Source organism: Podarcis bocagei (genome assembly GCF_964188305.1).
Source record: "Podarcis bocagei genome assembly, chromosome: 10".
Classification (NCBI taxonomy): Eukaryota; Metazoa; Chordata; class Lepidosauria; order Squamata; family Lacertidae; genus Podarcis; species Podarcis bocagei.
Genome location: NC_138135.1, coordinates 47386402 through 47674759, shown reverse-complemented (window position 1 = coordinate 47674759; position 288358 = coordinate 47386402). Strand labels below are relative to the sequence as shown.

General features: G+C 41.5%; 6 protein-coding genes and 1 long non-coding RNA gene across 15 annotated transcripts; 6 read left to right on the top strand and 1 right to left on the bottom strand.

Moving 5' to 3' along the window:
* Positions 1-12622: 12622 nt before the first annotated feature.
* LGR5 (leucine rich repeat containing G protein-coupled receptor 5) lies at positions 12623-80843 on the top strand. The gene is made up of 18 exons (XM_081211939.1): positions 12623-13174; positions 37571-37642; positions 44384-44455; positions 46459-46530; positions 56970-57185; positions 59411-59482; positions 60176-60244; positions 66260-66331; positions 67203-67274; positions 67377-67445; positions 67803-67874; positions 71212-71277; positions 72114-72185; positions 73759-73830; positions 75371-75496; positions 76872-77017; positions 77999-78082; positions 78778-80843. The coding sequence occupies exons 1-18, from the start codon at positions 12942-12944 to the stop codon at positions 79866-79868; spliced, it is 2748 nt and encodes a 915-aa protein (XP_081068065.1). The 5' UTR covers positions 12623-12941; the 3' UTR covers positions 79869-80843.
* A 9951-nt stretch (positions 80844-90794) lies between these two features.
* On the bottom strand, positions 90795-130523 carry ZFC3H1 (zinc finger C3H1-type containing). 5 transcript variants are annotated; one of them, XM_081211934.1, is made up of 35 exons: positions 129786-130523; positions 125354-125773; positions 124278-124339; positions 123779-123977; positions 123413-123639; positions 120764-120887; positions 120107-120204; positions 118779-118982; positions 115786-115950; positions 115394-115531; positions 113727-113845; positions 113311-113457; positions 111965-112139; positions 111667-111798; positions 109866-110414; positions 109657-109766; positions 108924-109055; positions 107083-107204; positions 106576-106677; positions 106304-106423; positions 105438-105621; positions 104579-104765; positions 103439-103630; positions 102526-102763; positions 99631-99736; positions 99046-99244; positions 98317-98411; positions 96849-96959; positions 95972-96076; positions 95722-95887; positions 95014-95114; positions 93899-94000; positions 93251-93290; positions 91849-91911; positions 90795-91723 (listed from the first exon to the last, which is right to left on the bottom strand). In XM_081211934.1, exons 1-35 carry the CDS (start codon positions 130378-130380, stop codon positions 91586-91588), a joined length of 5967 nt encoding a protein of 1988 aa, XP_081068060.1. In that variant the 5' UTR covers positions 130381-130523; the 3' UTR covers positions 90795-91585. The 5 variants fall into 5 exon arrangements, 2 of the variants coding, with proteins under 2 accessions (XP_081068060.1, XP_081068061.1); XM_081211935.1 differs by having other exon boundaries at positions 124278-124336; XR_014012691.1 differs by having other exon boundaries at positions 91703-91723; positions 93251-93542.
* Positions 130524-130695: 172 nt separating this feature from the next.
* TMEM19 (transmembrane protein 19) lies at positions 130696-160273 on the top strand. 5 transcript variants are annotated; one of them, XM_081211970.1, is made up of 8 exons: positions 130696-131205; positions 134457-134529; positions 152433-152586; positions 153090-153203; positions 154900-155037; positions 155353-155604; positions 157095-157304; positions 157952-160273. In XM_081211970.1, the coding sequence occupies exons 3-8, from the start codon at positions 152454-152456 to the stop codon at positions 158113-158115; spliced, it is 1011 nt and encodes a 336-aa protein (XP_081068096.1). In that variant the 5' UTR covers positions 130696-131205; positions 134457-134529; positions 152433-152453; the 3' UTR covers positions 158116-160273. The 5 variants fall into 5 exon arrangements, with proteins under 5 accessions (XP_081068096.1, XP_081068097.1, XP_081068095.1 ...); XM_081211971.1 differs by lacking the exon at positions 130696-131205 and having other exon boundaries at positions 134268-134529; XM_081211969.1 differs by lacking the exons at positions 130696-131205; positions 134457-134529 and adding an exon at positions 148553-148639.
* A 2534-nt stretch (positions 160274-162807) lies between these two features.
* LOC308596766 lies at positions 162808-165037 on the top strand. Its single transcript, XR_014012697.1, has 2 exons — positions 162808-163083; positions 163457-165037. It is a non-coding gene; the product is annotated as an uncharacterized lncRNA (long non-coding RNA).
* A 5839-nt stretch (positions 165038-170876) lies between these two features.
* RAB21 (RAB21, member RAS oncogene family) lies at positions 170877-184292 on the top strand. The gene is made up of 7 exons (XM_081211982.1): positions 170877-171267; positions 175786-175845; positions 175992-176099; positions 176489-176552; positions 177395-177449; positions 180593-180681; positions 182451-184292. Exons 1-7 carry the CDS (start codon positions 171097-171099, stop codon positions 182588-182590), a joined length of 687 nt encoding a protein of 228 aa, XP_081068108.1. The 5' UTR covers positions 170877-171096; the 3' UTR covers positions 182591-184292.
* A 3005-nt stretch (positions 184293-187297) lies between these two features.
* Positions 187298-210946, top strand: TBC1D15 (TBC1 domain family member 15). Its single transcript, XM_081211944.1, has 17 exons — positions 187298-187450; positions 192685-192783; positions 192975-193049; positions 194678-194816; positions 195850-196060; positions 198035-198128; positions 198521-198718; positions 198806-198934; positions 200573-200676; positions 200781-200875; positions 203159-203275; positions 203781-203881; positions 204509-204608; positions 206248-206345; positions 208107-208223; positions 209041-209127; positions 209546-210946. Exons 1-17 carry the CDS (start codon positions 187427-187429, stop codon positions 209747-209749), a joined length of 1992 nt encoding a protein of 663 aa, XP_081068070.1. The 5' UTR covers positions 187298-187426; the 3' UTR covers positions 209750-210946.
* A 2567-nt stretch (positions 210947-213513) lies between these two features.
* Positions 213514-280142, top strand: TPH2 (tryptophan hydroxylase 2). Its single transcript, XM_081211965.1, has 11 exons — positions 213514-213690; positions 221383-221535; positions 224110-224293; positions 224398-224498; positions 231503-231570; positions 237794-237990; positions 242389-242524; positions 248828-248954; positions 276022-276117; positions 278278-278411; positions 278524-280142. Exons 1-11 carry the CDS (start codon positions 213586-213588, stop codon positions 278696-278698), a joined length of 1476 nt encoding a protein of 491 aa, XP_081068091.1. The 5' UTR covers positions 213514-213585; the 3' UTR covers positions 278699-280142.
* Positions 280143-288358: the final 8216 nt, after the last annotated feature.

Here is a 288358-nt window from a genome sequence, read left to right as displayed (position 1 = left end):
ATTGTTTTTGGTTCATTTGGCAATTTTGCATGTCCTTCAGTCTACTGCAGATGAGAAGTAGCAGAAGAATTAGAGCTGGGGTAATAAAACATTTTATATAGTCAAGCTGGCATAACTAAAGTGTTTGTGTCAAAGTGAATCATTCAACTGGCCAGGCTGAAACAGGGCTGCCCCTTGACCATTTTCATTTTACTTCTAAGGGCATTTTCTTGTTGTATAATGTTACACTATATCACATTATTGTTTTGCATTGCATTTTATTGTTACATTGTTGGTTTCTCCTTGGGTGGATTTGGTCCGGGAAAGTGAGTTATAAACATTAAAAGTATCAGATTGCTAGCGCAATCCTATCTATATCTACAGAGACGGAAGCCCCAGTGAGTTCCTACCAGGTAAGTAGGTATTCAATTCACCTTCATGTGAAAAATTATCAAATACTGGTGCCCTTTTACTAAATCAGGGCTGGGACATCTGTGGCCCTTCCGTTGCTGTTGGACTACAGTTCCCATCAGCCCTAGCTAGCATGGCCAGTGATGAGGGGAAATGGGTGCCTGACAACTTCTGGAGAGCTGAACATACCAAAATATCTTCTAAACACAATGTGATGCCCTGCTAAATACAATAATCTTTCCTTTGTTTTGGAAACGAGTGGGAAAAGATCAGATCCTGTTACATTTGTGACCTCTAGAGGCCAAGAAGAATTAAATTGATTTTATTTATGCAAAAAAGAATATAAAACTCTCTCTGGAACACCACCATTTTAGATTAGACAAGGCACGCTGAGATACTGCATGCTGCCAAGGTCTTCAGCTATACTAAATTCTGGGGTTGATTAAATTTCCATCTGCTAGCAAGTGGCAAACAGGGATTGACTAGAGAGCAAGTGATTAAATTATGTCTTTTTCTAGTTAACAACAATGGAGTTTAAACTACTGCCAGCATCCTGACACAATCCCCCCCCCCCTATAAGGGTATTCTTAGGCATATTTTTCCCAGCTTGCATTATTCTTTTATAAAAGACACAAGAGTTGTGGGCATAATACTTTGTAGTCCCTATTGTTATAAAAAGTGAAACTGAGTAGCATACAAAATTTGGCTCTATGTAGGATTACAAAGGATTAAAATTTCCTGCTTTCAAAAACTTGGATCTTTATATCCATTCCCATTTCTTATGTGTGGCTGCAAATCCCATTATCTGACATGAAACTTGAAATGCTTTTTTAAAAGAAGAAGTTGGAAAAATTATACCTATGGAGGAAGCTAGGAGAAATTTCTGGTGGTTAAATCTCTTTGAACTTGTAAATAATGAAGTAATTGTATTTCAAACAGTATCTGCTACATCCTTTGACATTTGGACAATCCATTTGAGAGGTGGAAACAAAACTACTAACAAATCAGGTTGATGTATTTGGTCTTTGAAAATGGAGAAGTAAAGAAAATTTGTCACAATTTAAAGACCAACCAATTTTATGATGGGATAGGCTCTCATGGACTAGAGCCCACTTCAGATGTATGGAGTGTGGTCCTCAGTTGTCAGGCATATATGGATATAGAGAGAAAACATATATGTAAAAGGGGAAAACAGGAACAGTAGAATTAAATGGTAATGGAATGTAAAAGAAATGGAAGAAAACAGGGGAGGGAAACCTGTGACTCTCCAGGTCTAGCTGGACTAAAATTCAATTTTTTAAAAACTCAATTGGTCATGCTGCCTGCTTACTCCATTTGCCCCGGAATAAATCCCATTGAATTCAAAAGGACTTACTTCTGAGTAGACATGGCTAGGATTGCACTGCTAAACCATACAATAAACATATTGCCACAACCCAGTTAAGCATCTTAGCTGACATTATTTCTAGTGAGAGAATTACCATAAGCACAAGCTCTCTCCTGCTGAAGTAACTAAGGATGTTTTTTTAAACAATGGCGGCGGCAACAGCAGCAGCAGCAACTTAAATTTGGCTGAATTGTGCCCGAGGACATTTGCAAAATGAAAATAAATAATTGAGTTGCGTTTCTCTCCTGCCCCATGTCACATGATAAATCCACTTGTTTCCTCTGTTTTCAAAGTTCAGAGGTGAGCATGGATTCTTACGGATCCACATGGCACTGCACGGTAGGGACATGTCAGCAGACTGGAGGAAATCCTAATTTTTGCAGTGGTTAAAAGGGGGGGGGGTGAAAATGGGAAAGTACCGGTACATCTTTAAAAACCAGTCCAGAGAGGGCTGATTGTGCACAGAGGTCGCAGAATACTGATTGTAGGGGAGGGTGGGGAAATCAGTGGGAGGAGGGATGGAATGGAGTATCACAGAGGAGGCATGGTTGACTCACAGGAACCGTGAACAAGAGCACTCCACACTGCAACTTTTTGTTGTTTTTCCTGTTTATATATTGATGTGCAAGTGGAAAGCAGGAAGGACAATGGAATGCACCGTACACAGGGCTGCATCTGAATACAGCAGGAAGAGTGGCTTTTCAGAATGCTCAAGCAAGGTCAAAGCAGTGGTGGACCTTGAGGTCTCAGGTTTCAGTGGTGCCCTGTGTGACACCAAAAGTCTTCACACCCATCTGTCGCTTTCCATTCTATATCATAGTTGTGGCACCTCCTCCAGCGACCCCCAAGCTCTGCACCTAGTGCAACGAACCAGTTGCTTTCCCCTAAATTGTTGTTGTTGTTGTTTAGTCATTTAGTCGTGTCTGACTCTTCATGACCCCATGGACCAGAGGACGCCAGGCACTCCCGTCTTCCACTGCCTCCCGCAGTTTGGTCAAACTCATGCTGGTAGCTTCGAGAACACTATCCAACCATCTCGTCCTCTCTCGTGCCCTTCTCCTTGTGCCCTCCATCTTTCCCAACATCAGGGTCTTTTCCAGGGAGTCTTCTCTTCTCATGAGGTGGCCAAAATAGTGGAGCCTCAGCTTCAGGATCTATCCTTCCAGTGAGCACTCAGGGCTGATTTCCTTAAGAATGGATAGGTTTGATCTTCTTGCAGTCCATGGGACTCTCAAGAGTCTCCTCCAGAACCATCCCCTAAATTAGCCTCTGGTAAAATTCAAACAACTACCCCCAGAATTTCCAGTCTGTCTGACTTCAGAGGAAATACCTTCCAAACCAACCGTGTACTAATTACCAGACCCCAGAGCATGCATGTAGGAATTAAGAGCCAATCTTCAAGATATATTTTATAGGATGAAGTTGGACATTAGCTTCTATAATCACATTATGGAAAAGAATGGAGGACTGAGGGAAGGCAAGGGGGTGGGAGCAATGAAATTTATTTTTCCAGTGGTAATTCCCATTTGAGAAGATAAAAACCAACTGGTAATGGAACACACTTAATATCTCTAACCCACTTACCAACTACAAGGCACACACACAAGTCTAAGTACATCTGGTGGAAGAATGCTAGACCAACTGCACCTTGGAAAGTGATCAGTAATGCTTTTAGACTTCTATATCCGTTTGATACTTTTATCAGATTTGGCAATGCACCTTCACTTTGTTTGAATTGTCAGTAAGTTTAGGAAATGTTTTCCAAGGACCTTAGTGCAACACATGTGTTGGGCTGTGAATGTTATCAAATGCATTTCTTAATACTAATATACCCTTTGTCCAAAAATGAAAGCCTCACGTCTGAACAGTAATTGTAACGTCCTTTGCTGAACAGGAGCACATTTCGGATAGCACAGATTTTTGTATTTTTACCCTGTGCTCATACTTATGTTCTGCTTCTTCTTTTCCTTATTTCAACACATTTTTTTTAAAATAAACTGTTGCATCTATAAGCAATGTGCAGTATGACTGTAGGAAGAGCACCTCTACTCTTCTGTTTCCCTTTTGTTGTATAAGTACAATATTAATTCACTATCTGGAGGTCTGTTGTGAGAAAGCCATTTCCCACTGAGAAAACCTATTTAACACCTGGCTTTAAGTACTTTCTATCACAGTGCTTTCTAAGTACTTTCTAAGTGAGATGGGCGCACAACCCTAGAGTCAGACACGACTGGCCCATACGGGCAGGGGTACCTTTACCTTTACCTTATCACAGTGCTATGAGCCTTCATCCAGACAGATATAGCAGCTCACAGAATCAAGCTTATGCATCCTAGCATTGGCGGGAGGACATAATATCTTGGGCTAGCCATGAGAACATGTATTTCTGAGGGGGGAAACATGCTTAGAGATGCAATGCTCAGAAATATAATGGCCTAGAATTGAATGAAAGCTCTGAGAGAAGAGAGATTCCAGATTCAATAACTCAATTTGTTCTCTAGGTAATTCTCTCTGAACATTCAAAAGGCAGAGTAAATTAGATCTTACTCTGCCTTTTAAACATTCAGAGTCAGTTGCCTTGGAAAACAAATTGAGTTATTGAATCTGGAATTTCTGTTCCCATTCAGTTTTCATTCAATTCATCATACTCTAGCTCTCTAGCTCAACATTTACCAGTAACTCTCATTTTCCAAGTGTGCATGGATGTGAATAAGACATTAAAACTTATTCCTGAATAGTGCATAAGAGAAATGTGGCAATCTGTAGTTTTAGCAGTAAAGTCCATCATAGTTTTTCTAATATTTTGAGGCCATAACAATCATTTTTTAAAAAATATCAATGCAAAAGGTGATGGCAACATGTTCCACAAGCAGTAGATGATATTTTTAAACTTTGTTTGTAAAAAAATATAACACACTCTAAGCATTTTCTGCAGGCCTTAATATTGCATTACTTAGTAGATGGAGGGTGGGGTGGGGAATTCCTCTAGAAAAAAGAAGAAGTTAAAGCATAAATTTTATGGGCAACATTGTCTAAGTGTGACTAAGCGATGAACCAACCCCATGTATTTTTTTCTTAGTCTTTTCCATAATGAGCATTTGTTTGAAGATACCATCCCCTGAGGAGGTGTTAGCCCCAGGACAAATCGCACTGTGTGGGTGGCCCCAGTGTCCTCATCTGCCCCCTGCCTCTGCTGCCCCTTCTCCTCTTTGTGGTGCTTCATCGTGGATTACTTCCACAGCAGCAGCACTTTGGGGGCAATGGTGGCCTCTGTCCTCTCTTCCGCTGCCTCCCCAGCTTACTCCCTGCCACTAATTTATCAGTGGCACTGGTTTAGCAGTGGCAGCAAGGACCTCTGCCTCCTCCCTCCCTGCCTTGCTTTACAATGCAATAAATGAAATCATCATCTTCCATTGGTTCGACCATGCTCACAGTAAAGGTAAAGGTAAAGGGACTGACCATTAGGTCCAGTCGTAGCAGACTCTGGGGTTGCAGTGCTCATCTCGCTTTATTGGCCGAGGGAGCCGGCGTACAGCTTCCCGGTCATGTGGCCAGCATGACTAAGCCGCTTCTGGCGAACCAGAGCAGCACACGGAAACGCTGTTTACCTTCCCACTGGAGAGGTACCTATTTATCTACTTGCACTTTGACGTGCTTTCGAACTGCTAGGTTGGCAGGAGCAGAGACTGAGCAACGGGAGCTCACCCCGTCGCAGGGATTCGAACCGCCGACCTTCTGATCATCAAGTCCTAGGCTCTGTGGTTTAACCCACAGTGCCACCCGCGTCCAATTTATCCTAAATCGTTAACCAAACCAATCTTTCCTGCCCTGATTAGTCCCAGCCTCCCAGTACCCTGACATAAAGAAGTAGGAAGAAGTTGCAAAGGGAGCTAAAAAGCAGCTTGGATGCTTGTCTGCCATCAAGTTGCCCCCATCTCTCACCCAGCTACCTTCTTATGTGAACAGTTTCTGTAGCAAATTGCTGCCCCACTGGTGTGTCACCATGCTTGAAAGACACTGGCTCTATGCCACACTGCATGGAGAAGTTCAAACCACAATGTTGGTGGAACCCACTGTGGTCAACATCCGCACCATACATTTAAAGAACATTTAGCACGTGATTTCTCCCCAAGTTTCCTGGGGGAACTTTAGTTTGCCCTCACAGAGCTGCAACTCCCAGTATGCTTAACATGCAGCTGTCTGCCACTGCTGTCCATGACTTTAAGGCAAAGATGATCAAAGCAAGAGCATACACAGAGAGAGCGAGAGAGTGCTTGTAAATAGGAACTGCGAAGCAACTTTCTGCCTCTTTGCCTATATGTTTTGCTTGCATCTGCTGAAATGCAGAGGGTTGAGGCAAGAAACATTTCCCATGGCACTTACAAAGTTGCAGCAACATTTTTGGCCTCAGGTACAAACAAGGCACAAAAAGTAATATTATTTCATGTTCAACTCTCTGGGATTATGTCCATATAGAGGTAATAGCTATGACAACATAACACAAAATCATAAAAATATTTTTAGTAGATTTTAGGAGAAAAGGAAAGAAGGCTCAGTTTTCCTCCTCAAAGATTGTGTATGAATCATCTTAAAAGATCCATCTTTTTCATTTTGCTTGAATCATCTCACACTTGGAACAAACTATGAGGTGAGAATATTTTGTCTTCTATTTTTTTATTAAGTGGAGACTTCTGCAAAGTCTTCTTTCCATGTTAGGGATGTAGAAAATGTAGTTTTTGTGTGAAGATATAGGTCTTATTGGGGTTTTGTTTATTTATTTCAGCACTCTTACACAAAAAATAGCATTTCAGATTTTAAATATCCCCACTAGTAATATGAATGTTATATGAATGTTATAGGCCACATTTACAATGACATCAGGAAAAACTGACCAGACTAAACCCATCACCCTCTTTCTCTAAATCATGTTCTTAATTTTGAGGGCCTACTCCAGAGTAGGCTTTGGAGTAGGCTGATTTCATACTACAGTATGTAGCTCAGAATTTCTATTTGACCAGCAGAGGGAGCTCATGCTTTCATTTTTTTTTTCCTTTTCCTCACATGCAAATTCAAGAATCCCTTTTTTAAAAAAGCCTTTTAAATTATTGTTGTTGTTGTTTTAAAAAAATCTGGACACACATACTTCTTGCATATGTGTAGAAGTTAAATATATATAGCTTGTAAGACTGGTAATATATTGGACTTCTCTAGCTCTGAATTAAAAACTAAACAGCTTAAATATTCAAGTTTTCAGGGTGGTATTTACAGCCTCAGTTTTGTTAGTGGACAGAGAGTACAGAAACACCTATACTAACTGCATAGAAATATAGGCTGAGAAGGAAGCAGAAGAGTGTAAAATCAAGTACAGAGTGTGTCCCAAGGAAGCATAATGGAGGTTCCAAATCAAGGTTAGGGTACTTTTCTCTTGCTTCTTTAAAAAATCATCATTATGCAATCTGAACGAAATTTGACAAGCCAGTATTATCATTATTGAACCTTGGTGTGTTTCCTAAGAAAATAACATGCATTCTAGGTAACTAGGAAGAAGACTTGATATGAAAGGCTCCTTGTTCTGTGAAAAATGACTCCCCAATCTGATTGAACTTTCTTCACTTGAGCTAAGGGGTTCCACTTGAGTACAGCGAGAACTCTCACCTAGCTGTTGCAATTTGGAGCACTGTAGCTTACTTGGAGAAATCATCCGAGAACTGGCTTAGGAGAGGGAGGGGAAACCCCAAGCCCTCGCCACAGTTTTGAAAGTTTATTTGCAAATCAGCACTCTTTCAGTGGTTTCATGTGGATGAGGGAAATGCAACTTTATTGCATACTTCTGAATTTGTTAGAATAATAATGTTCTGGTAGAGTGGGTGATGAGACGTATCCAACTATAATGATAGCAAATAACTTGTTGGTTTGTTTGTTTTTAATTAATTACATGAAGTTGGAATGAACCCATCCCATTTCCTTTTCCTTCCACTTCTTGTACTGCAAAGGGCAAGTTGTAATTATTTAAATGTAAAACATTTTAAAATTTACATGCCCCTGCTCAAGCTTCTTGCTTGAGGAGGAGCTAGTGATATGACCCAGAATGACTCACTGAGTAACCTGATTAAACACACAGTGTTTCAAAGAGCCAGATTCGGAGATCAGACGTGGTAGTCTTATAAAAGTAATGCAAGTATAGGCTCAAATGTATCGGGCTTTTGGATACCAGTGTATCAAATTCTCAAGGCGTGGCATTTATCGCCCACTGGAATTTGCTGATAGGTTTATATTATTCAGCGTTTGAAAAGTGAATTGAGCTTAACTATACATGTGTGTGGTCTGGAGGACTGCAGGTGCATTTTATATGGGGCATCTGGTCTTTCAGAGTGGCAAAACTGTAGGGGGCACCAATACAATGGCATTTTATTCACAAGGTGCTTACACCACAGCATCCCCCATCCCATTGCGCATCTGGCCCTAGTCAGTTAAAGCAATAGTTTTGGGGTGCCTGTTATGAGTGTGTAGTCATTGTAAGGTCACAGGAGAGACAGGCATGGGCAGAAAGGTTTTCCCATTTTGTTGGAAGCTTCCCATTTTGTTGAAACCAAAGTGCGCTTTCACTGGCATACACATCATTAAAGCTCTCCCTTGCATGCTGTAAGTCATGGGTAGGCAACCTAAGGCCCGGGGGCCAGATTTGGCCCAATAGCTTTCTAAATCTGGTCCGCGGATGGTCCGGGAATCAGTGCGTTTTTACATGAGTAGAATGTGTCCTTTTATTTAAAATGCATCTCTGCATTATTTGTGGGGCCTGCCTGGTATTTTTACATGAGAAGAATGTGTGCTTTTATTTAAAATGCATCTCTGGGTTATTTGTAGGACATAGGAATTCATTTATTTTATTTTTTAAATATAGTCTGGCCCCCCACAAGGTCTGAGGAACAGTGGACCGGCCCCCTGCTGAAAAAGTTTCCTGACCCCTGCTCTAAGTTCTATAGACATGAGAACAGGCGAAGAAAGATCATGCAACAATCCTGGATATATGAGATCAGGATTCCTCGAGTGGGTCATGTATACTCCTGAGACTGGCTGTAACAGAATCCTATTCCCTGTTGTGACTGGAGAAGGGAGGAGAATGCGGAGGAAGGCAATCCATTGACTTCTATAGTAATGTTTTGATACCTGTTTTTGGGCATATGTTACACCACTGGAGTGAGTGGGAACTCTTGCACTCTCCTGAACTTACATTTCTCCCTTACTATGCTCCTGCTGCTGCACCATCATGGTAGTACTCTGCCCATGCCATGATGTAGCTGGTGAAAGAATCCTACCAGTGCAAAGGTATCACTAAGCTGGTAGTTATTTGTTCTGTGGTACTGCACTTCACCATTGTGGGGTAACTCTACTCAGCTGCCCATCAGGTTTAACTCAGGTTTAACCCCTAACACAAGGTGATGGGAATCATCAGACCAAATGCACTCATGTGAAAGGAAAACCCTCCGTTTGATAAACAACAACCTCCCTGCTCTGTTCTCATTATATTGTATTTTAGGGAAGGGGTTGTTGTATTATACATTGCATGATTGGTTTTAATTGTTGTTAGTCACCCTGAGTGGTGCACAGGCACCAGAAGGGCAGGGGGTGCATTTTTTATATTAATAAATAAAGTTTAACTTGATATTTTTATTGACCATTTCCCCTGACCACTGCATTACAAAGAATCACACCACACAGGATGGAAAGCATATCCTCTGGGCATCAATATGTCGCTTTTCACAGGAAACGTTATAGGAAATGTTAAATAAAAACAGGAATCAAAATGAACTGCTAACAAAGCAATCATACAGTATTTTCCTGGGCAAGCCAAATTCCTTAGGTTTGTAGAAAGTTCATTGGCTAGAGATACACTTGCATATTACATCCCAGTCATATGATCCATTTGTATATCTAGCCCAACCATATAATAATACTCTTCTGCACTTATTCTTGATTAACTGGTTACCCCTCTTCCCAAAACCAACCAAAAGTGGCTTAAAATTCAAAATAATTTCAACAATAACGATAAATCAGTAAGTAAAAACCCCAACAGTCACAGCAAAAGCAGAGTTAGAATCAACAGATCTAATTGTTCTGGGAAAATGTAAAAGGACTTACCCGGCACCAAAAAGACAACAGACTCAATACCAAGCAAACTTTCTTGGGTGGCAGTCACAAAGCTTCAGCATTACCAAAGGGGAACCTTTATCCCCAGTGTCCTCTCCCCTCACCTCCGATAGTGGTTTCCATGGCTGGCTTGGTTGGAGGGAAGCAAGCTATGTAATGAGCCTTCCATACACATAAAAAGTCTACTCCAGAAAGATTAGTAAATCACACTGCTAGCAACTCCAAGAGAGCGTCCCCAACATATAATGTCTTATATGAGAGTGAAAATAGTGTAATTTCATACATGTGGAATTGTGGAGGGGGGTCTTACATAAACAGAACTTCAAATGATGCATATGGTCTGATTATAGTACAAATATTTGGCACGCAGCACAAAATAAAGAATTCCAATCCAATCACATCCTGCTTCCAATAAGGACCCAAAAACAAAACAAAACATCCCAACACTAGACTTATTCAAAGGTTAATATTTGTATTAGCAGCAACTAAATAAAGATATGTTAATATTGCACACTGGCCTATTAGATAATCAAACATATGCATAAAAAATAAATAATGTCCAAGCAAAATATCGTTTTCCCCCTCCCTCTCAATTATTAATCAAACTGCATTTATCAAAAGGAAGTAGAGATATCATGCCGAAAGCATTATTTCCTCAGCATGAAAAGAGCAAGGTAAACAATAGACGTTATACTCTTTTGGAACAAATTAAATATGGCTATAACAACCCAGCAAAGAATGCAAATAGTGTTTAATCATATGTTTGAAAAATATTTGCTTATCAGTTGACTAAAACTATGCAGGCGTGGTATTCTTTGGTAAAGTACATAGATGACTGTTGGAACACACAATGAATGGGGCCGCCATCTTGCCTAAGATGAACTGCAGTTATTCGGGCAACTGCCATTTTAGAAATTAATGATTAATGAAACTGCAAGGGTCCCGTTTACTCCAAGTTACTGAGGATTTTTCAGAAGTTCCCCCAGTTTGATGAGAAATGTTTGCATTCTGTACAAGCAGAAGCGAATACCTGAAAACTACTTTGCAGTGGTGCATATTCCTTCTGAAGGACGTCTGAGTCAGGTTTCCAACCTCAGATGTCACTTGCCATTTCTCTGTGGTTGATAAGTGTGTCTATCTAGGATTGGGGAGACGAGTCTTCAAATCCCCACCAAGTCATGAAACTCCCTTGGTGACCTTTGGCCCGTCGCTTTTTCTCAGCCTAACCTACCTCACAGGGTTGTTGTGAGGATAAAACTGGTGTAGGAGACAGGGGCTGTGTATGCCATCCTGAGGAAAGGGAAGATTCAATATAAATATATAATCTGGTACAAAACAAGAGATCCCTTCTTCTTCTTTTCCTCTTTTCCCCTTTTTCTTTTTTCTTCTTTTCTGCTTGATTACTTCCCCTCGGATTCTTGCATTCCTATCCAAGATCCTATACCGGACCCACAAAAATACACAGATTTATTATAGTTGGGGAGGAGGTCAAATCCTCCTATTTAGCCAAGAAATAGGCTAAAACTTCATCCAGTGCCGAACAATTGAAAGGAATCAGGATTTGCAGGCTCAAATCGTCCTCCCTAACAGATTGAAATCGATGCACAACTTGCCCATCAGGGATAGAACTGAACTGTTGTTTGAACGTTATATATATATTTTAAAAACTTGATAATTAGCAAGTAGACTTTGTTCTACTGTGGTTGGTTTCTTCCATCAACTCTTAAGTTTTTAGACTGGGGGGGGGGGACACCTGCCTTACACTTGGGGAAGAGTAGACGTGGGAGACAAAACTATAGTCCTGCTTCTACAGTAAGGACATATGTTGTCGATCTGGTCGCCATCACAATGGGCATAGATGTCAACGTTTCCCTTTTTTTTAAGGGAAATTCCCTCATTCCGAATAGGATTCCTCGCAAGAAAAGGGAAAAGTTGACAGCTATGCAATGGGATAAATATCTGAAACCGCTCCGTGATACCTCGGTGAGATTAGTAACCCTACCCACTGCCCCCCTCTGGCTATGACTGCCACCAGACAGATCTTCCTGCGAATGCCTTGAACTTATATTTATATGTCGTTAGCAGGCTGCTTAAAGAAAACGCTCTCTTGGGAACGGGGACTGAAGTGACGCTTCACACGTGTCTGACCTCCTGTTTCTTTAACAGCTGCAGGGTGCTCAGAAAAGCTGCACCTGCTGAATCCCCGCCACCATGGAGCGGTTGAAGGTGAGATGTTTGTGGGGCGGCGGGAATGGTGACTTCCGTAAGAACAAAGTTCCGGCTGACATTTGACGTGAGGGGCTTCGGCTGCGCGGGGTTTGTGTACGTCGAGGGGAAAACTACGGCCGTCCCGGGCTTTAGTTGCGTCAAGGACTATCGCCTCGCAGCTCTGAGGCGCTGCCAAGCTGGCCTTTTCCCGCTTGGCACACCAAACAGCAGCAAGAAGAAGGGGCGGGAAGGGAGCGAAGCGCGCCTAAACTCCCACTCGGCGTTCGCATCTGCCTCGGCCAACTTCTGTTCCCGCCGGGCTCTGGCAAGAGAGCGCACAAGCCCCACCCCCCTCGCGAGCTTTCTGTCGCTCACGCAACCACGCCCCCCCTCTCCGGCGCTTGGCAGGAGTAGGGAGCGTGGCTGCGAGGCGACGTCGGGGCGACGTCAGCGGGCGCGCGCGGTTCAGACTCCAGCTCTTTAAAAACAGCGTGTAAACTGAGATGCTCCTACAAAGAGCGGCTGGGGCTTACGGGTGCAGCAGCAGTCGCCGCCGCAGTCCCTCCAACTGCAGTTTCATGAGCTGCCAGCTATTCTAAGCGTCCCCTCTCTCGCTGAGTTTGAGGCTATCTATTCACAGAAGGGCGAGAGTCGCCTTCCCACCTCAAAAAGCCGAGCGCGCGCCTCCGAGCGTCGCCAAGCCCCCGCGCCGTACAGCTGAGGGGGGAATGTCAGCGGCTCCCTCGGCTTCTCAGGAAAGGAGCTCCGCCGTTTTCGCCGCTCGCCCCCTCAGCGCTGCCTTGGCACCATGGACACCTCCTCTGCCGCCGCCGCCGCCCGCGCGCTGCTCCTTGCCAGCTTGCTGGGGCTCCTCGGCGCGTTGGTGCCGCTTGCCGGCGGAGGGAGCCCGTTCGGAAGGCGCCCGAGGAGCTGCCCGGCCGCTTGCCACTGCGAGGAAGACGGGATGCTGGTGAGAGTGGACTGCTCGGACCTGGGCCTGGCCGGCGTGCCCGCCAACCTCAGCGTCTTCACCTCTTACCTGTAAGTGGCTTTGGCGCGCGGGGCAAGCGCCCTTCTTTTGCAGCTGTGGGAACGAAGAGGAGCGGGGGCAGGGCAATGAGAAAGCCGCTACCTTAGTCGTTGGTGAGGCTAGGTATAGGGGGTGATGCTATGATTACGCCATCGGCGTGCTTTACGAAGAACAGGTAAGACAGGTCCTACCTCGAGGGTTTACAATCTGAGACCCACTGAAACAACGGAGGGAGAGGGGCGGATGAAGACATGCGAGGAGGGCTCTGTGATTCTATTTCAATTGCGCAGACTTTGGCTTAGTTAGAATAAAGTATAAAAACTAGCGGAGGATAAAGAATCTCGTCGATCTCAGTCCTTTGCGCGATGGTCACCCATGCCAGAGCAAGACCATGTTCTGCTGAGGACGTGATGTCCTGGATTAAGCAGGGGACAGCGGTATCCGAAATAAGCCATGCTGCTTAAAGCGATGGGTATCTAGTAACCTAAGCAAAACCCCGTGGTGTGTCTACTGGTTTAGGTTTGCCCCTCTCAAAGGGAACTTTGTGAAAATGGTGTTTTTTTCCCCTGTGATCCTGTTCCACAGTTACGGTTACTTAAAAAAAAAAAAATGCAGATGAGCTGTTCTGAGAGACAGTTGCGTGAGCGCTAAAAACAATTAAGGACATTGTGGAGTTTGAGTTTGTTCTTTAGGAGCAGTGGAGTTTCACAAGAAAGAAGGTGTCCGTCTCAATAGGTTTGTTACCCTATGGGTGTTGTGGGATCAGCACTCCTCATGTATGCAATTCCTTCAAAGCACCCTCAGGATGTCAATGGCATAAAAATGCCAGCCTATGCATTTAACTGGGATTTAACCTTTCCATGGAAAACCCAATAGATTTTACTGTTGCAAACAACACATTTGCATTTTGTGGAACCCACCCCAACATGACATGGAATCAGAAGGCAGTTCTTTAAAAGTGGGGCTATCAGACAGTCTCGTATCTGTCCATCACTCTGACTACATCAGATATAACTGAGATGGGCAGCACTGTGTAATTCCCAAGCTTGAGGCACTCCGGTTTTAGACAGATGTGCCTGTTTTCCACCACCAACGAGCAACAAAAATCCAAATGCACCATGGAGCCTGACAGAGTCTTGGGAACCATCCTCAAGAGCTAAAAAAATCTGATTTAGCATTGCAACCAGCATCATGAGCTATGATATAAATATTATTGTAAAAATACTCACATTAGGATTGAGCATGATCCATGTCACTTTCAAATCTGTAGGCTGCAATCATGCATTCTATTACATTCAGCGGGGCTACTGCAAACTAAGTGAGCCATGGTACTTCTTACAGCTCTCCAACACTTGGTACTCTTTGTTTGTATATTCTGAGCTGGAAGGTACCAGGGGATGGAGATGGTAGAGTTCTAAAATATGTTTAAGACTGTAGTCCTATAGAAACATGCCTGGTAGTATGTATAGTTGAACTCAGTGGGTTACTTCTTAGCAGAGACAGTCAGGATTTACAGTGCCACGTAAGGTAAAGGTAAAGGACCCCTGGATGGTTAAGTCCAGTCAAAGGCAACTATGGGGTGCGGTGCTCATGTTGCTTTTTGGGCTGAGGGAGCCAGCGCTTGTCCACAGACAACTTTCTAGGTCATGTGGCCAACAGGACTAAACTGCTTCTGGTGCAACAGAACACTGTGATGAGTGCCAGGTGCACAGAAATGCTGTTTACCTTCCCGCTGCAGCATTACCTATATATCTACTTTCACTGGTGTGCTTTCAAACTGCTAGGTTGGCAGAAGCTAGGACAGAGCAATGGGAGCTCACCTCATTGCATAGATTCATATTGCCGACCTTCTGATCAGCAAGCCCGAGAGGCTCAGTGCCGTGTGTGTGTGTGTGTGTGTGTGTGTGTGTGTGTGTGCGCGCGCTGTATGTTTATATTAGTATTTTTCTGTGCTGTCAAAGTACATGGCAGATTTTTATTTCTTTTTGTTTGGTACAAAGAGGTAAAATATGTATGTGTTAATTGTGGATTTATGGAGCCTGAGTAGAAAAAAAGTATGGTTGAGAATACGCTTTCAGATTATCAAAATTTATACATGAAAAGTGCTTTTATATAGGAATTAAGCTACATCCACAGCTTGCATGCTTTGTTTTATTGTTGTACATTCACTGAGAAGCTGCTGTCTAGGCTAGGGCACTGCAATACATGTGTACTGGATGATCTCACTTCACTCTACTATACCTTGAGGTGGCACAGAGACGCCACTTCAAAGGCAAATCCATGCACACTTAGGGGATGTATGTGTTTAGAACCATACTACAAGGGGCAACCTAGAAAAACAATCAATTTCTTGCCAAAACACCTGTGTAGATGTTGCTTTATAGTGCAATCCTAATGAGTTCAATGGGGCTTACTCCCAGATAAGAGGTTATATAGGATTACGGCCTTAAACATCTGTTTATTAGAAAATAGGATGTAAGCCATTTAGATACATTTTTTTGTCCATTCAAAATAGGTGCAAGGTACATATACAAGTATCTTGTATTATTTGATGGGCTACTGGCCTGATCCACCAGGCTCAACAACTTTTGGGGTGTCTTGGATGGCAGCCCTGTCTTATGTTCTTTCGGGTACTTATACCAACCCACCATATAATTATGATGCATTGTTTACAGAGTAGTTAAAAATGAAGCAAGAGCATAAACTTGGTTAGCACTGCTGGATGCTATCTTTATCTTCGCTTCCCAAGGCATGGCTTTGAAGTGCAGTATTTTATTTAATCTTTAACTGATCTCTGCCTAAGACCAGAGCAGGTGCCCAGGAAGGTAGATCAATCTTCGCTTTGGATTTACTACTCAGTCTGGCCAAGGAAATTGTAGTCTCCATATCAGAGATAAGGAAGCTTTGACTTGAGGGGAGGATGTAGCCATTCAGGCATCTCTGTCTGGTTCTTGGGATGCTTTCCAAGCTGTGCCCTGCCCTGCCCAGGCCACACTGCTCTCTGGCTCTGCTCAGATCCTTCTTGAGTGCCTCTGCCTGACTGTAATATATCCTTCAACTGTGGAAGTTGCTCTTGCTTGCTGGGATGGAGAGATGTGTTTGTGTGAAGAAATCTCTGACTTCTGCATGTGGGCAGCAATGTAGCCTTCTGCGTTCAGTGTTCCACCCACTATAGGCATGTGATCTCCATAAGGTTTCCTATGAAAGAATGTGGACCTCAGGCTGGAAAAGGTCCCCCACCCCTGTCTATATGCCACTTATCAAACCTGGTGATAAACTAGAGTGCTTTTAGTTGATCTGACATTGGATACCCACCCCTAATCTTCTCTGGTGTGGCTACTGGGTAGAAGGTCAAAGGCATTTGAACATAATAATAATAATAATAAATAATAAATTTTATTTATATCCCGCCCTCCCCAGCCGAAGCCGGGCTCAGGGCGGCTAACAACAATAAAACAGTACAAAAGTACAACATAAACAACATTCTAAAATCATTCATTATAAAAATTAATTAATTCAAGCCACTAGCAACCATTGGCCCAGAGCTCTGCGAAGATTGCCGAGGGAGGGAGTCAGGCTATGCCCTGGCCAAAGGCTTGGTGGAACAGCTCTGTCTTGCAGGCCCTGCGGAAAGATGTCAAGTCCCGCAGGGCCCTAGTCTCTTGTGACAGAGTGTTCCACCAGATCGGAGCCACAGCCGAAAAAGCTCTGGCTCTAGTTGAGGCCAGCCTAACTTCTCTGTGGCCTGGGACCTTCAAGATGTTTTTATTTGAAGACCGTAGGTTTCTCTGTGGGGCATACCAGGAGAGGCGGTCCCGTAGGTACGAGGGTCCTAGGCCATATAGGGCTTTAAAGGTTAAGACCAGCACCTTAAACCTGATCCTGTACTCCACCGGGAGCCAGTGCAGCTGGTATAGCACCGGGTGAATGTGATCTCGCAGCGAAGACCTCGTAAGGAGTCTCGCTGCAGCATTCTGCACCCGCTGGAGTTTCTGGGTCAGTCTCAAGGGCAGCCCCACATAGAGCGAGTTACAATAATCCAGTCTGGAGGTGACCATCGCATGGATCACAGTGGCTAAGTCAGGGCGAGAGAGGTAAGGAGCCAACTGCTTAGCTTGGCGGAGATGGAAAAATGCTGCCTTTGTTATAGCTGCAATCTGCGCCTCCATGGAAAGGGAGGTGTCGAAGATTACACCCAAACTCTTAACGGACGGTGCTGGCACTAATTGCGCCCCCGCAAGAGATGGGAGTTGCCCCCCCAATCCCATATCGCCCCGTCCCAGCCACAGGACCTCTGTCTTCGAAGGATTTAGCTTCAACCGGCTCCCACGTAACCATCCAGCCACAGCTTCCAAACATCTGGTCAGTGTGTCTGGGGCCGAGTCAGGATGGCCATCCATCAACAGATAGAGTTGGGTGTCATCGGCATACTGATGACAACCCAGCCCAAAACTCCGAACAAGCTGGGCGAGGGGGCGCATAAAGATGTTGAAAAGCATCGGGGAGAGTATCGCACCCTGAGGTACTCCACACACCAAGGAGTGGCGCGATGACAATTCCCCCCCAAGCGCCACCCTCTGTCCCCGACCAGAGAGAAACGAGCGCAGCCATTGAAGGACTGTGCCCTGGATCCCCACGTCGGCAAGGCGGTGGTCCAGAAGTTCGTGATCGACCATGTCGAAAGCTGCTGATAGATCTAGAAGATATCTTCCCCCCCCCCTCAAGACAAACAGATTTGGACACAGTAGAGTATTAGACTTTTATACTGGAGGCCTCCTTGATATGTGAAAACTGTTCTTCCAAACCAGGAGGTGATGCTGCACCACTGTCTTGCGGATTTTAGGTCACATTTATATCCACCCAGTTTAATGCTTGAAAAATGTGCAAGCTCCATTTGTATAGTTTTTGAAATGATAAAATGGGCTAAAGGTTTGTTGCTGCACTTTTAAAATAATTGTATGACTTTGAGAAAAGTGCTACTTTTCATGAAAGTGAATAGACGGAACATCAATTTGTTGCTATTATCATGACATCAAGATTGTTTAATTGGGTGAAACTTTGTGATTACCACCTTTTTTTTCTCTTTCTCAACTTCAACCATTGTTTGGAACATTGCTTTGCGTTATCGGTCATCATAGTAATTCTTGGTAGTGAATTTTCTCCATTTAAAGCCAGTATCTTTTTACTTTACTATTGAGGTCAACTTCATTATTCATAGAGCAACTAATGCTATTTCAAACCATTATGACAAATCTCCTTGCAGCCTTGCCTGAAGCAGGCAAATCTCCTTTGCAGCCCTTTAGGGAAGGGGAGGCTTCAAGAGTCCTAACACATGCTAATGCTAAAGGAGATGGCGGGGCTAAGTTTTGACTATTTAAGCCTCTCCTTCAGCCTCTTCCATTCCTTGGCACCCACCCCTTACGCCTTGTTCAGTATAGGCATTGCTAGTTGTCTTCTGGGACCAAGTAGGAATTTTTTGGCTTTGCTGATTGATTTTTTTTGCCTACACTGTACTGATTTGGTGGCTGGTGCTCTTAGCAAGTGGCAGCCATTGAATAGGTTAATTGGCCACATAGGCCAAAATAATTACGGTAAGGTTTGCTGAGCATCCTTAGGCACCTTTAAGAGTAACAGATGTAGTCCTGAGATTTGTCTTTGAGGCTGTGGGTAGGGAACACCTTTGGGGCCAACCTATAAAGCAGCAAGGCCTCTTGACTCAACTGAAAGATGGGGCATAAGGAAAGGGGTAGATGAAATGCTGCTCCTCATTCTTAGTAGGGCTGGCTTGACCACAGTTTGCCATATGCAGTTAATATCCCCCACCATTTCCCCCCACCGCTGGTCCATTTTAAAGGAATAAACATGGCCTATTTCACACAACCTTATGTCTCGCCTCCTTATTTTCCACTCTTGGTGCAAATTACTGTTCCTAGCTGAATGTTTTGTTTGTTGTTAACCAAGTAAAGCTATTGACTAATAACTTCATTCTATGTAACAATTCCTCACTGGAAACAAGAGTGGCAAAATATATATGCCAGAATAAATTTGTTAGTTATTAAGTTGCCACAAGACTGATTGTTTTGCTGAAACCAACAAACACAACTACTCCTCTGGAAATGTTTGATGCTGTGCACCACAGGGACAGGCAGAAGGACACACTCAAAATGTGACATAGCAGCCAAGTGGCAAAGGTATCTGCCTTCCTGAAAGTTGAGGATTCAGGTACAGTGGTACCTTGGTTCCTGAACGGCTTAGTCGTTGAACAAACTGGCTCCCAAATGCCACAAACCCAGAAGTAAGTGTTCCAGTTTGTAAACGTTTTCCAGAAGCCAAACATCCGACGTGGCTTCCATGGCTTCTGCAGCTTCCGATTGAGTGCAGGAAGCTCCTGCAGCCAATTGGAAGCCATGCCTTGGTTTTCGACAGTTTCTGGAGTCAAATGGACTCCCAGAATGGATTAAGTTCGAGAACCAAGGTACCACTGTATTGCCTCAGACATCTGTCGTCAGCCTATCCAGCCTACAGATGAGACTTGATGGATAATGTATATAAATGTAATGTATATAAAACACTGCTTTCTTTCATGTGCTGTAGAACATGGCAAAACACAATTATTGCAAAGTATTTCATCTGTGCTGTTTGGAATCAAGGATAGTGAATGTATAAGTTGGAACTATACATATTTAGTCAGAAGTAAAATAGGATCAACCTATAGCTAGTTTACAATTAATAAATCATGATAGATCAGATTTGTTTATTTGTATCTAGTCATCAGACCACCACACAACAAAAGTTTAATAGTATAAGGTAAGTAAATAAATTCACCATATGTCATAAAGGTTTATGATATTCTTATTAATTAGAATGGCCCTGTATGGTAAGACTATCTCGATCACGGTGGCTAAGCTCAAGAATGATAGCATTATAGAAATACATTTTAGTCAATTCTGCTTTCCTTGACACATATAAATTGTCGAACTATGCTGCTTTTAAATACTGGGCCATCTTGTACTTAAATAAAGCACAACTAATGTGTTGCATTCCCTGTTTGCTAAATCTATATGCATTGTCAGGGTTGTGTGACTTTAAGGGGAAAGACTGAAAAAGTCGTTGCATAGCATACACCCGGTATTCCTTTTTTTGTGGTGACTGCTCTGTGGAAATGATATGTAAACTGACAGGGTGATGTGGTGGGGGAAGGAGACTCCCTTTAAACTAGTAAAATGCAAGGGTCTGGCAGAGTGAAGGCACCTTCAGTTTGGCTTAGTATCTGGAGTGCAGAGGACAATTGGCCTGACAGAGGGAGCCCGACTCCAGCTGTGAACGCGTGCGTGAAGCTGACCTTCCCAGTCAACATGCCAGCTGAGATTAGACTTCCTTCAAGTGTTCCCTTGTTAACTTGGCCTTTTTCCCCCAGTGGAGTTTGTCTTTCAAATGCTTACCATTAAAAATGCTTACCCAGATCTGGAGCAACTTGGAAAGCTTTCTTTTTATATTCTCGGCAGCCTCTGCCCGTTATTGTTTAAAGACTGCAATTGTAATCATTTCCACCGAAATCAGTGGGATTTGTATCCAAGTGAATAGGATGGGGGGGGGGGAATGTTAATTGTTTGCAGGCATTTAAAAATGCCATTTATGTTTCCTTGTTGTTATTAATTTAAGGAATAGTATTATTGTGATTGCTGAGGTCTTGAGGCGAGTCCCATTGTTGCCAAACAGAGCAGAATTCTTTGGGTTTGGGATTATGGTAACTGAGAAAGCTTGAGTTTGCACTACTGATCATGAAACAGATAAGGTCTGGGTGATTAACCCCCTTCAGTAACAATGCAGTGAATTTAAGTGGTAGAGGGTCTGGACTACAACTCAGCTGGTCAGTTCAGATCTATGGGGTGCTACGCAAATGTCCCCAATATGCATGTGTGCATACAGAAACTTCTCTTCATCTAGGTAAGCACGAGGCTTTATAATATTTAAAGGATACTTTCAAAGTGGGCGAAAGTACTTTTAGACAGTGCAGAGCAGCATCCTGGAAGTATGGATTGTGGAGGGGTACATGGCCTGGGTACGGATCAGAGGGCTGGACAGACAAGCCTGCAGGGTCTCATCCATCCCTGGGCCTGAGATTCCCTCACCCTAATTTATAGCAACCCTGGCTTTTCATGGCATGGTAGTTGAAGTCTGCAGGTATGCCTGCAGTTCACTGGGGATAAGCATTCTGTGTTGACTTAGGGCAGGCCATTTTGTTGATTATACCCAGTGGTGAATAATTGCCGTGTTCCTCTGCTGAAAAGGAGAAGACAAAGCTTTATAAGCTCTGTGTAAAACAAAGGAAAAATCAAATATTGTACTTAATTATTCATTCATTTATTGTTTTCAAAGCCCAGCTATTAGCCATCACCATATAAACAGTAATTTGTGTTGCCACAGCAACTGAAACATAAATGCTGTGGCTTTTAAGTGTTTGGATCTGTGCAGTTCAGTATATGTGGAACTGCAACTGAAAACGGTCCAGAGTTAGTTCAGGACACAGGGCATCAAGATTGTTAACCAGGACCAGACAAGTTGAGAGCTTTACCCCTGGTGGTCTTTTTCAAGCTCAGTTCAGAGTTATTTCACAACTTTTTAAAATAGGGTTATAAGACCTATATTTTAAAGACAGACTTTCAAAGCTGATGGAAATTAAAGTGGGAAGATACTGCAGTGAAATTATCTGGTCGTAATGTTTTATAATTGTCTTTATTGTGTTTTATTATCATAAGGTGCCTCAAATGCAGGAGAGACAAGATAGAATTATTTTAAATAAATAAATATGAATAGTTTGGGGCTCCATTACTTAGAACATACTTTGATTTCTTTTTAGTTATTTAACAACATTTATATGCAGCTTGATTGTAAACATAACCTCTAAGTAGCCTACAAAAATAAAGCAAACATTAAAATCAATAGAAGGCAAAGTTTAAAAATTCATAATATAATTAAAATCAACAGTAAAGCTAAAAACAGGCTATTTGTTATTTATTTATTAAATGTCTATACCCCTCTTAATCTGATGATCACAGGGTGGTTTACACTATAAAAACACAAAAATAGATAGCATAGTAACAAACAATAGTATCCCACCACACACACATGGTCCATAGATGGTTTAATTAGCCAAAGGCTTGGGAGAAGAATAATGTTTTTGCTTGGTGCCTAAAGATATGTAACAAAGTTGCCACGTGTCAGCTTCTACATGTCTGCATAGGCTTATCTGAATGAAAAGGGAGTTACAAAGTGTAGGTACAGTCATACCTCCGCTTATATATCCCTCCGGTTACATAAATGTCAGGATATGTAAGCGGCAAACCCAGAAGTATATTTCCGGGTTTTTGCCACAAGCACATGCGCAGAAGCGGTCTCTCTAGTTGCGAAAACCTCAGGATCTGGCCAGACCTCCAGAACAGATCCTGTCCGCAACTCGAGGTACCACTGTACTTATATGCTAAAATGTTCATATCTTTGGGAACTCAGCTACATTTACTAAAGAAAAAGTGTTTTATATCATTATAACACTGTGACACCAGGTGTCGCTTTGGAGTTCTGTCTTTCGCCAACGTGGTTTCCCACTTTGAGGTTTACAACGCGTTTTCCTGAAATGCTTTTTTTATGTGTCTAGATCCAGCCTAGGGACACGGGTGGTGCTGTGGGTTAAACCACAGAGCCTAAGACTTGCCGATCAGAAGGTCGGTGGTTCGAATCCCCGCGACGGGGTGAGTTCCCATTACTCAGTCCCTGCTCCTGCCCACCTAGCAGTTCAGAAGCACATCAAAGTGCAAGTAGATAATAGGTACCGCTCCGGCGGGAAGGTAAACGGCGTTTCCATGCGCTGCTCTGGTTCGACAGAAGCGGCTTAGTCATGCTGGCCACATGACCCGGAAGCTGTACGCCGGCTCCCTCGGCCAGTATAGCGAGATGAGCACCGCAACCCCAGAGTAGGTTACGACTGGACCTAATGGTCAGGGGTCCCTTTACCTTTATAGATCCAGCCTGGGTCCCTTCCAACTCTACAATTCTATTATTCTAAGTGCAGAGCAAATATTACGTGACACCTGGACAGTGCCAGTTCCACAGACTGAAGCAGTCAAATGGGCATATATGGGGTAAGGGGATCTTGTAAGTTCCTGGTCCCAAGCAGTTGAGGACTTTATATACCTTGAACTTGACCTAGTAACAAGTCAGCAACCAGTGCAGGTCTCTGATCAGAGGTGTTAGATGCTGTACAGAGTCTCACTCCTCTCAGCAACCACGCTGCAGCGTTCTGTACAAACTGTAATTTCCAAACCAAGCACAGGGGAAATCCCACACAGAACATATTTCAGTAATCCAACCTTAAAGTCACCAGTGCCTGAACTACTGTGGTCAAGCTCTCCTGGTCTAGGAACAGCCAGAGTTGTTATATCAGCCACAGCTGGTAAAAGGTGGTTCTAGGCCCTGAGGTTACCCGGGTCTCCAGTGACAAGGATTCAGCAGCACTCCCAGACTGTGTACCTGCTCCTTCGTGGAGAGTGCAACCCCATCCAGGGCAGGCAGTTGACAAATTTTTCAGACACATGAACCCTTCGTCCACAGTGCCTCTGTCTTACTAGGATTTAAGCTGAGCTTATTTTCTCTCATCCATCCCACCAACTGCATCCAGGCTGCAGTTCAGAGCCCATACAGCACCCCCTGATTCAGATGTTATGGAGAAACATAGCTGAGTTTCATCGGTACATTTGTAGCACCTTGCTCCCAAATGCCTAAAGACTTCCAGAGGCTTCATATACATAGATATTTTAAAAAGCATTGGGGATAAAATACTATCCTGCAGCACCCCATATCAGAATTGCCAGGAGGAGGGCAGAGGAGGGCAAAAAGCACTCACCAATGTTATTGTCTGGATCCAGCCCTGTAGGTAGGACTGGAACCATAGGAGACCATTCCCAAGGAAATATTTGAGGGGGCCCCCTCACTTAATAGGCATTGCCATTCAGATGGTGTGTGTGTGGCACATCATGTGATCAATCATGCAGCCAGGGCTTACCTGCCCCCCCCCCATATTGTATTCATGTTGGCACCCCTAGCTGTAACAGAGTGCCTCCAGTTCCCATCCACAGAGTCTGTCCAGGAAGATACTATGGTCTGTGGCATCAAAAGCCACAGGGAGATCCAGAAGAAAGAGCAAGGACACACTCCCCTTGTCCTAATCTCTTTAAAGATCATCCATCAGGTGACCAAGGATGGCACAGCCCCATAGACCAGTCTGAGTCCAGTTTGGAATGAGTCTATATAATCCATGCCATCAAGAATATAATAATAATAATAAATTTTATTTATATCCCGCCCTCCCCAGCTAAGCCGGGCTCAGGGCGGCTAACAACAATCAAATAAACAATCAAATAATAACGCATTCTAAAAATATTTCATTGTAAAAATTAGTTAAAATCTAATTGATGGCAACCGATTAAACAAAATTCTGTGCAGGTTGCCAGAGGAGGGAGTCAAGCTGCGCCCTGACCAAAGGCCTGGCGGAACAACTCTGTCTTGCAGGCCCTGCGGAAAGATGTCAGGTCCCGCAGGGCCCTAGTCTCTTGTGACAGAGCATTCCACCAGGTTGGAGCCGCAGCCGAGAAGGCCCTGGCTCTAGTTGAGGCCAGCCTAACCTCTCTGAGGCCTGGGACCTTGAGGGTGTTATTAAGAAATGCTTATAGCTGCCTCTCCATAACCCTCTTAACCAACTTTCCCCCCAAAAGGGAGTATTTGCAACTGATTGATAGTTTTTTGCTATCCACAACTGAATCATAGATACATGAAGATTGAGATGCTCAAGACCCAAGTAACACATAGCAGGCTGCCTGCATATGTTTGTTTCCTAAAGGGATTCATCACTTGCTGACTAACTATAAGAGTCCACCATCACAAATTGTGACACAGAATAATGACCTCCAGCCTATTTTAGGGTTATGGTGGCACACTGAGGCTAAGATTCTATATCTGCTTACCTGGTCTCATTGAACTCGGTCATGTAACTGTTTAAGCATAGTCTCTCTCTTAGGCAAAAAAGTGGCAGACCTAGATTTGGTTTATGACATAGAACTTGTGATACTCTTGTCACAAACATTTCCTTTCTTATTTCCAAAGTGATCCCCCTGCAAAAGTGTGCAGCTGAATGGGAACTCCTATCTGGCTCATAACAATTAGGCAAGTGAAATACAGGAAATGTTAGTTGAAGCAGTTCTCAAGTTTTGTTTGCTTTAGAGAGGAAGTGTTTATGATTTTTTCTTCTTTTCTTTTTAAAGAAATTCAGTTGGTTGAACTACTTGGTTTGAAGCATTTGCACGTGGTCCCTTTGCTAGCAGCAATTCCCAAGATCATGGTACATGAGTAGCTTGGTTTTCTACTCTTAACACATTCAACCAAATATGTCCTTGCTACTTCTTAAACTGATGAAGATTAAAGACTTAGAGCTCCAAAGTTTTCATTGGGTTAGCTCTGAAGTAATTGAATATATTCATTAAAAAATAAGAATGGGGGGGCGGACAGACGGATGACTATATGTATATAGATTAGGGGTGATGAACCACCACAGATCTCACTTTGGGTCATGAAGCCATTTCCCCCCAAACCATGCCACCTACCCCACATCTGACATCTGATGTCAGGAGTGGGTTAAGTATAGAGAAAGCTTCCAATGAAAATCCAGACCCTTAAAGTGCAAAGGATTTATATCACCAGCTATCAGAGGATAGGTGGTGACTTCAAGCCTGCTAGATCAGCTTCACTACCTAAGGTCCTGCAGCCGCCCCTGCAGGAAACAGAGCCTTGAGTCTCACCGTCTACCAGTTTATGGGTGGCAACTTCACGCCCCAGTTTTCCCTATGTAAAGTATTATATTATTTATCCCATCCATCAATAGCTTTGAAAGGTAGGCAAACTTGTGCTGTGGAGAAACTGAGGCTGAGAGATAGCAACTTGCCCAGGATCCCCCATGAGCTTGTGGTATAGTATACAGTTTGAACCCAGTTCTGCCATATGCAAATCCAGTAACTTACCTGGGGGACAACACTGAATTAGGATCTTATCACTCTGCCTTTTGAATCCATGGCAGCTGTGGTTTCTGTCCATGTTTCCTTCTGCTATGTTGACATAGGCTGCACCACCATGGAGTGAGTGTGTTGTTGTTGTTGTTGTTGTTGTTGTTGTTGTTGTTGTTGTTGTTGTTGTTTTGCACACCAATCCAAAAACTGAATCCAGCTCTTTCATGATCAGATCAACTTCTGGTTGCACAACTGGAAGATGACATGTCCTTGCTGAACTACATATCTGTCACAGATCAAAAGGGTTTTAAAAGTTGGCCCTTGTTTCTGGACCAGCCTAATGGCTTGCTTCATTTTTCATTTTGTCACATTTTGTCTTCATTTTGTTTACTTTCCCCCGTGTCTCTTAGAAGTATCCTTGCTTCTTTGTCATCTCACCTTACTAGATATAGCCACAGGATTTGCAATCAACCTGTTCAAATGATGTACCAGTCAACATGTTTCATAAAAGATTGTCAATTTTTAATTCCCAAAGCTACACTATGAATTTGTTTTTAACATTTCAAATATAAATTAAGTTAAATTGCTTTGTTTGCTTTATAGTTTAGACAACTCAGTAGGCTGCCTTGGAAGTCCATTCAATCCATTAACATTAAATCAACAACTTGAGCTTCCTTCTGTCTTCCTCCAGCAGGATTAATGGATTTTGGCATGATTGGGACATCTAACAGTAAAAGCTCTTGCTGGGAGAGCTAGGAAGCTTGACTAATTCCCAGCGGTGCTGACTTCATAAAGTTTTATTTCAAGGTTTTAAGTTTGATGGAAGATTGAAGGTAATGACTTCATGCTGATATCTTTGAGTGTGGAATACATGAACACCATTATCAAATCTGTAGTGCAAAAGCTGCCTTTCTAACTGGAATATGAACAAGGAAGTTTTACATATTACTCTATCGCATAAGACTTTTTGTTTGAAGCGAAACTCTTGTCATCTGTTAAGCAGTATCTTTTCCAAATTTTTGAGTCATACCTGATAGGTAATGCCAGACAGCCTGAGACTTAGTTTCAATACCCAGCAGATAGAGTACTATGTTTTGTTAAAAACACTTCATGTTTTAATAGAAGAACAGAAGAGCTGTTGATAATGTTCTTGTAACAAGACCATCAATTTTCACCAGCAAATCAAACTCTTATTAAAGCTTCTTCTCTCCCACCCAGACATTTCAGACTCGAGAATGAGTATTCAGGAAAGACAACAAAAAATTGGAGGGAGGTGGAAAAATATTTTCAGCCTGTCTGACAAGACTGCATAAAAAGCTTGTGATCAAAGCATATTAAGTACATGTTACTGGTGTGACAAACAACATTTTTGTCCCTTTATTAGATTTATTTTTCTCTTCTGAAAACTGCAGGGACCAGTATATAGATTGTGAAAGAAGGCTGGCAGGGTAGTATTCTTTGATTCCTAATTAACACCTTCGGTCTCAAAAGAGAACTAACAGAAATACCATAAAATGTTACAGCTGCATTGTTATTCCGCTTGGTTGGTTTGTTAAAAGTCGGCTGGGCACTGGCAGCTGCAATAAAGGGAAAGCTCAATGGATGTTTTGTATTGTGCCCACTGAAGTGAAAGAAGGCAACCATTTTATTTTCAAATGGGCAGCTGCATAGTGAAGTTTAAATGGATCTAAATACAAGATCTACTGTTAACATATAGTAATTGACAATAAATAAAGGAACAGCACAGCCAACTTCCATCTGTTTTGTCTGTGGCACACAAATTTTAGGAAAACTTTTCACAAAGAAACAAACACATTTCCAGAATTTTGTGAACAGAAAAAAAGAGAGAGTGCAACACATTAACAGTGTGGAAATTTTGAGTTACTTTTAGAGTTACATTTAGCAGAACTTTTGAAGCATTTTAGAAAGCTGCTATTTCAAATAACACATTTATGGGATACACAATATCAGGACTCCCGTCACCCACTTTTATTTATTTTTAAATCGTTTCCCCTCCTCAAGTGTATAAATTGAGACATCATTATCATTCCAGTCCTTCTCATTCTTATTTTGCCATAGCAGTGAAATAAAGAAAACATTTAAACTCTGGTCAGATAAGATGCACACACATTTAGAAAATGCAATTAGGGAAATATGGAAATCTAAATGTTTCATCAAATACTTGCTAAGGAGTTCTGTTCTTTTGGTGCACAATGACTGAACTAAAGAACTTCAGCCACTGTGTAAGAACCATTGTTCCAGCCACAGCACTTATTAGAAACAGAGTCCAGACTGGCGTGGGAAATACCTATGTATTTGACATCGCTGCTATTTTGGAGAGAAATGGAGTGGAATAGAAAGTATAAGGAGATTTTACTGTTGCATTCTAATCAGCCATGATCTGTCTAATTTGTTTTGCTTCAGAAGATAAAACTAATATTCTTCTGGATAAAAGTAATTAACAACCCAAGGGTATCATGTTGAATATGGAATGGAACAGCAGACACTGTAAGTTTTGGGAGCATAGTACTGTACTATATAACTTTTCAGATCATCAGAGAATACTTTATTTCAAACTACGATGCTGACATAGGATAGGTTTTAACTAAAGGTTCTGTTTCAAATTGGGAAGAATAAGATTATGAAACTATAAAGCAAGACTTCAGTCGAGCTATTATCATCTGTATCACTGAATACAGGTTCTGCTATCTGTATTTAAATATTAAAAGTGTCTTGGTTGGAATATACCGTATTTTTCGCTCTATAACACGCATCCAACCATAACACGCATGTAGTTTTTAGAGGAGGAAAATCCGTAGGCATGCCACCCGTAGGCATTTCCTCCATAACACGCACAGACATTTCCCCTTACTTTCTAGGAGGAAAAAAGTGAGTGTTATGGTGCAAAAAATACGGTAACATTGTATTTTCCCAAGTTCCGTAAATTTATTACCAGTGATTGGAATATGGATAATGTGCTACTAGTCAGCCATAGTTAGTATTTTATTTAACAAATGCATTTGTTAATTTATACCAATTACTTATAGTAATCATATTTAATTTTTTTATTTATATTATACACACACACACGGAAATATGCTTAGTTTTTATTGCCTTATACAAATTGACTCAGTCTTTCTTGATGGTTCTTTCCTTCTTAGGTCGTGTATCAAACTGAATAGTTCTAGGCTGCCAAGTACTTTGGGGACTTAATGACTGGACCCACCTGGATTAGTTGCATGCAGAGGTTTACGTACTGTAGTTTGTTTTATAGTTAGACACCTGACATGGGGGGGAAATGTGAAACTTATAAATATGGAAATGGAATAAGATACTTGCTCTTCTTCAGCCCATTAGCGTCCTCTTCTTTATTTCCCTGCTTCCCCTTTCTCTGTGATTCTGTTAACCTCCATTTACCAAGTCTCGGCTTTCCTCTGCTTCATTTCAACTTTCCCGTTTTGTGTTTCCCCCTATCCTTACCCCCATTTGCTTTGGGGGCCCTGCTCCATTTTCTTCCTGTTGTCTCCTGTGGAATAATAATGAGGCAGGTGCCAAACTTGGGTTTTCTACAACTTTATTAATCCCAATCCTAGATTCACGAAATGTTTTGATAGCTGGTGGGGCGGGGATCTCTCTCTTTCTCTGCTCAACTTTATCTGAGGAACTGGGCTGGCTCTCCAGCAGCAGATGTCCCTCAGGTGTCACGGCTTAAACTGTACAATTGTTAAGGCAGATTAAAAAGACATTATTAAATTTTGAACAGTGCAAAATGTTACTAAAACCAGCATGAACTAGCATGGCCAAGCCAGAAATCTAAACACAAACTCAGTCTAACCTTTAAAAGCAGCAATAAAAAGGTCTTTAAAGTCCACTTAAAGATCTTGAGCAGTGGAACCTTCACATGGAACTGTGGGGCTAACTCTAAGGACATCTCAAATAGTGCCGCAAATCTTTCAATCTTGAAATATTTTCAGTTTATGTGATTTGGAGAGCAGGAAGAAGGTGCTTCCAGCTATTTAAAAATGTCTTAATCTTTTGCCTCTTGCATCCTTTTTATGAAAGGAACAAAATGAATAAACAATGGAAGTCTATAAAACAAGGAGAAGACAAAACATACTAAAACAATTTTTGCAGAGGTCTTTTTAATTGCATCAAATGCAACATCTAAGATGTTGGAACAATAAAAAAATGTAAGTCAAACCACCCTATTTGTCCTTTATCAGCATCATTGCTGAATTGTACCTTTCATTTTTAAAATAGCAACATAATTGAACAATTGTCAGTTTAAAGTTCCTGGATTCAAACTGATTATACATAATAAAAATAACAAGCCATGACAAATAGGCAAATAGATTTCGATAATTCACTGAAGAATGTCTCTACCAAGCCTTTGTGGCGTATGTCTTGTTTGCAAGACAAATGCAGAGTTGAAATAACAACCCATGAATACCACTGGTGAAATGGCTATGTACACAAGGTGAATGCTAAAGCTTTTCCTTCTGAATGGACCTTTTAATCTTGGCATTATCTAAACTCTGAAAAAGCCTTCAGTGGCCTTACATACAGATTAATGGGAAAAGCTGAGACCTGGAGTTGGGCTATTTGCAGAAAAAGTTTTAAAGATTTACTGATGGTTGACAAATGCCATTTAAGTTTCAAAGCCATCAATAACCTATTGAAAAAGATTTAAAGGGAAACCCTCCCACTATAGAAAGAGACCTGACTCTGAAATATCTCACCAGAAGCTCCTTCTCTTCCCCCCACCCGAAGCTTTCCCTACATACCCTCCACTGACTTTCTTTGCTATTTGGAACCCTTGAAACAAGTGACCTTGGAAAAGAGGAGGTAAGGCCCCTTTTAGAGACATTTGTGTATAACTGATTGTGCCAAACTGCTATTGTGCAGGCATGAGAATTAAACAGAACTGTTTCCAGAAAAGTCTCTGGGATCATGGACAGCCTTTCAATAGGCTTTCTGCTAATAGTTTTTTAATGTGGGAGATGGGAGTGGCGGAATAAATTTTGTCAAGAATTTTGTCAAATCTGAAACCTTGTCCAAAACCTTTATTTTAACCAGTGTGAAGTTTGAGAAGCTTGTTTTTCTTTCAACTTTCTTAACAGCTAGTCAAACTCCAATTTATATGTATGTGGTATATGCCCTTTGCAGATGCGTTTCTGCAAATATAACCCATACAAACAAGTTGTTAACATTTTGGTGCAGAAAAGAGGAAGAAAAGCACTTACAAGTCATTCATAAATTCATTTTTTAAAAACTAAAAAACTTTTGCTCTTGTGAGTTGTGTGGAGAATAAAAAATGTAATTAATTTAATAATACCAGGGGATATTGAGACAAGTATTAATTCATGTTTCTGATTATCTTTATTACAGTATGGCTAGGTTTCAGCATTGAAATAGCCTTGGTTGCTTTTATGGAAGTGTTATGCACAACCCCAGTCTCTAAGCAGTGAAAGGCTTCAGAGGTTCCTATATTGACCCAGGGTACTGTGGTCAAAAGGGACGTGGGTGGCACTGTGGGTTAAACCACAGAGCCTAGGACTTGCCAATCAGAAGGTCGGCGGTTCAAATCCCCGCGATGGGGTGAGCTCCCGTTGCTCGGTCCCTGCTCCTGCCAACCTAGCAGTTCGAAAGCATGACAAAGTGCAAGTAGCTAAATAGGTACCGCTCCGGTGGGAAGGTAAATGGTGTTTCCGTGCGCAGCTCTGGTTCACCAGAAGCGACTTAGTCATGCTGGCCACATGACCCGGAAGCTGTATGCCGGCTCCCTTGGCCTGTAAAGCAAGATGAGCGCCGCAACCCCAGAGTCGGTCACAACTGGACCTAATGGTCAGGGGTCCCTTTACCTTTACCTTTACTGTGGTCAAAGATACTGTGGTATCTTTAGGATATATAGCTTTACTTTCACACACACACACACACACACACACACACACACACACACACATATAACCTGAGCAAAAGATGAAGGAGCTCACAGTTTTACCACTCCAACAGATCTTATTTCCCCATTCGGTTTCCAGGGGAGCACCAAATCTAGCACATAGCAAAACAAGTCACTGTCTCTCCATCTTCCAGCCAAACTCTCCCAACTTTCAAATATGCCACCCCTCTAGGCCTGTTGTTCTCCATCCTGGATGACATGGCACCAGCCAGGTGAGGTAGGAAAAGGCCCATCATTTGTTTCTCCTATTCTCATTTTTCCCTTTTCCCTAACTGTCTGCCTCTCCCCCATTCTCGCCTCTTAAGTTCATAGTAGCACCAATGTCCTGGTCTCATATTGTTTATTGCTCAGCAGCAGTGGTCAAGCAGTACAGACTACCCTCTCTGTACATGTGTGCAACTGGCTCTTGATACTACCAGACTTTTGCTGAACAGCCTACCCCTGGCAATAGTATCCTGCGCGAGAAGACAGGTAGGGTACCTGGAGGTATTCTAAGGAGCAGTGTAATCAGAAGTTGCTAGTATCTGTGCCTATCCAAACCCTATTGTACTGTCCATTTTGTGGGGACAGGATCACCCCCGGTCTGTAATGTAAATAATATTAGAAACATTAGATTTAATGATAACCAGTCGCTTCATCATCCTTTCCCATTACTATAAGGTAATTGTTTGATATTTATATCCTGCAAACGATTAGCCAAAAATCTGAATTGGGGGGGGGGGGGTTGAAGCTGCCCTGTTAATTTATTGCTCACCACATTGAATTTTCTAGAGTGATGACATTGTGTCAGCATACTTAATATGCTTAGAATACTCCTACCACTGAAAATAAAAAGACAGCTAGTTGCTTGATTGATTCACCATTGTGTATATATATATAATCTGACCCTTCAGTTTCACTTTCTTCAGATCTCTGGTTATTTGGTCACTCCTACGCCCTCTCAGTAGAAAATGGAAAAGATATATCCTGAAAAAGATTAGCCATCCATATCTGAGGATGCACTATAGCCACATCAATATTGCTTTAAAATATGCTGCACTAAACTCCTGGGAGGATGCATGCAATAAACGTAATACATAAATAAAATGTATTATGCAGGAAGGTTCACCTATAAAGCTAAACCATGGTTTAGTGTTATGGACACAAGCATGGGTGCTGCCAGGATTTTTTGGGCTCAGTATGCAGTATGTGGATTAGGCACTCACAAAAGAAGACATGCATTTGCATAAAATTGCATATACTTTGTCATATGCAAATGTGCCCTCTTTTGCAGAGGGCCAAAGGCACATTGGGAGCCACATACAAGTAATAATATGTCTAACAGAATGTAAACATATGAAGCATTCCCCATAATCGTTTTTCAGTACTAGAAAGGGTTTACTCTGTTAAATTTCTGCCTGCCCCACAGCTGCTAAAGGCACAAGACCACATTGCATTTGTACTAGTGCAAACCAGTTGATAAGAGCATGAGATTCTTAATCTCAGGGTCATGGATTTGAGGCAAAAGATTCCTGCATTGAAGGGGGGTTGGACTAGATGACCCCTAGATCCCTTCCAGCTCTGCAACCCTATAGTTAACATAAATCATGATTTGCAAACCAATTTCAGCTACAAGGTTTTGACCTATCATTACAACCACAATTAGGGCAGCCTTTGCAGATATAGCACTGTACCATATTCACTGCTGAAAGAAGGAGGGAAGATTTTATGCAGGATAGAAACAAAGAATTCAGAACCCTGAGTCCCTTTCCTTGATTTCTTAACTATGGCTAAGAGAAGTGTTAAATCTGCACCAGGTTAATGTGGGTAAAATGCTATGAGAATAGCAGAAATGAACATACAATACTAGTCAGGCACCTGCTATGGTGCCCACGGCATCAGGACCCTGGAGAGTACACAATAAACCAGACAAAGTTAAAGCTAGCAAGTGAGGCTAAGAGCGAAACTACATGTTATAACAACAATCCTTTTAAAAAAGAAAGTATACATAAACTATGTTTTATTTTGAAGAAAAAACATGCTTGGAGCCCTGATCTGGAGTATGTTTCCCTGCTGAAAGCTATTTGTCCCCCAAAGGTGTTAACAGCACATTTAGGGCAAATTGGAGTGCAGGGCGGGGAACCAGACTGGGGACATGTTCTGGACTGACACCCAAAATCTGCTCGTTATTCACAGTAAAAGTAGCCAGTTTAAGTACACTTAGCAAATAAATAAATAAATAATGCTTTGTCATCATGTAGCTCAGCCCTTGAGTAGCTCAGAGTGTTGCTGCACTGGTCAGAAGCCTACTGAAATCAGGTGTGAATACTTGGGACCCAGCTTCCTAATGGAGGTCACCTGCCAGTTGCGGAGGATAGCACTGAGTTTCTGAGGGCTGCGCTACAGCAGTGCTGGAAAGTCTCCTGATCTCGACCACTTCTAGGACTGGTATGTTGGTGAAGGCCGGATGCCAGAAGTTGAGGGAGCTTCCAAAGAAGAAGAATCTTCTCTGAGAATGACAACTGGTGATGGGAGAAAGTCTGGTCCTGAGGGGGAAGATGGGGTGGGCTTAAGTAGTTCAGCGTCCAACCATAGCAGGATGCAAATGCATGCATGAGGCCAGATGCCAGGACTTTGCCTTCCCAAATTGGTTCCAAAGGCCACCCACAGCAAACTTGGGGCACAACAGCAGTGAGATTGTGACAGTTGTTCCCAGGTGTGATTTTTGCAACTGGTTTTTTTTTTTTTTTGTTTACCTTAGCCCTATCTGATTTTTATATAAAAATCTGCAAACTGGACACTAATTCCTTAGGTACGTATCAATATTTGTCATAGTACAAATTTGTAGGGTCTTTGTTTTTGCAGAAATCAACCCTATTCAGAATATTTCCCTTCAGATGTGTAGTACAGTGGTACCTCAGGTTACATATGCTTCAGGTTAAAGACTCCGCTAACCCAGAAATAGTGCTTCAGGTTAAGAACTTTGCTTCAGGACGAGAACAGAAATCGGGCTCCGGCGGTGCAGCGGCAGCAGGAGGCCCCATTAGCTAAAGTGGTGCTTCAGGTTAAGAACAGTTTCAGGTTAAGTACAGACCTCCGGAACGAATTAAGTACTTAACCCGAAGTACCACTGTATTCATTTTAAAAAGCACTGTTGCTGGTATATGTACAAAATACGTCATCACCCGAAGGCTTTATCTTATTGTCCATTAAAATATAATTAATTTGACTGGGATTTCATTTGCTGTACTTTTGTTCCTTTGCCAAAGAAAATCTTTTGTTCCTTTGCCAAAACAAAGGGGGTAGTAGCCAACTACTGAAGAGAAAGAAAGGCATGATTAAATATTACAACAAAAGAGGGAATTTAATAACTACTCTAGTGTTGTTTAATAAATTAGCTTTTGAAGTGACTGCTAAACAACACATTGAGTTGAAAATGGGTAATTGTTAATATTTCTTAACAATAAAACTGTCATTTATTTCCAGGTTTGCCCTGTGTAACTGTATGCTGTCAAATGGATAGCTGTAAACTAGTAAAAATGTATTTCTGTATTAAAATGTTGGCTATAAACAGTATTAGCCTCTGGTGTGAATAATCAGCATGATAAGAACTTAAAATGCACACCCAGAACACCTGCTTAAAATAACATTTCCCACAAAATGAAAGATGTTCTGTACTAAGTATCATTTGCTGCCAGGTCTACAACCTGAGTCAGCTGAAACAAAATGTTCTAAGTCTGAGGTTGACTTCCTCCAAGACAATCAGTGGCTCAAACTTGTGTTCCCCTGTAGCTGGATTACGGCGCACACTGTTAGTGTATCAGGACAATTGTCACTTTCTTAAAAATAAAAATGGCGATTAGAGCAATTGTTTGTATTTTATATGTGCTGATTTTGGTTGTAGCAATACTTATACTACTAGTTGATGATTTTACACTTCTTAATTTGGTCTTTTTTTAAAAAAAATAGTGTTGGTGTTTGCAATGTTTTTATTCTTTATTGTTCATTTAACCTTTTTTTATTGGTTTTGATCTGTTGCACTCAGTCTTGGTGGTTTGCAGAAAGGTGATATAGAAATATAATAAAATAAGTGAGTTATACAAGTGGGATCTTCAAAACGTAATGCTGAGTAGCGTGCTGCTATTCAGGGTTCAAGCCAGTCAGCCACGCATTGTTCTACAATACTCCGTTTCATTCTCCCCTTCAATGCAGTATTTTCTGTTCTCTCCCCCTGCCCCCACAACCCCACTTCAAGAAATCAGTCAGCATTCCGCGGCCACTGAGGACGATCAGTCTTCACTGGACTGCTTGGGGGGGGTTCTCCCTTCACTTTCCCCCCCACCCATGAAATCTCTCTCTCTCTCTCTCTCTCTCTCTCTCTCTCTCTCTGTGTGTGTGTGTGTGTGTGTGTGTTGCTGTTGATGTTTCAAATTGCTTCAGGATGCTTTATAGGAAGTGATTCATTAAAAAAATAAATAACATGTGCACAGGTCCATTTGCTTGGATAGCTCCCATTCCTATGGGGCTTGTGCAGGAAAGCCCCACAGTGGGCACAAACCTTTTTAATGTCTTGCATAGCTCCCATGTATTTTAGTGGAGCCTTCCCAGTGAAGCCACGGTAATTACACTGTACTAGCATGAGGAGGAAACAGGCTTTTTAAAAGTATAATTAAGTGGAATACTGCATAAAAGTGAGGTTGATGTGACTTAGGAAAACCTGTTGGTTTCCTGTGCCAGGAACTACTGTGGAACCCCACCAGGAAGTGTGCTACAAGCAGGATCAGATTGCACCCTTGTTTTGTGGTTCATTTCACTTATTTAATGCAACTTGAGAATCTGCAAAGGGAGCCCATTAAAAAGAAAAATATAGGGGGTGCTTGGTTTTCTGTGAGTCAAAATATTTGCTATTATAGTATTAGGGCAGTAATACAGGGCAAAATTCCTTTGTTTTGCAATCTACAACTAACTAGTGAAATACAGGTTACTACATTGTTTTAAAGTACATTTAAATATTGTTTTATCATGTTGCAGTTTATCTACCATAGGAATAAATTTTCTTGTAAGAAAGCAAGAAGCAACCTGATTGTGCCAAGTATTTTAATTTTTTACTGTTGTGTATTGAAATCGGTAGCTTAATAATAAGAAAAGGCAACCAAAAATATGTGGTAGTAGTTTTAAATATTGTATTTAATAAACCACATCTGCTGTTCTAAAACCATTTGCTTCAAAGCAATTCCATAGAAATTTGTGGGATCATCTGGAATAAATGGCTTAAATACTTCTGGTTAGTTCATCTGACTTTGAAAGGGACCTATTTTTGTTTGTTGTTTTGTTAATGTGCTACTTTAAAATGTACAAACAGCTGTATACTGCAGTTATGTATCCTGTATTAAGACTCTGTCTCTTTCCTTCCTCAGCGATCTCAGTATGAACAACATCACTAGACTGTCCTCAAACTCACTGCACAATCTCCGCTTCCTGGAAGAGCTGTACGTATCTTTGTATCCTTGACTGACATAGTTGTGAGAACATTCTTAGGCACTTCTCTGGGAACCAGATAACACAGCACAGAAAAAGCTGTGAGCTCTGACACATTTGGCACATGCGGAAACACTTAGCTGGGAAAAAAACACACCAATTGCTTGTGATTCTAGAAATAAACTTCCCAAAAAAACCAAAAACCCTAAACGAGTTACCACGAGGCTACAACTTTTCTAAGCAGAGACAGGTCTGTAGAAATTAATTTTTTTAAGGGTTGTTTAAAAGAGCCGGATTGCTATTTGGAAATAGTTAAGCAGCAGGATATTAAAAGTTTGAATACCAGCTCATGTTTATTAAAATAGTAAGTGAAGTTATAATCAAAACCAAAACCTGCTGTCTGGTTCTGCCTGTGTCAAGGACACTTGCATTCACATTTCATGGTACTAAGTCGTCTTGTTGTAATCACTTTTAATTACTGTTTCCTTACTCTTTAGCTTTTAGCATCCCTCAAGGCTGGCTATGAAACACAGAACCCTGCATAGCTTAATTTGTTCTATTTGGTGTTTTCTGTTTTATTTAAAAAAAGAAAAAACAATATGCTATAAAAACTAGCTAATCAAACACAGAATCACAAGTGGAATGTTGATTAGCAGTGATGATGGCCTGCCAGAAGAGGAAACCACTCTATGCACATAAGACTATATGTAACAAAGTGACCACAAAACTAAGAATTTGAAAATGCTTTGGATTTTCATTCTTCACATCAACGGTAACTCAAGGCACAGGTATCCTGGCAAGGTTCACTAAAAGCAAAGTGTTTGTACCTCTGCTTCTTCCCTCTGATACTCACTTGTGGCATCTAATTAGTGGCAAGCCACAAAAACCCACATATCGTGGACAGCTGCAGTTTTGTTTATGCAAATCAATGTATCACTTCCTCTTCCTGAATACCCAGAGTTTACCCGACTTAGTAGTGTCATGCAATATGAGCTTCTGTCTAGAAACATGGTGGCAAGGGGGACTGTATCTAGGGATCTTGCTCCAAATGTGAGACCTGATCAGTTGATACTGGGATGGCCTCTATTCTCATTATAACACACTTTCTGTCTAGACAAGGGTCCAAACTTGCACTGGGATGCATAGCTTCGTGTGAGGACGTCCTGATGGGAATCCTAAGCTTATTGACTGCAGCATCAGTGCTCTGAATGCCCAGTGCATTGTTCTGTTTTACAGTCTCGCCATCCAGTCTCCTGCAACTGCCTATGACTGAGTGAATTACACAAACTATGTAGAACCTGCAGCCACTTGATTGCTTTTACATCTCTAAAGGAGAAAGCCAGAAGGCTGCTGGGGCTAGTTACAGCATCATTGAATAAGACATATCTAGTTTCCTTTCTAAGACTGAAAAATTGGGCTTTGCAAACAAAAGCATTGTGGGCAGAGCTCCAAGCAGTTTTTAGTACACTGCTCAACAACTTTACAGCAGGTGCCCTTAGTAGAATAATGCACAGATAAGTTCACTTGGGTTGTCTGTTTTGTTTCCCCTCTCCCTTTCAACAGAATGATTTGAGAATTAGTTTCGGGTGACAACCATTTTGCCAACCAAGTGACAAAGCTGCCTTAAAAGTTAGCTCTGTCTCAGTCACAGGTACAAACCAACAAACTAAGCCTCGTGCCTTTTTTTAATGACAAATATGTGTGACTCCTGTGTGATTTCAGTTTTGTTAATCTATTGGTGGGGGGCATTAGTGAGAACAATCTTTCCAGGGCTATTCGGTAATTCCATAATGAAGTACAAAGTCACAGCAAAAGTGTAAAAGAATGCAATTACAATTTTCAGAACAAAAATGCTAGCTTTTTAACAGTAGAGATCGAACAATTACACTGTGCCTGAAGCAGTAGCGTCAGATGGCATTTGCATCCACTTAGGGAGGGCATTCAGCCTCTTCTGTGCCCAAGCACACTGCACTGCAAAACTCCTGCAGTTTTGCAGTTCCCTTCCACCTTTTATCCAGTATGGACATTAGCTGGTTGTTTTTCAGGGGGGCGAGTAGAAATCTTTTGCATGTCAGCTGGTTGGCTTTGCTGGCTGGTTTATTTCACCTGTTCTGTACTGGGTTTCCGGCAGATGTCCTTATCGGATGGTTGCTTTTAAATAGGTTAATTGGCAACATTGGCAGGTAGGTTCAGGAAGTTAATAGGCAGTTAAGGTTCAGTGACCACTCTTGGGTACCTTTAAAGGTGAAGGGAGTAGACGCAATACCTTTCAGAACCGTTGAACCTGCTGGCAGGATAAAGATGTCCTTTGAAGCCAACCCGTAAAACTCGCTTGCAGCTGTGGTGCTCTGAGAGGGGGTGAAGCAGTACTTCCTCTATATTCACTTGGAAGGCGGGACTTAAGGAACAAGGTAGATTAAATGCTACCTATTACCCCTAGCAGAATTGGCTCACTCAGTTTGTTACGTGCAGTTGGCACTATTTTTATGGGGGTTTTTTATACAAGTGTGGTGGGTAAGCAATATAAATTGCTATGAGCAGCAAAAAATAAAAAATGTGCCAGTACTCTGTATCAGTGTATACCTATACACTGGAGGAGCCAGTGTAGTGTAGTGTAGTGGTTAAGAGCGGTGGACTCGTAATCTGGTGAACTGGGTTCGCTTCCCCGCTCCTCCACATGCAGCTGCTGGGTGACCTTCGGCCAGTCACACTTCTTTGAAGTCTCTCAGCCCCACTCACCTCACAGAGTGTTTGTTGTGGGGGAGGAAGGGAAAGGAGAAAGTTAGCTGCTTTGAGACTCCTTTGGGTAGTGATAAAGCGGGATATAAAATCCAAACTCTTCTTCTATATGGTCACAAAACCTAGCAATACTAGAGGAGCATAATCTCTCACAAGTCATATCTGAATGAGGTGAGGCATGTGAAAATGGCTGTGGTGGAGCAGATAAAAAATGTAGCCTTGCCATTGTTCCATGGAGAAGGATCGCCATGCCTGAGTAACTGTGTAGTGCAGTGATGTAAATAAACTTTGGGAAACGGGCAACGTCACAAAGATTGACTTCTCTGACCACACCCTCCAGAACAGAATTGGGGCATGTGTAGAGGGTTTCAGGGAGGAGGGGAAAGAAGGGGAAGTCCTGTCTCTCCAGCTGAAGTCATTCTGCTGGTGTGCAGATACCACAGGAAGTTGCCCAGTTCATATTATAATCCTGTATAGAAAGGGACATGCAAAGTAAAGATTATAATAGTTGTATTCAAAGTACAGTATAGTAGCTTGTACAATCAGACATGCATGCCTCCAGGTTGGCAAACAGCCAGTGACACATAATAAATTCCACCGTCACAAGACAGGATTGTTATGAAGTAAGAACTCCACAATATTAGTTAAAATAGAAAAGCCCTGCTCAGCAGAACACAGCATTTTAAAATCAATGTACCGTACTTTCTCATATAACTATTTGGGTTAATAGCCAAAAAGTATAATTTTTTTTAGTTTCGTGCATGTGCTTTTTCTGACAGAGGATTATTCTAGCAACAATAGCTATTATAAAAGCTAACTATTTTCAAAGCAATAATAAACTGGGTATCCAAATGCATTTGGATTCTCATGCATACGGCTGTTCAGACAGCTGTAAAGTCTGACTCAGCCTCTTCAGTGGCCTGTCCTTTAGTTAATTTAACCAAGGTTCCTGTTTACAGTCCATTTGCTCCTCCGTTGTCTCAGACGAGATGCAGCCAAGCAAATAAAATGCAGGTTATGGTTTAGATTTCTGTCGTGTTGCTTATTTAAAAATGGAAGCATTGCTTCAGTTTGGACATATGCTGAAGCCTTCATAGCAATAGTTTTCCGCTGCTGTTAGTATAGCACTTTGGGGAACAATGTTGCCACTACCCAACCGTTAAAAATCAGTAGAATTTATTATATTTTCAACTTGTAGAAGTTGTGTTAGTCAGAGTGGCTATCTTGATTATACAAAAATTGAGGCAACTTAGGAATTTGCATGGTATTGAAATTGCGTTTATTGTTTGCTTCATAAAATTTATACACCGATTGATTAAAATAATTAATGTGGTTTACAAAAAGATAAAACAATTAAAAAACAAAAAACACAACCCTACTTTTAAACACACAGAAGTTAAAATACTAAAACGTATTAAAATTCCCTCAACCTCCTAAGCATATGGGTAGGCTTGTTGAAAACAAGAATCTTTTTAGCATGTGCAGAAAAGAATACAGTGACCTGCTTGATCTCAATGGACAGCGAGTTCCAAAGTTCAGGTGCTGTCACACTAAACGATTGAGTACTTACAAATGTGGAACTGGTATTATGTGGCACCTATAGTGGTGCCAATTACACTGATCAATGCAGTCAAGTGAGCGCATGTGGGGTAAAGCGATCTCGTAGGTAAACTGGTCCCAAGTTGTTAAGGGCTTTATATGCCAATAGTAACATCTTGAGCTTGGCATGGTAGCAAATCTGTGCAGATCTCTGAGCACAGGTGTTATATGCTTGCAAGGGCTCACTTCCTCCAGCAATTGTTCTGCAGCATACATTTATGATGGTTGTATGTGTTTGGGTTGGTTGGTTTTAATTAAATTTGCAAATGGCCCTGTACCCTGAAAGATACATTAAAAATGCGTTTGTCTACTTATAGAGTAATTCACACTGATATCAGTGTGTTATAAGAAAAAAAACTGCTCCTTTTCCCTTATGGGGTACCCAAGAGCCCATATAAAATCCTTATGTAGGTTCTCTATCGGTAGGAGAAAATAACAGAGGCCAACCAGAGAATATTGAGAAGCAAAGCAACTAAGTAACTCTGATCTTTATTAAACTGTTGCAACAGGGTGCTCACCCCACCACCACCACCACGCAGGAGGGAGGAGGAACCCAGAACAAAGGTGTGCAAGCCCTTATATAGATTTTCGAAATTGCCACCCTATAGCTCAAGGCCACCTCCAATACATCATACATACATCACAGAAGGGGCGGTCTACAGCAGAATCCTGTCTGGCAGGAAACCTGTTAATGGGTTTACCTGGACAGCCTTGCCATTCTTTTGTGATGATAATTACTTAATTCCTGAGTCCAGGTCACAGGTTCACCCTATTCATACCTAATTGTGTCCATAACGCAGGATTTGTGAGCACAGAGACAATGGCGAGGCTTTTCCCATTTCCATCCAGACTGCAGAGGAATATTTGAGGCCACTGAAGAGTCAAAATGGCTTTAGGACTGTTTTCCTGTACTGTTTCAGACACGTGGTTTATGTATTTATATATGTGTTTGCCTGGTACATTTATGACATTTATTTTATATCTTAGACCTTGTAATTCTCATAGAAGTGGGAACTTGCTTCTGAGTAAATATGCTTTGATTTGATTGAAAATTGATTAAATCATGAGATTCAAAACCTAAGGCAGTGAGAAGTACAGGCAATCCTAGCTGTTCCAAGGAGAACCTCAACTGCAGCCCGAACCATGAATGAGTTCAATGGCAGGCTTTCATTCATTTCTTCACTATACCAGATGGGTAGCAGCGATTTAAAATAAAATAATGACCACATAAAACCAGGCCAACCCATGGTTGAAACTTTTTTTTTGTCCCACTGACTCAAATTATACTAAAGTGAATAAAGCATTGAATAACATTGGTGTTAACTTTTCTGGACTACCGTAGACCAAAATTCTGTGGACATTCACAAAAATCAATAAAACACACAGATGTAGTTTGAGACTTATAAATACAGATGTCATAAAAACACAGAATCTGGAATACAAAGTATCCTACATCCCTCCCCCGAACCAGATCAGCCTTTGCTATTTATTTGTTTGTTTGTTTTTAAGGGAAAGCAATTTGGATGCACATTTAAATGCACCAAAGCAAATAATTCAAATTAAAAGGGATGGCTGAATTAAAAGGTCTTTACCTGGTGGAAAAAAATGGCATAATGTGGGTGCACCACATTGCATCAGCTACTGGGGGTGGGGGGTGGTCCTGCTTAGTGCTGAAAGCTGTCTTCAGGTGCTTAAGGTGCTTTTCAAAACTACTGTTTGAAACAGCCCGTGCTTCTCCTTTAAGAGAGCAGGTGAGAAGTGCCTCTTCCTTGCTAACCCGCTACTGTCAGTGATGTATTTGAAATGAAAGTTGACAGTGCATTTATCAAATTCCTCTGATACTCTGCTCAGGCTGACATCAGCAGTTAACATTATTTTAAGAAGGACATGTGTAACACAGAAAGGCAAGTAATCATCAGCTCATTTCCACATGTAATTTCTATCCATTCACAACCAGTCGGCTTTTTAAAGCACAACACTGTGAAGGAACGTGCACCATTTTTGTAACCATGTGCTCTCTTGTAGCTAATGAAGCTTGGCAATTTATCTGCGTGCTTTCTATGTCTGCTGGGGAAAATTCATGTCTACTGGGGCAAATGTAAAGTTATGAAAATAGTAGCCAATCTGCATTCTGTAATTTTGCATTGTTTGCTACTGAAGCAGAACAGGTTGGACAATTAGGCGTGCACAGTAAGCCAGGTTTATTGAAGCAAATGCATTTGCACAGCTGACAGTAAATGGACTGTATAGTTACAAAATGTTTCACACGGAATGTTAATGATGACAAAACTGGGATCTTAAACAACTCCTTCTAGCCCTGGTGCTTCCAATATAACTGTCCTGTGTATTTTAACATCCAAATTAATTCCACATAAAATAAAATCTATTTATCTTTTTTCGTTCTAACCCTGCAGACGTCTGGCAGGAAATGGCTTGACACACATCCCCAAAGGAGCATTTTCTGGGCTTTTCAGCCTTAAAGTACTGTAAGTAAAAAACATTTCTGTGTGGTTTGTGGGCCTAATATAAAAGCAACACTTTAAGTAAATTGTTCATTTTGATCAGAGTATGACCAGGAAAAGATGATTAATGCTTTTTGTAATTGTTTCTTTAACTTCCTACAGAAGGGCAGGTTTTAGCTCTCAAAGTTCAGAGATTTTATAATGAGGATGGAAAAAAGGAGGTCACTTTTATTTCTATTTATATGGGTGGGAAGATGGACAAAATGAGTAGATTACTTCAAACATCATAGTATTTAAGAAACATTACGCCCATATCTTATGTTATTTCTTGGTAGATGTAGTCAGTTAAGGATAAACCTAACTGTTAACAAACTTTGTTAAACTGTGAAGTACATTCCAAGCAGGTCTTTATGAAACCAAGCAGGTTTCAGCTTTGTGCTGAAAAACATTCCTTTTGAGAAGTGGAGTACCTTATCCATGATTGCACCCATTGTGTGGAATCATCTTCCTTCTGAAGTTAAGCAGCACTGCCTTTGACTATATTCTTACACCTCCTTGAAACATACTTATTTAGCAAGGCCTCTGCAGATGTGTAGTCCTAGTTTGTGCTCTTATTTTTCTAGGTTGTTTTTTCTAAGATGCATTTTATTCTCTGTGTTGTTATGTTTTTGTTAAATATTTAATATTTATTAGATTTCTATACCGCCCTTCATCCAAGGATCACAGGGCAGTTTACAATATAAAAACACAAAAATACATGCTATAGTAACAAATGAAAACAATAACACTACACACATAACACAGTTCAAAAGGCCATATATTGTTTAGTTAGCCAGAGGCCTGGGAGAAGAGGAGTGTTTTCACCTGGTGCCTAAATATATGTAATGTAGATGGCACAGGGCTTCAGATGATGATCACAGGATTCAGGTAAGTTAATATGGGGAGAGGTGGTCCTTAAGGTATTGTGGTTCTAAGCCATTTAAGGCTTTATAGGTCAAGACCAGCTCTTTGAATTGGGTCCAGAAACTAATTGGCAGCCAGTGCGTTCAAGCCAGGATTGGCATTAAATGCTCAAACCATCTTGCTCTGGTGATGAAAGTGGCCACTGAATTGTGCACTGTCTTCAAGGGCAGCACCATGTATAATGTGTTGCAATGATTTAACCTAGAGATTATCGGAGCATAGACAACAAAAGTTAGGCTATTCCTGTCCAGGTAGGGGTGCTGCTGGGCCACTAGCCAAAGCTGATGGAAGGTACTCTGCACCAGCAAGGCCTCAAGTGACAGCAAAGGATCTAAAAGTAACCCCCAAGCTGCATACCTGCTCCCTTAGAGGGAAGATAACCCCATCAAGAGCCTCAGTCTTATCCGGATTAAGCTTCAGTTTGTTGGCTCTCATCCAGTCCATTGCAGAGACAAGACAAGTGTCATCAGCATATTGTTGACAATCTACTCCAAAATTCCAGGTGACCCCGCTCAGTGTTTCATGTAGCATAGGGAATAAAGCTGAACTATGAGGAACCCCACATTGAAGACTCCACAGGGCAGAAGAACACTCCTCAAGCATCAGCTTCTGAAAACAACCATCCAAGTGGGACTGGAACCACTCATCCACAATATGGACAGCTCTTTAAATGATGAGAAGAGGCACACACTTACATTTTATTAATTTATCTCATTAATATCCTACCTTCCTCCATGTATTTCTCTCTCCTACCCATTTTATCCTAACAACAACCCTGTGAGATAGTTTAGGCTAAGAGAGAGTCTCCCACCTATCCCCACGATTCTACGCTGGCTCTCAAATTCTACAAAGTTTCGGTTTTCTCTCTAAACCTTGGTTTCAAAATATTGGTAACTAGCAGGTGGTACACTCTGTGTTGGAGACCAGATCTCACACCCATGTTACTAACCATTTTCCTTCTGGGGGGGTTATACCAGTGTAAGGTACTAAACACTGGCCTCTGGTTTGTAGGCTAAAATTGTTTAACTCACTCTCTCTGTCTCTCTCTCTCTCTCCAAATGCAGAATGCTTCAGAATAATTTGCTAAAGCAAGTTCCTGCTGAAGCACTCCAGAACCTGCACTCTCTCCAGTCTCTGTAAGTATATGCATATATCCTATAATACACTACATGGTTGTTAATGGTGATTATGCCAAAGTATGTCATTGTATAACCTCTGCTCCCATTAATTATAAAAAATAGCATAATCTGAAGTACAAAGTGACACTACATGGCAGAAATAATAGTGTACAAATGAAGCACAAGATCACAACTTTTTTCAAAGTATTATTCTTACTGCTTAAACAAAAAAATAGTTGAATAAGGAATTGCTTCCTTGAGCGTTCTGGTCTCTCTTTCAGATAGAACAGATTCAGATGTACTAATGCCCTCCAATGAGAGTTTCCCCTTTAATATATATTAAAATAATAAATATACAATTAGTATTTTATGCCACAAAGGCATAATCTCTCTTCCTCTTGTGTTTCAAAGGCTGCAGAACAAGGGTTGAGCAATGTATTGCACATGTGTGTCAACTTAGAATTCTGTCTGATCCAATATTTTACTTTAAATGAAAGTAAGCCTACAGTCCACATGATTGCTGAAATAAATCTGACAAACGAGACCCAGTGAATACTACAGCAGAAATGCATTTCAAAAAGAAACTTTCATTTCAATTTTAGTGATTTTTAATTCTGTGCATCAGTGTTGCTTCCTCCAACAACCTAAATAGTAAGTGTTTATATATATGATAAGCCATATAAACAAAGGGTTCTTTGTGGTGTTGAAAGAGAGTTGAATTTTCAACAGAGTTTCTAAATAAACTATCTCGCTATCTCTCGTTCTTTGTTGCAAATGCCTTTCTAGAAGATAGAAAAGAGGAGGCGAAGGAGAAAGAAGGAGAGAAAACTGAGAGGTTGTGTTGACTGTGTAAGGGTGTTTGGTGACAAAATTAAAATAAAAAGAGAATGAGAGTGGTCAGTAGGAACTTTAAACAGCTGTTGAGCAGACAGCAGATAGGAATGATAAGTACCGTACATGTACTATCAGTTGAAAGAGGATCGTTGGCAAATGTGACCTCTTTGAGGAAAAGAAAACCAGGATTATTTTGTTTCTTCCAAATGAGTCTGTGCCCGTCTGATAAAGGTGTGCATAGATTTAGTTTCTCGTTTCATACAACCTAGTAATTTTCTATCCATAAGGTGATTTACGTCTTGGTTTCCAATTTACAATGAGGATTCTTTTGAAACTATTCAAAACCGGGAAACCTTTTTTTAAAAAAAGGAGTTGAAAGCTTTAAAAGCCAACTAGGAGCTTCTACAAAATGGGAGCTTTCTTTTAAGGTATGACACGGTTTAGAAGTTAGTTCATTTGAAGGTGTTTTATTTGAATTCTGATGGCTTTGTCCCATTTTGCTCATGTGCCCATCTTATTGCTTGTCTACAGGTTACCCGCAATTGTACAGCTATGCCTATTCTTCCATGTAGCACAAATAGAGCCATTCTACTCCCAAATGCAGAATTAATTTACTAGATCACCATGGGGCAAACAGGTTTTCTTCCCATCCCCACAAATCCTTTTACCATTGTCTGAGAGGATGATGGGCATTTTGGACTAGGATGAGTAGGATAAGTAGCCTATTCCTTTAAACCACCAGGCATTTATGTCCTAGATAATAATGGGCTGTGCTTATTTAGATCAGGGGTAGGGAATGTTTCCCGGCTGGCGGGTCTCATCCTGCGTTCCCTGCCCCCAGTGGGCCACTTTGACAGGTGGATAAAGCCTATAAAACAGAATTTGCATGAAGGTACTGATTTTTTAAATATCTCTCAGGAACATGGGAAACTACCTTATACCACGTCTGACCATTGGTCCATCTAACTTAGTAGTGTCTGCACAGTCTGGCAGCATCTCCCCAGGGCTTCATGCTGGTTTCCCTTGCAGCCCTCCCTGGGCAGGCGTGGACCTGAACCTGAGGACTTCTGAATACAAAGGAGATGGTCTACCCTATGGACCTTCCCCATAAGGAACATAGATCTTAAACAAACCATTTTAATGTTTAATATTACATTTCATTTTGCATACAAATTCAGTCTGTAGCCTCTGCTCCAGCCATGTGCTGCAATGAGATTCTGGATTCTGCATGAGGCAAGGTGGTTCAAGTTGTCAAGCTCTGTTCCTCCTTCACTTGAAAGCCCTCTACTAACTGCATCCTTATTCTGATTTGTATATATCTTCCTCTGCAAGTGCTGAAATGCTGGGACTGCCTGCCCCACAACATTTAGGAACACTGGGTTCCCAAATGTGACACTGGCTTCCCATGGTTGCAAGCCCATCTCTTCATTGCCCATCCTGACTTTGCTTGGACCAGCCATGAGAATCTGTTGACCGGTATAGATGGTATATTACACCGGTGAAGCTAGCCAAGCTCTATAAGGTAGATAATAAATGCTGGAAATGTAAGGAAAAAGAAGGTACCTTTTATCATATGTGGTGGGATTGTAAGAAAGTGAAATGCTTCTGGGATTTGATATATAATGAAATTAAGAAAATGTTGAAATATACATATACTAAAAAACTGGAAGCTTTTCTGCTGGGAATTGTAGGTACAGACATTAACAGACAAGATACTAAGCTTTTCCTATATGCAACAACTGCAGCAAGAATTTTATTAGCACAGAAGGGCTAATAAATAGGGCTGGCCTCTTAGTTCATGAGCTGCTTGAAGTTGCATCCTGCTAAAAAGGAGCACTGTGCATTAGGGATGTTTGATGCCCCATGTGCCAGAGAGGAAACAGCTGGGATCCTGAAATTGTGTCTGGAAGCAGCTGCAGAAGTGGGTTTCTGACCCACAACCAGGGGATAGACCCAGAAGAAATATGAGAGCCCCAGAAAGACTAAACCTGTGAATTAATCGAAATGGACTGGAAACTGTGTAAAAAAAAATCCCAAGGCTCAGAAACTGGGCTGTTTGATTTACTCAAGAGGAAGAATTCTGGGGAAACTTCTAAGCAGTCTGTGGACTTAGCTACACAGCTGCAAATAAAATGTTTTAAGTGCGTTGTAAAGTGCATTATACAAATGTGACACTAGATCGTGATGGTGAGCTATGGCAAATTCAATATATTTTTCAAGAAGCATTTTCAGAACATTTTTTATATATGTCTAGATTCCACCTGTGTGTTTGGAGGCAGACTGGTGTTCATGCTCTTTGGACTGTGGGGTAATTTACAAAAAGACTCTTCCTGCAAGCTCAACAATGATTTTGAAATGAGTTCAATATTTGTGAATTCTGATGCAACATATGCCTATGTATTTAGCTGTCCACATGGAACTCTTCCTCACAGGTAACAACAGTGTTATTCAATCAGGAATGTGAGAGACATCCAGAATTATGTGTACAGTGGTACCTTGGTTCCCGAACTTAATCTGTTATGGGAGTCCATTCAACTTCTGAAACGGTTCAAAAACCAAGGCGTGGCTTCTGATTGGCTGCAGAAGCTTCCTGCAGTCAAGCAGAAGCTGCGTCGGACATTCAGCTTCCGAAAAACGTCCGCAAACCGGAACACACACTTCCGGGTTTGCAGCATTCAAGAGCTGATTTGTTTGGGAGCCAAGCTGTTCGAGAACCAAGGTACCACTGTATCATGGAAAACATTGCTTTTAGTCCTGCCACTTTATCTACTCTTCTGGTTCTTAGTGCGTGCCTAAACAAAACTATATTCGACTTCATTGAGCAGACTATTGCACATGAAAGTTCAACACCATAAAGCATTTGATTTATCCTCAAACTGCAACAGACTAATAAGGCTATTTCCTGGAGTATTTTCCATGTGATTCATGGTGGAATTTTTTTCTAGTGTCAGATGCACATGTGCAGATTTTGTATAGCATCTCTTTAAAAATTCACAAATAATATGAAAGGTTTTTTAAAAACCACCTATGAAGGTGATCGTGAGGAAATCCTGCCTATACATCTCTTTGGAATGCCCCAAACTGACATCTAGGCCTTAGATGAAAGCTAAGAATAGCCTCTGAGCATCTTTAGTTCTCATTCATTACTTCCTCCTTCAATGCCCTTTATGGCTTCTCAGATCCTGTATTTGTATTTCCTCTGAGGTGAATGTACTTCATGGCTGTGTCCCAGAAAGTGCACTATAGTAGCATAAGGAATCAGTATTTTATTCCTAGATATAACGAGAATAAATGAGAAAGACTGATTGTCATAACTCTTAAAGTATAATATTTTCTACATAAGCTGCAGAGCATATGGCCAGAGCATGCACAATTTGTTATTAAAAGCGACACTAGGTTGCATTCCTTATGCTTCGTGAATTCTCCTTGAAAGATTTGGACATTTTAAGTGAGTTCATGATCAATTTCATGTTATATTCTTCCTTATATGCTATCTGTAGTAGGAAATAATAAAAAAGTATCCCTAAATTGGCCCACATTTGAGCACAATAGCTGCTTTTAAACTTTCCACATGTTAGCCATATATTTTAAATTATAAATAAGGTACAGTTTATGAGCTAATGGATTTAGCTTTGAAAGTGCCAAAACTTTGATCAGCACAACTAAAACAACTGAATGAAAACGTTAAGGTTTTCATTGCATGTTTTATAGATCAGCATGCATTATTTACATTATGACAGGAAGCACAATCACTAATGAAAAGTTTTATTATCTGTAACTAGAAAAATGGTACTTATGAATAAAAGAAAAGATTAGATAACAAAGGAACATTTGTGGTGGTAGGTTTTAAGACTGCTTTGTGAACTCTTTAACTGGGTTGCATTTTCTGTAGTGGTACATGCTACAGTAGCTTCTTAGCGTGGCATGTTAAAAATTAACTTTGCTGGATTTGAATGGAAAATTAGTATAGTTACTTCTGTATAGATGTGTAGTGCATGCTTGCCATAAGCTTAGGTATATACCCTGTAACATTTAAAGGTTAAAAGCTAATGCACAGAACTAAACTTTTTTAAAAAAGATGTATGACTCCAAGGGGCAAGCAGAGTGCCCACCCTCCAAAAAAACAGTGGGATGCTCTCTCTAGGGAGACCTGCCTGTTGTCAACATTGATATATTTTCAGTACCAGGTCAAAATGTACTTCCACACCCAGGCATTTAGCTGTTAATTTTTATTTTGTGAGGTTTGATGGCTTTGTTAGTGCCTGTTTAATAGTGCTTATACTAATGTTTGCAGTGGCCGTTGGATGTTTTGTTTGTCTTGAATTTATATAGGATCATTTTTAGTCGGAGATTCTTTTTGATCCTACCTACTTTTATTTTTATTATGTTTTCTGTTCCAATATATAAATCACCTTGAAACTTTATGGTAGAAGTGATTCCTGCAGTGCTATGTTGACGCACAGTCTGGATAACACAGTTGGTTAGTGTGGGGAGCCAATAATGCCAAGGTTGCAGGTTCGATCCCCATATGGGACAGCTGCATATTCCTGCACTGCAGGGGGTTGGACTAGCTGTTCCTCAGGAGGTCCCTTCAACTCTACTGATTCTGTTATTCACTGTGGGAAATGTAAATGTAAAATGGCTTGTAGCTGCTTACAACCAGTTACTGTGCTGACCACTGGTGCTCTTACCAACGACACCTCCACCACCAATAGAACAATTTAGGGCACAATACAAAGTTGCTGCTGCCAAGACCCTTCGGGCAGCAGAGAGGCTGCCACATCTGTAGCCCTACTGTTCATGACAGGAGAAAGTGGGGAGAGGGCAATTGGGCCCAGCCCCTGCAACAGCTCTAGGCAGGCACAGCTGTTGGATCAAGATTGGCCCGATGGCATCTCCAATGGCAGAGAGTCCGGCTCAGGCATTTACCCTCACTAGATTCAACATGCTGCCATCTGCCTTATTGCAGGGCAGATTCGAGGGTAAACCATACGCGGAATAAGTCTACCCCTGCAGCTTGATGGAGGTAGAAACTGTCTCTCATGTCTTGTTATGCTGCCGTTTCTATGGGGATATATGCTCGGTATTTATTACGCATGCTATGCAAAAATCTCCAAATGAATCCGAACTTCAATGTCTAAAATCCCTTGTAGAGGACAAGGATCCTGAGATCACGCTAAGGGTAACTAAATTCTGTGTGATTGCCATAAAACTTAGGGAACAAGCTGTGCTATCATAATGATTAAGGCCTTAAATGATAATTTAAGGTTATATGTTAGTAAGTTTTAATTTATATATATTTTAACTGTTGCTATATCTGTATTGTCCCTGTTATACCTAATTGCAAATTCAATTGTACCCCTATTGTGCTTTATGACCTCCTTGACCAGCTCAGGGTCCAGTGAATCTCTGAATAGCTCAGCCGTGCCTCTGCCCCTCCCTCAGAATGTTCCATTTGCGATGGACTCTGCTGGTGCTGATACTCCAGCATGTGGATGGAGGAGGTCAGCACCCATGGAGCATCGCTTGGGTCACTTCCTGTCAAAGGCTAACAGGAACCTGGCTCGGCTGGTAGAGCTTAGCCAAAAGGTGCCACCACTCAATCCAACACCCACCCACCCCCAACAAGTCTGGTGTAAGAAGGGCTTGGATTGCTCTGTAAGTCATTACTTTGAATATTTCAGTGGAAATGGTTCACAGGTCTGTGCACATTTAGGAGCAGTCAGTGAAGAGGGACTGCATCACACGCCTGGCCTCCCAGCAGCAGGCTCTGATGCTTACCAGGAGAGAAAGGGGTGCTGTGATGGATGTTGTGTAGGCACATGGATGCACTCACACAGCACTGACCACCACACCTTCTCCTAGCAAGTGGCAGAGATGTCGCTGCCAGGAGGTCAGGTGTTTGGTAGTGCCTCCTTTCACCCATCACTCCTGTGCACATCAAGTACCATTCCATTCAGCAAGATGACACTTGATGACACTGCAGATGACGCTGGAGCTGGCCCTGAAGTAAATTGCTGTAAAATGCAGACAGCCCATCATTTATTGTTTAAGAGGGTGAAATCTTGATTTTATTGGTGCCTTGGTACAGAGTATGCCCGCTGCTCAGGCATATCATGCAGGCTTATGCCTAAAGTCCTACAATCCCAACTAATGTAAGCAGCAGTGCTCGAAGAAAGAGCTATAAGATCTAGGCAGGATGTTAGCCCTGCTGGAGAAAAACACACACGTGCGAATTAATTAAAGAAAAGGTTTTTAAAAAGAAGCTTTAATCAGTGTAACTGTCAAGCTGGTGAACTCTAAAGTCCTTGGCTTAGACTGAAACGTCACACAGACGAGAAATGCCTTTCTGACTAAATGCAAAGAAACTTTGTATTTCTATTCAAAGTATATCTCACTTGGAAACGTAGCACAAAATATTCTTGTTGCCCTTGCAGAGTGGGTATTTCTAAACATTTCCAGCTTTACCCATTTGTTGACAGACCTTGTGAGCTGTTTTGGAAGCTGTGTCCCTACAGCCTGCCATGTCAGTTTTCATATTGAAAATTTAATTGTAAAAGGGCTTTGACACTGAACTTTTATAAATTTGTTCCAACTGACCTTGTCTCAGTTATTTGCCAGCCTGGCATAAAGCCACAGAAATTGTTATTTGTTCTCGTGCAGTAGGTAGAAATACTGTGAACAAGTAGATAGAAAGGACCTGACATTTTACATGAGCAAAAACGAAGAAGCAGCTTTAAATAAAAAGATTAACAGGCCTGCCATAAAGCCCAGTTTCTTTCAAATGAGCTAGCTTTGCCTCGTACAAGATTACTTGGTATGCTTGCATTTTCATTTTGTTCAGTGAAAAAAAGAAAACATTTAAGCATATTTTTACTTCATCTTTCTTTTCTTTTCTTTTTGTATAATTTATCTGGACACAACCTATTTAGCCTGCAAAGTACAGTGGTACCTCAGGTTACATACACTTCAGGTTACATACGCTTCAGGTTACATACGCTTCAGGTTACAGACTCTGCTAACCCAGAAATATTACCTCGGGTTAAGAACTTTGCTTCAGGATGAGAACAGAAATCGTGCTCCGGCGGCGCGGCAGCAGCAGGAAGCCTCATTAGCTAAAGTGGTGCTTCAGGTTAAGAACAGTTTCAGGTTAAGAACAGACCTCCGGAACGAATTAAGTACTTAACCCGAGGTACCACTGTATTTCCTAAACAAGGGAGCTGGTTTGGACATCACTGTAAACCATGGTTGAGATGGGAATGACTCAGAATGAGCCTTGGGCTTGTGCATCAACAACCTACCTCCGACCAGTATGGCTGCAAGAAGAAGACCAAAAGCTTTTGCTTTCATTATTTTATTAACTGCAGCTTGCCATTTTTTTCTGAAGCAGATGATGTGTGGTTAATCTCGACTAAGCCTTGTTTGACAAAAGGCAACTTCAGGCCATGGGCTTGAACCACAGTGTAAAGTTGGAATGTAACACTAAACTGCTGTTGATCAAAAATGGAAGCAAAACTTGCAGCTGCTACCAGAAATACCCCACTTCCCAGTGCTGCTTTTCCCTCTTTCTCTGTCTAGTTTGTTTATTATTCCTTTACTTCCTGAGGAACTCAAAGTTGCCAACATGTAAAAGTACTGAAACAATATTTCAATTATAATCCCCAAATTAAATCCAATCTCAAAACCACACAAAAATTCAGTAATAATTCCTACGCAATCAAGTACCAGATAAAAAAATAATCAGCTCTGGGTTCCTTCATCCTTGCCCAGGAAGGCTTCAATTCTATGAAGCTCAGAAGGTAACTAACTCACTGTTCTGTGACTCTTTTAGTTGATTCATTGAAGGTATTTCATTCCTATTGGGCTTATCTATTTCTTGTGGGTCATTTCCGAGAATGTTAATCTAAAGAACAAAGCCTCCAATGGTGCAATAGGTCAGTGTGTCCAGCTGTTAATCGGAAGGTTGGTGGTTCGAGCCCACCCAGGGATCGCTGTGGGGTCCCTTCTAACGCTACAATTCCATGACTCTATGAAATAAAACTACTACATACTTTTAAAAGGAGCAGTTACTTCCAGCTGTAATGTTGCATCAAATATTCTTCCTGGTTCATTTTGGTTTGGGGTCCTTGGGCTGTGCTATAACACCTTTTTCTCTCTCCAAGCAATCTAATCCAATACATCTATGAAATCCAGTAAAATTAATATTGATGCGGATACAGGATAGACTATGGATTATTTTTTTTAAGTTCTGTATTCCTTTAAAGAGGGATATGACCTCTGACCCTCCAGATGCTGTTGGACTCCCAACTCCCATCAGGCCCAGATAGCATGGCTGATGGGGCTATAGACCAACAACAACTAGAGTGCCACAGGTTCCCTATGCCAGGTTTAAAGAGATTAGCCCTGGATTTGTGTCCCTTTTCTTCTTTTTCCATTCCTGCAAGTGCAGGAAAGCGAAAAACTGTTAAAGGTTTGGATACAAAAGCAATGGAACTAGGAGCAAGTGAGGTAACAGGATCTGCTGATCCCACTGTGCTGGAACCTTTGTTTCAAAACCACCAAAGAATCTATCTTAGTTGCTAAATAGTGCTGGGAAATTACATCTGCTGTGCTGACTGCCTTATGCAGTAACAAATAGAGGATTTTTGTGGTTTTGCTATAACACTGCATTGTTTGTTGAAGGAAACTGGTGGCACCTGCACTGTGGCATTGTGGAATAAACCCTGTTGCTTTGCTTCAGGATTCTACAATTATATTAGTTAAGTGGTCTCAGCCCTGGATTTAGCGGGGGGTGCAGGTGGTTCCCCCACACAGGGCGGCAAGCTGAGGGGGCACAAAACTATGATGTAGGGCACAAAACTATGATGTAGAGAATGTGCAAAACAGAAGGCGAGAGGAGGGAAGGTGCCAAAAATGTTTCCTTGCTCAGGGTACCCTGGTGGTCTCCTATTGCTGGCTCTGCAGCAACCAGAGCCAGCAATTAGGAGTTCTTTCGTGCCTTTAGATTCACCTCAGGAAGAACATTGAGTTAAGGTAAAATAAAGAATTTGCTAACTGAAAAGGGACCTTTAATTGCAACTTGGATTTGGAAAACATATGAGGAAGGATGATTCAGTACCCCTCCAGAAACATCCTGTCACACATTTAAGTTTCTATTACAACTGGTAGAGCTGCCCAGTACCACACATGAAGAATGGGCCATCACCTTTATATTTAAAACATCAGTTCAGTGAGGCAATTTATAGTAGTGCTAAGAATGGCAAGTCATATTTTTTTCTTTTTTCTTTTTCTTTTTCTTTTTCTCTAGCCCTTTATCGCTTACAAAATGTTTTATGATTCTTAACCCATGTGCTTTCAAGCTAGAAATGGCCCACAAAGCTGAATCTGGTCCATGAAGTAATTCTCTTCCATATCTGGCCCACAGCAGACCTTAATCAAAGTGTGATAAAATGCTTGCGGTTGTTTGCAGCATACAAAAGGGAAAATAAAAGAAAGTAATGAAAAACTGGGATACTGTATTATTATTCTCAAAAGCAGAAACCTGCTACTTGCTACCTGTTAGATTCATTTATTAGCAGATTTTGTCCTGCAAAATAATAATAATGTTTCTGCATTTTTTTTAGACGCCTTGATGCTAACCATATCAGCCTTGTGCCCCCCAACTGCTTCAGTGGCTTGGTTTCACTGAGACACCTGTGGTTAGATGACAACTCTCTGACAGAAATTCCGGTGCAAGCTTTCAGAAGTTTGCCAGCACTTCAGGCAATGACACTGGCTCTGAACAAAATATACCACATTCCAGATTACGCTTTTGGAAACCTCTCCAGTTTAGTGGTTCTGTAAGTTTTCATTGCATTTCAAAGTGTAACATTTGAACCTTGTTATTTGCATCTTGAAGTAGTTGGTTTAATATAATATGAATAAGAGAGAAAGAATGTGCTTTCAGTAGATGCGAGCAGCAAAAATGTGACATGACTGATAGAGCCAAAAATTGGTTGACAATTGGTTAATGTGGCTAGTTGAGTGAAATAGAGGTTGAGATTGTAAATACTTCATTCTTCCCTTTATTCATGAATACTAACACACACATACACCCATCTGAATAATATGGCTTCTTTTGCCCATGTAAAAAGATACAAAATTTGAATTCATTGCCATTTGCAGTACTGAAACAAATTGCTGGCGAATAAGCTTTGATTGCACTTGCTGTTTCAGTAGAGTAGATAGACACTTGGGATCCAGTCTGTGTCACCTGACTGGATCACTTTAAAAACAATTTAATATGGGTTACAAAAAGATCTCTCCCATCACCTATAGAAGCACAAAATGGAATGATACAAATTATTATCCATATGTAGATATTTGAGTCTGCATCTGGTGAAAACATCCGGACTGAGCTTTCCGAGTCTGGTCTTCCCTGGTGTACCTGTCCCATCGCCCAATAACTGCATGCAGGCCTCTAAGGAATTGTGACAGTCCATCATGTGTAGGCCCAGATGTGCAATCTTGATACTACAGCGTTATAGTACAGCAAAACATCTAGCCTCAGCCTACATGTGTTGGACTCCATGTACATAGGCTGCTATATAAATGTGGTAATTCAAGATGCAGTCTTGGGGAGAAAAGCAAGCACACCAGGGGGTGATGGGAAAGCATGAGTCTGATGCTCTCCTTGTTCAAAGATTCAAGCCCAAGGCATTTGGGCATCTGAGGCAAAACACCCTCTGCCCCTCCTGCAATGGAGGGGAGGGGCGTGAGGCTCTGCAAAGTACAAGTTGCCCCCCTTTCTCTCTCCAAAATACAGAATGGGCATGGCCATCATGCAAAATTCATGGGCTGTGATTATGCTAATAGTTAATTTTTTAAAAAATGAATATATTGTTCTTTTTGTGTCATATACCCAAATACTATGCATGTTTTTGATGTATAATTCACATATAGCCCTCCCCCCCAAAAAGAGCTGTTGCTGAATTCTCCCTTGCCCTGTTACTTTGCAGTTTAAGCCTGCATAATTCAGCAAGTTATGTAAAACTTCAGGTCAATGTGAAATCTGATACCATCTTCAATGGGAGAAAAACTGGGCCTACTGTCAATAAAAATGTAAATGTAATAGTAGCTTTTGGCAATGCTGTTTTGGGGAGAGAATATGTTTAATATGGGAGGCAGGCCTATTTTCCATCAAGGTTGTGGTGGGTGTGGTTTGTTAGGTTTCAGTAGTTTTACTCGGGTTTACATTTTTCTGCAAATTTTGTAGTAACAAAAAGCACAATCACCTATCATAGTTATATAAAAGCAAAATGTGCTCACTTCAGCAGCACATATGCTAAAATGGGAATGATAACAGAGAAGATCTTGAAAAGCGAAACTTCTGCTGCCACCCCACTTTCAGCTGGAGGGAGGCTAGGAGAAGGGGAAGGAACATAAACAAAACTTGGGTATGGCTGGCTTGGCTCAAGATAGCTTGAGTATGTAGTTGCAGTTCCAGTTCAACAGCAGGCAGAGGAACCTCCCAGATACAAAGACATTGTAAACCGTGGAACCTAACTTGGCATAAATTAAACTGTTCTAAACTGCACTGTGTACAAACCAATAGCTGATTAATTTATCCAAGCATTCTTGCAGGTCTACATGCACATTCCTTGTGTCATATATGCTTAATTTTTAAAATTTTCTTTATTCCTTCTCTCCCAACCTAAACATTAGTTTAGATACGTGTGCTAAAAGTTTGTTTTAAATTACAAACATAACCTGCCTAGTTGCAGTATACATAAACAGACACTTAAATATTGGTTTTGCAACTATTGCAACTATACCAATTGAGTCTGTAATTTTTAAATCAGCTTTTAAAGCCAAAGGCCAAGTGAAAGCTAGTGGAAAGGTAAGAGGTAGAAAGCATTCCTTCTCATTTCCTATCTTTGTGAGAACAGGACTTGCATATAAATCATGCCAGCCTTTTTTTAAAAAAACACACTTATTTTAGATTTTTAAGCATCAAAATGTTTTCTTTTATGTCTACTGCATATAGCTTGTTTTTCTGACTTGTGTTCTTAATGTTCTAATGCAGGCATCTCCATAACAATAGAATCTACTCCCTGGGAAAGAAATGCTTTGATGGTCTCCACAACCTAGAGACTTTGTGAGTTGACCTTTTATTTGTTGTGCTTTGTTTTCAGTGTTTTCACTGACATTATGCAAAAATAAAAAACAAAAGGCAAACATTATTTTGGGATTACTACAGGTTCAGGATGAACATTTGTGATGACACTATAAAAGTAAATTTTGATGTCTAAATTTTTAAATGGTTTTTTTCCCGATTAGTAGGCAATGGAACATAACAGTGACATTGAAACTTACTTATTGATCTTTGCATATTCTTAAATTGTCCATTTTGGCAGATTTTTGCCCAGATTAAACTTTTCACTTGGTTTATATTTGCTACAACTGGCAATGCCTACAACAGTGTTCTTGGTTTGGTTTTGCATTTTTTTAAAAGTGTGTGTGTGTGTGTGTGTGTGTGTTTTCCAGTAAGAGTAAGTTAGGAAGCTGACATGTTTTATAAAGCTCAGCTGCACTCTGGCATGCTCAGTTGGGGAAGTGGACCTAAGATTATTTCTTGGGAATAGATTAACTAAGCACGACGTAATAAATACTGTGGATGGAGTGTTTACAAATGCTCATAAACATTTCCTACTCATCTCCTACTCTTGAAGTTCTATGAAGTTATAGACCTATAAATACAATGCAGATAAAATATTTCCTTGCAAAAAACTGTATAATTCATTCATATATCTAATATAGTTATTATGATTTGATTTTTTTTAACATCCAGGGATTTAAATTACAATAATCTGGATGAATTCCCCGTCTCTGTCAGGGCACTCAGAAACCTGAAAGAACTGTAAGTACTGAATGCAAAGTTTCTTAGAATCCCCTTTTCCTCCTGTAGATTGCTTTGTTTCAAATGCTAATTGCTTTGTTAGCATAACTGTATATCCATGTTTGCTAGAAGTGCCAGGACCAGCAACACATCCTTCATACCTAGGAGGGGAAAAATAATTCTGGCTTTCCAGCTTCAAGTGCACCTTTTGTTGCCTGAGCTGGTAGTATTACAGAAGCTCTACAGAAGCTTCTTCTCCTCATGGCCAGGACTCGGAGCTTCACTTGGCTTGACTTGACCACCAGTGAAAGGAAGGTGAAAGATGGAATCCTAAATACTTATGCATTATTACTGGACCCTCCTCTGCATACTTCTGAAGATGAAACTAGGGCAGCTATGTAGCCCAAGGGTCAATATGAACTAACTAGTCTACTCTGGGAGATTGCAAAATGGCCATTCCAAGAGTCATAGCAGCCAAACAGACCTGAACTTTGGTATATTGATTGAGTTGTGTCCAACATTAACTCCACTCAAAGTAGACTCACTGAAATGAATGAATGACCATTAATTGGTCTACTGTTGAGTAGAGCTTGGGGCAAGACTGAATTGATTGTATGTAGAATATAGGCAATATGTAAATAATGAATACGACATTATTCATACCCACTGGAGAAATTCTCATTTCTAGTATACTTCTAAGGCAATTTCTGACATTATTATTTTTTTGATCCTCATAGTTATGAGAATTTTCTGGAACTAACATGCAGATTTTGTTTCTGTTGTATTTGGGTAGATGAGTGGGGAATATGATTCTTTACATTGTGATGGCATGGCACTACTATTGGTCCCATCAAAACGCAGATACAATAGGCAAGATATGCTTTCAAGGCACTCTGTATTGTGTTGTGGTTTCTGGAGGTGCCAATACACTTCCCAAAAGTTTGTGTAAAATGTACTCAAGCAAATCCAAGAAGAATCTTTTCTTGATATGTTGGCTTTATTGACCATGTCTGGTTTATTCACCTTCTTAATATCAACTTGGAGTATAGGAAATATAAATGTGGCTTGCTGGTAGTGCAACCAATCATAAATGGAGCCAACCTATTAAGAGAGGACAAGTATTTTGGTGGGGGGGGAACCCCACTTACCTCTGTAGTGTTACACACACAGCTTTTTCACTTAAAAGTGAGGGTCATCTTGCCTGCACTTCCAACCTAGGAAGACCTATGTTTCTCAGTTGGGTCCGTGGTCCAGATGCTTTAGGAATTCAGGTAGGGAAACCCTGGGAGTGGTGGTGGTCTTTCTTGCACCTGCTGCAAAAATAGCTACAACCTGAGTAGATTTCTGTGGTGATCAAGTTTATTTTGGTATGGGGGGGGGGGACTGATTTTCAGCTCTTGCACAGCAGTTTATTTTATTTAAAAGGTTGTCAAGTGTTTCAGCCTTATTCAGCCAAGCCGCTATATTAAATAAATTGCATTATTCCGGTGAGGTGTCTGCAGTTTTAGCCTTGAAACATCATCCATCAGACTTATAAATTACCCACAGAATTTCTTCCAGATCTGGAGGTCAATTGGAACCATATCACAAGGCCTATATTGATACTGAAAATATTTTGCTATTTTCACTGGCTATTTAAAAAAAAAAGAATTGACCATTTTTGTGGTTTAACGAGGATTCTTGATTCCCTTGTTTATAATGCCATTGAAAGAACTTCAGTGAAAACAGCACTGTAACGTCCTAAATTCTGGGAATTCATAATGTAAGGTGAAAAGGGGCCTGGAATGAGACTGATTCACCTCGTTTCCTTGTGGCAAAATACACAGAACAATTAAATGGCTATAGGGGTATTTTCCAAGTCATCATGTCTAACCTTTTGAACTTGTAGGATGGGTTTTAACGGGTAGGAGAGGATTTATTTATTGCAATTTACCCCTCCAGGCACCCCCGTGTTTGAATTGAACAGGGTTTCAAAATACCATCATGGGCAGCAAAATTAAAAGCATAGGAATTAGGCTATAAAACCTTGTTTTGAGCAAGTCCAGGTATGAAGTAAGCTGGCTTCTCCCCGCTTAAGAATTTAGCACTATTGAAAGAAACAGAATTGAATGGTCACAACTATTTTTAGTTCTGTTAATTTCAGTGGGAAGTAGTCAAGGCTAACTTTTGCCCAGTTGTATACATGGTGTTTTGCCATACCATCGCAGCACAATCTTATGCATTTGTTGTTGTTTAGTCGTTTAGTCGTGCCCAACTCTTTGTGACCCCATGGACCAGAGCACGCCAGGCACTCCTGTCTTCCACTGCCTCCCGCAGTTTGCTCAAACTCATGCTGGTAGCTTTGAGAAGCAATTTCCCCTTATTTAATAGAGTTTACTCCTTACTCCTTACATGTATGTTTCACATTGTTGCCTGAGGCAACGATTCTAACCCCACTTACCTCATAAACTCTACTGAATTCAATAGGACTTATTTCTAAGTAGACATAATTAGGATTGCACTGTATGTTCCTGCATTTGGTTGAAAGCCATATCAAAGCATTCCAGAGTCAGAAGGCAGCCATTGGCATCAAAGCTTTCCTGCAGTTCTTTCCCTGGTTGTTTGACTGACTGCTGCCTTGACTCCACAAAGGCACATCCCACATGCAGATATCCAGTACTGATTCCCCCACCCCCATTATATGTACCTCCATGAACATTATGAGTGTCATTTAGCATATGGGAACGTTTTCCATATTAAAAATTATTTGGACCAAAATTCATCTGAATTTTGCCCATTACTGCCACAAGATGTATTTCCAGATGCTACCAGAATGGCCAAAAGTGCATCTTGTAGACATCAAAAAGAAATCATTATAATCAAGATGAATGATATTTTCACTTGTAACAGACCTTATCAATCCCGAGGCCTTTGAACATAAATCGTGATATCATCTGGAAGGGCTGCCAATGAGGTTAGGACCGCTTCACACACACAGCATTTCCCCCTGTTCAACAAGCGGCTCTCAGATCCCAAAATCCAGGCAACACACACACAGCTATAATCCAAAAATCCTCAGCAATGACTTCATTTATTTACATGGTGATTCATAAGTAATAGCAAAAGAAAAGAGAGAGCAGGTTCTTTCAAGAGTGGCATGTCTCTAGTATGACAATTTCTAGCAATTGAAAATGTTGCCAAAGCTTTGCAGACAGCATTTGAACTATCACAGTATTTTATATACAGCCCAGAAGGTTACTAATCCACAAAAATAAATAAAAAATACTCACCTGGTTGGGAGAGTTCTGGCCTTCCCACAGCACCCAACTATATTTCTGCTCTCTGCCCATCTTCTGTCAGTCCACTCACTTGCCTACATGCAATCCCTTGTAGCCTCTGGCTACCAGGCTAATGCTTAAACCAGGGCTGGGTCACTTGTAATCCTCCAGATGTTGCTGAAGTCCAAATTCTGCAAGACCTGGGCACTGACCATGTTGACTGGAGCTGATGGGAGTTGGAAGCTAACAACGTCTGGAGAACCACACATTAGCCACCCCTAGCTTAAACAAAAGGCTAAAGTTTCCTCTACAGATTAAATATAAATCTATAACACAAATTGTACAAGAGGATGCCAGCAAAGCCTTTTCTTCTCATCCTTCCCTCCATGACATCCCCCAGCCAAGCCTGCTAAACTCATTTTTGCTCTTAGGATACCTTTTGTTTCATTTCTCCTCTTAAGTCCTCTGTGATGCTCTGCCTGAGATTTAAAAACTTCCATCTTTGACTTTTAAAGTTCTCCTTTCATCTTCCCCCTTTGACTAAGAACTCCCAACTGTTCAAGCTGTGTGCAAGGGAACCATAATATCTGTTTTTAGTAGCATGCTTTTGTGTGCCATACACATTAGGGAGCTGGCTTGAAATCATCATAACCTTTTGCCACTCCTATATCTGGTGTGTTTGTGTGCATGCACTCTCAGGGGAGCAGAACCTCTGTAAATATTAGTTGCTGCCACCACCTCCCATTTTGTACCCCTGCTCATAAGCCAGGAGGTTGTTGAGATCTACAGAGGTTTTTTTAAGAATAGCGTATCAATGCTTCTCAGACCTGTTGGTCACTGCCAGCCAGACTCACTTTGGATATTCCCACGTTCCCCTCTTTAGTTAATCTATAGCATAAATTAAATTTGTGGGTAAGGCAGATCCTAGGTCAGTCAATGCCAGGCTTATGGTTGAAAGCATTTTTATTAAAGTCTTTGGATCAGGGAATACATGAAATGGAGGTTGCACTGAAAATAAAAGATAACAGTAATAATGATTCTAAATGGCTGGCGCCTCTAGGATAGAGTCAGTAATTTTCATGTGATCAAGGCAAAACACCATGTTCAAAATGATACATTTTTATGTTCTGTCCCTAAGAGATGGGGAGGCTGACATAGAGGAAGCCAGCATCTAACCAAATAAGAATCTGACTTTCTCAGATTTAGTGTGCTCACAAGATGAGATACTCAGCCACTGCACTGGGAAAAGCACTGTGCTATGAGTTGACTTCCTTTGGCGATCATGGACAACAATAACTTTCCTCACCAAGAGATTTATAAGGGAGTAAGGGGTATGTGCTTTTACTCTATTACAGCATGGAATAGCTGCATCCCTTTTCTTAAGCTATTCCCCCCACCTGCTTAAGGTTGAAATTCGCAATCAGGAGGCTAACTCGATGCTTCTAAGTCTGGTCTTTACCATTCCATCCTGCACATAGGGAAATCAGAAAAAAGCTCCATCTGCTAAAAAGGGCCTCTTCTACACAACTTAAATATGCAAGAGGACGCCTGTTCTTTTTTTACCTGGCCATGCAACTGCACATTCAAAATTGTCATGGGAAGCAGAAAGTTAGTGTAAGGTTGTTACTGTATGTTGAAACAACATTAATGAGCAAATAGCTAACTTCTATAGTAGGCATGCTCACTGCCTTAATCTTGAAAAACTCTCCTTTACATTCCCCCCTCCCCTCAATGACATGATTTTGCAGATGATAAAGCACTGTAGAAATGTCTGGGTTTTTATATGTAGCTTAGAAATCTTTTTTAAAAAATAATAATAATTAGTGTTGTGCTCTGCCTCAACTTTAATTGTTCAGGGTTCTGCTCTAGAGATAATTTTCTTGTGCAGCCAGTCTTCTGAGCCAACCTACTAATAGCAGCAGCTGATGGTCTTGCCCAAGCCATGCTTCAGTTTAAATCTGGGAAGCTTTGTTCATACCTGACTGAACAAATGAACATTTCCCACACAAATCATTACTGTTCCTGCTGAACACTTCATTGCTGCCTTTGTTTCTGACAATAGATTATTACTCATGTGAATAAAATGCTGTAATTAATTTGGAGACAATTTGCTTCCTTCTTAAATGGCAGCAATTACATTGTTTAGCTTGTCCTTTTTTGCTTGTTCATCTAAAATACTTTTCATAAAGAAATTGTGAAAGCCTAAAATGTACAGGATGCCCTGGGATTTTATGTATGTTCGCATTCATTAGCACCCTGATCTGAAACACATTTACTTGGGAGCTGGTCCTGTTTATTTTAGTTAACTTTGTCCAGTAAGATATTTAGAAGAGTGGCATGCTTGCATGAGGACAGGTTCAGTGGGACCTACCTCCAAAATAAACATGTACGCGAGCTCTGGCTGCAAATCTCATTAACAATAAACGTCGCTCAGCATAAACTGTTCATAAACACTACTTTACCAGTGTATCACTGAAACATTTCTTCATGTTGCTACTAGAGGGAATGGGCAAGTTCACTTCCTGAAGCTTTTAGGAATAAACAGAAAGACTTGAGAAAATTGCTGGTGTTGTTGCAAAATCCCCCCCCTCCCCGCCTGGATTGTCCATCCATCCATCACCATTTGCTGCCGTAATGTCTAGAAAACAGAAGACCTCCATTATTACACCTGCTAGCATTCTACAGATCTGAATTTTTTTTATCCCAAGAGACTGTGCCTTTCACATATTTCTTTCACATATTGTGAGTATGTGTATCATGCTTTCTGTTTCCTTTCCAGGGGGTTTCATAGTAATAATATCAAGTCAATACCTGGACAGGCATTTGTGGGCAATCCATCCCTTATAGCAATGTAAGTAGTATCAGTTCACTTTTAATAGAAAATGTGAAATTAATTACTAAAATTCGTTGTGTATCTTGCTTCTCTGCTTTCTGTGAGCAGGCCATTGCTTCTCAAACTTTATGAAATCTCACCCCCCCCCCTTTTGTACACATTAAAATCAAGGTTGGGAAATCCAAATTTTGAGCTCCAGCTCCCAACAGACACATACATGATACAATGGCATTTGGAAGGTGAAAAAGTGAATAAAATGCCATTTTATAAAGAGTTACTTGTCTAAAAGGCCTTACATAGTTTCTCTTTATATCCAAACCAGGAAACTGTTTACCAGGTTGACGTTGGTTTCAGATCCTGTTTTTTTCTGTAACCTGATAACCCTAGTTTCCACATTTGGAAAACAGAGCATGCTGGCACAAGTCTTGTGCATATCTCTGCTTAATAAACTGAGATATGTTAGTGCGGAAACAAGATGGGAGAGTTTCGCTAGGCTAGTATGAACACTATCTTCCTATTCATTTCTTACTCTGAATGTGTAAGGTGTGTTCAATTCCATCCCTGCCTTTATTTATTTGTTTGTTTGTTTGTTTGTTTGTTTGTTTGTTTCCTGCCCTTCACTCTAATGTCCCTAGGCCACACATTTTGTCAGTAATGCACACTAAGGTATAATCATACAGTTGGTCTAAATCAAAATAAGCATATAATTGTAATCTGGGGAGCAAATTCAAAAAGCAAGGGAGAAAGGTGTGCCACATTAAAAGAAGTAACTCCAGAGGAGAAGGGGTAATGAATAGATTGCAAGCTAGCCCCCCACTGATTTATTGCAAAAAGTATTTAAAGATATAAATCTTGAGTGTTAAATGTGTCCTCCTCTTCTTCCTCACAGCCATTTTTATGACAACCCTATTCAGATTGTGGAAAAGTCTGCTTTTCAGCACTTACCTGAACTCAGAACCTTGTATGTATCCATAAGTTTAAAATATCTTCACCACTAAAACAACTCCTTTGCCCTTTCTAAAAAAATAAAATCCCACTAAGTACATTGTGTTTGTAACTTTAGGACACTAAATGGTGCTTCACAGATAACAGAATTTCCCGATCTGACTGGGACAACAAGTCTGGAAAGCCTGTAAGTATCAGACAGATAGTTCATGTTACTGCTGAAAGCAGATGGCATTAATTATTGCCGATGCTGACTTGCTTTAAAGAAGCTGTCCTTCAACCAATCATGTTCAACCCAGTCTGCAACCGTGATCAATTCAAATTTGGATTTGAGCTAGTTTGATCCCATTGACACTACAATATGATTCATGCTCTTACTCCTTGCATGGTGGAAAAACAACTGAACACCCCTCCCCATGCTCCATACTCCTTTCAGAAGCCCATTCTCAAATAAGCCCAATTCACAAGATCTTCTCTCAGTCCCTCCTCCCTGATGGGCATTGGCATGAATCACTCTAAGGAGATGTGCGTAATTTCTTAACAGGACCCTTACAGGAGCTCGGATCACATACCTTCCTGAAACAATCTGTGATCAGCTACCCAACCTCCAAGTACTGTAAGTATAAAATACATATTTACATTAAATCCTAGGAACTTTCAAGATACAGCGTTCTCAGAAATGTGTTATATCATCACCATGGAAATTCACATATTTAGCCCTTCATAATTCAAGAGCAAAAACAGATGCATAACAAAGAGCCTAGCAAGAATATTGCAGCCGTCATGTAAAGACTTAGTACTAGCACTAGATTGAGCATGGTGAGTGCTTAGTGTGTTGGTCTAGGGCTGGTGAGACTGAGCTTAAGTCCCCACTGAGCCACAAAGCTCATTAGATGGCCCAGAACCTGTTGCTGTCTCTTAGTCAAACCCATCTCTCAAGGCTCTTGAGCAGGTGGGATAAGAACTACATGCCATGTTAAGTTCCTTGCAGAAAGGGCAAGATAAAATAAAATGAATCCAGCACTGATCCAGAGCTAATGGTGTATTAAGCAGAGTAAAGGTAAAGGGTAAAGGGACCCCTGACCATTAGGTCCAGTCGTGGCCGACTCTGGGGTTGCGGCGCTCATCTCGCTTTATTTGCCAAGGGAGCCGGCATACAGCTTCCAGGTCATGTGGCCAGCATGACTAAGCCGCTTCTGGCGAACCAGAGCAGCGCACGGAAACACCGTTTACCTTCCCACCTGAGCGGTACCTATTTATCTACTTGCACTTTGATGTAATTTTGAACTGCTAGGTTGGCAGGAGCAGGGACTGAGCAACAGGAGCTCACCTCGTCACGGGGATTCGAACCGCCGACCTTCTGATCGGCAAGTCCTAGGCTCTGTGGTTTAACCCACAGTGCCACCCGCGTTCCATTAAGCAGAGTACAGAACGTAAATGCTGCATGGCCCCTATTTGCAGTGCCTACAGTCTGTACTTGATACACAGGATTGTGGTGGAGAGACAACGTCTTTATAATGCTAGAAAAGTAAAACACATGGTGGGACGGCCTGGCAAAATGAGATGAGCAAGCAATATCACCAGTCAGAATATGCTCAGTTAACTGATTGCAGTGACCATAAGAGGGAGAAAATTGAGAAGGTATAGGATTTATAGAATGTATGGATTTAAGCAAGCTTCCTCCTACTTTTCAAATAATTTTTAAAAGTCACCCGTGTCCAGAAAGCATACATAAGGGGCCAGGGAAGCCCAGTTTCCATTCTGTTAAAGGTTTTTCTTTTTCTGATAATCACCAAAATGGGGACAAACTCCATCCTCACTTATACCTTAATGTTCCATACCTTTATTTTCTCTCCAAGGCATATTTATTCAATTGGATTTTTGAACACTATACCCAAGATGTATGGGAGACCTGTTTCCTTATAATGATTAACCAATACATTATTGTAGCTTACAAGAATGCTGCAGTGTTAGTTTAATCACTATCAAAAGTAATCATTCTGTCTACTTCTTTGTGAATGGGCCAACTGCACTTTCCTTTAATGATTACATCATGATGAATGTATCTGGCATCAGTTTGCTTAGCCAACGTTCTAATAACACTAGCTAAAAACATACAGTCATAGTGCCAAAGTGGCTCTTGTGGGCACTTCTTAGAAAGTTGGGTACTAATTCTACCACAGCAACATTAAATATTGCTGCTTATGAGCTACCTTTGCTCCTTTGACTTTGGGAGCAAAATGAAGTATCTTTTCCTGCAAAGCATAGGACCAAACTCAGTAAAGGTGTTTAAACTGACAGGATTGTTACCGTCACAGATCAGTTGTATATGTATAGAATTATCTGATTTAAATTCACATTTGGGGGGGGGTTTAAAAAGGGGGGAGCATTGACAATTTTATTTTAAATGCAGAAAAGGCCTACGTATAAACAAAATCATTCAGAAATGTTGGCTCAATTTACGGAATATTTTTTTTTGTCCAGATTGCAAGTTTCTCATTTGTTTCTGTTTCGGCATTCCTCTCATGCAATTAACCATCACGCAAGCGGAGAGAATAGCTGCCTGCCTGCTGGTTCCAGCCCTGGCATTGTGTCCCCTCCACTCCTGCTTCCACTGCCCACCTGTTGTTGTTGTTGTTGTTGTTGTTGTTGTTGTTGTTGTTTTTTGGGGGGGAGAGAAAGCCTCTAAGCGGGAGTTTCCTTGCAGGCTCTCCTTGTAGTGTAGAACCATATCTGAGTAAGGAGGATAATTGTCTACAGGCTTAAAATGTGCAGTGCGGGCCCTGGGCCATATGCTTCCATGAGAATCTTTTCTCAATATCTGAAGCAACCAGTCCTTAAAACCAGGGAACCTGACATGCAAAGATTACCATTCCTAATCCACAGGGTGGCCTGACAGTTCTTTCCTCCAATGTTTCTGCTTTTTGTTTTGGTGTACAGTATTGACCATTTTTACAGTTACTTTACTTTACCCTTAGGATAGAATTTGCACTCTTAACACACACACACACACACACACACACACACACACACACACACACCTCTGATAGCCAAAATGACCTACTATAACTTTACCGTTTTTGTGCCTCTGCAACTTACACCTGATGAGGTTGCAAGTGCACCTCTTGTGTTTTACTTCCTGCTAAATGAGCATGCCCTTTAACTTTGGCATTGATACCCTTCTCCCACTGAGTGGAGATGGATCCTACAAGACGTAAATGCTCTTTAGGCGGTTAGCTTTCCCATCGCACCCATACAAGGAGAACTTTAAAATTAACTTCATAAGTTAATTTTAAAGAATATTAGCCCAGGGACAAAACCTTACCGTGTAAGGTTAAAAAACAGAACCAAGGGACATGTCCCTATGTCCACTCTCATTTCTTTCTTCACAGAGGCAAAAGTCATATTAAGCCTGATGGGAGTTTCCCCTGCACAAAGGAGTACAGGATGCAAATCTATTTCCCTTTTTTCTTTCTTCTTTTTACAATTTCTGCAAATTACCATGGCTTGTTTTTGATTAGCTATATTATACTATAAATGAGTCCAGATGTTTCAGTTATTCTGCAATTTGTTGAGTTTTGGCTCACATCATTTGAAGGGCTTTCTCTCCCCCCACCCCCACCCCGTAGTGATTGATTTCAAAGTTAGTTCTAGTTCCTCAAACCACTTTCCTCAGTTAAAGATATGGCAGTTCTAAAGGTCAGAGGCAAGATTATTTAATTTAAAGTGTAGTCTGGGAAGCTAATTAAATTTCACTGTGATTGTAGTTTGAAAGATCAGATCCACCTAGAAAAATGGTTTAAAACCAAGTATCTAGTAGATTATTTTAAGCAATTAAAAGAAGAGTTGTGTTTTGAAGGAAAACTGAATCCAGAAAGAAGCAATAACCCTAAATATATTTTTACTATTTAACAGAAATAGCCGCCTTATATTTTTCTGTATTTGTATTTCAGAGACCTCTCATATAACCAGCTGGGTGACTTGCCTCATTTTACTGCTTGTGAAAATCTTCAGAAAGTGTAAGGTTACAAAAAATACAAAAAAATAATAATAATGTATGTACACATGAGGAAGGTTTTACCATCCCCTCCAATGCAGGGAGTAGACCTGTATATATGAGTCAGAACTTTTGTTGGCATTTTAAATTAATAGTTTTGGGTTAGGGGGAGAAGCATTTGGTGAGGTCTGGTGCATCATGTATCCCATCATATCACACATTTCTTTTGCATGTTTAATGTGGAAGAATAACAAAAAATATAACTATAAGGGGCTTTTGATGGTGGGGAGGAATGATGATTCAATTTTTTAGATGACTCTGTCCGTGGAGTTTTCAGTGGAGTGGATAAGCTCTAAACTTTGATCCAGGATATGATGCTCTTCCCATCTAGCTTGCTTCTTACAATGCATTCGCAGCTCCTTAAGCCTTGCTTTCTTTCTTTTGGGTAAAGAGACAGGATGAATAGGATACATATTTCTGGAGTGCAAGTTGTTTCTTATGCATGAGAAGACTGGAAATTCTGTTTTTCGTGTAACATATAGCTCTAAAAGAAATCTAAACAACGGCCAGGATTCAAATAAACATACAACTAGTTCTGCACACTCAACCAAAGGGGGCTTTGTACCTATGCTTCCTGATAACCAGCCCCAAGTACCATAAACCAAGCAGCTTTTGCATCTGAGAGATCAGTTTGTGATGTGGTACAGGGACTGGAAGTTCAGGGGCAGGAGAGGTGGTCGAAGTCCCACTAGATGTCCTCAGACTCTTGAGACATCTGAAGTAATTCTGAGAATCCTGGGCAGCATTTGAAGTTCTCTGGAAGTTGTTTTCTCTAAAGCCATTTTTTTGCCATTACAGTGATTTACACCACAATGAAATATATGAAATCAAAGTGGGCACGTTTCAGCAGCTGGTTGCCCTACGTTCGCTGTGAGTATAGCCATAAAGGAGCTATTTACCTTGGTACTGAGAAACATGGAAGCTCACATTCCTTTCCTCTGCCTGCTCCTACATATTCTGCTTTCCATTTTCCCCCCTTTGATCATTCAGCTTGCCAGGTTAGATTTGCCAAAGCAAAACAAACATTCTGACGTTGAAAATTTCCAGCAATGAATTCACACAGCCGTGAACAACAACAAAAAACCCCAACCCTGAAATAGCTTCCGCTTGCAGACTTCTCTGAAGAAATAGGAAGTTTGATTTAACTCATATAGAAGCCTCTTATGGGTACACTTCAAAATCCACTGCTGAATGGAAAAGCTGAGTGAATTGTATACAGATGGCAATACGAAAGAGCAAGGAGCAGTGTGTGTAAATGTACAAAAATTGACGGCCACACTTCATGTAACGGGAGTAATAATTGATCCATTTCTATAATATTCTATTCAGTGTTGTATTATCCTATGTTGGGTTTTCCACAGGCAGCAGACTCTTATATAAGTTCTTATTATGATGAAGCATTGGCACACAAAAAAACATGCATCCTGAAGGAGATATGAAAGGGAAAATGTGGGAGAAAGATTGGAAAGACAGAGAAACTGGCATATGAGAGAAGTAGCAGATGTGAAAGACGAAGAAGATCTATTGAGAAGCTAGTAGATAATAGAGAAAGGTTCAGTTCAGGTTTAACACAAACCATGGTTTGTTAGAGCAGTCTCCCTCCCTTTCTGCCATCTTTTCACATGCCTAGTTTGAGGAGACACTTTCTGATTTATAAAATCAGTTTCCTGCAACATCTGAACTAGATAGCTATGGTTTAAATATAGCCTGTGAACCAGGATTACAAATCAGGATTTGATGCTGATTGTAAACTTAAAACTGCCTACACTTCCTGGTTCAGCTGTCATGGTGATTTAGTAGTTGGGTCTCAATCTGAATGTAACTGAGGAGTGAAGGGAGTGAGAGGAGAACCCAACACTCCCCCCAATAAACCATGGTTTGTTCAAACAGGAGTAGTTTATCTGAACCAGACCAGAGATCATCCCATAATTTGCTTATTAGTTAGCTAGATCCTGGATCAAGAGGAAGAGATGTATGCATTCAAATTTGCAACCAAAAACATTTGTACATTTCAGTAAGCCATAAAATGTGCTCCTGCTGTGCTCCCTTTCTTGAGCCAAGAGCAAAAAACTATGACCCTTGTTAGTGTGATGTGTGAACCAGTGCTTATGGTTTGTTTCTTCCAAACAAACCAGAGTAGGTAAGCCAAGAACAAACCTTGGAGGCAAACAAACTGTGAGCACTGGTTCATACAGCACACTAAGCCTAGACTAGTGGTTTGTTGGACCCAGGTCAACAAAGGGAGAAGCAATCTGGCTGTGTGCAATAGCATGCTCCTCATTCACAGTAAGCCATGACTTGTGGCTTATCATAATGTCCAAACACGGGTCTAAAATTAGCCTACTGGAAGTGATTTCATGCAGTTAATTGTTGTTTAATTTAAAAGATTCAAAGTAAATCTCCATTCATTTTTAACCATATATAATTTTCTTCCTTTCTGCAGGGATTTAGCTTGGAACAAAATATCAGTCATTCATGCCAATGCATTCTCCTCTTTATTGTCTCTAATTAAACTGTAAGTATTCTGTTGTTTTTTTTTATGTCTGATGCTGTCCTATTATGATCATTCAAATACCCAGTGGCAAAAAGCTCTATTCAGTGCAGAGTAAAATGGAATGACAATTTAATGAACAACAAAATGCAAAACAAAGTAGCTTTGGCCTTTGTTTGGCCAGCCATAGTGGTCTTGCATTTCTGCATTGTTTCATAGTATCAATTAGTGATGGAGAGAATGCAGAACAGGAGAGCTTGGGCAGCAGATGCGCCACATGATTAAATTTGGATCAGACCCAGATCACTCTGGTGCCTGGCTCTAAATCTAATTAGATTCAGTCAGCTCCTGCCTACCACAGTATTTAACTAGAGCCCTCCATGTTGTCCCACATTTCCCCTAGTTTACTAAAGTGGCAAGGAGGACTTACATGGCCTGTGGCATGAGGCCTTCAAGTGACTATAGGCACTGCACGGGTGCTTGGAACCATAGCATCCCATCAGTAGGTGCCACTGTGCATGTTCTTGGCAGCGTCCATAGATACCAGGAGTAGGGCGGGCTCTACTATGTAGAGTAAGCAGCATGACTCGCAGGATGCAAGTTTCTCTCTCTCCCTTTATGCTCTGGTTTTGACAAAACAGTGGCTGGTTTGCACAACACAATAAGCCAAAGCTAAGAGCAAACCTTGGCTACAACTTTCGGTTAGTGAGGAGAGAGTTTAACCACGAGAGTCAGTTTTGATGAGCCCGGGTTCAGCACAGCACAGGGGTAAAAAAATAATTTAAAGAAAGACCAGGGAGAATCAAAGGTTCTGTGAGCTTGTCTCCAGGAGCCTGCACATTCACATTCTCCTGGTAAGCCATAGTTTGGCCTAGTGTGGCATGCGAACCAGGTCAATGATGATTACATACAAATAACATGCCATGGAAAAGTTTGTCTGCTCTTTAAAAACTGTGGGCTGTATCCAACTATGTTTTACTCAGAGTAAAATTAATGGCCCTAAGTTAGTCGAGTCCCTTAATTCCAATAGATCTACTCTAGGACTGCTCTAGATCAACACTAGAGGAGGACTAAAGTTGGACACAACCCTGTGCTAGAAGGCATCAGTATAAGTAACAATGACTGGTTTTTTAATTCTGTGGTTGCTGTTGCTAATATCCCAGATGCTGACCAATTTTGCAAAATCCAAGCAAGACAATCTGGTTAGGTTGCAAGCACACTGACATCCAAGTGCACATAACTTCAGTAAAGGCCCTTTACGCATCAAAGAGTTGCCAACAATAAAAAACGGAGGGAAGAATCCAATAACACGTTATTGCAGTCCTATTCCTTTCTATGTGGCTTGTACAAGAGACCTTCCAAGCGGATTGGGCTCTGAGGTGAATCAGCAGATTTACCAGTGACCCAAGGTGCATCTTTTGTCAGCTGAATCGTCTTTATGTTTTATCGTTTGCAGAATTTAATACTCTGCGACAATAACAAATATCCTCAGGCAAAATAAAAAATCAAAAAATCCCACCCTTCTGGAATAGTAAACTGGTTTCTCTCCCCTTTAATTTTGCAGGGATCTGTCATTCAACCTTTTGTTCTCTTTTCCTGTAACTGGCCTATATGGTTTAACTCATCTAAAATTAACAGGAAATCGTGCACTACAAAGTTTGATATCATCTGAAAACTTTCCAGAACTCAAGTGAGTACCTCATTAAAACTAATAAGGCACACTTGTGCTCATGTGCAATGGGAGGGGTGTCACTGTATAATGTGAGTTACTTCCTATTCAGAGGCTTTGAGCCACAGCACTGAAACAAATATATACATGGTAAAATTATAGACTTATTACATCCTTTTTATCTCAAGAAAATATGATTGATTTTGGACACCCTGGTAGCTGCTCACTTTGAAACACATCTGCTTCTCAGCAATATCCGCCGCCCCTCAAATAAACAGCCCTTGTTAAAATTTGTCTAATTTGTGTTTTATAGTGGCTAGCTCCCTTCGTTTGACCATTGCTTTATTTTAGCATTTGCGCTGCCAAAGCGAGCACTTGACCATTGCTTCATAAACTACCCCCATTTTGAAAAATGTAGCGAATATATAGCTGCAAACAAAAAAAAAACAAAAAAAGATTTGAATCAAGTATGTGGTTTGAGGGTGGCAGTAAAATACTTTGCCATATTGACTTAATGCAAAAATACTGTAACCAGAACATCTGAAGAAGAGCTATTGATGGTCTGTTCTTTTGAGAAGTGGAGCTGGCATGGAAAAAGATACCAGTCAGGCTCAACCAATGCCAAACAGGAACAGCATCACAATTTGATGCAATGCACCAGTATCCTGGTCCATCACAGGGTGTTGGTTGCCATCATGGAACTGCAGCCTGGAGGCAACACAAAAAGTCAGCATAAGCCATTCTGAGCTTCTGTATCTACATAAGTCTACAAGATCAAAAGTGTGATGTTCAAATAAGCAATGTAATTGAGCTAAGGATTATGCAAGGTTTAAAAAAAACCAACAACCTATAGTTTGGCATCACATTTGAAATATCCAAGTTATGTTTCCTGTTCAGGTAATATAAATCATTATTATGTTCATAGCCACTCCACTCCAATCTGACTCCCCACTGGTTTTCTGATTCTCACCCCCTGCAGACATTATTCCATAGTTATTGAATAGTCCTCGTGTGGATATTTTCCAGTTTCCTTTCCGTTTAGAGTTTTTCTGGTTTCTTTAATGTAATTCTGCAAACCTTGGGATTTACACACACATCTGCTAATAATTCCTTCTTGTTCATCAGCACTGTTGTGTAGCTACATAAGCAACAGTGCTCACAGCCTGAACATTGAAAATAGAAGGAATTATGGCATGTGTGCAATGTTCTGAAATGTACAGGGATGTGGGAAGAATGTGCTTTCCCTTAATTTTTTATACTTGTTTAATGAGTCAGAGCCCTGCCTCTCTGTTGCTTCAGTTTGGTGCTAATGCCATTTGCGTTGACTTTGCAAAGGATGTAGGTTGAGTACACTGAGACGTTTTAATGTTCATAATCTTGTCTGTTAATTCTAAAGGGTGATTGAAATGCCTTATGCTTATCAGTGCTGTGCATTTGGAGCTTGCGATGGCCACTACAAAATCCAAAACCAGTGGAACAAGGATGAGAACAGCAGTGCTGAGGAATTTCAAAGGAAAGATGTTGGCGTTTTCCATACACATGGTAAATAATAAGAATCAGTTTTAAAAGAGGCCACTTACTCTGACTGGAATGTGGCTACCAATAATCAAATGAATGTATGCCTTTCTGATTTCAGCCTTTAAAATAAAATGCCAGTACAAATGAGTCTCCAATAAAATGCCTATTTTACCCTTGTAAAGTAATGTTTTTGAATTTTACCTCCTCTTGGGTTCATTCTCCCCAGCTTTATGTGGGCAGACATTGGTGGCGAGGAGCTGTAGGATTCAAGTTTTTTTGTGGTGAAAGAGAGGGATCCAGGGCTTGGTGAGCTGGGGATCTAGAATTCCTCTTGATTCCCTCTCCCAGCTCCAGCAAGGCTTCTCCACTCCAAGGGGCAGGGGTGTGGAATGGGGGGACACATCTGCAAGGGCAGCAATGCAGACTTTTGCCTTCTGTGACAAAATTTGTAGATCCAGCTCTGCCTTAGAGTCCAACGGTTGCTACTGTCGTTAAAATCAATTTCCTGAATTTAACACAAAATGTCTTACTGGTTTTTTTAAAATCTATCATTGCCTCTGTTCTTTACAGACTACAAGAGGACAAATGTCTGCCCAATAAGTGTATTATCTAAACTTCAACCCTGACGAAAGGGAGGGAAGGAGGTGTAAACTGGGATAGAATTTGTTCTTTATTTGAGTTAGGTGTCCTTAGAGTTAGTTGCAGGCTAAGTTACTGTAAGGCATCTTCTGGAAATACTGAATTAATGGATAAGCTGTCACCCTTTCTCTGAATGCTTAAGAGATTAATGATATATGACTTAGGCCCAGGCTATTTGAAGGACTATGCTTGCTCTGAGATCTTCAGGGAAAGTGCATCTCGGTAGCACCACTCCTAGAGGCATGTTTAGCAGGGACGAGGGAGAGGGCCTTCTCAGTGGCTGCCCCCAGGCTATGGAACCACTTTCCAAGTGAGACAAGACTGGCACCGACCTTGTTCTCATTCCTCGTTCTCATCTTTTTACAGATGACCGCGACTTTGAGGATTTTCTTCTTGACTTTGATGAAGATTTGAAAGCTCATCATTCGGTGCAGTGCTCTCCCTCTCCAGGTATTGATCTAGCTACATCCAATCTATTGGTTGGTTGGTTTCAAAACTCCTTCGCTTCCTCTCTTGGCAGACTCTGCACAATATTCTAGAAAAAGGAGCTATGAAAAAACGCAGTGCTCCATGGTGTGCATGACTGCAACTCAGTGCGTGCTTTGTACCCAAAAGATCCCAGATACAATTCCTGGCTTTTCTAGGTAGGGCTGTGCAAGACTCTTGGCGGAAGCCCTGGAGAGCCACTACCCAACCTTTAGGGGCCTTGGGGCACATTTGTAAATCTAAAAAGCTGTTGTGAGCACCACAAAAAACCCATTACACAGAACAAAAAAAGGCAATGCTCAAACCACCATCTCTCTCAAAAAACAGACAAAATGCATGTAACCCAGGGCCGTGCTTTATGGAGCCTCTGCCAATGCCCTGCTGCTAGAAATTCCTGTGCTGCGTTCTTCTTTTAGTGGCACCAGCACCACCACAATCCCTTTTCCTTCTTCCCTTAAAATAATAATAATAATACTGTTGCAATAGCAGCAGCAACACTGGCAGTTTCTTCACCACCTCTCCTGGGCTCTGCGAAAGGGCTGGCAGAGGAAAGGGAGTCTTCTTAGGGCTCAGGCACTCTGGGCAAAGTGGCCAAGAGAAGGCTTGTGTTGTTGCCACGGCATCTAAAAGCACTCATCTTTTCTGTCTCGCCTTTGCAGGACCCTTCAAGCCTTGTGACTACCTCTTCGGGAGCTGGCTAATCCGAATTGGAGTCTGGACCATCGTGGTTTTGGCCTTTGTTTGCAATGCATTGGTGGTTGCGACGATCTTCAGATTCCCGCTCTTCATTTCCTCCATAAAGCTCTTGATTGGACTAATAGCGATTGTGAACACACTCATGGGTGTGTCCAGCAGTGTGCTTGCCAGCATGGATGCATTAACTTTTGGAGTCTTTGCTCAGTACGGAGCTTGGTGGGAAGGTGGACTTGGTTGCCACTTGGTTGGACTTCTCTCCATCTTTGCTTCAGAGGCTTCCGTTTTCTTGCTCACACTAGCAGCTCTTGAGCGCGGCTTTTCCGTGAAACATGCCACAAAGTTTGAGACCAGTGCCACTCTTGCTAGCATGAGGGTAGCCATCTTGTTTTGCTTTGTCTTGGCCTTAATCGTTGCAGTGATTCCAGTACTTGGGGGAAGTGAGTATGGGGTTTCCCCTCTGTGCATACCTTTGCCTTTTGGGAAGCCAACTGCTGTGGGTTACATGGTGGCACTGGTCTTGCTGAACTCTCTCTGTTTTCTTATAATGACAATAGCTTATACAAAACTCTACTGTAGTTTGGATAAGAGAGAATTGGATAATGTTTGGGACTGTTCTATGGTCAAGCATATTGCCTTGCTCCTTTTTACTAACTGCATTCTTTATTGTCCTGTGGCTATCTTATCATTTTCTTCCTTGTTAAATCTTACTTTTATTAGCCCAGAAGTAATTAAACCAATCCTTTTAGTAATTGTCCCCCTACCTGCATGTCTAAACCCACTTCTCTATATACTTTTCAACCCACACTTCAAGGAAGACCTGGGAAGTCTTCGAAAGCAGACTTTTTCATGGAAAGCATCCAAGCATGCCAGCCTGGTCTCTGTTAATTCAGAGGACGCAGAAAAACAGTCATGTGATTCAACTCAGGCTCTCGTAACCTTTGCAAGCACCAGAATATCATATGATATTCCCGCCAACAATTCACTAGTGCCATCATCGTATCGAATGAGTGAAAGCTGTAACCTGTCATCAGTAACATTTGTTCCATGTCATTAGCTTCATCTCAGAGTCACCTGTGTTTAAAAATTATCAATCACACATTTATTAAATGGGTGAATTTCATATGCAGTAATAAGAAAATAATTGTCTACTACTACTGGGTGCCCAAAGGCTTGGTGGCAATGAAAATGGCATCCTAAAGCCTAACAGATACCATCTCAGTCTGGTTTAGAGACAACCACCCTTGAATCAGTTGAGGTTCAGACTCAAGAAAAAATCCAAAAGCCATTGATGTTTACAGCACTGGCTCTGGTGATTCAAAATAGATCAACATTTCTCACTCTCCATTCATGAATCTTTTAATGGTCACAATGAAACTTCCACTAAGCTGATTTTTATTTTTAATGGGACTTCAAATATTAAGAAAATGAGATTATCTTGGAAGTATTTATGGAAAATGTACCACTCCTAGTTGCACAATACATATTTACACATGAACTGGCCTCAGTGTTCTTGTTTAACTAAGCGTGAAAGTGCAGAGCCGCTCTTAACTTGTTAAAGAGGTTGAACATAGCACAGCTTATAGGCATTTGAGTTAGAACTTTACATTAAGAAGTCCCATTAGCAATAGCAGACCTGCTTTAGAAGAACCACATTGAATACTGTAGGTTGGGAGACCAGAATTGTTTTCAGATTTATCCAGCATCACTTTTCTGAGCTGACACATGCATCCTTGGGAAAGAAAATGAACAAATGCGGAAAGTATGCACCCGAACGCCGGCTGCACGGTTATCATATTCCTTTGTCTCCTTGGATTTTGAAGCAATGCAGCGTGCAACTGGAGCTCTGTTCTTAAAACTACTTTGGATTAAACAAGAGATCATCTGACCATGGCACAATACATACTACAATGTTTATTTAGCTTTACTTTTACTGCGGTTCGGTTATGGAGTGCTGCTTAATGTCAGTGAAATTGTTCCTCACATGAATATATATTCTTTTGTATACAAGAAGTAAAAGAATAAGTCTGAAGACTGGCTCAATAAAGATTCTTTTATATTAAAAATTGAACTTCAGAACAAAAACAGGCCACTATGCATACTATTTTCATAAGCAAGTTTGAAAGCTATAATTGAGATATTTTAATGGGAAAATAATAAAATTCATTTGAGAAGCTTTTTTAAAAAAAAGAAGATTTGTAAATATAGAACTGTATTTATTATTACAGTAAAATCATACTAAAAATGAGAATAAGCCATGTACAGTTTTGTACTGATATATTTCCTAGATTTCTATTTTCTTCTCATATATTTGACTAAATTCACTATCTGTACATAATATATGTAAATGTGTAGTGATTGTAAATAGAGGATGTGCTTTCTTTTCTACTGGTGTTTCAAATATATGGAATTTGTAATAAAACCTGCAGCTAAGCAGAAAGAGTGCCTTGGTATCTTACACTCGCAGAAGATAGGCAGCAGTTCCAAATATTTCCAGAACATTTTTACCACCTCATGATAATAGAACTTGCAAGTAACTCTTTTTCACAGAGGACAAAAACATAAACCTAAAATACTTTCTCTCATAACGTTTGCAATTTACCTAATCTAATGTTTCTCACAGGCAAGAGGTATTGGAATTATAGTCCAGGGATTTTCATGTCACATACCTATAGCTTTTCATGTTGGAAGTTTGTGTCACCCTAACAAAATTCTCATGAGGAATTGCATGAAAGGCTATAATTTTAGAATAAGCCAGTAATGGTGAATTACACTTGCCAACACAAAGGCTCCCCAAGAGGTAAAGATTAGAGGTGGTGAGGAGGAATGTAATCAGAGAAAGCTTAAGAAAACTTTTCCACACTCACCAACACTTACATTTGTTTGTAGTAGCCTATTATTGGGTATTTGACCTTGGGCAATAAACATCCATTGATGGATGTAGACCAGCAATTTAGCCAACAATAATGCAACTTCCTTTTGAGATATAGACTGATCTAGCATGTAAAGTTTTTAAAAACCTCCAGTCTCTAAATAAAAGCTGGCTCTGCATTATGTTTCAACAAATCTGACTTCAAATTCTGAGAGATTTTGTGCTGCTTTTCATGATACCCCGCTTTACTAGAAAATGCCAATTTATGAAAAAAGTACTAAATATATTTCTTCCCATTTTGGTATACTCATGCGTGGAAACAAGAAGGAATAAACAATTCCATTAATATTTTTCCATCACCAAGATTATCATGCTGTATGTGGAACTGCACTTGAAAAGCATCCAGAAAATCAAATTAGTGCAAAATATTACAACAGTTTTTGTCTGTGGCTGGCTAGAGTTTATTTCTGAGGTGCTATATGAGCCTGTGATTGCATGCTCATTTCTAGACACAATTTAAGTTCCTAGTGTTCATTTGAGGAAAAATAATATATATAGAAAGGAGAATTATTGAACGCCAAGATCCAAGTTTGGGGCAAGTACTCTTTGGTGAGAGAACCCCAACAGATATTTAACATTACAAAACTTGCAGCAAAGTAAAGTATGGAAATATAGGCTGTTAGACTTTTAAAATATTCCCTTTAAGTTCAAAAGTAAGTTTAAAATGATTTACTTACAAACTCACCAAAGGTCAGAGTCATGTGCTTTTCAATACAGAAGGCACGTCCAACTCCCAAGAGACTGTGATCTACACCCAGTATTAAAAAACTGGCAGTGATCTACCCATTTTCATTGGAAGGAGGAGGAGTGTGTGAAGTTTAACTTTCGGTAAACTTTATTTAATCATACGATCGATAAGAGGATCAACCAGGGATCTTCCAGTAGATCACGATCTACTGGTTGGACATGCCTGCAATACAGCATCCAGAAAAACTTACACAGGCAGTAAAACTTAGTTACAGAGTGGTGAATGCTCCTAAATTATTGGTATAGGAACTCAAGAGTGGCTTGTGAAAACCATTCAGTCTGAGTTGTAGCAAGTAGCTCAAACCTCTTTACATGCTGAGCTGCTCAGGCAGACTGAAGAAGACCAAAGGCTTGACTGCCTTGTTCCTCTCAAGGTGAGGGGGAAGTGGACATAGCTAAGTTAGGTAGGACTGCTTACTCTATGGTATTAACCCCTTCATGGATTAATTAGACTTCAGCATGTTGGCTACATAAGCTGGTTATCCCACAACGAGTTCAGGTGGGAATCTGAAGACCTCCAGGTGTTGCTAGACTATATATCCTCTCATTCCTGATCATTAGCTACACTGGCTGGGGCTGACAGAGTCAGAGTCCCACAATACTTGAGAGGCCACAGCTTTCTCTATCCTTGTGCTAGCTAAAGCCTAAAACATTTTGGAATGCAGGTACGTAAAGTACTGTCTTCTCTGTACATACCACACCATGCTTCAATCAACAGCCAAGCGCCTAATCCAGGTAGGTGGGTACAAAGACCAGGGAGATGGTTTTAGTTATGGGATAGATTGTAAGGTATGCCCTCTGGAGAAAACCTACACAGCCCTATGCTATCATTTTGATGCCTAATGAAAGTTTGGCTACTCAGGCAAGACTTTGAATGAGGCTGATCGTTCCACTGATGGTTGGTTCTTCTGATTTACCTGTTGGTTTTGCTTTGGGCTACCCATTTGTTAGTCTGACTATTGCTTTATTATTGCTGCTGGATGGGTTGTGTTTTGCTGCCTTTCATTTTGTGTTGTGTGTTTTGTACTATTATTTGTTAATTTGCTTTACTGTAAACTACTTTGACACACACACAAACACTACCCTGAGAGCTTCCAGAATGAGAAAGGGAGATAAGAAATACTAAAGTAACTCATCCCATTGTGTGAAGTCAAAGCCAAAACCTCCAGTCTCTGCTGCTTCCCTGTTTGGTTGGTGTCATCCTGCCGCCCAATCACAGCTATGCTAAGATCCTAGGTTTCTCTACTGTTTTCAATATGTCTCATATCTGTCAGGGGAGGAGAGGACAGATCTATAGACAGAGGAATCGGAGGTCACTCAGATTGTGTGAATTTACAAGTGAAGCCTATGGCTTGGAGTAGTTGAGCCATGGGAATGTTGATAGTGTCTGTTTATAATGGAGAAGAAAGGACTGATCTGCATGAGCCTGTAAAGCATTTTGCTTTGTTGGTTTTTTATTGCATGTATATTTCATTGCTTTAAGCTGCTTTGAATTTCTTTGTGAGGTGTAAGGTTTTCAAACAAATAAATGATGGTTTGTGGATTTCTGGAGGAGAGCATTCAGGTTGCAGGAGGTGGATATTATTTTTTTATTTATTTATATTTATATTTTTTTATTTATACTCTGCCCATCTGGCTGAGTTTCCCCAGCCACTCTGGACAGCTCCCAACAGAATATTAAAAACACAATAAAACATCAAACATTAAAAACGTCCTTAAACAGGGCTGCCTTCATGTGTCTTCAAAAAGTCAGATAATGCAGTTGTTTATTTCCTTGACATCAATGGGAGGGCATTCCACAGGGAGGGCGCCACTACCGAGAAGACCCTCTGCCAGGTTCCCTGTAAAAAGACTCCCCTCCCTTGCCTCAGTTGTCTGGAGATCAGCAGGAATCAGGCTGAAAAGTTTCCATTCAGACTTTGTGTTGTGTACAGACAGAAGGAGCAGTGAAATAGCGTGAGAGTTTGGACTGTTGTCCAACCGTGGTGGTCCTTGTGATGAGTGCAAGGGGGGCAATTTCCTTCCCCCAACTAAACATAGCCCCCCATACATAGAACATATGAGAGAGGCGCAACATAGAAATGAGACAAAATGGGGACATCATTTTCTTCCCACGAGCCTGCTCCACCCAACTCCCCCTTACTTTGCTGCCTTGGAAAAACTACTGTGGGTGCCCTTGAGTCTAGCAACGTAATTAAAAATTTCAGCAATTTTAGTTGTTTGGAGAACAGCCTCCCACAGTGTTCCTAACTTGGGCTATGTAGGGGTGGGGATGTCTTTTACCTGAGGCAGGTGTTGGGAGTGCACTGGAGCCAGAGTAAATGGTAATTTCGATATAGCTTTGTTATTTTATCCCAAACCAATCCAGATGTCCACCATCACCGAGATCAGGCTGAGGGCAGCCAAATAATTCTGCCAGCTGAGTTGACCCTAACAGGCAGCTGATGTGAGTTATTGAGTCTCCTGTAAACTGCTCACCTTACGTCGGTGAAAGATGATCAAAGCTAGATAGGCAGACCGGAGACTCGCTGCTCAGAAGCCATGGCCCACTGAGAAAAATACATGGCACAGACACAATTGATCTCTGGCACCTCCCATTTTAGAAATTAAACACTCCATCATTTTTATTTTCCTGGGGGACACACTGAGAATTCTTGATAATGAAAGTCATTAGAGTAATTAGGAAATTATTATCCAGTTCTAGATTGCCCAGTTACATTCCCTGGCAACCCTCTGCTTCCAGTTTTCCATCCAAAATTCCTCTGGCATACGGAAGACATTTAGAAACATTTAACATTTATGATTTTAAACTGTGCACCAGCCAAGGGTGACCTTAACTGGCTAGCAAAAGAATATCAGAGAATGGTTTCTAACAATTAGATCTTCATCATCATACCACCACTACCCCCCAAAATCAATATATTGTTATGCCTGGGTCTAAGGCTTTTCAAGAAGTATGTTACATATTTTTTATTTTTTTAATCACATCCTCTTTCAGTTATTAAATGCACAAAGGGCATATTTGTCCCCAGGGAACTTGGGTAAGTGTAACATGACTGGAAACAGAATGTGTATGACAGATGATAGAACTCTTGCAATTAGAGTATAATTCCTACTCAATATTTCTTGGAAGTACAGTGGATGTAAATTTTACTGTGGGCCTAACCGAAAAGAGGTGCATAGGGTTAAATTCATGGCCAATCTCCTTCCTAGAAAATTTTCTCTTCCATTCATTATCTCTGTCCTATGCTCAGAGCAGACTTGTATGAATGAACCTAAGCATATCCCTAATTATTCAGGGAACACCTCTTAGTCATTAAAGGCACCATTTGGAAACAATAAAAAGCCCTAACAAACAAGGCTGGGAGACTTTGTCCCTCGTGATTTACCTTCCAGGGGCCACATTGCAAGTGGTAGGTGGGGCCAGAGAGCGAGAGAAGTAGCGGTTTTGAGGCAGAGGAAGAAATGCAGGCTTGCAGCTCTGGAAAATGTCTTTTGGGGGCTGCTTATTTGTAGGAGTTTAGCTGCATAACCTGCTTTTTAGAAAATGAACTCAAAATTGGCATAAAATCCTTAAGTCTTTGTTGACGGCTGTTTCCAAAGGAAGCCAAGCTCAGGCAAGCAGTGCCCCTGGCACTTCCACAGCATCTGAACCAAATGTAACAATATATTGAGTTGAATGTGAACAATGTGGGGATTATGGAGAAAATTCACTTTTTTGGAGAATACAAGGAATCTACTTATACCGAGCAAATGAAGTCAAACCGGAAGATGGATTACAGACATTGATCAGTAAATGTGTGTACTTTTCAAGGACAGAGTGTGTATGCAACGTCAGAAATATACTGTTGAATACTACAGAGTTGCCATCACATTGCGGGAAGGATGCAAAGTCCCTTGGGGGTGTGGGTCATTTATACAATTATCCGGTTCCTTAAATGCATGTGCATAGGGATCAGGTTTTGTTAACCTTCTCATGTCAGTCCAGCTTATATTAAGTACAATAATATGTGAGCTCATTTAACTAAGGCAGGAATAATTTTGGGGTTTCTTTAACTGCAGACAGGATTGTCACCTTGATGGGATGCTGGAAGCTGGAACTTTCAATCACACTGCTAGTTGCAAGATTAAAATAAGTGGCAGAAATATTAGTAAACATCATTTTTCAAATAGGTAAGAGCTCAGAAAGATTCAACACAATTTCGTGGAAAAATCAGGACAATCCTAAGATGAAGTTCGTCAGCAGCTGGATTTCTGTAGAGGTGACCTACACTTTGATCTAAATTGACCTGATAAACCCCAACAAAAAGCTACTTACTGTGAGGCTCCTTGATGATGTCCCTGAACAAGGGATATAAACATGAGTTTCATGTGCCAGTTTGGATTTTATAGTCCTCAACTGACTCGTGTACACTCTGAATTAAGTTGTTGTTTATATCTTGGAATGTGTCCAAGGGATATTCCGTTTTCTGCAGAATGAGTCCACAAATCTTGACACAGGGATTTTTTATTTTTACAATCGATACGTTCTAAGGCTCCAATATTCCATTCAGATCATAGCAATTATCTCCTTCCAGCAGAAAGCACCAAAAAGAGACCAACAGCTCTGAAGTTGCCACTGTGGCGTAATGGTTAGGGTTTTGGATTAGGACCTGGGAGAGCAGGGTTCGAATCCCCATTCAGCCTTGAAGCTCACTGGGTGACCTTGGTCCAGAAGTAAGGAGGAAGCCAGCCCCATGGATCCAAATATTTTTGGAAAGCATTGAAACGACTCAATTATTTGAGGTTCTCCCCGCAGCGGAAGCCTGCCCCCTATAATGTCTTCTTCCTGGGGTATTTCCCCCCGTGATTTCCCAACTTTGATTTCCTAAGAAAAGCTCAACAACTTTGGCTACCCCCCCCAAAAAAAATCCTGACTACACCCATATCATGGATACAACACAGGGGGGGGGGGCTTCAGAGGAGCAAGTCACCAGCTCATCTACTTCATCTTCAGATGGAAATACAGCACTCAAAGCACACAAATTGTTAATATAAAAATACTGGAAGCAGCCACCTGTGAACAGCATGGAAGGCTCAAATGCACACACTTCTTAGGAAGGCAGCTAAAAATATAATCATCCTCCTTGCCTTCCTTTGACCTCTTTCTACCTATACAGGAAAGGCCTTAAGCTGCCCTTTCTTCTCGCCCCCGGGACTGTTCTGAACCGACAGGTGCAAGTGTGAAAAAAACTTTTTATGATCCAGGAGTACACTCCTCTTTAACGGAAAAGCAAATAAATCTCAGCATTCCATGCCAGCAATTTCACAAGCTTTGATTTCGGTTGCAGTAAGTCTTTATTGTGCCCGACAGCCAGGCAGGACCGTTAAGATTACTTCTGGCAGAAGTTCTACTGCAAACATATAAACATAGAGGAAAGAGGCTATCAATGCAATTGAACAGCCTCATCTGCAGTCACAACTTCCTTTCTTAGCATCACTGTTGCTTTAGCTGAAATGCCTTCATGAGTTTCACCAATTAATCAAAATACCATCTTCGCTTTCAACTTTTAAGTCTGGAAGAGGTGACTTTTTTTGACACAGGAAATCTGGTTGTGACAATTTAGCATCACCCTGTTTTTGAACTGTGTGTATTCCAGTATAAATACTAGTATCTATTTTTAAAGGGCTTTCTCCAGCACCAAATTAAAAGGAACCATATGCCTGAAAGTAGGGGGAAGCTCATAAACTTTTCACATGCAAAGCATGTATTCCACCATTGAAATACAATCATGCAGAATGTTCTCCCCAGTGAGGTCTGCCCGGTTGATCTCTGCACACCTTTTCAGTACCAGGTAGAAACTGAACTTTTTACATGTATGAAATGTTTTTGTTTCATATGACTTTCCCCCCCTTATGGTTACCAATGCACTTACATGTATGTTTTTTGAACGCAAGTTGCTCTGCACCCTTTTAGGTGCAAGAGACTAAGAAAAAATAATAAAGAACCACAAATTCACACCTCTCTAATCTCTCCACAGAGGAAGGGGTGCCCAGAAATATGTATAGGAGAAATAAAAACTCCCAGTAATAGGTTGCAGCTGAATCAGTGTCACAGGAATGCTCCTGATGTGAAAAGGTTGCATCTGAATAACTTTTTCCAGTCAGGGAGCTACCTGCAAAATGGAAGAAAAATTCCCTTTTTTGGATAGAGAATATGCCACACCTGTGTCTGCTATGTACTCAGTAAAATATATAACTTTGCTTAATATATTTTTCCCACCTCAGGACTAAAAAGGCACCTCTTATTTAAGAAAGCAAACACACTCTACTTCTTGTCAGTGGATTCAATGATACTTACCCCACAGAAAGTCTATAAAAGAACTAAGCTACGCTTGTGTTTATCAAAATAAAATGCCCTACTATTGCAGTTGTCTTCACTCCACATACAGCTTGAGTAGCATGGAAAAAGTGATTGGTATTATTGGTGTTTGCCCTGAAACACCAAATAGGATGAAAGGGTTTATTCCCACTTATGAAGAATCGCAGCAGAGAATTGTGCAAGACCAAGTGAGTAACAAGTTTGTAGCAGCCAGATGAACACTGAATGGTTTTTGTCCATAGCTGGTTCTCCTCAATTGCTGGTGGCAGATTGTTTTCTTTCTATTTAGGCATGAAATGAAGATTCATAGAATCATAGAGTTGGAAGAGACCACAGGGGCCATCGAGTCCAACCCCCTGCCAAGCAGGAAACACCATCAGAGCACTCCTGACATATGGTTGTCAAGCCTCTGCTTAAAGACCTCCAAAGTAGGAGACTCCACCACACTCCTTGGCAGCAGATTCCACTGTCAAACAGCTCTTACTGACAGGAAGTTCTTCCTAATGTTTAGGTGGAATCTTCTTTCTTGTAGTTTGGATCCATTGCTCCGTGTCCGCTTCTCTGGAGCAGCAGAAAACAACCTTTCTCCCTCCTCTATGTGACATCCTTTTATATATTTGAACATGGCTATCATATCACCCCTTAAGCTCCTCTTCTCCAGGCTAAACATGCCCAGCTCTCTGGCATCCACTTGCTTTGTCCTCACTTCATGTGCTATCCCTCGAAGAGAGGTTTGCTGCCAGAGACCCAGCATTTGACCTCAGGACACACCATTTCCCCTTAGCCTCAGCTTCTCTACTCTCGTTTAAGAGAATCATGGCCTAAATAGGCAGGGCAGGCATGGCGTTGCTAACAGAGAACAGTATTTGGACTGAAGGATAGTTCAATTTCTCTTTAATCTGAAAGTGATGCGCCAGGAACACCAGCGAACTGCATGCACAGTCCAACTGGGGAGTGGGGGTACAGAATAACAACGTGCACCCCACCTCCTATGGGAAAAGGGCGGCAACATTTGGATCTCTTACCCTGGAGAAAGGGTTAGGGCCAACATGACCTCAGTGTATAAAATCATGCATGCCACGAAGTGGATAAAGGTTCATCCTCCGTCTCTCGTAACAAGAGAATTCATAGGCATCATGGGCATCCAATGAAGCTGCATGTTGAAAGACCCAGGACAGCAGTGGCGTAGCGTGGGTTGTCAGCACCCGGGGCAAGGCAAGTAATTTGCGCCCCCTAACCCGTGGATTTGCGCCCCCTAACCCCCAGATGTTGCGCCCGGTGCGGCTGGCCCCCCCTGCACCCCCCACGCTACGCCACTGCAGGACAGACAAAAATAAAATAAAATTAAACTGTGGAACTTGCTGCCACAGGAAGCAGGGATGGCCACCAGCTTTAAAACAAGAGAAATATGTGGAAGGTAAATGCTAACCATTCATGGCTATGCTCTGCGTCGGAGGCTGTAGGCTTTTGAATACCTGCTGCCGGAAAGGGCAGGTGGAGTGTGTGTTCTTCTGACTGGGTCCTGCTTTGGCGCTTCCCATAGGCATCTGGCTGGCCACTGAGAACAAGATGCTGGACTAGATGGGCCCGTGGCTTGATGAAACATGCTCTGTTATTAACAAAATGTTCTGCCCCTTCCCAATCTGTGACTGTGGCTGAGGATTAGCTCATGTAAGTTGTTTCACTTTGTGGCTCCAGGGTGTGTAGTAGATAAGAGTTAGCTCCGGTTCTCCGGTGTATTTGTTTTTAATTTTAACCATCAATGTTCCTATCAATGGGAGGAAATTCATGGGAAATGTGTCCAGTGGCCTACAGTTATTGTGCATGTATTGACGAGCAAAACCAACCAAACCCCACATTTGCACCAGCTTAATTAAAGACAATGGAAACAGGAGATTTTTTTAAAACTTATATTCAAAATATCTTTGTATAAACAATGGCAATACTACAGAGTAGTATTTTAATACAAATCAGTTCAATATTATTAACTGTTAAACTTTTATTATAAATTAAAATTTCTTTACAAAAAATTGCACATAATAAATTGACCACTCTTAGGTTCTGATGCACTGGCAATTGCAACTGTATCTTTAATCTTCAAGTTTAAGTCTCTGCCACAAGTCCAGAATGCAGAAAGGGCAGGAAACCACCCTCATTGAGCCTTCAAGTGCAAAAAGCATACTTGTGGCCATGGCAGTTACTTTCCTTAAGAGCGGCTGCTTTTGTTTTTATATCCTGCAATGAAAACGAATCTCCAAAACGAAACAAAAAGGGATTGGGAAAGAGGGTGGGGTGGGGGTTGGGAGGAAAACAAAGTGGACCGATTGTTTTTGCTGTAAACTCAGCCCATATTATTAGCCCCAAACACAGATCTCTCAGGCATCAGTGCGAGCGTCAAGTGAAATCAGGAACCGCACAAAAGGAAATGAAAAATCGAAAATAAAATATAAAAATTAACACATTTAAAGTCTGTCATTGGGATGAACTATACTTACGTACATGATGTTATGAGAGTCTGGCAGGGCCCAGAAGCAGGCCATAGAGGACATTCATTTATCCAAGGAGGCGATCATGTCAATTGTTTCCAGGTTCAAGGAAAGCAGGCCAGAGAGAGACTTGATATGCTCAGCTTTGCGCATCTGCTTTTCAGAGGCCTAAAGCCAGAGATCAGCCTGGAGAATCATTCAAATGATTTTGGCATTTAATAGGACTTAGCACTGACTGCACCCAGTGTTCAGCGATTCGTGCTTTCTGTTCTGTAAGTGTTTAAATTTAAAAGCTCATCTAGGCTGACTCCAACCTCTTGGCACTTGGAAACTAGTTTTCTCAGGTTATCAGTTTTACCTCCTCCTGATGCTTCAAACAGGAGCTGCTGTAAGAGATGGTGAAGCAGACATAAGATTTAGCCAGAGCTGGAATATCACCACATCAATGGACATGGGATATGCAGAAAATTGAAATGAAACCTTAAACGGAAACATAAGGAGAAAACATTACATCTTTCCACAGGGTTGCGCAAAGAGGTAGCTTCTGAAAGGCTCTCTGATATAAGTGATGGACCTGTAAAGAAGAGACAAGAATCAATCTAATGTTATCCCAACAAAACTTATGTTTGTTGCGCAACATGCACTTTTTCTGTCTTATGTGCCTGTAACACAGGCTAGGAATGGTGAAGCTATGGCAGGGAAACGCTTGAGGGCTACTGCTAGATTTAAGAGCCTTACATTCTTCAAAAAGTGCTTAGTTTTCAGGCTGTAGAGGAGACATGGAAGCCTGATGATCACATTGTAAATGCTTAGGAACAGACAGGACTCTCCTAACGTTCTTCTATTTCAAATTGACTGAATTGGTTTACTACATCAACAAGTTTCTGTGTGCCATATATTCAAAAGTTTGTACTGATCAAGTCACTGAAGACTCCTTTGTTGGATTTAAGCTTCTTTTGTTATTTAAAGGCTCTGCAATCCTACATCCACTTACTGAGGAATTAATTGTTCTGATTTCTTATCCACCCCTCACAGTGAGGACCCATGGTGTAACTATTTAAAAATACAGTATTGACATCCGCTAAAAAAAACAGATTATACTGAAGGGAACATATCTTAGGCGTCAAAGGACAGAGTAAAGAGGTGTGCCTTTATCAGCATGTGAAAAATTACAGAATGCAGATGTCAGACACACTTCTGTAGCTCAGGGAGTGCCAAATAAATTGCCACTCCTTGGACACTTATCTAGTTTGTAGGGAAGGAGACAGCTATTTGGGACCTGGCTCATTCAAATAATCAGATTTTGCTTCTGACATGTACAGGATTGCATAGTAAATGAGCATTATGTGACCAAGTGGGATGAATTAAGTATGTTAAATTCACATCCTAAGTGTCCTTGTGTTGGCACACTACTGTGTTTGAAAGCTGCAGGAATGCAAAAAGGCTGTGTTTCAACCAAGTCTGGCTCTAGCACATTGAGCCCGACAGAATTAACCTAAAAGGAAAAAAGACTTAGCCAGAACCTTCCTTCCTCCTTGCCTTCATTTGATAGCAGACACAATTTCTGAGGAGCAGACAGCAGACCTCTTACTCTAAAGCTAGCTTAGCAAGAACACTGTTCTCAAACTACTTTTTTTTTTAAGGTGTAGACTAGTTCATTAAACCCAGGGGTGAGGCACAGAACTTTAGCTTAATGGTTGCCATCAATTTGATTTTAATTAATTTTTATAATGAAATGTTTTTAGAATGTTGCACTATTTTATTGTTGTTAGCCACCCTGAGCCCGGCTTCGGCTGGGGAGGGCGGGATATAAATAAAATTTTTTATTATTATTATTATTATTATTATTATTATTATTATTATTATTAAAGTATCTTTGCAACTGGCTATTTCAATAAGCTTTTCTTACATACCTCTCTCTGTCCCTTTAGAAAGCACTCAGCAGCAATGGCTCTGAAGGGAAGAAATAAAAATGACTTATTTTTTTGCAGAATACCGAATATCTTTATGGGAAGAACACTGAGTATGGGATGGAACTATAAAAGTCCTGGAAAGTAACAGACTAACTCCCAATGATGATAATCTATAGTGAAGAGACAAAAAAGATCCATTTCATAAACAATCTTACATGAGCAAGACATTTCAGTTGTTCCCATTATGTACAAACACTGCAGACAATGATCAGTTCATCACCACTGGATATTGCTATTATGATATATAAAGGGGAGGGTAGAAAGGAGGAGGGAAACAGAAGTCAATAATTTAATGGCAAACATTCCAAAGCAGCAACAATAAAATTCATCAACACATTTTCCTTACTTAGACACACAAGGCATACTTACTTCTGAAATATTTTTTGTATGGGAAGCAACAGTCCTCATTTTACGACATTAGTGCCAGGAATCTGTCTAAACCAAAGTTTGTGGAAAGACTGCAATAATGAAAAACCTTTCTAGCATAAAACCAAATTTGAAGGCCTACTTCAAATGTAGCTTTATGAAGCAAACCTTATTTTTTAATAAAGATTATCTATGTTAACAGGTGTATGACTGTTGAATTACATTTTCCAGATGGCCAGGCATGTTGGGATATTATATGTAAACATCTTGGCTTGTAGTTTCAGAATCTGGACATTGCTCTCTTCCCAGTGTTGTTGAAGCAGCCTGCAGTGACAAAGGAGCAAAGGGAAACATGCAGTGCTGAATAAGAATGTAAAGCAATAATCTTTTAAAAGTTTGAACAGGGGGTGGGGGGAGGTGGGAGAAGAAGTGCAAGTGAGAGTGCAATTATGGAAAAAATAAAGTACACCCTCTGTTGTGGTTGTACACATCAAGACATGATATTGTATCATGGTTTATTTAACAAAAATAAAGCCCAAATGGAGAAGCCATGCGTGAAAAACTAAGTACACCTTATCACTCAATAGCTTGACGAACCACCTTTAGCAGCAATAACTTGAAGTAATGGTTTTCTGTATGACTTTCACAATAATAGTAGTTGTAATAATAATAATACTATGGAATAACAGGTGGAGCCTCTCTGTCCAGTGTTCTTACAAACCTACTGTAGAATACTTGGTCTAAGAATGAGTCCCACAACACCCAGACGTAATGCCGGGGGGGAGACTGTTCTATCTGGCAAACCAAAATGCTTGCCCTAATGTGATGATCACCTTAGAGCAAGGCTTTCCAAATTTTTCAGGTTCGTGACACACTTTGTGGCACAGTAATTCAGTTTTACTAGCAAACTAACCCTTTTCCAGCCCCAGAAAGCTTTGCCTTAGAGCAACACTAAATTCCTCTCCTCACGTTTTTTTGTTAATATGATTTCTTAGCCTTCCTACAAACTGAAATAATACATGCTATGTATTAGTTCTCTTTGCTCTATGCCAGGCCTTCCCAAACCTGGGTCTCCAAGCTGTTTTTGAATTATAACTCCCACCATCCATAGTTAGCAGGACCAGTGGTCAGGGATGATGGGAAGTCCAAAAGCAGCTGGAGTCCCAAGCCCTGCTCTAGACTATCTATTTCCAGATCTAATCTTTGTGAAGAATTTTTTTTTCTTCAAAGAAAGCCCAACTCAGCCATGCAGCTTAGAAGATGGCAAGTCAATTTTTTAAAGGGCAGCGGGAAAAACAGGTACTTGCTTCTAAATGCTTCTGCCGATATTCTCTTACCTGAATGCAAGTCCAGGATTAGCAGGCATGGTAGAGCAAAATCTTTCCAATGCTTTGGAATGCTGAGACTTCGGAATACAACTCAGATAAAAGAAAATAACCTGTAAAGGTTAATTTTCAAGAAGTTAGGTCATTCAAGCTGCATGCTTTGTTCACAAATCCAACACTTGATGACGAAGACAGTGGCACTGAGTTAGTAGCAGCATCTACAAACAGCTCTTCCAGGTACCAGTGGCCCCAAAGATGAACCACAGCAAGAAGAACACAGGGGAAATTGCACTTTTCCAGCAAATGCTGGAGTCCTTCAAAAAGTAGGGAGAGCTGGTGGAAGAGACACCACCCAGCTGACACAGCATTTCAGAGGTGTCAGCCAAGGATGATCTCCAAGCAGCCTAAGGAACCTGAAGGAGGTCAGCTCCAAAAGGAAAGTGTGACAGACAACACTTCCCTATACAGCAACACTAGGCTTCTACAGTTCGCCAATCCCCAGCCTACAAAACATTTTAGAGAAGTTGATACAAATTTGGCCACTGTGCAAACACTCTGCAGCAAGAAGCTTTTGTATGTGTGTTTAGTTCTCATTTCCCTTACAGGGCTGGTATTTTAGTGCATTGTGTTGAACAAAATACTAAGGAAACCCTACATGTATTTCAGCATAATGTGTTTTATATACAGAGTCCTGTATCTGAATTACCAAAATACTTATACCTTGTTGTGGAATTCATAGTTGGTCCAGTAATCAGCGGTGCTAAATGGAATAGGGTAACGGGTGGGGACCGTAACAAGACATCTGTTCACAAGATCTGTAAAAAGCTTCAATTCTTGAACTTGATTGTTAGATCTGACAACCTTGCCATTGATGAAAACAAGGTAACTGAAAAAGAGGAGAGAAACCCAGGTGTTAACACTTCCAAATGCGGTACTTTTACAGTTATAATGTCTCGTCATTTAAACTTACTCTATCCAAATCTGCTGAACTATTTCCTCTTGCATAACTGCTCCCAGAGCTGCCTCATAAGCATCCACTGCATCTCCAGAACTTCCATGAAGAGACTGGTATAAGCTATTTTTCATTGAAAGAAAACAGCGTTAGCTTTTCTGAAACTGTTACATGCCTTTTGTGAAAGAAAAGGGCAATGGGGAAGCTTGACATTATACACAAGTATAAGCCCCCAAAAATGATCAGAGGTACAAAATGTTTCCTAGTTTTAAAAGTGTTTCAACACTTTAACTATTCACAGTGGTTAACAGGCAATAATTAATACTGAAATTAATGTAGTTAATGTAAGTCAGCAAAAGAGCTCTTCATCTCTTTTTGACTGAATGTCTGCAAGAAAAATACTGCGGCCAACAACACAGATGAGAGTATTTTAGTAGAAATTCCTTACACTTTATGAATCTAAGCACTTGAAGAAAGGGATTTTGGCAGCTGCCTAAGTACTTCTAAGAAGTTCTCTCTTCCATTTATATATAATTCAAAACTAAAGTGTGGGACACAGGGCTCAAGCAGCACATCTGTCTTCTGATTTTAAACTTAAAACACAGCCAACTTCATGGTGTTTTAAGTAAAAAAAATCACCACAGATGTTTGTAACACCAAACTGCAAAGCTAAATAGCATAAGAAAGGGCAAGCAAAGCAGTGCATGGTGTATGTTCATGACAGAAATACCAAAATCCTAAAGGATACTGGCAGAAACTAGGACAACCATGGCACTCCTTATATTTGCTCCTATTATATATAACACGAGATTAGCTGCCTCCTCAACAATCTGTAGTTCCCTACTTAGATAGTGTTGCAATATTTAAAAAATTATCAGACTTTGGAAAAACTCACCAGTAGATTTGCCACAAGTAAGGAATTTGCTGGTTTAAAAGCTCTTCTGTAAAGCTTCCCTTATACATAGGCGGTGTGAATTCAATTGGCATTGGGAAATTCAAAAAATATCTAGAACAAAGAGTCCTTATTCAGTGTGACAAATGTTCACTACACCCAAACAATCCTAACCTGAAGCAATCTGAGCAAAGAGTGGACACACCACCTATGTCTATCTCTCAGCGAGTAAGAGGCAGACTAGAATTTGGAAGAAGTGTATGGCAGCCACTGAAAACGGTAGCTGCTTGTCAAGTTTTCCCATCTGTAGTGTAGAGCATAGCTGCGTTTCAAAATCATGATTTTCTGCATTCCCTTGTGCCAAGGATTACTGTGGTATCTAGCTCGATTCCAAGTGAAAACAAAACAGTGAAGGAGATACCAAAGAAATGTATTTAAGCTATGCTTAATATGCTTTTAAAGAGATGTCTGAAGAAGGCTTTGTTATAATCCTTTCACAATCTTATGAGAACATACGAATATGTGTGATCCGCCCTGACACCTGCAGGTATACGGCGGTATACCAATTTTAATAATAAAAAATACTGTCTCTTAAGCAAAATATTATCAATATATAAATACCTTCCCCTTATTGACTATATTAAATATATTAAGTATGTTGGGTTTCCCCCCTGTGTTTTCCTTATTTGTTTATTCATGATATTCTGAATTAAAATATTAACATTTAAAATTTAGTCATAATCTGATTATTATTTTTTTAAAATTGTGCAATTATTACGGTATATGCTTATTTGCTTGTTTTCCTTTCAAAACTTATATTTTAAGTGTATGGACATATACATACCTATATAAACATGGCAAAATAAAGAAGCCTTGCATTATGTGCAAGCCACTAACACACTTTTTACCTCAAATGGAGTGTTTTCATTAAGTTACAGAAACTCATAAGGTAACATAGGCTCCCATAACAACCCCAACTTAGGGTGCTGCAAGGCTTATTTCAAAAGCCTGAGGTGTTGCAGAAATCTATCTTCCTGTTTGCAGCATCAGTTTCAGCTACTTAACCTGGCTACCTCATATGTAAATGTGGTTTATGCCAATAATTACAGGGTGCTAAAAGATTCTGGAAGAATATCTCAAGAAATAATACGCTTTCTAGACTTCGCTGTGCACCACTTTTCTAAAAATATTTGTCTACTTTTATATCACAAGCACTAGTTGCCTTACGCTCAACACACAAACTGACAAATAATAAAATAACATGTGAATTGCTTTTCACTGTACTGCGAAATCTAAGGACAGCATCGCCATAAAGTTCTGCAAGCAACTATGGTTTGTGCAAAATGGCAATGTGTAACGTAAGTGATTTTACAAGTAACCATACAGAAATTTTATAAACGGAACCAAGCAAGACATTACTTAAACCGAGCTCATAGCAGCATGGAATGATTAGTTTACTTGCCACACTTACCGTAACAGATCCACAGGACTGTTGTCTCGAGTTACACACTCAAAGAATGCTGCAACGAAGGCTTGCAACAGTGGAGGAATACTATCTGATCTATTCTGTCATGAGAGAGTAAGTGACATTGGACTAAAGTTACAAAATGTGAAGAGCAAATCAAACTTCTGCGTAATACACTGTAATGGCTCTTTCAAAACCAAGGCTGTTATAGGAGTGATGCAGAGGGTGGGCAGACATTACCCAAAAGCAGAATGCTATCTAGATTTTCTGCAGTGCTTCAAATGGTTAACATTCAAGGATGAACTTTTTGATCTCTCTATAGATTAGATGCATCAGCTAACCCTTTTGCACGTTACAAAAGAGGGATAAAGAAAGAGTCTCACACGACTGTTGCAACATCTGTGTCACATTCTAAGGCCAGCGTGCCCCAATGGGTGTTTTCCTCTACAGCTCTCACCAACCCAAGCTGGAGCCGATAACAGTTGAGTCCCAATCATCTGAAGAAGGCTGTTCTACATCGGCCAATAAACCACTCCCTTCAGATTCACATTCCAGTTTTTTTTTTAGCATTTGTGGGCAACAACAACTTTAGGCAAAACAAAAACTCAGCTGCTTAAAGTCTGAAAATCAAACTCCTGGTCAAATGTACTCTGAATGTCACCATTTTGTATTAAATAAACTTGGTTCTCTCTCCAACCTGTTATAAAAAGCTGAATAAAGTCATTGGTGTTTTACCTGCAGAATGAAGAATTTGCACATAAAGTAGAAAACCTGGGCATTTTGAGGGTTTTTCTCAAATGCTGTAAGCCACACGTCACATGCTTTTTCCATCTGGCCAGTCCGCAAGTACAAACCAACTAGTGCTTCTAGCAGCCGACAGTCAATGGGGTTTAGTTTCAAGAGTGATTTACAAAGCTCAATAGCAGCTTCCCACCTTGAATGAAAACAGTGAAAAACAGCAATTACTTATCTTATTTTAAAAAAAGACAGTGACCTAGAAGAAGAACTTCCAAGACAATCTTGTGAACTATTACACTCTTTCCTATTACCTATTCTTTTTTAATCATAACATTGGGCATGAACCTCCTTTCTTAGTGCTGCTATATTAATCTGTGTTAATACCAGAAAAATGGGAAATTGTCACTCACCATGCATTTTTTGTACAAAGGATTGTATTCAACTAAATTTTACTCAGAGGAGACCCATTGAAATTAATTGCCTTGGCTAACTTGCAGCAATTAATTATAGTGGTTCTACTCTGAGTAAAACCAAGTTGACTATAACCCATAATGCTTAACAGCAATTTTGCAAGTGACTTACCTTTCTAACAGCTGCTGCAAAATGACCATGTTTCTATATAGCGGAAGACAGAGAACTACTCTTTCATCAGCTGCAGAATCCTCACTGGTGCATGACTGGATGGCATCTAAAACCAAGCAAACACCAAGTAAGATTACACATTCACAAATACAAAGCTTTACTGCAGAAAAAGCTTATAAGTTAATGTATAAATACACCTGTATTTGGGGGGGGGGGGTTAGGGGGGGATGGGGAGACAATGTAGTCATGCATTTCATTTCAGTCATTGTGCTTTAGTTAGGTATGAAATAATTTCAGAGTTTCTTTAAGAGATGAAGATGTAAATTATCCAAGCAGACAAAATTAAATTTTCAGATCCCGTTACAAAAATACCAACTAATAATAATAATAATAATAATAATTTTAAAAACCAGAAGAGATAAAGTAAGATCTGAGTTCTTTCAAACTGTTAAGAAAGCAACAAAGCCAGTCCTCCAATTATCATTGATTATTCTCAAAGCAAAATTATTTTTTACGAACATTTGAAGAATTTCCTTTGTGTACATACATGTGCATTAATGAACATGCAGGATCTGTGTCTCAGTTCAGTTACTTGTTGTAAACAGATTCCTCTTACTATTATTTACTACTGCCTTCCCTGCTTGCTGCGCTCACAAGCCCCTGTTCCCCTTCCCACATTCTTGACCAACCTCCCCTCCCTCTATCCCTTTACACACACCACCCCTGCCTATCCTTCCACAGCTCACCCAAGCCCTCCCCCCTTTGGAAAGAGGGGGAGGCCTTCACCCAGCTGCTTGCTAAAAAACAAGGTAAAGGGCCCTTTCCTTTAAACCACTGTTTCCCAACCTTGGGTCTCCAGCTGTTTTGGGCCTACAACTCCCATCATCCCTAGCTAGCAAGACCAGTGGTCAGGGATTATGGGGATTCTAGTCCGAAAACAGCTGGAGACCCAAGGTTGGGAAACGCTGCTTTAAACCTATCTGCCAGTGCATTTAAGGGAGGGGGAGGGGGAGAAGGAACGTCCCCCAACAGCATGCTAAACTTCAAGATGAAGGGCCTCCCAGCATCCATTCAACAGCTCACCCCAACCAGCCTGCTGTTCTTCACGCTGCAGTTTGTATGGCTAACAATGCTGCAAATATTACATTTTTTAAACCTCTAGGATGAAATTCTCAAGCCAGTCTGCACGATCCACTACAATAAACTGTCTTGCTGCAAAATACATGGATTCTACTCAGAAGCAAGCTCCATGGGATTGGTCCCAGATGACTTGTAAGGATATAAGTCATGGCTTCTCCTATATATGCTAAACATAAGCAAACTGCCTCTAAATCAATGAAGACCACAAGAGACTACACATTGAAAAGCAAAAGTCCACTGCATATGCAACCGTAGCACAATTATTTTAATAATAATAATAATAAATAATAATTTTTTATTTATATCCCGCCCTCCCCAGCCGAAGCTGGGCTCAGGGCGGCTAACAACATTCTAAACACATTAATTATAAAATTAATTAAAATCAAATTAATGGCAACCATTAAGCAACATTCTGTGCAGATTGCCAGAGGAGGGGGTCAGGCTGCGCCCTGATCAAAGGCCTGGTGGAACAGCTCTGTCTTGCAGGCCCTGCGGAAGGATGTCAGGTCCTGCAGGGCCCTAGTCTCTTGTGACAGAGCGTTCCACCAGATCTGAGCCGCAGCCGAGAAAGCCCTGGCTCTAGTTGAGGCCAGCCTAACCTCTCTGTGGTCAGGGATCTTCAGGATGTTTTTATTTGCAGACCGTAAATTTCTCTGTGGGACATACCAGGAGAGGCGGTCCCGTAGGTACGAGGGTCCTAGGCCGTATAGGGCTTTAAAGGTTAAAACCAGCACCTTAAACCTGATCCTGTACTCCACCGGGAGCCAGTGCAGCTGGTATAGTACTGGATGAATATGATCTCGCAGCAAAGACCCCATAGGGAGTCTCGCCGCGGCATTCTGCACCCGCTGGAGTTTCTGGGTCAGTCTCAAGGGCAGCCCCACGTAGAGCGAGTTACAATAATCCAGTCTGGAGGTGACCGTCGCGTGGATCACAATGGCTAGGTCAGGGTGAGAGAGATAAGGGGCCAACTGCTTAGCTTGGCGGAGATGAAAAAATGCCGCCTTTGTTATAGCTGTAATCTGCGCCTCCATAGAGAGGGAGGTATCAAAGATTACACCCAAACTCTTAACGGACGGTGCTGGCACTAATTGCACCCCCGCAAGAGATGGGAGTTGCCCCCCCAATCCCATATCGTCCCGTCCCAGCCAGAGGACCTCTGTCTTCGAAGGATTTAACTTCAACCGGCTCCCACGTAACCATCCAGCCACAGCTTCCAAACATCTGGTCAGTGTGTCTGGGGCCGAGTCAGGATGGCCATCCATCAACAGATAGAGTTGGGTGTCATCGGCATACTGATGGCAACCCAGCCCAAAGCTCCGGACAAGCTGGGCGAGGGGGCGCATAAAGATGTTAAAAAGCATCGGGGAGAGAATTGCACCCTGAGTAACTCCACACACCAAGGAGTGACGCGATGACAATTCCCCCCCAAGCGCCACCCTCTGTCCCCGACCAGAGAGAAACGAGCGCAGCCATTGAAGGACTGTGCCCTGGATCCCCACGTCGGCAAGGCGGTGGTCCAGGAGTTCGTGATCGACCATGTCAAAGGCTGCTGACAGGTCTAGAAGAATCAGCAGCCCCGACCCGCCTCGATCCAGCTGCCTGCGGAGATCATCTGTTAGGGCGACCAGAGCCGTCTCGGTCCCATGACCAGCGCGGAAGCCAGACTGGAATGGATCGAGAGCTGATTTTAGATATTCCATCAATATTAATTCAAGAAATAAACCACAGCTGAATTTAAATGGGTAACCTCACCTTCAAACACAGCTAACAAAGTATCAGGATCAGCTTTCACATCTTCAATTGTTTTCCAAGGTATTAAAAAAGGCTCCTTCTTCATTATTTTTGAAGGGTTGCTATTGGCAGGATCATAGAACTTGATGGGGAGATCGCCAAACTCAATCAGATGTATATAGGATAACCAAGCTAAGCAGCGGTCACTTATGGTGAGATGTTGCACCAAAACCGGTTCAGTTTCTGACTTCAGTGCATTCTGTGGAGAAGAAAGTTATATGATTAAATCTGACAGCTTAAATAACAGGCAACCTTGCTATATTATGCCTAGTCATAGAAATATATTTTAGCAATCGAGCTTGAATGTTTTGTTTCACCAAACAGATCCCATGGTCACAATTGGGGAATTCCAGGTTTTAGAAATTTGCCTGGCCTTATTTGTTCTGTAACCAAGTATTACATTTTTTTAAAAAAATGTTTTAAGGTTTTACAGTATTACAATTAAGCAGCATATAAATGTTGTGAAATAAATAAATTTGCAGTTAAAACTATTTCTACAAGGACTGAGATGGCAGAAGACACAAATGTTGAAAACTGTATGCAATGGCCATATATTACACTTGTAGGCCATGTGACAGTGGATCATTTAATCACAGACAGTAGCATAGACCACTGAAGTCCCTGCTCCCTAGAACACCCAGTAAAAATGGTGGAGATTTTGTAATCTTATATATTTACAAGTGTTTTTTCATAACTGTAGGGAAGCACACTCTGGTCCATAAGAAATTGCTCTCATCTGCTACTGAATAGTGCAGCAGGGACATTACCTTCAAACTAGATATATAGGACAAAACAGCAATGGATGCCAAAGCCAAATATCACTTTGATGAAAATATACCGTAACCACCATAACATGATATACATAAGCAAGTACCTGGAATAACGCAACAGCATTTTGATATTTCCCAGTAAAAAGGCTTAGGTGAACTCTATACAGCAACATCTCCAGCAAGTGAAAGGACCGAAGATCCAGATTCTCTTCACATTTTGGACTCTCCATCAGGAACTGTAGCATTCTCCCACACACATAATCCTTTCCATCAAATGAGTTTTCCAGATTTAGAAACTGAATGGCAGTTAAGAAAGATAAAACGTTTGAGGATTCATCTCATTTTGTTTCGGGATCTAAAGAGCTGTGTGCAAGTGTCGAAAGTGCTTCTGTGTATGCACAGAGACATTTCTGAGATTAATTAATTAAGAAGAAGAAGAAGAAGAAAAAGAAGAAGCCACTCTGGGTGGCTTCCAACAGAATATTAAAATACAGTAGTCTATTAAACATTAAAAGCTTCCCTAAACAGGGCTGCCTTCTAAAAGTCTGGTGGTAGTTTTTCTATTTGACATCTGGTGGGAGGGCATTCTACAGGCCGGGTGCCACTACCGAGAAGGCCCTCTGCCTGGTTCCCTGTAACTTGGCTTCTCGCAGTGAAGGAACTGCCAAAAGACCCTTGGCGCTGGACCTCAAGTGTCTGGGCAGAATGATGGGGTTGGAGACGCTCCTTCAGGTATACTGGACTGAGGCCGTTTAGGGCTTTAAATGTCAGCACCAACACTTTGAATTGTGCTCGGAAATGTACTGGGAGCCAGTGTAGGTCTTTCAAGGCTGGTGTTATGTGGTCTCAGCGGCCACTCCCAGTCACCAGTCTAGCTGCCGCATTCTGGAATAGTTGTAGTTTCCAGGTCACCTTTGGTTTGCTTTCAACTATAGCCAATTGCACTGTATCACATATTATCCTGGAGGCATGATGTTGTGGGGAAAGTTTGGATGCAAGGTAATGCGAACGGAACTCCAAACAGGTATCCCATTTATCTGGTACATTTTATGGGATTCTATATTCCCTGTGGCAGGATAAAGGAAATCCTAAATTTAAAAAGCTTTTGTAAAAGTTCTTTTTGAGCTTTAAAAGCTATTTAGTGGAAGCCTTCAAATTAAACGTACATGGAAGTGAGATGTAGTGTGCTAATGTGTACTAACGTCATAATTACTACATATAGTTTTTCCAGTGATCAAACTTACTGTCCACCAAATCTTGTAAGTAGGAGCATATTCCACTGCAGTCTCACACATTTCTTGCACCTCTTCCTTAATTCCTCTTTTTGAAAATAGCTTGAGGTAATGACACCAGACTTCAGAATTTTCTTTGTTATTTTCTAGTGCTCGAGCCAGGACATTTAAAGCAGAATCCAAGCGTTCGGAGGATGATCTTCAATAAGAAAGGAAAGCAATACATTCATTTTCACATTCTCAGTTTCATGGTACAATGCCAAGGCATGCACATGCATTTCCCCTTCAGAAGCTCTCTGCACTTCATACATGGCCTTTTTCTCTTCTGTATTTAAAACAGCTTGAGGGTTTTGAAACGCAACAGTGAGAGGAAGACTAGGGAACTTGCTGAACATGGAACTTGCATGGTAACTCTAAGGCACTTGTGGATGGTAAAGTACAACTGCAGTTTGTTGCCAATACTCTGACACCTGCTGGTTCCTGATGTAAACGTAAAACATCTGAAAATGACTTCTACCATCTTGCTTAAGGAGTTTTCCATTTCATCATCAAGGATTAAGAAAACCAACCTTAGAAATCCAATCAATTGTATCCTTCATTTTTCTAAAAATGAAACCTCTTTTTACTATTTTCATGCTGAAATGAAGCACTTTAAAGCATAATAATTTATTATGCTTACTCTGGACTGTGCACAACAAAAAAGCAAATCAGTTCCACTCCTCATTGCTTTAAAATAATAACCTATTTGTACATTGGCCAAAGAAACAAAGAGTCCTTTGATGCTAGCGAGAAAGCTTGCTTCCAACAGCACAGGTGAGAAGCTTGAGACAAAAAGTGCAACTGATTTGTTTGCAAAGAAAGAATTACCCACCCTTCGTTTTGATTCAGATATTTGTAGGCCAATTTGATCCAAAGCTGAACATTATATGGGTTCTCAAGTACACTTGCTTCCAGGTTTGAAATGTCATCGGTCTCATTTGTAAAATACCTAACATCATCAGGAGTCACAACAGCATCCAGAGCAGGAAGATTTATTCTCTTCTGTACTGCAGGAGCTGCAAATAAAAACAATTCTCTTTTTTTAAGGATTGTCACAACTTTCATGATTTGAAATCCAACTTGCCGCAAGTTATTACTTCAGTGTGAATAAAAAGCAATCTACTGAAAGCCAAACACACTGATAAACAGTAGTATGTATGTGTGCGCGCACACAGTAATTGTTATGGCAAAATAAACTGAGTTACTTTTGTCTAATATTCTATTAGAATTTTATTTAAACATTTTGATTTTTTTCTTATTGTTACGGAGTCAGTGCTGAATCATGAGTGACAGCAGTGCAAGACGTTTAGGACACTTTCTTTCAGTTAATGTGACTGACTCAGGCACAGGACTCTTGACCACTAAGCCAACAAAGTGCCTACAGATACACATATACTTGCAAAGGCCTTTCCTAGCTCCAGCAGGATCCTGTAACAACCCGCCCCCTGCTGAAATTAGGCATCAAAGAAGTCTTCTATTGTAAGCAATAGAATGATTTTTTCAAACCTAAGTTTCACTGGGTCTGTGTGGAAATGGTGCCACCTACCTGTGACACCAGCTCTATATGCCTATATCAGTTTTATCATTACAGGGCAAATAAAGAGGGGAGACAAGTAAATGTGTTTGAGTACATTTTTTTGCCCTTTTTCAAAATTACTCTTAACATTCCAGATTTAGTTGCATAATAATTAATGCTACCATATTTAATAGGTCCGGAAGACTGTTCCTCTTCACTGCTGATATCACTGTCCAAATGAGTTTTCCCCCAGTGTTTAGGTCTCCATTTCCTTTTGTCTTTCCAAGTTGTAAACGGAGGAGCTATTTGCAAGAGAGATCAAATTGAAGTATACATTAAATTCTTTACATCGTGTTTTATCGTCAAAGCAAATCTTGCTTATCCATCTACAGCAATTTTTTTTTAAAAAACCCCACTGAATACTGGATCTTGAGATATTAAAAAAGTTACTTACTGTGACCTTTGCTTTCATTGACATTACTAGCAAGAAGAACAGCCATTTGATCCATTGCCATGCGATCTTTGTTCACACCAAACAGTTTTTCAACGTATTTTTCTGAAATAAGATGGTAGCAATATCTAAGACACATATTGTTATCAGTAATTTACAACTATATGCATTCATACTGTATATCCATGACCAAATCCACAGAACTCTGATGAAACTTTTAACACTACAAATTGTTTCAAAATGGTGGCATCAATGTCCATCAATACAACTCCATATACTTTTCACGTTGATGATCTTTTGCTGAAAGCTTACACAGGTGAAAAGTAAAAAGCAACTACAGATTTACACATGACAGCAGAAGGCTGAATCACACTTTGTTTAATATTAATACAGTGCAGAGTGAAAGCATGCATTAGGAAGCAGCTTGCTTCCTTAACTTTTGGCTATGAAACCGGAATACCTAATTGCGGAACTAAATTGCCTTGCTGGCAAGACCAACAAGCAACATACCTGTTGCAGTGCTTATCTCTTCATCAGAGCTTTTTTCTGAACAGCCTATCAGAGCTAAATTGTACGAAAGAACATCCTCAAACAGCTGTCTTCGGCTGAGAGTGCAATCTTTCATATGTTGCCTGAAATAAAAAATAATCCCACTTAAAAATCAGCCAAAGACTCTGTGAACATCATACCTAAAGTAAGTGACTGTTATTTTCAAACAGCATTTAAAACATTTCCAGAAACTCTAAGAAGTGTGCAGCTGCAAGCCAAGTGTATACAAGACAAGATAGTGTACATATGCACTCTACCTAATACTCAGGTGCCACTATTACTCATAAGGACTGACTTCAGTAATCCCGGTGTATTACAGAACACATCTCAACCTTTTTATTACTCAAAAGCAAAGTGAACTTTGAAGAGCATCTCTGACATAATGCACCTCACATTCAAATGTTAGCTGTCATCTGAGAAGTTTAAATAAGGTCACACAGATATGCCACTATGATACGGCTACTAGCAGCTGAATACAAGTGTTTTGAGGGCGGGGTCCAGCCATTCAGGCAACCAATTTGTAATTCCCAATTCAATCCAGTGAACAGGTATAATAATAATAATAATAGATTTCAAATACCATGCAACATCAAAACTGAAGAATGTGTATAAAATGAGAATTGATGAGGAGACTAAATGGGTTATTCTAACACTTCTAAAGGACTGCAAATTAGGAGTGTTCCATAAAACACACACAAATAGCAATGACTTTCTTTTCCTGTAGGTGTCCCCACCCCACTCTACTTCACTGATTAAGGCTTCTCCAAGAGCCTTGTTTCAAAACCCTAACTATGAGAGAAAGGATCGCTGGGCATTTAACCATGCATATTATTTATTGGCTGGGTGAATGAGAACGTGCTTTGGGGCTTTGGCTGCTGGCAGTTCAAAATACTGGCTATTGCTCTTGGGTATATAAGTTCTTACCATTACAGTGGTACCTCTGGTTATGAACTTAATTCGTTCCGGAGGTCCGTTCGTAAGTTGAAACCGTTCTTATCATGAGGCATGATTTTGCTAATGGGGCCTCCTGCTGTGCACACACCTCCGGCGCACGATTTCTGTTCACATCCTGGGGCAAAGTTCACAACCAGAAGCAGCTACTTCTGGGTTAGCAGAGCTCATAACCTGAAGCGTTCGTAACCAGAGGTACCACTGTACTGATTTCTTTAAAGGTACTCCAGGTTGGTTCATTTATTTTTACGCACAAGCACAAACACACTACAGTGGTACTTCTGGTTAAGTACTTACTTCGTTCCGGAGGTCCGTACTTAACCTGAAACTGTTCTTAACCTGAAGAACAACTTTAGCTAATGGGGCCTCCTGCTGCTGCCACACCGCCGGAGCACAAATTCGGTTCTCATCCTGAAGCCAAGTTCTTAACCTGAAGCACTATTTCTGGGTTAGCGGAGGCTGTAACATGAAGCTTATGTAACCTGAAGCGTATGTAACCTGAGGTACCACTGTACAGCAAAACCACACCTGAACAGGCAGGTTCTGATGCCTTCATATAGAAGCTAAATCCCTTCTGCTCTGGGCAGAAAATGACCTATTTTTCTTGGAACATTTTTTTCATTTTTTTCCATCTGTGTACCTTTCCCCTCATTCCCATCCTTTCCAGGATACAAAAATGAAATAGATTATTCGATGAACACTCCTTTTCTTTTAACATAAGCAACTGGTTTGCAGCAGACAAAAATCTTTCTTAATCAAATGACAAATTTGCTTGGAATCCCAAGGCAATAGCCTCTGCAGTAGAGATCATTCAATTAAAGAAGTATGAGGTGAAGGGGAGAATCACTCACCATCGACAATCATCATCATTGCATGTACCCGTTAGATCAAAACGGCAGAAACACTGTTTAGGCTCAATCATATTGCTGTAGGATACTGAACTGAGGTAAAGCTTTTCTTTTGTTCGAAAATAGGGACTAAACCTAAGCAAAGTAACAACATGAGATGTTAATATTTCCAGGCCAATACAATTAGCTCATGGTTAACACACAAACATGAACTAACGATACTAAAATTGAATCCTATATCGCTTCACTTTTCAAAGATAATCATAACCATAAGCAGATATGTAGGACCACCTGCTGTTCATCCCAAAGGGCATTTTTCTTTCATCCACAAAAGTATTTAAGACCAAGTCAGCTGGTAGTTCTTAATTCTTACCACCCACCTTTAAGAGATAACTCTGTATTCTATATGTATTTTGTAGCTGTTTTTTTTGTTTACATGTGTATGTGTCCTCTTCATGTAATGCATTTAAATTGTCTACAGTTTGGTGTTTGCTGTCTAAATGAAAGTCCAATAATTACAAATGCAAGAGCGATTTAGCAATATTTGCTACCAACCTCTAACATCTGCAGAGTTCCTCCTCTTCAAGGATCATAAATGTAGCTATAGTTCTACAGCTCTATTCTCCATTGCTACTCCAAAGCTCACCATCATATAACGGAATTTACAACAGAAATCCCCAACCATACTCAAAGCCACTATGCAACATAGCATCTTTAATCAACCTAGTAATCATACCTGTAAGATTTAAAAACGAGAAGTGGGCTATGATAAGGTCCAAATGGATATGGCTTCCCTTCTGCTTGTTTACTTGGAGCTGTGAAAGGGTCTACATCCACTTTTATTTCCTAGGGAAAAGATACAATATATAACCATACAGAGACTCAAGCCACAGTAATTCATTAAAAAAACTTGATCTTTTAGTATTAATTAGTACACTTAATTACCTGCCCATGTAAGTTTTCTTCATTAGAAACCGTAAGCATGGTATTTTCTCTCAAGAGATCTTTTAAGCCATCAGCTTTCCCATAAAGTTTTTTCAGTTCATCAATATTCAGACCCAAAAAGAGCTCGGGTTGTTCTAGTGCCTTTTTCGAAAGTTTGCTTGAAGTTTCTTGCTTGGGGGTGTCAATGTGCTTAAGGTTAGGTTTAGTAGAAGAATTTGATTCTCTGAAAGACCTCCTTCGTTCTCTGGTGGAATTGGACAAAATTTCATCATCACAATAATTCTCTTCTGTATCTAATGTCAGTTTGTCTTGTGTCAGATCATGAAGGGAAGGTTGAGGTAGTGCAAATTCGGGTTCCTCTTCTGTAACAGGAATAATATTTGATCGGTCCTTAGTCTGATGTGCATGGGCCTCCTTCAGCTGCTGAATTTTTAGAGCATATTCATACTGTAGTTGCTGTAATCTTTTTTTCTCCAGTGCAATCAGCTCTGCTGAATGTTTCTTGGGGCTCGACGAAGGAGATTTCTCCAATTTCAATATTTTGTTTGGCTGCCAAGAAACACACTCAAAATTCTTAGTACTTCACATTTACAGACAAGATAAATAAATAAATAAAAACACACTTCTGACTAGGAAAAACAGAACATAATTTACCAGTGGTATAACTATTAGGGTTTCAATTAATCTATGTCATTTCAAGTATATTTCCAAGAACCCACAATTTTGCTCTCCGTGGGAAGAGCTCATTCAGTCCTTAGCAAAGGTGACAAACCCTAGGCTCTCCCCGCTTAGACTAGCGGGGAGAGGAGATGGATAATTCAAAGCCCAGCCTGAAATTTGTTTTGACTCTACGCATGTCAGGTGCTTGGAACATGTGCACTTGGCCTACAAATACAGATACAACCTTCAAACTGATCTGTTTGCTTCCTGGCCACTTCAAGTTCCCAGCAATCCTCCATGCAGCTCCAAGCTGGTGGGAGCAGATGGAGTTTGTCTCTGTTCTAATGGGATATTCCGAGCACCTGACAAACTCTAAGCCAAGCCTCCAGCTCTGCCTCCTATTGTCCATCTGAGCTGGCAGAAAGAAGTGTGTGGCCTTGAATACATAATGACGGCTTTTTCTTTGCACTTCCTAGGCAAGCCTTTACCCTGCTGAGCTCAGTACTACCTAGAGAGCAGGGGCATGTTTTCACATTGTTCAGAATCCCTCACACTGCCTTCCCCAGTTCCAACCTTAGGTCTGAAATGGGCAGAGGGAGATTGTCTCTGACATCATGCTGTATTTCAGAGGCTCAGCATAAAGTGAAGTGTTAACAAGCTTTTAGGTACAGTAGCGTAAGTTTTAATATTCAGATCTGTTGAACATGATCTCTGAAAGCTATTATTTCCCAGAATGGACCCAACAGCTGAGGTGCATTTCATGGGATTTTTGACTTTTTAATAGCAAGGATAATAAATGAGCCCCTAGATCCCTGTGCCAGATCACAAACTGAAATTGAAAATCTCACTTTCAAATTCCATGTGGCAAGGATGGGTGCCCTTTGAGAAAGAACTCCAAACCCTCCTTAGCAAGCAGAAAAAGTAGAATGCTACTTGGATTGTGGCCAGTGTTCATAATGCAACAATCCCTTATGCTTTCTCCAAGAACTGAAAACTGGTATTATAAAGCACAGGCGTGTATGGAGGTTCATTTCAGCTCTCAGTTAATATTCTTGTTTTCTGGTCTACAATCTGTAACAATGGAAGTCCATTAAATACAATGATAGCTTCTTTAACACTAAGTTTTCAAGGCTATACTTACTCCAAAATGATCATATTCAAGTTTTCGTTTTCCAAGTTCTTTGCTAGCCAGTGCTTTTGCTCGAGCAAGCTCTTCTCCATATTTTAACGCAAGCGCTTTTTTTGCTGTTACTCGTTGCTGTACTCTGTGGATCTGAAATATTTATGCATTCTTCAGATGTCACATTTGAACCAAAGCATGGATATAAACCAAATAAGCTAACAAATTAGTCTGAAATATGTCTAGTAAAAAGTGACTGTCCGACAACACTACGGTTAAACAAGCATGTTTTATAGTGCTATAGAAAATGACAACTTACTTGTTCCTGAAGCTTCTTCAAGAACACTTTATTAGCATTTAGTATCTTCTCTGCTGCTTGCAGCTGCTCATTAAGTTTTGCAATCTTGCTTTCAGCAAGACGAACAGACTCTTTCTTCTTTGCCTCTTGCTGCAATAGATGTTTCAACACAGATTCATCCTTCATCAAGAGAAGTCTAAAGAAAAGAAAAGTTTCAAATTTCAAATAGAGTTCAGATTTCACCTATATTCATTTCTATATACAAAAGCTGTATGAAATTAGAGCCACCACCTAAACTGTTCAAAGTATCTAGGTACAGTGGTGCCTCGCAAGATGAAATTAATTCGTTCCGCGAGTTTTTTCGTCTAGCGAATTTTTCGTCTTGCGAAGCACGGTGTCGGAAAAGTTTTGGAAAAGCTTCAAAAATCACCAAAAACCTCAAAAAAGGCTACCACACCGCGTTCTATGAGTTGCTCCTCGAAGTCAAGTCGCAACTGTATTAAGGGTGTTAAGAAAAAGGAAACAAACTTGCAAAAAACGCAAGACGTTTTCGTCTTGCGAAGCAAGCCCATAGGGAAATTCGTCTTGCGAAGCAGCTCAAAAACCGCAAAACCCTTTCGTCTAGCGAGTTTTTCATCTTGCGAGGCATTTGTCTTGCGGGGCACCACTGTATTATTGAAGAATACAGTTTATATTAAGGTTATTGTTGGGGGATTTTTAATGCTGTGAAGCTGCAGCGAGCATTACGCTGGGGTGGGAAGCCACAGGCAGAAAAACACAGAGAAGCGGAGAGCTGGTGGGGAGTGTTTCCCAGCAGACAAGGAAAGCTGCTTGTGAAGGAGCAGCACCATTCCAGATCCAATCCTTCTGCTTAGCAGGAAGTTCCAATCATGCATGGTGCTGCTACTTCATGAGCAACTTCTCTGCACACAAGTTAAGGGGAGAATCGGAGACAAGGGTAGAGCGAGGATGGCTGCTGGGGAGAGGCATAGGGAACAAAAACTAAGGAGCCAGGATCAGTGAGCACAGCACCCAAACAGGCTGCCCCCAAACAGCAAAAGGCAAACAAGTAAGAAAAGGATTAAATGAGCTTCTTTAAAGCTGTTTTATTTTCACTGAGATTAAGGAAAGTCATTCTCTCATAGTGTTTTGTTCATAGGCAGGTCCAGCTGTTTCGGTATCTAAATCAGCTTGTATGTGAAGCATAGTACGGGTGCAAAGTTCTCATGTTCAGATAAGGGAATTTTTACATAACGGGTGGGCAGTTAATGGGACCTGCATGTAGTTAAAGTGAAGTGTCCCAAACACACAAACAACACATGCTAACCATTGCTACGGAGGGTTACCATTAAGATGAGGAGACTTACTTGTGTTTTTTGAGTTTTGCCTCTGCATCTGTAACTTGTTTTGTTACTATTGCTATCCTACCAACCCCATCAACTTCAACGTCAGAGTTTGCTGGTGATGAACTTGTCTTCAAGGGTTCAGATATTATCAGGCGTTGTTTCTCCCTGCTAAAATATTCAAGACACATTATTTTCAAAACTTTAGTTTTCAGACAAAAACCTGAAACTTATTTTCCAAAAGAGATCTGTTATCACTTCCACTTTGAATTAGAACAGCTGACAAGATAATTTACAAATAAAACCAAGGCTTTAAATAAACAAATAGAATAATTTAAAAATATGGATGACTACATCAGGCCACTGATGTTTAAATCAGTCAGTTTTTGGCTAACAACTCAAGTGCTTTTCTTGATTTTCACTGTGTGAAGCCCAAATACCTGGCAATTTCTTCTTTTAGGAGTCTGTATTCAATCTTTTTATCTTCTGGTAAGGCCTCTGGGGTTCTTACAGGATTGTTTTCTTTTTCAGATTTTAAAGGTGCTTTGGGTTTTGATGCCTGTAACGGAAGAAACACTGTTATATGTAAGAACCGAAATAAAAAATTGAAATTATTGAAGAAAGGGAAATTGGATTTACCACAAAGTTTCTTTCTATCTAGAAGACAGGATTAACTCTACTGATTCAGAAAGCAGGGTTAACCAACTTTGCCTCTTTTAAAAAGAGAGTTCCTCTCCAGTTTTGGAAAGGAAAAAAAACTTGAGTAAGAACAAACTAAGTGTAAGACTTGAGGAAAAAATGAGCCATCCACAAGGGAACCGGAATAGCCACGGAAATGTAAGGGAAAAGTAAGTAGCAAAAAGACACTTTCGAAAGGATATTATGAGTCCAAGCTATATCTTATTTTAACAGGATACAACTTGTCCCCACCACCAACCAAAAGTCAACTGCTTCTCTAGTGCTGGCAAGATCTTACATCCTCTCCTACCTAGCTATGAAGATTCCTTCTGTAAAGTTATGTCCAACTTCTCTTTTTCATTTAATGGTAGAAGACCAGGCAGAACAAGGATACTCTGAAGCAGAGCCACATTCCGCAGTGGGTTCCAGAGTAAACCGACTATTATGGGCAATTCTCTGGAACACCTGCTGTGGCACACACCTACTGAAAGAGGCACACTGCTGCCACACTGCTGGAGCCTAAAGTAAATATGCATTGACTATCTAATATCCCCAATTAAAAATGAGGGCCAGGACCAGAAAGCAGTGCAGTGCTACCGACTTCTGTGCTCAACTAGCAGTCTTCACCAGCAAGAGTGTGAAATAGGACCTCCCTTCACTGAATGAGAACATGAGAACATGAGAAAGGAGACCTGGAGCTGTGACAGGTGATCTGCTTATTGTATAGCTACCCAAAGGGATCAGTGCGAACAATTACTAAGCTCCTGCTTTCACATCAGGTGCAGGGAGGAAAATAAGACAAAATGTACTTAAAGATAAAAGGCTGGCAATGACTTTCACTCCTTGTCAGAAGGCGGGCGCAAGGACTGGGACAAACTCTTCTCTGAAAGGAATAATTTGTTTCTCCTAACCTCTGAACCAATTAAGTCTACCCATACCTTCCAACATTTCTCCAATAAAAATAGGGATGTCCCATTCCATAGCGATAATTTTACTATTTATATCCCACACATTTTATAGGGTTGCCCCAGCCACTCTGGACTGCTTCCAACATATATATAAAAACGTAATAAAACATTTATTTTTTTAAAAAAAGCCTCCCTATACAGGATTGCCTTCAGACGGCTTGGGGGTCAGATAACGCCATACCCTCCAACATTTCTCCAATGAAAACAGGGGCGTCCTAAGGAAAAGCAGGACATTCCAGGATCAAATCAGAAACCAGGACAGCTTCTCTAAATCAGGGACATCCCTAGAAAATAGGGACACTTGGAGGGTCTGTCCTTCCTGTTCTCCTACCTATAGACAAGGAAGTCTGTTTTACACAGCTGGCCATTGCAGTACACAGCAAATGCGTGTTAAGATTTTAAAAAACTACGTTTCATGTGCTCTTTTCAAAGAATGTCATTTCCACATCCATTTTATTTACCTCTACAGTCCTTCGAGCTTCTTTGATCATAGATTCTAGGCCACCAAACACACTAGCAGCAGAGATGGGTTGTTCTGCATCCGATTCACTGTCATCTGAATCATTCAGCGTAACCACGACTGACTTGTGCTTTGGAAGCTAAAGAATTAAAAAGTTAAATAATTTTGAGTGAGCAATACTCTTAAGAATAGTGGCCTTGTTCTTCTTTGAAAGAAACAGTACACAGGAACCAACCTAACCCACCTCCAAAATGCTACTGTTCCCAGCTGCCAAATCAGCACAAACCAACTACCTAGGATTTTGCATGTTAATTTCTTGCCCTACTTTGGCAGTGTTAACCTCAAACATGATACACCTTCCTATATGAAGCCAAGTAAAAAATATTTCATTACCGTAATCACTGTTCGTGGGAGTCTTGGTACTCTAATAATCTTTGTGTTCTTTACACGAGGTTGAGAAACAGTGTTAATACTGACGGCTGAAAGATTGCTTCTTGGCACGGCATGGGAGTTATTGGGGAAAGGCGGTGAAGGTGGACCACTATTACTTGAGTTCTCCTATAAATAAATAAATAAATAATCAGAAAAGCAACTGTGAAAGGCTTTTAAATATTTAAATACACAAATGCTGCAAAAACGTAACACAAATATAGCCTGCTCAGCCTGTTAGAAGTTGCCATTTTAGAAGGCATAGATTTTTAACGACAACAGAAGCCACTGAGCAGGGAAATGGCCACCATCAGCTGCAAGTAAAGTAATCATTGCTCAGATTTCAACCATGTGAAATGTCATAATCCTACTAATTATCCAGCTGAAATAGCTGGGACAATACCAAACAAGTGGGAAGCAACTTGTTCAGTTTACAGCAAATTTAACCCTAACCAAGAGAACTTTAAAGTCCTTACAATGTAAGGAATGTGATAGACATTTTGGAAAAGCTAGAGGTGAACATAAACACTAAAGCAGTACTGATCTTTGTGGACGCGGAGAAAGCCTTTGATAATATTTCTTGGAGCTTTATGATAAAGAATCTGCATGGGATGGGGGTAGGTCAAGGTTTTGAGAATGGTATGGCTGCAATATACTCTGAACAAAAAGCTAAATTGATTGTAAATAATGTAGTGACGGAGGAAATTAAGATAGAAAAAGGAACACGACAGGGGTGCCCAATTTCCCCATTACTTTTTATTTCAGTTCTGGAGGTGTTGCTGAACATGATAAGGGAAGACCAGCAGGTCAAGGGAGTGCAGGTCGGAGCTAAACATTACAAATTAAGAGCGTTTGCAGATGACCTAGTATTGACTTTGCAAGAGCCAAACACTAGTACGAAAAAGGTTTTAGAAATAATACAACAGTTTGGCCAGGTAGCTGGATTTAAGTTGAATAAACAAAAAACCAAAGTCTTAGGAAAAAATTTAACAGATACAGAAAAGGAGAAGTTTCAAGAGGAGACAGGGTTGACACTGGTTAAGAAGGTGAAATACCTAGGGGTTTATTTGACATCTAAAAATGTAAATTTGTATAAAGATAACTACGAAAAATGTTGGTCGGAAATCAAAAAAGATCTAGAAATATGGTCAAATTTGAAATTGTCAATGTTAGGCCGAATTGCTGTGATCAAAATGAATGTATTGCCTAGAATGTTATTTTTGTTCCAGACCTTGCAGATTCTGGATAAGATGGAATGTTTTAAGAGGTGGCAGAAAGATATTTCGAAATTTGTCTGGCAGGGCAAAAAGCCCAGAATTAAATTTAAAATATTGACAGATGCTAAAGAAAGAGGGGGTTTTGCCCTGCCGGACTTGAAATTGTATTATGAGGCAGCAGCATTTTGCTGGCTGAAAGAATGGATGCTCCTCGAAAACACAGACATCTTAGATCTGGAAGGTTTTAACAATGCTTTTGGTTGGCATGCATATCTATGGTATGACAAAGTTAATAGTGCTTTTAAGAATCACATTGTTAGAAAAGCATTGTTTAATGTTTGGATAAGATACAAAGATTTGTTGGAAAACAAAACCCCTAGATGGGTCTCACCAGTGGAGGCCAAGGCAGTCAAGAAACTCAATATGGAGGTCGGATGGCCGAAGTATTGGGAAATCTTGGAACATGATGGAGATAAGCTTAAATTGCAAAGTTATGAGAAACTGAAGCATAAGGTACAAAATTGGTTTCAATACCATCAAATAGTGGAATTTTTTAAACAGGACAGGAAAATCGGCTTCCAGATGGAAAAATCAAAACTAGAAACTGAATTGCTAGAACCTAGTACTAAGAATTTATCTAGAATGTATAACTTGTTGCTGAAATGGAATACACAGGAGGAAACAGTCAAATCAGCTATGATTAAGTGGGCACAGGATGTTGGTCACAACATCATGTCAGATGACTGGGAATGGTTATGGAACACCGGTATCAAATTTACGGCGTGTAATGCCTTAAAGGAAAACATTATGAAAATGGTATACAGGTGGTACATGACCCCAGTCAAGCTGGCAAAAATTTATCATCTGCCCGATAACAAATGTTGGAAATGCAAAGAGACTGAAGGTACCTTCTACCACCTTTGGTGGACATGCCCGAAGATTAAGGCTTTCTGGGAAATGATCTATAATGAAATGAAAAAGGTACTCAAATGTACTTTTCCTAAAAAACCAGAGGCCTTTCTCTTGGGCATCGTCGGCCAATTGGTGTCAAAGAGGGATAGAACTTTTTTCATGTACGCTACAACAGCAGCAAGAATACTCATCGCAAAGCATTGGAAGACACAAGATCTACCCACTCTGGAAGAATGGCAGATGAAAGTGATGGACTATATGACATTGGCCGAGATGACAGGCAGAATCCGTGACCAAGGAGAAGAGACGGCGGAAGAAGAATGGAGAAAATTCAAAAGTTATCTTAAGGACTATTATAAACTTAATGAATGTTAGAGTGTTTTGGTTCTTAGGAACAAAGGGATACAGTGATATAAGGTCAGAATATAGAGATGACTAAGATGACTGAGGTTGGAAAGTAACAACTGGGAGTTGCTATAAAATTATGGACATTGGGATGCAGAAAGGGGGGGTATGGGGAAGTCACAGAAAAGAGGTTTATGAAAATATGTTATGAAATTATACGTGTATGTTTGTCTTTTTAAGTGTTTGTTTGTTTTTTTAAAATTTCATAAAACTAATAAAAATTTTATAAAAAAAATAAAATAAAATAAAGTCCTTTTAAGGTTAAAGAACAGATTACGCTGGTTAAAGAACTGCATGCCACCTTCAAGCTGTCCAGTCACACTTTTGTTTTTCCAAACTAATACAAAAAACTTTTCTGGTGTAATGCAGATCTTAATGTACCAGGGCTGACATCTAGTGGCTATATTCAGAAGTGATAAATACCTCCGGTTTGAAAGCTCGTTTGTTTGCTAGAGATTTAAGTAGCTCTTCTCGTAGCAACATTTCTTCCTCCTCCTCCTCATCTGCAAATGGCGGTTTGGGTGGCTGTTCAGGTTCTTCAGGTGGAAGTGGAGGAAGGGGTGGTAGTGGCTCAAGAGAAGCACTTGAAATACCTTCCACATACAACTGGCTACCTGGTGGCAAAGCCTTAAAACGTCGGAAAGGAAAAGAGAAATAGCTTAATTACTACTTGACCTTCACAAATAGTGTGCCAAGCACATTTGGCTCATGCTACGCTTCAATACAAAACATCAGCAGCTCCAAAAGCCAAGATACTGCAGTTGAAAATCAAGATTTTCCAACAGAAAATAACAGAGAAGGACTTCCTTATTCAAAACCATTAGTCGCCAGTACTAGACAGCACTAAGCAGTTGAACTTACTCCCAGGTAAGTGATTTTAATTATCCATTTTAGTTCCTTAAATAACATTTAAGCAACACAGCTCTAAAAACGCACAAAAGTTTAGTACCGTATTTTTTGCCGTATTATAGGGCGCACCGGCCCATAGGACGCACCGCGGGTTTTTTTTTTTGGGGGGGGGGAGAAATGAATAAAAAATATTATTCCCCCCACCCACCGCAGCTGCCACCCCAAGCCCGAAGCACACCTGCCCGAAGCACGGGGCACCCTCCGGAGGGCTCCTCGTGCTTCGGGCTGCAGGCTGCCGCCCCAAGCCTCACGCGCCCGGCAGGACCTCCTGCCGGGCTCACAAGGATTGCGGACACTCGCCGGGGTGCAGGCTGCTGCCCGCAAGCCTTGTGAGCCCGCGGGAACTCCCGCCGGGCTCGCAAGACTTGCGGATAGCTTCCTGAAGCCTGGAGAGTGAGAGGGGTTGGTGCGCACCGATGCCTCTCGCTCTCCAGGCTTCAGCGAAAGCCTGCATTCGCCCCATAGGATGCACACACATTTCCCCTTCATTTTGGAGGGGGAAAAGTGCGTCCTATGGGGCGAAAAATACGGTAGTAAGTAGCTATATACTGACTGGGGATTTTTTTATTTATATTTCCAGTAGAAGAAATAGGTAGCACAGGATATAGAAGTTCAGTGAGTATTAGTACTAGCATTAATCAGTAATAAGAGTGGGACTAGAAATAATTTTGATCCAGGCCAAGTCCCATTTCAATATATACCAGAGGAAATAACTTCCAAGACAGCCTGAAGGGATGCACACAAAAGAGAAGCGCATCATAATTTAAAGATAGGCTGGTCTAACAATATTTCTGGTTTCAAATGTTTCTACTTCAAAACGACCATCTTGAAAAAGCACTTACTGAAATCTGTGCTGCAAGAGGCAGTGCTATTTGTGGAATGGTAGGAGAAAAGTATCCAGCAGGGCATTCAAAATACGGAGGCTGCACTGGAGATGATGCTACAAAAGGATTATGGAAAGCAAAAAATAAAAGGTTACACTAGGCAAGATTTTATTCATATAACCTTTATATACAGTCGTACCTTGGAAGTCGAACGGAAATCTGTTCCGGAAGTCTATTCGACTGTCAAAACCAAAGCGTGGCTTCTGATTGGCTGCAGATAGCTCCTGCAGCCAATCAGAAGCCACAGAAGCCCCATTAGATGTTCGGCTTCGAAAAATAGTTTGCAAACCAGAACAGTCACTTCTGGGTTTGCGGCGTTCATGAGCCAAAACTTTCGAGAACTAAGCTGTTAGAAAGCCAAGGTACAACTGTACTTCAATTCATGAAAACCATCAAGATCCAAACAATAGAATAAGCAGTAATTTCTCTCATCACATACTGCTCCTGCTCTTATGCTGGGTCAGCTATTGATTTTTTTATTTTTCATGTAGCAGACATAACATTAGGAAAAAGGGGTAAATAAAACAGTAGAAAACAAGCTTTAATTATGGCTTCGTTAGGAAATTAACAAAAATAAAATGTTGTAATCCACACATTAGGTAAATTAACACTTACCAGGAGAGTTAGTTTCACTTTCTGTGTCCATGGCAACTTCATCATAATTATCATATTGATAGATTCCTCCTGCACTCTCAGTAGATTGCTTATCTAATGACCGTCTCAAGTCTTTATCTGAAGACTACACAAAAAACAAGTTTTGTTAGCCTCAGATATATTTTATTTCCTTTTCTAAACACATGCAATGCTGCCTGTTTTGCCTCAAACAGCTGCCCACTTGCAGGAAGAAAAGGTATAGGAAAGATAGCAGTGGCAAACTACTGACTCCTATTTGCTGGGTCTTCTCTCATAACAACTGTGGTTTCAGTAAGGGACAGCAAGCAGCAGAATAGTTCGTTTTTACAAAACACTGCATTTTTCAAAGCTAATTGAAAAATTAAAGGTAAAGGTACCCCTGCCCGAACGGGCCAGTCTTGACAGACTCTGGGGTTTGTGCGCCCATCTCACTCTATAGGCCGTGGGCCAGCGCTGTCCGGAGACACTTCCGGGTCACGTGGCCAGCGTGACAAAGCTGCATCTGGCGAGCCAGCGCAGCACACGGAACGCCGTTTACCTTCCCGCTGGTAAGCGGTACCTATTTATCTACTTGCACCCCGGGGTGCTTTCGAACTGCTAGGTTGGCAGGCGCTGGGACCGAGCAGCGGGAGCGCACCCCGCCGCGGGGATTTGAACCGCAGGCCTTTCGATCGGCAAGCCCTAGGCGCTGAGGCTTTTACCCACAGCGCCACCCGCGTCCCTAATTGAAAAATTAGACATACTCTAATTTTTTTAAAGTGTGTGGGAAGGCAGATCTCCCAACCATTTCCAACCTGCAAAAAAAATGAAGAAGAAGAAGAAGAAGAGTTTGGATTTGATATCCCGCCTTTCACTCCCTTTAAGGAGTCTCAAAGCGGCTAACATTCTCCTTTCCCTTCCTCCCCCACAACAAACACTCTGTGAGGTGAGTGGGGCTGAGAGACTTCAAGGAAGTGTGACTGGCCCAAGGTCACCCAGCAGCTGCATGTGGAGGAACGGAGACGCGAACCCGGTTCCCCAGATTACGTGACTACCGCTCTTAACCACTACACCACACTGGCTCTCTAATTATGATCCCAAAGGTCATGACAACAGAATGGTACAGTTGGCGTCAGCATATGGCATGGCCTATCACAAGGCTAATGTCAGCTTCTTTCACTGAGCACTATTGAAGCAGCTACAGCTGCAGCTACCGTAATTATCATTGTCTCCAATGACCCCGGGCTCCTTTCCTTCCCTGGGGTGTACATCAGGTGTGAGACCCAACTAGCAGCATTGCAAGAAAGAGAGAGTGAGCCACGGACAGAGAAATGCCTTTACAATCCTAGGCAGGTGCCCATCAGTGGAAATAGGCCAGGAAGCCCCGAGTAGTACAGAGTGCAGTGCTTCTCCTCTGTTGCTGGCTGTCCACTGCTGCTTCCCCTCGCTCCTAATCCAGGTGACTAACTATGGTATTCTGGGTAGGGAGAGAAGTTGTCAAGGTGGTCAGCCAGTAGTGGCAGGGGAAGCACTGCTGCTATCTGTGTTCCTCCAGGGTCCCCAATCCCTCAAAATTAAATTCTCTTTCCAAACACTCAATGGAGCACCAGGAAATAAAGAAAATTAAAAGGAAGAGGCCCCAGAGGAGCCATTCCTTTTCTGCTGGTGCCCACAATAACATAGGTGACAATTCCTCAACCTCAGTCTAGTGTTGCCAAGGGGGGTGGATCTGCAGAGGGCATCTGGCAGAGAACCCTCTCAAACCTGGAGCTGACCCTGCAAAAACCTAGTTGTAGGTCTTGGAACTCCACCGTCATCCATGAATTTGTATTATGGACTCCAAATGAACTTAAAACTACTTCAGATTCTCCTCTGGGGAAGAATGTGCTACAGCTAGAAAGATAGTTGGAGGGATTCAGGAATTTCTGCAATTTCTTACTGTTACAACACCTTGCACATCCAGTCGCTGCTTTTATTCCCCAATGAAAACACAAGTGGAAATAATCCCTTGTGCTTTCAGGATGCAATTTTACACAAGTGCTATAAGCACTGCTCACAACAGAAAATTCTCAAATCATGGATATTTACACCACCATTCCTAATCAACTTTAAAACATGACTAACAAAATGAGTTTAATATTTACAGTGCCTCAGCACAGTCGCCACTAATCTTTAAGGCCTCACTATTTACTAGTGATAATTTTATGCCTAGTTTGGTATTCCTACTCATCTGTATCAATTGCCATTTGTAATTACTTTGACAACCATCAGGTTGAGAAAAAACACCCAATGTTAACGATTTTCAGTTTTTTAATGTGTATAATATACTTGAATTTAAAAGTTCTCGTTTTCCAGATTGCTCAGCATTTTTTGCTTACATAGCACTATCAAAGGTTTTACAACCCTTATTTCATAAAGCCCAGCAAACCAGAGAAGATGGTCAGTATTTCTGATAGAAAACAGGCTGAAAGACAGCAAGTTGTCCAGGACCAATATGTCTATATCCAAAGAGAGCTAAGACCCTCAAGTCCTAATCTAATCCTATCAGATCATGTGTCACCAAGATGAGCAAACCCCACCCCACCCCCAATAGCAACATTAATTACACAAGTACATCCATGTTAAAGCCATACTCCATGCCTGTCAATTTACCTTGCTTCTTGATCTTGCCTTGCTTCCAACCAGCTTCATAAACCTATTATACTGTTCTTCTTGATTTGAAAGATCACGGATTTTTCTTATTTCCTCTTCCCTTTTCCTTCTCTCCTCCTCCTCTTCTTGTTTCCGTTGTTCCTCTTCCTTCTGACGCCTTTCTTGTTCCTTCTGTTGTTGCATTTTTTTCCACACTTTTGTTTGCTGCTTCCTCAGTGCTTGCTTAGCTTTAAATAAGAGTATTGATTAATTACACTTAGTTTTTCCAAAGAAACACAACAAATCTATGGAGAAAGTAAGCTGTCAAATATTGAACATTACAGATCTCAACTTGGAAAGCCACTGCTCACCAATTTAACCATTTACCTGCAGTGCTGGTTTTTTTGGCCGAATGAGATTTTGTGCTGGTTTTGATCTTTTGTGGTACATTTTTTGCCTTTGTAAGTTTTTCCTTGCTTTCTTTCATCACTTGTTGCTCTTTCTGTTGCCACTTTTTACTGGCAGACTGCAAAGCTAGTAGTCTTAGCTGCAACTCTGACACCTCCTCCTCTTCATCAAGCAATTTCTTTTGTGAAATGAAAAGCACAAACACACTTCAGTTCTTTATTCATCATTAAACTGATATTTTTAAAAGGTTTTGACTAAAAAAATTTCACTCTATGCAAAACACTAGTTACAGTACCCACAGGATGATTTTCAAACCTTACAGACAGAATCCTAAAACATTTTACTCAGGCATCAGCCACATTTAACACTGTAGGACTTGCTTTGAAACAACATACATAGGATTTCACTGTAAGTATACATTAGGCTAAATTTTAAGTGACTGATTTTGCAGCTGGAAAAAACAAGTGGCTTCACTTACCTTCTCTACTGCAGCATCTGGTGGGCTAAGATTTTGTTCTCCTTGCTCTTTTTCATCTACTGCTTAAAAATATAAATGATATATCTAATCAAGCACAATGACAAAGTAAATGAATTTAAGCATGCAAAGGAACAGTCATATTATACATAAATTTCTAACATGTATAGTAAGCAGAATACGCTGCAAAATCTATATGCCAGGTTCTTTTACTCTTTCCATGGTCCCAATTTATACTTGCCCTGTGTGCAAAAGCAAGCACACATTCCCTTAAGTTCCTGTCTTCCTCTCTTATATTATTATTACATTACACAAGAGGTGTACTTCATACTGGGGAAAACTCATGCTCCCTGGTCACCACTAATTCTGTGACGCAGTCTGAAGGCCTGGAAGCATCAGCATCACAGTGTGAGAGAAACTCAAGCAGAGGGTCCCAGGCACCCCCAAACTCATTATCAAGATCAGCTCAAGACCTCAACTCATAGAGCAATACTGCAGATTCCAAACTATCTACTCTTACAGTCAGGTCCAGGCTTGGTTTGTCCACACTACTATTGTAAAGAATGCTTGCTATGCCCTCAAATGAAACATGCAGCATTTCCAACAGCAAAAAGGTAGAAAAATAGATAAACATCTCTCCTCCAGTACTAAACAGCACTCTAGATTCAATCTGTTCCAAGTTCCCAGGCAAACAATGGTCAAGGAATGGAAAGATAAAACAGAAGTGCATGCCAAAGTTATCAAACAAATGAGGGGATGGAATTCCCCCTACACGTCATTTTTACAATGTATTTTTAATAGATGTTAGATTGTTGTTTGATTCTCTTTTTATTCTTGGCTGCGTTTACTTGAGTTATATTCTGTTAGTAAAACAAGATATAAACATTCTTAAGAAATATCGCATTTTCAAAGCACTTCTGTTTACCAGTAATAAAAGTTAAATAAAAACAACAAACTGTAATCTGTGCCAACATTACAATGTCTCTAAAAATGTGAGCTACTCAGTCACAAGCAAAAACAGTTTTAAAAATTACAGAAAGGATAAAGCCATGAGTTTATTACACGTAAAGAACAATTACCTTGACTGGCATCCAGTAATTCAGATTTCTGTGACACTTGTTTTACTCCATCTTTCACTTTTTTCAACTTGCTCCTCTCAGCTAGGGTTGGCAGTTTTTGCCTGAGAGGCTTCAGTTCAAATGCCTGAAAGGTTAACACTTTATTCTTCTCCTCAGGAGACACTTCATTTACAGCATCCTTTGTAATACTGATATTTTCTGTAGATACTTGGTCCTCAGGACTGGCCATTTCATCATTGCCTTGCTGAGCAGTTTCCTCTTTGTTATTCAGAGCCAGTTTCTCATCTTTATTAATATATTCAAGTTCTAGTTGAATCTGCTTATATTTCAACAACAGATCCTCAAAACTCTCTTCAACAGAGTTATCATTCTTAGATGAATAGTTCTGCTTTCTAGATGGAGATTTTCCAAAGCTTTTGGCTAATTTATTTATTAAGAAAATGGTCTAGAGTACATTTGTCACTTGCACCATTGTAAGGAAGTGATCAAAAGCATATAGCCACTGAAACCTTTCATTCCAAACAGCAATTCAATCATGTTTCAACATGCAGGAGATAATACATACAACTTCCATGTTTACTCACACAGTGCTTCCTTACAAGATTCTGCAGTAAGTGAAGCGGCATTCTCTTCCCAAACATCTGACGCCAGGCATTGCAACCACCCCTTTGAAGAGGTTTCCTGACCTCAATTCCACTGCCACAACCAGTTTGGTTTCTTTCCCTCCTGGGACACGCCAATTCTCATTATACACATCCCAGATGATTTCCTCCCCTAAAGTATTTCTGATCACAATCTTAAATGTTAGCAATACACAACTACTTCTGGCTGGCCTCTTTCATATTTAAATAAGCTGGTGGCAGATCTACTTAAGTATAAGGGGTCAAAAAAACTTAGTTTGGTGAATTTTGATACTTTAGGCAGTATCCAACTAAACAATTCTGCTAGCACAAGGACTTCCGGATGTGCAACAGAGCTTTCTCTACCTCTGCTTGTAACCCATAACAGCTTCTAGTACAGAGTCTGAAGCAGGCATGTCCAAAGTCTGTTTCAGGGGCCTAATCCGGCCCGCTGGTTGGTTTAATCCCACCCGTGTGGCTGTTTATTTCCTGGGGTAAACTTCAATCCTAAAAGAAACTCAACAACTTCAATCCTAAAAAAAGGTCAACAACTGTGGTAGGCCCCCACTGCCCTTCACTTCATCAAATCTGGTCCTCTTTGAAAAAGATCTGGACACCACTGAAACTGCCCTCATTTATGACACAGATATACCTTAAGGCTGTATGCACTCTGTGCTAAAAATAATTGAGTCCATTTGTTGTATATGTAAAATTATTTGGATTTGTATATATAGACCTCTTCTTTTTATACTTTATTCTACTACTGCTTTATCTGCAAATGTTCTGGTTTTCCCTAAATATGGGCAACCAGTAGTGCAGGCACAGCTGATCACCTCTAACTACTAGCAGTATTAAGCTATCACAGGCCTCTGATTTCACTAGACATTGCCTACACTTTCAAATATGTCTTCACAATGATGAGAGACCAGAAAGTTGTTTCTGTTAAATGAAACTCCATATACTCAGGGAGCTAAATTCTGTGGCCAGTATCATTTTATGTGCTTTCTTCATTCCCCTAGAACTAGGGCTTCAGGGTTTTAATTAGCTGCCTACACAGTCCTTCATTACAGTAGTTCTTTTGAACAACTGCCTCTGATTGGAAAGCATCCTAAAATACTTTGGAACAGAATCCAATGGTGTTTCAAAAACAGAAGCTTACTCATGTGTTACGCCAGCTATGCATTGAGGAGCTAATAGGAGTTAGTCCAAAACAGGAGCCCCAGGTTGGGCAATTCTGATCTAACAGAAAACCCAAAGCGGTCAAGGAGGAAAAGCTAGCCAAAACAGACTTCCACACTGAGCCAGTCATAGGCTTGCATTGCAACATGTTGAACTCAGCTTGTAGTGACAGAGTTACATGCAGAGACTGGAAGGCAAAATCCTTTTTCTTTTCCCTAAGTTTCTTTCCTCCAGTGATCACAAGAAGGAATACATTGGGTTGTCCTGTTTTATTCTCACAACCACTTAGCAGGATAAGGCAAAGCTGAAAAGACAACAACTCACCATCCAGGACGATCTGGACTAAGCAGGGATTCTAAAACAAGTGTCAACATTCCAAGTCCACCACTCTATCTACCATACCACAAGCTTAATTTGGCCATTGAAGCAAGCTATCTGCTTCTAAATAGAATGCAACCCAAGAGAAACAAAAGCAACTCCTTGTGTCATCTTTAGAAGAATAAAACTGGGAGGTGAGTAAAAATATACAGTAGCACCAATTGAGAAGCCTCAGCTTTTATCCTATTCTCTATTTACATAATTCCATAAAGACACAGAGATACATATGAGGAAATTACTACATGCAGCTCACACAGAACAAACTAAACAGTTCTTTGTATGCCCCCACAATATGCCTTTTTTATTCTTTCATTTCATGGGCAAAACTGAAACTAGTAAACCAGACAAGAACCACGCCCTGGACAATGTGTAACTAAAGAATATGACTCTAGTAGAGAACTTAAATTCAGTTTTTAAAAATTACTTGTTCAAATAATAAAAGATATTAATCACTGTTGGAATTTCTGACAATGATAAGCTACTCAAGCAACAGAGTCCTTGAATATACATTTAAATTTAATGACAAACATAAGCAATCTTCAATTTCTGCTATCTAACTGCAGCTCTGACAAGAGCATACAGTACATTCATTGCTTGTAAGTTCCGCTTGCCTCCATTCGGTCTTGTCTGGAGATACTAAAAGCTTTTATCAACTTATGCTGTTATGTTACCTGCAGCCATACCTAGATGGAAACAGCCTGGGAAAAGTTACACATGCTCTAGTAATCTCCCATTTACATTACTGCAATTGAAAAGGGTCTGGAAACTGAAGCTGGTCTAAAATAGGACAGCAAGGCTTTTGACTGGGATATGTTAGCGTGTTAATTATGTTATTGTTTTATCAGCTGTACTGTCTCCCAGTCAGTTTCTGGGATCAAAGTGCTGTTTTTAAATATTAGACCAGACATGGGAAACTTGTGGCCCTCCAGATGTTGGTGGCTTCCATTTCCCAGCAGCCTCAGTTAACAAGGCTAACCAAAAGATCCCTCTCAGAGGTCCTGCTCAAGGTGCCTCCATTTAGACAGGCAGCAACCATGAACTGTAGAACACTCTAGCCAGAGAGGCTCATGCAAGCCTAGCATATTCTTTATTGTCATTTTGGCACCACATAAATAAGTTTCTATTTTCCCCGTGCCTTTACAAACAAAATGTGATTGTACTAATTATTTTTGTGGGTTTTATTTTATTTTTTGTCATCTGGCTTTAAGATTGTCTCCACCAGAAAATTTTAGACAGTATACTGTTCTCTGATAGTATTTAAATTGCCGGACAGCTTGAGAATGTTATTGGGCAGCCTTATTTAAATATCCTTCATTTTCTGTCCTTTCACCCGGCTTTCCTCTGTGGCCAACATTTTCACTTATCTTCTCAAAAGCTACAGGACAGCCACCCTGCTACACAACAAACAACATAATCTTTTCGAACATAAGCCCTAGGAGTTCAATGGGACATACTCCTAGGATGGCCACCAGAATGAATGTAATCTTTTGGGCATTATTCATAAGTAAACATGCTTTTAAAACTGGATGAAAATGATAACTTATTTCAATAGTACTTTTTAAAGGTACCATTTTAGTACATAGTACTATATACTGATGCAAGAATTGCATGTTTCCGTTCCTCACCCTCAAAAGAAAGGGGGAACTATCCCCCCTATGCCTTCAACATTTCAAGGAAATTTACATTTCTCATCCTAAAAACACAAAGACAAAAATTTAAAACATATTCTTGGTCGAGGACAAACTAAGCTTTCCTTGGTTAGGATATTCCCTGCCATCTTCGGTTACACAACTAAAGGCCAGCTGTGTGGCCAGCAAACTTGCTTAAATGTAAAATCAACACTCATTAAGTGTTTCAAGTATTTCAGGCATCACATTTGAAAGCCAATGAGGCTCCTCCGAAGATGCCAGATGACATCTTCTGTCTCGGACCACACACTTCACTTCTGCAGAACCTCCTTATCTCTCTCTCTCTCTCTCTCTCTCTCTCTCTCTCTCTCACACACACACACACACACACACACACACACACACTACCTCTGCATTCATTTCCGCTTTGCCCTTTCTGCTGTCGTCACTACGGCCTCCACCCAGACCAGAGAAAACAAAACAGGCCGCCGGTCCAACTCCAGGACCACCCTGGGGCCAAACTACCCCATGTTGTAAGAGACCAGGACAGGCAAGCCCACCCCACCCCACTTCCTGCGAGACGCAGCAGAGACAGGCCAAGTGGCCTTTTCTTAATGGCAAGGATACATTTCCGAGGAGAGGGTTCCCTCCAGCCCTGGTTCCCGCCGTACCCGCCGCCGCCCCCTCCCCCACCTCCCCCGGGGGGTCTTCCCGGGGGGTTTCCTCCTCGGCTCCTGCCCCATCGGCCCCCGCCCCGAAAAGGCCTTCCTCGAAAGCGGAAGCGGTCCAGGGCGTTGTGGCTGCGCTCCCAGAACGAGAGCCTGGGGCCGGAGTCCTGGTGCGAGCCGGGCGGCAGCCGCGAGCACGGAGGCGGCGGCTGCTGCGGGTGCGGCCGGAAAGGTTCCTTGAGTCGGTAGCCGCCTCCTCCTCCTCGGCCATGGAGATGCCCGAGCTCAGGGGGAGGCTGGTGGCGCAAGTGGGAGAAGCGGCGAGACGAGGAGAGGAGGAGGCTGTTCCGCAGGTCGGGAGGCGGCCTACGCCTGGCGTAAGGGCCCTTGGTGGTGGTGCCTCCGCCGCCATCTCTACTGCTGGGCTCCGGAGGCCCGCTGTCGTTGTTGTCGTCGTCGCTGATTTCCCCGTCCTCCAGCTCCCCTTCCTCTCGCGGAGAGAGGTCGCTCGAGGCCGCCGCCGCCGCCTTCCCCTCAGGCGCAGGAGCCGCCATAAGGGGGTTTACTCAGCCGCTCACCGACGCGGCAGGGAGCGGCTTCGAACTGACGTGCACGCGAGTGAGCGCACCGTTCACTTTCGGTTCCTCGGCCGTGTGCCGCCGCGGCCCAGTCAGACCCCAAACTTGTACGCGAGACACCACCCTTTCCCCGTTTGCTGGCGCCTGCTCTCGCGAGAGCTCAGCTCCGGCTTCCTTCGCTCGCGCTCTCCCGCTCCCCCTCCCCACCGTCGCGCTTCTCTTTCCCCCGAGAAGGGGCAGCGAAAACATCACAAAGGGGACGTCGAACGGCATGATGGGAGTTGTAGTCCTCCGCTATGTGTCGGCAATGGGCAGCGGTGGGGGTCGCCTGCCTGTTCAGCAGCAAGTTCTACACAGCAGAACGAGAAATAACGGTGCTTTTACAGTAGAAGTTTAAAGAGAAAGGGCTGGTTCTAGAATTGTATCCCCTCAGAGCGGCCGTTTCAGTGGACAGTGAGGCGACTCCTTTGGGGCGCAGCAGGGTCGTCACAAACGCCGCTCGTGACGCTTAGAGTGAATCTAGGCCCCAAGCGACTCCGCTGCCGTAAGATGTGGTATCAGATTCACGGAGGGTGAGGTTATCGATAGGGAACGAGGCAAAGATGGCTCTAGGCTGCCTCCAAGATCAGAGGCCCCTTTCCGTTGACCCGCTTTCGGAGAATACTGAAGACGCGCCTCCTTTCCCTGACCTTTGACACCGTTTTTTTTCGGGATCCACCCTACTGTTACTTAACTGTTTTTTTTATTTTGAAAAAAATTAAAAGGTTGCAGCCTGCCCTGGGAACTGCTGCTGAAGGCCAGGTAATCAAACTTAATCATAATAATTAAATAACAGAAAGAACACCAGGAGACAGCTGTTGTTGCCCTCATCGCTTGATGGTGGGGCATCCCATAAACATCTGGCTTTCCACTGTGGGAAATGGGATTCCAGGCTACTAAGGCTTTGGTGTAATCCAGTAGATTTTTGTGTGTGTTTAGGGTAAAGCAATCTAGAGAAATGGTTGTCGTTCGCCAGTGAGGCGGCTACCAATGATGATGGTGATAATAATACTTTGTTATTTATACCCCACCCATCTGAAAAAGTTCTGAAGTTGTTATTTTCATGAGGTCATCTGGAATAATTAAAAGGCGTCAGCTGTCAAGCTACAAGACCTCGGTGTAGCTCATACTACTTTTGTCATTTTCCAAATACACAAGAGTTTTGTGGCACTTTAGCAAATACCATATGGGGAAGGATCCTAAGCTTCAGTCACTCGGCTAAGTGGCTTACATGGCAAAAGCCCTTTGATGCTACTGCTATACGAGGTATGCTGACACAACTGTGCAGATACACCAATGCAACGCCGCTATGTTGACAAAGCTCCAGTGTAGCAGCCAAACAGTGTGGAGACATTGGCAGGACAGGGAGGAGCAGACCTTGAGCGTCTTGAATGTGCCCTCAACAATGGCAGAATTTACACAGCCCATAATGCTGGTCTAAGGAAAAATTCTTCCATTCACTTTGGTAGAAACAGGAGGGGGATCACTACCTACCCACATTGCCTTGATAGATTATAAGCAGGCTGGATTCCTAGATCCAAAGTGTAGGCTAAACACATTCTTCAACAGGAGAGAGCCCTCAGCAGAGTTTAAAACCACAAAATCACGCAGCGCAGTGAAGCATGAGGAATATAGGCTGGTAGACCTTTTGCTTCTCCTCTCTACCCCTCTCTCAATGAACAGAACACACTGCTAATAAGTTTAAATACTTTACTTAACAACTCCAAAGATCAGATTCATGCGTCATTCCATGCAGCAGCAAGAACACAGGTAGAAAATTATTATGTTACAAAATACAGAAAAAATATTTCTGAGCACGCGATCTGGACTTGAAGCAGTCGAGTTTAAGTTGAGTGTACTAAAGAACAGGAATGGAAGATGAGGCTGGTTGAGTGTCTCGTGCTTCACTGGACAACTTAAAGGTACAGCGTCAACAGGGCTGGCATCAAGGGTCAGCAAGGTCAGGCATCTGCTGAGGATTCACAGCCCAGCAAGGGGCCCTTTAACAAGAGCCCCCTGGATCTGCTACAACAAAGTGGTAGACTCACCAAGGGAGGGGCCCATGGAGAATATCTTGCTAAAGTGCCCTCTGAAACCTGAAGTTGACAGTGAGCATCAGTCTCTAGTGACTGGATAGCTAGGGTAATGTTTTGGAAACACTGCAATGCTATTCATGCTCCAGAAACAGTACATTCCACTGAACACAGTTTGACTTACCTTTGAGTAAATGTGCACCCTATGAGCTTGTAATTTAATTTAATTTTCTAAGCATTGTCTTTTTTATCCTGGGATATGCAAATAAAAAAATAATTTTTAGAACTGAAACATGCAGCAGAATCTTTTTACTGTACAATTGGTATCCTTTTGGTATATCATTCTAGATGCTGATTGGTATGTGGGAACCTGATTAACGATTTACTTTATTTTGCAAAACATGAAGGACAAGTTTCTCCTTGTTTCGGAGAATGCTTATGAGACAAAGAAGAACTTTTTAACTAGAGCAATCTTATGTCTGAAAGAATGTCATACCACATACTGGACACTCTGCAGCAGAGATGTCTAAAATGTACCCAAATCTTATGTTAGCTCTCTTTTCCTTTGTTATCAGTTAGTATCAGTTTCTGCTTTATAGCATTATCTAATAGAGAAAAGAAAAGTTTTTGCTCAGAGGAAATATTTGAAGTATAGTGACAATTAAGTAGCAAGCTACTGTGTGCTTCCTGAATTTTGATGTGTTTAGATACAGTGGCAAAGACCATTTTAAACTTCAGAAAATCACATACAGTACAGTATATAGTTCTAACCTGCTTAGTACATTCCACTGAACTCACTGGGCCTTACATCTGGAAAACCCTTCTTAGTTTAATGCTGCATGTCTGTACTTAGAAGTGAGCTAAGTCCCATTAAACCAGGCTGATTTAATGTTTGAGGCAAAACAGAAACCTATGGCAAATGTATACCCTCCAACATTTCTCCAATGAAAATAGGGACATCCTATTCAATAATAATAATAATAATAATAATAATAATAATAATAATAATAATAATAATTGTTTTTATTTATACCCCGTCCATCTGACTGGGTTGCCCCAGCCTCTCTGGGCAGCTTCCAACATATATATTTTTTATTTTTTTAATTCCCTATAGAGGGCTGCCTTCAGATATCTTCTAAAGGTTGTATAGTTACTTATTTCCTTGGCTCAGGGGTCACATAGCTCCATACCTGCCAACATTTCTCCGATGAAAATAGGGACATCCTAAGGAAAAGCGGGACATTCTGGGATCAAATCAGGAACTGTGACGGCTTCTGTAAATCTAGGACTGTCCCTGGGAAATAGGGACCCTTGGAGGGTTTGCAACAAGGCAACCCAGGAAATCTCCAGCATGCTGAAGGAGGCAGGGGAGAAAAAAGGAAGCTGGAGGGGAGCAGGCCGTGGCGGGGGGGGGGGGTGAATGGAGGAAGAGGAGGCTGTGGTGGGGCACAGGAGGCAGTGAACAGCATGCTCCTCAAGGCCTGGATCTGCTGCCCCTCCCAGCTGACCCCAGCCTGTTGCCTGAGATGGTGACTGCCTCATCTAGCCTCATGATGGGTTGGCCCTGCATTAAACACAGTGGTGCTTACTTCTGAATAAGCATGTGTAGAATCTGTCTTATAAATATTAAGTGAACTGTGATATTGGTTGGGACCTTCCTGTATTTCAGTGCTGATAAAAGACACTGGGTGGGTGGATCTCTGAGGTTGAAGGAGGAGAATACCTGCACAGACAGGGCTTTGCTGTGAAGCCTGAGGCTTAAGCACACCCTGACTTCTTTCATTTTCCAGTGCTGTTCCGTCCCCCAACAAAATGAGTCGTGAGAAAATTTAAGTTCTGCAGCACATAGTAGCTGAAACAAGGCGAGTGGAACTAATTTTCTGTGGGTGAAAGGAATGAGCAGGAAAACCTATCCCACCACTCCATCAAGATGCTGCTGGTGGCTGCTTAGTTAATATGCTACTTTTGATATTTTCTCAGGATTTCAACCTGTGGTTTTGAGTTACTTATTTTACCTTCATCTTCTACTCCCTGAATTCATTCTCAGGAACAGGTAAGGAATACTGATTAATTCCCACGCTTTCAGTGTAGTGGCTTATTAATTTCTTGCTACATATTTTGTTTTTAAGTATAATATTTTAATGCATTCTTTGGAATCCTTTGAAAACATTCCTTTTAATACAAGCTGTGTACACACTATACAGTACATTCACATTCTTTCCCTTAGTGAATTCTGGGCACTGCAGTTCCCCTCATAGAGTTAAAATTCCTAGCAGCCCTTTGTAAACTACAGTGCCCAGAAACCTTTGCAAAGTCCAGCAGTAGTAATGAAAAACAACACAATGTTGCTGCTAGCCTTCTGGGGGAAGCAATTACCAGATTAACTCTCTTGATGTTCTTTTAATCCTCATCTGTGCCTGTTGCTTGCAGACCAACGGTAGCCTGGTAGGTTGCTCAGACTATTTAGGAAGCTTCCTAGAAACACTGGTAGGTTTGGGATCAGATGTTCATGTATTTTGGGAGAAAGTCTCTAGGCTAGCACTGCTTGTCAGACTTGCTTTTGTTGTTGCTGTTGGGAAGCCACTTGGATTACCTCAGCCTTTGCCAATCTAGTGCCCTCCAGAAATTCTGGACTGCAGCTCTCATCAGCACCAGTCAGTATGGTCCAGGATGATGGAAGTTGTAGTCCAGAGCTTCTGGAGGACATCTGGTAGGCAAAGGCTGGTCTGCCTGGTTAATCAGCCTTAGAATGTTGGAAACATTCTTGCATAGAGTTTTGGTCCAGGTTTGACTGTCCATTGAAGTCCCTGGTAGTGCTGCACTGTCCCAAGGTATTTTGCTGCCTAAAGCAGAGCTCAGATGTCTCCACCAGCATTTTCCCTAGAGCTAATCCATTTAAATGTGTTGCTGAATTTTTTAAACACCAGTTTCTACTTTTCTCTGTGCGCCCCATCTAAACCAGATCACTTCACCTTGCTAATCAGCAGGACTGGCATTGGTTCCTAGAGTATCCTATCCTATAATGTAGATTTTAGGAAACTTTGAACCTCTACATGTTGCCAAACTACAACTCCCACCATCCCTGGCCATTGGCCGTGCTGGCCGGTTGATTAGAGTTGTAGTTCAGCAACATCTAGTGCAAAAAAGGTTCCCCACACCTGCTATAAAGCATTAGTGAACAATCAGCTGAGGAGCTGCATGTGGCCCCTAATCTCATTTTATACACCCACTAATGCTTCTCAAAGGTGCCCCATTATTCCATCATTGGATCAGTTACTGTTTGTTTCCTCCTTGTTTTTTCTTGGTTTTGAAAGTGTTTTTTCCTCTCCTCTTTTTGTATAGTTTCAGAAGAACTGGAATGCGCTGTATTGTGTTTGATCAAAATTAATTTATTCATTTTTTAAAAAATTGCTGATTGTATGGGTTAGGAAAAGTAAGTTGAAAACAAACGAAGGCTTTTGACATGTGTGTTCTCATAGCTAGGGGTGTGGGAGAAGTTCAGTTCATATTTTAAGGTGTGCATATCAAATTTGCACTTTCCAGAACAATATATAAACCAAACCACAGCCATCCTTTGAAACTTGTAATGCAGTTGTCCAGCCACCGTAATGTGTTACAAAAATGAATATATTTCTGTGAGGGTACATAAAAAGGCATATTTCCGTGAAAATAACGTGCAAAATGCATTCTCTCATATTAGGGAGAATGCTTTGTAAAAATATGTTTATTAGGCAAAATTGCATTAAAAATGTATCAAGAGAAATTCACAGTAACATGTTGATGAATTTTCATGTGAATTTCATGAGAAATTGTTGCAGAAATGTGGACAACTGAATTTTAAGGTTGGAAAAAGGAGAGAACCAAAATTGGCAGAGCCATCCATCTTTGCCTGTAGCACAATCAATTCAGAAAGGGATTAGTTCAGAAAAGGATAAAGCCTACCACATTTCAGAATGGTAGCAGCCGGGTTCTCCTACAAAGGTAGATTTTACCATTTTGTGGTTGGTACAATAGGCATGTGGGGCAGTGCAGAAGAAAAGAACATGGATTCCCACGAAAGGCTGAGGTGGGAGAAAGATCACCCCCAACAATTACCCTGTCACCTCAAGAGCTGTAGATGGGTGTGGACTTATATTCCCCACTATCGATTTTTGGGGAAACAGCTTTTCCCTACAAGAGAAGTTTCTCCATTGACATCCATAACGAAATATGGTTTTTAATCCCTCCCCCAAATCACTGGAATTGGAGTGACATGTGAAAATAATTCACTATGGTTAGAAGCTAACCCTAACTCTAAACGAGGCACCCCCAAACTCGGACCTCCAGATGTTTTGGGACTACAACTCCCATCATCCCTGACCACTGGTCCTGTTAGCTAGGGATGATGGGAGCTGTAGTCACAAAACATCTGGAGGGCCGAGTTTGGGGGTGCCTGCTCTAAACCTTCGGCAAAAGGGAAAGGAGGCAGATTGGGAGCCAACTCCTAGGAACTCCCTTTACCTCCCCCATAAAAGCTGATAGGTATTGCCATTCAAGTGGTGTGTGTATCCACCAAGTATTCTGATTAATTATGCGGGGCAGGATTTACCTGCCCCCCTTTTTTTTATTCAAATTGGCACCCCTACTTAAAGCTGCTTACTTAAAGCAGTTGTTATTAATAAAATGTGCACTTATGTGCTCAGGACAGCAAATCATTTCCTTGTGCAATTTAGGGAGATGTCTCTCTGGATAATAATGCCATTGGATCATATTCAGAGCCAATTTAAAAGAGTGTTGCATTATGCATCACAATTAGCATCCTCAAATCTGCTTCAAAGGAAGATCAGAGCTAATCTACTAAAAGCTTATCCCTGGTAAGGGTTTCAAAAGCAATGCTAGGATGCCTTTTGCTGTGGAATGCTTATTGGAAGAGATACTCCATGTCAAATATAATATGCTTCTAGTGACTTGAATTCAGTCAATGGAATTTTTCCATTTGATTTACCTACATGGGAGGATATTAACTTCATTTATTTAAATGATCATGAATGTATAGGTCAGGATGGCCCACTTTTCATACCAAGTGGGGCTGCAATAGTACTTTGTCATGGAACCCATGGGCTGCACACTGCTTTGTATCGCAGGGCGGGCAAGGCTAAAATTTGACACACACACCTGCCCTTGCAAAGCCTACTGCACCAGGCTTTGAGAAGGACACATGAGACTTTGGCAGGTCCAAGAGCCCTCCCACCTCCTTCCCAAAGCTGGGGAAATGCTAACTAGGCTTTGGGAAGGAGGGAGAAGGACTCTAGGACCCTGTCAGCGCCCTCATGCCTCCTTCCTAAAGCCTGGCATCTCATTTTACCTGGCAACAAATATTTCCAAAAAAGGCACAGCCCTCCGGCCATATGGAGGTTTTCTTGCACCAATTTGTTTTAATGATTATACAATAAGCCTGATTCATCTTATGCTTAGCACTTGCACTGCCCACAAATTTATGCCAGACAGCACCTTCAAACATACCTTAGTTAAGCAGATCAAAGAAAAACTGTGTACAGCCTTTCATATGGTAGAACCAGTTAAGTGTTTTTCACATGTCTCACTATATACCAGAGTGGCTAACCTATGAATTGGATTACAACTCCCATGATTGCTGATTACTGGTTATGGTGGTTGGAACTGATGGGAGGTGGATCCCAACAACTGTTCTCTACCACTGCCGCACAAAATTTTTCCATGTTGTTGCAGATGAAGTTATACAAGCAGCATGCTTGCTTTCTGTGGTGTAGGGAGCCTGTGATATTACCGGACTCCAGCTCCCATCATCATCAGCCAGAAGTGGTCAGGAATTATGGGAGTTATGTCCCAGGAATATCTGAATGCCCACAGGTCTCTCACCCCCTCCAGTGCCTTAAAAGAGCTATTATTTCAAATATTGCAAAATAAGACTGCTGAGAATGTGGCTAGACACTTTCATTTCAAAGTACAACTTACACACAAACACAATGACGTTTGGCAAATGAACCATTGACATATACTCCACTCTCAGATCACCATCAACTTGCCTGAGGGCAAATAAAGAAAACATTCCAGGCAAAGTGTGTACCTTGCCACATTTGAGGTGCTTAAAACTCACTGGGACAGCCACATGGCACTTAGGAAGGCCATGAAGCCCTGAGCCAAAGCTGCCATGGGAAGCTGCAGCCAGATGGACAGTGTACCAATACAAACCCCATTTTGTCCTGTATGCTTACAAGCACCAGTAACAAAGGCTTTGTCCAAAGCAAAACCTGCAGAGCAGGGGCAGGGCACCATGTTCAGCTCAAGCAGCACCTTCTGAGAGACAACTTTCCAGTCACAGGCGCAGCCAGAGGCCCCAAAGTGCAGACCAACAACAGACTTTTACCTTGATGCATTAGATTTCTTCCCACTGAGGCTGTGTACACACCATGCCTTTAAATGCACCCCGAATAATATTGAGAACTATGGTTGCCCTCAGTGCCACAATTCCCAGCACCCTTAACAAACTACAGTTCCCACGAGTCTTGGTGGGCATATGCTTTGAATATGCTTTAAAGGTATGGTGTGTAGACAGCCAGGGGTGTAGCTAGGGGGGTGCAGCCGGAGCGATTGCCCCAGACGCATTTTGGGCGGGGGACATGCTTCTCATGCTACCTTCCCCAAGCCAGCCTTGGGTTTTTTTGTGAGGGTGGATCTGATCAGATCCCAGTCTCGCAAAGCTGCTTGGGGAGGGTGGCAAGAGAAGGACCCCAGCCTTGCCAAGGCTGGGATCGAAGGGTGTGTGTCTGTTGTGTTATTCTCACTCATCCTCCCCGAGTGGCTTTGTGAGGAGTGTTTACATGGTGGGGCACAGAGGGCAAATGGAGCCCACTGCGCCAGGCCAGCTCTCACCACTGAAGCGAGCCGCAGCTCCGTTTGCCGTCCGTACCATGCACCTTTCAATACTGGGATTGAAGGGTGCATAGCTGTTGCACATTTCTCATTCTGCCCTTCCCCGAGCTCTCTGGCTGGTCAGGCTCCTTCGTCCTCCTTCACCTGTCCCAGGCACCATGGGAACATGCTCTGCCGCTGTTCACAGCCTGACACGACTTCCCTATCCTCCATCCAGGAAAGCAAGAAGCAGTATCAGAGTACTGTAATTAGTGACAGCCTAGCCGCCCACAGTGAGGTATGATGTTAAACCACCAGAAGAAGCAACCACTATAAAACCTAGAGCAAAACAGAATAAAGTGATGTTCAAAAAACTAGAACAATCTGAACAGTGTAATCTTATGCATGTCTACTTGGAAACAAGTCCAAACTGAATTCAATTAAACTTACTCCAATGCAAATGTGTACACGTCAGGACTTGAGTCAGGTGTAGATCAGCAGCATAAACAAAGCACCCGAGGCCAGTGAAGTTAATTTTCCTTGGTCTGGCCCCAGTGAAGCTGTTGTGAAGTCTGAAGGTCCCCGCCTTCCCACTGCTCTCTAAGGCTCCCCTCCAGCGTTTTCCCCACACATTGTCAAACTGTGCTCACAACTGTTTTCTGTTCTTTTCATTTCTCTGTGCATTCTTGGAACCCAGGGGATGGAGACTCCCTGGATTCTTCAGCAGCCTCTTGACCCGCCCGCCCCCCCCAGCCTCTGCTTCAGCCTCAAAGTCTGAGCTGCACTCTGCCACAGCTTCTTCATGTTCATGTTCACTTCATGTTCACACTGGAGAGCCAGTGTGGTGTAGTGGTTAAGAGCGGTAGACTCGTAATCTGGGGAACCAGGTTCACGTCTCCACTCCTCCACATGCAGCTGCTGGGTGACCTTGGGCTAGTCACACTTCTCTGAAGTCTCTCAGCCCCACTCACCTCACAGCGTGTTTGTTGTGGGGGAGGAAGGGAAAGGAGAATGTTAGCTGCTTTGAGACTCCTGAAGGGGACTGAAAGGCGGGATATCAAATCCAAACTCCTCTTCTTCTTCTAAAACCTGTCACCTCTCCTGCAGCTGACACCTCCTTCCACCAATCCCCAGGTTCTGAGCCTTCCTCCCCTTGGTGTTCCCTAAGGTGTTTCCCGGCTGCTGCCTCCCACCACTCCTCTGCATCCACCCAGCAATGCATCTCTTCTTAATATATTCTTAAATGGACCTTCACTCTCCCCCATCCGTTCAAATCTTAGTCACTTGATGGTCAGTCATGTGTTTCTATCTTGCTGACTTTGGGGGGAAAGCAGTGAGTCACCATTTGTACTTAGTTGTTCATTAGTATGCACGGCATATCTCTGCCCTGTAATGTGGCAAATTGTTCGATGTAGTTTATATTTTAAAATATTTTAAAAGTGCATAAAGTGCAAAAATGGCTGCTATTAAATATCTAAGCTCTAGGCCCACACTTTTATAGAGAATGAATGGTACATGAGTAGAATCACATCTACCCAGTGTTTGCTCTTTCGTGAAAGTAAGTCTGAGTTAAATATTTTAGGGCCTACTTCTAAGTAAACCTGGTTAGAATCAGATAACAATATGGAAGCATGATCAGAAGCAGATAGTCTGTGGGAGCTCACTAAAAGACTTCAAAATGTAATAATGAAAACACATTATGTTAGATGATGATCAGGATCTTTCACTTTTTATTAATCAATAACAGCCATGGGTGGGAGGGAGCTTGAGGATTCCATCTTTTCCCTTTGTGGAGCAAATAACAACTGGATGGGATGGGTTCCCTTAAATATTAGAACTGCCATCAATATTACTAGTCTATGGAATTCATACAATACCCAACTGATATAAATGCACCCTCCCCCAATTAATTTTAATGGTTCAGTACACGCATGATGTGCTGTAAGGATTAATCAGCTTTACAAGAGCAGGACAGTTTTATGAATAAGTGAGCTCTTTTATTAAATAGAAGTTTATATGCACAATAAATCCCTTTAACAGAGGATGCCTACAAAGCAATCCAGATTTCCCTTATCTCACTCAGGTTAATTTGGAGCAGTCCTTGTCAGCTTTGTAGCTCTGTTCTTAAACCCATTCTTCCATATAATATTTCTCGCTCTACTCCTTAAATAAACATAGTGACTGATTTATATTAAAGACACTCAGAAATAGGCCGGTGGTTAAGATACTGACAGTCACTGACTTCCCAGTCTTGAAAAGACAATGAAGTAATAAAATCCAAAGATGTTATTTCAGAAATGGTAATTCTACAAGTATAGAAGTAATTCTGCCGGGGGGCGCGGGGATTGAACCATAACATTCTAACATCAAGAAACATATGAAAGGTAGGCATGAAAGCCAAATTGTTTTGAAAATAAAAAAGCTTCCTGGCCGAAGTAAGATATTTTGTATCCAGTTACAGCATTTTAACCCAATACAGTGGTACCTTGGTTTATGAACTTAATCCGTTCCGGAGGTCCGTTCTTAAACCAAAACCGTTCTTAAACTGAGGCACGCTTTCCCTAATGAGGCTTCCTGTTGCCGGTGCCCTTCCACCTTTTGGCTTCCATTCTTAGACTGAGGTAAAGTTCACAAACCGGGACACTACTTCCGGTTTTGTGGCGTTCATAAACCGAATAGGTCGTAAACAGGGCTGTTCTTAAACCGAGGTACCACTGTATTCCTGAAGTATTTTAAAGTAGCTAGACTCTTTTTTCCCTATTTGCATCTGTGTTTTTAAATGAAACTGGAAGCGGTTGCAATCTCATGTACAGTTAGGAGCAAGTTCCACTGAATTCCGTGTGCCTTTTTCCAGAGTACTGTATGTGCATAGAATCGGACTGTAAATGTCTTTTGCATGGCAGACAAAAAATAATGTGGGAAAATATTAATTGTATTATGCATAGGTACATAGGATACTTCGAAGTAAGCTTTATAATAATATAATAATAATAATTTATTATTTATACCCCGCCCATCTGGCTGGGTTTCCCCAGCCACTCTGGGCAGCTTCCAAAAGAATATTAAAATACTGTGATACATCAAACTTTAACTGGCTTCCTTTCATCAGCATATTTTAACAGAGCATAGGTTCTTTGAAGCTTGCTCTCTGTTTTATGGAGCTGTGTTAACTCAGGATATTTCAGGTCAACATTCCGATCTTTGGGAAGGGCCTATAATCACATGTGTTCTGAATAACACCTATCTTTTTAAGGGATTCATCAAGAAAATATTTTAAAATACTACACTTTCCATTCTGAATGTGTTTCCTGTAAGTCTCACTGATTTGAGGATTTTGGGTCCCCCCCTTTTTTTTTTTGAGGGAACGTGCTTAAGATCACAAATATGATAAAGCAGTAAATACTAGCATGTAATGCAAACAATCAGGTTGTGGAATTACCTCCCCTCTGAGATGCATCTTATATGCTTTTCAAGGATTGGTCTATATGTGTTTCCTTATCCAGGCCTTTTGCTGAATTGAAGTATTCCCTTCTCCTGTGTTCATATGGACTGCTGTCCTGTTATTTTGTTACTGGTTTTGCTATTTTATCTTTTTAATGTAAATTACATTTGTTTTACTTGTGACATTTTTGTAACCTATCCTGGGACCATTGGGTGAAATGCAGGCTGAGAGTACAGTATAATTTAAGAAACCCAAAATTTTGCTTATATAATAAAAATAATTTATTCAGCTCAAAAACATTTCCATCCTTAATACAAAAGTCAAATGCAGTGGTACCTCGGGTTAAGTACTTAATTTGTTCCGGAGGTCCATTCTTAACCTGAAACTGTTCTTAACCTGAAGCACCACTTTAGCTAATGGGGCCTCCTGCTGCTGCCACGCTGCCGGAGCCCGATTTCTGTTCTCATCCTGAAGCAAAGTTCTTAACCTGAAGCACTATTTCTGGGTTAGCGGAGTCTGTAACCTGAAGCGTATGTAACCCGAGGTACCACTGTAGTAGGGCTAAAGAGTAATAGGACAATTTTCAATAGCCTGATAGTGAAGCCTCTCTATTTTCCTATACTTGGAAACACTTGTTTCTTTTTCCTACATTAGAATAGGAAAAACTGTGGTAAGGATGTCATACAAAGACCAAGAGAACTAAAGTTCAAATTCCTCCCTTCCATCTAAACTTTCTCTCAGTTTAACTAACCTTCACAACAATCCTGGGAGGCTGAATCATGGGAGTGCGGAGGACCATGCACACCCCACATCCTGAACTCCCCGAAAGAAGGGCAGCATAAAAATGTAATAAATAAATAGTGGACATTTCAAAAATATCCCTACATGATCTCCCTGTACTGAAGGCACTGAGAGTCAAGAGCTGATGGGGCTTTGCAGGTTTTTATTAAACTTGAAAACAGAGTGCAATGGTCTTCAGTTGAGTGTAAGGACTAGCATGAGAAGCAGGGTGCATTCTCCCTTGTTATCCAATTGGGAAAGTGAGCAAGGAGTGGAGAACAGAATGGGAGAGTATTATAACAAGAAGTGTGCTTTCTTAAGGGTTCTGATCATAGTGCTTAATCTGCTCCATTGCATGCCTTTTGAAAGGCTGAAGCTCCATTGGGCATTGCTATTTATTTAGATAGAAGTCTTGCAGACTTCAGTGGGGCTTCCGGTCTGGCAAATGTGCATAAGAACGCACTCCTACACCTGTGTTCAAAGTAATGTGAAGGCATTTCATGAGAGTAGATACCGCACCACTAACTCACAGTCAGTTTGAGTTACATCCAATGTTAGACATACTTAATTCCACTGATTTCAGTGGGTCTATTTTGGGTATGTGACTTAGCCCCATTAGTACTATGTACACTATGTTAGTGTACTATTCCCCTCAAGTCTCAGAGTTCCCTCGGAAGAAGGATTGGTAGTTAAACCATTCTGAAAATTGTAGCTCTGTGATGGGCACAGCAGTCTCTTGACAGCTCTTAGCACGCTTAACAAACTACAGCCCCCAGGATTCTTTGGGGGAAACCAAGTGCCTTGGTTGATTATCACTTATTATTTGCATTAAATTTAGTTTGCTGTGATTTCTGAGGATTTCATCAAGGTTATGGATGTTAACCACATCTTCTGAAAGCTCATTCAAAATCAATGGGAGTTCCAGGATATACGTTGAAAAATAGGAGAGTAATATTTATAGATATTAATTTCTGAATGCCTTAAAAAGTTAGAAGATGTTCAGAACACTTGAGATGACATGCTTACTATTTAATACTTTCTTTTGCTTAAGGTTTTAATCCCACATTTCCACAACAATGACTTTCAGGTTGGCTTGCAAATTCTCTCGTCTAAACTATTAACTTTAAAATGATTCAAGTAAACAGCTTAAGAACTGGTAAATGACACACAAAATAAGCCAGTAGATTAATTGTTATTTAAAAGGACAAACAAATAAAAACAGCAAAAGCAAAAACAATAGGACTGTATTAATAAAAAATGGTTCTGAAGACTTAAGCTGCAGTCTTGAGAGCTAAGCTTACCTGCATATTTTGTAAGCAGTGTGTCAAGGATGCAGGGTTACCTGGAAATTATAAAAATGCTTTGGAAAAGCAGAACCTCGTCTCCTACCCCATCTTGAAGTCTTTAAACCACACCTCATCCCGATGATTAAAATACACTCCCTAGTAATTTTCTTGTCTTCAATTCATGTATACCTCTCTGAAATACACTTTTTATTGGCTGTTTTGCTGACACTGTGATATACTATTTTGTCATATTCTTGCTGAGGTTGACAAACTGGCGTGATCTGCCGTCATATGGAGCCTCTGCTCTTGGTGCTAAACCATGTTCTCCATTCCCAGAAAGAATATTTGGAGATATCAGTCCCACACTTGTGGTTTTCTTTACTTTCAGTTTTCTGCTGAAGCCGTGATTCCTTCCTACATATAATACAGCTTTTTCTCAGGCTCAGCATAAATTAAATGATGAGTGGGGTTTATTTCTAGCATTTGTCACGTCAGTCAGTTTACTTATTTCTATCCTGCTTTTTTGCAATACAGTCGCACTCAGTGTTGCTGCATTTTACAGCAAGTGAAAGCACATCATAGCTAAAGTAAAAACTGCATCCTATCTAAAGCAGTGGCACACATGTGACACTATACTTAGGACTTGCCTGGAAGACCAGTTTGTTAAAAATACCTTGAGTAGAGTGCTGAGGAGGACAAACAACCCAAGCACATAACTCCCATACTTAAAAACTTGTATCGGCTACCAATATGCAACTTCAAGGTTTGTGTATTTATGTATTACTGATTTTGGCCCAAGATCCCTTAAGGACCACCTTATGCTTCTATCCCTGTCCCATCATTGAGGTATTATGGGGAGTTTACGTTAGTGGTTCCCCAGGGCTCAGTCACATGGCTTGAATCCACCAGGACCTGTGCATTCAGTATTGTGGGCCCAATTCTGTGAAACTTGCTCCTGACTGAGATCAGACAGGGAACTTCTCTACTGAACTTCTGGTGCTTGGTGAAGCCTTTAAACATTTCAGCCAACATTTTAAGTAAGGTTTGTGACTTCTTGTTAATTGTAATGGAGGGATGTGGGGTTTTTTTGTAGCTTCGTTGCATATTGCTTAGAGACTGTGGTATCAGGCACTATATAAATAGTTGAAATATTGCTCTAAAGTAGTATTTCAAACAAATCCAGTAACTATTTCAGAGCAACCACTCAATTGCTCAATATTGCTCTAAAGTAGTATTTCAAACAAATCCAGTAATTATTTCATAGCAACCACTCAACATCCATCAATACAATAATTCAAATATAAATGCTAACTCAATAATTAGTAATACTACCAATACAAATAGTGCATAATATAACTGCAACGTTTCAAAGCCATTCATTTCATAACTGCAATATAATTCAGTTCAATAACAACTATCATGGCAAAAATAAATAAAAACCTTATAGGTTTTCTTATCAAGTAAGCAATATGCAAATGTTGTTAAATAAATAAAACATTGCTTCTACAATAATTTCCACAGAGCACAATAAAATATAGAGTGCACAATAGCAGAGTGCAGTACAAATAAATATTCAACACTCCAAATCATGGGGAGTCCAGGGGAGATAACTTTGACAGCTGTATAAACTTAGCTTTAAGCAGCAATTCATAAAAGGAATAAATTCACATTCAAAATGCCTTCCTCTTATCCTCCGCTATTATAATTGGAAGTCTTATATTCTGTACCAAGAGGGGAAAATCATAGTACAAGTGAAGGCCTTGCCTCTCATCTGCAGTACCATACCATTTATCCCTCATTTACACCTTGACCCTTCTCCTTTTCTTATTTTCTTTCACCAGAGGGGCTCAAGAGAAAATCCCCTCCCAGGGGGACTAATTCCAGGTGTCATCTGCAGGTCCTTCCATGTCTTTTTTCAATATGCTTTCATGATTATTTGTGCTCATGATGTTATGGGGCAGTTATATGCAATCCTGCTTTCAATTACTTGTAGCACCTGCAAAGATTTTGGGGCGGACATACTGCTTTGTTCTCAATCAGTGTAAGTCCCCTAACCTCCTGCAGAAATCTTGCAACTTTTTATACTACAAATGTTCCAGTTTGTTTTTTTGTCCTGCTACTGTTGTTTTGTAGTGCAAGAGTGGCCCTCGAGATAGCAACAATTTAGTGGTACTGGGGAAGCATCACAGAACAACTAATAAAACTGATGTCTCAGGGCCTTTTCTGCAGTTGTGTTCTGCAACATGTTTCTGGATGCTTCCAGACTACAGTCACACCTTGGTTGTCGAACGCCTTGGTATCCATACGTTTCGGCTCCCGGACAATCGAAACCAGGAAGTGAGTTTTCCAGTTTTTGAACTTTTTTTGGAAGCCGAATGCCTGATGTGGCTTCTGCTATTGTTTCTGGTGCGCCTGCGCAATCGAAAGCTGCGCCTTAGTTTCCAAATGTTTCGGAAGTTGAACGGACTTCCTGTTCGAAAACCAAGGTACGACTGTATTGGCATTTTGAGGTGTGAATCAATCATATTATGGCAAATTCAGCATGCACGATTAAAGCCAACTTCGAGCTCTTGCACAGCAACCATGCTTCCCCTCAAAACTGTCCCTTTCTGGATAAGGAAAGTGATGAGAAAATGCTTGTGTTGACAGCCTCTTCACGAAAAGCTCCAACAGCCAACGTTGTCTAGGCTCCCCTTGTGAAGAAATCGGGTTGAACGCTCAATAAGCGTTTCTGCAAACGTCCATTGGTGAATTGTCCACATGGCTGATGTGGGCCAAGAAGTAGCTGTTAGCACTGCAGGAGTTCAAAGCACGGGGGGGGGGGTGGTGTCGTTGGCGGGTGTAATTACTCGTGCCTGTAGCAAGGGCAGGAAAAAGCAAAGCTCAGCCGCCCACGCAGGTTGCCTCCACGCCCCTGGTCACGGGGCAGCAAAAGAGAGGTTCGCCTTCAACCCTCCAGCAGTTGCACATGCGCGCTAGAAGACAACTTATCGCTCTAGAGGCCTGAGATTGATAGAGACGAGCGAGCTAAAGGATACAGAGATAAGAAGAACACGTGGCGAGCTGGAGGACAAAGAGATAGAAAAAGCTTAGAGTGACAATAGGTTTTTTTGTCTAGAGATAGAACTTCCTGGTTCATTTCGATGCCCCCCCTTCCCTCCTCCTGGGGCAAAACTGCCGTTCGTATGTGAATTATGCTGATGGGGCAAAGTGAAGAGGGTTAGTGCCTTACGACCAGCCTGGAATTTAATCCACCGGCAATATTTCTGGTTAAAAGCAGGACCGAGGCTAGTTTGAATTTCCGACTGCGGACACAGCAAAGACATGTCCGCTTAATCCTTCCCAGCTCAAATCGGAGTTTTATTTGTATGCAGAGGCCTCGAGCTTCCGCTAGTACGTCGGATTCCCCTCCCTCCCCCCCAACAATGCATTAATCCTAGGCGGATCCACTCGGAAGGAAGTCCCACTGATTTAAAGGGTCAGTAAGTGGGTGCAAAGTAAGTGGGTGCAGGATTGGTTTCTGTAAGGATACAGCTAAGCACAAAGCTAAGCTCGCTCCTGGATTTGCCCACTGCTTTCTGCGAGCGGCGGGTAGAGAATGCCAGTTCAGTGCCAACCCGCAACCTTGAAAACGTATGAGTCTATCCGCTATCAGTCTATGGCCACTGGTTTCAAGCTCCAAAGCGTCCTTTGCGCGGGGCGGGGGGCGCTGTTCTGAGGCGGCCATGGGACTTTCAAGCGCCGCGGCCTCCGCAGCTGCTGTTCTGCGTCTTGGCAGCGCGCGGGTGAGAAAGATGCGGCGGTTCCCACACCCCCAGAAGGCAGGCGAGGCCCCGGCGGTGCTGAGGTGCGTAGAAAGCCCCGGAGGAGCACCCCTGTGCGGGCCCCTGTCCGGGCTTAGAAGCTCCCGCGGCTCCTTTCCAACGTGCCCGGTTTTCGCGCAAGGTTGAGGTCCTCGCCCCTTCCTGGTTTGTAATGCGTGTAGCGCTTGCCCTGCACGGCCTCAAAGTCTTAGGGGTTTGCTGAGTCCTGGCCGGTGGTCTGAAAACACGAAACGTGACAATTGTGCTTGGAGGGGAGACCACCAGGGAGCCTGCCATGTAAACAGCCTTGGGTTCCAGGATGGAGAAAGGCGGGGTAGAATCATAGAGTTGGAAGAGACCACAAGGGCCATCGAGTCCAACCCCCTGCCAAGCATTAAAAATCATTAAATACATAAAAAGCATTATATACATAGCCATACATATATAAAAGCATTAAATACATAGCCACGTCACCTTTTTAGTTGTCACACAAGAGTAGGTGGGCGATTGTTTGTTTCGCTACCTTTCTATCCCAACTTTTCCTCCAAGGGTTGGACTAGATTGCCTTTGGAGGTCTCCTCCAACTCTATGGTTCTGTGATTGCCACCTTTTTCTCAAAGGAGCTCAAGGTGGCCTACATACTTTTCCTCAGTGCTGTTTTTCTAGAAAAAGAGTTCCAGAGTTCACCGTGAATTTCTCCCTTGTTCTCTTAGAATGGCAATGGTGCCCACCTGAGAGGTGCTGGAGTTGAGCTCCAGCTGGAAAAAAAGCTCTGCTTGTCCTCACAACAACACTGTGAGGCAGGTTTGGTTGAGTATGAGTGACTGGCCCAATGTCACCCTGTGAGCTTTGGAGATTTGAGCTGTGGACTCCCAGGACTTATTCTTGCACTCTAACCACTACACCACACTGCCTTTCACTACACCACACTGGCTCCAGAGCCAGAAAAGGAGGACAAGAGAGACAGGTAAAGAAGGTCATCTCAGGCTCCTCCAGGCAGATTCTCCTCCACCCCCACGCCTGTATAGGGCTAGGAACCACATACTGTCTCACGGGAGCAGTGTTTCTGAATTGTTAGGTGTTGGATACTTCCTTATTGTGATTTTATATAATGCATTTTCATTTTACTTGTGAGATCCCTTGGAAGGATTTGTACCCCAAAAGGTGGGGTGCAAATCAGTGCAATAAATCAACACAAAGTGTGGAGTATACTCCATGTTTATGCCACAATACTCTGATTAAAGTGACACTAGATTTGTGGCTTGAAACTGCTAGCTGTTATGGTTCTCAGCATACAAAGAGACAGTGGCAGTGATGGGGCACCGTTGGCCCAACAGGGGTTCTAATCTGGCCCATAATGTTATTTCCCTAGGCCATGCAACACCTACCATCATACAAGACATCATGAAGCAAGACACAGTTGTTGAGGAACAATCAGAGCTTTAAAATATGCTCCTGATTATTCCTTGGCAGGCGGGGCTTGTATTTAATGCCTTTCAAATGTAAACCCCACTGGGATTGGTTCCCCAGCTGCCAGTTGTAGTTCCTGAGGGGAGCCAATCCCTGCTGAAAGTAGAGCTCAAATTCAGCATTGATCAGCTGATTGGTAGTGACTTCAAGCCATGCTAGCATCAGCTGGGCTCTTCCTTTGCAATGTGTTTTGCAGTCAAGGTGAGCTGCAAAGGGGAAACGGGTCACCTGATGTCATGGTGACACCAGGTGATGGACAGGTGGTTGGCTGGCAGTGGGGGGATTAAGGTTCTAGCCTTCCATTCTGAAAAGGTTCTGCTCTGGATTATGGGAATAAGGCTATATTCTACCTTTGCTAGTAGAGGCAATATGCCTCTGAATACCAGATGCTGGGAATCACAAGTGGAGAGAGTGCTTGTGGCCTTCATTCCCAAGGACACTTGGTTTACTACCATGAGAACATGATGCTGGACTAGATGGGCCTTTGGCGTCATGTACATTCTAGCCATGTGATAGAGAATAGTCCGTCCAGGTAAGAAAGAGGCATGAACACAATTCAGGGGCACGTTCTAAGCAATTAATTGATTAGGCATTCCAGTCCTAGTTACATGGGTCTGTAGTATGTTATAAAGGTACTAACCTTCTGATCCTGTTCCTTTTAATGTCTGTGGACGTTATATACGGAACAGTGTCTCCTTCAGCTTGTTCTTTGAAAAGGCAGTCCAGCAACCCTCCTTGAATAAGTGCTCTAGCCCTCCATTCCCTTGTACAGTGATACTTCGTGTTACAGACGCTTCAGGTTACAGACTCTGCTAACCCAGAAATAGTACCTCGGGTTAAGAACTTTGCTTCAGGATGAGAAAAGAAATTGTGCGGTGGTGGCGCGGCGGCAGCAGGAGGCCCCATTAGCTAAAGTGGTACATCGGGTTAAGAACAGTTTCAGGTTAAGAACGGACCTCCAGAACGAATTAAGTTCTTATCCCGAGGTACCACTGTACTGTTGCTTGGATGTCTGTAGTGCGCAAAGAGGAACAGAGCAAATAAGCCAATCAAATGTAGTGATACTCTGATCCCAAAATATTTGGATGTTTGGGATGTGCTACTAGAGCATGAGAGGATAGGTTGCTAGACTACCAACCTAAGAAGAACGCAGCAGAAAGGGCTAAACTCCGTATGAGCGCTGGAGAGTGAATTAACTTATATGCCCCACTTTATCCATTTTTAGTGCCAATGCATGAGTGTGTTCACTCTATACAACTTCTCTTGCAAGTATGCTCTGTTCCAATGATACTGTGTTTTTTGAACAATGGATGTCATATGCTTTGCATTTTCCAAGAATGGAACATCCTCCAGATAAGGAAAGTGCAGGCATTGTGATTCCCGTGTCAACTGGTGTGTACAAGCTCCAGTCACCTGTTTGGATATTTTATGTGAGAGTATTTGCAAAATAGTGTTGTTCTCATGCCTACCATGTCAATCTTGCAAACTTTTCATTAATACTTTTTCATCTACTGTGTAACACTGTTGTGCATTCAGTGAAGAAGCACTGGTTTTGTTTTGTTTTTTAAAAAGAAGAGAAGCAGGTCATTGCCTTTCCTTTATTTTAAAGCTCTACCTCATCTCCTAATCCATTATCTGGGTACAAAATAGCATGTTATTGGCATTTGATTGCATTTCTAGTAGCTTTGCACAGAAGAGGAAAATGGAGTTTAAGTTGTTGGGTATACTGTTGCCTGATCATGCTGCAACTCTCTCTCTCCATACGCTTATTGAGTAGCTGTTGGAGCCTATGCTATGGAAAAAATATAATATCTCCCTCTGGCTCCTTACATTGACTCTTTTTCAAAATCCTGCTGCTTGCAGCAGAAGTTGCCTTGTTAACTAAGGGCATGTGAATTGTCCATTAGTTAGGCCTGTAGGATTCTGTGCAGCAGGCCTTCACATGCAGATTTATTTGTATTTATTGGATTTATTTGTATGTATTGGATGAGCCTCCATGAGCTCAAACAAAATGTTAGGCATGCATGCTCTTTCCTTTGTTCTACCCCTGCGTAACTGGGAAGCTTTGCGTTTCAAAGAATTTTGGCTTACCATTGAATTTGAAATGGGAACCCAGGTATATAACCAACAATGGGTACTTGACAAAGAAGCCAGCTTCAAACTGGCTTATGAAGCTGGCTGATTTAACTATAGCTTCTTCTGCCTTTATTGAATGTGGAAGCTACCTTTCCCCACATTGTTTAATTTGCACACTTTTTAAAAAAACAATTATCTGAAAGCTTGTTCTTGTTTCTTCTATACACAGGTGATCAGCCTTGGACTTTCCATGATATTGTTTTCTTGGGACGACTCCAACAAAGATTATTTCAAAATGATGACAAATATTATCATACTGAGTGTACTTATTTGCATTTCTTTATCTTTTTGGATTGTGTCTATGACTGCAAGCACGTATTATGGTAAAGTCTAGATTACTACTAATGCATGATACATTTTAGTTTACAACACTCATACACAGTCTTTTATTAAATGTGGCTTCTAATCCTAATATTTTCTTAATGTTTCATTTTCAAAGAATACAAGCAAATTCAGTTGTTGCCTAACACATATTTACATAACTAAAAATAACTTCATGTGACTGTTAGATAAGAAATGCATATTTACATGTAAAATTAAGAGTGTAAAAGTTCCTTCCAATTGATGCTTCACAGGGTGTTGCTCTGAAGGGCTCCCCAATGTTGGCAAGGAATTCTGTGGGAGAGGAGCATAAAAACTCACAGCTACTTATTCAGCCTTCATCCTAACCCATATTTGTGCAGAAAGAAAAGCCTATAGAAAACTCAGTCCAGTCGTGTACATAAGGAAACGAGAGACGATAATAACGTGTAGTAAAAGAATGCTAAAGAATGTAGAAAGACATATTGCTATTCTGACATAGTGCTGTTTTTAAACTACTCTATAGGTACTTTGCGGCCTATTTCTCCATGGCGTTGGCTTGTTTCAATCTTAATTCCCCTGATAATAGCTTCACGAGGATTTAAGAAAAAAAGTCTTGATCATAGTGGAGCAATAGGAGGTATGTTCTGCTGCCTTAAGTTTGGTTGTGCTTATATATAGTTTTAGAAATTTCCTGATTCCCTCCTCCCTCCACCTTTCAGTGGAATGTTCCGTATTGCCATTCATAATTTTGGCTTTAATATTCTTGTGCTACTTCATCTTACTTTTTTGTATGAGCTATTTTGCAAATGATGTAGTGTCTCTACCACATTCTGAAGTTATTTCCATTGCAGGGAAGATTCATTCACAAAACAATATAAATGTCGTCCAATTGACTTAAAGCAACCATAACCTTGCTAATGTAAACGGTATATTTATTGCCCACAATGGACTAGGTGTGGTGTATAACATTGATGAGGTGTGGTTGCCAAGGAGAATACTTGCCGATTATATCAGCTGGAAAAGATGGTGATGGGGAGAGGCTTATGAGCCCGGCCTTGGCTGGGGAGGGCGGGGTATAAATAAAAAATTATTATTATTATTATTATTATTATTATTATTATTATTATTATTATTATTATGTTCATTGATTCACTCCCAATAGGGAATCAGCACCTGTAGTCCTGTGCTTATTTATAATAATTTCATCTAGCAGAAGCTAAAACTGTCTATTTTATTATCCTCCAAGATTTCTGAAGGGAGTAGGTATGAATGGGATCTAATTTATTGACCTGTTGTGTCAATTCAGCATTTATTATGCAAGTGGAAAAATGAAAATTGCAATACTGAGGCAAGAAAAAATACATTTGATAGATATGACATGCATGAAGACTTGTGAAGATCAAAACTGAAAGGAAATTTAATGCAGGTGTTGATTTGGCAGAGGGAGGCTCATGTGACCAGTATGTTCAGTGCCAGAAAGGGAAGGGAAATAAGAATAAAGAATGGAAATGAACAGTTGGAAGAAAGGCCATGAACAGAACTTTACTATTTTAAAAAATGCAAAAAGTTCTATATTTGGGGAAATTCCTGCTGCTGCCCAAAGATGATGAAGTAGTTATGGACTTATGTACTAAAAGTGAGCTCAGGTTTATTATCTGTGTAACCTAAACAAGGCTATTGAAAAACAAGAGGAAGATACCGTATTTTTGGCTCTATAAGACTCACCTTTTCCCTCCTAAAAAGTAAGGGGAAATGTGTGTGCATCTTACGGAGCGAATGCAGGCTGCGCAGCTATCCCAGAAGCCAGAACAGCAAGAGGGATTGCTGCTTTCACTGCGCAGCGATCCCTCTTGCTGTTCTGGCTTCTGAGATTCAGAATATTTTTTTTCTTGTTTTCCTCCTCCAAAACTAGGTGCGTCTTGTGGTCTGGTGCGTCTTATAGAGCGAAAAATACGGTACTTCAGAGAGTTGAAGAAATAGAAAGCAAAGGGGCAATTCCTCACCCCACTCCTAAAGCAAGTTCAGTGGCAGCTGAAGGGGAAATGGAATGGAGTAATCTATCATGACTGGCTAGAATACGGGAAATGCATGGGCCACATTGCAACAGTTTGTTGCAATCTTCACTTGTATGTTAGGAATTTTATTTTATAGCACATTTTCTTATCTCACCAATTGCATAGGTAAACAGAAGATGCAATATCGTTGGGATTTTCTGCTGCTTTAATCTTTAGACCGAACAATATTATCTTTACATTGTCATCATAGTCTAGGCTGGTTTTGAACTAATTTTCCCAGAGTACATAACTTGTGACACCATCTCTTCCCTCTTTTAGGTTTAGTAGTTGGATTTATCCTCACTGTGGCAAATTACAGCTTTTTCGCTGCCATGTTCATGTTTTTTATTACTTCCTCCAAACTCACGAGGTGGAAAGGAGAAATAAAGAAGCAAATAGATTCTGAATACAAAGAAGGTGAGAATTAAACATCAATTTTAAAGCCAATTGATTACAAAAAATGCATTTTGACTTTTAATTAAGGTGATAAACGGACTATGCACTGTAATTTATTTTTCGCCTCCCTCTTCTTTCTGGTGGGTGACTTGCAAGTACCTGAACGAAGTACTTTGCACTAGTAATGATCTTTACTTCTAGTTACGAAGGAAAACCACAATGATTGAAATGTAAAACACTTTACAGTCTAGCTTTTATTCTTTTTCTGTGTGCTTTCAAGGATATTGCATATTAAAATTCCTCTTAAGAACTTGTGTCTTCCCTTTCTGTACATAGGTGGGCAGAGAACTTGGGTACAAGTATTCTGCAATGGTGGTGTACCTGCAGAATTGGCTCTGCTATACATGATTGAAAGTGGTCCAGGCGAAATTCCTATAGACTTTTCCAAACAATATACAGCATCCTGGATGTGCCTGTCACTTCTGGGTGCTTTAGCTTGCTGTGCTGGAGACACGTGGGCTTCAGAGATTGGCACTGTCATGAGTAGTGAACCCCGATTGATAACAACCTGGGAAAAAGTTCCAGTAGGTAAGGAAATTTCTGCTTTTGTTTTTTTTAAATAGTACCATAGTTTAAGGATGAATGGTTTGTGTGCAGCCTGCTAAATTCATTTTTGTGGCCTGGGAAACCTTGGAGGTGTACTTTTAATATAGCTTACGTAGCCTTAAATTAGGCCTGAAAAGGCTGCTTTGTGCTAGCTCATTTGTAGCTTGGCCCTTTGTTATCATATTCTTCTACATTTGATTCAGTGACAACTGAGTGTAACTGGTCAAACTGTCCAAAAATGATAAGAGTTATGGCATCTTGTGAGTCATTCTGTCCTATTTGGGCATGATTTTATGCAACCTGTTGCAGAAAAACCCATTAATCTTTTATCAGAACCTTACTAGAAATACTACTGTATTCAAAATTCATCTCTGTCTTCTAGGACTGGGAAATATTTTGAATTTTGATAGAAAAGAACAGAAGCTTATGTCATATTCCAAAAGTGAATAATGTCCTTCCTTAAGCTTGACTGGAACTTACTGTGTATGCATATATTATATATTCTAGAGTGGTTTGATTTGAAAAATTCTGCTTTTGAAAATGCCAGTAGCCAGTTAGTTGAGATTACAGTTGAGGGAGGTGCTGGTCCAGTAGTTCAGTCACACAGACAGTAATGTTGACATCAGTATTGATTTCTTCCTCTCTAATGAAAGTTGCTTAACTTTTTCATTCAAAAGGCCATGCTTTGAATGGAGAGAGCCCTGTTGTCTACTCCATCTAGCCTGATACTTTCCTTTGTGTTCAAAATTGTAATAGATCTGCCCTAAATTTTGGTAGTTATATTTTAGTTACCCTTATTTCTTCAGACAAATTGTCCATGTTTGGATTCTTTAAGGTAACAATACTTAACGTTTCATCAGAATAAATGCTGGGACAAACATGACATTCTAGGTTTCATAATGATAGCAAGAGATCAGGAGCAGGTTTGCATGCTTCCTCCTCCCCTCATGTGAATTCCATCCTTCCTTTTGCTATGATGACCAGGGTTGGCGTTTAACCAGAGTTAGGAAGCTGACACTGACCACGGTTAGTGTCAACATTGGTGGTGATGTAATGCCACATTCAAGTTAATGCTAACAAGGAAAAGCAGAGAAGAATTTATGGGGAGAGATATTGCAAGCCTGTGACCAGTTCCCAGTCTCTTAATGCTCTCAACTAAAAAAAAAAAACCAATGGTTGTGTTTGCACTCAATACAGTTTGTTTGCTGACGACTTTAAGAAGTGTAATTTAAACAGATTGTAGAACATTGTGGTTCCCCTTGTTTCTATAACACTGGGAACACTGCTGCAAAAAGAGTATAAGATAAATTGTATCTAATTCAGTTTTATTTATTTTAAGCATAAGGGGAGATTTCTCCTCATAGTCCAAAAGCGTGTAACAAATCTACCATTAGTTTTTGTAGTCTTCATTAAATGTATGTTCTAACAAGTTTAGAATGCCAGTTACGTTGGGTTTTTAATTTTGTTTTTAGGTACCAATGGTGGCATTACTTTAGTGGGCCTAATCTCAAGTTTGCTTGGTGGCACATCAGTAGGTGTAGCTTACTTCATTTCCCAGTTGATGTTTGTGAATGACCTGGATATATCTGCTCCACAATGGCCCATTATTGTGTTTGGTGGAATGGCTGGTTTACTGGGATCCATTACTGATTCTTATTTAGGAGCAACGATGCAATACAGCGGTAAGGTCCCCCCCCCCCAAAAAAAAACAAATAAATTGTTTTGAGATTTGTATGAAAGTGATGTAATCTCCCTTTTGGGTGGGTATGGCTCTTGGCTTACTTCAAAGCATGTCATCATTTGCATTGACTTCAACTATTTCTTATTACTTGGCATACTTTGAGAATCTTGTTCTGTGTGCGTTTATTTTGTCTCATCCCTGCAGCTTCGAGCTGAATTTAGATCATGTAACGATAGTACTGGAAAAATTGCCGTTCCACAAATAAGCAGTGGAAATATTAAATATTGTGGGGAATTGTATTCTGTAAACCTTTGTTGACTTGGCAGAGGGGAATGGAAATGTTAACAACCAAACTGCATAGCCAGAAGGAACATGTTCCACTCACTCCAAGACATGATGCTTGAATCCTAAAAAGAGTAACATCTTGTTTGTTTGAAGCAGAATGACCTAAGAACCAATTTGTGCCATTGAGATAAATAGGGACAAGAAATTGCGTGTAGTGTTGCAGTCTTAAGTTGTGTATAAATGTTCACAAATAGTTCTAATCATAGGTGTTGGTAGATGTTCATTTGATGACATCCATGCTAGTTATTGGGTGAAAAGGACTTCTCCATCCAATTGTTTTCTATATTGTATTTCATTCTTCAGGTTTAGACACAAGTACTGGAATGGTTGTCAATCAGCAGACAAAAGATGCAAAACACATATCTGGAAAACCTATCCTAGATAACAATGCGGTGAATCTCTTCTCCTCCGTAGTCATTGCTTTGTTGTTGCCGGGAGCAGCATGGGGATTTTGGCCAAGAGGCTGAAGTGAAAGCATTGACTCCCATATATTTTATAAAAACAAGCTATGACCTAAAGGAGTCTATACAATGCACTCTGGACTGGAATCTGTTTTCCTACAACTGCTACACAGGCCACAAGGAATCATCAGGCTATTGAAGCTACACTTCTTGTAGCAGCTGCTGTTACTGTAGGAAAAGTAGACTGCAAAGAGGCAGTATTGATTTGACATCGCTTTGGTAATGGAATACAGTTCTGCCTGAAGTTTCTTCACCTGCTGCTTACAAGGTTGTATGCTTGATCTCAATTCATTCTCTACCATCTAGTAATTTATTGAAGGAAATGGGAAACTAAGGTGTTAACCTGTCACTGAGTACAGCTGTGTTCACAATCAAAGCAATGGACTTAAACATTATACATCTCCTAACTTCTTATTATGTTGTAGGATGTGGAAAACACTTTGGAGGTGGTTTTCTCTGTGCACCATCAAAAGGTGTTGAGGCAGTTAGGACATAAATGTTAGAATGACTTCATAAGATCAAAACCTTTTTCTTTCTTTCTTTTAGAAAGAACAACAAAAACCAGCCTTTGAAAGAATCTGTGTTGTTTCTCTTAGAACTAAAATGTGATTGTTCTAATAACAATAATTGGTGTCTAAAGTTTAAAAATTGGCAGAATATTTGATTTGGCCCATATCTTTAGCTATTCTTATTAGCTATGGTTTTACCCGAGCATATTGAACAAACAGCATTCTTTACATTCATTTAATTTACTTCTGTTTCATGTTGTATGTTTTGCTTTTTAAACCTGAAGAAGGTGGCAGCCTGCAGATTCACTTTAGTCATCAATAAATGCAGGTTTCTTTTCTTGACCATGCAAGTTGCACAATACGGAACTGGATTTCTGAGCTTTCAGAAACCTCATCTTTACACAGAAAGAGTAAACGAACTGTGGTAAAAGTTGTACTTCTGTATAACTAAATGCAACTCTTCTCAGGATGTGAAATTTCTCTTGTGCTAATGAAAACTTTTCAGGTAGTATGATTGTAAAATAGGCTCCAATATACTTTTGATTTATCTAGTTTGTTTGCAAACAGATGTGTTTTCTGTACTCTTATATTTGTTGTTTTACAGCAGTTTTATATTGGTCAGAGATGCTAACACTTTCAATCTGGCATATAATACTTAAGAAAATCTGTAGGATGTTATTGTTATGACCCACAAACTACTTTTAAGACTGTATCCATTCAGAGTTGTCAATATTTTCAAGTTGGTAGTTACAAATTTAACTTGTCAATGGGATCATGATCTTGTAAGGTAAAATAGGGGTCATGGCCTTACAAGGCAGATCACAAGAATATTTCAAAAGTTGGACAGCAAAACACTGGATGCCTTGAACTTCACTCGTTCACACAGTAATCAGACATTTGACTTTGTGAACATTCATTGTAGAAAGATTTTTATAGTGTAGGTAGGATTATACTGGGCACAATAAAGTGAATATAACACCTCAAAGCAGCATGTAAATTGCACTAATGTTACAGAACCATTGTGAAAAGTTTGTGCTTTATGAGAACCTGGAAAAGGTATAAAAAGAGGAGACAGCAAAGGGAGGCAAAAAGTGGTACCTTAGATGAAAACATTTATTGTATTTTATAGTAGAATGCATCAACAAAAGTCCACTTTAGAAAATATCTGTGCTGTTTTTGTTATTGCCACGAGATAGTTCTAATACTACAACATAATTGATGTCTAAAGTTTGTGGGAAGATGGCAAAGATATAAAAAGGGGGGTTTAAAAGTTGGAACTTAGAATAAGGCAAGAAGAAATTGATGGAACTGGAAAAAGAGCTGGCAGAGAAAAGCTCTCTCTGATGATGAACACATTCTAGCCATCGTCAGAAGAGTGAGAACACAGGAAAGTGTGAGCAAGTTTTAAAGGAAAGGGGTGTGGAGAGAGAGAGAGGATAAGTGGGCTGAGATTTAACACTTTGAATGATTTTCCTTTTTTCTTTTTTTTACGTAAGAGGGAACATACATTTTAATATTCTTTGCCTCAGGGCTCTTCTTTTGAGATCTATAGGGCTATTTGTATTGAAAGTGCATATAGCAGTAATTTCTTTTCCAGATGAGAGCTTGTTTTATTAAATTATACCCATTTGAATAAATCTGACTTAAAAATGAAATCCGTTTTTTGTTTTTATTGTTTAGCCATTACAACAACTTTAGAAAAATAATTAAAACCAAACTGAAGACAAATTGCTTTGAGAACACTCAGACATTATTATATAACAGCATCAGTTACTTTTATCCTAATAAATGTTTCTGCCTTAGCTAGCACCAGGTGTTTTTTTTTAAAGGCAGCTCTTCATTATCCTGAAATTATTATTGGAAAGCAAAGCAAATCTATCTTCTGAAGGATGGATAATTGTGATACACATTTTAAAGTCTGTAAAATATTTTTCTCTTGCACTCTGCATCTGTGTACAGTCAAAATAAATAGTGGGAAATATCTATACAAAAATCAGTCAAGGTTTGTACATGTCATATATAGTGAGCTTTAAGCTGTTCTGTCACGTGCATTTTGAATTCAGTATTATAACATTTTTTGTATGCATGTCTTCATGGAAAGAATACCACAACGTTACACTGGAATGCACCTCAGTCTGGGTAAAGACATGCGGAGGACACAACAGTTCTGTTAGTTTGCTGCAGAAGATGGCTGCCCCCAGTACTGATTGGCAAGTAGCTTGTGAGGTCACCAAGAAGCCAGTAAGTTAAATAATTGATAAATGGGCATCTGGGTTTTTAAAAATAAACAGGCAGCCTTTCAGAAGCCAGGCAGGGGGAACATGCTTCACAAATGAATCAGATTTTGACTCTTAATACATGCACCTGTCATTTGAAAAAGTGCTGAGTCGGGAAGAAGCTGGGATCATCTTGCACTGAAGATTTACTTCACCCTTGTGTTCATTTTGTGAACATGCTCTTTGTAATAATAAACTTAGGTGTAACGTTAGGTTAAATCCAGACTTCATTGTCCGCTAGTGGAAGCACTATTGCTTGTGGGAGAATTTTGGTCCCACCAATGGAAAGGACACTTGCTGGTGTCATGTTCCACACTATTCTGGAGGAACTGTCTGGACCAAAGTTTTGGCAGGTCGTGGGGGCCTTGGGAGCAAGGGGAATCTGCAGAAGTCACTTCCCCTTGCCACTTCTCATGTGAACTCACATGAACTCTCATGTGAATGCTGAATAGTGGTGAAATGTTTCCAGTATGCCATTTAAGAGAGGTCACTGTATGAGGTTAGCTTATGATACGGATTTGGTTTTTTTGTGCTTTTATAGGCCTATGCCCTATGCGGCATCCATTGAGTTTTGAAAACCTGCTTCAATATAACCATATATATGATGAATGAGAGAATGTGGTTCAGGGGTATGCATGCTGACCAATTGATCTTTTACCCTATGTTAAAGACTCCCTGCCCAAGAGAAACTAGGATGTTCTTGGCTTGTGGATGAATAATAGCTTTTGAAATCCTTTAAACTTGCACTTTAGACGCATTACTTATGGAGATCGCATGTTCCCCCTCAGTAATATTCTCTTGTTAAACTGGCTTTACAGGTTTTTGTTGCACTTCAGCAAATATCAGGAGGGCAAGTTGAAAATGCCTTCCAGCAGCAGGAATAGGATTGCTGCAACAGACACAAGCATTTTCTTGCACCCATTGTGGGAACCAGTTAGTATCCACAATGCAGAGTTGCTTCTCTTCTGTCTCCTCCCGTTCCCAGTATTATTTTGGAAGACTGCACATTTTTCACTTTAACTATGGGAAATAGCTTGTATGTGGCAAGCCAAAATCCTTGGCTAGTGGTCTGTGCCTAGTTACTGAATCCCAGGTTGTGCATGCCTGTCTCGACATGCCGCTTCATGATTGCTCTGCTCTCACTGCACACCTGCTGCATGTTCTACCTAAGGGAAAACAACACCCACACAAACCAGACAGAGATGAAAGAACAACAGAGAAAATATGCATAAGAAGGAAAGGAGAGGCAATATTTTGGAGGCAAATGATTCCAAGGAAGAACGCCAGCTGTTCTCTTATTCTGGGGCACCACCCTCTTCCTTATTATTTCACTTGTTCTAGAGACCACATTCCTTCAATGAAAACAGGATCCAAGGAAACCAGTACCACTTCCATTATTTTATTTGCTGGTATAAAAACAGCGTTAAAATCAGCAATATTGATAACTGCTGATTTTCCTGTATGCCCTGGCCTGCTTTTAAGTCCTTTTTTGAAGTGTTGAATGCTTTTGTTTAAAAACTGTGAAAATACGTTAATTCTATAATGATTCAGAGTGGGGAGTGCCACCTACTGGTTTTCTCATGTATTTTCTGGCAGGCCTGGAGCTGGAAACCAGGTGTGAAATCTAATTTGATCAAAGAAACCTTATACTGTACTTAACATTATTTCTCACAACAAATGTAACTGATTTGTAAGAAAGACTACAACCTGAAAAAAGAGACAAGGAGTGTACTTTTGTAAACCAAGAAAATCTTTAATAAAAATAAATTTAAAAAGAAAAAAGTAAAGACACGAGGCTTTAAAAAATATGTTTGCTTTGCATTGTACAACGGACCTGCTGTTCAGGAGATCAGCATGAGAGTGCAGATAGCATGCTGGTAGTGTGGGGCTTTTTACATTTGTGTGTGTGTGTGTGTGTGTGTGTGTGTGTGTGTGTATACATATATATATTTACATAGTACTTTTTGTCTGTATAATTCTAAGCACCATATAATGGGTTCCCTGGTGGTCTCCCATCTGGGCACCTCAGGAGACCTGCTAAGTGTCCCTATTTTCCAGGGACAAGCCCCAGATTTACAGAAGCCATTGTGATACCTCCCTCTGCTGGCTCACTGGTCATCAGAGTGCTAAAAGGCCTGGTGAGCTATGGTTGGATCATTTTGCGTTTGTTACAGGAAGGAGATAGACATGTAAGTAAGATTTCTCTCAGCATCTGCATTCTGTGATGATACTGAATTCCTCTTGAGCTTAGAGGCATTAGAGAGTACTAACTGTGAGCCCCATTTCCTTTTCTTTTCTAGGCTTTTAAGGCTGAGAAAAGTCTTCCCATCTGGGAAGAAAAAATAAAATTTCCCCTCTCCCTAGACCTTCCCCTCGCCCACACTCCCCCGCTCCGCTTGTGGATCCCTCTTTGAGAGGACACAAAAGATAAGACCCTTCAGCATATACATATTGCTTCCAAAGAAATTTTAGTCCCTGAGGTTTCTTAGGAAAGGTCTCTCTGTAACTATTTCAAGGTTCAGAAAATAAACATATCCCATGTGGCTCTTTGTTTCCCCGTAGGCTCTGCAGACCTCCTGCCATCCTGATCTGGAGAAAGATGGCAGGAGGAAGAAAGAACAAAGAAAACATGAAGGTAATGTCTATTTCCAAGGATATGTTCAGGGTATATAAGAAAGTCCCTAAAACGGTTATAATTTCTAGCCTTCTCTTCTTTGCCATTTAGATGACATAATATTTGAAGACCTGGAGGGAGAGCAGGGGCAGGACAGCTTTTATACTGACACCATGAAACAAATAATAATAATAATAATAATAATAATAATAATAATAATAATAATAATAATAATAATAATAATAATATATTATTTATACCCCACCCATCTGGCTGAGTTTCCCCAGCCACTCTGGGCAGCTCCCAATCGAGTGTTAAAAACAACACAGCATTAAATATTAAAAACTTCCCTAAACGGCTGCCTTCAGATGTCTTTTAAAAATAGGACAGCTGCTTATTTCCTTGACATCTGATGGGAAGGCATTCCACAGGGTGGGTGCCACTACCGAGAAGGCCCTCTGTCTGGTTCCCTGTAACCTCACTTCTCGCAATGAGGGAACTGCCAGAAGGCCCTCGGCACTGGATCTCCGTGTCCAGGCTGAATGATGGGGGTGAAGATGCTCCTTCAGGTATACAGAACCTGAGCATGGGGTTTGCCATCGCTCTCTACCAACGCTGGGCAGACGTCCACCATGGAACGAACCTCGCCATTTCCCCAGGGAGTGTGTCTCTTTCTTTGGGGCTCAAGGGAGCACATTTGCCCAACTGCAGCATGCTCTGGGATACAGTACTCGTGGTAAAGCAAGCTTCTGAGAAACAGCTTTTCGGTGAGCAGTGCATGCTGTCGTGAACTTCACCTTACAGCTTGGACTGTCCTTCCTCCCAGACGCCGAGGAAGCACCAGGGCTGCCTGGGTCACGGCGGGCTCTGGAGAGCCAGACTCCACCTGGCCCAGCAGGAGCGGGGACGAGGGAAGAAGCGCCAGGGCTGCCATGGGAGCTGAGTCAGATTCCTCGCGCCACCAGGAGCCGGCCCGGCCCAACTACACATCATTTTTATATTTTATGTCAGAAGCATATACTTTAAAAAAAGAATTTTATGCTGATGCCCTGCGTGCATTTGCCTGGGAGTAAGCCCATTGAAAAACAATGGTGCTTATGTAGGTGCATATGTAGGACTGCATTATTAACAGCACTTAAGTGAAAATCTTCAAAATAACATAATTAGCCTCCTGGAGAGAGAGGTACAGTCATATTTTCTGGGTTTTGTAGATTAATTTCTCAGTCAAAAGCTGTGGAGATTAGACATTCTTGAGCACATCTTGTTTCTGATGGGGAGCTTTTCCTTTTCACCTTAGCGACTTTGGATCTATACTTCAGATGGTGAGCTGGGAAGTAGTTATTTTTGGATAGAATTTGGAAATTGCTTTTGATTAAGAGTTGGAGTTTTTCAAATGAATAATTCCCCCCCTCCCCAAATGTGTTCTTACTGGGAGTTGCTTCTTGTTCTGCTATGTGTTGTATTTGTAGATAGCAACCGTGATACAGTTTATCTGAAATTACCAACTATTTTCACCTTCAGAACATTTCCCCCCTATCTGCAGAGACTCCCATTCCCATAAAGATGAACAATAGTGCTGAGGAGGTAGATACGCAACTAGCTAAGTAAAATTCTCCATAGATATCTTAAACTGAAACCCCTAGGATTCTAAGGCAATATATGGCATTGTGTGTCATTGGCAGCCTACTTCTTGTAGATCTTTGGTCCTTTGTTGTGTTCTTGGATAAAGCTGACTGGCAGGAGAATAAAAGCAGGTATGCTTCTGCTTCTCATTACTAGAGATGCAGGTGGCACTGTGGGTTAAACCAGAGCCTAGGACTTGCCGATCAGGTTGGCAGTTCGAATCCCCGCGATGGGGTGAGCTCCCATTGCTCGATCCCTGCTCCTGCCCACCTAGCAGTTCGAAAGCACCTCAAAGTGCAAGTAGATAAATAGATACCACTCCAGCAGGAAGGTAAATGGTGTTTCCATGCACTGCTCTGGCTTGCCAGAAGAGGCTTAGTCATGCTGGCCACATGACCCGGAAGCTGTACACCGGCTCCCTCGGCCAATAAAGCGAGATGAGCGCCGCAACCCCAGAGTTGGCCACGACTGGACCTAATGGTCAGGGGCCCCTTTACCTTTACCGATCTGTCAGTTTGAGTTTCTCTCATCTTCTCATCCCCCCCCCAATCTTAAATTCAGTTCCCTACATCAGTTTGCAATTTTTTTAAAAAAAGTTATCATGAAGATTAATCAGTATTTAAATACTAATTTTTCCTAATATATCTTTGTATGCAAATTTCCCTAATATGCACATTTTCACCAAGCAATTTCCCCTATACTAATGTGTTTTTGTTATTTTCACTAATACATGCACTTTACCCCACTATATGTGCACTTTTGTACACATTACTTGGCTGGAGAAATGCATTGCAAAATTCGACAAAGCGTTTATTTGCAAAGATGGCTACGTTTCAGTTTTCATACTGTTTTGGAAAATACAAATTAGGTCAGCTCACCTTTAAATGCAGATTGAATTGAAACACACACACCCCCAATATTCATAAGCAGAAATTGATACATCTCAGATTCTCAACCAATAAATAAAAGTTATTTGACCCATCTAGGCAGAGCAAAATGTGATCAGATTTATTTTAAAGCCCTATTTGTCAGAATCTAGTAGTGTACCACACTTCGTTCTCTGCTTCAGGATGGCAAACTGATATATGGTGTTGTCAGGGCTGCCTCAGGTCTCAGCTCACAAAAGACCAACGCCAGCTTCTTCTTATATACAAGGATGTTTATTGCAGTTCATTATTGCTTCCACAACCGAGGCGCGCAGCCCCGCGTCTCTTAGCCTAGACGTTTTAAGTCCCCTCTGAATCGGTCCCGCCCCTACACCAGCTTAAGAGGCTTGTGCTAGTCCACCTCTTCCTGTCTTTCCTTTTCCGCAGGGTCTTTCTGCCCCCCTGGGTTCCTTCCCTCCTGCTCTCTCCTGAAGCGGATTCCTCAGATGCCTGTTCCCCCCTCCTTCGTGCTTTGGGGCCAGGCTCCTCCTCCGAGCTCTCTCCATTTCCGCGCGCCTCCACATTTGAACTTGGCGCGCGTTCGCTACCCCTGACCTTCCTCTTGACACTTACACTACTCCCTGTACTACTCTCCGCCTCTTCCGGCAGGACGTCCTGCCCCGATCTCCTTCCCCTGTCTCCTGCCTGCTCCTGCTCCCCCTTGGCCTGACTAGGGGCGCCCCCTTCTGGGAATCCTCCGATTCACTTGAGAGACTCATGGAAGACCTCAAGTCATTGTCATCCTCTTCCTCACAGTCCTGGGATTCTTCCCCATCGCTCTCCGTCTCCCCCCTCATCTGTGCCTCTGTCCCTGAACCCCTGACAGGTGTGATTCCGACATATTTGTGGATAGTCACAAATGCATAGGGAGCTTACATACACATAGAAGATTTATAGAATCTGGCCTACATGTGGATGGGAGAGGCAGGGAGCATCTGAGGTATGGCAACCTACCATATAGTGATCTCTGATGATCCACCAGACTGCCACAAGGGCACACAGCATTGTTTTGCTATCCCTGATACACAGGATGAGCTGAAACACATGTTAAAGATTCTGGCAAAGAGGGTTCTTAGAAAACCAGCTACTATGTTATCCGATGCCCGGGCCAAAGAGACAGCATTCAAGGCTCAAATTCCAGCCATGTAGCCATTTCATCTGGAACAGATCCTGGTACCATTTCATGTACCTGGAACAGAACCTGCCTCTCGAATTGCAGACCTAAGAAACTGTGAACACTGCGCCCCCTAAGCTGAACAGCCCTAGGATGTTCTCCTTGTATATGATTCCCCCTCTGTCAGGGACTGGCAGGGCACTGAGGAGAGGGTGGAAGAGGCTGTGAGGACAGAGACTGACTCACGGGAAGGCAGTGATTTGTGGAGTTTTGTGCCTCCTGCGAGGCAGGAACCAGAGCTGGGGGGGGGGAGGCGAAGAGTCTGAGCAGGAGGAGATGGAGGATGAGGGGCAAGAAGAAGGCAGAATGCCCAGGAGCAGAGGAAGAGGTGGTGCCTGAGGGGAGGCTAGGCAGAATCTCTGTCTCCCAGGACTGGGAGGGGAAGCTTGCAGTGACAGGCACAGCGGCAATTTCCCTGTAGATGTTGCAGGTTGCTTACACTTGCCCTGTCAGACAAGGGTACTTAGGTTTGGGTGGAGGCATGGTTCTGCTGTTGCTCCAACAATCCAGCTCGGATGCCAGCTACTTAGGCATCAGAAGTGTGTGTATGTTCTGTGCATCTTAGGAGCTACTGTTAAATGTGTGCTTTGTCCATAAAGAATTAAACTAACACCCATTTGTCCTTAGTCTGGGTGTGCTGAGGACACATTTTCCCACTTCATAGCCATTTAGTCCTTACAGACCCAGTACCCCACCCCCCAAAGAGATGTAGAGCAGTGGTGGGGAACCTGTCATCTGAGTTTGTTTATTTCCTCCTCCTTATCAACCGCTTTTCCTTTTGTGTCCCGTCTTTTAGATTATGTATCTGAGAGCAGGGACTATCTTACTACACATAGTTGCAAACTGCTCTGGTCGCCTGTGTTTGACTAAAGAGCAGATAAAAATGCTTTAAATAAAATAATTGGCTTTTTAAAGATCTACAAAGGCATTTGAGCACTTTCCTTGTTTGTTAATGCATTTTTTAAATTAGAGATTTAATTATAAAATGCAGTGTCTCTTTCAGTAGCAATTTGTCCACATGTAGCAAAGGGAACATTTTAGATTGCTTCTCAAAACGCATTAGCAACAATGCAGCGCAAAGGCAACAATATAAATCAATTTGCTTCCCCAGCTGACAGAGCACCTGGCTGTTCTATCTAACCATATTATTTAAAGGTCATTCCTAAAAATGGATTCTTCGCAATCTGTTTCTGGTCCTTAAGCTTTGAAAATGGTTCTGTGATGAATGACTTTCATTTAAAATAGATGGGTCTGATATAACTGTTTCCTTTGTTTCTATAAGCGTGAGTATAGATATATTGCTCTAGAAAGATGAGTCGCTGTGAGCAAACAGATGCAACTGCTTAAAAGCTGGGTGTTAAAGCTGTGCAAAGTTGGGGTCTGATAAACCTGAACATTAGTACGTAATCCAAGGGCCAGGTCTTAGCTCAGAAGAGACTCATACTGGAATTTATAGCAGAAGGTACAAAGTAGTCTAAAAATGGTTGGAAGAAATGTACTAGAGAGGCAGGCAATTCTAGTTCTACAAGCAAATTCAATCCCGCCTCTTCTCCCAATAAAAGCAGCTTTGTACGAGCCAGATTCAAATCTCCTATGTCGCCTTTCATGTCTACCAATTTAACTGATCTTAAGGGTGAGCAAGCAAGCACTGCCTCCAACCTCCCGCTTAAGACACAGCCAGGTTAACATGGGTGAAGGCACTCCTTGAAAAAGCTGTCCCTAAACTACTTAGGGCAGGGCAGGGCAGGTCCCAGTCTCCTGCCTCAAGCTGTGTGCATGCATGGTCCTCCTTCAGGGGGAGTATAATTCCATCCAATATATGTTGTATCCTTTGATCCAGATCACTGCCTCCCTGGGACTTTTAGATGCAAATGAGAGATCAAGATGCATGTCATCAGTACTGTTTCCCCCCAGCAGTTTCAGGTAGACATTAAATAGCACTGGGTCTGAACCAGAGCCCTACAACAGCCGAAAAACCATGAAGCAAAACAAAAGTCTCCTCCTCTAGGACCATACTTTTAAAGACAAGAGCCACTGCAATACCATGCTACTTATCGTATTTTTCTATGTATAACACGCCCCCGTGTAAAACATGCCCCCTATTTTGAGGGACTCAAAATTAAGAAAATGGAGGGAGATTGCCCCCGTGTATAAGACTACCCCCCTTTTTAAACATTATTTTCAGTAAAAAAAAAACACCTAGTCTTAAACACAGAAAAGTACGGTAAACTCAATCCAGCTACATGATCCAGGAGGACAGTGCTGCTGAGAGGTCCAGGAGAATTAATAAGAGTTGCACTCCACCCCCACCCCAATCCACTCCCCAGCATATAATATTAAGGCAGTTTTACATCACATGTGTTTCTGCAGGGCAGGGGTGCCAACTTGAATAAAATATGGGGGGGAGGTAAGCCCCACATAATTGATCCCATGTATGCACACTACAGTATTTGAATGGCAATGCCCATCATCTTTGGGGAGGCCTGGCCCTCTCAAATATTTTATTGGTGGGACCCCTTCTAAGAGTTGGCTCCTATGCAAGAGGGTTTCTACAAAACTTATCAAAGGATTGCGCCATTTATCACAAAGGTGGGTGACAACAGGTGGATTCTGGATCAAATTCGGCTTGAAGTCCTCCCCTTGCCAAGTGCAGAGATCTTGGGGAGTGCAGGAAATAGCAGCAGATGGGAGCAGTACAAGCGAACGATTTTGCTTGCGCCTTCGAAAGCAAGTCCTAGGCAAATCTAACTGCCCACACTTAGTAATCAGGTTCCAGCAGCATCTCCTTTTGAAGTGTGTGTGTGTGTGGGGGGGGGGGGTGTCCTCAGGATCGAAATCCCAAAAGCCGCTTCTGAAGCTATAACTAAGAACCACGACAGCTTTCCCTCCAATCCCCTTGTCGCCGACTTCAAATTAGTGCTGGATACAACGTCCGCATCGGGACGGGACTCTTTGCTTCATCTACTAACTTCATTTATTATCAGGACACCTTTCTCAATAGTTGATGCGCGTTTTAATCTGTCAAGTATTTGTTAATTTTTCTTTATTTTATTCTTCCTTCCGTAAACCGCTTGGAGGTTCTCTTTACAGTCAAGCGGTGCAATATTTTTTTTAAAAAAATGAAATAAATCTTCAACGGCCTCAATCCTGCGCACCCGTACTTACAACTCCGCCTCGTAACAATCAGCGGGACTTACACGGAGCAAGCGTGTAGCACGGACCAGGTTTCAGAAATGCAATACACGCGCCCACACACCCCTCTTCCCCGCCATTTTCCCAAGGCCAGACGCCCAGCGACGTTTACAATGCAGTTCAGAGGCTTGACGATCTGCACAGCGCATAGCGAAACATCAGTCTCTTCCTCTTTCCCAGCAGCTGCTGCTGCCGGTGGCACTTATTATTATTATTATTATTTATTTAGTGCATTTATAGATTACCATTATTATTATAAATCAACGTGATTGAAAAGCAGCTCTGCCAAGACGATGGGGCAATGTACCGCCTCCACCCACCTCCGTCCGCGGATCCTGCCAGAACCCCAAGAAGCTCTCCTCCGGCCCCGCCCCCGGCTGCTTCGCCCCACCCACAATGGGCGGGGCTTCTTAGGGCCGCGGCATCAACGGCGAGCGTCGCGTGACCGCACGTCGCGTGACGTAGGAGGAAGAAGGCGACGCCATTAGAGGGAGTCAGGCTGAGGCGCCCCCCCCCCCTCCGGTAACAGGGAAGTGGGTGTCTCTTTCCTCCGGTGTCCCCGTCTCCTTCTGCGCGGGGCCTGCCTTCCCTTCGCCTCCTCCCCCCCCCCCTGCTAGGAGAGGAGCGGGGCTGCGGATGTGAGGCCGCGGCGTCGGCGGCCACTTCGCTGCGGATGGCGGCGTCGGCGGCGACCTCTGGCGCGGGAGGCGGCGCTGCCGGCGGCGGCGGGAGAAGCTTTTCCTTCAAGGTGGTCCTGCTGGGCGAAGGCTGCGTGGGGAAAACCTCGCTGGTCCTCCGCTACTGCGAGAACAAGTTCAATGACAAGCACATCACCACCTTACAGGTAGGTATACCGCCCGGCAGCAGCAGAAGGGGCGGCGGCGAGAGGCCGCTTTGGGGGCTTGACCCCGACACGCTCGTCTGAATGCGGTGACGCTGCTGCTCCACTTTTCCAGGCAGAGTTCTCGCAGGCTGCCGGGTCGAGGTTGCGTTTGATGAGTCCTAAGGGTGTGCCCGCCTCGGCGGGGCTGTCATTTCTCGGTTATACGGGACTTCAGTCTCTTTTCTTCCGAAGTGAGGAGTGGTGCTTTTAGGGCGTGAAAGTGTCGCAGAACAAGCCGCGAGCCTTTTCCTACCACATCTAGCTCAAAGCCAAATAGTACCATATACCTAGTAAACAATTTATGGTGGTGTTGATTCACAGGGTGGCCCTCTCTCCTCTGAAGGGTATTTTGCGTTATCTTTTGTGATGCTGAAATATGAGTGAGAACACATGGAAGCATAAAAGTTTTATTTATTGTGTTTGTGGACCTTTGATGCTTGACAGATTTATGGGCACTTGTGGAATCCTCTTTCTTTTCAGGTAACAGAAGTATATTTGATAAGTGGATTCTGCTTCACAAAAGCTTATGCGTCCCTTAGTCTTTAAGGTGCCCCACAAGAGCATGTGTTTCTGTGGTGCAAACAACTGGCATGGAATCTGAACACATTGCATGCTCTATATATACTAACTATATATAGAGCAGTGTGTTGTGAAATCTAGGAGCATTGTATGCATAGTTGAACCTATTTAAATCTAGTCTTCATATAGGTTACACTGGATTTTTAAAGAATATACGTAGCCAAGGGACACTGAACAAGGCTGCTTACTTGGTGGCTGAGTACCCCATACACTTCCAGAATCACTTATAGAAATGATTTCACATGTCACATGAACTGCGTCTGTAAATCATAAGTGCACCAAACATGTGAAATGTGTTTTCCATGGTTCATAATGTGCTGTTCCAGTTTCTTTGAACAAAAGTAACTTTTGTGGACCCCCCCCCCCAAACAACAACAACAACCACCCAAAGATTTAGTAACTGTTCCTGCATACTATCTTGTTACAAGTATTTGGAGCAAATGAGAGCAGAAAATGAAATAGTTAAAAGGAAGTCAATGAAATTGTTGTTCTGAAATGAACACATCCGTTTCAGAAGGTTTAAATCTGATTAGAAGTTTATTGATTCTTTTAAAAACACTCGTTTTAAGGGGCAGGGAAACTTGCTGAATCATAGTCCCAAGTGTAGTGTTCACCAGAATTCTGTGTTCCTTTGAATTTAAACATTTTTGCGTCTTGTACATTGACTCATTAGTTTGTGGTTACTTAGTTACAGTACAATTAATGCAAGATCAAACCTGTCACTTAAATTACTGTGAAGTCATGAGTTATCACAAGATCTACCATACTGACAGTGCTGGTTTTTGAAGTACACTTCTTAGAACTAACTTGTGGCCTGCCTCCTTCTTTTAAAAGCAACATCTGAAGGTAGTACTGTAACTTTGTAGTGTGCTGCTTGTGGTGAGTAGCAGGGAAACAAAACTATTTATATTTGCTTAAATGCTCCTTCCAACACAGTCCTGCAGGTATGTACCTTCTGTGTTTCCTGTTGTTAAGACTGGGAGGGAGGGAATAGGGACAGGCAGCTGTGTCATGATTCAGTGCTATTTCCCAAGCAAGGGAACATCCATCAATCCAGTATTATGTGACTACGTAGTCTCATATTACTCTGTGATTAATACTAGGAGCTGGGGAGAGATGAGTGCCCAGGATAGCTTGGTTTCTCTGGTTAGGGAAATACATCTTTTGCACTCTCCTTTGACCTAATATGATTTAATTTGGAATCATACATTAATTATTATAGTTCAACAGCTGTGTTTGCTAGTGAAGACCTAGGTAGAGAGAACATAGAAAACTGAAAGAGACACGCTATTTATTTTCTTACTGTTTTTACTTCATCAATTTAAGAATCTAAAATGGCTTATGCATAATTTGGCCTATAAAGCTGCACTGTGTGCTATAGTTACTAAATGTAAATGTCATGGTTTTAGTGAAACATTAACTGTAAATATGCCTGGTGTTGGAGTATTTAATCATCTGTTGGCCCATGTTGTAAGCTGAGCAAGAAAGACCCTGCTGTTGGTTTTACCATAAGTGGCTGTGGGCTGTTCTGTGGTGATGCAGTTATGGTACCTAGGTTGTGGAACTGTCTTCTGTTGCAACTTTCTTTTACTAAAGGCACAACAATCTTTTGTTGACCTCCTTCTGATGCCTGTAAAAACATACCTGTTGCTTCTGACATTTCAGGATAAATGAGCTTAGGGAAGGTTTGCCTAAGGACTATGTTCTGTTGTAATTTTTAGTAATGATTTAGTGTTGATTGATAGGTTGTATTTTTATTGGAATGTTTGTACACTGCCCTGATAACCTTCAATTTAAAAATACAATACAGTCATACCTTGGATCTCAAACACCTTGGCTCCTGAACAAATCAGCTCCCGAATGATTGAAACCCAGAAGTGAGTGTTCTGGTTTTCGAACGAATTTCGGAAGCCTAATGTCTAGTGCGGCTTCTGATTGGCTGCAGGACATTCTTGCAGCCAATTGGAAGCTGCACCTTGGTTTTTGAACAGTTTCGGGAGTCGAGCAGACTCCTGGAATGCATTCTGTTCAAGAACCAAGGTACAACTGTACCAAGGATGAAATGGCAAGTTACTTCAAGGCAGGCCTGGCCTGGGCAGAGGGGTGGGGGAACAGGGTACAATTGCCCTGGGCCTTGAAGGGCTAAGCTGGCCAGAGGGCCCTGCCAAACTTAGGCTGTCACGCCAAGAATGCTCTGTGTCTCCCAGTCGACCGGGAACTCCTGCCCCAGCCTCAGATAAATTCTGCACAGACCTGCCTCAACATACTGCTGTTGGGTTTTTCCATTTGAAGAAAAGGAGTGATGGTGTGGTCAACAAAAGGAAACTTATATTTGGGCTTAAGTAATATTATCTCTAGAAGCAGCATGATCCACAGTAATACCTTCCGCAGCACTTTACACACCAAACAATAACTTTTATACAGTTAAGGCCCAGGGTATAGTCTGAATAAATATAAGACCACCCAAAAAAGCAGGATATAAATATATAAAGCAAAAGTACCATCAGTCTACAATAGAGAGGAACTGTAATTAACTTTTTTTAAAAAAATACAAACTGCTGCAATTATTATATCACTCACCAATTTCTTTCTGGAAAAATGGAAGAAAATAGTTTTTTGGAGATGGGGAGGAGGTAGAGAATGAGATGGGGAAACATTTTTTTCCATCACAGCTCCAGCAGCATACCTCAGTGGCAAACAGAAACTAACACATACATGTGTTGAGGCCCCAAGTTAGGAAAGGCCTGTGGAGTCAACTGTGAACTGTGGGCATCTATCAAGTACATTTTGTTCAAGTCTTTGGAGTTGCTTCTAAGCACCGTATTTTTCGCTCTATAAGACGCACCAGACCACAAGACGCACCTAGTTTTTGGAGAAGGAAAACAAGAAAAAAAATATTCTGAATCCCAGAAGCCGGAACAGCAAGAGAGATCGCTGCGCAGTGAAAGCAGCAATCCCTCTTGCTGTTCTGGCTTCTGGGATAGCTACACAGCCTGCATTCGCTCCATAAGACGCACACACATTTCCCCTTACTTTTTAGGAGGGAAAAAGTGAGTCTTATAGAGCAAAAAATACAGTATATCGTGGAGAAACAAATCTTTTAAGTGCATGTATAGCTCTTAAAATTGATGCTCCTGATTGCATTTTGTTCTTGGATAGCTGTACTCTGATACAAAATGTTAAAAGAAGTTTTACCATTTGAGCTGATTTTCTGTGCTGTTACTGTTACCTGTCTTCATGGTATGACAGTTTCATAATTGACTATTTGTAAGGAAACTGTATACTTATTTAAACACTTATATTGGCTTCCATAAAAGTACAGTGGTACCTCTGGTTACGTATTTAATTCGTTCCGGAGGTCCGTTCTTAACCTGAAACTGTTCTTAACCTGAAGCACCACTTTAGCTAATGGGGCCTCCTGCTGCTGCCGTGTCGCTGCCGCGCAATTTCCGTTCTCATCCTGAAGCAAAGTTCTTAACCCGAGGTACTATTTCTGGGTTAGCAGAGTCTGTAACCTGAAGCGTATGTAACCTGAAGCATATGTAACCTGAGGTACCACTGTATATTATGGTTGTTAACAATGAAACATAAAAAATAAACAAACAGAGCAGCAACCAGGTTAGGACAAACTTGGCATGCTGGTATTAAATATAAGCAAAGGCCTGAAAGAAAAAGTAAGTTTTTAGCAACACCAAAAACTGGTATTGTTTGCCTTGCCTTAAACATATGCCTCTTGTTCACTATATTCTATTTTTGCAGTAGATAGATATCTTTATCTCATTGTAGATAATGCATTGAGTGCACTTTTATGACTGTAATTCTGCTGAATTTCTTCAACACATCATGAATCAGTTTTACTTTGGCATAAGGTATTTAATGTTCATATGTTCTTTATTGTAGGCATCTTTTCTAACAAAGAAGCTAAATATTGGAGGAAAAAGAGTAAACCTTGCAATATGGGTATGTCTTTATTGATTACATTTCTTGTGTGTCTAAAGATAGAACTCTGTTTATCATACCAAAATATCAAGGTGTATCAAAATAGCATTGACTTTAATTTTACTAGCTTAAAAAAGGACTAACATAAATGTATTTGCTTCATGCAGGATACAGCAGGGCAAGAAAGATTTCATGCACTGGGTCCTATTTACTACAGAGACTCTAATGGAGCTATTTTAGTGTATGATATAACAGATGAAGACTCTTTCCAGAAGGTAACTATACCCTTTCCATTGAAGAAGTAAACTCAAAAGCTTCCATGTTGACCAGATTTTCTTGAAACTAATACTGTAATCATTTTTTTTATTATTTTTTGCTATGGAAATGAGTACAGTGTAGGACTTGAAGAACTTTCAAAGCAACCTGGTTTCATGTAATGGTTGTGCAACTTACCTAAAATCTCTTTGAGCTGCAGTCCTATACACTTACATACCTGCTGAGTAGACAGGGATAGGATTGCTTTCAATGTAGGAAACCAGGCGAGATAGGAATTTCTACCTGCTTGTATTTTCATGTTAGATAGATTTATGCTAGATTCTTTTCTGTCCTAGTGCTTACTATAATCCTGAAGTGAAATAATAGAAATTTCTTTTCATTTTTGCAGGTAAAAAACTGGGTCAAAGAATTAAGAAAAATGTTGGGAAATGAAATTTGTCTATGCATAGTTGGTAAGCTTTTGGTTTTCCACACCTTACTTTATGACTAGGGAATCTTGTTCAGTTTAAGGGCTAATTGTCTTTTAAATTATTGCGCAACACTTATCAAACTGCTTCTCTACAGCTTCATAAGGGTACACAGTTGTGTTTACTATTGCACAGTAAAAAGAAACTATATTTGTGCACCTTAAAAGTGAAGTGATAGTAAAGCAGAAGGTTAAATGGTGGTAGCAATAATGTGAAAAGCTTCCTTGAGCAAAAGATGACACATTTCTAAACATTTTGTAATCCTGATAGGGAATTGTTTCCTAGATACCCATGTCCAAGAAAACAATGCAAAACCTCTTTGGGAACATGATACAATTTACTTAGTATTGCAAATGTTTAGATTGGTGAAGGATTTCCAAAAGTAGGATTATACTACAGGTGATACTGACATTTCATGTAAAAAACTTCAGTATCTCCTTAAAAGTGCCAACTGCTTTTGCATTAACCACAGTTTCCTGTGGAATTGCAAAAGTGAGCGCATCTTGAAAAGTTCTTGCCTCTACAAACTGTTCAGAGTGGAGGAATGTGCTTTTTGCTTTTTTTAGCGGCAGTGTAAGGGGCTGCAGAAAGGTCTTGAAATCTTTCTGTCCACTCCCACTGCATAGCAATCTCATAAACAATTTTGGGTGGTGTGAGGTTGTTGAGCTAAAGGTTGTTAACTGGCTAACAATTGGGTAGATGTAGCAGCAAAGAAGCCAATGTCTCATGGGCTTGGAAATGGAAAAAAGAGGCTAGAAATATTGAAAATATTGAGCAGATATGATTTCTCATTTTTTGGACACTAAGAAACTTTGAATTCCTGACAGGTAACAAAATAGATTTGGACAAGGAAAGACATGTCTCTGTTCAAGAAGCAGAAACGTAAGTTGAAGTCTCAGTTTTAATAGCACTTTGAAGATATTATCATTCTTTTCCCAGCTGCACTATTGTTAACATTTGGTTAACAATAGTTCTGCCTGCACTTTGCAGTGTATTCTTCATGGTAGTGTGACTCCTATTTTTCTCAGATTTAAATTTCTGGATTCCATGATATATTTTTAAAGTTATGTTGCTGGTTGTGGTGCATCATCAATTTTTTCAACAGATTGCTGCAATCCAAATTGCAAGTACCTGAGAATGAACCCCATTGAATTAAATAGTAGTAGTAGTAGTAGTAGTAGTAATAATAATAATAATAATAATAATAATAATAATAATAATAATAATAATAATAATAATAATAATTTATTTGTACCCCAGCCGGAGCCGGGCTCAGAGCAGCTAACATCATATAAATAATACAATATGCATAAAAACAATCAATCGATTAAAATGCATCCCAAAATTAATTCAAATAAATTAAAATTAAAGTTAAAACCGGACAAATGACCATCCTCAGGTTAAAATTGAAAGCGGTTAATACTCGCCAGGACCAATAGGGCTGACTTCTCAGTAGAAATGGTTAATAGAAATGGTTAGGATTGCCCTGTAAATTATTTTGGGCTTGGCTTTGGTGAATGTTTAACAGTAACGCAACAGCCTATTGGTTTTCTGTGCCCAGGCATGGGAGAGAAGTGCTGGCTTATATTCTTTTATAGAAACATGGGATGAAGTGCTCTAAAGGTAAAGGTAAAGGGACCCCTGACCATTAGGTCCCGTCGTGACCGACTCTGGGGTTGCGGCGCTCATCTCGCTTTATTAGCCGAGGGAGCCGGCGTACAGCTTCCGGGTCATGTGGCCAGCATGACTAAGCCGCTTCTGGCGAACCAGAGCAGCACACGGAAACACCGTTTACCTTCCCGCTGGAGCGGTACCTATTTATCTACTTGCACTTTGATGTGCTTTCGAAGTGCTAGGTTGGCAGGAGCAAGGACCGAGCAACGGGAGCTCACCTCGTCACGGGGATTCAAACCACCGACCTTTTGATCAGCAAGCCCTAGGCTCTGTGGTTTAACCCACAGTGCCACCCGCGTCCCTTATGAAGTGCTCTAGTTCTTTTTAATTTTTAAATAAGGTTCTTATTTACTTTTCATGGTACAGAAGATACAGTTTGAGTAACAATAGTTACAATAGCAAACAACAAGCAACTTGTCCCAATAAAATTACAAACTTTGTCATGCTATGTAATAAAGCATGACAAAGCATGGATTACTTTAAAAGATCACACCACATTTTCCCGTGAGTGTTGGGTGGATTCTTGCCACAGTATGGACAATTTATGTATTTAGTAAACATTTGCCATATGTTATAAAAACAAACAGGAATTGTTTTGCCCTTTGCCTCTCTGACCTGACATGTTAATTTCTCAGCAAATGATACTGACCATAAGGATTCCTAGTTCTTGAGACTACTCTCTCCCTTCATAATACATAAGGGTGCCCTTTCTCTTTATAATTGCTTCTTGCACCCTTTTTCTTTGCTTAGCTTCTGGCAGGTCAGCCCTTGCCCATGTGTGGCTGCTTCAGGTTCTGGATTTCCTTGCCAACAGAGGTCTATCTAGCCCCTTTTCTATCTGCCAAAAGGCAAAAGCATTTTTTAGAGTGGTCATGGGCCTCCATAAGCTGACTTGTGTAGCCACATGCTATGATTTGTTCAACTGCTTTTACGTAGTTCTTAATCGGTTTTATTGATGTGTTTTTACCTGATTTTTGCATTTTGCTATATGTATTTTTCTTTAGGTTGAAGCTAGTGGTGACTACACAATGGAAGGGGGCTTTGGCTCATGCAGTGGGACTTCCCCTTACTTTATTCTGCCTGCAGTGTCCTGCATACCTTCCAAAATCTGCTTTATATGATTGGGGGTGGGTCTAAAACCGATTGGGGAGGAGGCTTGAAAGGGAAGTCCCTTTGCATGGGCTGGTTGGGTTCAGGCCTTTGTAGCTTACTGTTAAGTCACTTTGAGAACCATCTGGTGGAAAGACAGTTTAACAAATGGCCTCCATATTAATTAATTAACTGCAATTTCAAACATAGCACCTACTTACTTAGTGCATTTATATCCCACCATTCTTCCAAGGTGGTGTACAAGGAGAGAGCCAGTGCGGTGTAGTGGTTAAGAGCGGTAGACTTGTAATCTGGGGAACCGGGTTCGCGGCTCCGCTCCTCCACATGCAGCTGCTGGGTGACTTTGGGCTAGTCACACTTCTCTGAAGTCTCTCAGCCTCACTCATCTCACAGAGTGTTTGTTGTGGGGGAGGAAGGAAAGGAGATTGTTAGCCGCTTTGAGACTCCTTCAGGTAGTGATAAAGCGGGATATCAAATCCAAACTCCTCCTCCTCTTCTTCTTCTCCCTCTCCTCATTTTATCCTCAACAGCAGCCTGTTGAGGTAGGTTAGGCTGAGGGACAGTGACTGGCCCAAAGTCCACCCAGTTAGTTTTATGGCTTAGGTGGGATTAGAACTGCAACCTTCCAGCTGTTAGTCCATCAGTCTGAGCATTACATCACATTGGCTCCCAACTTACTACCATGTTGGCATTTTCTGTCTCGAGAGGCAATGGACTGCGTCTCTGGGGGTGAGGTCAAGCTGCCAGAGAATCACAGCACCCGCTGTGGTTGCAGAGACCTTGTAACTGCTGCCTCCCATGTTGTTTTTGCTGCAATAGCAGCTCTGAAGGGACACCTCTGGAGCGCAAGCCTGGGCAGTATGTATGGAGGTCCTAGGGTGCCCAGATGACAAGACACTCTGCCCCCCTCTTACTGATGTGGTCCAAAGGAAAGCCAAGCAATATATTTGGCACCAACTTGGCTGCAGGAGTTACTGGAATGAGGCATACAAGATGATATCCAACCGTCTTAAGGGACTCCACGTCGGATTTGTGTAGGGTTTACTCTTTCGTCTTTTCTTCTCCTGAATATGTCCTGCAAGGCTACTAATGTACATATATTACATCTGTTTCCTCTATGCTGGATGCTGAAGGAAATCTAAGTTTTATACTTAAGTACAACACTCCCTTAAAATGTAGAATAATGTTTGAGGATTGCTATTGTTTTTTAGTTGGGAGCTAAAGGCTTTCCTTATTTCCAGGTATGCAGAATCGGTGGGAGCAAAACACTACCACACATCAGCCAAACAGAACAAAGGCATAGAAGAACTCTTTCTTGACCTGTGTAAAAGTAGGTTATTTTGTGTTGAGTTGCTAGCTATGTTACTGCTGTGAAATTGGGAAGTTTTAACTGCAGCCCAAGTGCAACTGGTATAACTTGTGTTTCATAAACATTTAATCTATTTAGATGCAGCTGGCACAGCATTTCTGTCCAGATGGATGTTTTTGCTCTTCATTAGGGGTGCAGAGCTTCCAGCACACAGGCTAAGCTTGGCCCACCACTGGGTCAAACCTGCCTATCTGCCAATAAGCTATTACTCTGAGGGGAGGGGAGGTAGGCTGATGGGCAGAGCAGGGCAGGGTTTGATTTTGCATTGACTGTGCATGTTTGCTCCCCTACTGGGAACTGGTGTACACAGCAAAAATAGTAGGATTTAATCTCTGCTCATCAACTGACAAGTGGAGATTAAATCCTGCTCATTTTTGCTGTGTGCCTGTTCTTCTGCTGATGTCAGATGTTCCATTTTGAAGTCCTGACTGTTGGGACTGCAGAGTGCAGTGCAAGGCTATTTAAAAGCCCTTTTGCAAACAGCCATACATTGCTGTTTAAATCTCTCACTTTTGGAAATCTATAGAGCACCATGGGGCTTTTTGGAAAAGGGCTTTCAAAGAATCCCATGTTGCACATTAAAGTCCTGACAGTCAGGGCTTCCAAGTACAGCAGCATCTGATGCCACTGTGACATTGGGTGTTTAATAGGTGGATGACCTTGTCCACTTGTCAAATTTTGCCTCCAGGAATGTGGAAATAAGGATCTGGCCAGAAAAGATTCCCTACCCTTGTGCTACATGAATGTCACTATACAGTTTTGAATACTTATGCACATTGTAGGATTTTATTGCATGTTAAACTCTTACTACATTGAATTGGCCATCTTTCTCTTAAATAACATCTGCTTAATCTATACAGCTAAGTTCCGTAAAGGTAAAGGACCCTACTTAGCTGGATTCTTGTATTTCAATGAAAACTACATCTATGTTAAAATGTTGAGACTTAAGTTGTGATGTCACCTCTTGGCCCAGGATTTTTTTTTTAAATTGTGCTGCATAGTCAAGTTTTTCAAAAGTGGAGGTTGGCAACTTCTTGGGTAAAATTGCCCTGGGCTACAACACTTTACATTCTACATCATAGAACATCCATATTTGAGTTACTGTGTCCCAGTTGGATGGTGAAATTTTCCTCTGGTATGGTGTTGTAAGTAATGCCCAATGGACACCCAAGTCAAAGCCTGAGGATTTTTTGTACAACCAACAATACTGAAAAGTTGGTGCTATACTCACTGACAGGTGGGACTGCTGGTGTTGAATTATCTATGGCTAGTGATCTCCAGTAAAATAGTAATCTACCAGTCCCATTTACTATCTCAGGGTAACAAAATACATTTTTAATTGAATAAATTTGTAGGTAAACTTGTGAGCTATTACTGCATCTGAACTTGTACAACCTCCAGCAACCTAGCTGCTGAACCTTATGGATTTAGAATTTGTTATGCTTTAGGAGTAGATAGTCATGATTAAGTTGCCCCATTCATTTCAGTGGACCTTCTCTAAACAGGAGTTAATCTGAAGCCAACCCTTTATCTTGGCCTAAGAACGTACTGGGCATTTAACATTAGCCTTCCATTTATAAATATTAGGATGGCTAGCTTGCAAATCTGTCAGAAGTCTCTTGCTGCTTCTTCTTTTGTAAAACATTATGAATATGCTAAACTGAACCAGTGTGACTTAAATTGCTTTTATGAGTGAGTGACTAACCTAATGCAATATCCTTCAATTCTAGGAATGATAGAAACAGCGCAAGTCGACGAGAGAGCACGAGGCAATGGTTCCAGTCAGTCAGGAACTGCAAGGCGGGGAGTACAGATAATTGATGATGAACCAGCAGCTCAGACCAGCGGAGGCTGCTGCTCATCTGGATAATTGTATAAGACTGTGTATCTTGCCCCTTAGTGAAGACTGCCGTATTCAAAGTCTCATTCTTTATCAGTGGAGAATCGGAATTAACAGTATTCAAAATCATTTCTAACAATTCAGTACCATTAAGTGCTAAACTAGTGAAGTATGTGACCAGAGAATTGGCATTTTCTACAATGGTTAACAAAGCAAACCAATGGCCTTTTTACATAGTTCTTCAATAATGAATAATATTGCATGTGGGAAAGACTTATGGCTTCATTTATATTTTAAATGAGATCATTATTTAATAACTTATATACACTATTGGAATGAGACATTTTTTGCAGCCCTTTGTATTTTGTGGTAGATTGAACTGTTATCACTTCAAAATTGCAAATTGATTTCTTTTTAATTAGCAGATACTGAATACTATTTTTGCAGGGTTGGTGTCAACCTATAACTGTCTGACTACTTTGATATATTCATTCTGTACTCCATGCTGGTAAAAATAAATTGTAAATTACATATTAAATATTTTATCTGCTTTTACAAGTGCAGGTGCAAAAATATGTACATTAGTCTTGTCAGTGATTGTGAAGTGAGTAACAGTTGGTGAAAAAGAAACAAACTTCATTATTGACTGCTCACTTTTATCCTTGCTAGATTATGTCCATTCTTTTTGCTTGCTCTGAAGTTCACATATTTTGGGAGAAACTTTCTGGCAAGTATAGGTCTCTAAACACATAAGGTCTAAACATCTAGTTGGAATGTTGTGATTTGCTTCTACACTTGTTTCTTCTAATAGAAGTTTGACATGCCTAAAATATTGAACTGCTTTATAGCTGCTTTTGTCACACAAGAATTGAATCTTACAAACTTGGCTGCTTCCATCTGATAATCACTAAGCAAGACCTGATCACGAAACGTCTGTTCTTTTATCCTTGCTTCTTCTTGTCAAGCTTTTCTTCCAGTTAAAGAAATGAAAATAAGTGAAAAATAACTTGGCTGCAACAGTTTTCTTTGGGGGTTTTTTTAATAGGCCATTCAAATTGGAAAGAACTCAATGTGTTTTGTATCAGCTTTGTTGAAATCCACTTGGTTTTTGAATAGGAGGGATTACAAATAAGAATATAGAAAATATCTTCTGAAGGGACAGAGATTTGGGAAATAACCTGGAACTGTTCTTGTATTGGAACTAGAAGAGTAAAGCTAAAGTAGAATGCTGAAGAAAATTTCACTGAAGGTATTATTTGCTAAATGGGTATATGTTGGTGTGGAAAATGGAGTACTTGGTTTAGCCTTAGAAAACTGGCTTGTGTGATCCTCATACTAATGTCACGTGGTGCTTTGAATTTTCAGTAGTGCAGTGATTGATATTCACATTCAAACCTAAAAATAAAGGTGCACTGAGAAACTTGATACCAACCTTATTAACTTCACTCTCCAAAACCTGGCATATAAGCTTTAAGGATTAGTCTTCTAAAACATTGCATGGATTTATTATCTTTCACAAGTTGTATGAAAATCAGGTGAGGCTTACAAGAAGAAACTAGCTGCCACACGTGGCTATAATCTAATATGTACATTGTACTCTGTACCATTGACCTTAATTGTAAGTTAGATGATCTGTTAAAGTGCATCTGTTTAGTTTGGTTACTGTGACTTAAACCATGTGCTGCTGTAAGCTACTCTATCTTCATTAAATATTCATATTTAGTACCTTTTACTTACAACTACTTTTCTCTAGTGGATACTGTGTAGCATGGTAGTAACAAAATGGACATAGGCTCAAACAGAGAGGGATCTGAAGTTGATTGAGAAGGTAAGGCTTTCCGCCAGTTCTTTATTTGCATTAAAGTTAATGACTCTAAAAATTAGTCTTTGGCCCTTGTAACTATCTTAAATCAAACTGCAAAGTAGGACAAGAAATTAGTGTATCAGTCTGAAAATCCTATGGTGGAAAAATAATTCCAGATGATTCAAGCAGCCCTTCCTGCTTCACCAGTCACTTAATTCAGACTGGGGTTTGGGAAGTCTTTATAATCCTGAAGGTAGTTAGATCCTTAACAGAAGCAGAACCCACCTTCAGAAATCTATTTTAGGTACAATTCTGAGCCACCTAATATAACTGCACCTTGATCCTAGTTACTGCATTCTTGCTCTCCTTCAGCTGGTTGGTGGTGTGAGTTTCATTCAGAAGCATTTGTCAAAGCTTATCACGCTTGTCCACAGGAGTGTTGCATGAGTTTAGAAACCACCATTCCCTTTATGTTTTGACAAGTGCCAGACCTTCCAAACTCAAACACAGATGAACATTGGGTAAGACAAAGTTGTGGGTTCATTTAATGGTTAGATTGATTAGATTTTTTTCCATTTTACATACTTGTAGGGCTTCCATGTAGGAATACGCAGTAACACTTTATTCCATTAATAATAATAGTAATGTTAAAAATTTATCGTTATGCTTCCCATCTGACTGCCCCTCCCCCCGCTTCATTACCACTACTGAGAAAGTCTGTTCTCGTGTTGGCAAAGGTGATTAAAAAAGCTTTTTTTGCCTGGTGTCAAAAACATAATGATGGTGCCAAGAGTGTGCCTCTTTGGGGAAAGCATTCCATAAATGGGGAGCCACCATTGAGAATACTTGTGTCACCAACCTTTGCACAGAAAAGGGCCTCAGATGACAAATGCAGGGTCTAGGTTGGTTGTCCCTTGGATTAATAATTATTTTTCCTAGAACTTCTATTTGTTTTTTTAAATGTCAGTATATACCAAATGGGGGCTGTGCAAAGGGAACCAACACTAGTTCAGATTAATTTAGTTACTGCCAGTTCAATTGTTTACTCCATGTTAACTTTTCATTTTGTATTTTTTGTTTCATTCTCTTGTAGTTGTGCATGGCAGTCAGGGTTGTGGTGGCATTTGTCACTGCAAAAATAGTTCACGTGTGCAGATTCTTAACATATTACAGTTGGAAGGAAAAATAGAAGGCATAAAGAGGTCTGTCATGCATGCTTGTGTGAAGTAAAGACATACAGAGGGGTAATTGAGTAGAGGATAGTATATTAGAGTCCTAGTGGCAGGGCTGAAGTGAAATGAGTCACCTGTTTTTCCCACCTCAATACACTGTTACAGAATAATTATGAAACGAATGATTAAGCACTGCCTTGTAAATTAGGGCAGGTCCTAATAGAAGTGGTTATGTTCCTACTTGATTTTGTCAATTGCTGTCTGTTCCGAAATGAATTTGAGTCTCTTCCTCACTGCACACTCCAGTGTGAAAGTGCATGAACTAGAAGTCCATCAGACATGCTAATATGGACCCATGAAAGTTGAAACCATATTCTAGAAGAGATCTCTCCCCTTTAGGAAATAGAGATAAATGCCATGGCCACAGTCATTGACCTCATCAGCCAGAGTGCTTGGCTGATTGAACTCTGGACATTCATACTATAGTTGTGTAAAAAAAAAAAAAAAAAACCCGAATGGCTGCTATAAATGACAGGATAATTACTTCAAGTTATTATCAGCTAAGAGCTGTAATTATTTTCTAGTTGAAAAATAACAGTTTAGCAGTGTCAGATTCACTAATACTCCATGCAAGATTCTGCAAGACCCCTGCACTCCTAGCACTTGTGATTAATAAAGGGGTTGTTTAGATGTACATTTTCCAAGAAGGTGGTATGGATTTTCCCACTGATGTGCAACTTCAGTGTGCACTTACAATGCACACATACAATAGGTGCTCTGTATGCAGGCCTGGATCTTTAGATGCTGATCTTTAGTGATGTTAATACGTGTTCATTGATTTACTGGTAGGTACAGTGCTTTTGGGTCTCACCAGGACTACTGAATGGCCAAACTGAGGGGTGTGTGGTTGTGGTAGCTGTGTGCAGCAGGAAGAAAGTGCAGAGTAAGCCTTATAAGAAGAGATTAAGAGATAACGAGGGTCTCACACTGAAAAGGATAGTAGCATGCGACACGGTTTGCGTTGTCATACTGGCTCAGGCTCTTGCCTGGTACAGTCCCCACATTGAGCAAATCTTTAGGAGACAAGGTACCTAAGGTGAATTCTTAGGCAGAGCACTAGTTAACAGCTTGTGCTACTAATATTTAGCGCAAGGCAGAGAGAAAGTGAGCTGAAAATACTTGTTGTTCTGGGCGCCCTGGATGCATAGTTTGTAGGTTTTCTTGCCCTCTTTTCTCTCTCCCTTTCCATCTTTGCTCCATAGCCACCTGTTCCTGGCATCTGCCAACTGTGGTTCCAGTGGCAATGTGGAGGCCAGGAAGCAAAACCTCCGAAACTTATCTTCAGGTTCATATGGATGATGCAGGTGGCCTTTGAAGGCAGCATGGACCCAGGCCATTAATCAATTTAAAAAGGAAAACCATTAGTTTTAAGTGGAGCCTGGAAACAAACAGGCCACCCGAGTAATCAGAATAAAATCCCAGTAATAGGCAGGGATCACCTCACTGTTACTATAGAATGTGTGTAGAGCTATGTCTCATAGAAAGCAAGGAATTACTTCCAAAGCGGCGCATGGTAAGATCGCCGCCTTAACAGGAGCCACACTTTAGACCCGCCTTAAGAGGGAACGCCCACACTCGACGTCATCCAATCGAAGCCTCCCTCCACCGCCCGGATTCATGGTTTTCGCCCGTTCGGCAACTTCCGTCAGTTTCCGCCGGTACCTACTGCGCAGAACCCTTTTCTCCTTTGCTTCCCGCCGCTTCCCCCGCCTTCCCTTCCCGCCGCGGTGCGCATGCGTCCCTCCGAGGCGGGGCCGGGCGGGGAGTTGTTGTGGAGCTGCTAGGGAGCACGTGAAGAGAGCAACGTCATCATAAACACTCGTAGCCAACATGGCGGCTCCTGGGAGCGGAAAGGTAAGAGGAAGGGAGGATGAAGGGAGCTTTTGACCCGCTGTGGGGAGGCGGTGGCGGCTGGGAGGGTTCCCTGAAGGGCTCCGGGGGTGGGAGAGGCTGCTTCTCCCTTCGCTGACCCCCAGATACTGCATAGTTGATGGGGGCGGTGCGGAGAGAGGATGGGAATGACTCGGTGCTCCTGCCTGGCGGTGCGGGGAAAGGCCTTTGGCTTGGCTGGCGGTGGGCCGTTAGGAAAGGGGGGGGGTCTTTGGCGGGAGGCGGGCTGTTTCTTAACCTGATTGGCTGAGAGAGGTAAGACTCTTACACGTGGAATTGGTAAGGCCAGGGGGTTGTGCTACTGCGCTGAGGCTGCGTGAAGCCCTCCAGGCTGGAGGTGGCAGGCAAGGCGGGTTTCCTCCGAAGAAAACATCTCTTAAGGCTGAATAATTTACACAGCCTTCTCTGCCATTCCTCCTTTTACACTTTTCAATTATTAATCCAGTTTTACAAGATAGCCGCTTCACACCAGCATTCCTGGAGAGGGAACCTGTCCAAACCTTTCGCTGCTTTCTCACTTCTTGTACTCTGTGTCCCAAAGAGGGTTTTTTGTTTGTTTTGTTTTTTAAAGCCTGTTAGGAAGCCAAACTAAATCGGTCTTGTGTCACTAAAGGCTCTTGAACTACTGTTATCAGGAACCAGCTGTTGCGTTGTTAAAATTTACTGTGGTTGACATTTACTGTCAGAGTGTCATTATTATTTTCTGGTAAGATGATTCATGAGGTTAACTTGGCTGTCTTGTAAAGTGAAATGTTCTTAAGAGGCAGGGCAGCTGAGAAATATGGCAGGTTGATGACCTGGTGGTGATTTTAATGTCAGGATGTGAAACACTGAAGGAGCAGGGGCATTTTTATAGAAGGCAATCTTTCACTACAGTGGTGTAATTTTCACTATGATTGCTTTAACAGTGTGATTTGGAGAAGTGACTTAGACACATTTGGTGTTGCATTTCCAAGACAGCATTGAGATTTCAGCATAGTGGCTTCCATATGCTAATTACATGTTATATGGAAAGGTACTTTCTTTTATTTACCATAAATCTACTCTAATTCACTTCATTGTATTACTTGTAAGTTCTGGTATTATAAAAGTGAGATAAATATAGCTCCACTTCCTCCATACCTTGCATTATTTTATAAACTTTTATAATGTTCCCCATTATTCACATTTCTCCCAAAACTTAAAAAGCCCCAAATTCTTTAGCCTTTTGATGGGAAACTGCTTCAGGCTCTTGAATATTTTGGCTGCCATGTTCTTCACTTTTTCAATTATTATTGTGTGCAATTGTCGTCTCAAAAAAGGATATAGTATTCTAAATGTGGCTGTGCTGTAGGTCTATATAAGGTATTGAGATATGGCTGTCTTATTTTCACTTCCTTTCTTATTTGTAGCTTTAAAAAAAACCCTACTGCTGCACAATGAGTTGCCATTTTTGTTGAGCTATCCACCACTAACCCTGGAACTCTTTCTTGATCAGTCACTCAAAATTCAGACCCTCTCTGTTGATGTGAAGTTAGGATTTTTGTAGCTGTAGATTGATAAAGCTGTGTATTTCTGTACTTAACCCAGGGGTGGCTGGTGCCCATGGTATTGATGGGGTGGAAAGCAGGGAGATTGACAGTAGGTGGAGCCAGAGCCAATGCCCAGCAGAGCAAATTCTAGTTTTGCTCTATCCTTCCTGTTGAATTCTCTAAAGCAGTGGTTCCCAATTAGCTAATTACTGGGGATTCCCTATTTTTCAAAAGCCAAGCCACAGACCCGCTACTTTTGAAAATTTTGATAACTCTATGGTAGTTACCTGTGCAAAGCATTTTTTTTTTTTGAAGAAAATGTGGGATGGCCCCTAATAAGCAAAGAATTTTAGGTAAAAAAAAAAAGGCCATAAAATTTGCAGTTAGAAGTTCTTTTTTGTTAAAAAGTAGAGAGCAAGGGGAAGGCATCCCTTGCATTTTTAAAATGATAAGCATGTGAACCTGCCCTGTGGAGCAAGCCATTTGCGCTCTCTCGCTCTCTCTCCCCTCTAATTGCAAGAGCCCAAAGAAACTGTGTCAGAGGTAATCCCAGCTCACTTGCCATCCAGCAACTCTTTCACAAGGCACTGGTTGCTAGCAGAGGCTGGGTGATCCATGGATCACCATTGTGGCTTTCACTGTGCAATTAACAAGATAAGTGAGTCCCTGGCAGGGGATGGTGCTGTGGACCCCTAACTGGGAACCACTGCTCTAAGGGCAAAACTGAGGCAAGATGATAACCAGTGCCAATGAATAAGCTGGACCAGTCGCAAGTAACAAGGTAGGCAGGTAGGGCTAAGAACAGACTGAGTTTGGTGGGGCAGTGCCCCTGTTGCCTTAAGGAACCAGCCATGAGTGACCTAACTCTTTAAGACACACAGAGAATAGAAAGGATTGTACATGTTTCCTAGTGAAAAACCTTTATCCAGGATGTTATATCGGACCATTGCCATACCTAATTTAGCATGAGAGAAATTATAACAGAAAAGTTCATTTTCCTCAGGGCAGCAAGACTGAAAAACATGGGGAAGGTACAGGTATATGTATAATTTAGTTTGCTGCCCCAAGGCCAATTTTGTATTGGACTTTAATTTTACATTACCTTTCCTAGCTCTTTGTATGTACACCTTTTTTCCTTCTAAATTCCTTGAGGCATGCATGCTTCCACTCTCAATTATCTTGCAATCTGTGCCTGAAATCTTGTGTATATTAGCTGATTTGTGCCTTGTGCTAGAGAATGAAATTAAAAAGTAGTCTCCTACATTTTCTTTGTTCGTCCCACTATCCTAATAGCTGCAAGTTTAAGCGAAACTTAATTCCTGTTTATTGCATGAATAGTTTAATTAGCTGATATATTTGTTCATATGCACCCACCTACAAGTGCTTTGACAGTGTACCTACCTGAGCAAAGGTGCAAGTGAATTTAATAAGAACACTAAATTAATAATTTGTCTATTTTGAGAAGGCAGCAGAAGCTGGCTTTCCTTCTATCACTGTTACATTGAAACTGCCATTCTGGATTGTTGCAGTGATTCATTTTGTTCTGTTTTGTTACACAAAGTATCAGTGTAATGCTTTTGAAGGAGAATAAAGATACTTTTGAAAACAGTTGTGACAAATAACACAGTTGTGGTAATGGTGAAAGCCGAGGCTGCCTGCTTCAAAATTTGTAGAATTTGTGTTTTTAATTTGCTCTGTTTGTTATTTTTTGATTTGTTACATTTTTATCCTTTTCCTGAAAGGAGCTTGGAGTGGCATATGTGGTCTTTCACTCCCAAATGTATTTTACTCTGAGTTGGGCTCAGAGATAGTGATTGGTCAAAGTGACCTTCATAGTTGAGCATGCATTTGAGCCTTCCTGTACATTCAAAGTTAACAGTATGTATGTTAATAACTTTATAGGACCAACTGCCAAGTCACATGCAGGCAATAAGCAAGTTTGTGAGTTATGCAGATTTCTTCCTAGGCTGAACATTTTGTGTGCGTGTGTGTATTTGTAGTAGGCAGAAAGCTGGGGCTTTTTGCAATGGCCCAACAGGCTCTCTTTGGGATGCTTTTCTACATAGGATAGAGGTAGCTCCTTAAGAAGAAAAAGAGTGGGATACAAATTTAATAATATAAATAACAGTGGTACCTCGGGTTACATATGCTTCGTGTTACATACGCTTCAGGTTACAGACTCGGCTAACCCAGAAATAGTACCTCAGGTTAAGAACTTTGCTTCATGATGAGAACAGAAATCGTGCTCTGGCGGGGCGGTGGCAGCAGGAGGCCCCATTAGCTAAAGTGGTGCTTCAGGCTAAGAACAGTTTCAGGTTAAGAATGGACCTCAAGAACGAATTAAGTACTTAACCCGAGGTACCACTGTACATTATATTCTTGATTTTTTTGCATTTGTTTATTTAGGAAGAGTTGCATTAATTTTTGTTACAGGCTTCTGTTCAGTTTGCTTCAGCAAAATTATTTCTTTTATGTCTTAGTCACTCACACACTCAGTAGTCACTCACCTGCCTTCCTTCATTATCCCCCCACCACATCATCTTTAGTTGTTGGTTTCCTGGTTCAGATATAAGCAACGGTCCAGTGTTGTATGCACAAGCAATAGTGACCCTTCGACTCAAACACTTCTCTACGCTGTCTCCTCCAGTGTGGTCATGAGGAGATCAGAACACCTGCTTATTATTTTAATCTATTCAGAGCTTGTGGAACATTTTTGTATGAAGACTAGTTGACCAGGAGGACTATAGCCAATACTGGGTAGAGCCAGAGACAAAAGTGAGTGGAATTTGGAAGATTGTACAGTTTCTCTGCCACCCCATCTTTGCAGTCTGCATGAAGTTAGTTTGAGAGTTGCATATTTTCTCATAGCCCCAGGTTTACATTACGGGTGTTTTAACAAGCCAGAACAATAAAATGTGGTTTGATCCTGGGTTGTTTGAACAAATGATAGCTTATACCTAATTGGAGTTCCCTGCAGTTTGAACATAATGAAAAATGATGATTGAAGTAGAAGTGGATGCTTCTGATGTCATTGATTGACTGAGCTAGAGGAAGAGAGGAATTTGAAAGAGGAGTTTGAGTCCAAGGCTTGTTGCTGCTTCTATATATAACACTAAATCTATAACACTAAATCTATAGTTTGTCTGAAAAGCGACCAATTCACCCACACTTTGCCTGCCATTTATCCAGTATTGGTTTCTCCCTTTGTGAATGAAGGTAATTGAAGCTGATGTAGTTATTGATGCATTAATATTTTGATATTTATTTCTCTGTTTCTGATTTCTAATGCAGTATTCACTGCAAACATGTAATTCTGTTTAATTTCCTGTCTGGATCAGCATATGAGGAGGCATGACCATAGCCTCTTGTAACAGAAATCTTACCCAGTTTCTTGCATGATTGTGTCACATATTGAGAAGAACAGGTCTTGTCACCCTAATTCAGAAGTGGGGAACCTGTGGCACTTTAGATGCTGTTGGACCAAAACTTCCATCACCCCGACTATCGTCAGTACTGGCTGTAGCTGTAGTAGGAGTCCAACAACATATAGAGGACCACGGGTTCCCCACCTCTGCCCTATTGGAAGTCCTCAGGTTGGGTTGGACCCTCCCCACAGAACCAGTTCAGGATATCAAATTGTCAGAAAATGCTTTTAAGAAACAACTTTGCTTAACTTTTTTTTTTTAGGTTGTATATGAACAGGAAGGAGTTTTCATTCACTCCTCCAGTGGAAACAGTGATGATCAGGATTGTTTGTTATCTGGGATACTGAGAGTCATAGAAAAGGTATTAAATCAATATTTTGTGTGTTATGTTTCTTGTGACTTTACCTTATGCCTTTCTATCCTGCAAAGATATTGTTTTACCGACCGAAATACATAGTGTGCAAAGTAAATGGAGGCTATTTTTGTAAATAGAAAAAAGTAAAACCTTAATGGCGTTGAGTCACTTGAATAATTGCATAATTTGTGTTGTAGGATACTGAGGTGATAGTAGATTGGAGATCACTGGATGATTCATTAGATTCGTCTAATATACTATATGCTAGAAAGGTATGTTGATTACTTGCAGCAATCTTTTTTGAAAGGTTTGGAAAATTGATTTTTAAAAAAGTAAAACAAAATCTCCCTTTGATTCTCAGAAACCATAGCTGTTACATGGTAAAGTAACATAAAGGCCTAATTGTACTTTCTGATTGTGGGGTACAGGATCCATAGATCTTTGATCTGTTTATGTGATGGGTGCTTTTTAAAAAATGCTATTATTAAAATTGGTACATAAAACTGAGTGTATTGGTTGAGATCCATCTATTGCAAATGGAAAATATACATAACTAAGAAATGGAGATGATACATTTATTTGGCTCAAATGGCCTTAATGGGGACCATCAGTAAGAATGGAAGGTAGGTTATGACCTGTACAGTACTTTTATACATTTTCTAGTATAAAACTATTTGAGTAATATGTTGTATGTTCTCTAGATAGTGATCAGTGAAAGATAATCAATCCAAATCTCTTGCTTTAAATTACAAACTCATGTTCCTTGACTCCACCAGAAATACTGTTATTTTGTCCCAATCTTCCCCTCCTAATAAGGATAAATATGATGGTGGTTCTTGTTTTTAAATTTAATTTAATAGAACTGTCAAGGCAAGGAGTATGCCGTTTTTAAGTTCTTTAATTATATTATACTATGACTTCCCCCTTCTAACTTAAGAATCTGTATACATGACATTTATCATGTTTTCTCTTGCTGATCTTACCTCTAAACTAAAAAATCCCAATCTTTCCCAGAAGGGTAGTTGCTCCGTTCTCTCAATCACTTTGGTTCCCCCTTTTGGAATCTTTCCCCAACTCTATAATCCTTTTTGAGGTGAGGAGATAAAAACTGTACACAGTATTCCAGGTGTGGTTGTTATGCCATAGATGTGTATAGCAATATTGACAGTTTTACCTAATGATCCCTAGCATGTAATTTGCCTTTCTCACATCTGCTGGACTGTGGCTTATCATCTTCATTGAGCTATCCCCATGACCACAAGGTCTCATGCCTGGTTAGTTGCTACCAGTTAAGACCCTATGAGCATATATGTGAAACATAGATTGTCTGCCCCAATGTGCATTACTTTACACATGCTTACATAGAATTGCATTTGCCTTTCCCCCCACCATTCACCCAGTTTGGAGAGATCCTTTTGGATCTCTTCATACAGTGGTGCCCCGCAAGACGAAAAACTCGCTAGACGAAAAGGTTTTCCGTTTTTGCGTTGCTTCGCTAAACGAATTTCCCTATGGGCTTGCTTCGCAAGACGAAAACGTCTTGCACTTTTTTTTAAAAGCCGCTTGAAGAGGCACAGTTGCGACGGACCGTGCTTCGCAAGACGAAAAACATCGCAAGACGAAAAGACTCGCGGAACGAATTCTTTTCGTCTTGCAAGGCACCACTGTAATTCCTTTTTAACCACCCTGAACAAGTTTCTATCATCGGCAAGCTTGGCTAATGCACTACTCACCCTTAATACTAGAACATTTATGAACAAATTTAAAAGCACAGGTACCTATACCAATCTTTATAATTTTTTTATAAAAACAACAACAACAGGAATATTGGGGGGTGCCTTTTTTATTAATCACTAGCTGCAAGTGAAACTATTTTTGATTGTTTCGATATCTTATTTAGGATTCCAGTTCTGTTGTTGAGTGGGCACAGACTCCTAAAGAGAAGACTCTGCGAGGGACAGAACATCCGAACAGTTATGAGGCCGAATGGGATATGGTCAACACAGTCTCTTTTAAAAAGAAACCACAGTCAAATGGAGGTAAATGAAGAATACTGTGTATAAAAACATATAAGCTATTCCAGTGGATGATCCCAGACACTGAGGTTTCTACATGTGGAAGAAACCACTGGGTTGGCCTCCTTTCCTTGCGCAGCTGAAAGCTGCAAACCTCTTGCTGTGCTTGTGGAGCTCCTCTCATCTGATAGTGCTGATCACCTGTCTGTGGTGGAAAGGTGGGCTTCAACGCTCTGAAGCAGGGTGAATTTGTGTAAAATAATGCACTCTGCAAATATTCCATCTGTAGCAGGTAATGACCACTTCCCACATCAAATGGGGGGCACCTTTTGTGTGGTCTCAGGCAGCTCCCCTGGACCTATGCGGCCCCTGGCAGTACAGCCTGGCTTCACACACACACCCCAGCCGGACACCTGGAGGTCTCTGCCTACCTCTGCCAGTTATCCTATCCCGGCTGAGGAGGCGTTGCCAGGTAGGGGGAGGACCGCCCTGCCACACAATAGAGGGAATGCTTAGTCGGCTCGAGAGCCAGCTGTGCATGTAGCATACTTCTTTTTTTGGGTCTTTTGGGTGTTAATGTTATAATACAAACTAAATTAGTAGCGGTGCTTTTCTAATGACAGTTCTTACCATATGTCTTTGATAGGGTATATGCTATTGGTTCGGCGAGAAGAGTTTAATGAATAAATACTTCAGAATTTGCAGATCCTAGTCAAGTTGCATAGGAATATATCAACTGCATTTTACTGTCAGACCATTGCTCCATCCCTGTCCATTGAGATAGAGAGTAATGGGCATGATCCCCCAAAATCTTGGGCAGGGGATTTTCTCAGCCTTCCCACTTCAAATTCTTTTAACCAGAGAATAAGCCTGGTGCTTTCTGAAAGCATACCACCACTGATAGTGGTGGAGCTAGCCACACAGAAGGATTGAATGAAATGTGTGCTACCAAGATGTTAAGTGCACTTATTCTTGGAAGTAGTTTTAATATATTCCAGTGCTATGCATTGCATATTGGCTTTAGATCAAGAAAATAACATACTCTTTTCCCCATTAGATGCTGCTGTTCACACAAATGGAGAGAACAAGTGGTCCTTCCTGTTCAGTTTAGCAGATCTAAAGTCCATTAAGCAAAACAAAGAAGGAATGGGATGGTCCTATTTGGTATTCTGCTTAAAGGATGATGTTGTCCTCCCAGCTCTTCACTTCCATCATGGAGACAGCGCCTTATTGATTCATTCCCTTAGAAAATATGTGGTGCTCTGTGAGTAAGTATTCATTGTGAGGAGTCTATTTGGTCAGTTATTCTAGCTTTACTGTTTGCATAACCATCTGAATTGATCAACTTTTTTTTAAAAGCCAGCCAGGGAATAAATAATGCTTCTAGTCATAGTTTCTAAACAACATCAATAGGCTCAAGTTGTGATTTTAAAAAGAAATACTAAATTGTAATTATCAAGCACAACTCTGCGAAGAACCTGTAATGTTACTACAGGGTGCATTTATTTATTTATTAACTGCCCATCGCCCTAAGGTCCCTGGGCAGGTTACAATATTAAAAATATACACCTCAAGTGTCAAAAGCTAGGGTAAAAAGGTGCATTTTTAGTTGACATTTTGCACAGAAACTCATACATAGATTATTTTAAGATGACAGCCCAAGCTATAGCAAGCAGGTAACACTACATATGGGAGAAAGGAGTGGCAGGTACAGAATCTCCTGAAATACTGAATTCTCCTTCCCCTGCTGTCTGTCTACAGTAGGGGGAAGGTGAGATGCAAAATACAACACTCCTGCATTCTTTCTCCCTCTGCCCAGTGGCTGTAGCTAGCAGAAAAGCTGCAAGAAAATCCAAATCCAGCACTTCTTAGTTTTCCAAGAATGGCAGCTTAGTTCAGAGACACTTCTTCAGATGCTGGCGGCCAGGTTTCTGTAAACAAAACATACTTATTGTAAAAATATCCGATAGAGAAGTCACTGCAGCCCTGCAGCTGCGCTAGGCTTGAATTTGCAATTGACCAGGCCCCTAAAGTCTTCCCTCTCTTACCACTTGCATCTCCTAGATCTGACCCTTCCTGCTTTCAGGACTAATCTCTTCAATGATTTTTCTCTGTTGGCTCTGCTGGATCAAAATAAGTGATCCAGGTAATAGGAAATAAATAATTTCTTTTGGAGACTGGCAACAAACAATTCACCTACGATAAGCTTTCCAGTAGTATATAAACTAAGATCACAGTACCAACTAGTCAGAGGTCTGAGAGGAAGAGGGAATTTCTGTGATGCCCTGAACAAATACAAACCTAGGCCATTGGTTACTAACAATAAATATCTGACTGACTGAGATTGTTGCCCACATCTTGTATTTAGTCCCAGACCATGACTGGACATCTTCTAACTTCTCTTAAAAATATACTCTAAATGAGTAGGCATTTTCTAGTTGGCACTCAAATTTGACAGAAGCTTTTTTAATTTCAAGCAAATAATGCCTAATTAGAGAATTGAAGTATACAAGAGAGTAAGTAGGATTTCAGAGTTTCTCTTGAAAGACTCTAAATTCAGTTTAATATTACTTGAAAAATCCATATTTCCTTGGTCCAATATCATAAATAACTGCTCAGAGCAAATAAAGTGATGCTAATTTATTGTGAATATTACTCAGGATGAGTTTAATTAAAATGGAAGTATCTTTAAGAGGTTTTTTATTCTGATGGGTTAGCTAAGTATGACGCATCACAACCTCTGCTTTCTGGGCTGTATTAGCAAACCTCAGTTCTGGCTTATTAACAGCCGTGTCATCAAGACTGATGATATCGCCTCTTCTGACTTTAAGATGCAATCTGTTGTTGAATTTCATATCCTCTGGCACAAATGCTGCAACCTTCCATGCCAGCACTGGGAAGCGATAGCATTTATTAAAAGTCTTATCTTTAATAACAGAATAGGTGGTAGGTGTTCCAGGTAACAATGAATAAATGTAATGGTGTTTTGTTTCAGAAGCTAGTAATAGTGAATCCAACCAGCTAATTTCCTGAATAAGCCTGAGGTGGCAATCAAATACTTTCAACTTTTTTAATAGTGATGTCTTCTTTCTGTATATTTCTGTGTGCACATGCACACATATAATCCTCTTAAAATATTGCACGATGAATTCACTTTTCTCAAATGTGATGGCTATATTGTTGAATTTCCCAAAAGAAAGACTTTGATTCTAGAAGGGGAAATGGTTTGTTTTTGTTCACAGATCTCCACAGGACAAGAGAATTCTTGTGAACTGCCAGAGTATTTCACAGTCCTTTGAAAATCTCCTTGATGAACCAGCATATGGTTTATTAGAGGTTTGTGTGATTTCCTAATTGTTTAGTATTCAAGATTTTAAAATGCCCAATTCTTGAAGGGAAATCAAATTTCAACCCTGGGAATTTTCATGCTGGCAGATCCTTATTTTTCTTTGCTATGTTTTCTGTACAAAAGGACATCTTTTTAAAATGTCCTTATCAGTATCCTGCCCTTCTTCCCAGTGGGAACACTGAACTGGTGAAAGAGGCTGTAATGCGTTATTTTGGAGATGCATTTTTTTCAGCTTCCTGTAGCCTTCTGGACACAACTTGTATCAGTTATTACTCTTTGGGCAGCTTGCTTTTGAGAATGAATGTCGTACTATCAGAATTCCCCCCCCCCCATTTGTGTGAGCCATTTCAGAATTTGTTTACCCCTGTGCTGTTCTCAGAAACTGAAGACTGATCCTTACACAGCAACAATGGGAAGATTTTCGAAAGTGACCAACTATATATTTGATAGTTTACGAGGAAGTGACCCCGCAACTCAGCAGCGGCCTCCCTCAGAAATGGCAGACTTCTTTAGCGATGCTATACCAGGCTTGAAAATAAATCAACAGGAAGAACCAGGATTTGAAGTCATTACACGAGTAAGCATTTTTGATAGTGAGGGTGGTTTTAAGATACAAATTAGTGCATTGGTAATAATTTAACAGCTTTTCTGGTGCATATTTTAGATTGATTTAGGAAAGCGACCCGAAGTGAACAGAAGACAACCAGTGTCGGTTGAAGAATGGACTAAGAATATGGATTCTGAAGGGAGAATCTTAAATGCTGACTCCATGAAACAAATGATATTCAGAGGGGTAATATCTTAGAATATCTCTTTAAAAATTGTACCGTATTCGCCCAAATATAAGCCGCACCTTTAAAATTCAAGAGGGAAAAGGAAAAAAAAGACAATACCCAAAAATAAGCCGCTCTCTTAAAATTCCACAGGCACTCACACCTGTTCTGTTTTACCATATGTCTGTTTCAGCAGCGATATCCTAAAAGCCAATTTTTGTAAGGTCACGAATTTCAACCGCACTTTAACTTTTCACAGTCGGAATTTGGGGGGGAGGAGTGTGGCTTATATTCTGGCCAATACGGTATTTGATTCCTTATTGCTAGGACAGTAGCTAGCAGGTACATGTATTTGGTTATTCCTCCAGAAAAGGTTAACTGAAATTATGAATCATTCAAATAGCAATACTCCGAAGCGGCTGACCATCAAATCAGGGGTAGCTAACCTGTGTTCCTCTGGAAGTTGTTGGATCCCAACCCTCACCCACCCCATCCAGCATGGACCATAACCATGGATGATAGGAGTTTTAGTCCAACCACACATCTAGCCATGCTTGTTATATAAACCCTTTAAGTTCTGTTTTGAAAGCAGTGATTTCGCGCCGTGGATTTCTAATGCCATGTTTGGAGAAGCTCACTACTTTTCATGTGTGTTGATACTGCTAATTGCAGGACTGGTCCCTTAGTGTCTAATACTGAATAAGGCAGAGTTATGTGAAAATATGTTGGCGTGAACAATGCATAAATAAGAATTTTGCAAATAAAGTATGCAAATCCTTTAGGACAGAAATGAGGATGTGCTAGCCTTAGTTTAAGGTTTAAATGAAGTCCACTATGGCCTTAGCTTTTTACTCCATAGCCGTTGATAGAACATGGGCGTCTTGAAGGAGTTTGCCCTAAGGCTGAGATGGGCAACTCATGAGCCTCCCGATGCTGTAGGAGTACAGCTCTCCTCTTTCTTGACCATGCTGCCTGGGGCTGATGGGAGTTGGAGTCCAGCAACACCTAGACATTGCATCCTTGTGCACAGTGCCACTTGCCTAAATCTTTTCTAGATGGCTCTAGGTAAAGCCAAATAGAACTACCTTTAGATCTTGTTGGAAATTATTTGTAATGTTCTAAGATTTGCCTTCCCACAGTGACTTCAGTTTAACCTGAACAGTGTGTTATAGATATTTTGGAGTAATAGCTTTAAAAGACAAATGGTTTCAGTATTTACACTTAAAGCTTGCAGATAAATTTAGAAATTGTAAGTTTCTGCCGAAAGACCTATGAATCTGCATGTTGATAAGATGTGACATGAGAGGGAAGGAGGCAGGGAGCTTAGAAAGGGGGGTATTGCGGAAAAACATGTAATTTAATTAACCTCCAGGTTGATAACTTCATTTTTTTCAATGATACGTTTATAAACATAATGCAGAAAAATATTAAGGTAGGGAAACAAACATAAAAAAAGAAGTTGAAGAAACTAGGTGATCTAACAGCAGGGGAAAGAACCCCACCCTCCCCCCCAAAAAATGACCAGAGGAAATCAAACGTAGGAAACAGTGGCAATAAAATTAGGTAATGTTAGCTCCTGCACAACTACAGGATTTGAATAAAGTTGTTCTTATAAAGCGCCTGATGTTGCCATTGCTATTTTATTATGTTCCACTTAGGGCCTTTGTCATGCTTTGAGAAAGGAGGTCTGGAAGTTTCTTTTGGGTTATTACCCTTGGCACAGTAGTAGGGAAGAAAGAACAAATATACAGAAAAGGAAAATGTAAGTACGGCTCCCTTAAAACAATGTCATAATGTGGAGTAAACTTTGCATACTTGCAAGACAACTGCTTACGAATATTATTACTACTATCATTTTTTCTTCAGAGATGAGTATTTCAGGATGAAGCTTCAGTGGAAATCTGTCAGTGAAGAACAAGAAAAAAGAAACTATAGATTGAGGGACTACAGAAGTCTTATAGGTAATATTAAGAAACATAGAAGGCAAAGAGATATGTTAGTGATAAACTTTTACTCCTTTTTTAAAAAATTGAGGTGACCTCAATTATCCACGATGTTTGTTAGACATTGTTTCTGTAACAAAATTATGACCTGTTAGGTTCAGTGTGTTAGGATTCATGGCTTCTTTCTCTTTCATGTCCTAACACTGTGAACAGAAGACAAATATCATAATAAAAGGATTAATAATGAATAGAAATGAGCCAGACAAACAAACTCACCATTCTTTCAACGAGTGATCTCAGGGCTGCCATGAAACAGTGTATTTTAGTCACCAAATGCCTGGATAAACAGGAATGTTTTTAATTTCCTCTTGAAGTCAGCATGTGTGCTGTGCAGCCATTTCTTTTCTGATCCTTGTAGTTGATGCAATTTTATTTTGCTGCTGACTGAAATAAAGGAAAGCTGAGTGTGTGCTGAACTTGATTTCACTTTAAATAAATTTCTACAGGTTGCTGACCATATGCTTTAGTAGCCTGTTATAAACTAAAACTAACATCAAACTTTATTATTATCTGCTCTTACAAGCAATGACAAACATTTAAAATGCTTTATAACATTAGCAATAACTCTTAAAGGCAAGAGGGAAAGTTTGAGACCAGAAAGCTAAGTTGTATGTTTAATGTGCATCACAGCAGGCATGCAGTCACACCAGTGTAAGAAGCAGAGTAATATTTTTAGTTTAAAAGCAGCAAAAAGGGAGGAGCATCTAACCTTTTTCCTTCTTGCTGCTTTTCCAAATTTCTTTCCTTTAGCCACTTTTCTCCTACTGACAAGCATGTATTTTGCTACTGAAAGCAGACACACATTCAGAATACTGAAATTGAACTTGGAGATATACTTTTGAGGGGAGAAATAGTTAATGTTCTTGCTTTTGGCATTTGAAGGCTTTTTTATTTTTTGCCTTTTAATACAACACAAAACGTATTAGAAGTGTCAGAGTTGAATGTAGACAAGAAGCTTTATTCTCCCATAGCTTTACTATAATGATCTTCTAGTTTGCACAGTAGGGTAATTTGCTCCTGTCCAGTCCTTTTTGCTCTGGTGCTGAGCTAAACCAGGGTTAGGCTTAGCATGTAGTCTAAGGCAGGACTCATGGTTGAGCACATTCACTTACCACAAACTTTAAAGTCCTGGTTTAGCTCAGCACAATGCAGCAGTACAAAAGGCAAGAGAGGAGCAAAACAGCTTCAAGATCCTCTCTGTGTCCTCACATGCTTCTGCAGTTTGGTAAAGCATAGCTAGATTTGATTCGCACAAGAAGCTTAGTCAGTGGATTTTAATCAGATTCTAATAGTTTGTGGAATGTTACAGTAGCGTAAAACTATACAGTATATGCTCAGAGACTAAGCAGATAAACCTGGGGTTGGCAACCCAAGGCCCATGGGCCACAAGCGGCCCATGGGGGTCGTTTAACTAGCCCAACGACCCCCGTCACCCGCTTGGGGACCCCCACCGCCCACTCGCTCGGCTCCCGTGCAATGCGCTAAACATGCGCTAAACCGGTGCAGAGCATAGTGGGGCCCGCCTTCCGTGACTCTGGCCAGCTTCCCATTGGCTACAGGAAGCTCCTGCAGCCAGTGGGAAGCTGCACATGCCTCCTCCGTGCCAGAAGGAGTGCTGGAAATAGTGTTCGCACATATGTGTGTGCGCGCGCGCACTGGCCCACCGTGGTGTCTGCAGGACCGTGAAGCGGCCCAAGCCACAAAAACTTTGCCGACCCCTGAGATAAACTAACTTCAGTAACAATTAAAGAAACATGGGGAAATGGAGTGTCCTAATAAAACATTCTCATGCTAAACCAAGCGATTAAACCTTAAAGGCTTGATTACATATCAACTCCTCACCATTAAATTTAATGTAACACCACATATCTAGTACATTTGAGTGACGTTTTACATTTAACATATCTCAAATAGACTCTGCCGTGTGTTAATTCAATGAAAATGTTTTACATTTTAATCAGGAGGTTTCTATAAAAAGTATACCGTTTTCTAAGTGTTTGGAAATCTGCTTATAAGAAATCATCTTATTTGAGACAGGAAGAATTTGTCTTAAATACTCTTAAAAGCTGCTTTAATGCATTTTAAATGACACCCTTTGAATTTAGTTGTCTTTACTAGGCACTTCAAAGCTCAGCACAGTGTTTGAGAAATTGGAAATTTGAAGAGCATCCTGCATTTTTTAGATATAGGCTTAGCAGAAGCTGTTTTGAAAATGTATTAAATCTGTGTGCTGTTTTTCAGAAAAAGATGTAAACAGAACAGACCGAACAAACAAGTTTTATGAAGGTCAAGATAATCCTGGGTTGATATTGCTTCATGACATTTTGATGACCTATTGTATGTATGACTTTGATTTGGGTAAGTAGGATTCTACTTATGTATGTGTACAACTATCTGATCTAGTGGAACTTATTATAATTACCCTTCAGAGAAAACTTGATGTACATTCTGTCTTAGACGCCCAAATTAATTATGTGTTTTACCATTGGTTGCAACAAGTGGGGCCTGCAAAAAACTTGTTTAGTTTTGGTACTTGCGTACTCCTGATTTTGGAGATCAAATAAATGTATCAAAAAGTTTCCATTGCTCATATGCTTATTTGAACAAATACCGTATTTTTCCATGTATAAGACACCCCCTATTTGGGGGGACTCCAAATTAAGAAAACACCCCTCAGCACTACCCGTGTATATGACGAGCCCCAAGTTTAAACCTATTTTTGGTTAAAAAAAACCTTAGTCTTATACACGGAAAAATACGGTAGTTTAGGAAGAGGATGGGAGAAACTAAGTAGTTACTTTTCAATCTTTTCGGTACAGTTTGCCACATATCACCAGTTTTCTCTCTCTCTCTCTAATACAAGGCTATGTTCAGGGAATGAGTGACTTGCTTTCTCCGATTTTATATGTGATGGAGAATGAAGTTGATGCCTTTTGGTGCTTTGCATTGTACATGGATCAAATGGTAAGTCTTTTCATCTTCATTCCTGTTGTTAACTTCAGTTACTGTTTCAAGTGTAACTTATTTCTGTAACTTCTGTTTATCATTAAACTTTTGTTAGCAATTTATGTAGCGTTTATCTTGCAGCGTAGCAACAGATATATAAGCAAGAAATGTATGTTCCGTAATTATAAAGATAGTGCTGTGTTTCAATGTTGTAACCTGTGCTGGGACCTTAGGGTGAAGGGTAGGTAAATAATAATAATTCTTGGCATATATCTGTCTCGAGAGACAATGGAAGAGTGTGCCTTCGGGGGTAAAGTCAAATTGCTGAAGAATTACAGTGCCTGCTGTGACTGTAGAGACCAATATGAGAGAGACCTATTTTATTGCAGGTGGGGCAGATGAAGGTGTCCAGTCTCATTGGACTCCAGATTATTCTAATTGGCTTATTTCAATCAATTAAAATTATCAAACCCATATCTGATCTTGAAAGTGAGCTGCATGGGACGCTGTTAGCATCCCAACAGGACCAACATCACATTAATGTTTAGTTTTGTTATTATATATTTGTTTTGATTTAATACTCATCTTGGCCCTCATGTAGAATAAAAATATTCTAGATGCTGTTTCAATTTGTTTCCCATTAAGCACCAGAATTTTGAAGAGCAAATGCAGGGTATGAAGACACAGCTAATTCATCTGAGTACTTTACTTCGCTTGCTAGATAGTGGATTTTGCAGTTACTTGGGTATGTATGACAGCTCAGAACAACTTACCACTGATTATTATTATATTTTTCATTTACACCTTTCCCCATTCTTATACAGTAGTTCTTTTTGACTTCCCACTCAGCATTCCATGACAGTTCTTTTTATATCTTGTTTGGCTGCATATACACTATTTTTTTCCACCTTATTTTCCACGCTCTCGTGTCTTTAATCTTGTCAGCTGTTGGTCACAAAGTTACCTGGAATTTATATTTTAAGTCGTATTTCAGTAAATATTCCCCCAAGTACCCCCACTCACTTCTCGTCTGTTTATCATATTGATTTCTTATTTTAGTTGTCACACTGGCTTCTGGTTTTGCCACACAAAGGGAAAGCTGCAGATTGTTGCTCTCCTTCCAAGGGAAATCAGGCTGTCGCGGAAGTGTGGGCTCCACGTCTCCTCAAAAACTCCAGAGCTGAACTGGAGTTCCTGAAGAGCTCCTGCAGCGCCAGAGGGTCTCCCCCCCCCCCAACAACCTCTCACCAGGAGAAAACTTACCACTGTTCTTATCTAGAATCTAGACAGTGGCCGTGTTGGCATGTCCTGTTAAGGCAGACTTTCTGGCTTGTTGTGGTTTACTAAGAATGAGCAGCATGTGCATGCTGCCCAGTTGCTCCCACTTCATGCCTCTGGCATGACCATAATAAACAAATCAGGAAGCATTGGTTTCACATTACAGTGGCACCTCGGGTTACAGACGCTTCAGGTTACAGACTCCGCTAAACCAGAAATAGTACCTCGAGTTAAGAACTTTCCTTCAGGATGAGAACAGAAATCGTGTGGTGGCAGCGGGAGGCCCCATTTGCTAAAGTGGTACCTCAGGTTAAGAACAGTTTCAGGTTAAGAACGGACCTCCCGAACAAATTAAGTTCTTAGCCCGAGTTACCACTGTATATCCGAACCAGGGATCCATGATCAGCAAGCCAACAACAAACAATTTCTTCAGATTGGCTCATGATCATGGTTCAGATGTATTGGCTTCCTGGTTTGTTCATCACACTTAAGCCAAAAGGGGAATGGGAGCAAACAGGCAGTGTGCATTTCCAGTAAACCAGAGTTTCCTGTTCCTGTTAAACACAGTAAGCCAGAAAGTCTGACTTGGGACATTCAAACACAGCCTGTTGCTTAAAATACTTCTCCTACACCTACTTTCTCAATTGGTGTAAAGAGAGTTCTGTGCTATTTAGATACTGTTTCAGTCTTGCCTGTCCTCAGTTTTTTAACCCTTACTTTCAGAGTCCTTTAGGTAGTAATGATTAGACTCCCACTAACAATTGATGTTCAAAGAGAGACTTGACCAGGGCCTCAATCTCTCAGCCTAACCTACCTCACAGTGTTGTTGTAGGGATTCAGTGAGGAGGGAGGGAACCATGTGTGCCACTTTGAGCTCTTTGGAGAAGAAGGTGGGATATAAATGAAGCAAACAAATAAAATTACGGTCCATATTTTCCTCAGTTTTCCACCCCAATAAACTCTAGAACAAACTATCTTTTTGTAAGCAATTGTAGCCAGCAAAGCTGTTAGATGTATTAATATATTAAACATACTTTAAGCGATTCATAACCAGCATTTCTGTCAAAGATTTATTTGTTCATTTTCTTTTTTAAAAACTCTTTTAGAATCTCAAGATTCAGGATACCTTTATTTTTGTTTCCGGTGGCTTCTAATAAGATTTAAAAGAGAATTCAGTTTTCAAGATATTCTTCGCTTATGGGAGGTAAGAAATAGCTTTTTCTTTTAGCACTTCCCACCTAAAAGTTCATAGCTGACTAAGAGGGGAGACTTATCCTCTCTGGTTTGCTCTTAAGTACTGGAGGAGCATTTGTAGATGAACTAGTCTAATCCCCTGCTTGGTGGAGAAACTCCAAAGTTTAATTTAAATTAAAGTTTAATTTAAAAATTAAAATGCCATCTGACAGATGGTTGCCGTATCTCTGCTTGAGGACCTCCAGAGAAGGGAGAGCAGTTTGAAGTTAGCAGCACCTTATTCCTCACAACTGTTATGTTTTTATTCCTATTCAGGATTTTCTCCTGCATGCACACTATCTTATAAGGTGCTATTGAATAATAGTTCCCAAGTTCTCATTACTATCAACACCATGTAAACTTGTGAAAATGCACAAAGCATATCAGGGTGAAAGGAAATGTCTCTGCTTACAACAGGGTGGCTAATCCACGGGCCATATGTGCGCTCCCCATGGCATCTCAAGAATTCCTTCCACCACTTGTTACCTTTAAAATATAATAATGTGTTATGGTGTTTTAATTGACCACTCCAATGGGTCCTACATAATGATGCCAAAAGGCTTTCTGTAGGTCCCTCACAGCCCCCTCGAATGTTTCCATTTTAAAAAAATTTAAATTACGAGTAATGTTTTAAATTATAGGTCCCTGCTATGATACTGTTATGCCAAAAGGTTTTTGGCTGTTCCGCAAATTTGTCCATTAAATTTCTAAAAGATATTTATTGCTGCCACTCTTGTGGGTTGGTTATGGATCAGTGCAGCCCTTAGCCCAAAGAAGACAACCACACCTGGCTTATAGCTCTGAATAACAATCTTAGGACCCACTTAATTGCTCCAATACTCCCTGATCTGCTACTGCATGGGCCTATCACTTTTGCTACCACTAAGAAGGTGACTTGCCCAGAATATCAACTGGTAGCATCAGACCCAGTTTCCTGGCAAATACAACCTAGTCACTGTAGGCAGAGTTTGTATTTCCTTTTTTCTGAAGTATAGAGTGTATTTCCATATTCCAGTTTTAAGAGTCCTGAAAACTTACTTATTCCTGAATAATTCTGTTAAGTCAATCAACCCATTTATTCCACTGCACTTTGAATACTACAGTCGTACCTTGGATCCCAAAAGTCCTGGAACCTGGATGTTTTGGCTCCCAAGCGTTGCAAACCTGGAAGTCATTGTTCTGGTTTGCGAACGTTCTTTTGGAACCCAAACGTCCGATGGGGCTTCTGCGGCTTCTGATTGGCTGCAAGAGCTTCCTGCAGCCGATCAGAAGCTGTGATTTAGTTTCTGAATGTTTTGGAAGTCGAATGAACTTCTGGAACTGATTCTGTTTGACTTCCAAGGTATGACTGTACTGGTTTTCTGATCCTGATTTTCAGTGAGGCATGAAGATCTGAAGGATCCACCCAAAATATCTGAAATTCATTGAGGGTGACAGATGCTATCAGGACATAGCTCTACCGTTTGCCCTTGTCAAGATCTTCAGACTGTAGCATGAAATTAATTATAGATAGTTATTAAGCAAGCTATTATGTTCTTCTGTCTAGATAATAGTTTAATTAGCTGGCAATTTTACTGAAATATATAAGAAGTTAGAAAACTATTCCCCCCCCCCCAGAAAAAGTTGCCAGAAAAATAAGTGTTTGGGGAGACTGTTAAAACCTTTTAGTACCTTACCCTTGTGGCATCATGTTCAAGTTCTTGATTCATCAGCAACTTCAATATTCTGCTAGGTAATGTGGACAGACTTGCCTTGTCAGAACTTCCACCTTCTCATCTGTTGCGCTATCCTTGAATCCGAAAAGAAGCAAATTATGGAGAAGCATTATGGCTTCAATGAAATACTGAAGGTATCTGTTGCATGTTACTCTAGATCCAAATTATGTTTTATCCTTTGTTTCCTGTATTTGAATACTATTAGCATTTCATTATGCAATCCTATGTGAGATGGAACAAATGTTAATTCTCGGCCACATTTCTACTGTGATGAAAGATGCTCAGTGTAGCTTAGTTAGTAGTTCTTAGTAATTTATTAACTCATCAAGTTGAGAGAAAGTAATATGAAGCAGAGTTTTCATACAGCATATAGACTGGTTGTTTGATTTTCAGAGCTAAGAGGACTTACTGTTTATACTGAGGCTGTTTTAAGTGCTTAATCAGTGAGCTACCCTAGGCCAGAGGATTCCAGTAGAAACAGGAAGCTCCAGTTGGACCAAGGGATTTGGCTTCAGGTTCTGGTGTGAGGAGAGGCCACACAGAAACACAAAACAACCCACAATTCAAGACAAAACTATCCTAGACTACTGAGGATTGTGCAGGAAGATAGCAGTCCCTTCCAGACTTTTTCTACTCTTCTCAGCATCGCTGCATAGAGATGGTGGTTTTGTTGGGTGGTTGCCCCTGAGCCTGGGGAGGTGCAGTGCTGAGGAACTACAAATCCAAGTAGCAGACATAATTTACATATTGCAATCTTGACCAGATGCTTTACATATTGCAATCTTAACCAGATGCTAATTATGCACGTGTATTAATCAAGTTAGCATTTCTTTACTTAAGGTTATGCTAACACTAGGAGCCAAAGTTCCGTGGCTCAGAAAGCTATGCATTTAGCGTGACACTCTCCCCCATCTTTGGTTGCACTTCGTCATTCTTTTTGTTCCTTTTTAGCATATCAATGAACTGTCTATGAAAATGGATGTTGAAGATGTACTTTGCAAAGCAGAAGCCGTTTCTATGCAGATGATAAATTGCAAGGTAAAAGTCAAGCATATTTCATGAGCTTTGCATAAACAAATGAGATTTAACCAGGTTGATAATTATTGAAACAAACCCTTTACGGTGTGTGTCGCCTATGATGCCTTCGAATGAAGGGTGGTATGCAAATTTAAGAAGTAAATAATGATGTCATAAACTGCTGCAATACTCAGAATGGTACTGTGCCCAGAGATAAAGTGAAATCTACCTATACCAATTTTAAAAGATACGGATTTTCTAGTCATCCTAGAACTGCTTATTGAACATATTTTCCTTCTGGAATTAAGAAAAGGCATATTTTAGCTCAAACCTACATGCATTTAAGGATATGCTTCCTGTGTACTTAGCATGTTAACTTTAAAGAACAGCAGCAACAACTTAAAAGAGCAACCTGTGCCACATTTTTTCTTCTTCATAGGAATTGCCTCAAGCAGTCTGTGAGATCTTGGGATTAGAGAACAGTGCTGCAACAACACCAGATTCAGACACTGGGGAAGATGAAACTGCTGGTGGAATAAGTCACTCTGCACCAGCCTATCCAAATATCTCCAAGCCTGTTGCTGCTGCCAATGGAACAAGTGAAAGTATTGAGCAAGTGACCCCCACCGTGCTGACAGATTGAATCTTGCACAATTATTTGTCTGCATTTTTGAAGAGACACTTTATTATACCTGTTTTGTTTCTTTCAAGCACTTGAGGTGGATATTTAAGTTTTTGTTTTGATTAAGCTTTAAAGATTTGGAAAGCAGATCATGTACTGTAATACTCTTACATCAAAGCTTTACAACATGACCTAATTATTTTTGTAGTTTCTTCTACCAAAGTAGCCTTCCCCCCCTCCCCCAGATAACATTCCTTAATACTTTTGTAGCCAAGTGCATTTTTTTCCTTTTTGGTAAAATGGAAATCAGATGAATGTGAATGGCATGGAAATAAATGCTTCTGTATCACTTTGACTTTGAGAAGTCTTGAGCATGGATGGTTCTTGGATATCGTAAGATTCAAAAGTCTTCTATACTATTTCCTATGTGAAAAGATGCTAACTTCATAAACAGTGCTTTGTAAATGAAAGGATTGTGTCCTTTCTCAAATGTTTACAAAAACACTTGTTAAGTATTTGTGGTTGTTGAATGTAGATTTGCAAGTAAGATTTCCATTTGTGCAGTTCCCTGATCTTGAATTTTGTAATCCAGGGGGTTGGCTGAACAGTACATTTTTACATTTTAACACCTCTACACTTATACATATGTATGTATAAATTAGTTACATATTCAAACTTGTGAGTATTAAAGGATAAATCTATTTTTGACTAAGTAAACTTGGCTTTTCATTCAGGCAATTTTGACCAAATTTTAATACATAACTATAAACCTGCCTATTTTTGGAAAATCTTTTTTTCTTAAGGCTATATTCAGATTCTGAATTACTTTTACAATGGCTTTCTCGCTTACTTAACGAATAACGTTTCTTTGCTGAATAGTATAGTAACTGATTAAAAAAAATCGGCTTCTACTGCCTTTATGCTAGACTACTTGATTAAATAAAAGCAGTTAAAAATAAATGCAAAATACTAATTATGTTGGGTGTGTTTCCCTCATGTAGTTCTGCATAAGCTCCCATGGAGGGCACAGATAGAACGGAAGATTCTTATGGCGGATTGTGCCCATTGTCCTTAATAAATGACTTACATATGAGAAAACTCTACGCTTATATGATACCATTCTTTCCATTTTTATAGTAATGTGGGATCTGACATAGATTCAGTTGTATTTCTTCCTGAGAACCATTGTACATATTATGAAATAAAATGCAAAAATTACTTAATGTTTTTCATTTAAAACAATTAAGAGAATCTTGTGTGGAGAAAAGCCTTCCTAGATTTCAGTGATTTGCACACAGATTTAAAGTATACAGTGAAGAGCTATCTAACTTTCCTCTGGCAGAACACTTTGCAGTTGACAGGTAGCAAAAATGAGGAGAGAGTTGAATCGTCTTGTCCCTTTGAAATCATTGGAACTGTGTACGCAACCAAGCACTTCCGTTTCAGTGATTTCAATAGAATTGCATTGTGTTTGGCAATGTGGGTTCCTGCTGAAAGTCATCTTTATAAGGCAGCCGCCTAATCTGAGTATTAACTTGAGCGTTCCTGGAGAGATCACAGCCCTGGTGCAGACAACATACAAGCCAAACCATGACTGGACTCTAGGAATTCCTCTGTGTTTGCCAAGTCATGTTTTGGCTTCGTTTGGCCTGTAAATTGGGCTAATCAGGGTTGCTGCAGGAGGGGTGGAAGGAAATTATTAAGTTAAGGGGTGACAATTCTCCCCAAGAGGTGAATTCATCAGCATGTGGGGGAGGGATGTGATTTTTTTTATTATTATTTTTTGGCAATTCTTTCCTCTCATCTACAGCACCCCACAACTCTTCAAAATTAGGTTCAGAGGGTGTGGGGGCCCTGGAACAGATTTAGGGGTGTTCCTGTTTCTGTGGGGAATTGCCAGAATTTCCTTCCTAGTGTTTGTGATGGATTGTTTTTCTCAGATGTCTCTTTCTGGGGTGAAAACCAAAATCCAAAATGAGTTAAAAGCAAATGTTGTATATATGGACTTGGTCACTTTAGAAGAGAGAGGTGAGTTGTTGCTGCATGAACATGAAAGAACTGGCGCAACTTTCAGTTATGAGCACATAAATCAGAAGGTGAAATCTCTTCAGTCCTTGGCTTTAATATCACCGGAGTGCTTATCTTTTATCAGTTAATAACTAAAGAGCCCATTCTGCAAATGCCAACAATTCAAGGCCCAGCAGCTGTAGGCTTTCATTTCCTGCTTACAGGAAATAATTTTTGAACCACTTGCCCTTGTTCCCTCATAGAGCTTTGGCATTTGCATTATGTTGTACACAGAGCATAGAATAAAATACCATTTTATGATACTGAGAACCTCACACAGTTTAATAAATATCTACATGTGTTGCTGCTGGAAATGGGGAGAGCATTACATGGTGTGGCTTCCATGTGTATGCATGTATGTATACATCTTTAGATCTTAGTTGTGATTTTTTTAAAAAAGTTTTTTTTTTAAGTTTCAGTAGAACTGGTGTAAGTTACTTTCACAGAAATGTGCTAGACACTAAGTGTGACAGCAGGTTTGGGAGCTTCTAAAGGCATCAGCAAGCATTTTTATGCGCACAGTAGAGTTTATTTTTATTTTATATTATTATTTATTGAAATTTACAGTCTATCCTATTAAAACAGTGTGCAGGATGGTTTTCCTCATTAAAAAAGATCATATTCAACAAGTTAAACTTAACAGTCATAAAAGGTAAGACATTTGTTGCCAGTAATGTGAGAGGCAGTTTTGACAATTTCTCCCTCCTGTAACCTTCCACACCTCTCACGTTTTTCTGGGATCCCCAAGGCCTCCAGAGCAGCCTTTTAGAGAGCTGCCAGAGGGGTGGGGAATGAGTAAAAATAACCTTTCCTCACCCCCAATCCCTTCCAGACTGTGTTACATTTATGTCAATAACGGAAGGTAATTTTGCATGGGCATGCTTGCATTATAACATAACAATTTACATTTCAGGTAGCCTAATCCTAAAGTAGTAAAAGTCTGCCATTGGTCTAATAATGACTGATGGCAAACCTCTATACCCCCCTCCCTTTTTTAAAAATGTCAATTTTCTCATTGACATACTGAAGCTATCATTTGTAGCCAGATCATGGCAAATCAAGCTGGAGAGGTGGTGGAGAAGCAGCCTTGTTTGTACAACTTCATCATTAATCTTCACAGATTAATTGAATTGACCAGATCAGTTGGTTCCTCAGATCATTTGGAGGAGCGGACTATAGCTATCGAGAGTGCCACTGTGAAAAGCGGCAGACAAACATAATGCAAATTGATTTCCCCTTTCATTCCTTTTGTAAAATATCAGCAATCTTTACTCTGGGATGGAGTGATCTGGGTGATACGTTGCTTGTTCATGGCAGCATCAGATATAAGCGCCCCAGCTTGCTTTAAATAGCAAACTCCAGTACCAACGTTTTATCCAAGTTTGTTGCACTGTCCTTCGGCAAAGAAACCCATTGCCAACTCTGCAATGAGTTATTAAAAACATTGCAGCTAACGTTCAAAGCTTATCAACTTCTGACAAAAGGAGCATCTGGAAGAAGCAGCCAGCAGCCTGGGATTGCTAGTTAATATCCTGCATTTGGAAGAGAGCACGGTCAGTGTGTGGAAAAGAATATTTCCCTGCCGCTGTGGGGCTTTAAAGGTGCCAGCTCTAGCGAGGCTCTCCTAATCAGCCTTCCATCAGTTCTTGCCTAGGCGTATAAAAACCTTCACCAGGGGGGAAATCTGAGATTGCTCCTTGTTCAGCACCAGGAACTGGGGACAGCTCTCTGCAGGCAAACCTGAAGCCAGTTTCCCCCTGCTGTGGAGAGAGAAAATTGCACAGGCCACTATGCAGCCAGCAATGATGATGTTCTCCAGTAAATACTGGGCAAGAAGGGGCCTGTCTCTGGATTCCGCTGTGCCCTTGGAACACCCACTACATGGCAACGTAACTGTAAGTATCATGGGCTGCGTCCATCTAGGATGAATAAATCCGATGTTGAAGACAGCTTCGGGATTTCCCAGTAACTTCTTGGAAGACATGCAGGATTCTTCTTTAAACAGATTTGCTTGCTCAGGCTACATCTCTGTTGGATTGGTTGTCAGTTTTCTTCCCCCTGTCCGCCAATCCCATAGCTAGCTCAACCTATTTACGCACAAGTAATCAAGAAAGGATTTTATGGGAAACAAGCCTTTGCAGGGAGGAGATGTCTCTCACATACATCCTTTGAGTGACTTCAGTTCTGTGCTTAGATACAGAATTTAATCCGCTTTTGTACTGAAAGCTCACTTGCCTCACCTTGGGATTTGCAATATCTGCTTGGTGATTTTTTAAAAAATAATTTTTACTTGTGAAGTCTAATTTTTTCTCTTATGACAGCCTAAGGCTATGATCCTAAGCACATGTGCTTGGAAGAAATCACATTTGAATTAATGAGTTTTCTCCAAGTAGAGCTGATGGAACTAAGGTGTTAGATTTATTTCTGAAACCAGTAATACCTACAGAAATTCAAAGGGTGTGAGAGAGCTGTCCTGGTTCAAATGCATTGATATGTCATGCATGATAACTGTTGGCCATCACTGGTGATGTCATTTAAAACCAAAGTAAATTTCTGAATGATTTAGGGCTATGTGGACATAGCTTTAATTCTTTTATTTAATAAAAGGATCTGATGAAAATAATAAATGTCCCTTAGCTGACAGTAAGGCTTCTGACAAAGGAATGAGAAGAGAAACTATTTTCCGCTATCTCCCCTCTTCATGGCAGTCTCTGCACAGCCTTAATCTGCTTGACAGGGTTGGGGTTCCTCTAGCCAAGCAAGACCATTAGGAACAACCCAGTGTCTCTGCCATAGCTGTGCATTCGAAGGGTAATCAATCTTTTCCTGCAATGAACCTTTCTTTGGGATTTCTTTTTTTTTAAAGACTGGTGAATATTTAATGGCGACAGCAAAGCAGTCTCCTGCAACAATGAACATGCCAATAAATGTAGCTAAAATACACAAAATGAAGAACAAGCTGTTAAATGTCTTAAACTAAGTGAATTCTGCACATACATACCTGTTATTAGAAAGCAATTGAATATAAGAAAGTCAGTCCTTTCTGGTATCAAGTGTTTTTTGTTTGTTTGTTTTTGGAGATACTCACATTTTGTGATTCAGGTCTTGGAAAGGCATAACTTTTTGATTGTGTCAGTGATTTGTTAGTAGATGTATATCTTTTGTAAATGGTCCTGCAAACATATAATCTAGTTTGACCTTACATTTGTAGCTTCTGCAGCAGTGGTAACCAGTGTCTGGAAACATCCTAAGTAAATGCTTAGATGTGTTTCCTGCCAAAGCAGGAATAATTTATTCCTTTGTCAGTTTTGTTTGGTGGCAATATCACTGGGTACACTTAAAGAGAGAGACGTACAGTAGGTCAAATTCCATCATTTCATTCTGTCAGGGATTCTTCAAATGTGCTTAATTTCTATCTTCCACACAGAACACTTGTGTGCATGTAATAATGAAAATCATTCTGGTTTAGCTGCATATGCTGCTGGTTCCCCTGAGGAGCCACAATTTGACACAGCATCTCAACATGCCTACATTATGTGCACATGTAGCAAAATAGGAAAATCCCTTACTAGTGAAACTGTATCGTTGTCCTTAAGCCAATTACAGTAGCCACAGGTTCTTTTAGATCCCACTTGAATGGAGATGAAATTACGCAATGCCCGGTCAAGAGTTTATGAACAGATCGTTCTATTTTAGCACATTAGCATAACACAGGGAGCAGAAAACAGATAATAAAATCACCTAGAGAGCAAATGATCTATATGTAGATCGTGCGCCATCCCTCTGGATTAGACAGGGGACAAGTCTTTCTCCCACAGCACCAGAAAATGAAGCTAGATCTGGTCTTCAAAGACACCCAACATTGTTTCTGCTGTTTGGTTTGCAATGGTGGAGAGCAGGGAAATAAATGCCTGGTGCTCATACTCCCCCCTTTAATGAAGGTTTCTCTCTCTGCTTTTATGCCTCCCTGATTCTCTCACCTGATTTCAGTCCTGGCTGGTTCTTTTAGGCTAAACATCATTTACAGTCCAATATATACAAATGTCAACAGCAATTTCTCCTAGCAGCAGCTTTCACATGTGGCTTTGAGCAAGGTGTCCTGGTAGGTTTAGGCATCCTGGTTGCCCCAGACATGACCTTCATCACACCTCTTGCATTTTCTATATGTCACACCACACATAGTCATTGTCTGTGTAGTAGCTAAATCATCTAAGTTGCGGCAAGTTCTCTAACTCCCAAGGTGTTTCTTGTGGTGGGGTTCCAAGAGAGTGGGCATTGACCAACTTCACAGCATGTAGAATATCTAACTATATATAGACAGAAAATTTCCACCCCCAGAGTCTCTCTGATATGGCCGTTTCTGCTTAGATCCATGTTCTCAGATTCTAGGGACTTGTTTCAGTCTGAGGGTTTGGGAACTCTAGCATTGTTACACTGTCATATGTAAAAGCATTTCCCCACACAGTATCTTACAATAAATCTCAACCTGTTTAGGAAATTTGTCATGGTTGATGTGGCCCTAAGAACCCTTTGATTAAGTGTTTTATCTTGTTTGCTTTCGTTCTTTGATTATACTTGCAATTTTCTAACAATTAGCAATTGTAAAGAGTGGCTTTTAGTGTATTAAGGCTTTTTATCTACTTCACATATTAGTTGTCTCATACATTAATGTGCATTCATTGACTTTAATAGAAACAACCTACTGAGTGCCCTCAAGTTAAATGATGCTGAGTATCCCTATCATCTTGCGCTAAAGAGTGCTAATTCAACATATCCTCTCTTCACAATGTGAGAATAAATACACAGTGGAAAATAAATAGGCTCAAAGTAGGGGTGTGTACTAAGCACAATATTCAGCTGGAGCACAGATTTGGTGCTTTGGAAAATGCCCCTGTCCAAAGCACTTTGGAGACTACCTGATTTGTCTCAGGGTCAAAAGCTGTATCTGTTTCAGGAAAATGAAGCTTTATTCCCATCCAACTTATTATTACGGGAAAAGATATTTTAAAAGTTGTAACTTTTTCCATTTTGGCAGAATTAGCTGAAATTTGCAGGCCCTTTCAGAGGGACTAAAGCCTGCTGAGATAGAAAAATACCGTATTTTTCGCCCTATTGGATGCTCCGGCCCATAGGACGCACCTAGATTGGGGGGGAAATAAAGGGGAAAAAATTAGTCCCCCCCCCACAGGCGTGGGGCTTCCCCCGCCCCCAGCCCCCAGAACAGGTCCCAGAGTGGTGCCGGAGCCGCGCCGGGCTCTGGAGGGTTACGCGGAGCTTCCTGAAGCCTGTATTCGCCCCATAGGACGCACACACATTTCCCCTTCATTTTTGGAGGGGGAAAAGTGTATCCTATAGGGCGAAAAATACAGTAGGTCCAGGGGTATTTGTGTTGGTCATCTTTAAAATTTGATATATATTTTTTAAAAGCCCTTTAACTTTTCCATATTGGACAGAATTGGATGAAATTTGCCATAGGACAGGGCAGGAGGAGATCAGAAGGGGATTTATCAAAAACATGGAGTTGATCATGGTGTGTGTGACTGTTCTAGGTGAAGTCACACTGCCCACAAAATAACAGGTTTGCAGCCTGTATCTGCATCCGCTCTTTGGAAGCCATGATCAGTGCTTTGTATCTATTTACCTGATATGTCAGAAGTGATGCCTCCAGCAAAAAACACAGTTATACAGGCCCTCATAACCTCTTAACTAGTAGTGTAATGCAATAGGTAGGATTGTCCTTAAAAGCAGACCGGAAACTACAGTTTGTCCAGAATGCAGTAACCAGAGTAGTAGAGCATGTTACACTATTGTTGTAAGAGCACCTAGATTAAAGCCTAGTATTTAAGAGCTTTAAAAAAATCTCACATAGTTTAGACCTGGGCTATATGTGAGGGAACATCTCCCATATGTGCCTCTTCACTCCTTGAATGAATCTAGCATCATAATCTTGCAATCTGGTGGGCAGTGGCTGTGCTTTTAATTTGTAGGAACGCGGGTGGTGCTGTGGTCTCAACCACTGAGCCTCTTGGGCTTGCCGATCAGAAGGTTGGCGGTTTGAATCCCTGTGACAGAGTGAGCTCCAGTTGATCTGTCCCCTCTCCTGCCAACCTAGCAGTTTGAAAGCACGCCTGTGCCAATAGATAAATAGGTGCTGCTGTGGTGGGAAGGTAAATGGCGTTTCTGTGTGCTCTGGTTTTTGTCACTGTGTCCTGTTGTGCCAGAAGTGGTTTAGTCATGCTGGCCACATGACCCAGAAAGCTGTCTGTGGACAAACACCGGCTCCCTCGGCCTGAAAGTGATATGAGCGCCGCAACCCCAGAGTCGCCTTTGACTGGACTCAACCATCCAGGGGTCCTCCCCCTTTTGCCTTTAGTTTATAGTACAGTGGTACCTCAGGTTAAGAACTTAATTCAATCTGGATGTCCGTTATTAACCTGAAACTGTTCTTAACCTGAGGTACCACTTTAGCTAATGGGGCCTCCCGCTGCTGCCACGCCACTGCTACACGATTTCTGTTCTCATTCTGAAGCAAAGTTCTTAACCCGAGGTACTGTTTCTGGGTTAGCGGAGTCTGTAACCTGAAGCATCTGTAACCCGAGGTACCACTATATAGTGACTAGTAGCTATGTTATGCATTAAAAAGAGCAGCAAGCTCTTGTTGTGAGTGGCAATTCCATCAAAGGTGAAGCTGAATTCTCTTGATGAGTGTTCCCCTCATTTCTAAAATTTCCTTCCAACAAATCTTTGACTGAGCAGAATATTTCAGCCATGTAGGCATGCCATGAAGCTCTGTTAGGCAGGCTTTGAATAATTGTATCACCACGAATTTCACCATTTCAGTCTTTATTGTGTCTCTCTGACTAATTAAGCAAGGCCCTGACCTGCCCCGCCATTGCTTCCATATTTAACCTGAAGAGTGCCTTCCAGCTTCCAGCTATAGGCTGCTAACTCTGAAAACACATTTAGCAAGTCATCCATATGATTAAACAATCACTTCATTAAACGTTTAGCGTTAATTGTGTTTTAATCAAAGCAGGTCCCTCAGGAAGAGTACTCGGTGCTGAGGACTTGACTGTCAACAATTTTGAAATTCTTTTGACATCAGTGAGGAAATGATCCCCCCCCCCCAAACAGCTATATGTTTCTATGTGGAATCTCATTTTCAAGCAAAACTGTTCTTCATATATCTTCCAAGTGTTACTTTTATGGAAACATGTCCCAATCAAACAAGGGAAACCTGTGAATTGGTTCCGGTTCCTTTGCTGGGTTAGGTCCTGCACAGAAAAAGGGATGCTTCAAAATCCACACAAAGATTATTAAATGGTTGGTGAAATATACTCAGAGTCGCAGAGTGATTTCATGCTCTTTATTCAGCTCATAGTGGTGAGGAGGAATGAATGAAAGTCCCCTCAAAGTATCTGCTTTATATACATTATTTACACAATGGGCTGCACATGATTGGCTAATTCTGGAATTCTACTGTAAGCCAATCAGGTTGTGGATTCACTTATATCTGGAGCATGATTGGGTGGTTCCTGCCAACCAATCATACTGCTGCATTGTTCTAGGACCAATCAGACTGCTGCATTCTGAATCCTATTGTTCTAGGACCAATCAGACTGCTTCAGTTTGGATCCTATTCAACTCAGTACATAACAGTTGGCAAAGAGAAGCAAGCACAAGAACATTAAGAAAGAGTCTGCAAGATTAGGCAAATGGCCCACCTAGTCCAGTATCTTGTCCTTGCAGTGGCCAACCAAATGTCTGAGAAACCCGAAAACAGGACCTGAGCCCAATAGCACTCTCCCCACTTGTGAGGATAAGGTTGTCAATGGCTACTAACTATGTTCTGTCTCCACTATCTGGGTGTCAGGAATGAGCCAGCTCCAAGCAAAGGTTTTCAGCCAAATGCAGAAAGCAGCCAGGAACAGGGAGGCTTTGATGTTAGTCAGATAAGGGAGAGCCGGCAGCTGCAGAATTTGGCTCTTCCTGACCTTGACGGGCGAGCTGATAAGACAGTAGCTGAGAGCAGGCTAGAACACAGCCAAAGCTCGCCAGAAGCTCAAATAGACAAGGAGACAGTTTGTCGGAAAAGGAAGAGGTTGGCACTAATCCAATCTCTCTAAGGAGTCGGCGAATAGGAGGGCTTCTAGACAGGAAGCAAAACAAAAAGACACAAAGGGCGTTGGTTCAATATATTCTGTAGACACAGGAAGGAATCTTCAGAAGGGTCATCTTGAGTAATGGTGCTGGAGACTTTGTTAGAGCCGTCCGGAGCTATCTGTTTGTTTTTGCAATAAATCCTCCTTTTTAATTATCTACGGTAACTGTGTTATCAAGCTGGGAACCTGGACTCCTGACACCGAGGCAGTATGCTTCTGATTGGTGGTTGCTGGGAGGGGAGAATGTTGTTCAGCTCAGGTCCAGTCCTGCTTGCGGGGCTTCCCAAAGGCTTCTGGTTGGCCATCATGAAAACAGAATGCTGGACTAAATGGGCCACTGGTCTGATCCAGCAAGCTCTTCTTATGTTTGTACTTGATTCCAGCAACTTGTATTCAGAGACACACAGTGGAGGTAGGACATTGTGGCTACTAGCATTTATAGCCTTAGTCTCCATAAGGCTACATTTCTATTGAATCTCTACAAGGACGGCAAAAGATAAATTGAGTATCTATGGAATAATTTTGTATTGTTTAACCATTTTCACCTGCCATCTCCTCTTCACTTAGGATCATTAGTATTAAAAAACAAAACTATCATAAATATACAAGGCAGGATTGTTCCAGAGGGAGACTTCTGAGATGAAGGCAAAATGCAGATAGCAGGCGTCTCTCAGGGTTCACCATCCACTGCAAAAGGCCACCTTGCCTCACAAATCTCGTTAGACCATTTACTGATTTTCCATGCTCTAAAGAGGAAGATCTTTCCAAACTCCAAAGCCATTACTAAAGCACAACTATTTTTTCTATTACAAAAAATCATAGCTAGTCTTTCATTTGGCTTATCCAAAATGGTGCCACTTTCCTTTTTGACAAAAAGGGCTGTAAAGTGACCTCTAACCTTCACCCAAAGCCCCCACCCCCCCAAACCCCCCACAGATGTGGAAATGCTTCAATGGGAGAACAAGATATAAAAGTGCAATTTTCATTTCCATCCAATAATAGGTAATCAAGCAAAGGTGCAATCATGAAATTTTGTAATGTTCTATGTGTGACTCACATTTGAGTTTATAATGCGGAGCTCAAGAACCATAGTTGTTCTGCAAAGCTTGTGAAGTTTGATTTCTCATTGGCAGAAGATCCAAGCCGGAGTTTTATTAAAGAATTATAATAACCAAAGTTGTAGCAGTAGGATAACATGCTCCATGATGCTATTTCATTGATCTTTTCTGAAAGAGTAATCATTCATGTCTGCTTGTAACCTGCAATTCTTCTCCTGAGCACGCCTTTCAAAAGGGAAAAGAACCTCTCTTGTAGGAGATATCTCAATACTAAAATCAAGCAAGAACAGTCTGCTTGAAAGGAAAGCTTAACGTTTTCTGAGGTGCGCACAGAAACCCTTCTATTTTGCAATGTATTTTCTTTCAGCTAAACAGAACCAGTTCTGGTAAAAATGATGATAAAAAGGACAATAAAGGTGCAAGCAAGAATGAATCAACATCAGAAGGAGGAAAGACCGCAGTGGTGTTTTCTTTGAAAAATGAAGTTGGTGGTTTGGTGAAAGCTCTCAGACTTTTCCAGGTAACCCCCCCCCCACCTTTTTAAAACAGGTGATTGGAAAAATCTATTGTGTGGATCTATTATGTGTTTATTTCAGGCCCGGCCTTCCCATGAGGCAAGGTGAGGCGACCGCCTCGGGTGGCAGGATCCACAGTGGTAGCAAACCCAGCCTCCAAGGAATGCATTGTTTGTGCTGCCTCTGTGGTGGCATCAATGGCCGTGGCACACTCCTTGGAGGCCGAGTGTGCAGCCTTCATGGCAAGCCCCCTCATGCCACCTCTATTCACCTATTGGTGAATAGGATGCGCTGTTGGTGTCCTCCCCGCCCCCTAGTTCCCGCTATAGAGCTTCACTCCCCACTTCTTCCCTTGTGCCCCCTGCTATTTTGTGGCTTGCCTAACATGCCAAAATATATCGGACTGGCCCTGGTTTACTTAAATCCCAAGACACTTTGTGTATTGATAGCTGTTAATTTGAAGCTTGAGCCAGACAAGAAGAAGAAACTGAAAGATCATGGTCTCAGCTTGAGGGTACTCCTGGACCCAGTGCTATCCTGGGGCCAGTAGCTAAATATGCCGTTTGCTGACTTCACCTAGTGCACTGGCTGCAGCCTTAGAGAAACACAGACCTGGTTTCAGCCCTTTCATGCCTTAGTTATATCCCAATTAGACTACTATATGCGAAGATACCTCTGGAGTTTCCAGACTGTCTCCAATTGGTATAAAATGCAGCTGCTGGAATTTTATGTAGGGCCTATTGATTGGATCACACCCCTCCCTTCACTGGCTACCAATTTGTTGCTGGTCTGAAAGCTCTAAAGCCAGGGGTCAGCAAAGTATTTCAGCAGGGGACCGGTTCACTGTCCCTCAGACCTTGTGGGGGGGGGGCAGACTATCTATCTATCTATCTATCTATCTATCTATCTATCTATCTATCTATCTATCTATCTATCATCTATCTATTGGGGGGATTAATGAATTCCTATGCCCCACAAATAACCCAGAGATGCATTTTACATAAAAACACACATTCTACTCATGAAAAAACACCAGGCAAGCCCCACAAATAACCCAGAGATGCATTTTAAACAAAAGGATTTAGAAGGTGATTGGGCCAGATCCGGCCCCTGGGCTTTAGTTTGCCTACCAATACTCTAAACAGCCTGAGAACAGAATACTTGAAGAACTTCCCCCTTCCGCAGGAATCTATTGGATTGTGAGGTTGACATTTGAGGCCTGGCTCTTTCCCTCGGATATTTGGTCAGCAGGTACAAGGGTGGGCAGACTCTGTAGATTATCTCAGGTGTCAATATCCTCCTGGTGTCAATACACCTAGCTCCATCATTGCCCTGAACCTCCAGCCTATCTGGCAGCAGGTCAGTATGTCAAGTCCAAAGTCTGGGGGTCAAGCCACACGAGCAAAGTCCAAAGGTCAGGGAACACAGTCCAGGGTCAATCCAAGTAGGCCAAATATGAAGTCCAGCAGTCAGGATACAGTCCAGCGTCAAACCCAGACACAGTCCCAAGCCAAAGTCCATCAACATGGGCAGTAGAGCAGACACAGCACCTTAGCTCTGCTGCCCTTTCATACTTTGCATGCAGATTGCAGCACCTGTGCTTGATGAGACATGTGACCCTCACCTGTTCCAAGCCTACTCCAGCTGAGGAACCAGGCACCTACTTCCAGAGCTAGCAAGCTCCACCTGGCCAACTAGGGAGCTGGGCTGTGGGCTCTTGCCTGGCTCAGCCTTCAATAGCACCCCTCTTGCTACTCCCTATGCCTCAGAACCCACCTTGTTTGTGGGGTAGGGAGTCCTCTGTCTCTGGTGATGGGTCCTGCTGCTCTGGTTCCTGTGCATTGAACTGCATTCCTTCACCATCCTCCATCGGCCTGTGAGTACTTCCTTTGCCACCCCCTGCTTGCCGTGGTGTGTCCCAGTCCTGGCTACATCCCATGCCAGGATCCTCTTCCTCCTCCCCGTTGCCCTGCCAGTTCATGACAATCATTAGTTACTTTTTCACATGGCACTTGAAGTGAATATGTGAAAAAGCAACTACTTTGTTGCAGAACAGAATATTGTTTCCATGCTCTTGATGTGGCTGTTTCTTTGTAATATGTTTATGAATGCTATTTGGCATGTTATCTTGATTATTGCTGATAGCAAAGTGGGGTAACAGTGTTCAGTTAGGCTAAAGTAGATTGAAATAAATACTTTTCTTGTATCTTCACACTATTTCATTTCTTGCCCATTAATTTAACTTGTCTATAAATTGGGCATTGAATAGTATAATTTTTTTTTACAGTGAACACCTGTTTTATAAGAAATGGCCATGGTAAATCACCTTTAATCATCCTACAATAGTTACAGTTTTCAGATATCTAATAAAATGGAGCAATTAATACAGGCGTAATTTTACAGCACACTTATTGAACTAAAAATAACAAATAAGTAATTTAATACAGATGAAGGATTTTCTTAACTCAAATGCCTTTATATGCACATTAAACTACATCCTGTTCAGAACACCCATTAAACCACTTCTCTTCTAAATGAATTCAGTGAGTCAATGAACCAATCTTTCGTTCTGTCTACAGGAGAAGCATGTGAGTATGGTTCATATTGAATCAAGAAAATCCAAGAGAAGGAGTTCAGAGGTAGAAATTTTTGTGGACTGTGACTGTAGCAAGAAAGAATTCAATGAGCTCATTCAGTTGTTAAAGTATGAAACGAACATTGTAACTCTGAATCCACCGGAAAACATCTGGACCGATGAGGAAGGCAAGGCTATTGTTTTCTCTTTCAAAATTTGTCTTGAAATTAGCAAAGCTTTGTGAAGAAGCAGTGAGAATCTGATGCCTCCAATCACTCTGTATTTCCTCCAGAGCTTGACTGTGTTCCTTGGTTCCCCAGGAAGATTGCTGAATTAGACAAATGTTCCCAAAGAGTTCTAATGTACGGCTCTGAACTGGATGCAGATCACCCTGTAAGTGTTCAGTAAATGCAGCCAAGGTTGGTCAAGTAAACATTTGTGACAATTTGATGATAAAGAACTGAACTTTCTTCTTCTTCAAGTAATTAGAACTATAGCTATAATTAACAAATTATTATTAAATATTATTATTCAAAATAACTTAAGTAGCTTAATTTATATCCTTTCTTTGCACCAAATGGCACCCAAGGCTGTTCCATAGCTATAATTGGAAGAAAATACAAAATAACAATGGAACAAAACATTAGAGAGTTGTTATACAGTGCATTATGCAGCCCATGTTGTTTTTTACTTACTCCTGTTGTAGAAATGATAAATTGCTTAGGATGAGATACAATGTCTTGTTGGCAAAGCCAAGCCATGAGATGTACAATATAATAGGCAGTGGTATTTTCCTAGAACTGGATGCATTTTTTTTATTAAGTATGCTTGATCCCTTCAGCTCATTTCATAACCATGATGCTAATTGCAATAACCTTCACTGAATGCAAGAGGGAGGTGGGTTTCTTTAGAAATCCAGGGATCTTTTGTGACAACATATGATACGGAAGATATTTCAGGAGTTTCCTTGAACCTGCCCCTTTGCAATGACAGTTTGTTGCATGGGCCAATATCGTAGAATTTGTTGTAGGCTATCTAATTCAATTCCCTGCTTGATACTGGAAATCCAGCGCTGTCAAGCTTCTGCTTGGAGTTCTCCAGCAATAAGAAGTCCACCAGCATCCTAGAAAAATGGTACTGCTGTTGAACTGCTTTTAGAAGGAACACAGGGAATGATCTTTTACTGCAGGGATGGAGAATCTATCACCTTCCAGATGCTGTTGGACTGAAACTCCAATCAGCCTCCCATCAGCATGGCCAATAGCCAGGGATAATGGGAGCTGCATTCCAGCAACATCTGGAGAACTACATGTTCCTCATCTATGGTCTATGCCGACTGACAGTGGCTCTCTAGAGAGGGATTTAGACCAGAGTCATTCCCAAACCTACCTGGAGATGCCAGAAATTGACTCTGGGCATCTGCTCTACCATTCTTTCCCTGTTCATATTCCTACAAAGTTGCTTCTAATGTTCAGCTGCAATCTACCATCCTCTACCTCAAGTTCCTCAGATCTAGCAGGAAACAAGCCATTTCCCTTTTCTGCTTTCTGAGGACTGATTCACCACTCTGATTTGTCCTGCCTCCTGACAAGCTTCGATATGACAGACTGATCCCAAAAATATTCAGCTAATGCATTTCAGATTAAGGTGCAAATCCACTCAGGCCGTTTTCATGGTCTACAACTTCTGCTTAAAAGAGATGCTTAGAAGACTTGGGATAGATTTTTTCTGCCTGCTCCCCACCCCTGCCAGCTATTATGCTGTATTTTCAGTATGACAGAGCTACACAAGGTATCACAAAATAAATAAATAAAAATGACAAACTATCCCATTGCTTTCTTCCCCATTTTTACCTTTTAGATTACTTTCCCCCCTTTTTAAATGGTGCATATAAGTGTTGCTCTCCAAAATCACCCGAGTACTTAAAGTCATGCCCACTGCTATTTCACTTAAAGAATATAGATATTAAATGAGCATTCCTAGTGGTGTGGGAGGGGAAAAAAGAAGGCAATTGAAAAGCTGCTCACACTCTGGGAGATAATTATGAGGTAGAAATCATAGCATCCTTTAGGCTCAGCAGGAATGCAGCCTCCATGCAGGTTCCTTGTGTTTCATCCCTGTTTTTAATACGGCAGCACTGTTTCAGCTCATATTTCACACACACACTGCAAGGCCCACGTACTGCCAAAAGCCACGACTCCAAAGCCAGGGGAAATTAACCTCTTGCCTTGCCTTTTCTCTCTCTCTCTTCAGGAAGGGAAGTCTGCTCCACTTAACTGTGGGGAGGAGTTGCAGTGGGCCACATGGCCACCTACTCTCCTCCGGGGGCAGGGGACGAAGTCCCGCGTTGCCTGGAGGATCCTGGCCTTGTCATCAACCAGCCAGCCAATTCACTGGCTGGCTGGGGGTGTGTGGCTGGGACCATTTAAGCGGAGGCGCGAGCCGGGGTGCCCTTTCTGCTCTCAGCTGGCAAGGCTATCTGCCAGACTTCAATCACCACATCATAGGGTGCGCCTCCCAAAATCAGTAAAAGGAGATCTCCAGGTTTGGCTTCTGTTCCACAGATTTTCAGGTGCAATCAGATGCTGCAGGATCCTTGGGCTTTGGTGTATTCTTCAGGGGGCGCTGCTGTGCACAGCAATGGCCTGCTAGCTGGTGTGGTAAGGCCATTATCCGTGATTTGACCTTCTTGGATTTCCCCCAATATTAGTAGCTGTTCACCTTTGGACTGAGGAATTCCGGGATCACCGCGTCTGCTTTTGGACCGACAACCAGCCTGGGCAATCATCACGCTCAGAAAGGGTGTCCGCTCTGCTTCGATCATTTGTCTGGCGGTGCCTCCAATTTAACATTATATTTTCAGCAAAATTCATTCCTGGAATTAATAATGATGTTGCGGATGCGCTATCTCGATTTCAGATGGACCGCTTCCGGTTGTTAGCCCCAGAGGCACAGCAGTTCCAGAACCATTCCTGGAGCATCTCTGGAGCCTTGGAAACGAGACGTGATGCAGGGAGTATTGGCTTCAGTTGTATCTTCTACACTTAGGCCCTATACAAGAGCTTGGTCCAATTTCTTAGCCTATCGTGCACAGTCATCGGGTATTAGGCATCACACGCCCCCCAACAATTGACCATGTGCTGCAATACTTGGTTCATCTGCGCAACCTTGGTTGTGCAGCAAAAACCTTAAGAATCCAGGCGGCTGCCATCTCCTTTTTACTTCACGGACCCATGTGTTGAGTTTGTGGTGCGCAGGGCGCTTGAAGGTTGGCGTAGATTGCAACCACGAAGCGGGGATGGGCGTAGGCTCATTACATTTGATCCCCTTAGTAGAATATGCAATAAATTCAATTCAATTTGCTGGTCCAAATATGAGTCCCGATTGTTTTCAGCTGCTTATTCCATTGCATTTTTTTGGCGCCCTAAGAGTGGGGGAAGTGGTCCAAGAAGGTGAGCCAGGTCCTTCACCGTGAGGCTTGCAGCTCAACGATATTCAGCTTTCTGACACTGAGTTGGTAGTTTGTATTCGTCGCTCGAAAACAGAGCCAGAAAGGAAAGGGTGCACTGGTCCGTCTGCCAGTGACCATGCAAAGGGGTCCTTGCCCAGTGAAGGATACTAAAAGGTTTCTCTATCTTAGGCCCCCTGGTCCAGGTCCTTTCCTCGTGCATGAGGATGGGACCTGTCTAGCTAGACAGCAGTTTACTTGTGTAATACAGAGAGCTATCGAAGCGTGTGGTCTTCTGGCTAGGGAATACGCCACTCACTCATTTAGGATTGGGGCCGCTACAATGGCTGCCCACTGGGGTTTCCAGCGGACAGGATAAAAGACATGGGGCGGTGGCGATCCAATGCGTACAAAGGTTATACCTGTGGCAGTGGCAGCTCCTTATTTTAAGCAGGCCTATGGCTTACACTGCTCTGTTACTTTACGTTTCAAGGGCAAAGTGTGTTGAGATCTGGATCGCGGGACACAGTATCATCCATTGGGCCTGTGCATAGGCGGTTGCCAGTGGCCTGGGATGCCACCTGGGTTTTCCTGAGCACATCCGTATTTCTTGGATATCAAGGTGTGGGATGCAATGGAAGGAGATGCTGCCAATTGTGAGGACCAAGGCTGATGCGCAGAGCTCTCCCAATGCTTTGGTTTTGCAGTTGGGAGAAAACGATTTGCTGAGTCGGAAAGGCATGGACTTGCTCTCAAATATCAAAAAGGACTTGGACTATATGGCTCTGAACTTCCCCAAAATGACTCTTATTTGGTCGCAGCTTCTGGAAAGACGCATCTGGCATGGCAGTGATTGCCCAGCTGCAACAGATCATATCCAAAAATGCTTGAATTGTTCATTGACACAGAAAGTGCACATGCTGGGTGGCCGGGTGATTGCGCACCCCACCATTGTTTACAGCAAGATGGCCCTATTTTGAGATGATGGCGAACACCTTTCCGATTGGGGAAATGATATCTGGTTGGCCGATATTGCAGAGGGCGTGAAGGATTGCTTACAGGTGTGAGGGTATTTGGCGGTGAGTCTTTGGGCTCTTGTGGTGGTTAGGCATTGGATGACCTTATGATGGGGAGGTGAGGTGTGGTCATCACCTGCCCCTCCAAGCTTAAGGATATTCTGTTAAAGGAATCCGGGGTGTGGATCTTGTCCGAAGCCCGGGGCGGGGCTAGGGCCATGCCACCACCCCTGTGGGAACCCTGGGGGAGTTTGAGTTGGTTTGTATCAACGGGGCTCCCCCTTCCAGTGGTTTACCCTTACCGGACTCCCTGAGCAACGGGCAGGAGTCAGATATAGTCAGGTCTATTCAATGCCTAAGCCAATACTGCTCACATTCTGTAACCAATAAAGTTGTGGCCAATATTTGCCCAATAACATTAACCAAATATTCTGTGTCCTGGTGTTTTATTCATCTTTGAGGGGGTGGTTACGGGGTCCTGACACACAACTTGGGAAAACTGAAGCCGTTCTGGCAATTCAGTGTTTATTGAATTAAAAGAAAGAAAGAAAATGCCATAGATTTTGTTCTGTGACTGGCAAAGGTATCCCAACTCTTCATGATTTAGAGCATCATTATCAAAATCAGCATCATAGAATCATAGAGTTGGAAGAGACCACAAGGGCCATCGAGTCCAACCCCCTGCCAAACAGGAAACACCATCAGAGCACTCCTGACATATGGTTGTCAAGCCTCTGCTTAAAGAAGGAGACTCCACCACACTCCTTGGCAGCAAATTCCACTGTCGATCAGGCCTAATGGAAGCTTGGGGCACTCAGAAATGGACTTGCTTTTTACAAGCCTAGTGCAAACTCCTTCCACTTTGATTTTTTGTAGCCCTCCAGATGCTGTTGCACTATGACTCCCATCAGCCACAACCAGCACTGCCAATAGTTAGGAATGGTGGGAGTTAAAGTCCAACAACATCTGAGGGGCTCGCCATCCCTGCACTAGCAGATCAGTTACTCTTGTGTGGTGGCGAGATGCTGGAAGGTTGGAGTTAGGTGGACCGTATGGCCTGCCCTGCCCTTCAAAGCTAGCTTCCTGCCTTGAAGTACAGTGGGGGGGGGGGTGCTGTGCCGATAATAATGTTGAAGTAATATTTAACTACTAGTACAGTTGTACATTGGTAGCTGAATGCCTTGGCTCCCAAACAATCAAAACCCGGAAGTGAGTGTTCTGCTTTTCAAACAATTTTCGGAAGCTGACCGTCCGGCACGACTTCCGTGGCTTTTGATTGGAGCTTCCTGCAGCCAATTGGAAGCCACACTTTGGTTTTCAAATGATTCCGGGAGTCGAACAGCCTCCCGAAATGCATTCTGTTCGAGAACCAAAGTACAACTGTACAGTCAGTTTCTGTCGTAGAGGGTTCAGGTGTAAATGAGGATTGGGGAGGCCCGTGCAGAGAGGAAAGTCAGCCGGGTACACTTGCTTGGGCCTCGGAGGGCTAAGCCAGCCAGAGGCCTCCCCCACCATGTACTGACCGCTTCCTCCTCCTCCTCCTCCTCCTCCTTTGTCATTGTCTTCTACTTTATAACTTTATTCTAACAAGACTTCCCACCTCAGACAAGCTTTGCACGGGCCTGGAAATGGGGTCCTCCACCTTTGGTGCAAGAGGTATCTTAACAGATTATAGCTAAGGGCCCCCTTTCACCTTTTGCATGTGACCATCCTATTTTGTCTGTGGAGGGTGGGGACTACATTGTCCTTCACCTCAAGCTTCAACTTGCCTTGGGCTGGCCCTGAGCAGGAAATCCCGGCTGTTCCACCAAGCCAGTTTGGGCCCTGATACACCAATTTAGATTCGAGACAATCTTGAACTGCCCCGAGCCCTGGATCTGGATTGTGATCCGGTAAAAGCAAATCTGCAGAAATCCCACTGACTTGCATTGGGAAGCTATAGCTTCTCCTTCTCCTTCTTCTCTTGTATTTTTGCAAAGGTGCATGAAATTTGGACACACGTTAGCCCCTTAAGAGGGGATTACCAAAGAGCCACAGGTTTTCATGTAGCCACCTCTAAAACTTGCTTTTTTAAAAAGCAATTAAATACTGTACTACATGGGTATATGGAATGTTACATTGTATGTGTGCTGCTTGTGCACTGACTATGTACAATACACTCATAAGGCTCTCTGTATCGCACTTGCGCTCTCTCTCTCTCTCTCTCTCTCTCTCTCTCTCTCTCACACACACACACACACACACAGCAAAGTACTAATAAAGGCAGACACATAATCCATACCTATCCTGTTGTTGAGTAGGAAATACAGTATAGTGCTGCATTTTGATGTGTTCCCCGCTCCGAACCAGCTTTGATCTGAAATAAGAAAAAGAACAATATAGCTGCATTTTAAACTGGTGATGTGTGCATAGTCTTAGTCAAGTTTTGTTGCAGTAAAGGGCTATTCTTGTACATCTTGTTATGAGTTTGTGGATGCAAGACACCAATAATTCCTGCATTTACTGTTAGAAGTTAATCAGTGCTTGGAGTATCAAGATGGGCTGCCAGACACTGAATTTAGTAGTGTCAAAATACAGGCCAAACCAGTTTTTTCCATGCTCAGGAAATCACCTGATGAAGAGCCATCATGGAGAGCAAAAGAAAGGTGATTAACAAAGCAAGTTTTATATATGTGTACATAAACCATATATCATAAAGACACCACAGTCTCTGCTGTGCCTCATTTCCAAAGGAAACGTGAACCCCTGGAATCTCTTGCCACTTAGAGATTGGAGTGGCATGTAACAATGTCATTATGTTTGCTAACTGTTCCACAAATGGCATGAATTACAATATTAATAAGCATTATTTTAGAATCCACTTTGATTATTGATTTTTTCCTTCTGTTGTTAATTCTCTTTGGTACGCATTCATTTTCTTTTATCTGCTTTAGGGATTTAAGGACAATGTGTATCGGCAGAGAAGGAAATATTTTGTCGACGTTGCCATGAATTATAAATAGTGAGTACAGAACTTTGTTTGTTGTTGTGAAATTGCTATTGATTCAGAAAAAAAAGGACACCATCTGCTTGGGTGATAATCAAGCAGCAGCCATGAGGAGTGGCCCATTTACACAACTAAATTGGTAGGGTGAGCATCTAAACTGGGCTTATTTGGAGTTGAGCTGTGGAACGTAGGAAGTTGACTTTTACCAAATCAAGCCATTGTCCACTTGAATGCAAAGGCTGCGCCCTACCACTGAACTTCTTGACACTTCTGGTCATCACTTTATTTATTGATTTGTTCATATCAGAAATGGAGAACCTTTCTGTCTGACTCTCTCTACTTGCTATACTCCTCCTAAGCCACACTCCTGCTTTGAACCTTCGTTGAGAATTTTCGCCTAGGTGGCATGTGTCCTTGAACTCTCATAATGCTTCTAGCTTACCTGGTTGAGAGAGGTGTGTGAGGGCCAGGGGAAGGGGAAGAACAGTGACATTCCTGCTCACCCCCCTTCATGCAGCGTGTATGTCAACTCACATAATGGGCTATGTAGAGGTCAAATTAACAGAAAGTTAACACCAGGAATTAAATGACTGGCATTTTTGTTTCTTTGTTTCATAAGGAAAAAAGATGTTACGGATCCTAGTGTGAACAAGGGGATACCAAAAGTTGTAAAACAAGCAAAATACTTTATGGTATGACTAAGAAGTTAAAAACTAGTATGCAGCTTGCTTTCTCAAAAAATCAATTTAAATCTTGTAACCTGACAGCACCAATTCAAAAATGCAGGTTTAGAAACAGTGCAAGAGCACCTTGCAATGCAACTGTAGACAAGCATTTGGAGAGAGTGATTTGGAGAGAGCGATGCTGAGAACAATATGCATAAGCTTCTTGTTGGAGCCAATGAGATTAAGTCCTTAAGTGGATAACATATTTACTGCATAGTTGACTTTCTTTTGCAAATGTACGAAATTGCTTGATAAATACACAAGAAAGCTTTCTGAACGGTGGGTTCGCAGGGCAACTTTTCAGAGAGAGAGAGAGCAAATGTATAGCACCTGGAAATCATACTTTAAAACAGGACAGCCTTCGCCCCCCAGGATTAAACTAACGTAAAAAAAATGCATCAAACATAAGGGTAGCTGTCATGAAAAACCCACCCTGAATGTGGGAAAGTACTGAGTGAGCAGGCCTTATTCGCTGAATTTTTCAGAGGCTTCTATTCCTAAATTGCTCCTGTTCTCAAACAAGATGTCATTCTTTAAATGGTCACTCTCATTGTCTGCCATGTCACAAATTAAAAGGACAATCAAAAGAAATAAATTCAGAGGGCTAGGAGGGCAAAACACAGCTGGGAGGGAACCATTTGCCCCACCCTCACTGTGGGGCTCTCTGAAGAGCTGCTATCATGCCTTGTCACCTCAGCTGCTAGCTCAACACACCAATCACATCAAATGGTTTATGGCATGGGTAGGCAAACTAAGGCCTGGGGGCCGGATCCGACCCAATCGCCTTCTAAATCAGGCCCACGGACAGCCCAGGAATCAGCATGTTTTTGCATGAGTAGAATGTGTCCTTTTATTTAAAATGCATCTCTGGGTTATTTGTGGGGCATAGGAATTCATTCATCCCTCCCCTTCAAAATACAGTCTGGCCCCCCAACAAGGTCTGAGGAACAGTGGACCGGCCCCCTGCTGAAAAAGTTTGCTGACCCCTGGATGGCTTCCACCACCACATGAAAGGTCATGCACTTCCCTTCCCAAGAGCAAGCCTGTTCCTCTCTCCTTCTCCCCCAGTCAGGCTAACTCAGTTCACAGAATTGTGTGTGTGTGGGGGGGGGGGATTCCACACAAGGATTTTTTCCAGCCGGAACTCACCAGAACTGAGTTCCAGCACCTCTCAGGTGGGTGCCATTGCCATTATAAAAGAACAAGGGAGGTGTTCATGGTGAGTTCCAGCATTTCTTTTTGTAGAAGAAGAGCATTGGTTTCACCTTTTGGATTATATCTTGGCTTCCATTTAAGATCCTATCTGCTCTAGAACCTAACCAAAATCCTAAAGAGCTTGAGCTAGAGCACATTTACCACAGGATTGCACTTTTACACGAGTGGCTTACCCTGTAACGAATAATACCACCTCCAAACACTACACCTGCATCTTTCTTTTTTTAAAAAAGTCTTTGCAGATCAAGCCTACATTTTGAATTCATTACGATCCCCAGGAGTTAGTAAATTTTCAGCGCTACTTACAAATACCTGCTGCTTTTTGCAATTTTCTTGTCACGCGAGCTTCCAAGTCAAGCTAATTCCAATCACATTCTCATTTTACTCATAATGGGCCAAACTCTTCACATTCCCGAGAAGGCACATGCTAATTTGATGTACTTTTCTGTTTCATGCTTTCTTTTTTTAAAGTTCTCATTTCCCCCTCCCTCCCCTGTTTGTGGTTTCTGCCTACTTCTTTGAGTTCTCTAAGCGCACAAGGAGGGGGGGGGGAGAGATGAAAACATTTATTTCCCCCTCAGCAAACAGTAAAACTTGGCAGGAAAAGAGCATGCTTAAAAGCCCATAAACACACACACACACACACACACACACACACACACACACACACACACACTTCAGAGTAAGGAGAGGGAGGGCATTTGTGTCTTGTGAGCAGAGGCAGCAGTTTTTCTCTCTGGATAGATCACTGCTGTTCTATTAGCATTTTATATGGATATGGATCTCCTAAATGTTCCTTTTTGCAAGTACCTTTTGCATATCTCTGCTCAGCTTCAGCTGTACTTGACTAGTTTCAAACCAGCCCTCCCCCCCCCACTTCTACCCTGCTGTGCTGGTGTAAGAAAACGGGGAAATGTTTAAATGTGTACGCAATTCAGCTTAATTAATGCATGCAAATGAGCCATGACTCCCCCTGCTTCTGAGTAGGGGACGCCTATTGTTGGCAGCTATTGTTATTTACCCAGACTGTATTTCTGAGGTTGCTTTAGCCATGAAATTCTGCTTGCTCCCTAAGATGCAATCAGCATCAGTGACTGGTCATTTCTAGAGCACAGTATGCCTTCTGTGACTGTCCTTAATGGTTTCTTGGATGAGTTTATACTGATAGCAAGAACCTGTGCATTGAATCTTTGATTTGTACCCCATCTTTCTTTCAACATGAGACCCAAGGTAGCATGTATGAGGGCTTTCATCCAGGGACTGGCCATAAAAAGACCTGGTTAGGTTCAGCAAGGTGGTAACTTCATGTGGCTTCATGTGGCATACACTGATTTGTTGGTGGGAAGGCTGGGCAATGTTTGCATCACCACGTTCTCTCACACTTTCCAGTGCATTTTCCCTCTCAGTTTCTTTATTGCAAAAAGCCCAGTGTTTGGGGAAAATGGGCTTGTTGCTTATAGCTTCGCAATCAGCTTTAATTGAGTGACCTGAATTTTACGGTATGTAATTGAATCCCACCCAGAAATAGTGGCAGCATGGAAGTAGTCAACTCCTAGGAGGTACGATGGAAAGGCTCAGGTATGTTTATCCTGGAGAAGAGAAGATAAAGGTGGGGGGAAGAGACATGAGAGATGCCTTCAAACCTCGGAAGGACCGCCATGCTGAAGAAGGCTTGGTCTCTGTTGCTCTTCCAGAGGATACTATAATCTATGGGTGGGAGATTACCAGGGAGCAGATTCTAGTTAACATGAGGAGAGCTTTCCTAATGGTAAGGATTGCTCAGCCATGGAACAGACAATTGGTGGGTTCCCCTTTGCTGGAGGCATTGCAGCAGCTGCTGAGCAGCCATCTTCCACAGATGCTGTGATTACAAGAGCACTGAGTGAGAAGTTTAGGCTCTGTGACCCCCAACTCTGATTCATTTCAGCCTTCTGTGTACTATCCATTCAGTTCCACCACGGCTTGCTAACAACATCCGCCCCCCTACCCAGCTAAGCAAAACCCTTGTTGTAATTGTTTGTTAGTGAAAGAAAGAAGTGAAGGTGGGAAGAAAAGAAAGGAAGACGATTGTGCTTAATGAGAATTTCCAGGCTGAATAGGCGGCCTCGAAGCACATTAATTCCAGATGATTCTTTCTCCACAGAGGATACTTATTATTGGAGCAGCTTCTATAGTGAGGATTGGTATCTGTTCCTGCATCTAAGAAACATACTGAATAAATCCTGCTTTACTGGAGTTGAGAGAAGTCTTGAAAGGAGGAGATAGTAGAGGGTTCGTCTAGGCAGCAATGGGCCTTTCAGTATTCAAAGTGCTTTATGATTGTTATCACATTCACAATAGCCTTCTGAGAAATGTCATTTTCTAGGTAGGAGACTAAGGTCACAACCACACGATGCATCTAAAACCATGCTTATACCACTTTAAGTTACAGCTTCCCCAAAGAATCTGGAGAACTGTATAGTGTACCCCCCCAAGAGCTACAGTTCCCAGCACCCTGAACAGTTCCCAGGATTCTTTGAGGAAACAATATAGTTTTTATTGGTTTGTTTAGATGCATAGCAAAATATAGGTAGCCAACTAAACCAAATCATAACCATATCTGTCAACGTTTCTCTTTTTTTAAGGGAAATTCCCTTATTCTGAATAGGATTCCTTGCAAGAAAAGGGAAATGTTGACAGCTATGATCATAACACTTCTCCCTCCCTCCCTCCCTCCCTGAATCTTGCCAGCTACCTGGTAGTATTCATGTCCTTGTAATATTCATTGCCCTTTTAGTTTTCTACAGGGTTCTCCTATATTACTCCATCTGGGTTGTATGGAAGCATCAATCATAGCTATCAACTTTTCCCTTTTCTTGCGAGGAATCCTATTCAGAATAAGGGAATTTCCCTTAAAAAAAAGGGAAACGTTGACAGCCATGGCATCCATCCACAGCACGGTCATCTCCAGCTGGAAGTATCAAGAAGTCAGTGTTTTAGAATTCTTTTTTCTCCTCCGATCCTGCCCTTGTGTTTAATACAGAGAATGACCATTTACACGCACAAGGATAGCATTAGAATAGCCTTTCAGAGCAAGCAAAAGAAGAATGTTAATCTATTGCCCCCTAAGAAGACATTCTATTAAAATGCATTGCTCCAGATGTATTATATTATTTTGAAACTATTTCCTGCATCTATTTGGGTCTTTCTCTCTCTGTAATAATACTGATCTACCTTACAAACTGTACATATCATTGAGATTACTGAAATTAACGTGTATGGCATACTCCAAATATGTAGGGAAACCACTGTTTCAGCCTTCCCCAACCTCTTGCCCTCTATATGCTTTGGACTACAACCCCATCATCCTTGACCATTGCCCATGCCAGCTAGGACTGACGGCAGTTCAAATTAACTAGAGAGACCAGCTTGGGGGGAAATGTTCTATATTGTAACTTTTTAAAAACCCCTTTGGATTGTGCACAGTTGATCTCAGATCCTGAGGGCATAGATGATTTGGGCAGCAAAATGTCATGGGCAGGCCCTTATCTCCACCTTCTCTCCGTGTGATGTCTGGCTTGTACAGAAAACCCAGCTGTTTCTAAGAAGTGCGTTTGAAGTGTGAACCTGTTACACAAAGACTATGTGAAGAACTAGGAGTGGAAGGGAAAAGATTCTTCTTAAACAGGCCTGGCGAACCTTTTCAGCACAAGGGCCACATTGCCTCCTGAACAGTGTTACGGGGGCCACATACTAGGGGCAGGTGAGGGAAGATGCAGAAGTAGGTGGCGCAATGGATATAACACTTGACTTTCGTACAGCAGGCTGCATTCCTCCATTCATCCAAGCAAGAAAGCAAAACTTATTATTAGCATAATTCAAGGAAGACACATTCCACTCCGGTAAAAGCATCTGAGAAGGCTGTGACACAGGGCAGTGAGTTGTGTGGCCTGTGGAGAGAGCAAGAAAAAGAGATCTGGAGGGCTGCATTCTGCCCCTTTGGTTCCTTACTCTTGTTCTGCATCTGACCCACTGCTCTAGCTGAAGAGAGCATGACTTTAAGATCCGTTTGGGGACTAACACCAGGACACACCTGGGGGATGAGACAACAGCCACATCAGACATTTGCTGGAGATGATAGCAGGCATTGGATGCAACTTGCGAATGGGCTATCTGAAAAATAGTTATTCCTTCTTTTGATGTACCAGTGCCTGTCTGTGTTAGGGGGGTTTGGAAGGGGCTTATGATGGGTTGGTGGGAGCATATAACTGAGAGGTAATTGTTTTCAAAACCTTTGTCTTTTGTCTTTTTTTTCTTAGTGGCCAGCCAATCCCTAGAGTGGACTATACACCTGAAGAAATAAAAACTTGGGGAGTGGTGTTCAGGGAACTGACCAAACTCTATCCTACTCACGCCTGTCGAGAGTATTTGAAGAACTTTCCTTTGTTGACCAAGCATTGTGGCTACCGAGAGGATAATGTCCCTCAGCTGGAGGATGTTTCTATGTTTCTTAAAGGTAAGGATCAGATCTGGCTTCTAGCAGAAAAAGGGTGCTGTAAAAATAATTGTGTCGCATTTCAAGTGTTACACAATTAGCCAAGTAATGAGAGCTGTTTATACCTTTATTCTTCGCACAGCAATTCTGTACGTTGAATAAGCAGTTATGGAACAAATCCGTATGCAGGGAGGGGAAAAACCCCCATCAGGAATCTCTACCGTCTCTCCTTTGGGGAATTGTTACAGCTGAGAAAATTCTCGCTGTGTTGAGGGAGTTTTGCACAAAAGTCCTGGCTGACCCCCAATCCCATGAGAACGTCTCTATTATGACATGTGTCTTTTTGACTATACATGCCTAAACCCATCTGAATACAAAGCAAAGCAGTCAGCTCTGTGTTTGGAACAAACCAGTGCACTGACAATCTTATATGGAGTATGAACAATGCCTCCTTATTCACTACATTTTGTATTTTCAAGATGGGGACTCCATATGTCCTGGGTAGTAAGGTTTGTATGGTTGAATGTTTGTAAAGCAGCTGGAAGTGGTGGGGTCATGCTTCTCCTCCAAAATGGGCCTGTCACCAGATGTTCCCAGCTGCCTTTCCTGAAGTCATAACTGATCTGGAAGTTTGCACTCTTCCAGCGACAACACTGAACTTTGCTGGAAGGTGCACCAGTTGGTGTGCTCCAAGCCTCCTCCTCAGATGGTAATGTTGATCATCTGCCAGTTGCGTTACTCATGACTCATCTTCTGTAATCCTCCCTTTCTAATCCTCCCAAAGGCATTGCTTCTTTGCAGTGCTTTTTTAAAAAAGAAAAAGAGGTGCTGGTACTCACCAGGAAGTTGTTACAGTATGTGCCACACTTTTAACATTTGGGGGGAAGGTGCCGGTACTGCGTACCCATGAGTACCACCAGGAGAAGAAGAAAAAGCACTGACTCTGCCAGACTTCCCTTCCTTTCAGTTCAGATCAAGACTGGAGCAGGCTGAGAGACAGTCTGATTATAGCTGCATTCTGTGTATCCTCATCAACTCCTCTAGTATGGAGATGACATTTGTCCCGTAGCACTACAGAGTAATAACAGAAGGCCTCTCCTCTCCTCCTCATCCCCCTCTTTTGGAGACCTCTGTTTTGGAGTCTCATTTATTTGTTTACTTCACTTTAACCCTATTCTCTCTCCAAGTTGCCCAGAGTGACAAACTAGTCTCTTGCTTCCTTGTATTCTACAAAAAAACCACACACAAAAACCACAACCCTGTGAGGAAAATTGGGCTGAGAAGAATTGATCCGAAGTCACCTGGTGAACTTCATGGATAAGTGGGAATTTGAACCAAGGTTTCTGCAGTTCTAGTCTGACACTCTCAGCAGGAGGTAGCCAATATGGCGCCCTCTGGTTGTAGTTGGGAGTTGTGGTCCAACAACATCCGGAGGGCACCGTTTTGGTTGCCCCCTCATCCAGCCCACTGCATAACAAATTGATTGTGGTTGTGTATACATTATCTGGCTTGAAACACTGCCAGGTCATTGTAAAGCATTTTGCTTATGCTGGGCTGCTTTTCTCATTACGTACTGCAAACTATGTAAGATAGCCCAGGGAAAACCAACCTGCCCTGTAGCACTGCCCGAACCTCTGTAGTCTCCCAATCCTGAACTAAGGGAAGCTCAGGTTGTTTCTGGATGTTCTTGGGATTCACAAAGAGTCCAAACAGTCCACTCACTGTCTTTTGAGCTCCAAGCACACAACTTAGGTCTCTTCTAGGCATAGGTGTGGGTTTTTCAGGTGTGTGTCTTTTTTTTGTTTTGTTTTGTTCTGGTGCTTTTCTTCCTGGAAAGATTCGGAAAACCTGATTGCTGTTTGTGCTGATTCAGCAGTAAAATGTGGGTTTCCCCAGGGAAAGTACTGGGGGGAAAACACACCAAGATGACACTCAGACACAACCTGGAAAGCCCAGACCTGTGCTCAGAAATGAAGCAAAAAGGGAAGTGTGAATGAGTCTTTACTCAGTAGCATATGGCCAAGCACAGACTACAAACCCTTTACCAATAAAAGACGGCTAAGAAAGGCTAATAGTGTAAAGCAAACCTTTGGGAATGTGAGTACAGACCAAAACAACAAAGCTAGCTTGCCTAAATTATGGAACCCACCAGCAAGCTTCATCCAGACACAAGCTTATTGCAGTGCATGATCCTTCATCTGAACGAAGGCCTTCGATGCAGGTCAGAGACCAGTTTTTGTACTAAAAGGCTTGGATACAGAAGTGTAGATTTTCCTTCATCCAATCAGGGCCTTGGGGTATATTTCCTCACCCCAAGGACAGTGTACATGCGGGATTTCTCGGTGGATTTCTGCACAGCCATTGTGACCTTGATGCAATCCTGCATGAGGCACACAGGTGGCAGGATGAACTAATTAAACGGACCCATTTTTTCCCCTCAGGAAGACTGCACCCAGAACCCTACGTAAAAAGCCATTTTAAAAAGAGTTAAAGGGGGATTTATTTGCAGCTGTTCTTTCTCTCCGTTTGGATTGAAACTGGCTTGGGTAATCACACATCACCACACACAGTATTTAATAGGAAACCAAAGGACAGACATGGCTTTTGGCTAATATCACATGTACACTGCTTCCCAGACTACTGGTGGGAGCATACCAGGTGTAGAGTAAATGGTGTGTGTGTAGACACAGCCTGTGTCGAATGATCCCACCAAGGCCATAATCTTTCCTTATCCTTCTGGAGATGCAATGTGGGCACATTAGTTTTAGCCAGGGCAAACATCACTGAGGTCGCATGTGCTGCAGTCTGCAGGAATTGCTGTGGGAAGTCTCTGATGCTGACACAGTTTTTGTCAAAGAAGATGAGGCAGATGTCAGACTTATTTGCCCCTTTTCTCTGGGTTCAATTTGACCTGGTCGCTTGCGTCCGCTCATTGTTCCAGGCCCTGGAAGATCTCTTTTGAGTTTCAGGGAGTTACTGTATTATTAAGGCTGCCTTTTCCGGTGTTTTGGAGTGCCAATATTTCTTACAAATACTAAATGTTTAAATTGGGGGCAGGGGAAAGACCCCCCCACCAAAACAAGTTCCCACTATGACCGCAGAAAAGTCACAGCAAAATATAGTCCTAAGAACCTGAGGAAGATTTTTCCGATCAAAAATAAAATATTGTGTATGGCTTGAAAAGCTAACCTGCCCCAGCTCCCATTCCTTCCTTTATTCTGACTTTATGGCTACTAGCACTTAACATTAATTGGCTGACTGCTCTTTGAGCTGGGTTGCATCTTTCAAAGGTGCATCCTCCATTGTTCTCTGGATCCCTGAGGAAGGGCACTGAAACACAGTTCCTTTTTTTTTATTTGCTTGAAGATAGAAAAGCACTCCAAGGTTCAAATGTGTGATCTCAGCCAAAGACAACAGTCACAATTCCCCCCCCCCTCTGAATAGGACTAAGCTTAGCTCATTTAATTCTAAACAGTAACTAATGAGATGAGAAGGAGCTTGAGAAAGAACCAGCCTGTTCCTAAGTGAACATAAGTTTTGGAGTGGTGTCAGCTGAAGACATTCCTTTTTTTCAACAAGCCTTTTGAGTGGAGATTTTTTAATTCCAACCTCTGTATTGGATCTGGGGTTGTGAGTTGTATGAAATTTGTTTTAATGGTTAAATTGTTTTGAGAGAATTTTATAGGAAGCACTTCATAAATGGAATGAAATGATAGACAGATAACAAGGTAACTTCCCCCATCTGACCTTTTCGGCATTTCCTTTCTTTTCGACCTCAGTGTTTACAATCAACCCCACATCATCACTCAGGATAACACTTTGTGCCTTTGGTCCATAAAAGCTTATGCCATAATAACATAACGTCAGCCTTTAAGATGCCACAGGGTTCTTTGCTGTTACAGAAATGTTTGCCGATGATTTCCAAATGAATAATGTGCCATCAGATTTCATGAAAGATCTGAGGCTATTGCACATAGAGGGAAATCAGTGTTTGCACCAAGTATCCACCCAGCACGAAATTGCTTGCCGTTCAGATAATTTTTGTATATACTACCTGTATGATACACACAGCTGGCAGCATGTATTTGTTCCCCCTTAATGTTGACAATTTTATGAGGATACTAAAGATAAAATGCTTTGTTCAAACCTGTATAATGTATAAAGTGGCCCTGAATCCCTTCCCCCTTTAATCTGCTGCTGTAGATAAAACAGGAAGGTGATTAGTGATATTGGCACATTGTAACCTTGGTGTTTCCCCCTCAGCTAAATGATCTGCATCAATTCGTCCATTTTATTTTCTTAAGGAATGTCTGGCTGGTACAAACAACGTTTGATTCTGTAGGAAAAATATGGAATAGTTTGTGTTTTCTGTTGATTAACACATATACTCAGATAATTTTGGTTTTTCTACCACTTCAGAAAGGTCTGGATTCACAGTCAGACCAGTTGCTGGATATTTGTCGCCTCGTGATTTCTTAGCTGGCCTTGCCTATCGAGTTTTCCACTGTACTCAGTACATACGCCATGGCTCTGATCCTCTCTACACTCCAGAACCGTGAGTATAATTTCTCATAACTTAGCATTTATTACATTTATTTTTTCCATGTTTCCTCCAAGCAGGTGATGATGAGGCGCATGGTTCCCTTCTCTACCTCCCCTCAACTTTTTCATCTCAAAAGAGCCCTGTGAGGTAGGTTAGGCTGGGAGAAAGTGACTGTCCCAAGGTTACCCACTGAGTTTCATGGCCATGAAGATCACAGGGTGACTTTGGGCAAGTTCCTGTCTCTCAGCTTAACTTGCCTCACAGGGTTGGGATGAGAATAAAATGGGGAGGAGAGGAAAACCACTTAAGCAGCCCCGATCCCCTTGGAGGAAAGGAAAGGCGACATGAAAAAAAATGTAACAACACTACTTGGCTTCTTCAGTTAGAGATGATGCACAGTTCCACAAATCCCATTTAATTTCAAGCCTGTGGTTCTGCCTCTTTGAACTGTTTCATGCTTCTGGACCAGCTACAGCACACCCTGCCAAAATCATGTACGTTTGCACAATACCTGCCTCTTTTCTCCAGGGCAAGGCCCAGCTGCTTCTGCTTCTGCCACTGTTAATGGTGTGTGTAATGACAGAGAAGCAACTTCCATGAAACTCACCTGACATTCCAAGGACTCTCGTATAGGAGGGGAGAGATAATATCCTCATTGTCCTGGGGAAGGAAAAGGTTCAACTGGCAGACCCCTGTCCTTGACACCATGGTGTCTTTCCTGTATCTAACCAAAAGGAGGGAAGGTGCAAAGCAGCAAACGGTGTGCTCAGGCTCCAGGGATGCAGGACATTCACAGAGCGTAAAGGGTTTTTGAAAGCGCTCAGCTTCCTCTTTCTCTGTAGCAAATGCTCAGGACTGCTGTGAAGGCCAATCAGTTATTAAACAAGGTGATCCCTTGTTGCTTGAGCTTGTTGTCATCTGGCTTTTATCTGTGTAACAGCAAGCACCTCAAGAGCGTCACTCTGTGTGCGTTAATTCTAACCCCACTCCTGGAGGGACCTTCTCTGAACAGAAACCCATCTAGAGACTTACATGAACCCCAGTCTCACATTTGCAGACAATATTCTAATTCCAACCTCTTCCGAGGGATGTCTAGATCAATTAATCTCTGCCAAGTCTTTCCTGAAACAAAATCCTGGTATTTAAGACTGGCAGTGATGAACATTCAGATGGCTTCACCCCCCCCACTCCACCCAGTCCTGGGAACTGCATTTTGTTGAGGGGCAAACTAGAGTTCCCAGGATTCTTTGGGGCGTGGTATAAACACGCTTCAAATATATAGTGTGGATGTGACCAAAGGGGTTCTGTTGTAGTGCCTTCTATTAGCAAACTCAGATAGTGAGAGCCAACAGGTATGGAGTGAGATGGGAGACCCTGAGACTTAAGACGGCAGTAGCAGCATGCTCAAGGGAACTCTAAAGTCTGCAGCAGAAGAAAGAAAAAAAAACTTTTTAAAAAAGCCTAAATGGGGCAAATAAGCAAGCAAGCAAGCAAGCAAGCAAGCAAACAAACAAACAAACAAACAAACCCTCAGGTCAATGAGGACTGAGCATGCTCAATAGTCACAGAATAATGAGTGTCAGTTGGAAAAGAAAACCAGAAAAATAGGGCCCCACATCTGGTGGCCCCACATCATCCCTAGCTAACAGGACCAGTGGTCAGGGATGATGGGAATTGTAGTCGCAAACATCTGGAGGGGCGGAGTTTGCCTATGCCTGCTCTACATGTTCATTGTTTTCTTGCTGGAGTTTCAATATTCTTTTCTTCTATTTCCCCATATTTTTTTAAATAGAGAAAAGAAGCCCAAAGGGAATTCTATTAATATTGATGGCTCTTTGTTGAAATATCTGCTGTTTTTGGCACTGAATTATTTTATTTATTTTTTATTGTAATGTCTTTTGACTTGCACCAATAAACACTGGCATTGGTGTTATTTCTGTGATATCACATTTGGTATGATCCCCAAAGCCATGATGGATTTAGAGCAGCCATTGGTAAGTGCCCTAAACAGTATGATATTGTGAAATAATCCATATCCTAATAGACACATGAGCAATCCCAGAGCATGGAGATGATGTCAAAGACCACCAAGTGTCCATGGACAAGGACTTCACAGGTAATCAGCACACTGAACCACCTGTCCATGGGTGTCATCTCCTGCATCCGGGATTATTTATGTGTATATTAGGATATGGATTATTTCAAAGTCTCATACCGCTTTGCTCCAGGATATTTTCATGCTAGCAACAAATGGTAGCTTGACATTTGTTTTTGTTTTTTGCTAACCTAGAAACTACTCAATATTGATCCAAAGCAGAACTCTGATGTATAGTTAGCAGAGTAAAAACTTAAATACGTTGCAGGATTCCCACAATATAGTTCAGAGGCAATTATATTTCATCCAGCAGAGCTTTACTGCTACTATAGGCAAATGAGCATAATGGTCACAAATCCAATACATTCAGGATTGGCACTGTCCATAAGAAATCCAGTTGAGGAGACTTAACTTAGACTTACAATAACTTATAATAAGTCTAAACCTTAACACTAAATACAGAACACCACACCAGATGGAAAGAGAGACAGAAAAAGAGAGTGAAACCCAGGTGCCTTCTGACCTATTATAGCCAGCATGACCTTGACTGAGACAGTGCTTTTCCCCCCTAAAAAATGTTTAGGGGGGACTTCCGGGTTGACGCGATCTGGAAATGGCGGATTCCCTCCGAGCTGCGGAGGGAATCGGCTCTACCGAGGACGGGTCTTTGCCGCGCCGGCGACGCGGGGACCCTTAAAAACCGCAGGCACGAATGCCTGCGGACTGAAGACTCGGCGGGTGCCTTAAGCGCCCCCCCTGATCCACGAAGAGCCTTTTTAAAGGCTGCGGAGAGGATACGGGGGTGGTGTGGCACTGAGAGTCGATCGCTACCTCGGTGGAGCGAAGCCGCGAGCCATGACCAGAGAGCGCTGACTTCCTTCCTTGAAAATTTGGACTGAAAGAATCACCCGTGAGTAAGACGGATTGGGACTTTAAAAATTTACCCTGAATTGGAGACGACCGGGGGGTGTGCTAAAAGGAAGTCCGCACCCCCCCCTTGCAGACGATCTACGCAACGACATAAGAGCTAAGCTGGAGAGCCTACCCTTGGTGGGGTGAGTTAAAAAGGACATTAACTTTCAAGATTTGGCTAAAGGAAATTTTGGGCTGGAGAGTGGAGTTTTGGAAACCTTCTTTTTGTTTTAAACAACCCCCCCTCCCGGGCTCGGGAAAGTCCTGCCTTTGTGCCTGTGTAAGAGCAGCGGGGTTTGACAGCTGTCAAAGCTGTCAAACGGGCGGTTTAAAGTGGAAAAATCGCTATCTAAGATCCCTCTGGACTAAGACGAGTTATAAGTGAGCCAAAATTGTTGGAAACAAAGTAATAATAATTTCTTAAAGGACTGTTGGAGAAAAGACTAATAAGTAACCAGATTCCCTCTAGGGGGAATTCTGTGTAACTACAATGGATACAATGGCTGTGGAAGGAAAGTTACTAGTGGAAATCGAAAGGATGTTTCAACTGGTGGGAACCTTACAAGAGCAGAGCTTGGCCATGAATAAACAACTTGTGACTATGACCTTGGGAACAGGCAACTCTGCTCTCTGTATTGAGGACCTGAATGAGAAAGAATCCACAGCTGAATGGGAAACAATATCTACAGAGGTGGAAGAGACTAAACAACAAGAAAAAGAAGAAGTAACCTTGGGAAGTAACAACCAAAAGTTGACATCTGTGGAACACAAGCAAGGAGATGCTGGGAACTTATCTACCACAAGTCTGCGAAAGTCACAGAAGAAGAAGGAGGAGGTCCCGGGACAATATGGAATACAGGAACTTAAAATAAAGAAATATGACTGGGGCCTCAGTTTGGACTTTGATTCTGAAGATACAGGCTTTGTGGAAACTTTTCAGCAGTTACTTTCAAATCTCCTTGTGGGAAGAGAATACACTTTGATGGTGAAAGAACTCTTTCCAGACTCGACGACTGACATAAAGGACTACCAACAAGACAGGCGGAGAGGGACTGAAATGGACTTGAAAGCCTCGGACGTGAGGAACCCAGGCTGAGAATCTCGAATTTGGATTTCTATTGGGAAGGGACAAAAACCGGGGATGGGAGGGAGGGAAGAGGAGATTCTTAAAAACTCTTAAGACTTGTAGGTTTGGTTAATATGACTCTTAATTAAGACAAAATGAAAATCGATGGAAGAGAACTTAAGTCCAACTTAGGAAAATCAATTTTTATTATAAAAGAGGTAATAAGATGAATAAGATGGTTAAGAGGAGAAACACCAACTTGCTGATATAATCTTGGGAACTGGGATGCACGAGGGGGGGTGGGGGGAAGTCAGGGAACAAGGTTATGAAATGGGGATTTGCTGATTTTATACATGTTTTTGTTTTGTGTTTGTGTGTTTTGTTTTTATAAAAGCAGAAAACCAAATAAAAATTTTAAAAAAATAAAAATAAAAAATGTTTAGGGGGACTCTCATTTTCCTACTCATATTGAAATACTGCCCCTCAATGAGGCCAAACTTAGATTCACAAAATGTTTAGGGGTATGTGTACCCCTGCGCCCCCTGGACAAAAAAAAAAACACTGGAAAGAGATAACAAAACCAGTTTAAACCAGCTGTACTCAGTTTCTCTGAAGGAATAACCCAAACATCATGAACCTTCTGCTTGTTTCTTTCATACAGAGAAGCTTCCAGAACCATTTTAAATTAAGTAGAATAGGAAAGATCTCTAAACATCAGATCAATAATTTCTGCACTAAGAAATGCAAACTGTCATGACTTTCAGAGTTCACATTTAGCAAAAAAGCACTGGGACCTGTAACAAAATGTTTCCGTGTGACTGTTCCTGTTCAGTGTTCCAGTCAGCCAGCCAGCCACCCCTTTCAGGGCACTCCATTCCACACTTACCTGCCCCAAACAAACACTCAGTGTTTTGTGGCTACTGAGCATGCTCAGTACTTGCTAAATTGTTTTGGGGGTGTTTCCCAAGAGGTTCTCATTTGTATTTCTGCCAATGAAAGACCAGCCCAAGTCATGCAGATTTTAGAGGGTCTCATTTAGAAAGGTCTCTTTCAGCCTCGCTGGCTGAAAACCCTTTCCTGGCAATGCCCGACACTGAATTTGCAGCAAAGCATGGTTGCTAATCCAGTGTTGGTCATACTCAGAGTAGATCTATTGAAGTCAATGGGCTTCTATCTATTAATTTCAGTAGGTCTACTTTATGACTTGGATGTTCGTTCCATAAAAAAATGTAGTAATAAATAAATAAATTGTTCTGCCATTGAGACTACTGCACCTGTAAAGAAAGGTTACGGCAGGAAGTCAAGTTCCGAAATCAATTGAGGCGCTCATGTTCCACTCAAGAGTGTTCTCACATATTCTTTAGAGAAATGCTTGGCACTGGGTGAAAAGGGGCCATTGTAATGTGAAACTTGACACATGAACTTGTCGCCTGCAGGAGAATTTGGATTATTGTTCACCTGGTAACAAAGTGGCCCTATTCCCAACAGACGAGCCTTTCACAGGAAGCGCAAGGCGACAGCTCTGAATTGAAAATGAATGCTGAGTCTTTAAGACTTCGGCTCCATTCGCAATCCCCATGATGTCTGTTTCCATATTGTCCAAGACATATGAATACGAAAAACAGACAAACTGGGAAACTCCTGCTTGCTTCCTATTGTCCTGCTCATGCATAGCATATTCCTGGTGTGCATGTCTGTGATTCAGTGAACAATAGTGGATGGGCTGGCATGAATAACTCAGGCACGTACTGTGCTCTTTTGATGGGCAGTATCAGGAATATAATGGGGGGACAGAGCATAGCATTAAAAAATAGGAATACATATTCCAAGTATTGTTTTGCCTGAAAACAGAGGCAGTGGGCTCTCTTAATTTGTACAAAAAATGCAAACTTGCTTTTTCCCTCCTGAAGAGGTTGCTCAAAGCAACTAACAACATGCAAAACACAAAAATAAAAACACATTGGGTGTTTTTTTAGCGCTGCTTTACAGTGTCAAATTTGGGCCAAAAATACTTTAATGTGAGTCTGCATGGAAAGTTTAAAAACCCCCACAGTATTGTCCAGTTACCGTCAAAGATTTATTTTTGTAAACAAACCTTTTAATACTTATGACAGCTAGATTCATTTTTTTTAAAGCCCACTGAACTGCTTCAGGTTTGGCTAAGAGGTTTGCATGCATCAGTTCTCTGAGTCCAGTGATGCTTTTATACTCCGACTAACTTTGCATTTTAATTCCCTTGCAGGGATACATGCCATGAACTTCTGGGGCACGTGCCTTTGCTCGCTGACCCTAAATTTGCCCAGTTTTCCCAAGAGATTGGACTGGCCTCCCTGGGATCTTCTGATGAGGATGTCCAAAAACTTGCAACTGTGAGTCACTAAGTTTTAAAAGTGTGAGTTTTGCTTGATTCTTCAGAATCTGTCAAGTTTACTAAAATGAAGTGTTTCTCAGTGTGATGACAAAACATGTCACTCACTTTCTTTGGCAACACCTCCTCTGACTGGTTTGTGGCTGACATATGCATGCTACCCTCAGTGGCCCAGAAAGAACTGACAGCTGTGTGTGGTTGTGTGACTGAAGGTAGTGGTGCAATGAGAGAACATTGATTTTAACACTTTTTCCTCTTTCTTTTTTTCTTTTGCCTAATATCTCTGAAATACAGAAATGGTTTGTACCTGTAGAATATAAAGATTTGGGACTCATTACACTGTGTTATTTGTCTCAGTGTGCTTTTAGAAAAGGTAAAGGTAAAGAGACCCCTGACAGTTAAGTCCAGTCGTGAACGACTTTGGGGTTGCAGCGCTCATCTCGCTTTACAGGCCGAGGGAGCCAGCATTTGTCCACTTCCCCAGACAGTTTTTCTGGGTCATGTGGCCAGCATGACTAAGCCGCTTCTGGCACAATGGAAGACCGAAACCAGAGCAGCGCACAGAAATGCCATTTACCTTCCTGCCAGAGTGGTACCTATTTATTTATTTGCATTTTGACGTGCTTTTGAACTGCTAGGTTGGCAGGAGCTGGAACCTAACAACGGGAGTTCACCCTGTCGTGGGGCCTTGAACCGCCGACCTTCCGATCGGGAAGTCCAAGTAGCACAGTGGTTTAAACCACAGCACCACCTGTGTCCCCTTTAGAAAATATCACTGTAAAGGATTATTATTATTATTATCATCAATACCACATGGGGGAGATGGGTGAAAAGCAAGCTACCGTAATTGTGAAACACGGCTTCTTCATTTATTGCATTTCATGGGCAGTACCGTGAATGTCAAGGAGATGAACTCAGGGCAGTTCCATCTGACACTGTCCAGAATGAGGAAGGCCTCAGGCGCAGTGATCCAAGGTCGCAGGGGACCGGGTATGATGGGTGGAATGAGAACAGGATAGCATCTTGGGATCGAAACAGCCACAGCTTTGTTTATAACAGATTTTAGTAGGCTTTGGCATAGGCATTGGGTATGGATCCTGAATAGAGAAGGGAAGGCCTGGAAACCCCCCGGAAAAATCCTGAATCAACCTGACCATTTGCTGGTTGATTTAAGGATCACTCTACAATGAGAGTCGATTCTGGGCAGTCCTTCCAGGACACCACTGGAAAGTTCTGTGGCCCATTAAATCTCATCTGGGCCTTCATACAGAAACCTTCTCCTGGACCCTTTTACTGGGGTACCCTGACACTTTGACTGGAGTGATGAGGGGTCTCTTACACATACCCTTTTTCTGGACTAAGGATCCAACCCAATACCTTTTTTTTTTTTTTGCCAACAAGTTGTAACAGTTGCTACTAGATAAGCAAAACCTCCAGATAGGCCCAGTTTTGTGTGCCAGAGAATTCCTCTCTGGCTCCAAATAGCCCCATAGCAAGGTCTTAAGCACATCCTGCCTGCCCACCCCAGGTAAAGCCAAAATTATAGGGAGGAGGGGAGAGACCCTATGCTGACAGCGCTGACCAAGCCACACATTGCTGATTTAAAAGAGATTCGGCAGACCTGATTGAAGCCAGCCAGCTCACCAGCCAACCAGAACCACCCCACAATTCCCACCACCACAACCAGCACACAATTGGTTTGACAGTTCCCAGCCTCCTGTGCAGATATCCAGTGCAATGATGACATCAGGTGGCTGCGCAGGAGAGGAACAATTTGCACCCCCAGGTTGCCTGCGCCCATGTTGGGCCCCAATCAAATAGTAAGCGATCTTTGAATGCATGAGGAATGAGGAAAGGCCTTGCATGTGTGGAGCTCCATGTCTAATCAGAGCTCTATACAAGGAACATCTGAACCAGGAAAGAAGCAGCTCCCTCCTTCAAAACTGGGTGGTTGTTGTTTTTTGCAGAGATTCACATAAAGACAAAAGCTCTAGTGTTCCTTTAAGTGCTGAATTTATGGCACTGGCTGCTAGAAAATGTTATTTATAAATGGAGGGTTTGGGAAGACTATAAATATTGAAAGAAAACTCCAGTGCTACTTCCCAGGTAGTTTTAGAAAAGGGATTTAAAAACCATGGGAGGAGGAATCAGAAATATTTCTGAAAGTGCGTAACAATGCAGGAAACAAGTGGCTAATGTGCAAGCACTGTGTGTCTATCCCAAGCAAAATAGATATTTGGACGTGTGAACTTTCTGTTTACACCATGACAAAAATTAGCAGCTTGGATGAACATGCACAACTCCACTCATGCAGATGTTTCATAGTGTTTCTTCAGTGAGCTGAGAAATAACTGGTGTTTTCTTGCAATGAAGAATCTATATATGTGCCTGGATATGCCCCCCAGAGTCAGGAGGCATCAGAAACACCCAGTTACAGTTATACTTTGGTTCTCAAATGGAATCTGTTCCAGAAGTCTGTCTGATTTCCGAAAACATTCAGAAACCAAGGCATGGCTTCTGATTGGCTGCAAGAGCTTCCTGCACACAATCGGAAGCTGCGGAAGCAGCGTCAGACATTCAGGTTCTCAAGAAATGTTTGACTCGCAAGGCGTTTGACAACCAAGGTACTATTGTATTTATAATTTTGGGGAAATGAGTGTCTGCTGTGTACTGCCACAGTTCACAAGATGGTTGTTTAGTGATTGGTATATTCTATCTTTATCCTTTTTTGGTTGGTGTACACTATTTGGGTAAATGTATGAGTGCCCATTACTCTGGAAATGAACAAATTCCTTCCAGTAGCACCTTAAAGACCAACTAAGTTAGTTCTTGGTATGAGCTTTCGTGTGCATGCACACTTCTTCAGATACACTGAAACAGAAGTTGCCAGATCCTTCTATATAGTGAGAAGGTGGGGAGGGGTGTTACTCAGAAGGGTGGTGGGAATGGGAGATAGGCAGATAGCTGAGAGAGCCTGTTGACGACTCTTAACGACTGTAATAGGTCTTACAGGAAAAGGCAAGGGGTGAGTAGGTGAGAAATGGTATAGTCATGTATAGTGAGATAAGAATCCAATGTCTTTGTTCAGCCCAGGTCTTTCCATGGTTTTAAGTTTGGTAATGAGTTGTAATTCAGCAGCTTCTCTTTCCAGTCTATTTCTGAAATTCCTTTGTAGTAAAACAGCTACTTTGAGATCTTGTATAGAATGTCCTGGGAGATTGAAGTGTTCTCCTACTGGTTTCTCTGTTTTGTGATTCTTGATGTCAGATTTATGTCCGTTTATTCTTTGGCGTAAGGTTTGGCCTGTTTGTCCAATATAGAGAGCTGAAGGACACTGTTGGACACTGAAGGAATATAGAGAGCTGAAGGACACTGTTGGCATTTGATGGCATACACAATGTTAGACGATGAGCAATTAAATAGTCCCGAGATGGTATGTGTGATGTTGTTGGGGCCAGTAATGGTGTTGTCCGGGTGTATGTGGCAGCAAAGTTGGCATCTGGGTTTATTGCAGGCTCTGGTGCCAGTGTCTGTGTTAAGTCTGGTTGTAGTATTATTGTGGGTTAGGAGTTGTTTAAGATTGGGTGGCTGTCTGTAGGCAATGAAAGGTTCTACTTCTACTTCTGGAAATGAAGATGTTAGTATTTGGTATACAAGCCTTCTGTGGCTTTTTCTGTTACAAAACTATCTGAATATCTGTCCAATTAAGGAATTGCTGTCAGGAACTAATTGGTTTCATTAAAGTCTTTCAAGTCCCCCCCATCTTTAAAGTAGCTTTTCAACCTCTGTCTTTAAAGTGCTAAAAACTACAGTCTTCTCTTCTCCTTCTTGGTAACATTTATTGTGATATTTTAATCTACTGCTGAGGAATGAAAACCAAACAACTTTTGCTCTTTTGCCACTGCACTGTGTACAGAAATCTGGAGAAATTAATTGCTCCTGAAGCTGGGAGAAATTGAGGGTTTAAAAAAAATGCTTATAAAGTTCATATTTATTAATATGAATGATTTTGAATGTCATATATCTATATATAGCCAACCTCAAAAGGAGGTTTACAAAAGGAATGGAATCATCAGTGAAAAGCAACTTAATTATTTAAGAATTATTAAAACTAGCGATAAACTAAAAAACAGATTAAAACACTTTTCAACATTTCACATGCCTGGCTAGGCTTGCCTGAGCAAAAATGTTCTTAGCGGGACCCAAAAAGAGTACAGGTAAGACACCTGCAGCGAGCTCTAAAGTCCAGGTGCTGCTACACTTAAAGATCAATTTCTCACCTTTGGAGAACAAGTATTATGTGGCACCTGTAATAGTGCTAGTTCCACGCCAGTTTACAGTGTAAATCAGTCTTGGTCCCTAGTTGTTAAGGGCTTCATAAACTAATAACAACACCTTGAAGTTTGCCTGGTAGCAAGTTGGCAACCAGTGCACGTCTTTGCTGACAATACTCCTATCCGCAGTCGTACCACAGCATCCTGCAATAACAACAGCTTCCAGATCAAGCCCAAAGGAAGCCCCACACAGGAAGCCCCATTGCAGCAATCCAACCTTGAATGAAGCAATGCATAGACTACTGCGGCCAAGCTTTTCCGGCCCACGAACGGCCATAGCTTTTGCTAGTAGTAGCTAGTAAAAGGCTCCTCTAGCCAGTGAAGCTACCTGGGCCTCCTCCAGGGACAGAGCTGGATTCAGAAGCACTTCCATACTGTGAGCCTGCTCCTTCAGGGAGAGTGCAACCCTGTCCAGGGTAGGCCAAATTATCCAGCCCGGGAGCTCCTCACCCACAATGCCTCCATCTTTGCCAGGATTCAAGCTCAGCTTGTTTTCCTTCATCCATTCCGCCACTGCATCCAAGCACTGGTTTAGGGAACTGCATGGCTTCTCCCGATTCAGATGTCATTGAGAAATAGTGTCATCGGCATACACCTTGCCCCCAAATGCCCCATGACAGCTCCCAGAGATTTCATATAGACAATAAATATATGGATATTAAAGCACATGTATAGATATTATGTTATTATTTCATATGGATAGTAAATAACATGGGAGATAACAGGCCTTGGGGAATATGCATCTCTTGGCTTAATTTTGTGCAGCCGTTAACAACTTGAGGACCAGTTTACCTCACCTCATCGGTCCCATGTGACTGCTTCAATTGTTGGAATTGGCACTTTTACAAATGCCACATCACAACCACACCACACCTGTAAGGACCAGTTTAGTGTGGTATCACCTGTACTTTGGAACTCCCAGCCTATTGATATTGATGAAGGTGCCTTCACTGTACAGTGGTACCTCGGGTTACAGACGCTTCAGGTTACAGACTCTGCTACCTCGGGTTAAGAACTTTGCTTCAGGATGAGAACTGAAATCGTGCACCGGCGGCACGGCAGCAGCGGGAGGCCCCATTAGCTAAAGTGGTGCTTCAGGTTAAGAATAGTTTCAGGTTAAGAACTGACCTCCGGAACGAATTAAGTACTTAACCCGAGGTACCACTGTATTTTGGCACCTGCTGAAGACATTCTTGTTTAGACAAGCTTACTTGTGTTTAGAAACTTTGTAGGAGCTTTATTTTGTTTGTCTATTTTACTGTGGTTTTAACCTGTTACGTTTTAAATGACGGTTATAAATATTTTAGTGATAATTTTCCTCCTCTTCCTCCTCCTCCTCCTTTGTAAACCACTTTGAGGTTTTCCTACTATCTAGTCTTACGTAAATTTTATGAAATATCAATCAATCAATCAATCAATCAATCAATCACAACACCACCACCCAAAACACGCCTTTTGCTGCAGAGTGCTTAAAACAGGAAGTGCTCTCTGCTATTCCCCAGTCAAGTGGGATTGTAGGGAGAGGAACATTTTACACCTTCCTTCAATTCTGATGGAAATGTCCCCCCCTTCTATTAAACTCAACAGCATGGAGTCAATATCCATGGGAATTGCAGGGGAGTGAAGATTTTAGCAGCTGAGAAAGGGTTGCCCAACAGGGAAAAGATGACTAGGAGATAAAGAGTGTGAAGTAGTTCTGATCTTGCTCACTGCCATTTCTGACTCAGTCTACCTGCTGGCAAATTACCTGCCCCTGGCCTTTCACCCCAGGTGGCAGTAAATGTTCTCAGTTACACTAACATGTTTGTTTGTTTGTTTGGGTGTGTGTGTGTGTGGCAATGGGTCTATAATACAGTGCCTGTTGTAGCTTTTCAGAAGTGTATGTAAACCCTAAATCTATAATGTTTTCAATTCCCTGTTTTGAAGTGGAAGTTTCTGGCATATGTAAGCCCAGAGTATGTCATTCAGAAATGTGTATCAGGGTGTGATCTTTGGCCTGACAATAGCGTGCCCCTCTTTTCGTCTTTAAAGCACAAGAGCATCTGGTTCCTTTCACCAGCAAAAGATTGGTAATTCAAGGCTAGGTTGAACAGATATCAACAGTGGATCTGTTTTTAAAGAACCCACTATTTGCAAGCCAGTTGCAATTTGGGTAGCATAATTGGTATTTGTTGAACAGCCAAGACTGGCAAACCTCCCTATTCTGTAGCAACACAATTTCCTCTGCTATGTAGCCATAGTCTTGATGTCAAAATACCACCCTCTCAGTAATGACTGCAGTATTTGAATTGGTAGGAGTCCACCACGCACATGGAAACTAGACATCATTTGTAAAGTCTGTGTGAAGTCCTGGAACTCAGAGCCGGGCAGGCGTGATGTATTCATTATGATGAGCATGTCTCAATTTATATTCTTCAGAGTTCCAGGTAGATGAGAGCAGAAAGCAACATCTAGGGCACTGCAACATTTCTCAGATCACAAGTGACTGCAGATGCCAGGTCAAGTGAATCAGAATTCTGTAGACTTACTTAGCATTTATATAGCACTTTGTATGCTTAAAATACTTCACATAACTTTATCTCAGTAACCTTGACACCAACCATGTAAGTCTGCCAGTACTGATACCCAGCTATTGAATAATAGTTTTTTTTAAAGCAGTGCTGTGGCCTTCCAGATGTTGCTGGAATCTAGCTCCCCTCAACTTATCACAGCCAAGGTTTGGGAATTACCGTTATGCAAAAGGAACCGTTTGATCATTTAGTTGTTAAAAGCTCTGGGTGATATTATTTATAGTTTAAAACCACACTTGCACTAATAGAAAGCAGCTTTCACCAATCACGAAACTGGAGAGATGTGCAGGGGGGGAGAGACACCAAAGCTACCCAGAAATTTAGCAGTATTCAGCACGCATTTTCTTGATGTTTTATGGCGATGTTTTCTGAGGGCCCCCTATAATGAGCATTAGCCTGCATGTCAACTTTCAGGCACAAAAACGCAATAGATCTTGATATTCGAGTTAATAAGAGAATAATGTGAGCCTGACAAAGCATTTGCATGCTCATTATGTCTGCTGTTTTCAGGGGGAAGCATCATCATCATTAAGAAATTGCCGAATCGGCAATCACAGCCCTCGGTTGAAGTTCAATCGCTCATGCTGTGAATCTGTGATCTGTCGGAGTGCGGCTGCGAGAGGAGGGGAGGAAAGAAAAAGAAAAGCTCTTAAAATGAGCTTGATGAGTTCTTCAGTCGTCAGGAGTATCTGAAGTAATTAGTTAAGTAACTAAGGTCATACCCCTAGAATTCAGCTCTTGTAGGAACATATTATAGATTTCACCTTGTTTTCATTTGCTTGTTTTCTATTGTTACATATGGAGTAGATATCAAACTAGCAAGGAAATACGTGTGAGTGAAAGAGTGACCTCCATTAACACAATCAAGCTCTTTAAAAAAGAAAAAGACCAGATGAAAGATTAACTACTGTTCTGCATTAAACTACCAAAAATGTATTGGTTCATAGCCATTCTGATTTTATAATTACCATGGACGGTATCCAACAAAGTACTTCTGCTAGCACAAGGACTTTTGGCTGTGCAAGATAACTTCTTCTTCCTTTCCTCTTCCCCAAGTCCTCAAATCTGCTCTGGAAGGTTGGAGAAAACCCCAGAACAGATTAGCTTAAATAGTTAACCAAGAAGAAACCAGGATAAATTCTTTGAACCAAAGTGGGGCTGGCAATTTGTACATGAATATGCAGCATTTCTTACCTGTTTTAAAGGTATAAAATGGATGGCCGTACTTAAAAAGGAAGAGGAAACAACAACTGCAAAGAGGTGTAACTGGAAGCTGCCCACTCTTGCTTTGAAGGCTGGCATGTGTTTGTTCTCCAGGATTTAAAAACCTGCCCCTTTTTGGAATTCTCCAGATTGACTCTGCTGGGTGACTATGTTAGGGCTAGACTTCAGAGCATGGGACACAGTCGCCTGAACCTTCCCACCACCCAAAAAATAAATGCCAGAGGAGACCAGAATAGTGGACCCAGAGGGGGTCTGTCATGAAACAGATATATCAGGGCAGACGCCAGTTACTGCACTATCCCGTTTATTTAAAATTAAGCCAGGCAGGTGCCCTGCATAGCACAATACCTGCTGCTAAGGCTCCAGACATGTCTGCCATCTTAATTTTCCCACAGTGCCCAGAACCTGACCCTGAAGGACTCTGTAGAAATTATGATGGTATGCACACCTGGAGCCTCAGCACCAGACATTTTTATGGTGCAGGGTACCCACCTGACTCTACCTACCTACCTACCTATTTAAAAGCACCTCCTCTAGCTTTTCTTTACCAGCTTGGGGGTGTGGAGGAGAGGGGTAAGAGTGGAAGGACCAGGCAGTGAGGAAGGAGCATCTAGGATGCCCAATGTGATGGGGTGAGGAGAGAAGGTGGCTGTGGTGAAGCAGCCAGGGTGATGAACAGCAAAGAAAGGATACCCATGGTGGGGAAACAAAGTCCCCTTGCCCATAGATCTCTTAATCTGACAGGGTCACTGACTGTTGCTTCTCAAGTAAGACGGGAGGTTTGCATTGTGTGGAGAAAGTGATGAGAGAGCTTGTCTGCACTTCCACTTGCCCCGTTGCTTCCCTCTGGGAAAACTCACTGTTGACCACTGAATCGGAACAAGCACCAAATGGTTTTTCTGCAGATAATGACATTTGTTCCCATTCAGCAGCAAAGAACAGGTTTTCCTGGGGAAAGTGAAAAACTGCCTGGAACCATTCCTATAAAGCACGGGAAAAGCGGAAAATGTATTGGAACTGGGCTTTCTAGGCACAGGAGAAGCAGAAGTGTGGATGAGCCCGAGAGAGATGTTTCCTTCTTTAGTCGAAATACTAGAACTCATGATCATCTAGTGGTCATGAAAGACAAAATGAAGTGCTTTTTTCACATAGCACATAGGTAAGCTATACCATTCTCTCCCATGTATGGTGAGGGCCACCAGCTTGTTGTGGTTTGAAAAAGGATTTGAACATTCCTGGAGGATTTGAAGCTATCAGTGCTTAATTTCTCCAGTACCAGAGGCAGCACACCTCTGAATACCAGTTGATAGAGGGAGGGGGGGAGAGAGAGAGTGCCCTGCTGTGGTTGGATCCTGCTTGAAGGTTTCCCAAAGGCATTTGGCTGGCTACTGTAAAGGCAGGATGCTGTCTTTGGACTAATCCAGCAAGTAACTTTTTATGCCCCTTTGTTCTTAGAGACAGAAGGCTATGACAAGCGCGTGGCTGCTTTTAGTCAGTGGGCGGTCTCGTCTGAGTTAACAATGTGAATGTTTGAAAACTTATAAAATTGAAACAAGAGGTCAGACCAAAGAAATAATTTCATAATTCCTGTATAGCAGTATGGCTTCAAACATTCGGGTCTGCAAAGAAAGATTCAAGCCGTTATGGTTCTTTTCAGCCATGTGAATCAAAGCTATTTTTCTTTTTGGTGGAAAATTGACTCCTCTTAGTATTCAGTGTTGCTGTATATTATAGGAAATTGTATTAATCACTTTCCACTGTGAACAACCAAATCAAATTTGTGCAACCTTCTTCTTTCTCTCTGCTTGATGCTGGGTAGGGTGCTTTTGTTTCTCTGGGTAGCTGAACGAATGAATGAAAATTGGACATAATAACCAGAAAAAAGCTAACTATTTGTCTAGGGTATGGCTTAATTAATTATTTGATGATGCAGCTTAGAAGGATTGGCATCTTAGCATTAAAGGGCACCAGGGATGGATAATGGAATATAATCTTCAAAAATTTTAATGGAGGTGTGATATGATCTCTTTGTAAGAACGGCTTAATGAATTTTTTATAAACCCAGCTGTCCCTGCCTAGAACCAAAGAGGAATTTTGCCATTGTCTTGAGTTCCCTTTGGAGCAAATATTATCTTCATTTACATTTAGTAGATGCATAATAGTAAACTATACATATATAAATGAATGCAGAACACAACCCTGCATTCTTTATTGTGCTATTCTCAGAACTTCATGTATATATTTTTAGAGCTGAAAGAAAGCTGCTTTATCATCTTACTCAGCACCACAACATCCTTATTTATGGCAAAGAATACCTTACTAAAGCTATAATGTTTGGTATTTGCAGCACTCAAACGATCTGGAGCAGGTGCCTTAAATTCAAACTTCTTCCTGTTGTTGTTTAGTCATTTAGTTGTGTCCGACTCTTCGTGACCCCATGGACCAGAGCATGCCAGGCACTCCTGTCTTCCACTGCCTCCTGCAGTTTGGTCAAACTCATGTTGGTAGCTTTGAGAACACTATCCAACCATCTTGTCCTCTGTCGGCCCCTTCTCCTTGTGCCCTCCATCTTTCCCAGCATCAGGGTCTTTTCCAGGGAGTCTTCTCTTCTCATGAGGTGGCCAAAGTATTGGAGCCTCAGCTTCAGGATCTATCCTTCCAGTGAGCACTCAGGGCTGATTTCCTTAAGAATGGATAGGTTTGATCTTCTTGCCGTCCATGGGACTCTCAAGAGTCTCCTCAAGCACCATAATTCAAAGGCATCAATTCTTTGGCGACCAGCCTTCACTTCTTACAAACATGCAAAGAGAGATACAATGTCATTGGAAAACAGCTGAGAGAGAATGTCACTCTAGGGTTAGGTGGGAAAAACCTGACTGTATTTTTATTTTAAGGCTCTGGTATACAACTACTGAAAACTAATGGATAATCATGGCATAGAATTAGAGAATCCTAGAGTTGGAAGGAACCCCAAGAGTCATCTAGTCCAATCCCCTGCAATGTAAGAATCACATATAAAGAATCCCTGACAAATGGTCCCCCACCTCTGTTTAAAAACCTCCAGTGAAGGAGATGTAGATCCCTGCACTGTCAAACAGCTCTTACTATCAGAAAGTTCTTCTTTATGTTGAGCTGGAATCTCCTTTCCTGTAATTTGAATCCATTGGTTCAGGTTCTACCCCCTAGAGCAGCAGAAAACAAGCTTGCCACCATTCATGCAACAGCCCTTCACACATTTGAAGATAGCTATCATATCACCTCTCAGTCTTATCTTTTCCATGTTAATGTGCATTTATTTCCTAATGCTATGTTAATTAATCAGGCTTAGTTAAACAGATCTGTGGAAATATTTCTACTAGAAGAGAAGGATAATATCTATATCTAGGTCCAAAAATTATGACAGCCATTCCTAAATTCAACCATGCTCTGACAAATCGAAGACTTGTTCTCCTGAACCTTGGAAGGGTTTTGGTCATGGATATATTAAACAAGCAGTGTGTATTGTCTGTTTCTGAGCCCAAACATTTGCAGTTTCACCAGATTTAAGCCTTTCATGGCAAACCAAAACAGACAGACCCAAGAATGGTTATTTGTGTATCATTGTGTTTCTATAAAATCAATGATGTGAGACAAATGTGTGAACATCCAGCACCATGAGTGAAAGCAATCAATTGACAACACTGAGGGCATTTACACATGATCCCTAGCTGGCTGAAATGTGAATCACTGGAAGGTTTTCGTCAAAACTAGGGAGATGGAGCTCACAGAAGTAGACTTTGATGTGTAAGTATAGGACTCTTTAGCCTGTCCCTACCCCAGCCAGTGGGACGCGGGTGGCGCTGTGGGTTAAACCACAGAGCCTAGGACTTGCCAATCAGAAGGTTGGTGGTTCGAATCCCCGCGATGAGGTGAGCTCCCATCGCTCGGACCCTGCTCCTGCCAACCTAGCAGTTTGAAAGCACGTCAAAGTGCAAGTAGATTAATAGGTACCGCTCCAGCAGGAAGGTAAACGGCGTAATGTATGAAACTCAATTGCAGTTTCTGACCAATGAATGATTTGTTTTTTAAATGAATGTACCCCTCTGTTTCCCCATGATATTGATTCTACCAAGATACTGAATAGATCCTTTTGTCCACAAGATTTATTTGTTTGTTTCTGAGAGTTTACAGTACTCCATTAACTTGCCCGACACAGTACATACAAACACTCCTCATCCTACTTTCAACGTTGCCTCAACAGGACTTCTTGACACTCAAATGTTGGACTTTGCATTGTCACTAATGAAAATACTGGTCAAATTAATGATCTCCTCTTAACCTCAAAAAACATTTCTGATTGTCTGCTTTTCATAATTGAGATGACCACTGATGATAGACCAGGTGCAAACTTTGTCATGAAAATCTTACCTTTGCTTTTGCTTTTTATTTTGTTTGTTCACCTCCTTTATAATATGTTTACAGATTCTGACAGGTAACTCAATGGTGAGTCACCACTCAAATCTGTATTTATGGCACATTATTTCAGGCATACATTTGCTGCTGACAAACATCCCAGCAGATTTTAAATTCTCTTTGAAAAAATGTTTTGTATTAGAGGTGTCAGTTTGGCGAATTTTCTCAATAGCATAATTAGAAGGTGCATTTAAAAAGATCCATCCTCTTTTCTCCTCACAACCCACGAGTTACTCTGTTGATGTATTGTTCAGGTTCAAATGAGGAAACTTATATCTTGATCCAGAAGCCTCCCAGTTTTTACAGCCAATCACAAACATACCCTTCCCCAGCAAAAAATCTCTTACCCGACTGAGAAAAGCTGTCCACTGGCAATCGTGCAAGCCCCAAAACAGCAGCCACCAATCGTGGCAGCTACAGCCAATCAACAGCAGTGTTTGCTGCAGAAGCCAATCACCAACCCAATTAGAGAAGCAGCAGCCAATCCAAAGCAGCCTTTCTAGCAGCCAACAATTGTGGCTGACATGCTCCTGCTTGCAGCTGCAGCCAATCACCCGTCCACCCCATTCACTGTCCTTCTATAAGACGAGGCAAGTTTTTGAACATAACTTTAGAGTAAAAAACCTTCGTCTTATACATGGAAGAGTACGGTATATGGTTTACCATCTTTCAGAGCAAAGTCCTCCCCAGGCTGCGTAAAACATATAGCAGGAGCATGCATATAACAGGAACAGCATACTTCCAGATGATTTACAATGCAGTAGAATTCACTTGCAGTGCTTCCAATCCAGATAAAATATCTTCCATTTATCCATCTATTCCACTGCGTCTATCCACAAAGTTGTTGCCAGCACTTACCCTTCGTCTACTCAGGGCTCACCTCCCTCCTTGAATTGTCAGATGCCTTACTTAGTCCATGAAATTTTGTTTGAACGATGAAAAAAAAATTGTTCTAGAAGAATAATGTCTCGACCATGATACAATATATATTAGAAACGTAATTGTTTAAACAAAGTGAAACAATTTTAATTAACCTGCAATTAATTAAAACAGGGTTAGATTAATGTTACCATTATAAACACATATGCTGATACTTGCAACTTTGTTGGACAGTGCCCTAGAACTTATCATTAAAATGTATACCTTACCAATTTAATTAAAATGAGCACTTGCTATACTGTTTTTGTTGGAGGCATCATGTTTTTTTTTATATGTGCGTGTATTTGTAGAAACAGGGCCACAAGATGCAGCTCAAACAACTGACAAGGTGGTTTTTCCTTGTTAGCAGCTAAATTAGGTCTCATGAGATCACCCAAATGAACTCACTATTCATGACCCGGTGTCAGGTGACATATTCAGCAGATTCTGAAATCCTCTTGACATTGTTCCCCTGGGCGTAACTTCCTAAGCAGCAACATGAACATGGCTATTATGTTTTGTGTATACTATCACAATGGCTGTGAAGGCAAGATTCCACACATTAACGCCTTGTTTTTCTTTTGGGTTTTATATGCAAAGCTCTAGTTACGTCTGAGCACATCTGCTTCCTAACTGTGAAACTTAAACTTCTAGATGGTACCAACTTTACTGTAGAATCTGAATGCCCATGAAAATTTACATTTTTTATTTCTTGTATGTGCCTTCCTTCATTTTATAACCTGCCCACATGCCTATTGCATGGGGGCATATTGATACCTGTATTAGTCCAGAAGGGATTAACAAAGTAGAGTTAATGCTAATGGAGTTGCCCTATTGACAAATTTAAAAAGCTTGATCCTAACATGGAGTTGCATCTTGATAATGCTCACATGTTGCATGAGAAGGGCTACAGCATCTAGCTTTGCCCTTGTAGCAAGAAACTAAAACAGTGACCCGCCCCCCGAATATTCTCACACTTTGGTCCTTGTCAATGGTAGTTGCTGAGTAGGGCAGGGATGCATATAACACTTGATGACAATGTGTCCCATGGTGACATCTTATATGTTATATTTCCATATTGATGCAAGCTAGAGTGGGTAATAGGTAAAGGTAAAGGTACCCCTGACCATTAGGTCCAGTCGCGGATGACTTTGGGGTTGCAGCACTCATCTTGCTCTATAGGCCGAGGGAGCCGGCGTACAGCTTCTGGGTCATATGGCCAGCATGACTAAGCCGCTTCTGGCGAACCAGAGCAGTGCACGGAAACGTCGTTTACTTTCCCGCCAGAGTGGTACCTATTTATCTACTTGGACTTTGACGTGCTTTCAACTGCTAGGTTGGCAGGAGCAGGGACCAAGCAACGGGAGCTCACCCCATCGCAGGGATTTGAACCGCCGACCTTCTGATCTGCAAGTCCTAGGTTCTGTGGTTTATATATGTAATGCAAATTGAAGAACGGGGGTGGGGGTGGGCATTCATGAGGCACAATTCTGGCTCCTAATGTATTCATTTCAGTTTACTTTGCGTGGGGTGTTGTTGTTGTCCTCGGAAAGGAACGATGGCAGCTTGTATTTTTTACAACCGAGAGAGCGCAACAAAGCCCTTCAAAGTCAGTTGAATGATTCTTACCCCTGCCCTGCAAAAGGGAAGTGATGTTTCAATAATTTTATGGAAAGCAGAATCCCCCAGTGAAGGGTGTGGGAGGACAAGGATGATGCATGTTCACCCTGCTTTTATTTTGTAGCTTGGCATTCAGAGGATCCCTTCTTTAGGAGCCCCGGAAAGAATGTCAAAAGGCTGATTCTGCTTCCCTTGAGATAAGTGTGAACTATTTTCGACAGCCAAAACTAGAGGAACAGCTTGAAGAAGCAGCGACTTAAGCTACTCAAGAGAACTTTGAATATAAATGAATGTGACACACTTTTTAATGTCAATTGGAAGGGGAGTTGTTTTCACAGCATATTGTTCTTGCTTTGGAATGCCAGGATAAATTAATGACATTAAATTCCAAATCTTTGAACCTGACGGAGATAAAGAAACAAATGGTTAGGGAATGAAAACAGGACTTACAAAAGCTTTCAAATATCTGCACTGGGGTGGTCTGGCCCAGGAAAGCCAGATACGTCGTTTTGCGACTGGATTCCCCTCCCACCACTCATCAAATGCGAAGCTGCATTGTTGAGTGGCTTGAGTGAGGAGGAAATGTGTGTGTAACTCATTCTCTTGCCAGGTATTATCTACTCAAAAGCACCTGCCACCTGCTATTCTCTCTAGGTTGTTTTTTTTTAATGTTTCCTCCTGCACCAGTGGTGGGGCACTTTTGAGCTGACATGGAAATGGTGAAACATGCCCCCTTCTTCTCAGCAGTCACTTCCACTGCAGGTTTTCCGCTAAACCCTAAACTACTTATAGTTGTTTTGCCTTAAAAAAGCAAAGCATTGGAGAAATAATAAAAATAAAAATATCACACAGCAGTTGCTAGATGTAATGTGCTGGCCCTCAGAAGTGGCTATTACCAGGTTATCCTGAGAAAAGTATACTTGTGCTTCAGACCTTATACAGTCATACCTCATGTTACATTTGCTTCATGTTACGTTCTTTCAGGTTACGTCCCGCGGAGACCCGGAAGTACCGGAAAGGGTTACTTCCGGGTTTCACCGCTCACGCATGCGCAGAAGCGCAAAATGACACCACGCACATGTGCAGAAGCAGTGAATTGCAACCCGTGCATGCGCAGACGCGCTGCTGCAGGTTGCACTCTTTTCATGTTGCGAACGGGCCTCCTGAACGGATCCCGTTCGCAACCAGAGGTACCACTGTGCATATTTAAAGCGTGTGGGGCAGAGCAAGCTTAAATAGCCTGTCACCACTTCTCCCCATTGGGCGAAATCGTCCTCAGGTCATCACATTCTCCTCTAAGGAGATACCATCTCTCCTCTTCCTGCAGGGGTGGAGGGGTATGGCAACTTTGTCTCTCCAAAATGGTGAGAATGGCATTATACTGAGTCAGAGAGCAGGTTCAGCTAGCTCCTGGGTTTCAGACAAGGGGCATTCTCACCTGGAGATGCCAGGGGTTGAACCTGGGGGCTCTGGCATACAAAACAGATGCTCTACCACTGAGCTACAGCCTTTCCCTTTTTGTTAAAAAGCCCAAGTCACCGGGCTGGTTTAAACAGCATGCTCAAAGTCATTGAGGTTGAGGGAAATGACTGTTTGGCCATGTTGAATGGAGAGTTGTATCCACTGCGTTGCGATTTTGCATCCTTTCATAGGCTGAGTGATCTTGATCTTGTAATAAGGAACATTATTGACTTTACACAGTGTTTGTTTGTTTGTTAAAAGAAGGTTGTACCAAGGGGCAGGCAGAAGATTGATCCGGGCTTTACTGGGAGATCTCTGGCAGGTTTGCAGTACATCCATGAGGGTTTCTGACACTGAATTGTATAAGAATGACAACAACAAAATGGCTTTCCCCCACCTAAATTAAGTTGCTGAAAGTAAGAAAGCTAGCAAAGTGTGGACTTCTGTGTGAAGGAACTGTGCACTCAGTTCAGTTCTGGTACTGGAAACAAATTCATAATGTGCTCATAATGTCTCTAGTATGTAATAGAAACTCCTCTCTCCTCTCTGGCTGTTGCTCCCTCTGTAGCTGAGTGGGAATTCATTGGAACTTTAGTCTTACCTATGTAGCAAGTCCTAACTGCTATGCTGTTCTGTTGTCCATAAAGAACTGCTGCTGAACTTCTCCAGCTTCCTAGCATTAGGGCAGACTCATTGCAAGGTTTCTTCACATGGTGAGTACCCTTTCCCAAAGCCATGCAATACTACACACTTGGGAATCAGCCTCCAAATTATATAATATATATTTTGATTGTTTAGAAGTTGCAGAAGCTATCCCAAACAGGCACCGGTCATTCCTAACAGAAGTTGCACTGGAAGATTGCCTGAGAAATTATGTTAAGCATTGTTCTTCACTTTAGCTGAGGCACTACAAATACTTGTGCAGCAATAGCTAATGCCAGTATATAAGTTTTAGCTACCTGGAGGAAATTCTGCTGAAGAAGCATAATGGAAACTCCCTTTCCCCTTCTTTTCCTTTTCCTATTATTTTACCAAGTCTTGCTATAAAAATAACATTAAAAAAAGATCAAAATAAGTTTGAATGATTACCCTTGCCCACTTCTGCTGCAATACAAAAAACAAAACAAAAACAACTCACTCCATTTCTACCAAATACAAAGTCCATTGACAGTGTCTGTCTATCCCAGTTATTCGTTTTTAAATACGGTTCATTTCATACCAGAGCCCCTTCGCTCTTCTGCGACACTGCTTTTCTGAAGTTAGTTGGAAGCACAATTAAAGCAGAGGTTCCACAGGAAACTTTTAATTAATGGAGGCTGGGATCCAGCAGCCATGCTTGAGGGTGAGGCTGGGATCAAAGGATTCATGGCCTCTTTCTTCTGCTTTCCTCACTGAGCTGCCTTCCAAGGCTGGGCTCAGTCTAGCCTTGCAAAGCGGCTCAGGATTGGTGTTGCGCTGGTGGCATTGGCGGTGAGGGCTGGGCTGGCACATGGCAGACTCTGTTTGCCCTCCATAGCCCGTGCCCTGCCTCCCAAGCACCCAAGACAGCATGAGAACACACAACACCACTGCCAAACACTCCATGAGAATGTGGCCTTTGAGTTGATCGTGTGTCCTAGTTGTGTCAACAGAATTTTATGGGCAATTTTTATTCTGCTCATGTTACAGTTTCCAGTGTGTTTATCTTTTATTTTTTTTTCTTCCTTATAATTTCCTTTCAAGAATTTTAATTACTTTTGCATAATGAGAGTTTGGAAAGTTCTGCTGAGAGTTACACATGACTCTAAAACAGATTATAGATAAAAAAAGAGGTATGTACATAGAAAAATCCACATGCTTCAATGTCAGTGTGAAAAGTAATCATTCTGGCTTTGTTTATATAAGAATGTAAGAAGACATACCTCCCGACATTTCTCCGAAATAATGATAATTTTACTATTTATACCTCACACATCTTACTGTGTAACCTTGGCCATTCTGGGCGCCTTCCAACATACATAAAAACATAATTAAACATTAAAAAACTTCACTATAAAGGATTGCCTTTGGATAGCCCAGGGGTCAGATAACTCCATACCCTCCAACATTTCTCCAGTGAAAATAGGGGCATCCTAAGGAAAAGTGGGACATTCCGGGATCAAATAAAAACCAGGATGACTTCTCTAAATCAGGGACATCCCTAGAAAATAGGGACCCTTGGAGGGTCTGAGAAGAAGCTGCTGGAGCAGGCCTGTGGCCTATTTAGTCCAGCACCCTGTTCTCACAGTAGCCAACTGAACGCCTGTATTATAAAATACAAGAAAGTCACACTTGCTCAGTGTTCTGTTTTTTGGTTGCTGTTTTTTGTTTTTTTTTTAACAAATGAACTCTTCCAAAGTGTGTGTTAGCAAAAGCCCTGTGCAAAGTTGAGGGAGAATGGAGAGAAATGCAGTGCTGTTACGAAATGAGTTGTGTTTGGGGAATCACAAAAGAAGCCTAAACACCTTTTACGGTAGTAATTTGCAGAAAATGGTTGAACGGAAGAATGTTATGAAAACATGCTCTATTTCATTTGTTTTATTTAGAAACCAAGTTTGTGTTTTAAGTGATTTTATTTACAAGTGAATATTGTCAAGTTCTGATTACAGTGGTACCTTGGTTTATGAATTTAATCCATTCCGGAAGTCTGTTCTTAAACCAAAGGGTTCTTAAACCAAGGCATGCTTTCACATAGCAGTGGGGGACTCAATTTACAAATTGAACACACTCAACAGGAAGTGAAACATGTTCTCATTCCAAGGCAAAGTTCACAAACCAAAACACCTACTTCCGGCATGCAGCATTCTTAATCCAAGTTGTTCATAAACTAAGCTGTTCTTAAACCAAGGTACCACTGTAATTCACTCTGTTAATGAATGACTATTATTCAGGATTACTCCTGGATGTATATGAGATACAGAGTGAGTGAGTGAGTGAGTGAGTGAGTGAGTGAGTGAGTAAGAGACAGACAGACAAAGAGAGAGAGAGACTGGGCACATTTTTCAGATTTAAATATTTCACAACCTATGGCATATTGATTAGTTTCCTCCACAATATGATATTATGGAAATTTTCTCTTCATGATTATGCAAACCACCAAAATACCCATAATTAATTTAACACTTCCAGATTTTTACTGCAATCCACATGCCTTTTCAATATGCAAATACTACAGGCATTTAAGATTCTAATGTGAAAAGCAATGATTAAACCACTGCCACATGCATTCCTGCTAGCCATGTTAGGTAAAATTGAAGACTGCCTCTAATGTTATGTTGAAAATACACGGTTGTACTCTTGGGAGAGGCAGTCATATTTATGACAATGTAATGTCTGACTGATAATAGAATAGATTGTAGATAATAGTAGAGTAGATTGCAGAGTAACTCTGGAGGTCTTGTGTGTCCTCTCCAAAAGAAGTGTGCATTATTGTTCAAGCATGACATTGCCACAGACGTTTAGGAATACGAGGCACTTGAGAATAATCTTTTGTAAGTAATGTTTAAAGGCACTGGTAAATGTATTGGAAGAAAGTAAACATTAGAAAACTACTGTGGCTGATTTTCAAAAAGTAGCAGTAGCATACTACTCAAGAGAGTTTTTTAGCACTCCTACACATTTTCAGCTTTAGTTTGTCAATGTAGAAGGCCACTTAAGCTCAAACAGTGCGTGCTTCAAGAACTATTTCATCCATGGCTCTGTAAAATGTCATGAGATTCTGGACAACTTATATCCGTTTTGCTACTATATTCATTTAGGGAAAGGTTTTCTTTATGTTAAGATGGTAATTCCAGCCACAAAGATGTGCGTATTATAATATTTTGTAAGCAATTAATTAGTTATTGCAGCCAACAGATCTTTGGACCATGTCTTGGCACTATTAATACCATAGGTATCAACATTATATTTATTGTAATTTGGAACTGATGTAGAATATATTGTATAGAAGAGATAAGCAAAGTTTCTACTCATTTGAAGGGAATGTTGCTTGCAGGGAACAGCATATCCGTTTGGCTATTAAGCTGCAGTCACATTGGGACTGGCCTAAACAACACCTCCACTCAATGATAACGGAATTAACTCGTGAGTTACAAACTGAATGATCCTTCCTGTTGCAGTTCCCACAGTATCCAGTTGCTGATGGGAGACTCTTTGATCCAATGGAGCAATCTGTCAGTGGAACAGGGTTCAAGAAGGCCTTTAGTGAGTGAGTCTCCCTCCTACACTATGCCCACCTACTCTGGAGGTGATGGGGGAAGGAGTTGCTAAAGGTTCCCTCACTCCTCCTTTCACTAACAGAAGGCTCTGCTGGATCAAAGAGCTTTCCATCAGAGGGTGGGACACCAGTTGGATAACCCAGCAAATCTTAACTACATCTGAATGTATATGTTTCTATTTGCTTTATTGCATACTATTGAATTTATTTTTTATTGTGCCACAAATTTTTATTTGCTTACACATGTATTTTACATGCTTTCTCTTATGACCTATGGTCAAGACAGTGAAACTTCTTTTCTCTCAGTAGTACCAGTTATTTTTAGCCTCAGCTACAACTTTGACCCCCCCCCAAAAAAAAACCCTCCTGTGGAGACCAGGTGGAGAATTGCTGTTACTGACGCACCATGGCTGCTCTACTGGCGCCAACCCATTTCCCTTACTTCAGCAATGAATGTAGCATGAATAGTGTTTCTAGCCATCTCTTGTGCTGTGTGCTTCTAGTTCAGAAGTGACACAGACAGGACTCCCTATGAGAAGAGAGGGTGATGCTGTGGAGATATAAAAGTGGAAGAGGCCAAGGATACATGAAAGGTCAAGGTAAGCTTCCCTCTTCTGTTTAGGATGGGAGGGGACACAATTCTGCTAGAGCTAGGGATCTGGCAATGCCAGCAATTGAATTGCTACTGTTTCTTAGTGCTTTAAAATTACAGGTATTTTGTATCTTTAGATGAGTGGCCACAGTTAGCTTTGTATTAGACATAAGGGGTTGTAAATTGTGTCCAGCTCTTGTCCTCTTCCACCCAAAGTTACACCATTGATATCAGTGGGTCGACTTATTTCTAGAATATATGCTTAGCATAGATACTAAATCAGTAAATGATCTGGGAAACTCCTATGCTGTTATGAAGGTGTGTGGATTTCTGTCACACATACTCATCTTTGAAATAATCATCTTCATATATACAGTGGTACCTCGGAAGTCCGTTTGACTTCCAAAATGTTCAGAAACCAAGGTGTGGCTTCTGATTGGCTGCAGGGAGCTCCTGCAGCCAATTGGAAGCTGTGTCAGACATTCAGGTTCCAAAGAACATTCACAAACTGGAACACTCACTTTTGGGTTTGTGGCGTTCGGGAGCCAAAACATTTGACTAGCAAGCCATTTGGGATCCAAGGTACAACGGTATATATATTTTTAATAATGATCTGTAGCCCCAAAATGCTGCTTCAAGTAAATGCCTTCCAGCCTCTATCAAATAAATGCATAGTAGAGTAAGAAACTTTGTTTCCTTTTATCAGGTGAACTTCTCCTGGCCCAGCGTGTTGCATTGATCATTTCCACAGGAGGCCCCAATTTAATGGCTCGACAGAATAAACTCCCTCCCAATTGTGCATTTCTAGGGCTTCCTCTGGTTTCTACTGACATTAATGGGGCAATTTCCACTGGCCCATATTCAAGAGACATTTGAAGGTGTAAAGATGCCTTCATGCATGAGGAAGCATCACTTATGCTCCTGTTTAGGTGAATTTGGGCAAAGGCCCTTGACTTCAGTTAAAGGAACAAGAATGAGCATTTGTAAAAGCATTTTCTGATGGGATATGATAGGTGCATCTGCTGTTATCTCAGTTACTGAAATTATTAAGTTTAATAGGAACTCTACGAGCTGCACACCTGATGTGTTTGTGCACTTTTGATGGACAGGGAGCCAGTATTTCAGAATACCTTTGTATGTTGAAAGGCATCTAAATTGAGAACCACTATTTATTTCTCTACTACATTGTTTTAGTAGCTGTGGAAGGAAGCAATAAATATAACCAAAGAAAGGAGAATCTCAGATAATTGAATTGGTTTGAGGAATGCTTTTAATTACCCCCTTTTAATTTAAGAATACTTAAAAAAAAACTTTAAAAGGCTTAGCAGAAAATAACTCAGTATATGTTAAAGAAATTAAAGAAAACAGAGTGAAGCCTGATGGGAGCCTATTCTTATTTAAAATGTGAATCCTCTATTTTTAGTTTATCTTTTCTTAATTAGAATGGATTTATTGCCAGAATAGTTCTCCAAAGCAGTGAAATCAACAGAATATTCTTCAAAGGTTAAAATAATTGTATTAAGGACTAATGATCTGAAGATGGCAGCATTGGGCGAGATACTTCATTCTCTATCTTAACAAAAGCTTTGTGAATCAGAATCTACCATAGATGCTGCATACAGGAAATAAATTACATTTGCAGTAGCTTTTTCTTATTATTCATATGAAGAGTTGTTCTAAATATACGGTATTGATAAAAATTAGAACTTGGCAGATACAAATTACATTTTACCATCTGGACATTTTATCTTTAGTTTATCTATATATATATTCTCAAAACTCAGGCTTTTCAAAGACTGTTATCCCTTATAAAATGAAAATGAATTATTTTGGCATGTATATACGGTGATGGAATACATCCCTTTTAAAACACTAATTCCACTAGTTCTCTGTTATCGGCAACCTTACGCATAAGCATAAGTGAATTAAATTCTAGAGCATCTTTGGCAGACAGGTAAATAATACCCCATTTCTACAAATGAATAGATGTGACAAGAAGATTGCAAACTATTCCACACAATGGCTTGGACCTTAACTAGGCATCCACAAAGAGAAGGGCTTCTACTGTTCACAAAGAGAACTGGGATCACTAGGATCCTGCTAACAGAACTGGGGGAGGTATTTGCCAATTCTCTTTTCTCTTGGCTCCTGCACGGCCTCTTGTGTTGTTCCAGAGGGTCCCCTAACTCTCCAGAGAAGATTTTCAAAGGGCAGAAGAGGTGAAAGGGGAAATTGATGGAAGTTGCTTCCATTGCTGGGAGCATACTAATGCTAGATGAAGCCTAGGTAGGACCCATGCCCATGTTATTTCTAGATCCTTTATAATCTATAAAATGAGGTAGGGGGCTAGTCAAAATGAAAGGAGGAGAAAATGCTGTCACCTACCTTAGTTACCTTGGCTGCTGGCATTAAACCTGAGATGGCTTAGATCAGGAGTAGTCAACATTTTGATTCCAGATGTTCTTGAACTGCAGTTCCCATTATTCTTGGCCATTGGTTTTGCTGTTGTGTATTGTCATTGTACAACATCTAGAGGGCTCAACACTGGCTATTCCTGGCTTAGATTGCATTCTCTCTGCAACAGAAATAGTGACATCAGATAGAACAGGAATTAACACCATGACTATACAACCATGTATCCCTCTCCAGAAATATGCCATTATTCATTAGCCTGTGCTAATTTGTTTGTCTCCCTGTGTTTATAGATGACTTAATCACACAGAGTAAAAACACACGCTCCCTGTACCTCCAGATGCTAAGATGAGTGCAATGGCCATTGTCCCCGATGACAACCACTCCCTTTCATTTTTAAATTTATTTTTGGCCAAGCACATACAAGTTGAATTTGCACCAGTTAAAGGAGTGTAAATTGTGAGTCAACTGTATTCAGAGTAATATGAGTAATTCATATATCTTGAAAACCACAGGAGATAAAGGCCATGATCTATGGAGAATGTGGAACTAGCTCTGTGGGCCTGAGGGACTTTTTAGATTTGTTTTCCTCAAACAGCAGCTCCCGATGCCTCGTGGCAAACTGATAGAAGCATTCTAAAAAGCACTTTCTGATAAGCAATGGAAGTCAGCTGTTCCATGAAAAGTCCATTATTCCACTTGGCTAGTGCAAGTCCCGTACGTGTGCTTTAAATGGCTTTTGGGATCCCTGCCAACAGTGGATCACATGGAGAAGGTGGTTAAAATCAACAGCAAAACAGCCTTGCAACCTTGTGTTTCTTCCTAATGTACTGCAGAAACACCACCTGGTGGTAATCATTCTATACTATCAGGCTAACTTTCAGATTATGTGTAGCTCGACCGTTCTGTTAAATAAACTGGTGCTAATTCAGGCTTTCGGGTTTTCAAGAATACCTACACATTCGTCTTGACTAAGATTACAAATTCAAACCTGCAGGTTCTTTCACAACTCTCCTACAGAAGGTCTTTTTGCATCTCATTTTTCACACAGGTAAACAACAACAACAGCAATTTATTATTTATACCCCGCCCATGTGCCTGGGTTTCCCCAGCTACTCTGGGTGTCTTCCAACAAAAGATTAAAAGTACATTAAAACATCAGTCATTAAAAACTTCCCTAAACAGGTCTGCCTTCAGATGCCTTCTAAAAGTCAGATAGTTGTTTATTTCCTTGACATCTGATGGGAGGGCATTCCACAGGGCAGGTGCCACTACCAAGAAGGCCCTCTGTCTGGTTCCCTGTAACCTTGCTTCTCACAGTCAGCGAACAGCCAGAAGGCCCTCGACGCTGGACCTCAGTGTTCAGGCTGAACAATGGGAGTTTGAGACGCTCCTTCAGGTATACAGGACTGGTGCTGTTTAGGGCTTTAAAGGTCAGCACCAACACTTTGAATTGTGCTTGGAAACGTACTGGGAGCCAATGTAGGTCTTTCAATACTTGATTATTTCCATGGCTGCAGGGCTTATTTCAGGCGGAACTCACCGGAACTGAGTCCTGGCACCTCTTTGCTGCATTCTGTCACCTCTGTAGTGTTGCTGTGCCGTTTCCCTGCATGGCGCTTGGGGCAGCATGACAGAGGTGGCAGGCATCACGGTGTTTTTTGGGGTGCTCCTCCCCAAAAAGCTCAACCAGTTCCGGCACCTCTTTTTCTAGAAAAAAATCCCTGGATGGTTGCAGCCATGCCACCAAAAACTAATGGAGTAGGAAAGGGTGGGTGGGAAGGAATGGAAGCATTTTCAGAGCAGGATGCACCAGGCTAAGCCATGGCCCCTCCTGGCATGGGCAAGTGACTGAGGTGATCTTGAGGCCTTCAGGTGTTTCTATTGTTTATTGTTTGTCACTCCATAGAAGAACTCTGAGAAGGAGGAAAAGAATCAAGCAGAGGCTCGACACTCTTTTCCATTTAGGGGGTTACTATTTCCTGCTAGCAGTAAAAGTTTAACTTTGCAGAATTGTTTGCATTGTTGAATTAAAAGCTAAAGGTTGCAGATATGTTAATAAAGCTAAATGCGCTCCATAGCGACACAGGTGGCACTGTGGTCTAAATAAACCACAGAACCTAGGGCTTGCCAATCAAAAGGTTGGCAGTTCAAATCCCCATGTCAGGGTGAGCTCCCGTTGCTCTGTCCCAGCTCCTGCCAACCTAGCAGTTTGAAAGCACGCCAAAAAAGTGCAAGTAGATTTATAGGTACCACTCTGGCGGGAAGGTAAAACAGTGTTTCCTTTCGCTGCTCTGGTTTCACCAGAAGCGGCTTAGTTATGCTGGCCACATGACCTGGAAAAACTGTCTGTGGAGCGGACAAACGCCAGCTCCCTCGGCCTGTAAAGTGAGATGAGCTCCACAACCCCACAGTTGTTCGCGACTGGACTTAACTATCAGGGGTCCCTTTACCTTTTCCTTTAAATATGCTCCACAAGGTGGCTATGCAGTAAGAAGGAAGCACAACTGAGTTCAATGGAGCTTGCTCCCAGGCAACTACGTATAGGATTGCAGCCATGCCACTTGACTGATCAGGGATGTGAACCTGGGACTCCCTACCTAAACTTCAGTATTGTAGCCAGCCACTACTTGACCATTTGCAGCTTCCTAATATATGACTGTCAGTTAATTCTAATAACTGGGTATTACACCATGCACTGCAGTTGTTTTGGATGTGTGTGTGCATTAATATTATATATATATGGATCAATACAGCTGCCTGCATTTTGGATTCTTTCTTTGTAGCATTTCATGATATGCCTGCATTTCAAAACTGTATATAAGTGTATGTATATGTATATATAACCTGTGACTTTTTTGTTGATTTTGTGTGTATGTGGGCAAAGATGGTTTGGAATAATTTAACATATTCAAGCAAACACTTCATACTTACTGGCTGCTACAAAGGTGCACGTGTGCTGCCTCAACCATAGGTGCTTCCTTCCATGAATCATGCTGATTCTAATGGCGACACTTCTTAAACAGATTTAGGACGGAGCCGGAGGAAATAAATCAGAGCGTCCCTGATTTTGCCCTTTGTGGGAAAATTACATTTAAAGTACTGAAATGTGTATGTCCTTGATTGAACTTATTTAAAAAACATGAAATTCTGAAGTAGTGGTGTACGCAAGCAAAAGCCCTGATGACATGCTTTCTTTGAACTTGTGCAACACATCCGGACTCAGGGGCATCTATTTCTCTTTCTTACAGTGCTATTTTTTCACTATTGAATTTGGCCTTTGTAAGCAAGACGGGCAACTCCGGGCTTACGGAGCAGGGCTTCTATCTTCCATTGGAGAACTCAAGGTAGGAATGTAAACAATAAATATACATAAGCCTGCATTATTTATGGCTAGTAACCAGCTCTCTGCTGCATAAAGATACATATTTCTTGTATAATTCAAGGCTGATTGTATTTACCTCTTTCTAAACAGCCCTGGTAACCGTTAGTACATGTGTTTTGGAGTGCTTGAAAAACACATTTCAAAAAGGTGCCCGATTCCAAATAAAGCATTCATTCCTTTTCCACAAGTGCATGGATTTGAAAGAAACAGAGTGGCAAAATGGGCAGTGCAGTCCTAACCTCCAAGCAAAGCCACTGGAGAGTGTTTGAATGAAGCAGAAATACCTCTCTTCCAGGCTCTACCAGAAGCAGGGCTCTGCCAATGTGTGGGCTTTTGCCAAAAGCACATTGAAATGATACTGGTAAAAGACATAAACTTGAGGCCGGGGATATATTTTGGGGGTTCTTGATCTTTAAAAACTCCTTCCATTTGTGTAAACAACCTATAACATTACATCGGTCTAAATTTTATTTAAAAATAATTCTACTGATGTTGTAAAACATTTCTGGCAATCTGAAAACACGCCATCCGAAAATGCCTGTTGCCATAGGCAACCTTCCAATATTTAAGTGTGTCTTTTCCAGAAGGTTTATTTTCTCAAGCAGAATTAAAAAAAACCCCACAATTAAGAAACCTACAGTGTAGTGAGGCTAGCAACTTGCAGCGTGGTTTAACAATCAATCTCTCTTCACATGTAACGCTGAGAGTTGTAGCTCTGTGAGGGGAATTGGGAATACCCTCTAAGCGCCCCGATTTTTCAGGGACAGTCCCGGAATTACAACAACCGTCCCAGTTTCGGATTTGATCCTGGAATGTCTCTCTTCCTTGTGCCAGTGCTGCTAATATAAGCATTTTTATAAACATTATCGGTTGGAGAACTGCATTGCAAAAACTGGGTATGTGTGAATTGCAAACGGATAACTGTGTTGTTTGCATATTGTTTTAGAAAGTGTGAATTTAATAGATTCACCTTTAAATTAGAGCTGAGTTGAATTTCTATCCCATCTGCATCTCCACATGTTTTGAACAACATGTCTGGAGAGGAACAAGTGTGGGAATGTCTGATTTAAAGTGTGCCTGCCTTTGATATTGAACACTTAAAAACATATATATACAGACAACCCCTGATCTGCACAGGGGTTGTGTTCTAGGTCATTTCGCATGACGGCAGAGAATGTATAAGCCTGTTATGCCCCGCTTTTGGCTAGCTTACAGTTTATCGTATTGTCTGAACCAATGAAAGTTATTGCGCTTTGTTTCAAACAAGACAATTTCAAACTATAGTTTCCTAATCTGGCCTCTTTAAAGTCATCATAGTTAAATGCCAAGCACTGTTCTGGCCCTGCTGACTGTGGTGAAGCCATGCAGAGGAGCGTCTGGGATCAGACTGGGGGGACCCTGAAAGAGGCTGGGCCTGTTCATGCTCCGCTAAACTATAGTTTAATATGGTGTCCAAACACAGCAAATTCATTTCTCTTATCACAAGGATGCTGTTCAGTTGCTCTTTTGGAAATACATGCATGTCCTCCTTATCTCTATAATCTATCTATCTGTTTGCATAGTCCTTCCCTAGCAGCATTCGCGTGAAAGCGTAACAATGTCTTCTATCAACATACAATTTTTAAAAAAATTATCAACTGTTCACCATATATCTATTTCACTTGTAGACCGAAATGCATTTTCAAGATACGATATTGACTGTCACACAAATGGCATAAGTTGTGTGAATAATATCGTAAGATTAAATTTTACTTGTAAAATGGGCAAACGTTTATTGCCTGGAGGAGCTGGTAATTTGCGCTACCCCAGTAATTCTGCTTGGAATATTTATTGATAACTGTCTCTTCAAGGTTGATGATTTAAGCCGCTTATGCATATGGGGCAGAGATAGCTCTTAGTTGTTTTCGATTATGTCATCATTTGGGGGAAAGGCTCTTACAGCAACTAACAATTTTTTGAATAAAAATTGATTCATCCTATTGATGATTAAAGACCACTCTACATAAAATGGGTGAGACTAGCAACTGTGTTTGAGAGCATACTATGCTATAAAAGCTGGGTGTACAGAAACACTTGAGCATTCTGTAATATAATTTAACAGATGCTGTCGTGTGTTTTGCAGCACGCTCTGTCTGATAAAGCCAGTGTGAAAACATTTGATCCAAAGACAACCTGCTTGCAAGAATGCCTTATCACGACTTTCCAGGAAGCTTACTTTGTCTCTGAAAGTTTTGAAGAAGCCAAAGAAAAAATGAGGCAAGTTCTTTCGCTTGACCCTTAAAAACAACCCCCAAATCTAATTTTCTCTTATCTGAAGGCACAGAAATAGGAGTTAATTTTCTTTCTTTTCTTTTTTTTAAACTTTCAGGGACTTTGCAAAATCAATCAACCGTCCCTTTTCAGTATATTTCAACCCATACACCCAAAGCATTGAAATTCTGAAAGACACCAGAAGTATTGAAAACGTTGTCCAGGATCTTCGGAGTGACCTGAACACAGTGTGTGACGCTTTAAGCAAAATGAACAGATACTTGGGCATATGAGTTATCCAGTGTTGTGGGATTTGGAGTGTAGCTACCTTAACACCATTATGCGATGCGATGTCTGTTCCTTCTCTGTTGCATGACCGTTACACTTCCTTAGTGTGTGATATTATCCGACTGTAGCTTCAGATACGCCAGTGCTAACACGCAGATCCGCAAGGAAGTGGAACATGTATCCTTTGCTTATTTGTTTCAATGTTTAGCTTGCCACGCAGCTTTTAAAAAGCTCCCAGGGCAGCTTACAAGCACATAAAATGAATACACTTCAATAAAAAGCAAATACGTCAATAAAAATGCACATATTAAAGACAAAGAAAGCATCCATTATCATCATCAAGCAATAGCAGCTGTAAACAAAATTACAATAAGAACTGCATTTTTAAAAAAGTTTATGTTCTCTGATACTAAATGGTTCTCACTACCCTAGCAGACAGATCTGATGACTTCAGTTGAGGGGATTGTACCATAAACATGACACCACAACAAAAAAGGCACTGTCCCTTGTACCAACCACCTTGATCTCATGCAATGCTGGTCCAAGCATGCCCCAAAATGGCACTTTGCTTCCCACCAGCGAGGAAGGTATGAGTGAAGATCAGGAACAGGGGGCGAGGGAGAGAAAGATTGACACTGGGATCTGCTGCCTTTGTGGATCTGCCGCCTGAGATGATCACCTCCCCTAGCCTCATGAGTGGGCCGGCCCTGTACTTAAAGCAGGGCCAGAACTGTTTATCCTAACACATGGGGAAGTTCATGCAGAGAGTACCTGGGAATCAACCTATTTAAAGATCTAAAAGTTTAGGCCAACACTTTAAATTGTGTCCTGAAACAAACTGGGAGTTAGTGTGATTCTTTCCACATAGACATAATGTGCCACCAAGCGATCCAAACCTTGACAAGGAGAAGCACGGTGGGGGACATTGGCAGATGCACTACAGCACCCAGCGCTCTGCCACCTTCTGAACCAGTTGATGTTTCTGGAAAGTTCTTAAAGGTCGCACCATGCACAGTACATTACAACAGTTCCAGTTTTGAGGTTATCAAGGAATCCATGGCCATGTCACTCTCCTCTAGAACTGGTTGCACAGATGAAGCTGCTGAAAGGAACTTGGGTCTCTGGGAGCACAACAAGGTCCAGGAGACTGTCTAAGAATATACTTCCTTGATATAAGCCTGCAAAGCCCTGATATAGCCAGAAGTTCAGACGTGTTTATGAGCTGGTTTACACGTGTTCGCTCATTCATCACTTTGCTACCTCAGCTTTGAGTGTTGATTTGCATGTCTGACCCAAATGAACACCTCATCATGAGCTCAACCACAATGCTTTACAGTGCAGCCCTCACTTTCAGCCATGGGTCATTGAGTGTTGAGTAATAAAGTGATGTACAGAGATATGTGAGGCCACCCTTAACACCATGCATAAATGTGGTATTGAAAAACCTGACTTGGAGTTGATTTTGTTTTCTTTATGACATGGTGGTTGTTTTTTGTTTTAAAGGAAAATGTAACAAATGTCTCCTCTTTTTTGTTAGCAATGCACATTCCCCTCTTCTCTCACATTTTCACAACCACTGGGTTCCCACCAGAACTTGAGCGGCAAAAAACTGCAATGTTTTTTGTTTTCCTTGTTCAGTGGAGACATATTTCTTGCTTGGCTGGTGATGACTGTTTCTGTCCCTGCGCCTTTAGATTCAACTGTGGTTTATGCAACGTGGTAAAGAACATAATATGTCTCTGTTAAATGGCCTTTGGGGTATAATATACATAACGGACAGTTATTTCCAAACATTGAAGCACCTTTTCATTTGGTGTGTGTAGCCCTGTTCCACTTGCATATCATACAGAAATCCCTAATTTATAGATCGCACCAAATAGTAAAAAGATGCACAACATCATTCTTGATATATTTTTCTTAAAAGATGGCACATCAGAAATTAAAGGCTGCAATCTTTTGAACTCAGCAAGCTTGCTTCAGAGTAAATATGCACTTAGTCAGTTATCTCTGTAATTCTTAACTAATTGTTATATGAAAAGAATTATTACAATTCATCAATCGATAGTAGTAACGCCTTAGTAGGATGTTTAATCAGGCACAATTTTTCTCAACTAAATAGGAGATATCTAGTTGCTTGTTTGAAAATTCTTCTTAAATCATAGCCTAAATCAAGAGATATAATTTATGATAACTCTGTTTGTCCATGTGTATGATTAGCTATAAAGAAAGTGTCTGTCTTTCACAGGGGGGCAGCTATGACTACAAACAGCTTTTTTTAAAAAAAATAGGGGAAATCTTAATTTGTAATTGAATGTGACAAATTAATCACAAAATGCACTTGGCTCTAGAGAAATTGTAGATTCTAAATTAGCTGTGGAAATCCTGACATGATTTCCCCTTGCTTGCAAATGATCTGTGGCCATCATATACAGTGGTACCTCAGGTTAAGTACTTAATTCGTTCCGGAGGTCCGTACTTAACCTGAAACTGTTCTTAACCTGAAGCACCACTTTAGCTAATGGGGCCTCCTGCTGCTGCCGTGCCGCCGGAGCATGATTTCTGTTCTCATCTTGAAGCAAAGTTCTTAACCTGAAGCACTATTTCTGGGTTAGCGGAGTCTGTAACCTGAAGCGTATGTAACCTGAAGCATATGTAACCTGAGGTACCACTGTACTCCTTGCTGCATTATCCAGAATATTCCAATGGATTTTTCTAGATGTGTGTAAGTGGTGTTTATTTAGTGGGCCACTTTCACATGCACAAAAGAGGACTTTTAAAGCTGAGGAAATTCCGATTCCTTACAAGTAAACGGATGAGGATGGAAGTCATATTTTTGTAACAACAATTGCGGTCTAATTTCTGAAATGAAAGCAGTCTGGGCAGCCTAGGTTAGTAGGAACAGTAGCACTTCAGGGATGGATCAATTATCTTTTTTGAAATTGCTTGTTCAGATTAGAATAAGTGCTCATGCACTAAAACAAACATCAAAAGTAATCTGAGTACCATACAGCTAACTTTTGGGAAGACTGACAAGACCCTAATGAACAAACATGATGCTCTGTCTCTCTGGCTTTCCAGCTTGCTGCTTTACTTCTAGGTCATATTATTGCTAATTCTCACCTCTCTAAACTCTGGCTTTACCTGTTGAGGGAGGGCCCCCTCACCCATTTGCCATCGCCTGCTGAGCCTGCTTGATCCCTTTGTTCTCTTAATGGCCATTCACCCAGGTGCTCACAGGAAACTAGACTGGCTTAATTAGATTTTAACACTTGCTGAATCCACAGATTAGAGAGGTCTGGCAACTAGTTTAACACCCCAAGCCTTGGTTAAATTCTAACACTTTCTAGATTCAGGGATTATAGGAAACTGGCACCCACAAGCTCATGATAGATCTTAAAGTCCATCCCTGGCATCTGCAGGGAGGGCTGGAAACACTCTAGTCCAAAACCTCAGAGACCTGTGGCCAATCAGTGTAGGCCATACTGGTGCCCTCCAAATGTTCTGGGCTACAGTCATTCCATGTCATGAACTGGCAGGACAATGGGGAGGTGGGAGAGGAGGAGGAGAATCCCAGCGCCAGGTGTAGCCAGGACTGGGGCAACTAGGGCAAGCAGAGGAATGGGGAAGGAAGTACTCGCGGGGTGACGGAGGATGGCGAGGAGATGGGTGTCGGTGCACATGAACCAGAGCAGCAGGACCCAGAGCCAGAGGGGCCCCTGTCTCCACAAACACCGTGGGCTCTTAGGCAGAGGGAGCAGCGAGAGGGACACTCTAGGAGGCTGAGGCAGGCAAGGGCCCACAGCCCAGCTCCCTAGCTGGCCAGGTGGAGATTGTTTGCTCTGGGAGGAGGTGTGTGATTCCTCAGCTGAAGTAGGCTGAAGACAGGTGAGGCTCACATGTCTCATCAAGCAATCAGCATGCAAAATACAAAAGGGAAGCAGAGCTGAGGTGCTGTGTCTGCTCAACTGCCCATGTTGATCGACCTTGGCTTGGATGCTCCTGGACCTCTATGGGACTGTGCTTTGGGTTTGACTCTGGACTGTATCCTGACTGCTGGACTTCATATTTGGCCTACTTGGATTGACCCTGTACTGTGTTTCCTGACCTTTGGACCTTGGACTTTGCTTGTGTGGATTGATCCTCAGACTTTGAACTTCGGATTTGATATACTGACTTTCTGCCAGGTAGGTAAGGGGTTCGAGACATTCATTTTTTTTAAAAAATGATATTTATTGAAACACAGGAATTTTTTTTAAAAAAAATACACAAAAAAGACAAAGTTACAAAAAAGGAAAGAAAAAGAAAAATAGAAACACAAAAGGGAAAAGAAACAATAAAACATTTTTTTCCAAATTCTCCAAATTTCATTACCTTCTTTCCCTGACCTCCTCCCCCTCCCATCTCTTGTTTCTTGATTAATAATTGTCCCAGCAAATCCTTTCCATAGTTCATAATATTTTATCATTATGTTTTCTTACTCTAATCTCATTTTATCTTTTAAAAACAAACTTAAAGTTTAAAACTCAAATCTCTCTCTCTTTTTTTTAAGAATTCCTCGAAATCAACCCTTTTACCAGATTCTTTAAATATTTTAGCCAGAGCCAATTAATTTCATTTCAGCATAGGGGTTCGTGACATTCAGGGATGATGGGAGTTGTACTCAAAAGCATCTGGAGGGCAGCATGGCTGACATGGGCAATACTAAGCTAGATGGAACAGTTGCCTGACTCAGTGTAAGTCTGGAATAGCCGAACTACTGTAGCTTCCTGGTGAGGTGATGGGGAATCAAGGGGCTCGGTGTGAGGTGGCGAATGGGTGGACAAAGCAAGCTAGAATCTGGAGTAGAGAGTTGCAGTGATGTAGGCCAGATGCGAACCAACAAGCTGGAAGAACGCAGAGAGACAGAACAACGATATCTGTTTGAATCCAAGGCTGTGACTATGGGAAAAATAAGATGCTGTGGGAGTGTTGATGTTGGGAACCCCTCCACCGTAGGCTCAGGTTTTATATATGTGTAAGTAAGCCATATATCATAAAGACACCACTGTCTCTGCTGTGCCTCATTCCAAAAGGAAACATGGCCTGGAACCCCTGGAATCTCATATCGTTTGGAGATTGTAGTGGCAGGCAGCACTGTTTTAGTCCTCACACCAGCCACTGAAAAGGAGCAAGCGAGCCTCAGCCAGAGGTTTTGCAAAATTTGTTCTGTGCCACGCTTTAAGAGCACCTAACAACTCTCTTGTAGCTCTTCACCAGGAAATTGCAGGTTATCGAGATTTACTTCAGTGGCTCTCAAAACCTCTATGACAGAAATAATAGGATTTACTTGACTTCATCAGGTAATCAAACACAAAAGAATAATGACTGTGAAGCAACCTACCTCCACTGTGAAAACAACTAGGGTCAAGCTGTCCTTGATGCTTTCCCCTCTTTTTAAAAGTAGTTGTGAGGAAGAAGCTGGCAGGCTGGCTGCTTGCTCATGAGTAGCCTGAGCACTAATTATCATAGATAGGCTCAGGTGAAGTAGGGTAGAGGTTGATGAGATAATAAGCCTTCAGACTCCTCCCTGAAAGGTTATACAGTGGTACCTCGGGTTACATACGCTTCAGGTTACAGACTCTGCTAACTCAGAAATAGTGCTTCAGGTTAAGAACTTTGCTTCAGGATGAGAAAAATCGTGCTCTGGCGGTGCAGTGGCAGCAGGAGGCCCCATTAGCTAAAGTGGTGCTTCAGGTTAAGAACAGTTTCAGGTTAAGAATGGACCTCTGGAACGAATTAAGTACTTAACCCGAGGTACCACTGTAAGCCTCAGAGGGAGTCCTAAAAGGAAGGAAGGTTGCTTCCAGAGAGCCAGGGTTGAATGCTAATACAAGAGCCCTTTCTCATCTCTGCCCCAAATATGCTTGGGTGGGACAGCATGCAGAGAGAGGAAAAATGTTCCATCTGGCAAGTGGAAATGCTTGCACTGATGCAACTATCCTCTTAACACAGTGGTGAATTCCGCCCTCAGTATTTTGCAGCAGGGATTCAATTGCCCAGGTCTGCGCCATTAAAGATAAATGAAAGTGCTCTGTTGTGGTGGTGCAACAAATCCGCTTACAAAAATCAACACTCCCCTGGAGGGTTTTGCAGTTAGGAAACTAATGGGGAGATGCATGGAGAAGTGTGGGATGAATGAATGATTAATGGGAAGATGTATGACTACCATACAAGCGGATTAGGATGAATTCAGGGTAAATGTTCATTGTCATATAATCCTCTCACAAGCAAATCAGAAAAAAATATCTCAGTGAAGACAGGACGTAGTATAACCTCTGTGTATGCCGTGTGCAAGCAAATACCCCTTCCTCTTGGTTCATGTGGGAACCAATGACACTGCAAGCAATAGCCTCCAGAAGATCAAAAGAGACTACGAGGCTCTGGGCAGGAAATTGAAGCAATTAAATGCACAAATTGTCATCTCATCTGTCCTCCCAGTTGAACGACGTGGCCCAGGGAGAGAGGGAAAAATAGTGGAAGTGAACAGCTGGCTTCGCAAATGGTGTAAACAGGAACGGTTTGGATTCTTAGATCACGGACTGCAGTTTCTTGAAGATGGACTTCTGGCAAGCGATGGGCTGCACCTCACAACGGTTGAGAGGAATGCTTTTGCCAAAAATGTCAGAAACCTCATCAGGAGGGCTTTAAACTGACTAATGTGGGGGAGGGAGACAGTGCTCCTGAAGGTAGGAGTCTATCAATTGATGAAGATGATCATCTAAATGTCATAGACCAAATGGAGCAAACAGCACGCAGACCTAGTGGTGGGAGGAAAAAATCCTTAAATAAGAGACACGGGGGAATGATTAATGGACTTCAATGTCTGTACACTAATGCGCAAAGCATGGGAAATAAACAAGATGAGCTTGAGCTCTTGGTACAGCAAACTAAATATGACATAATAGGCATCACTGAAACCTGGTGGGATAAGTCCCACGATTGGAATGTAATAATGGAGGGATACAATCTATTTCAGAGAAACAGACCAGACAAGAAAGGAGGAGGAGTGGCGTTATATGTCAGGGATGTGTATACCTGTGAAGAGATCCAAGATTTAGAACCTCAAAGCCAAAGTGAGAGCATTTGGGTCAAAATTAAGGGAGAGAAGAATAACAGTGACCTCATTGTGGGAGTTTACTATAGATCCCCAAGCCAAACGGAGGACATAGATGATGCCTTCCTGGAACAGATGGCCAAGCATGCAAAAGGAAGGGAGATAGTAGTAATGGGGGACTTCAATTACCCGGATATTTGTTGGACGTCAAACTCAGCCAAGAGCATAAGGTCAAACAGATTCCTCACTGGCCTTGCAGACAACTTCATTGTTCAGAAAGTGGGAGAAGCAACAAGAGGAACAGCCATTTTAGATCTGGTCCTAACCAATGTTGATGACCTGGTTAGTGGGGTAGAAGTGGAAGGATCATTAGGTGCGAGTGATCATGCTCTTCTGAAGTTTACTATACAGCGGAAAGGAGCAGCCAAGCATACTAGGACTCAATTTCTTGACTTTAAGAAAGCCGACTTCATAAAACTTAGGGAAGTGCTGGGAGAGATCCTATGGACAGTAATACTAAAAGGAAAGGGAGTTCATGATGGCTGGAAGTTTGTTAAGAGGGAGATAGTAAAAGCACAACTTCAGGCAATACCAATGAGACGGAAACATGGAAGGTGCCTAAAGAAGCCAGGGTGGCTATCTAAAGAACTTTTAACTGAGTTAAGATTAAAAAAGGATGTGTACAAAAAATGGAAAAGGGGGGAAACCACCAAAGAGGAATTCAAACAAATAGCCAGCATATGTAGACACAAAGTCAGAAAAGCTAAAGCACAGAATGAACTCAGGCTTGCTAGAGAGGTTAAAAGAAACAAAAAAGGCTTTTATGGGTATGTCCGTAGCAAAAGGAAGAACAAAGAAACAGTGGGGTCACTCAGAGGAGAAGATGGTGAAATGCAAACAGGGGACACAGAAAGGGCTGAACTCCTCAATGCCTTCTTTGCCTCAGTGTTCTCCGATAAAGAAAACAAAGCCCGACCTGAAGAATTTGGAGCAAATGATTCAGCAGAGGAAACACAGCCCAGAATAACTAAGGAGATAGTACAAGAATACTTGGCTAGTTTAGATGTATTCAAGTCTCCAGGGCCAGATGAACTGCATCCAAGAGTATTAAAAGAACTGGCAGATGTGATCTCAGAACCACTGGCAGTCATCTTTGAGAATTCCTGGAGAACAGGCGAAGTCCCGGCAGACTGGAGGAGGGCAAATGTTGTCCCTATTTTCAAAAAGGGGGAAAGAGAGGACCCAAATAATTACCGCCCAGTCAGTCTGACATCAATAACAGGGAAGATTCTGGAGCAGATCATTAAGCAAACTGTCTGTGAGCACCTAGAAAGGAATGCTGTGATAACCAATAGTCAGCATGGATTTCTGAAAAATAAGTCATGTCAGACTAACCTGATCTCGTTTTTTGACAGAATTACAAGCCTGGTAGATGAAGGGAACGCAGTGGATGTAGCCTACCTTGATTTCAGCAAGGCATTTGACAAGGTGCCCCATGATATTCTTGTAAAGAAGCTGGTAAAATGCGGTCTTGACTATGCTACCACTCAATGGATTTGTAACTGGCTGACTGACCGAACCCAAAAGGTGCTCATCAATGGTTCCTCTTCATCCTGGAGAAGAGTGACTAGTGGGGTGCCACAGGGTTCTGTCTTGGGCCCGGTCTTATTCAACATCTTTTTCAACGACTTGGATGATGGACTCAAGGGCATCCTGATCAAATTTGCAGATGACACCAAACTGGGAGGGGTGGCTAACACCCCAGAGGACAGGATCACACTTCAAAACGACCTTGACAGATTAGAGAACTGGGCAAAAACAAACAAGATGAATTTTAACAGGGAGAAATGTAAAGTATTGCACTTGGGTAAAAAAAAACAAGAGGCACAAATACAAGATGGGTGACACCTGGCTTGAGAGCAGTACATGTGAAAAGGATCTAGTGTGACGCGGCAGCTAAAAAAGCCAATGCAATTTTGGGCTGCATCAATAGGAGTATAGCATCTAGATCAAGGGAAGTGATAGTGCCACTGTATTCTGCTCTGGTCAGACCTCACCTGGGGTACTGTGTCCAGTTCTGGGCACCACAGTTCAAGAAGGACACTGACAAACTGGAACGTGTCCAGAGGAGGGCAACCGAAATGGTCAAAGGCCTGGAAAGATGCCTTATGAGGAACGGCTAAGGGAGCTGGGCATGTTTAGCCTGGAGAAGAGGAGGTTAAGGGGTGATATGATAGCCATGTTCAAATATATAAAAGGATGTCACATAGAGGAGGGAGAAAGGTTGTTTTCTGCTGCTCCAGAGAAGCGGACACGGAGCAATGGATCCAAACTACAAGAAAGAAGATTCCACCTAAACATTAGGAAGAACTTCCTGACAGTAAGAGCTGTTCGACAGTGGAATTTGCTGCCAAGGAGTGTGGTGGAGTCTCCTACTTTGGAGGTCTTTAAGCAGAGGCTTGAGAACCATATGTCAGGAGTGCTCTGATGGTGTTTCCTGCTTGGCAGGGGGTTGGACTCGATGGCCCTTGTGGTCTATTCCAACTCTGATTCTATGATTCTATGAAATTGG

Excerpts from the sequence above, each read along its gene's own strand:
- LGR5 (XM_081211939.1), top strand. The coding sequence starts at position 12,942 with ATGGACACCTCCTCTGCCGCCGCCGCCGCCCGCGCGCTGCTCCTTGCC. Across the intron at positions 60,245-66,259 it reads CTCAGAAACCTGAAAGAACT|GGGGTTTCATAGTAATAATA; the intron begins GTAAGTACTGAA and ends TTTCCTTTCCAG. Across the intron at positions 77,018-77,998 it reads TGGCGTTTTCCATACACATG|ATGACCGCGACTTTGAGGAT; the intron begins GTAAATAATAAG and ends ATCTTTTTACAG.
- ZFC3H1 (XM_081211934.1), bottom strand. The coding sequence starts at position 130,380 with ATGGCGGCTCCTGCGCCTGAGGGGAAGGCGGCGGCGGCGGCCTCGAGC. Across the intron at positions 120,888-123,412 it reads AGGCAAGATCAAGAAGCAAG|TCTTCAGATAAAGACTTGAG; the intron begins GTAAATTGACAG and ends TTTTTTGTGTAG. Across the intron at positions 95,888-95,971 it reads GTTCAGCAGATTTGGATAGA|TTACCTTGTTTTCATCAATG; the intron begins GTAAGTTTAAAT and ends CCTCTTTTTCAG.
- TMEM19 (XM_081211968.1), top strand. The coding sequence starts at position 149,490 with ATGTCACCCTGTGAGCTTTGGAGATTTGAGCTGTGGACTCCCAGGACT. Across the intron at positions 153,204-154,899 it reads TCATAGTGGAGCAATAGGAG|GTTTAGTAGTTGGATTTATC; the intron begins GTATGTTCTGCT and ends TCCCTCTTTTAG. Across the intron at positions 155,605-157,094 it reads CTGGGAAAAAGTTCCAGTAG|GTACCAATGGTGGCATTACT; the intron begins GTAAGGAAATTT and ends TTTTGTTTTTAG.
- RAB21 (XM_081211982.1), top strand. The coding sequence starts at position 171,097 with ATGGCGGCGTCGGCGGCGACCTCTGGCGCGGGAGGCGGCGCTGCCGGC. Across the intron at positions 176,553-177,394 it reads AATTTGTCTATGCATAGTTG|GTAACAAAATAGATTTGGAC; the intron begins GTAAGCTTTTGG and ends AATTCCTGACAG. Across the intron at positions 177,450-180,592 it reads TCTGTTCAAGAAGCAGAAAC|GTATGCAGAATCGGTGGGAG; the intron begins GTAAGTTGAAGT and ends CCTTATTTCCAG.
- TBC1D15 (XM_081211944.1), top strand. The coding sequence starts at position 187,427 with ATGGCGGCTCCTGGGAGCGGAAAG. Across the intron at positions 198,129-198,520 it reads CAGCATATGGTTTATTAGAG|AAACTGAAGACTGATCCTTA; the intron begins GTTTGTGTGATT and ends TGCTGTTCTCAG. Across the intron at positions 209,128-209,545 it reads TGCAGATGATAAATTGCAAG|GAATTGCCTCAAGCAGTCTG; the intron begins GTAAAAGTCAAG and ends TCTTCTTCATAG.
- TPH2 (XM_081211965.1), top strand. The coding sequence starts at position 213,586 with ATGCAGCCAGCAATGATGATGTTCTCCAGTAAATACTGGGCAAGAAGG. Across the intron at positions 213,691-221,382 it reads CACTACATGGCAACGTAACT|CTAAACAGAACCAGTTCTGG; the intron begins GTAAGTATCATG and ends ATTTTCTTTCAG. Across the intron at positions 231,571-237,793 it reads GTTGCCATGAATTATAAATA|TGGCCAGCCAATCCCTAGAG; the intron begins GTGAGTACAGAA and ends TTTTTTTCTTAG.